The sequence below is a fragment of the Lissotriton helveticus genome, chromosome 3_1 (genome assembly GCF_964261635.1).
Source record: "Lissotriton helveticus chromosome 3_1, aLisHel1.1, whole genome shotgun sequence".
Classification (NCBI taxonomy): domain Eukaryota; kingdom Metazoa; phylum Chordata; class Amphibia; order Caudata; family Salamandridae; genus Lissotriton; species Lissotriton helveticus.
The window spans coordinates 400,270,673-400,559,030 of NC_136061.1; the positions used below are offsets into that span (position 1 = coordinate 400,270,673).

Sequence of the window (288,358 nt, forward strand, 5' to 3'; positions counted from 1 at the left end):
GTACAATCACACACAATGCATGACCCACATTTTACATGCCCGGTAAGCCGAGGGAGCCTCTTATACAGTAGTGGACACAGGCTGTGTCCCACTTGTGATATTGTATTTAATTGATTGACAAATTCAACAATTGTGTTATTTAACCCTGTCCGGCTGGACAGTTTATATAGACTTCAATTTCTGATCTATATTTATTCGAATCATCATTTGCTTGTTAGGGACCACTGTTCCTTGAAACAATATATGCACCCAAGGTCCCTCACCTATTGCTCCTTTGGGTTTCCCTTGTACCTTAAAATAGTATGTTATTTTTAAACTGTACTTTTATTCCGTTAAATGTAAAATGCCAAATTAAGAATTTGAACTGTGAACTGTGAGTTGTATATCTGAAGCAGTAGAACAGGAGAAAAGCAGTAGTATGTCTACAACCATCTTGACAGTTGAGGTTGAGAGAGGCATGGGTATACTTGCTGTTACGAAAGAACCCTTTTGTATGGTAAGAATTGGTGATGTGGAGTTGAAAAGTATGTTGGATTCCAACTTGTCTGTAACTATGTTGTCTGACTACACTTTTAAGTCTCTTTGGCATCATATTTGTTGTAAAAACCTGATATCAGAGTGATTGCATATGGTGACTGAAATAGAAATTTAGGATGATTTTGAGGGAACTTTCTGTTCCTTGGAGAGGTCTGTTTTTACTAAACTGTATGTTGCTGTTAATGGCAGAGACATTATGAGATGGACTGATCAGGGGAGACTGGGAATTGTTTTGAAACCTGGTACTGACACTCCTACAATGTTTGTAGAGCAAGTCAGTGAGAGATTATACAAAGTTGTAAGCAAATATCCTGAAGTTTTTTTCAGAAAACATTGGTATTGTGACAGGGTTTGAGCATAAAATGGGAAACATCCTTTACAACGCAACTTTTACCACGCAGTGCCTTTACGACGCAACTTTTACAACGCAAACCATTACAACGCATTGCGCTGGGGGGTGCTCTAGGATAGGGAATAGATTTAATTTACTATCCAACACCTTCCCTACTATCCACGGGGACTGGAGTTGGAATAGTAAATTAAACTATTCACTATCCAGCGCCCCAAAGCACTATGCTTTGTAAAGGTATTCGTTGTAAATAACGCGTTGTAAAGGCATGCGATGTAAAAGCATGCGTTGTAATGTCATACATCCGCATAAAATACCACACTTTTCTTATTTTTAACTTATGTCCCAGTTTTTAGGACAAGGTCAAGTCAATATGTAAAGGAGACGTGAAAGGTGTGCGCTCCTTAAGTGATTTATATGTATCAAGCCAAAATGCATTCGCAAACGCCGAAATTCGCAGAATTTCGGCGTTTGCGAATGCAATTTTGCCAAATGGTATGTATGAAACAATTTTGGTCCAAAATGAGGAATCGCTAAATTTGCCATTCCTTATTTTGCGATTGCATTTAAGGAATTGCAAATTTTGCGATTCCTTAAATGCAATGTATCATGGAAAAAAACATTCCATAATGCCATTAAGGAATCGCAAATTACCACCAACTTCTAGTTGGTGGTAAGTTGCGAATTCTTTTAAAAAAGCATTTTTTTTTTAAATCAAATGGTGCCATGTGACGCTCATACATGCCCTTATGGCATGTATGTGCGCCATATGCACACACATATCATTTTCAGGGGTGCAGCAGGGTGTTCTTGAGACACCCCTGCACCCTTGAAAATATTCACAATTTGCGATTAGCAAATTGGGATTCGCAAATTTCCCCTTCATTCCTATGGGCCTCCTGGCCCATAGAAATGAATGGGAAATTATTCCTTAATTGCAATTAGCAATTTGCTAATCGCAATTAAGGAATATTAAGGAATCGCTAAAAAGAAGCGATTTCCTACATACATACCATTTTGCGATTTCTAAATAGCGATTCCTTAAAAATCGCTATTTAGGAATCGCAAAACGGAATGTTGATACATATGGCCCTTATTGATTTAGGCAGCGCACGAGGATATCGGCTGCCGCACAGGGGAGACTGAGTAGGGAGGAGGGGAGGGTGGCTTAGGTCAAAGGTGATGCCATAGCTAAATGTTATGCAAGCATAGCTTGTACAGGTGTGGCTATATCACATATAGCCACACATACACATACATATACCCCCCCCCCCCCCAAGCAAAAATCGGGACATGCCAGTTATGGCTTAAGACTTTAGTCCTACTTTTATGTCTGACTTATGTAAGATTAAAGGTTGATGTTTGCATTTTGATTCATTCTGACACCTTGCTCCCGAAAACACTGGAAGAGTATAGCATCAGAAGACCTCGGATATGATGGGAAGTGTTGGCTTTTGAGCTCTCAGTCTAATCAGCGGTCCGGAAGACTCAGCACCCCTCAATCGACGCCCAATAAGAATAATTCAATGTGCTTATTTGAGCTGCACCACTAGATAGCAGCATAACACACAAGATATTGCGCTAGAACGTTCGTTCTCACGGTACAAAACTATTAGGTAAGTAAGGTGACACGTGCAAACCTTTTTAGAAAGCATTCTCCCTGATGGATAGAGTGTTGGAAGATGAAACAATTGAGTTTTCCTCGAGCCTATACTATGTGAATGCAGTTCTACGAAGATGACGGTTCGTTGTTAACGTTACAGGGTTCATACTCATTTTGGTCACACGAAGCTCTCTCTGTCTTTGAGACTTTATGTTAATTTGTTGTATAATGCTTTATGTCACCTTAAAGCGAAACTAAGACACGTGTATTAGCTGCTGAGTTGGTTGCAATTGTGTTTTATTTAGTTTTATTTCCACAAAGGTTTGTGAAATTTATGCTAAATTACATCGAAGTTTTTATAACTGCATCAGCTTCCTGACAGTACTGACAATTATGTCCCGAAAGGTTTGTGAATTTTAGGCTATGTTCTATCTGTTTTTCTACCCGCATCAGCTGTCTGATAGCACTATTTAATCAACGGCAGTTGTTTCGCTATACATCCTACTGCATTTGAATTGTGGTTTTCTTTTAGTGAATGCTTTGCAATGATTTTTATTAATTGTGCAAAAAAAATAAAAACATTTGAAGAAGAAAAAATAATAAGACCAGAGCGAAGACAAGACTGGAACGAGAGAGAGAGACAAGGGCAGATTTTAGACAGTGACCTCTCACAACACACGTGTAGTGCTTGCTAGTGCTTATGAGTAGTTCAAGACAGGCACCTAGTCACAAAAGAGGAGGCTGGAGAGGCCGGGGCAGCCGCAGAGTGTAATGAAGATGCCAAATTCTCGTAGTTGGTCAGAAATGTCTTTAATGATTCAGCTGTACAGCAGAGGTGCACACAACCACCTCTGTATAACTCCCACCTTCAGAAGGTTTCAGCGTAAGACATTCAGACAACTTAACTCATAACAGATAATGACAACCCCCCCCCCCCCCATTCTGCTGCAAGCAAGCAGTAAAATCACACCTCTCATAAATGTTTACAGAAAAAAACAAATAACGTAATAGACAATTTCCCCATGCCATGAAAATACAACAATACAACTACAATTAGTTCATTACAAAGTCTTTGAAATTGACTAAATGTTCCAGCAGCAGATTTTTCTAAAAACAAATCTTTCCTGGACTCCTCCCCGTTGTTGATATCATCTTGCTGAGACCTGTGATTCGTTATCGTAATATTGCCACCGCGTGAATTCTCTAATCCATCCACTTCCCACAACCTCACATCATCCATACCCTTAGTGCTGTCATCACCACTCAGTTCGACACTGGCTAAATTAATCAAATGCCAAACACAGCAATCATTGAAACTTCGCCGAGATTTTAAGACTCTCTGTTGTATGAAGTGTATTTCACGAGATAAAATAACTATAGTCCTGTATTCAGCGTATTCTTCCATAGTGCGACCCCCTGGCTCACCCTCAGTCAGCCCGCGCCGCTCACGCAACGTTCTGTCGTTCAGAGAAGGAACGTACCGACGTGGAGGGGTTCGCTGTTGTAATTAGGATGTCGTCGGCGTATAGGGAGAACAATAGATATATATGACCGCCAACTGTGTACCTATATCTGTATATATATATTTTTGTACGACCTTCTTTTGTATACCAATAAAAAAAATTCTAATAAAAATAAAAAAATAAATAAAAAAAAAATAAAAAAGAGAAGGAACGTACCAATACAAGCATAACAAGAGAAAGGGGGAAGAGGAATAATACAAGGTGAAGATGTATGGGTATACTTAACGAATACAATATGTCTTATGAACAACACAATTAAAGATAACACTAACTATATTACACTCCACAGCCTGCATAGGGTCTGAAAGAAAGACTTTCACCTTTAGAAACATTTCCAACTTTTTGACTCTCACCCAGACAAGCATCGACACCATATTTAGAATTGCAATCTTTTTTGTAAGTCAACTGAGCCTTCTTAGGGCCTGATTATGAGTGGCTTTTACTATTCCGACCCGTAAACTCCTGTTTACGCACGGGCCGGAATTACAAGTTTGATTATCATCGAATGTGTTAAATAGCTCAACCTTCATTACATTTCAGCATGTCAACCCTGTCGAAATTTAACAGTGGAAAACATATGGTATTTACTATAACACGGCACACTCACTGGCATAGGGTGGCTTACACTTGGATTCCAGAGTTCAAGACTTCACGTCAGATTGCCTCTAAAGCATTCCAATTTGGTCCTTAAGTTCCTGGCACAGCAAAGGCTTGAGCAGAGTTTGCATTAGGAAGTATGCATGACACACAAAACCCTGCTTATTTTGCTCAAAGATTTATGGGGCCGCTGCAAAGAGACACATTTGAAGGCAGTGGTTCTTTCAACTTTAGGGCTGGTGGTACTGCGACTGGAGAGCTTTGGTTTGGAACAAAGGGCCAGATGCATCAAGCATCCATTTTGCGATTCCTTATTAGCGAAAAATAAGGAATCGCTAATAAGGAATAGCAAAATGGAAGGCATCAAGCAATCACTACAAAAATAGCGATTCCTTAGAAATCCTTAATTGCGACTCTCAAATTGCGAGTCGCAATTAATAAATACCTCCCCATTCATTCCTATGGGCCCAGAGGCCCATAGGAATGAATGGGAAGACAATCTCAATTTGCGAATCGCTATTAGCGATTCTCAAATTGAGATTGCGAGTTCAAGGGTGCAGGGGTGTCCAAAGGACACCCTGTTGCACCCCTGATTTTGATCTGTGAACATATGTTGCGCACACACATGCCCTTAGGGCATGTGTGTGCGCAACATGAAACTTAGAAATATGCACAAAGTTTTTGCAAATTACCCTGAAGTTGTACTTCGTGGTAATTTGCGTGCCCTATTAGCGAATTCGCTATTTTTGAAACTTTCATGCATTGCATTTAAGGAATCTCAATTTGAGATTCCTTAAATGCAAACAATCGCAATTTTGCGAATTCTCTATGTGCGATTTTTGCATTTGGGATGATGCATCCCAAATGCAAAAATACCGGTCGCAAAGGGGCAGATTCTGAGAATCTGCCCCTTTGCGACCGGTTTTTAGCTTGATGCATCTGGGGCAAAGTCTTTTGCTTTGGTTTTTGAAGCTGTAGTCTGTTAATGTTTAATGATCCACCTTATGTTTTCCCTCTAGTTAACATGTGCAAGTCCTCTTCTTATGTACCACTGTTTAACAAAAAACTAGCTCTGCTGAGAGAAAATACCCTAAACATGAACCTCCAGCTACAGTGAATGGTGACTACTGTCCCCTCTTTCCAGACTAAGAGGTGTGAGTTGATTATTGCTCATTGGTACAGGATTTCTACCAGAACTATGGTGGGGAGGCTGTTCTTTCAGGCAGGTCGCTCCCCACGCCGCACAGCACCACCTGTGTGTCCGTGCCCATGAGCCCTGTGCTGCCACTTGCCAGAAGTTTGACGCCCACCTCCACCCGCAGGCTACCACCTGCGCCTCATCTCTGGTGGCCAGTGGTAGGCCATAGGTTCTGTGCGCCAGCTCTGCCACCTATTTGCCTGTCTGCCTTGCTGTGACTCTGCTTCTGTCATTGTGTTGTAGTCTGTTTTTTATTCTGTTATTGCGTTGTATTCTATTTATCCTGTTTTTTCTTCCCCTTTACTCCTCTTGTATTGTACTGTGCCCTTCTGTAATTTCCGCCTGCTCTAACCTCCTGTTTTTCCCGCTGCTGCATCCCCTGCGGCCCCGCACCCCTGCTCACCCATTTGCGCCCAGCTCCCGCCCCCACCTCCCAGATTCTCCTCCCTCCCACCTCCCCTTATATGGCGGCTGCTGCGTGCCGAAGGCGCCCCGCTGGCACACTGAAGGCGTGCCTCAGGCAAGCCCATCTGCGCCCCTCCGCATCTGGACTGCGCCCACGCCAGACCCCATGGCCCCCGTGAACGCCACAACACCCAACGCTGCTGCAACGCCAACACCCTCGACGCACTCAACACCGGACGACTGCACACCTGCTTACTGGCCACCCTGAAGCACACCAAAGGACCCTTCTCCTACTGGAGCTGCAGCTTCACCAGCCTCCGAGCCGCCAAACCGCCCACTGTGACAGGACGCAACCACCCGCTACGCACGCAAACACGCCATCAAACTCTGGGACCTGCTCGACACATCCTCCCCAGAAATCGCCTTCCTAACAGAGACCTGGATGAACGCCTCCTCGGCACCAGACATCACCATAGCCAACCCGGACGGCTACAAGATCACCCGCAGGAACTCCCCCAAAGGAGTAGAAGGTGGAATCGTTATCATCCACAAGAACACCCTCAGGGTCTCGACCAGCACCGATGACACCCTCAGCACCGCCGGACACCTGCACTTCCAGATCCACACCGATCCCAACACCACCCTCAGAGGAACTCTCGTCTACAGACCCCCTGGGCCCTGACCTCAGTTCAGCGACTCCATCGCCGAACTTCGTCAGCACGCATGCCCTTGCCTCCATGGACTACATCCTCCTCGGAGACCTGAACTTCCACCTCGAGAACAACAACGACACCAACTCCACCACCCTGATTTACAACCTTACCAACCTCGGACTCAGACAGCTCGTCACAAAGTCCACCCTCTCCGCTGGCCACAAGCTTGATCCCATCTTCTCTGCAAGCCCCCACGTCACCTTCAGCCACACCACCGAACTCCACTGGACCGACCATCGTTGCATCCACTTCACCTTCCGGAAACCCACCACGCACCACCGCACACAACAGATTCCCCGCCGCAGCTGGAGCAAAATCACCGACGACCAGCTAAACACCACCCTCGCCCGAAGACCACCCGCCGACCCCACTGACGCCGACATCGCCCCTGAAACTTCAGATGTTGGATCGACAACTGCGCCAAAACTCTCGCCCCGATCAAGAAACCCTCCAACAGACACACTAACAAGAGAGCCAGCTGGTTCACCATAGACCTCCAGGCCTCCAATCAAACCTGTCGCGTACTAGAGAAGAAATGGCACCGAGAACAGACACCAGACAGCTACGCAGCCCACAAGAATGCCATCCGCAGACACCATCACCTCATCAGATCTGCCATAAGGGCCTCCTTCAAGAACCAACTCGACAACAACGCACACAACAGCAAAGAGCTCTTCAATATTATGAAGGAACTCTCCAACCCCAGCTCCAACAGCAACGACATCCCACCATCACAAGACCTGTGCGACTCCCTCGCCACCTTCTTCCATCGCAAGATCGCAGACATCCATGACAGCTTCAACAACCTGACCACCCCAACAACCACCGACACCTCAGAACCCGCAGCCACCACCTACGTCGATCCCCTACTCACCTGGACCAACATAAACAACGACACCATCAAGATCATGAACACCATCCACCCTGGCTCTCCTCAGACCCATGCCCACACCACATCTTCAACAAAGCTAGCGCCACCATCGCATCCCATCTCTGCAAGGCCATTAACATCTCCTTCAAGACTGCACCCTTCCCGGAGAGCTGGAAGCACGTCGAGATCAATGCCTTACTGAAAAAACCCAAGGCAGATCCAAGGGACATCAAGAAATTCCGGCCCATCTCCCTGCTCCCGTTCCCGGCGAAGGTAATCGAGAAGACCGTCAACAGACAGCTGACCCGCTACCTTGAGGAGAACAACATCCTGGACCCGTCCCAGTCCGGGGTCCGCAGCAATCACAGTACCGAGATTGCCCTCATCGCCGCCACCGATGACATCAGGGCCCTGCTGGACAACAGCGAAACCGCCGCCCTCATCCTCCTGGAACTATCATCTGCCTTCGACACTGTCTGCCACCATACCCTATGCTCACGCCTCCACAACGCAGGGATCCTAGACAAGGCTCTAGAATGGACTACCTCCTTCCTCTCTGGCAGAACCCAGAGCGTCTGCCTCCCCCCTTTCCGTTCTGAAGCCTCCAAGATCATCTGCGGCATACGCCAAGGATCATCCCTCAGCCCGACACTGTTCAGCGTCTACATGGCACTGCTCACCCACGGCGCCCGACTGCACGATCTCAACATCATCTCCTACACCGACGACACCCAGCCGATCCTCTCCCTCACCAAGGACCCCCTCACCACCAAAACCAACCTCCAGGAAGGAATGAAAGCCGTCGCCAAGTGGATGAAGAACAGCCCTCTGAAGCTGAACTCGGACAAGACAGAGGTCCTCATCCTCGGCTCCAACCCCTCAGCCTGGGACGACTCCTGGTGGCTGTCCGCACTGGGAACAGCACCAACACCCACCGACCACGCACGCAACCTGGTGTTTATCCTTGACTCAACACTCTCCATGACCAAGCAAGTCAACGCCGTCTCGTCCTCCTGCTTTAACACCTTCCGCATGCTCCGCAAGATCTACATGTGGATCCCCACCAAAACAAGAAGAACGGTCACCCAGGCCCTCGTCAGCAGCAGGCTGGGCTATGGAAACGCCCTCTACGCAGGAGCCTCGGCCAAACTCTTGAAACGACTACAACGCATACAGAACACCTCTGCTTGCCTGATCCTCGACATCCCGCGCCACAGCCACATCACATCACACCTGAAAGACCTGAACTGGCTTCCCGTCAACAAGAGGATCACCTTAAAGCTCCTCACCCATGCATACAAAGCCCTCCACAACACCGGACCGGCATACCTCAACAGACGACTCACCTTTTGCACCCCAAACCGACAGCTCCGCTCTGCCGACCTCGCCACCGTCCCCCGCATCCGAAGAGCGACCACCGGCGGCAGATCGTTCTCCCACCTCGCCGCCAAAACCTGGAACACCCTGCCCATCCTCCTGCGGCAGACCCAGGACCTACTAACCTTTAGGAGGCTTCTCAAGACCTGTTTATTCGAGCAGTAGTAGCACCCCCTTCACCCCTTGAAACCCTCACGGATGAGTAGTGCGCTTTACAAATGGTTTGATTGATTGATTGATTGAGGCTGCCTACTGGTCCTCCCCTGTAAGGTCTGATCTGTTCCCCATAACCGGAGTGATTGCCTTTGCGTGTGTGTGGCCACTAATCCTGATTCTGTGTGTGGTCAGTATCATGATTCTGTCAATCAAGCAATCCTTATTTCTATAGCGCGGCTAATCACCGGTGAGAGTATCCAGGCACTGAGAGCACTGCTGCAGGGAGGCTCCGTTGATTAGCCAAGAGTTGAGTCCTTTTTGTGAATTCCAGCAGAAAAGATGAGGTCCAGAGTTGAAGTGGGAGGTCGTTCCAGGATTTAACAGAGAGGTAGGAGAAAGAGCATCCTCTACTGTTGCTGCAGTGTATGCAGGGAGTGTGGGCAAGGCAGAGGGAAGCAGAGCACAAGTGTCTGGTGGGAAGGTGGAAGTTCAGACAGTGGCTGATGTATACTTGTCCCTGGTTGTTGAGGGCTTTGACGATGTGAATTAAATCTTGAACTGGCATCTCTTCAGAATGAGGAGCCAGTGGAGCTTCTTGAGGTGGGGGGTGATGTGGGTCTGCTCCGGGAGGTGTAGGATGATTCTGCCAGCTAAGTCCTGTATGGTTTGCAGTCTCTTGAAGAGGTGCGAGGTGATTCCTATGTAGAGTGCATTGTCGTTGTCCAGTTGGCTGGTGACAAGGGCTTGTGTGATAGGCAGGGAGCCACTTTAAGATCTGGCAGAGCATGCAGAGGGTGAGGAAGCAGGCGGGTGAAACTGTATTGATCTGTCTTTTCATGATGAGCTTACTGTTCAGGATGATGCCAAGTTTGCGGGCATGGTCAATCGAAGTGGGTGGAGTTCCTAGTTTGGGGGGCCACCAGAAGTCGTTCCTCTGGGAAGTGTTCTGTGCATAGTTGCACAAGACGGTGGTTTTCTTCCATGCTCTCTGTGTCAACGGTGGAGATGACACCATTTCCCTTTGTATAGGACTCCCCTCTGTGATGTTGAATTTGCCTGATGGGTGAGGGACATCTTCATTCCTTCCTTTGTTAATTGTAGGTTTTCCCTAAGCACAGTGAAACCTCCCCTCCTTGAGTTTCCTTGATAACAACTGTATGCAGGAAAACAAACTCTATGGCTTGAAAGGTCTGGCTCAAACAACAAAATGACTATAAGCTCTTCTGACTGCCTGACCTGTGGCTACCTGCCTCGAAATGCATGTCAAGGACAATGATCCGTGACAGCTCACCCTTTTCGGGCATATGCCTAGGCAGGGCTAAGGCGGCACCAATAGAAGGCGATAGATTGCTCCTTTCCAAGTAGCAAACTTTCTCCTTGCGTTGGGGTACGGAGAGCAGCAAGGGGTGGATACTGATGTACTTGAAATGAGTTAAAGGGAGGTTAGGGGTAGAAGATCGAAGGAGGATTTAGAAATTAATTCACAGGGGAGTATTTATCTGCTCTCTTCTGACAAGTCTATTGCTCAAGAAAAGCCAGCGTAAGGCCCATACAACTTCATTTTAAATGAAATGTTTGCAAAGTGGATATGCAGGGTTTGGCTAAAGATGTTTTTTCAATTGTGAAGGCATAAATTGACCAAAAGTATTTTGTACATAAAATGTGCAATGGAAGGTTTAATATGTTAATCTCCCTTGCGTCACATACTGGAAATTTCTTTCATGGACCGATATGTTACTACCTAGATTTTATCATACTGATTATATTTCGTATTTACTCCCGAATGCCTTTTGTACGTGACATGTTATTGTGAAGTTTTTAATTAATCATGCAATACATTTTAATTACTAAAAAATGTGAAATAGAGTGTGACGATTTGTAGTACATATGCACTGGAAACATAAACACATGTCACGAGAATATAGTTCACATAGAAACAGCTGCTTTCTAGAAGTGGCACTCTTAGGGTTAAAAGAGTGGCGATGCCAGCTTCTTTGTACTCAAATGGAACAGAATGGACCTGCCCTGAAGGCGGGTCCCAGCCTCTTGTCGACAGCATTAACATTAGTTAGACTTTATTTTATCTTGCAGAGTGAGGACAGTATTTTATGTGGTGTTCACATCAGTTGTTTCTTTCTGTAAAATTCAAAGCAAGTGAAATTGTGAATACATTAATAAATGTCACATAGAAAAATAAATCTGGTTACTGGTAAAACTCATTGCACCTCCCAGATCTTACAGAGACAGGGGCTGTATTGTGCTGGGCGCCACTGCACACGGTTGTTTATTTTATTACGTTTCAATGTACGACAGTTTACCTGGTAGGGTCCTGATGCTCCTTACAACCTTTAACCCCTCCCATGCTCGTGACCGAACCGTTCCGTCACGAGCCTCGGGTGGGCTGTGCTGGTGACGGAACGGTTCCGTCACGACCCGCTCGCCGCGCCTGCGCGGAGCAAATTCCGCGCCTGCGCTGAGCGTTCTATTAGGCGGGCGGGGCCGTGACGGAACCGTTCCGTCATAAGCACAGCGCACCCGAGGCTCGTGACGGAGCTGTTCCGTCACGAGCGCACCGCGCGGTCCCGCCTCCCCCTTAGCGCTGCGGCGGAATAGCCGCCGCAGCGAAGGAGTTAAGATTAGCGAGATGCAGATTACAGATTAAAAAAAACCAAATGGAGACAAGCCACAGGCATTGTAAATTTACTATTGTCGGTGTAATGGGCTGGTTAGGTTAGGGAGAGGCTAATGTAGAACAAGGTCTAAACTAGAAAAAAAAATCAGAGACTATTCTGAATTATAGCATATTTTCCCTGCATTGTTTAATTGGCTGCTGTTTGATATAGAGAGGACAGGGCTAGAGGGGCTGTTTTACACAATCAGTTGAAGTCCTGGAAAAGGTGTTCTGTTGGTCGTGTAGAGCTTTGTGGACAATATACTTATGCTTGAAAGTTCAGTGATATTTTACAAGTAGCTGGTAGAGCTGGCATAACCTTGGCGGTATGTTTCCAAGAGAACCTGCCATCTTCACTTTTGACTATTGAACTGATGGGATGTTGGTTTTTGTAAGTGCATCAAGGAGTTCTAAATATCTACTCAGAAGAGTTCATGTTTGCGAGGTGATGAGAAATAAATAGTTCAGTCTTGTAGATCAAAGAAATGATGGAGACCAACATAAGTTTGGTGTGATTTTCATATAGGTCAGACAGGACAGAACATGCCAACATGATGCAGATAGAAACAAGCAGAGTATAAACCAAAAAGAGTCTTTTTCTGTGGCTATTTTAGGTTTCACATTTTTTTTACCCTATCCCAACAGTTCCCCGCCACCCTTTCTCATGTACCAGCCCTTTTGTAAAGTCCTTGCCAAAGTCCCTTCAGTCATAATTAAGTCAACTCTATGCAGTGTGGCATCAGTAGCAACTTTACCCTGCCGCTTTACACTGCTCCTTGCCATTTCCATAATTTCTAGTTTGTCACACCAAGTGGAGGAGTGTGGCTCACTGATTAGAGCGGCAGACCCTGATGCAGAGGTCTGGCCTGGGACCAGGGTTCAATTCCCATCGCGGCAGGGTCTTGAGCTCAAATGTCCGCGGACCCGATAATTCTTGGCACGGTGCCTACTCTAATCATGGGGTCCCACGCTGCAACTCTGGGCAATAGCTTGCTTAGTCTCCACACCGGCCCTAATCGCTAAGGATGCCTGGCTTCACCAGGGGGGTGCCCAGGAGTTGGGCGCCTCACAGGAACAGGCCAGGACGGGTTCCTCAGTGGTTTATTCAGCGCGGGGACACACTGGTAAGTGTAACCATGTGCTTTATAAGCTTCAGAATTACAATTAGTTGGGGTCTCCATTCAAAACTCTCTTACTAGCACTAGGGCCCTCCCTTCTACCCCGTCTTCCATTCTCTCATAAAGCAGCTTCTCTTGCCAACATCCAGCTCACCAGTTGATTTGTTCTGTCTGCTTTTGTCCCAGTGAAGCAAGTTTACCTTCCGGCATCATTTACAACTGCTGTTCAACCTAAGAACTATTGACATAACTGTAACCTTCCCCTTCTGGCTAAACCTCCGCAGTGCGTAGTTTTTAGATTGAGCCTGGCAGTGCTTGATGTAGCCGTGCTCCTGGCCAGAGAGTCTAGCTAGTGTCAGCAAAAAAGCACACTGGAGCGGACAGCAGAAGGTAGGTTAAAAAAACTGTTTGTGTGAGTGGGTATGTCAGTGAGAGTGAGCAGTGGAGAGTGAGTGAGAATAAGGGACAGTGCAACTATAAGGGAGAATAGATTAGACTAAAGTAGAAAAAGAGGGTAAGAGTGAGTGCAAGTGAGTGACTGAGTGAGAATAAATAAGGGTGAGAGAGTATGAGTGAGCATGAGTGCGAGTGAGTGAATGTAAGAGAGCATACACGTGTGTGTGTATATGCATGTCTGTGAATGAAAGTGGAAGAGAGTGAGTGTGTGTTGGGGAGCAACGGAGAGTAAAAGTGAGTGTAACTAACTGAGAATAAGTGCGTGAGAATAATTGAGAATGAGAGTGAGACTGATGAAGGTGAGTGACAGTAAGAGTAATTCTAAATAAGACTGAAAAAGTGAGTGAAAATGAGTATGAGAAAGTTTGGAGGAGTGAGAGTGGGGGAGTGTGAGTGAGTGATTGAATGTAAGTGGTTGTGAGTGACCATGCGTGTGCTTGTATGTGTTATACTTATTAATATGCTGTTGGTGGCTTAGTGAGGAACCCATGGCAAAATGCTGGCATGTTAGAGTTAATTTTTGGCATGTAATCCCTGATATAAGGGGAACCCATGGCAAAATGCTAGCATCAGGAGACTGGAGGTAATTGTTTACATGAAGGGTGCCCATGGTTAAATGCTGGTGCCTGCACATTGGAGGTAATTCTTGACATATGGGAAACTCATGGCAAAATGCTGGTGCTGGCATACAGAACATAATTCTTAGACTAATGGACACCTTTGGCAAAATGCTTGTGAAGGACAACCAACCATAACAAAATACTGGCCTTGACATATGTTATTGCCTTACTTCTGTTGGCCTCTCCTCTATTTATCTTTCTGCTGTCCATTACTGTCCACTCTTGCCTCTCACCCCCCACTCTTCCTGCCTCTCTGAGTGAGCTAATCTCCTGTTTGAAGGAATTCTCTCACATATGCATCCCTTCCATCTTGAAGTGATGGTACACCACCCAATCGTTGAGACAAATTTATTACAGGTCTCACCCCTTTGTCCTTTTTAGGTCTCGCCTATTCCATTCCGCAGGAATGAATATGCAAGTCTAATGCCGTCAAACCAAGACTTAAACCCAATGCTCCCAAAAAGCGGATTTTCAACAGTTCACGTGAATCACGTGACCACAAGCACGCGCATTTCCCCACATGAAAGGCATCAGCCTCTCTCCCACAGGCTTCCCCAGCGTGCGCTCGGCCGGCCTCTGCCAGTTCTCCTCCCCTAATTATTCACTTCACTTTTCACGGCCGCAGGCCGTGACTCGCATTTGTACTCCCCCCAGCCCATGTAGACACCTCCTGCCTTGAAGGCACACATCAAAGGCATCAGCCTCCCACAGGCTTCCCTCCCACAGGCTTCCCTCCCCGCCCCCGCCTGCACTCCCCAACCAGGCTGCCATTACTTGTTTTCTTTGTTTTTTTACTTTTTATTAACTCCCCCATCCTCAGATCCCAACTGGTTCCCTGTGTTGTCTTCAACCCGCTCCCCCTATCAGCTCTTCCACTACCATCATGGTCCTCAAAACCCAGCAGCTGCCACTTGCAACTAGGTTGCGCACTTTTTAAAAACATGCTTTCGCTCCAAATTGTGCCTGCCATCTTGTTTCATTTACGTTAAGCACTCCGTGAGAGTGTGTGCGTTTTGCACCTCTGTCCCTCTGCTGCTACTTCCCCACTGAAATCCCTGGCCCCATCGCACCAAATGGTTTTATTTTTTTTAATGCTCTTGCACGGTCACAAGAATTCTTCACCCAGGGGCCCTACTGGTCACTATCTCGAGGGAATGCAATTACTTCTATATTTCACAATCACCATTGACTACTTATGAATGCAAAGATCACCTTCAGAGTACGTGCCCTGCATACAAAGCCATTCAGCAAACCAATATTCCTGGCCTATAAGAGCTTCATGAGATAATGCAGTGCACCAAGGCCGGCAAACAGAAGAAACACAGTCACGCTCATTTCGACACAGCGAAGATCCGCAAAATAATGTACACTCAGCTAATCAAAGCCACTGGAAACAAGGGCACTGCCTTCTGTGTTTGCCCGCGGTTCCTTAATAGACAGGACTTGTTGCCGACACAATGAGGACAAGAAAGCTAAGTGGGTTCCTGTGCATGCGGCAGATGTGTGCCTCACTGGCAGGACAGAGGCTTTAACCCAGGCATGGCCATCTCCCCTTACATCCATTAAAATCGTTCCTGTAACAGGAGCACACACTTCCTGGATGGACAGCTAGCTGTGTGCTATCTAAATTGTTGAATCCTGAGTAAATGCCACCATGGCAAACGAGAGAGTGCATTTTTACTTTTACATCACCCACTTTTAGCTTGCACTTTTTTTTACATTTCCCCATGATAGGGACGTGTATTATTATCTGGTCATATTTATCCGGAAACAAGGGCTCTGCCTCCCTCCCACAGGGTACCCCAGCGCACTTGCCATAATTGCATCAGACCCGACCTTACCATTTGCTCATGTGCTTCCCCGCCCACTGCTTCACACTTCACGGCCGCCAGGCCGTGACTCGCATTGTCCGAGAGCTTCAAAGCTCCCTGGGCTTCTTCCTTCACACTTCACGGCCGCCAGGCCATGACTCGCATCCTCCGAGAGCTTCAAAGCTCCCCTGGGCTTCTTACTTTCATTCCCCTTCCTGGCTCTACCAATATCGCCACCCCACTGGTGCTGCACTTATGTAATGTGAAGGTAAACACCCAGGCTATCTGTACGACAAAACACTAGCTATGTACTCACACAAAACGTTACCAATAGAGAGATTATAAACTATAACACAAACAGTCCAATTGATATCAAAACCAGTTTGTTTTAATTAAAAGGGATACATTTTTACAGTATAATTTTGTAAACATGATGAATTGATGTTAAAAAATGATATACTTTATAAAAAACACATAAATTAAAAACATTGGAAGGACAATGATATGTGTCCTATCTATTGTTGCTGTGGCTGTTGTATGTCAGTCAACGCGTTTCGACACGTCGTGGTGTCTTCATCAGGACATTTATATTTTCAGCCAATTTATCTAAAAAGAACAGAACAATTTTAGTTCTCATTTTTTCTTAAAACAGTGTTATTGCTCATAGTCTCATTATGTCTATTTGTGGTAACGATGGTAAATCCCAATACAATTATTCATTTCATTTCAGCTAACATTGAGATTTTCAGTGCAATTCATATTTTCATTTGGGTTATTCTACCCATATAACATCTCCTTGTACATAGCTTAGTGTCAACACGGTATATTATTTCATGGAGGTACCTTAAGATGAACAGGCCTAGACAGCATTAATTTTATCATATTCTATTTCGTCTATATCATACAATTCTTTCGGTATTAATATACTTCGAATTTCATGTCTCTGTTTTATTATAGAACATCAGTTTCTTATCCTTCTATCTAACGAGAGATCAAAGTTTTAAATAAAGAAGCAAAATGAGAGAAAGAGTTGAAAGTTGCAGAGATGCACAGGTTCAGTCATATTTTCAGTGTAATTAGAAATTCTGGTAGGGCACACATATATGGAGTAATGATCTATGTTATTCTTTATTGCTGTTTATGCGCTCCTATTTTCCCTAACATCACATTAAATTTTAGTCTGTATATACCCATTCCTATCATGTGGAGGTATTCTATTTTCTATACTTTTACCTGGTTAGACTTCTATTTAAAAAAAACGTCTTTTAATTCTTCAGCTTGGGACAGGATAAGTGAGGCACCTTTTTTTTCTTAAAATGGCATGTGAAAACTAAGAAAGGACACAATTTGCATCTCTTAATACTGACCCATTTGTTCTTTTATCGTAATGAAGGTAGGCATCTAGTTAACATAATTATCTTGCCCTCTTTGTAGGATATCACATACCTTTAAGTTAAGATTTCACTGCTCCCTTCTCACTTAACGTGTTTACAATCTTTCATGGATTTTCTTGGTTTGGAAGTTTTCTTGTAAGCTATTAATAAATCAGCATAACTAAACGTTATATTGTAGCATGAAGTTTTACTAGGGTAAATTGTTCAAAATTTGTAGGTATTATATTTCTCACCATTTATAGAAAAGTTTTCCAAATATTAAGAGCGACACGCTTAGGGGCGGTGACTGGTGCCGGTGGAGATTTCCAGACTACCGCGAGCGGAGCCGATGAAGGTTTCCAAACTACCGCGAGCGGAGTCAATGTTTACACGTAGCTACAAAAAGGAGATAAATGGCTCTTATTATTATTCTATACTTCCTTTTGCAGCAAAATCCTGTCACTGCCACATCGATTAGAAAGGCGACGCACAATCATACCTTTAAAATCTTTCTCTAAGAAAAACCGCCGTTCAGTTTATCATTCCTGCAGGAAAGCTGTCGCAGGGCGGATCTCTTGGTTTTTCTTTGAAAGCCGCGCAGAGCAGCAATTAGCTTCACGTGGCGCGTGCTTCTACCAGGACTCTATTCTTTTAGTCTTTGCCGGAGTCTATGGAGATTAAGCGATAGTATTGTCGGTATACAAACTATCAAAGCTATCACACTAGTAGCTGCACTTATGTAGGCACAACCTGCCATTGTCATTTCCCGACTGCCGCGTTGCACATCTGCAGGCACTACCTGTCAGACACTTTTTTCCCCACGGTCGAGCACACATCATGTCTGGGTCTCACTTACTGTGCCTGCTTCTCATTTTGTATTAACCACCCATATAACTCGATTGTCTCACACGCCACTTCAGGGTCTCACAAACACGGCATCAGTGTCTCATGCAAATCACTTTAGTAATATCCACATATCACTTCAGTATCACAAACACCAATCCAATGACCCACAAACATCTCTTCAGTCAAACACTTTACTTCAGTCGCGTGCACATACCACTTGAGTAACACACAAATACCAATAGCGCCTCATACATCTCACATCAGTTCACAGAGACATCGTTTCAGTGTTTCACACGCATCAATTCAGTGTTCCACTGGTGTACATCCACTTCGGGGTCTTACGCGCAAAGCTGCGGTCTCACACACGCTCATGCTAAAAGATATTTGCATGGCTTAGTGCTATAAACACAAATGTTTTCCAGTTCACCGTGTGTTAATATCTAATAATGACAATCCCATGAGGTAATAACACGAAGAACTTGCAAATGGGTAATGTATGTTATGGAATACACCCCTTGTACGCATATACGAAGCTGACATGCACTATGAATTCATTCATTTACTTCGGATACTTGATATAGCGCCAACATGCTCCAATAAGTAACTAAACGCCTGCCCCCCCCCTCTCCAATGTCCATGATGCTGCCGCAGCCCACCCCACGTAATCCTTTTTTTTCTTTGTTTTTTTTACTTTTTATTAACTCGCCCAACCTCAGATCCCAACTGGTTCCCTGTGTTGTCTCCAACCCGCTCCCCCTATCAGCTCTTCCACTACCATCATGGTCCTCAAAACCCAGCAGCTGCCACTTGCAACTAGGTTGCGCACTTTTTAAAAACATGCTTTCGCTCCAAATTGTGCCTGCCATCTTGTTTCATTTACGTTAAGCACTCCGTGAGAGTGCGTGCGTTTTTCACATCTGTCCCTCTGATGCTACTTACCCACTGAAATCCCTGCCCCATCGCACCAAATGCTTTTTTGTTTTTAATGCTCTTGCACGGTCACAAGAATTCTTCACCCAGGGGCCATACTGGTCACTATCTCGAGGGAATGAAATTACTTCTATATTTCACAATCACCATTGACTACTTATGAATGCAAAGATCACCTTCAGAGTACGTGCCCTGCTACAAAGCCATTCAGCAAACTAATATTCCTGGCCTATCAGAGCTTCATGAGATAATACAGTGCACCAAGGCCGGCAAACAGAAGAAACACAGTGTAGGAAGGTAGATCCCTGACTATGGTTGCCCCCAACTTTTTGCCTGGTGTTTTGCTGGTTTTCTGACTTAGTGACCTGGGGCCCTGCTAATCAGGACCCCAGGCCTACTGCTCTCTCTGTAAAATGGATTCCATGTACCTTAGGTACATATCTAAATTGGATACTGAGTCACCTTATCAGTCCCTGTACAGTGTACCTTAGGTACCCAGGGCATAGGTGTACCCAGGGCCTACCAGGGGCTGCAGCATGTATTATGCCACCCCTGGCTGGCCATCCAAATCTGACACAACTGGCTGCTTGACAGCTGGGGCAAGGTGGTGTAATCACCCTTTGCTTTAGATATAGTATACCTATATCTAACCCTAAAAATGGACACACAGATCTCCTATCAGTCACTCCTATGGCAGGCCTTGACAATCCTGAAGGCAGAGTGCTTGGAATCGTGTGAGATGGTGCTCTGGCATGAGCTGAGCCTGTCTGCGGCTTTCGGGATCCATCCCTTAGCCGTTTCCATGATATCGCATACAATATACTCTTAAGTGCATTATAATCCTCGCGGTTATATGCCAACTCTGGTATCGCTTTATCAAAACATGTCGAGTAAGGTGTCATACGAATTGGAATACTAACCCCTCGCCAATTCTGGCGACGGGGTTAGCATTCCACCCTTCTAGAGGGACACGACATGTATGTAACCTATAACCCCGGTTAAAGTCAGACAGAGCCTTAGCATCCACAAAATGGATGCTGCCACCGAGACACAAGTCTGCCCTCTTGCTGCTGGGAGTCCTCCCAGAGCAGGAGGCAAGGACAAAGGGTTTCCTGCCAGGGGCGGTGCCAGCACCGTCCCAGACAGGGTTTTGTGTATTCCAGGTAGGCAGGGCTACAGAGGAAGGTGACTGCAAGTGGCACCCCGGTGCTCACTGTGCATAGGCCGGCTGAAACCAGTTCCAGGGGCACTCCAGCCCCTGGCCTGGGGAAAGCCCGCCAAAGGAGAGGGGTGTAACCACCCCCCTCCTGGTCCCACCCATAGGGCAGGACTTAGTCGCGTGCCAGCCCCCTTTTCCCAGATAAAGGTAGGAACTGGCCCCCTTCCAAATTAGATAATCTTTGGAATCAAGACACGACTTTCTGCGAAAGGACTTCAAGATTTCTTCTTCAAGATTCTCCCTTGTGACTAAGGAGTAGTCACCCTGCATCCGCAGGCACCATCCTAAGAACACTGCGGTCTGCTGTAAGTCCTTCCTCCGGAATCCGACTGCCCAGCTCGACAAGACCCTGGCACCTCCGACCTCTACTCACCTCTACAGCCAAGCTGAGAACCGTGAGTGCGACGAGACCTCAAGGGACCGACTATTGCCAAGACTGCACGACTTCTTCACAGCAAGCCCGCCGAGTAATCTCCTGGCAAGTGCTTTGGGGTCCGAGAAGCCCCAACCCTGAGCAGCTCCAGCACCGAAGAGCAGCCCCCCAGCATCTCCACGATCGGCGTGGGGCCCTTCTGCTTTTTGCTGCTCACCGCGTTGTTTGGCTACTAGCCCGCTGGCTTGTGGCCTTCTGAACGACGCCCGATGACATCACTGCTGCTGGTCTGGTTGCTCCAGACTGGCTCTTGCTCCCTTCCAGAAGAGGAGCACCCCGGACCCTCCTGGTCCACTCAAGAAGCCATTTTAAGTCCACCGCGTGGGCTTGAATTAGCCAAGGCTTTGTTGCCCAATCCTGGGTTCTTCGACGCCGACAGCTTCATCCATCGTGGGACAGCTCGCCCCTCCATCCTGGTCGCCGACAACGCCTCCTGGTCCGTGAGATCTGCAGAGCCCAGCGTCGCCCACTCACCTAGCCGAGGTGACTACCATCCGGTGCCCTCCTGGTGCCACCTGACTACTGGCTAGTAGTCACGAACTTGGTCCCCTCTGCTTTCAGGTGTCATCCATCTTCAAGATCCAGGCTTGGATCAACTCGAACTCTCTTCACTGGTCGCCTGCCAGCATCTTTCTTCCAGGCTCCTGGTTCGTCTACGAGGATTCCCGACGTCTTTTGAGACCTATGCAGCTGCAGCCCCTGGGCTAGGTAACTTCGGCATTTCGGTGCCCCAGCATAGCCTCACTATCCAAGGGTCAGGATCCACTGTCGTTTTCTCCCTATCAGGTCGGGTTCGCCCGTGAACACTAACTTTAACTTTACTAGCTATCATAGACTTTGTCCCGCATCCCGCGTGAGAGTGCACACTCTGCCCCCGAGTCCCCTGGGCCTCCTAGAAGTAATCTAATGATTCTATAGTCAAGTCCTAGCGATTCCAAAGCCTATTAGTACTGTACTTACCTGCTAGTAATTTCGCATTCCACTTTCAGAGTATATGGTTTTTCGTGCCCCTCGGGCATTTGTGTATACTGTGCTAACTTAAGTATTTTTATAAGAGTTTTGTTGTGTGCTTAGCTCCCTGTCTCATAAAGAGCCAGGGTAGTCTTGTTATAAATAAATACACTGTTTATTTTCATAACAACTTGTGTGGTGTCCTTTCACTGGGTGTTCAAGGGGTAATGTGATGGTAAAACAGCTGGCTTAACACGCCCTCTAGAGTCTTAGCCTTAGACTGCTCGTATCCATGCTACTAGGATAGCTGGTCTATAAGGTTGACTTACAACCAATCATCAATAAGGGTTGTTTGGACTGATATATAGTGATCACTAGAACAGTGAGCACTGCACATCAGGCCAACTTCTCACACACAGTCACGCTCATTTCGACACAATGAAGATCCGCAAAATAATGTACACTCAGCTAACCAAAGCCACTGGAAACAAGGGCTGTGCCTTCTGTGTTTGCCCGCGGTTCCTTAATAGACAGGACTTGTTGCCGACACAATGAGGGCAAGAAAGCTAAGTGGGTTCCTGTGCCTGCGGCAGATGTGTGCCTGACTGGCAGGACAGAGGCTTTAACCCAGGCATGGCCATCTCCCCTTACATCCATTAAAATCGTTCCTGTAACAGGAGCACACACTTCCTGGATGGACAGCTAGCTGTGTGCTATCTAACTTGTTGAATCCCGAGTAAATGCCACCATAGCAAACGAGAGAGTGCTTTTTTACTTTTATATCACCCACTTTTAGCTAGTGCTTTTTTTTACATTTCCCCATGATAGGGACGTGTATTATTATCTGGTCATATTTATCCGGACTCCGGAAAGGGCTTTGAAATGCTTTGAAATGCTTGTTAGGTAAAAGGGGATCTTAAAAGTGCAACCCAGCGCGGCCATCTGACGTCATGGGTAATTAAGCGCCTCTCTCCAGGCACCCTTTCATGTCCGCGAGCAGGCCAATGCCCCCATGCTGTTGCAATAACAGGCTCACGTTTCACACGGCCCTCGTACCACTACAGAGACACAACTTAACACACTGGGCACTCACACTACTTTAGGCCACACACACTGCACACTCACACACTGCGCCCTCTCACTACTTTAGCCCACACACACTGCACCCTCACACTACTTTAGGCCACACACACTGCGCTCTCACACACTGCGCACACACACTCTGCACCCTCACACACCCTGCACCCTCACACATACTACACCCTCACACACACTGCACCCTCACACACTCAGTGCCACATAATTACACACCACATAATTACACTCTACTGAATGCAACACACACTCCACACAATACCACAGCATCACTCAGCACCACCACAGCATCACTCGGCGCAACCACAGCATCACTCGGCGCAACCACAGCATCACTCGGCGCAACCACAGCATCACTCAGCGCAACCACAGCATCACTCAGCGCAACCACGGCATCACTCAGCACCACCATAGCACCACTCAGCACCACCACAGCATCACTCAGCACCACCACAGCATCACTCAGCACCACCTCAGCACCACCTCAGCAGCACCACAGCACCACTCAGCACCGCAACAGCACAACTCAGCGCAACCACAGCACCACTCAGCGCAACCACAGCACCACTCAGCGCAACCACAGCATCACTGGTTCAAATATTTTCTCTCAATGTTTTAAGCTTTATTACAAATGTCACAAAAAGATGTTAATATTTCACTTCTGTTCTTGGATTTTCGTCACAATAAAATACACTGAACATAATCTTCACAAAAGTTATTTACAAAAGTTTAAGCTATTGCCATTATAAATTACAATCACTTTTATTTAAGTATTAATTATTTAAAAAAATTAAAAGCAATTGTTATTTGTAATATCAATACATCTAAGTCACGTAAATACAAAACATGTTGCATTACAAATGCTATAGGTGTCACATTTGCGAAAGTTATAACTATTGGCATTGTAAATGACAAAGCTATTAATTTAGCTATTTTCAAAAACAACACATAAATAAAAAAATTGTAATTTACAAGACCAATAGCTCAAACTTTCGTAATGCGAGACCTATTGCATTGCAAATGCTTGTTCTCTAAGAAAATATTGCTTACACAACCCCCTTGTTCTTGGCACACCTCCACAATTGCTCCTTTCTCTTTCAGCTCCAGTACTACTTTGTCTACAAGATTTGCTTGTTCCACACTGAATTGCACCACACCATGCAACCAACTCTGAACTGGTTCCTCTATGAATTCAATGTGATAACCCTGCACCATCTCCAATACTCAAGGATCCCTTGTTATCTGAAACCACTTCTGATAAAATTGGGCAAGTCTGTCGCCCAACTTTACTGGGATAGAAGGAAGGCCTGATCTTACCTCTTCCTCTGAACCAATGATCACTCCAACATCTATGACCCCTAACTCGCTGTCTCTGAGGGTAGAAACTGGAGGACTTCCATGTGCCTTGTCCTTGTGAGGGGCCATATCCCAGGGAAAAAAAAGATCTTGTAATTCCGTGTTCTTGGCCGGGACACCTTGATCTCCCGGCCAAACCAAAAACACAGTCATTGAAGACCCTCTTAATATCTTGCTAGGACTTCTGTATTGAAGTATAATTCCCACAAACTTTCACATTGACTTAATAAAGTTGTCTCCAGATAGAAGACACCTTGAAGCTGGCCCAGCCTCATTTTTGGCCAAATCAAAAGGCTTTGGGTCGGTTATTAGCAGAGAACTCTTTTTCCGCTCCACAGATAAAGCAGTATTTGCGTTGCCCAACAGGCAAATTGCCTGTTGGACCCACTGGCGCAACTCGTCTGTGTCTACATTTTCCTTATTCATGCACCTCCTCTACCAAATCAAAAATATTCGTCAATGGTCCTAAACATCCAGAAGCCAATCTTGGCACATATGTGGACCCTTATCGAAACCCTTTCAGGGATCACGTCCCCCTTTCACTGTAAATGCTAGGATTTGTGGCTCCAGCTCTGGAGTCATCATTACTTTACCCTCCAAGGATCGTCTAGGACACTCTGATCTCAACCTGACCCTTACTTGTGACTGCGTTGTAAAGACAAGCGGGGTAAATGCAGGCAGGGTTCTATCATACAGCTACTCGAGTCTCTTCAATTGTCAAGCTTGTGCCTACATCCAGAGACCAGTAACACAGCTCTGTCCAACTGCTTGATTCATTATTTACTAATGCTAGAGTAAACCAGACAGGCCCTATTAATAATGGCCATAGTGCTCAATTACTTTTGGAGGTGGTAGCACAGACTGGTATTTGAGTTTATAGAATGTCATTTACTATGTCATGCCGCACATTAGGTCCTAATCTCTATCACCACCTAGAATAAAAATTGACAGTCTGACCTGACCATACTGGGAGAGTTAGCCAGCCAAATGCAGTAAACTTGATGATCCAGTCGGAGAGTGATAGTATTGGTCGTTTTGGGATGCCAGTGACAAATGTCAGTGCCTACACGGGATAGTGCCGAGTAACTGCTGACTGCATGTGGCCACCAAGAAAGGGCATCACATTGGGGTGAAGGAGACGGGGTCACTAGATTCTAGACTTCAGAGAACCTAAGTGCTACAAAACAATTCTGGTACATTGACAGTAAGAGGGCACTTAGGATGGTAGATATGAGAAGTGAAATGAGGTTTGTCTGATGAAAGTTATTGAATTAACCTTTTCCGCATATGGCTTGGATAAGCTGTACTGCTCTGCCTTATATTGTTTTATTATGCCAGTCCTATGTATCCTCCAGTAAATACAACAATCTGCAAAAACGCTTGAGGCGTTGTAGTGTAGCTCCTATTTTCCCAATAGGCTCTGCGCATTGGAATAGTACCTACAGCAGTAAAGGCCTAGACCAGACGTTAACTAGGTCTACTACTGTCGATACTAGACTTAATTTTTGGGTTTGCCAGCTAAGCTCAGAGTTCGCTAGAAACTTTCTCGAATGTTCAAGGAAGGATTAACTCCCCTGATTAGACAAGAAGGGATTTAGTTTCTGACAACCATAGAACATGACAACTTTGCTCTCCCCTAATCAAGAGTCAATCTCAAGAGTCGTGTGAGCACAAGGCAATTATTTTACTCAGTCAGTACGTGCATTCTTAGTCTCATCAGAATGTAGAGAAAAGGAAGAGACGGGCGTGTTCAATAAAAAGGTGTTATTTATTGATCAGTCTCTTTTCTCGTACAAGAGAAATGGATCGATATTATTGCAATACTTATAGTTAAGTAAAGTGCATACATTAAAAGCAATAGTATAAAATAATACTGTAAAAACATTGATATGGTTTCTGAGCCATATGATGTTTTAAAATGATTAAAATATATTTACATACACATATACATTTGACTAAACGTACTCAACTGGTGTTTCTAAATACGCCTACCCCGTGTACCTGACCTAAGTCTAATGCGTGGGCGGGAATAGAAAGTTACAGTTTAAGTTAAGTTTGTTTTTGCCAAGTGAATAACTAAAGAATTCTCTGTGAGGGGTTATTCAGTTCTGTACCTGGAATTTAGGATGGATGAGGAATGGTATCTCTTTCTCTGCTCTCGATATTCCAGGCTGCCTGCGAGGGCTGCCCAGAAGCGCCGGTGCTGGGTCTCTCGGCTTGAGATAGCAGCGCGTCTCTCAGCGCGTCAGGAAGGCGGGGCTGCTGCCAGCGGGGTCTGCTTCTGCTCTCGGCTTCGGCAAGTATGGCTGCTCCGTCTTGTCACCACGCGTGTGTTTGCATAGGGCAAGGTCGGCAATATTTATACCTTAAAGGTGCCGAGATTGACGTAAGGATGGACATAGGTACGTCAATAAAGATGTCATACGACTTGCTCGTTAGCACATTCTTTTGCAAAAGTTCTCTGTGAAATCAAAACAATGGCCGCACGGATTATCCAGGTTGTCATAGGTTTGATTTGTTATGAGAACGTCGTATGCCTTATCAGGGGCTGGAGGAATGTCGCTTGTCTAATTAGATCTCAAGCGTTATGACCTAATCAGATAACACGTTCCTGTGCCGTAGTGTGACTGCGTCAGATAACGGTATCTGCATCATGGGGGATTTCTTGCCTCATGGGCTGACTGTTAGTTAACTTGATAGTTAGTTTAACCAGAATAGGGTCAGGAATAGGGGGATCGATTCAGAACCTATAGAAATACACGACACCCACTCCACGCTAACTATGGTCATATCTACTAATCTATGCATAGTATAACATAGTACAACATACTATAGAGTATAGTGTATACCTTACCACCCCAAAATACATAAATGCATTTCGAAATTTTCAAATATACTGAAAAATTGCAGTCAAATATATTGTATGCACTTAAGCTATGAATTAAATGCAAAAGTAAACACGCATTGTTATGCATTATTGCTTTTTGGTATATGAGAAATACACATGAAATGGCTCTTAATATGGCTATACAGAAAGGAAGTTCGAGACCATTTCATCACATAATAAAATATTTGTGAACATACCAGTGGGCAGCTAAAGTCTATATAAAGTATCTAAAAATAGAAATCTTAGTTCTCTAGGAATAGTTTCTTACTTTAAGCAGAAGATCAGTGTCCCGGGAAAAAAATATATAGAAAAATATTTTAAGGGGCTTGCTGAAAAAAGTCGCTGTCCGTGAACTGGAGTGAAATTGTTCATGTGACTTTATTTTTTAAAAGTTGAAGGCCGAATTCAGGGAACGCCGTGCGCGAGTTTACTCAAAAGTCTCTATTTCTGTTCCGGAGAGAACATCATATCATTCAGGCTTTCGAAAAAACTGTCAACAGCTTCATGGGAAAGTTCCACTAAGTCGGAAATAGGTGTAACCATGCATTCATGCACATGATTGTCTGCATTGACATTCTGATTTGCATTGCTGACAGAAGGTCGTACCTGTTCGATGCTGCTTTCATCTTGAACTTCACTACCCTTCAATCGCAGTGGTGAAGATTCCAGGAATGCCGTCATCAGGATTGGCAGCCTTTGAGGGCAGCACAAAGCGTGAACCTTGGTAGGAACCAACAGTGTATCTGCATCCACCGGCGCATCCGATTGTAGCGTCAGACAGGTGTCTAACACGCATTCTTCTCCGCATAGCAGACACCTTAGTACAGGTAAAACACACCTTTGCCACATTGGTCGAAATGATAGAAACCAAGTCATGTTTAGGTCTCTAAGCCGGGAGAGTCCCAGGATTTTTGATATCCGGTCCCGGTATCCAATGGCTAGGATCGTATCTTCCATTGTCGCGAGAGTTTGATCTGTGACATGGGTTGCCATAACGAAAAATAAGGACTAGGAATAGGATTCCTGCAATTAGTCCCAGGATCAGGGGAAGTCCGCCAAAAATCGAATGGACGAAATCTGGAAAAATACCCAGTATGGCTTTGAATGGTGTTAATGCCATCGAAAATACTGTCTTAAATACCTTTGAGACCCCAGTGGTATCAGAAATATTTAAGATTTCGCTCAGGATTTCCGCGAAATGTACGGGGGAATTGGTTGATAGTAATGTATGTATCTCTGCAGTCGTCCTTGCGACTTGTAGATCATACGTTTCTTTTGATGACGTGAGCCTTGTAGGCGTCTGAAGAAGCACTGTTTTCATTCTGCTTAAAGTGTCTATTCGAATAGAAGTAATTTTCAAACTGGGCCATGCCCTCGCCTCCCTGTCTGGAAAGGAGCTGGGGAACAAAGCACGTCCACAGCACTTGACCTTCGCCGTTGTAGTGACGAGATAAGGAGTCCCGGGCATAAGACTACAACATCTGCGGTCTACAATAAGAATGTAACTCCCATTATAGAGTCTTTGAAAGAATGGTTCTATTTCAGTTGCAGGTGCGCCTTGCTGGTGACATGAAAGGTTGTATGAATTCCCTTCACAGGCTCCGTGCAAACTAATACCGTTACACAGAAGTGTGCCGCTTAGTGACATAGCACAATTGTTGCCACTAAGAAACACTTTCTGTCCTTTATTACTGACACATGCATGTGAATAGGGCAGGTTCCAAGTTGTTTTAAGGTACCCCTTTCCCAATTTCTCGTACATGCCAGCCTGTATATATTTTTGGCAGTATTGAAACCTGAAGGTTGAGATTGGAATATTTATGATTCCGTGGATTATCCATTCACTGACAGGTCGTTCTGACATTGTCAACGGTAATCTTTCTAGTTTTTCAATGCTCAAGATTGTATAATCAGCACCCTTCTGTGCCATACCGATTTGTCTATCAGTAAGGTTAAAGATTTGGAATAGTGACGTTGTGTTGATTAAACGCCAAGGCACATAGCCTGAACGCAGATTTTGTAACGTCCAGCCTAGCTGTACAATAGAACGCAATTGTGACTGACCATGTTGTAATAACAGTAAGTCTTGCGATAATATATCGATTGCTGAAGACACAATGCTGTCCAATGAAAATATTCTGGAGGACAGAGTCATTAACCCATTGTCCACCACAGAAAGTGATTTTTCCAAATTAATACGGTCAATTTCCCGTATTCTTTCTGCTGTTTCAATTTGAGTAACCTTCCAGGCCTCATTGTATGCTGCATATACAGAGGCTGCTATGAAACGCTTTTGACGCTGTTTGCGTGGTCCCAGTATGAAATCACGCAAGTCAGCACCATCAGTAAGTAAAGTTAGGTGTTGCTTAATTTCAGGCAGTGTGGAAGTTTGTAGCCATTGAAGGCATAATTTGCCCACACTGTAGGTTGTTATTATCCCTGGGTGATGTCTTTTGGGATATCTAGGGTCTGGCCTGGTCATTTTGAAACCCTGTGTTTTATTCAGGAATCTATCTTGACAGTGATTTGTATCTGTGGGCCAGATCAACCATTGTTTCCAATCAGGATGTGTTCTGTTTTGGTTAAGTATATGGTTTATGTCTATTTCTTCATCTGTTTCAGAGCTATTGCTAAACATTGTTGGCTTTGGAATAGACGGGTTATTTAAATCTTTGATTTTGGCTAAGCCAAGACAGGTGGTTTGTTGAACAGTGTCATTTAAAAATATCATTTGTTCTGGGATCATGCAGGCTCTAAACAAAGCTTCTAAACCCTGTACTTGCCATTCTTTTGTACCCCAAACACTTTTCAAATCAACATTTTTGTCCCAATAATCAAATCCAAAAGTATTCATTTTTTCAAAGAATATATCTGAATATATCAATTTTGTGTTGGTTATCATGGTTTTCATCCCTGTCTTGTTTGACAATTTATAATAAAATGTTTCAGCATTACTAGTGTTAAAACCTTGAAAGTATGAATATTTGTCATAAACGGTTCTAGAGCTCCCTTTTGGAGGTGTAGCACAATGTTCCCATTGATTATAATTTAAAACATTTCTTGGTTGTGCAGATTTATGCAAAAAACTGTTACCATAATGGTTGTAGCAATACATACTATCATAATTTGTAGAACCTTGCAAATAATCATGTTTTGTAAATTTAGCAGACATTACTAAGTCAGACATCATATTGTTTATACTTTCAAAGTCCCAATCATCAGCAAATGAGTTTGGTTTTGCAAAGTCACTCAAGGAGATCTTGATTTGGTGTGGATATTTCAGGATCTCGACCGGACCATAAATTTCATAGTCAGTGTTGTCCCAGGCTACCCCACCAGGTATTGGAATTGCTGTGAAGTTGGCTCAAGAAAGTTCTGAAGAAAGTTCTCTTTTCTCGACGTATGAAGATGTGTGTGGTTTGAGGACCAAGTTGATGTTCTGACTTGCTGTGTCCATTTTAGCATATTTTCCCTCAATGAAGCGTCCCAAAGTAAATACCATGATGAGCCAAAGTATGAGGATAAATGCACCGAAACCCACCCAAAATTCAATCCATGGGGAAACCAGATATGTTTCTTTCAGTTGTTTCAAAAGTTCCTTAGCTTTGTCTTTAAAGGATTTTGATGATGGCTGTGTCTTTTGTTCGCTGAAACCTTCAGAGGAATCATCGAAGTTGATGAAGTAACCAGATGCAGTTCTGTCAATTGTTCCAATTGGTTCAGGATTTTTGTTTCTTGCATTTTCACTTGGAACTTCATTGTAGATTGGTGTGTCTCTGCTAAATGTTTTTATTTGGGTTTTCAGAGGTCTTAGTTCTATTGCATTGTTGCATAGTCCTTGTTGTTCTTCTGTAGGCGTTTCGAATGTGATGAGCCTCTTCGTTAGGACCTCTGTACTGGTAGCAAACCTTGGTGTTCTGCTACTTATTGGGAGTCCACTTGGCCTACTGTTTGTTATCGGCCACATGTTGTGGTTTTACCAGGTCGATGGATACAACTCGGTTCTCCTTTTTACCAGCAAGTGGCGGTAGTACAACTGATCTTGTCCCGTTGACAGACAAGACAGGAACTGCTTTTCTGTAAGAAGGCCCAAATTCCTTCTTTACCGCGATCTTCTCCCTGACTAGATCCCCGACTTTTGGAATCCAGACAGGTCTTGCTGGGACAGGTGGTGATTCTTCAGTGGTTGTTGGCTGTTGTTTCAACTGTATGTTGCTCAGGTCTTTTCTTGTTTTGTTTAAGTCCTGCAAAATAGCCAAACGGTCTTTGACATCAAAGGTTTTTTCTATTACCACTGAAGTCTGACTATCAAGGTCAGAGATCAACATCCTAGTTCCGAATAATAATTCGTACGGACTGAATCCCTTCAGAGAATTTCTTGGCAAGTTATTTAGACTACGTTGGACACTTATTAGATGTTTGACCCACCCAGCTCCCGAACCTAATATCCTTTCTATTATAGATTGCTTTCTGCCTTGGTTTTTTCTTTACACCATCCCATACCCTCAGGAAGGAAGTGAGAAGATTCCCGCTGGGCTGTGCTCATTTGGCCATGTTTCCCCCCCAGGCTGGATTGCCTGAGTGAAAGCAATGGTCGAACGTAGCATGCTCTTAGCGTATATGCCATTTAGACTCGCAAATCTTGTATAACAGTCCGGACGTCAGCCGAGTGCTGTGGATCTACATTATAAGTGGAAACTAGCCTGTATATGATAATCGCAAGCCCTTCTTTTTGCTGGTAATATTATCTACCTTGATACGACGAGGTATTAAACTGCTTCTCTCCCCACTGCAATCTCTGTTGCAGTTTGGGCAGTTTTTTACAAACATGGTGTAGTGCAGGCTCATGCCTGGCCACCAGTACCGTGATTGTAATTCTTCCAGAGAATCTTTTAATTTAAGGTGTCTGTGACCCTCGCCCATGTGTGCGTCTGCGATTAACAAGTTTCTCCTGTCCATGTTTGGAATCACTCTATCCCCCACTCCAGGGATTCGAGCAAAAGGGACGGAGTTTGCATCGATTATGTATGTATAATTGAGTGGATAGTTGATCGGTAACGCTGAGCAGTCGCCTTTTGATGATGTTTTCACCGCCAGCATTGTTTCACCGTCAATGTATTTTAATGTACGCTTTTTTCGATCTACGGGAGCCAATCTAGTGGCTGCCGCTGCGGCTGTTTCAGCCAATGAATTCCCTACAACGTGAACGCCATCACGTTGATGACTCAGTGAGTGAGTCACGTGAGTCTTTGGTAGTTCTTTTTTCAAAAGAGCTACTTGTTCCCAGAGCAGTCTCTGCTTTATTGGTGCATCTGTGTCATCTTTGTAACCGTTCTGAATCCATGTCTGCAAATCCTTGTTATATGCTTTGACGCAGTAATATGAATCTGACACTATAAGTGTCGGGAATTCGCGATCCGCATTATCCAGCGCCATTTTTAATGCTATTATTTCAGTTTGTAGTTCTGAATTAGTTTCTACTGAGTGTGATTTTGTTAATAGAGGTTTTAATATACCTCCGCGCCACACTTCTTTTGTAATCTCACATGTGGGGTTGTATGCATGTTCTCCCCAAACGGAGGGTTGAGCATGTCCGTCTGTATAGATTACACAGGCGTAATGTCGTAGAGGCAGAATGTCGATTGGCAGAGGATACGTCTTTTCATATTTTAGATTTTTTAATTCTTCTAGTTCTGGATCAAAGAAGTAGTATACTTTGTCCATTGTGATTGAATTCACCCATTGTATCCATTCCGGATTCAATGTTGTTGTTGGTAAATTACACGGTGCTGTTAGTGCCTCAAAGGCTGATTCTGCTGTTCTGACTGTGATATGTCTACCGTCAGCTATGTCTTTTTCTCTAGCTATTGCGGTTTGAACTGCACGAATGATTTTTTCTGTATTACTGAATTTCTGTTCAGCTTCTGTGTACAAGTGTGATTTAAATGCAATTGGTACCTTTTCTCCCTCATTAGAGGTCAGGTATGTGAATCCGCATCTCCCTGGGATGACTCGGATCACAAGGTTGCGTGTGTTATCACGTGTTTCTAATTTTGTTTTAATTAGCATGTCTGTTTGTAAGGATCTCAAAATTTCTGTGTGTGTTTGAGTCCAACTGGATCTTTTAAAGTCTGGTTTAATTAGATCATAAAGGGGTTTGACCCTTTCTGCGTAATTTGCAATGTATGTTCTTCCGAAATTTAGGAAGCCTAGAATTGACTGTAGGTTTTTTTAGTGTTTTAGGAGCTTGGATTACGGCACATTTCTCTAGGAAATTGTCTGCCAGGCTTTTACCTTCACTTGATAGCTCATATCCTAAGAATAGGACCGTCAGATGGGCAATTCTGGACTTTTTGAAGTTGAATTTGTAACCCTCCGCAGCGAACCCAAGTATTATGGTGTTCACTCTTTTCAAGTGAGTCTCCAAGTCATCATCTGTTAAGTAAATGTCATCGACATAAGATAATGCTTCATCATCATATAGTTGTAGTAATTCTGTTACTCTCGCTGAGAATACCCCTGGGCTGTTCTTGTACCCCTGGGCTAACCGACAGAATTGTTTTTGAGTGCCATTTACTGAGAATGCAGTTAAAGATCTGCTCTCTGGTGCTATGTTTTGACAAAAGAATCCATTGGAGATGTCCAAGGTTGTTTTGTATTTTTTGCGCACTATGTTATTCATTAGTGCAGCACTGTGTGAGTTTTGCACTGCAAAGGTTTTGCAACATGTGTTAAGGTGTCGGTAATCCAAAACTAGACGGTATGAATTGTCTGGTTTGGAGACCGGAAACAAAGGATTGTTCATTTGTGAGGTGCAAGTTTCAATCACCCCCTGGTATTCTAGCTGATCTAGTATTTCATTTACTTGTTTTTTAGCTTCTTGCTTAATTGGGTACTGCCTTTGTGCAGTTGGTTGTGATTTTAACTGGATTTTGTGAGGAGGAGAATCCTCATCCCATCCTACATGATTTTTATATAAAGCAGGTGCTAAGGCCACTGCCCACTTTCTAGCAAGTGTGTATTTTTTATGAATCGGTATTTGATTCGAGAAGGCAGGCATAATTACTTCTTCGCCATGAGGGCACTCCCTGACAAACTCTGGTGGCCAGTCTTTTTCAGCTAGAAGGATGTCATAGCCCTTGGATAGGTTATCCCAAAATAGTCCCCTTATTTTCCTAGTCTTATCTCCCTCTATACGTAATATTATCTCGTATATCTTGTGGGGCTTGCTAACTCTGGTATCTGCAGTTTCCACTTGAAGGTATTCATTCGTGTCCACTGTCTCCAGATGATTCATAAGGACTTTGCGAGCTATGCTCACCTCTGCTGCGCTGTCTAGCATTGTCTGAGCCCACTCTCCGTTTTTCAGTTGTGTCCTCAGTATTCTCGGCATTGTTAACTACCTTGATACTGGCTACCTTCTTTTTTGGAAATTGTAATTTCTTTTTCAGTTGAGCAGGTTCCTTGTCTTTGGACTTGGCGTGCTCTTCTGATCGTCCTCTTCTTTCCGATTTCTGCGAGGAATTCTGAAAAGATTGAGAGGGACGTGTATCAATGTCTTGATATCTATCAGGTTTTTTAATATTATCCCTATTTCTAAGGTTATATCTATTCCCAGAGGGGTCACTCTGAGGTGACCTTTGTCTCGGGTTTGGAGATTTCTCTCTTCGCCTAGGCGACCTTCCTCTGGACTGGAATTTCTTTTCTTTAGGATTGGATTGTTTGTTTCCATCCCAGTTCTTTTTTGGTGAATTATTATTATTGTTAAAAAACGTTTTTTCTGGACTTGTAGTCAGTTGCGGTTTTACTGGTATTCCACCTAGACTATCTCTGCCTAGTTCTTCATAGGATTTTTCTATGATTCTGGCAATTTCAGCTGGTTGGTCTGCTATATCTGTCTCTTTTAACCTCTGGCGGATCGCCACGTTCGCTGCTTCACCTTTTATGTTGGCTAGTAATATAGCCGAGACCTGCTTGAAGTCTTTCAGTAATTTCATACCAAGAGTTAAAGCAGGTTCTGGACCGTATTCATCTTGAATTTGTTTTAGCACATCTGGTATTACCGAAATGGATGGAACACCGTGCGTTTTTGTGTAGATGGAAGCAAAGACTGTACCCCAAGTGTCACAGTCCTCAATGTGTGGTGCGATTCCCATTGGGAGACATATAGTCAGAATCCTGTGTTTTTCCAGCGGGGTGGTGTCAGGAAACACCGCCTTTATTTGGGTAATTTTCTGTGCCAACCAGAATGGTATTTGTTCCCGTTTAGCTGGAACCTTACCTAGGCAGGATTGGATGTTCTGTGGTGTAATTTTATTTGTGTTCCCCTGGTGTGGGGTCAGCTGTGGTAGTTTAATCGCTGGCTGAATTGTTGAAGTCCGCATTACATACTGAACTAATTGTCTATGAATTTTTAGTAATTGTTTCAGCTGTGTTAATAATTCAGCTGCAGGCATCCTATCGATGTCTGGATGTGGTGTGTATCCGGCTAGGACCGGCCACGTTGCTCCTGGTCTTCCTAAAGGACCGAGCCTTGTAATGTGATTATTATGTTTTAGGGCGCCATCAAATAAGAGCAAATGCTCTTGGAATTTGAGTGGTACTTCCACCTCCTCGAAAGGAGTGTAAATGTCAGGAGGTTCCTCTACTTTGTAATAGTGGAAGTACTTTGTTACAGCATTTGCTGATGGAAAATGTATCCATGTATAGTATACCTCTGTCTGCCGATATTCGTGTGCCTCAATTACGAATATGACTGTGCCACCTCTAGGTGTCAGTCCATTTTCTATAAGTTTTAAGGTTATAGATCTCCTTTTGGCGACCTGGATGAGTATTATATCCGGGTCTGCTGTTTGCATGGTAGCATCAGCATCTGCTATTTCAGTAGCTAATCTAATCGCCTCTCTTTCATCATCACTCTCTGCCATTTTACAGACAGGATGGTATTATGTTTGTTTGCAGATCAGGTTTCTTATGGAAACAGAGATTAGATGCACAATATTCTGGAACTGTTTTATCCTTCAACGTTGACTTGACCAAAAACCATACATAGGAGTTCCCTCCTGCGAGGTTTTGGAGGATATAACCTTTCACCCACTCCAGACGTCTTTGGAGTATTTGGGAAAAGGGGTCTGAGTGAGAAAGCACGACTGAGTTACTCTAAATGTCTTACGTTAGTTTTATCGCCCTTTCCAAACGCGTTGGGCGCCATGTAGTGTAGCTCCTATTTTCCCAATAGGCTCTGCGCATTGGAATAGTACCTACAGCAGTAAAGGCCTAGACCAGACGTTAACTAGGTCTACTACTGTCGATACTAGACTTAATTTTTGGGTTTGCCAGCTAAGCTCAGAGTTCGCTAGAAACTTTCTCGAATGTTCAAGGAAGGATTAACTCCCCTGATTAGACAAGAAGGGATTTAGTTTCTGACAACCATAGAACATGACAACTTTGCTCTCCCCTAATCAAGAGTCAATCTCAAGAGTCGTGTGAGCACAAGGCAATTATTTTACTCAGTCAGTACGTGCATTCTTAGTCTCATCAGAATGTAGAGAAAAGGAAGAGACGGGCGTGTTCAATAAAAAGGTGTTATTTATTGATCAGTCTCTTTTCTCGTACAAGAGAAATGGATCGATATTATTGCAATACTTATAGTTAAGTAAAGTGCATACATTAAAAGCAATAGTATAAAATAATACTGTAAAAACATTGATATGGTTTCTGAGCCATATGATGTTTTAAAATGATTAAAATATATTTACATACACATATACATTTGACTAAACGTACTCAACTGGTGTTTCTAAATACGCCTACCCCGTGTACCTGACCTAAGTCTAATGCGTGGGCGGGAATAGAAAGTTACAGTTTAAGTTAAGTTTGTTTTTGCCAAGTGAATAACTAAAGAATTCTCTGTGAGGGGTTATTCAGTTCTGTACCTGGAATTTAGGATGGATGAGGAATGGTATCTCTTTCTCTGCTCTCGATATTCCAGGCTGCCTGCGAGGGCTGCCCAGAAGCGCCGGTGCTGGGTCTCTCGGCTTGAGATAGCAGCGCGTCTCTCAGCGCGTCAGGAAGGCGGGGCTGCTGCCAGCGGGGTCTGCTTCTGCTCTCGGCTTCGGCAAGTATGGCTGCTCCGTCTTGTCACCACGCGTGTGTTTGCATAGGGCAAGGTCGGCAATATTTATACCTTAAAGGTGCCGAGATTGACGTAAGGATGGACATAGGTACGTCAATAAAGATGTCATACGACTTGCTCGTTAGCACATTCTTTTGCAAAAGTTCTCTGTGAAATCAAAACAATGGCCGCACGGATTATCCAGGTTGTCATAGGTTTGATTTGTTATGAGAACGTCGTATGCCTTATCAGGGGCTGGAGGAATGTCGCTTGTCTAATTAGATCTCAAGCGTTATGACCTAATCAGATAACACGTTCCTGTGCCGTAGTGTGACTGCGTCAGATAACGGTATCTGCATCATGGGGGATTTCTTGCCTCATGGGCTGACTGTTAGTTAACTTGATAGTTAGTTTAACCAGAATAGGGTCAGGAATAGGGGGATCGATTCAGAACCTATAGAAATACATGACAGCGTTTTGTGGTTTTGCTTAACAGTACAGGCTAGCTGATGGATGGCGATAGGGTCACCAAAAGTGAAACACCAACCAGAGTGAGAGAAACTACTACCCCTCATCTCAGGCTAGGAAAATACAGTTGTGGCCGCATTATTCGTTAAGTAGAGCCTGGATTTCACCACAGGACAAGCAGAGCTCTACCACGCCACCTTAAATTACATTACATTCAAATCCAGTGGCACTATTCCTTTTCACTTCACCTCAGTAGGGAGCCAGCTTAATCCCTGTCGCTAGGAAAGGTTGGCCCAGTACACTCTAACTGGAGTCACTTGCCTAGCCTTATATGTGTGTAATTTGTGATATAGTATGTATAATGAATGTGCTTCACAAGGTAATATTAAATTTGGGACAATGGATGCACGGGTGCAAAAGATCATGGCTGCCCTTTTGGATGTCTTTGTCTAGGGCAGGCGTGGCTTTCTGCACTCCTCTAGTGTTAAGGACCCACTCCCAGAGAACTGTGCTAAATGTTAGGTAGGGAAGGCATTCCAGGAATATCCTTTGTTTTGTGCAATTGTCCCCAGCTCTGATTAAACAGCCCTTCTTTTTCTGGCATTTGCCTAGCAATGTTATGTTAGTTTATGTCATGTTATGTTGCCTTTCTATTGTGCCAACCTTTATTGTTATGGAATTGCATGAGGATCTGGGAAATCCATTGTAAGACCTTGTTCAGGGAACCACAGGGCAGACCGGGCCCCCAACCATGGAGGTTGACGTCTTTTTCCACTGATATCCTGGGGTGTGTCCAACTTTGGCTCTGCAAACTGGGCCAAGAACAATCCTTTCCACACTTCTCTCTCAGGCTACTGAGGGCAAACAGGGCAACAGTCACATGTGTCTCATGGATATAAGCTTAGGACGGTGGTTAGATCTCAGAGCTCAACAATAAACCAACAGACACAATGATACAATGTCCATCCACTGCTTATCTTTTATTCAAAAGTAAAGTTATTTAACCTCACAGTAGAACTTAATACTACATAATTCATAACAAAGATTTGAACTGGTATGGACACTGAAATATTTAAAAGAAGATTCGACATGTAATGCTATTCTGTACGATATCAATGCTCCTGTGATTGGAACACTGTATGTTGCAACAAACAAAGTATAATAAAAAGATTTTTTTTTTTTTAAACTACTACATAATTCAGTAGGCATGTTACACAGAGTTGCTAAATTGCGAAAGTGGTAATCATTTCCCCTCCTGCTACGGTCAGATTTCCGGCTATTAGTGTCCCTACGCCTCTGTGGGAGTGAGATATGGGGCATGCACAACAGCGTTCAACTTCAGGAGCACTGCCCACCAGATGCTTGATGATGGCATTTGTGGCCTACGCGCTGAATCTCTTGCAAAAATTACTGCTTGGGCAGTTGTGACCTATGTGCCGATCAGGATTCTGTGATGTGACAGTACCTAACTACCTATTCATTGTTTTGTAATAGAATGGGAGAGGTCCAAGTAAGGTCCATTAGGGAGGGACCGATGAAAATCATCCCCAATATCTTCCAAGTAGAGTTTGGAAATTCTGTGGGACACATTGGATAATTGTGCATGTGCAAGGACTTATCTGCAAGAGAGCACTCAACATATCTGCTTACTTAAAAGTTATGACCTTGGCTTTCAAAATCCCCCAAAGGGATAAGTAAGTTCAGAACCAACCCCTCCTCCACACTCAGCTCATCTATGATCTTACTGTAGTTTGTCATTTCATGTAACTGCACATTCCCTAACGCTTCCATGGTTAATGAACTACTGTTTTCTCTGACACAAATCCTTATCTGCATACTCCTTCCATTCCTGCAAGGTAATGATGTTCTCCGCAGCCTTCACACCACCCACAAGCCCAACCACAAATTCCTCCTCCACACTGCAATCATCATCCTGGTTGAACTCTTAAAGACACCTTGACCAAAAATCAACCTTCAGTTTTTCCCTCCAGGTACATGTTTTAGCTTGAAATTGTATTTGTACATTTTGGATTACAATCTTACTAGTCGGGCACTAGAATTTCCCAAACCTTAGCCTTCAACAAAGACACCAAGGGATTGTGATCTGTAATCAGAGTAAACTCTTTTCCTCACAAATATGTGGAAAATTATGTGCCCCCCAAGTACAAGTCAATGCCTATCTTTCTATTGTGCTATCATTCTTTTCCTCTGATGTTAAACCGCATGACGCAAACGCAATGGTGTTCTCCCAACCTTGTACAATGTGACTTAATATGGCTCCTATTCCCAAACCACTGGTATCAACTTTGATTATGGATCGTACATCCTCTCTAAATGACTGAAGCGCAGGAGCAGCAAATATCAAATATTTCAAATGATCAAAAGTTGAGGATGGTTCCTTACCCCAGGCAATTTTTTTCCTCGACCTCAGTAACTTTTTCAAAGGCTCTGTTCCAAGAGCAAAACTCTACACACATTTTAAATAATATTTGCATAATTCGAATAATGATCTTAACTGATCTTTATACAAAGGCGCTGGACTTCCTTCTATTGTCTGTACAAGGCTTTGCTATGTAGTGATTCCTGCCGCTGACAGACTGTGTCCTAAATACTACACATTTTCTACCATGAATTTACATTTTTCTTTTTTCACTGTAAATCATGTTTCTATAATGCTCCCAGCAATTTACTCAAAAGTTGTAAATGTGACCAAACAATGTCAGAAAAAACAGGATATCATCCTGATAAGCTAGAACACTGTCCAAACCCTGCAAGATTTGATAGATCCGTTTTTGAAAGACAGATGCATCTGAGGCAAGAGCCAATGGCATGCACAGGAACCACTAAACACCAAATAGAGTATTGAATGCTGCAAGGATGGAGACTCTGAATACAATTCCACCTAACAGTACGGTGCTCTCAGATCGACTGTGGTAAAAAACTTGGCTCCACCCAGTTCAGCTAACAGTTCTTGAATTTTGAGAAGAGAGAAACAATCTACTAAAAGTGCCTATCATTGACCTTAGATCAACGCATAGCCTAAATTCTCCAGATTTCTTCATGGCTACCACTATGGGATAAATCCACTGAGATGACTCTATTGGTTCTATGATTTTGTCCTTGCATAGCTTTTCCAAGTGTTCCTTCAGTCTTCCTTTTATACTTAAAGGCACACTCCTTACTTTATGTGCTATTGGAAATGCATTTGGTTTCAGACTGATCCTGTTCTTGAACCCTTTAACCATGCCAAATTTGTCCTCAAATAATGACTAGTGTTTAGTTAAAATATCTTTCAGTAATACATCTTCCATCTCGACTAGACCCACCAAAGAAATAGGACATTTTGTACCTGGTCTCAGCACCATGCCAAGTGTTCCTTGATCTCGCTAGCTCAAAATGTTATACCATCTTTTGCCACATATATCTTAGTATGAATGTGTCTGTCTTTATTCCTGCTATCTTCGTTAAAGGACCCCACAATGCCAATCTCCTGTCCACTGAAAGCAACGGTGTGAATGTCTGGTACAGACGGAACCACATGACTCCATTATTGTGCAAACATCTTGTCTTATATAATCAACTAAAGGTACTTCCTCAATACGTATCACACTTTCTGTGTGTTCCTGCAAACTCTTGCAGAGTGGCCTGATTTTTTGCACTTCATGCATGTTTTTCCTAAGGCGGGGCAATTCTGACTTAGGTGTGGACCCACACCTAAAACATGCATTCATATTAACATTAACATTTCTGTCCGGTCTTTTAACCTCTGTACTGGATGTGTGTTTGGCCTCTGAATATACCGTGCTGACCGGTTCTGGAGTATTTTGTTTAGCTCTTGCCAAATCTCTAGATTCCATGACTGACCTCTAAATTATCCTTGAATCTCTAGAGTCTCTTCAAGAGATAATCCTGGAACAGAGAATCCTTTCCTGAATACATTTATCAAAGCAATTCACTACCAATTGGTCTCTCAAATATTTGTCCAAGGCTCCTTCAAATTCACAAGTAGAAGCTAATACTCTCATATCTGCTAGAAATGAGTCAAGGGACTCCTGCTGAAATTATATGAGAATACAAAATCTGTGCCTCTCCACAAATATACTGAGGTCATCCTTGAAATTATTCTCTAATCTTTTCATAGCTTCCGTGGAATACCTCGCATTTAGTAGGAAGAGGAGGCATTAAGTGTGGTTGATTGTCACAAAGTCTTTGTCCTTCCGAAACTAAACAGTTGAAAATAATTGCCTTCTTCCTTATTACAGGAAAGCTAACACTATCCACAAATAACTAGCAGTTGACTTTTCAAAAGTGTTATACTACAGATTCCTTTAAAGCCTTGGAGGGCCTGATTCAGGAAGGAACCAAATTGGCAATTTTGCAGTCTACATGTTTTACAAGTAAAGTGTGTGCATAGAAGAGGTCTAATTTAATGATGATGTACTTCCAGAAAAGTTCCCAACAATGTTCAAAAAGAAGCAACATGTGTAAAAAGCTTTGTAGCTCAGTTAGAAAATCATTTTTTGTTATACACCAACATAGAACAGCAAGGAATCTGTTTCTCTGTCCACTGGGAAGTAAAAGCCCAATCAGAAATAAATGCTCATTGACCAATCCTGGGCTGTTTAGCATGACAGGATGAGGTATGCAGCTTCAACAAGTCACTCGTTGGAATATTGAGTGGACACAGAGAAATTATCCCTGCCTAGCTCATACATCGGTTTGAGTGAATTCCAACTTCCCACCGCTGCAGACAGCATGGTCTACACCATGTGTGGTGTAATTAGTCCACGGTTTGATGTACAACCGAAGCATCTGGAAAAGTGGCAGAACAATCTGTTGCCATCCCATCAGTTTGGGTAGGTACAGAATTGAAATAATGTTCCTGCTTAGAAGGTATCCATTGTTGTTTTTACTTTGTGTATTTTTTTTTAAGCTTTGGTTGTATTTTCTTCCACTTCATTTTTTTGTCACTTCGATTTCCCATTTTGCATTTTCTCAATTTTCAAAACCTTTTGCACATTTCTTTACTTTCATAACTTTACCCTTCCTGTTTCATTAAATGGTCCTTTTTTTTAACTGCAGCTTTTGACGCCTCACACTAATCGTTGTTACAGCCCCTTCCCTTCTGCCATCATTTTCCTTTGAATTTTTTCTGTTCCCACTTTAAGATTGGAGACTTGACGATGAAACGGTCCCTTCTCGCACCACATTTTTAACACAGGGAACGCTTTGCAGGTTGTAAACAAGAAGCAGCCACCATTGCTGAAGGGTGTTGACCCCCGAGTGCTCTGTGAGGCTGGATATGAAATAAGTGGCTGTCATTGGTGAAGCGTGACTTCAAAATAACATGAATAGTGAAAATCTAAGTGGGGGAGTGGATGCCGCTGGTATCTCATATCTGTTTACTTCCTTGCTAAAGCGCTGCTTTAAAGATGCAGTGCCATGTGGGCTGGATATAAAAGAAGCGGACACCATTGCTATGCGCTCAGACAACATGTTGTGCCTGCTTCAGCAAGACATTAATTAAGTAAATAGTGCTCCCTAACTGCTAATGAAAGCTAGAGAGTAAGGACAATTGTAAGACGGGCTGTCCTCGTCGGAGGTAACAAAAGAAGAGAGGAACGTACAAAGTAGGCACTACTAAGCCTATTCACGAATCAAAAGCCATCATTTACAAATTATAGGAAGAGGAGCCAATTGTAAAGATGAGTGGAAAATGGGCAGAGCTTAAAGCTCAATAACTGAATACAGCATGTCTCGAAGAGACAGCGCAAGAGCTGCCCAGGTGAGACCTAAATAAAAATGAGAATATTAATAACCAATGCGCCCTAGTTTAACCCTCCCAATATGTACACTTTTACAAGTTAAATAATGATACATATTGAAGTATGAAGCACACGTAAGAAAAACTAAAAGGAATAACTTAACGGTAAGAGGGTTTTTTTTAAACCCGACTTTGTTAGAAAATTGATCTATGTTTGAAATCATTTGTAATATCTCTGCACAACTGATGCACAAAAGACGTTGCCTTCGCAAAGCCAGTGCAGCTCATTTTGCGAACGCACAGTCATACATTGCAATGCACAAAAGTGCAGTGTGATTCATAATCCCAGTGCAGGCATTGCACACTTTTCCTAGTTGCAAGTGAGAGGGAGAGAGCATGGGAAGCTCCTCCCTGCTTGCGTTTTTGCAGTCGCACAGCATGGAATGTTTAGCATCTGCAGAAGGCAGGTAATAACTTGTGCCTTCCAGGTCCAGTGCTCCTTTGCTGGAATATGTCCTTTGGTATTTTACCATTTGAATTGCTCTACCACATTCCATTGAAAAGGTTCAATGAAAAAGAAGCATCACAGCTGATGCCAGATCACCTTCGCCAAACATTAACTGCACTGTTTAAATTAAAGGAGAGACCATCATTGGATATTGATCAGTATTCTCCACTAAAGGAAGAACGAAAAAGAGAATAAAAGTTGCAACGACTGTGTTTACCTCCGTGTTATGTGGTCTCTCTGAAGGCGCATCGTTGCGAACATTTCTGTGAGGCCTTGTTTGAGTGCTGTTACAATATCTACATATGTCAAGGACATTGAAGTATTAATGCGGTGACACAGGCGGCAAAAAGTGAATTAGAACGCTGATGCATGACTAAAAGAACTACTAAGCAGTACAAAACCACAGACACTGACAGTGACAAAGAAGTAAGAGTGAAGATAATTTAAGCTAAGTTATAGAAATCTACAAACCAGGAACTAGGGATATGGTCAGCCAAGATGCTAAAATAATGATGAAACGTTAAGTTTTTAAAATCTTGGGTAAGGCACATAGAAAAGGCCTTCTCTGCTGTGAAAATAAAAGAAAGTATCCAACAGAAAGAGATAACCAGGTAAGGAAAAATTCACAAAGACTCCCAAACAGTGGCCCCTGTGGTAGAGTGAGCCCTCATGAGGGAGTGCTCAGGACAGGGGTATTCATCAGACGAGAACAACTTTACCACAGTATAATACTGTCCAGACATACTAGCTCTATACAGACAAGTAAACATGAGACCAACAATACAATGCCAGGAGCAGGAAGGAGGGCAGCATCAGCTGAGCATTGACAACAACGACACATTTCAGGAGGAAGTTCACTTCAAATCCCTTGTAAAGCAAAATCCCACCAAAATATTAACTCTTAGGGCCCAAGGTAAAATGGTTGCCACAGGTATAGTGGAAAAGCACTCTTATGCACGAAGCATAAATACTATATGAGAGGCAGTAAAGCAGGCAAGCTTCTTTCTTGCAAGTCAAGGGCGAAGGTTGCTAAGGAAAAGATCGCATCAGTAAAGGTTGGACAAGCATCGATGATAACGGATGGACCTGGAACCCCATTGATACTGGCTCTCTGGCCAGCTGCATTTCGTACCTAGGGCTGGAATCGATACCATCTCCTCATAGCGGATTACCCATACCTCCTTTGTCCTTTAGCCCACTTTCGTAAGCCAGCCGCTTCGGACATGAGGAGTTTTTCACAAGCAAAATAACATTTAAGATAAAGAAAGCACCAATCCCAGGTTCTATTCCACTCTATTCTTAGGTTTAATAAAGCGCGTTGCTGCCCAATGACGGGCTTCCCAGCGCTGTTCAACCAGCAGCGGGGGTCAGGGACTGAAGGTGGTTATGGGAAGAGAAACGTTTTAAATGTCTTTCTAAAACTAAAGAAATTATCTTCCATTCTCAAGCTGGTTGGCAGAGAGTTCCAGAGTTTAGGTACAAGAAATGTAAATGAGCCACCTACACTTCTAGCTCCCTTGATTCTTGGTACAGCGAGAAGCTCAAGATTGTTTGACCTAAGAGTTCTGTTGGCCCTGTGAGAGATAACCATCTTTTGGCGAATATGTGGGCCTTTTCTTGTTTTACAAGATGCGCAACACACAGTGCCTTAACTGAGCTCTGAAGCTTATGGGTAGCCAGTGGAGCGATGTACGGGCTGCACGAGCTGACTGTGTCTTAGGAATGCCTAGCAGAATTCGAGCAGTGACAATCTGAATAAATGTACGTTTTTTTACTGACTGACATTGGCCTGTCCAAGTACAGTGACTTCCCATAATCCAAGCGGGAAAGTGTCAGTGTCTGGATCACATTCTTCCTTAATTCCATGGGGAGCCATTTCAGAGCCTTCCTTAAGGCTCTTAAATGGCCAAAGCAACGTCTGGCCACCTTCTTTGCTTGGGAGGCCATGGTAAGACGCATGTCCAAAGTAAGCGCTAGGCTCTTTACTTCCGATTTAAGGGATGGACATTCTCCTAACGAGGGAAGCCATCGGATCTGAGTCCGAAATGTGGGATTATTGCAGACCACCAAAATCTCAGTTTTTCCCTGCTTTAGTTTTAGACAGATTGCTGCCATGCATCTGTACACTTTTTCTAGGCAACTGTTAAGTCTTGAGGAGGTGGAACCTTTATCGGGAAACATCAAAACAATCATCTTGGTATTATCTGTGTAAATTACCATCCTAAAACCAGATAAACAGATTATAGCTGATAGGGGCCAGGCATATATATTAAAAAGTGTGGGCTGAGGGAGGAACTCTGTGGAACCCCACATCTCAGCTGATGCTTGGTGGAAAAGAATGGTCCCTCACTGACCGGAGAGCTTTGCTTGTCTAGAAATGGACCGAACCTCTTTAAAGCATTCCCGGTGATACCTATGTCTTTCAACCGATGAAGTAGGATCGGGTAGGAAACTATCAAATGCGGCACTTAGGTCCTAGAGTGTCAGTGCCGCTGAACCTCCCTGATCTAGGACCATTTTAAGATCTTCTGTGGCCCTTAGAAGAGCTGTTTCTGTACTGAATCCTATTTGAGTGGGATGAAGAATGTTCTTCACTTCCACATCTTCTCCTAGATGCTAATTAATGATCTTCGCTAGAGATTTGGTAACTCCAAGGGAGTAGCGATATAGGCCTGCAATTTTCTACCACCTCTGGGTCTAAGGTTCTTTCAAACATTTTACCAGATTTTGGCCCTGATGCTAACCCACCTCTACAACTCCTTCACAGAGACTGGAATATACTAGCCCACAGATTGAACCCTATTGTGCCTGATTTGATAGACCCAGAGTAGGCCAGTTTTAATCAGGGAAGACACTGCCATGGTGACACAGAAAATACATACACTACATATCATAGACAACACAGTAAAAGAGCACATTATTGTTAGTGATCGATGCTGAAAAAGCGTTCCACATGGTTCACTGGCTGTACCCGAGAGAAGCATTTCGATCCGATATCAAGCACATGAGATTTCAGTGGATTCAGTGACCCAATAGTAACAGTGCATCGAGAAGGTGCTACATCAAACCTGATTAACATACAAAGGACACATGTCAGGGATGAGTAGCAACCCCAAAATTAACAGCCTTAAAGTAGCCAGAGAAAGTCACAAAATATGCTTGTACGCAGACAACATCCTTGTGTTCCTGGGTGATACATGAAAATCCTTACCAGAACTAATAAAAGAAATGCCGTATTTTGGGAAAGTCTCAGGGTTCAGTCTAAACCTACAAAAATCCCAGTTCCTCAATGTATCTCCTTCATCACCTCCCTACAAAAACAGTTCCCCATCAAATGGGCCAAAAGTACTTAGGGATTTAGATTGTATCAACATCAAAAACAGAGCTCAAATTAAATACAAGTAGATGTTTCATCACACAAGACACAACCTACACCCATAGCACTCATACAGCTTGTTGTTTAGCTGCCTGGTGGTAGTCAAAATGACCACACTACCAACACATCTAATCACTTACCAGACTATTAGGTGAACCTCCACTGCACCCCACAACCCCGGAAAACACTTAAGTTACTGCAAAGCACAGTAGAAAACGTTATATGAGCCGAGAAGAAGCCTAGGTTCGATAAGAGACGTCATATCGCACACCAGAGACAGGCGGGCAGGGCATTCCATATATTATGCAATACTTTCAGGCAGTCCAACTGAAATATATAGCTGAGTTGTCAGTAACTAGATCAGAAGAAAAGCTGATGCTTCTTTGACCAACTAATTGTCAACACGCTTCAAGAAATACAGACCATGGGGTCTCTATTCTTCTCCTGTAACTAAGACCACCTTAACTGTCTGCAACAAGGCGAAAGTTAAGAGGGGGGCCTTACCTCACCGATATCCTCACTTACACCAATAATAAACAACACAGGTTTCTCCTCTGGTGTTAGAGTTTACAAATTCCACATTTGGACAGAGAAAGGGATTAAAAGAAAAGATTCTCTCTTTGACATGACAGGGATAATACAATCCAATCAACTAAAAAAAAGAGTACGAAAGACTGCAGCATTTACTAATCAGACACGGGTTCGTAAACGAGACAGTCTAGCTACACTCTAGCAGACCACTCACGCCATTAGAGCAAGCATTTACAATGCAAACTGTCAATTTTATTGTATTTTTACATAGGTTTATTGTTTGTAGTCGAGTGAATGTATGTTGTTCGCAGTGGAATTATGTGGCTTGATTTGGATTTGTTAGTTGTGGAATTGTGTGGTGTGTAGTGTATTTGTATATTTGAATTATGCAGAATGGTGAATAGATATGGGTGAGAGTTGTATAGAATAGATAGAAAGTAAGAATGAGATGGATAGTAATTTGTGTATGAAGTAGGGAATGAACTCTAAATAGAGTAGTAGAAAGAGTGTGTGATATAGAGAAAATGAGGGGGAGAGAAGATTATAGACGTATGAAGACTCTGCTCTTGTGTATGCCGCAGACAGCGTAAGCAGAGGAGGCGAGTGGGTGTTTGCGTTTTTTATTTTTTGAAAAGTTGAGGTACAAAAAATGTGCTGATAGAGCTGAAGTGAACCAATATGAGAAATGTTGGATCAGTGTGTGCATGTGCAATGGAATTATGTGGATAGTATTTATGAGGTATTAAATGTAGTGAACTTAAGTGTAGGGGTATTGTGTGTCGTAGAGTGTCATGTATTGAGTGGAATTATGTGGTGTGGTGCTGAATTATGTGAATAATGTGATATGCGGAGTAGGAGGAGGAATCGCCATTGTCTACAAGAACACCATCAGGGTCTCGACCAGCACCAACGACACTCTCAGCACCGCAGAACAGATGCACTTCCAGATCCACACGGACTCCAACACCACCCTAAGAGGCACCCTCATCTACAGACCCCCCGCACCCTGACCCCAGTTCAGCGACTCCATCGCCGACTTCATCAGCTCGCACTCCCTAACCTCCACTGACTACATCCTCCTCGGAGACCTGAACTTTCACCTGGAGAACACTAACGACAGCAACTCGACCACCCTGATCGACAATTTCGCCAACATTAAACTGAGACAGCTCGTCACAACGCCGACCCAGTCTGCCGGCCACACGCTCGACCCCGTCTTCTCCTCAAGCTCCCACGTCTCCTTCAGCCACACCACCGAACTCCCCTGGACCGACCTCCGCTGCATCCACTTCACATTCCACCACATACCACCGCACCCAACAGATCCCACGCTGCTGCTGGAGCAAAGTCACAGAAGACCAACTATAGGCAAACCTCGCTCTCAGCCCACCCACCGACCTCTCCAACACCGACAACATTGTCCGCAACCTCAGACGATGGATTGACGACTGCGCCAACACTGTCGCCCCGCTGAAAAAACCCACCTACAGAGACACCAGCAAGAGAGCCAGCTGGTTCACCCCGGAACTCCTAGCATCCAAGCGTACCTGCCGGAAACTAGAGATGAAATGGCACAGTGAAAAGACACCGGACAGCCACGCAGCCCACGAAGACGCTATCCGCAGCCACCATCACCTCATCAGGGCTGCCAAGAGGATCTCCTTCAAAGACCCCTCGACAACAACGCACACAACAGCAAGGAGCTCTTCATCATCATGAAGGCACTCTCCAACCCCAGCTCCAACACCAACGACATCCCGCCGTCGCAAGCCCTGTGATATTCCCTCGCCACCTTCTTCCACCGCAAGATCACCGACATCCACAACAGCTTCAACACCCAGACAGCCCCAACAGACACTGACACACCAGACTCGCCACACACCATCGACAATGACCCCTTGCCAGCCTGGGCCAACGTGAACATCGATGACACCATCAAGAACATGAGCACAATCCACTCCGGCTCCCTGTCAGACCCTTTTCCGCACCACATCTTCAACAATGCCCGCTGTTCCATCGCACCTCACCTGCGCAACATCATCAACCTCTCCTTTGAGACCACGACCTTCCCAGAGAGCTGGAAACACACCGAGATGAACGCCCTGCTCATAAAAGCCAAGGTGGACCGAGAGACCTCAAGAACTTCCGGCCCATCTCCCTGCTTCCTTTCCTAGGCCAAGGTCATCGAGAAGATTGTCAACAGACAGCTAACTGGATACCTCAAAGAAAACAGCATCCTGGAACCATCCCAGTCAAGGTTCAGCAGCAACCACAGCACTGAGACTGCCCTCATCGCCGCCACGGATGACATCAGGACCCTGCTGGATAACGGTGAGAACGCAGCCCTCATTCTGCTGGACCTCTCCGGCGCGTTCGACACTGTCTGCCACCGCACTCTACGCGCACGCCTCCACGACGCAGGGATCCGAGACCACCTCCTTCCTTTCCGGTAGAACCTAGAGCGTCCGCCTTCCCCCGTTCCGATCCAAAGCCTCCGACATCATCTGCGGCGTACCCCAGGAATCATCCATCAGCCCGACACGGTTCAACATCTACATGACCCCGCTCACACACATCGCCCGACAGCACGATCTTAACATAATCTCCTACGCCGACGACACTCAACTGATCCTCTCCCTCACCAAGGACACCATCCCCACCAAATCCAACCTCCACGAAGGAATGAAGGCTGTCGCTGATTGGATGAAGAGCAGCTGACTAAAGCTGAACACGGACAATACGGAGGTCCTCATCCTCGGCTCCAACCCTTCAGCCTGGGACGACTTCTGGTGGCCTACGACACTGGGGGCAGCCCCGACACCCACCGACCACGCACGCAACCTGGGAGTCATCCTCGACTCAACGCTCTCCATGGCCAAGCAAGTCAACGCAGTCTCCCCCTCCTGCTTCAACACCCTCCGCATGCTCCACAAGATATACAGGTGGATCCCGACAGATACAAGAAGAACACTCACCCAGGCCCTCGTCAGTAGTGTAACAGTTGGCGGTCTAGTGCCCAACACTCATGCACCCACCACATCCGCAGGCCAGGCGTGGCCTGCGGGGTCTAATAAAAGGAAGGCCACCGCTCGGGGCGCATCACTTCCGACTGCTACACTAACGTGGTCCCCGTGTATTCATTGCGCCATCCTGCCCCCGCGCCTGCCCCATCTACGCCTGGGAGGCCTGTGGGGTATCCAAGGTCAGCACGCAACATTGGTGACAAGCGGAGGGAGCCCAACTCTCGCTCGCACCTCGCACTGCCCTGCGGAGCGACCGTCTCCTGTATGCGGCAACGCGGCTGTGCGCCGCATGCGGCCGAAGCTGCCGCATGTCCGAGCGTGCCGCCCCCACCTCAGCGGTGGCCACGATTGATGCGGGAGGCATCTCGGCGATCCAGAGAATCACCGGCACAGCACGTCGGCGGGCCCAGGCTGGGCCGTCTGAGAAGACCACGCCGCCGCTGAACGACAGCGCTCCGATCCAGACTGGGCGTCTGAACTGCCCGAAGCCTCACCAGCGCTGTGTGTTCCTGCTGCTGGAGGCCCCTCTACTCCCTGTTTGTCTCCATCAAGCACTGGCACAACTAAATAGAGAAAAAGAAAAGCACTGGCAAAACCAAAGAAGAAAAAGGAAGGGGATACACAGAGGTGCAAGAAAAGCCTCAAGTAAGGAGAGAGTGGGGACACCAAGTGCTGGTGTGCCCTGGGAGAGGGAGAATATTACGACACAGCACCACGTGGGGCACACAACGCCATCTTTTTCCTTAAACCGGCCAGAAAGTTCAGCGGACGACAATAACGCCGCTGCACCAGCCCACATCCCATTCCAGCACGCAGCATCAGGGGTCCTACCTCCTTTTAGGGGAGCTAGAAGATCCCGTGTCAGCCTCCCCCCCCGGTGGAGAACATGGATCGAACGCCTCAACAACTATTTTGTCGCGACCAGGGAGATGGATGAGGCGGTAAAGAGATCCTTGCTGCTTCACTATGCAGGAGACGAGATTTTCAAACTTTTCAAGCATCTGCCCAACACAGGGGCAGCAGATGACTATGATGCGGCAGTGACAGCGCTAAATGGCCATTTTGATCCGCAACTAAACCTAGATTTCGAAGTCTTCAAGCTCGGACAAGCCCGCCAGAGGGAAGGAGAATCTATGGACAAGTTCTACGCACGTCTCCGGGAGCTTGCCAGCATGCGCACTGATGAAGACCAGCCAAAAGAAATCAGGAGACAACTAAATCAGGGGTGCCGCGATAAGACCTTACGAGGACTCATACTGCGCAAACCAAGAATCACACTGGAGGACATACTGATACTAGCCAGATCACGTGACCTGTCCGCGGCTAGGACACACGAAATGGATCGAGCCCTAACCAAGTCCCACGGGAAGCCGGACTCCATCAAGACGGAGCGAGCTGATGCGGTGAGGACCGAACCCAGAGGAGACCCATTCAGAGGTCCAAGAGGAGACGCTTCCAGATCAAGATGCAGATACTGTGGCCACGAGCTGCATGCTGCTAAAGACTGTCCCGCCCAAGGGAAGACCTGCACCAATTGCGGAATACCCAATCACTTTGCATCCGTCTGCAGGAGCGGCAACAAAAAACGAGAGTTCCGAGGGCAGAGGCCCCCAACGCGAGGCGTTCGACAACTATCGGTGACAGACACCGCACCACCCAACCACGTACAGAGAAGACCTGTGAAACACCTACCAACCGTAGAAGATTCCTCAGAGGATGACGAAGAAGAGGTATACATAGTATCCTTCGCAAGAGAACTCAAACAACGCTACCGACCACAACCCACATGCATAGTCCAGGTCGCGGGGACCGAAGTGAAAGCGGTCATTGACACAGGAGCGATAGTGAACGTCATGGGCCTACAACAATAGCGAAGAGTATGCCCTCGCCCTCCCGTGGTACCATCCAAAACCAGAATCTACGCGTATGGAGTAGACACACCCCTTCCGCTAAAAGGAAAGATCTCGGTACCCATCAAGGCAGACGACCTTGAGGTAATGGCAACAATCCACATCATCGACAGGGAAGAGGATACCCTCCTGAGTAGTCACACTGTTGAAGATCTAAAGCTAATTGCCTTTGCCAGACGAATCCGGACGTATCAGGTAGAAGAGCTCCTCGGACAGTTCCCCGAGCTGTTCCAAGGCCTCGGGTGCATCAAGTGTGACCCCATCAAGCTACACATTGACAAGTCAGTCGTCCTCATCGCCCTGCGACACAGGAGAGTTCCATTCCACCTGCGACTGCTCGTGGAGAAGGAGCTGGAAGCCTGGGAGGAGCAAGGAGTCATCGAAAAAGTATCTGGGCCGACACCATGGGTATCCCCGATGGTCATGGTGGAAAAGCCTGAACAGCCAGGAGCCATACGCCTATGTATCGACATGCGGCTGCCCAATAAAGCAATTAAGAGGGAACGCCACATAACACCAACAATGGATGACATCATTGCGGATGTCAATGGATCCAAATGGTTTTCGAAAATTGACTTAAACGCAGGGTATCACCAACGGCCCTGTCAGAAGAGAGCAGATTCATCATCACCTTCAGCACCCACCAAGGGCTCAGGAGGTACAAACGGCTGAACTTTGGGATATCCTCGGCAGCAGAGGTGTTCCAAAATACAATACGGAGCTGCTATCAGGCCTGCCTGGAGTGTTGAAAGTGAGTGACGATATCCTCATCCACTCCGCGACGGCCGCCGACCACCACAAATACCTCGGCGACACACTGAAACACCTCAGCGAACACGGAGCCACTCTACATAAGGACAAGTGCCAGTTCTTCCAGCCTTCCCTTGAGTTCTTTGGCTAGGTATTCAACCAGGAAGGCATACAGGTAGACCTGAGGAAGTTGCAAGCCATCAAGGACACCCCCGCACCAACGACACCGACGGAAGTGCAGAGCTTCCTGGGAATCGCCACATACTGTGTGCGATGTATACCAGGCCTGGCCACCCGAAGTGAGCCGCTGCGAGCCCTCACGAAAGTAGATGCAACCTGGCAATGGGGCCGAAAGGAGGAAGAAGCATTCCAAGGGATAAAAGATGCCCTCTTAGGAGAAGCCACGCTAGCATACTTTGATCCTGCGAACGGAAGTGCTGGTGGACGCACGCCCAGTCGGACTCGGTGGAGTGTTGGCTCAAGAGCGTGAACCAGGCCAGTGGGCCACTCTGGCATTTGCCAGCAAGTCCCTCACCTCCACGGAAGCAAGGTATGGCCAGATTGAGCGCGAGGCGCTCGCCATCAAGTGGGCCTGCAGCCATTTTCATCTGTACCTCCATGGGCACCTGTTCAGCATAGTCACTGACCATCAGCCCCTGGTTCCCCTCTTCAAAGGAACAGCACCGCATCCACCCCCACGCATCGAACACAGTCCAGTTGCAACCATATGAAATGGAGGTAGTCTATTGCCCGGGGTCCAAGAACCCGGCCGATTTTCTCTCAAGACAGAATATGCCCACTTGGTAGCTCTTGCATCTTGCCCCCAGAGCATGTCCCTAGATGATGTAAAGGAAGCAGCCGCTACCGATGCCGTCTATACCAAGACACTATGCGCAGTGCAAGAAGGCTCGTGGACAAACTACCTTCGCCATGCCAATTCGTGGACCCCGGAAGATCGGGAAACCCTAACCAAAATGTGGCGGGTCCGTCATCGCCACCGGAGATGGCATCCTGCTGAGAGGACCCCGGCTAGTCATCCCTCAGAGCCTCAAGCACCGGACAGTCCAACTAGCCCATGGGGGACACCAAGGAATAACCAGGATGAAAGCACGGATGTGGGAAAAGGTCTGGTTCCCAGAACTTGAGGACATGGTAGAGGAATATGTCAGACGATGCTCATTGTGGCAGCTGGCAAGTGGCCCGGAGAAACCTCTCCCGGTCATCACTGAAGAGGCCTGCACCGTCCCATGGTCCAAAGTAAGCGTGGATTTTGGAAGTTTCCCAGGAGGAAGGCACACACTTGTCATCATAGGTGCCTACTCAAAATATCCATTGGTAGAACACATCGTGTTGACGGCCTTCAACCACGTTGTACCGGTGTTAGAGAAAATCTTCGCCGTGTTTGGTTTTCCTCAAGAAGTACGCAGTGACAATGGTCCCCCGTTCCAAGGGGCTGAGTTTGCCACATTCCTCCAGCAACGAGGCATATCGCATCGCCGCATCACCCCTTAGTGGCCCCAGGTAAACGGGGACGTCGAACGCTACATGCGCACTCTGAACAAGATGTTTCGCATAGCGGTCGTGGAACAAGTGGACGCGGAACAAAGGCTCCACGAGTTTTTGAGAGAATACCCCTCACTGTACGACCCAGTGGAGCGCATGGGCTCTCATGCTCCATGGCTCCCGCCGTGACCTGCTCCCTACCTGCCCAGGATGGTCGTCACCTCAACTGGACGTCGAAGAAGTGCAAGAGAGGAGAGCGCGACATAACCAAAACGCAAGTGTCCAACGCCGCGCCACCCCAAGAAGGCTTAGCCATGGAGCGACAGTCATCCTGCGGAGCCGACGCCAGGTTGGAAAGTTCCAAACAAACTACGAGTCTGGCACCTGGACAGTCACCACTAACCATGGCTCCATGGTAACTGTGCGCAGAGGAGCGGCAGAAGTGTCCAGGAACATCTCGTGGTTCAAGGAAGTCCCACCAGAACAGCACCAGGAGACTTTCAGTAACCACCCAAGTCCCATGACTACTGATGCGCCCGAGGGGCGGGCGGACGAATCGGCGAGTGGCCAAGTTGGTGAGACCCCAGAAGTAAGTCCCCACCTCAACACGGGGCTTGCTCTGACGACCCCAGCCGGAACAGCATGGGAGGGCGAACCGGCACCCAAAGATACAGTCTGTGGCCGAACCCCTACCCGAGTCAGCGGCTGAGAGACTATGCCTGCTGAAGAGGCCCGGAACTCACCGGCTGAGGCTCACGCAAGTGCTGCAGTTATGTTGTGGACTGAATAACATGTGTGAATCGTTGTGCCTATGTTAAGAAAAAGTTATAACAAAAGAACTGAGTTGGATAGGGATGTAACAGTTGGCGGCCTAGTGGCCAACACTCACGCACCCACAACATCCACAGGCCAGGCGTGGCCTGCGGGGTCTAATAAAAGGAGGGAGGCCGCTCGGGGCGCGTCACTTCCGACTGCTACACTAACGTGGTCCCCGTGTATTCATTGCACGATCCTGCCCCCACGCTAGCCACGGCTACGCCTGGGAGGCCTGTGGGGTATCCAAGGTCAGCACGCAACAAGTAGCAGACACGACTATGGAAACGCCCTCTACGCGGGAGCTCCGGCCAAGCTCATCAAATGACTGCAACGCATTCAAAACGCCTCGGCACGCCTGATCCTCAACGTACCACGCCACAGCCACATCACCACCCACCTGAGAAAACTGCACTGGCTCCCCGTCGACAGGAGAATCTCCTTTAAACTCCTCATCCACGCACACAAGGCACACCACAATACCGGACCAGCCTACCTCAACAGACTTCTTCTACGTCCCCAAACGCCAGCTCCGCTCCGCCGACCTCTCCCTCGCCACCGTCCCCCGCATCCGAAGAACCACCTCCGGAGGCAGATCTTCTCCCACCTTGCCGCCAAGACCTGGAACATCCTTCCACTCAGCCTACGACAGGCCCAAGACCTGCTGACCTTCAAGGGGCTACTCAAGACCTGGCTGTTTGACCAGTAGCGGCACCCCCCCCTTTTTTCTTCCCTCTTTTCTTCCCCAGCACCTTAAGACCCTCGTGGGTAAGTAGTGCGCTCTACAAATTCTGTGATTGATGTGGAATCTGGGGTGCGTATTGGATGTATGCAGTGTGTAGTGGAAATATGTGTTGTGGAGTTGAGTTTTGTGTTGTGGAATGGAATTGTGTGGAGGTGAATTGTGCTGTGTGGAATTGTGTGGCACTGAGTGAATATATGCTGAGCGGAGTTATGTGACATGGTATGGAGTGTATTATCTGGAGTGTTGGAATGTGGTATGTAATTGTGTGGCGTGAATTGTGTGGTGTGACATTGCATGGAATGGTGTGGAATTATGTGGAGTGTAACTACGGGGCAGGTTGCGGAGTTGAATTTTGTTGAGTGTACCTATGTGTTTTGGAGATGAGTGGGTATATGTGGAGTGTAATTATGTGGCATGAAGTCTAATTATGTAGGCTGGAGTGTAATTATGCGTAGTGGAAATATTTGGAGCTGAATTATGTTGCGTGGAGTGTAATGGAATGAAGTGGCATGGAGTGGTATTATGTGAAGTGGAATTATGTGGCATAGAGCAGAGTGGAAATATGTGGGTTGAATTTGATGGATTGGCATTAGGTGTTATGTAGTGGAAAATTTGTGGAGTGGATTTGTGTAGTGTTGAATTATTGGATGGTGAAGTGTATTGTGTAGTGGAATTATGTTGTGTGTATTTGTGTGGACAGGTTTTCACTAATGTTTAGTACGGCCAAAATATCCTGTACGGCATGTGCCAGGGTTGTGTATAATGTGATAGACTATTATGATGAGCCTTGAGCTCACATACTTTAAAAGTTGAGACACTAGGATAACAAGCTTTCCCTCACAGTGTAAAGATTTATAGGGGCCTCCCATGGTGGTACAAACCCCTTAGCTCTTACCAGCCACATCTCTATAGAGAAAATAGGATACTTTGACCTATAAGCGCTTAGAGTTGACATAATAGGCAAGGGCTGCATGCATCCTACATAGAGAAAATGCAGAGTCTGCATGACTGCATTGGTCGGCCACAGTTAGGGCCCACAGCATTGGGCAAGCCACTGCTCACAGACACCAAACAACCAGGCATACTGTTCTGCTTTCTCGCAGCACGAGAAACAGAAACATAAAATGGTATTTAAAATACAATTTTATGTTTCTGCTTCTCGCACTGCAAGAAAGCAGTGGGGTCACGCTCCTCCACCCTAATGGAGGAGCTGCCCCTGAGGTTTGAGTCTCAACGGCGGCTCAGCATCCTGTGATTCTGGGCAAATCACTTCATCCCCCCATGCCCATTAAAAACAAATGTGTCCATGTGTAATGTAACTGGTGCACATGTAAAGTGCTTCAGGTCCTTCGGTTCGAGTTCACACTATATTTAAAAAAAACGAAAATTGCGGCGAGTACCTTGGTGTGAGTAGCAGTGGCAACTGGCGGGCAGTGCGAGCATGTACATTGTACAGAGTCGCTTTCATGCATGCCTCCCAGCACTGTCGGCGCTCGGCTGAGCTTGGGCCCTCAGCTGAGGGCAAAGTAGGGTGCACATGAGAGCAAACTTAAAGCGCCAGGAAAATGTGCAGATGGTTTGATAAACAGAAGGATAAACAACTTCTTCTCTAACCAGTGCCGAGCACACAAAGGACAGACCTGTGCTGGCCCTACAGGACAGAAATACAAGGGGGGCCAATAGGCCCCCACGCAAGCATGGCGGGGCCCGGCCCCTCCCACACCCCGTCCCTTTCGGGGCCGCTTGCCCCGCGCCCTCGCCCCGGAAGTAGTTGTGTGCTTCCGGGGCGAGGGGGCGGGGCCGCGGCGGCGAAAGGGTTAAAAGCCTGGGGAGCGCGGGAAGCGGCCTCTTTGTGCCCGCGCTCCCAGGCTAGCTCCTCGCCCCACCGTGGGGCCGTGTAATTTTCTTTTTCATTTGCCCTTTCTGCAGGTTTTTCAAGTCCCTACAAGCAGCTGGTGCCAACAATGCGGGAATGGCGGAGGAGCAAGATCCTGAGAAGGAGCGGACAACGTGGAGCGACGTTCATCGGGGCGGACAACCGTGGCGATTTGTTTTGCCCTACGGAACATTATGCAGGACCCGGGCCCCCGGCGGCCCGTAATTTCTTTTCAATTTTGTCCCCTCTGCAGATGTGCGGTCTCCGACTACAAGTCAGCCAGAATGCCCCTGGGAAAGAGCGGACAACGTGGAGCGGTGCTGTAAGCGAATACGCTGTGGTGAACCATCTCGGCGGATTGAGGAGGCGCAGAGGGAGCTGTGCGTGGACGAACATCTCGGCGGGATGAAGAGGCGCAGAGAGACCCGTGGGCCAATAGTGGCCCGTAATTGGCTTTTCTTCTTTGTCGTTGTGCAGGTTGGCGCTCTCACCTACGGGAAAGCGGCGGTCTGGAGAGTGATCCGAAAACGGAGGGGGAACACAGCCGGAAGCCCCGCGACATAGAGGGACAACGTGGGAGCAATGTTCGTCTCGGCGGTCCCCGGGGGCACAGCGTTGTTTGCTGGAGGCGGCGAGTCACAAGCTTGAATCTCGTAAAGCCAACGGAGCCTTACCTTTTTCTGAAGGTCAGTTAATGGGGTATTAGTAACATCTGCGTTGTATAGTGAACAGGCAGCTGGGAAACCCAAGCATTAGCAATGCCAATCGTTAGCTTCTGCTTTTTGGGTGGGTCAATGCATGCTTTGTCATGTTTTTTGTAAAACATTTTTTCTTGCATAAGTTGGCCACGGAGGCCTCTCAGCACCGCTGCCGAGAAATGGGGCGATAGCGCCGCTCCAGACTCCCCCCCCCCTAACCTCTCCCCCCATGCGCTCTTCCAAGTGATGTGCACTGCGCCAGGCTCCACTGGCGAGCGACTAATACTGAACCCTGCCTCTGCGGGGGGGCGCATGGACTCTCATAATCAACTTTAAGGGAAGCAGAGGCCAGAGACGTGCTCCTTGGGGTCTCCCCTGCCTTTCCCTCTGAGCACAGGACTCCTCGCCAATCAACATCAAATAAACGTGCAGATCGCTTGAACCGGAGCAGTCATGCACCGCTAGGTGAGCACCGCACACGCCGCCATGTGTGCTCCAGTGCACGCACTGAGCACACCCTGTCCATAAGCAGTAAAATAACATGCAGCCCGTGTGAACGGGAGCAATCACCCGTTCTGTGAGTGCTGTACACGTTAACATGTAACATATGTGCCCGGGTGTGCATTGAGAAGATCAAGAGCGTGGGTTGTGTAAATAATGATTAGTTTCCCATAACGTTTTATATTTCTTAAGTATTACTATCTCCGGGTGTGCAGTTGGGATGCGGCCAAAAGTCCGAAAAAGTATTGTTTAAACACTCTAGAACAGTTGCGGTGATGACATATCCTGACTTTGATACAGCATGGGACACATGAGGGTCTGGTATGGGTCGCAGTTCCTAACGGGTTTTTGATTGTACCATTATTGACTGAAGGGAGATTTCTAAAAAGGGCGTATAAACAAAGCATGCCTGTTTATTTTGCAGAACCAAATGTGTTGTTATAAATGGAATATGTAGAAAAAGAATACACTTTATATATCTTTTTAAAATAAACTTGTATAAACTGAACTCTCATGGGGATCCACTCTGAATGGGTTTTCAAGACTGGCATTTCGTCCCCGCTAAGGCAATTGGTGAATGCACGCACTAGTAGGACGTATTGGTGTGCGGGTTGCACCACAAGTTGTCGGTTCGGTTACAACAGATGAAATATATACCTCTGGCAGGGAACCTAATGACAGGCTTTTGGTCACCACGGAGTCTCTTCACTAGGGGTTTTGAGTACGTCATAGATATACCCAAGGAACTGTCTATTAACTTAAGACTTGCGCCTGAAGTTCTGGTTCCGTTTTATTATTTTTATTATATTTAATGGGATAATACTGCATTGTGATTGTTTAGAAAGTGGCAAGTTATCAACAACGTGCTCCAGTTACGCAATCTGTTAGCGCGGTACTTATATAACAGTAATTGCAATGAGCAATGCCGAGGTTGTGAGTTCGTGCCTCACCTGGAGCGGGGAATTGCTTCACTGTGCCTCTTTCCTCATCCTTAGTCACGATAAAATTAAAACTGGTTATTCTATGACCGGGGCTCCCCGACGGGGAGGATGGTAATATATTATTCACGCGGGAATCTGTCCCTGGCATTAATGATGCCAGTCTGGATTCGTGGCTCATTGCAGCTGAATTCTCTCTTTGCACCGCGTGTATGATTGTTTAAACTGAATTGTCTCTGCAAGGGCCAGGTGCGCCGCACAAACATTTCCAATGCGCAGATGTTTGCTACTGAACAGGCAGTTGCGAGTAACAGTGGCGCCAAGTGAAAAGGGGCCACAATGCCTCTAAACATTTAATGTTGATATTACATAGGTAGTGGGGTTCCTATGCATCTTGTATAGGTCAAAAAACAGATCTGTACTAAATACACAGTTTAGAGTAATATAACGAGTGTGTGCTTTCTGCTCTCTAGAGATGCGAGCGTAGCTATTCCTATGGCATCAAGTCACGGAACGTGCCTCAGCGCATATTGCATAGTCATATATCCAAAGGACACATAATGTAGTCTTCTGCTGCGGCACAACTTCTCCGGCTACCACAGTGGGTTAAATAGAGTAAAACAACGGTTAAGTGTAGCCGTTGGAGGGAGTCATCCGGTAGGCCAAGGATAATCAGCTTGCATACACTTAATGCTCGAGGAGTGGGATGCATAAAGCACTGCCTACAGACCTGATGAGGAATGCACAGGGCAATGTTAATGTCCTCTTCTATCAGTATCCTTACCTTGCCAGGATTCTGACCATTTAATTATTAAGATCCTGTAGCGTTTGAGTATCTGATATCAGCGTGATCATATCAAATTGAGTCAGGGAGACTATTTAAATGTTAAGTTCCCCGCCTTCCTCATGCGGGTGTAAGGGATTGGGCAGATATATGCTCTGGGGTCGATCTATGGGTTAGGGACGGTCACTTATGCCCCCCCGAAACCTGAGTGAGAATATCTGGTGTTATCACCCTGCTTACGTTTGGTGTGTTGGTTCAGGGCCACAAAATATTTGCCTGCTGAAATTGGAAATATCTTTCTTTAAATTAAGAATGTCCAAGGTAGGCCCAGGAGGGCGGTATCCATGACAGATTTGCATGGGAATCAACACCCCAAAATTTTTTATAATATTCAGATGCACTGGGTCTAAATACATTTAATATGTTAATGCTACTCTCAGAGAGGCTGCCCATTGCATACCTACATTTGGGCAAGAACACGTTAAACGATCATTTGTCAGATTGGTTGAGTGCAAGGAGCATGAAAAGCTGCACACATGGGGCTAAATGCTGTGACATTAGGATGACAATTACTGTTCCCTTGTTTTTACTTTCTGAATCAGCGACAAGACAGTCGTGGTTGCTATTTATTTGGTAAATAGACAATGTAACCATAATTGCTGGGCGGGCACTGTAATTCTGATCCCTGTTTAACACCCTCCTTGTACTGACCCCGCCACCCCACAATATTTCTTTCTGGGTGCGGGAATTTATTGTTGTTTCAGAACGTCCACACTCTTCATAAAATAATAGATCCTGTCTGGTGCAACAGGAGGGATCTCAGTAAACAATCTGGTGCGTCCGCGTCACCTGGGTATCCTCCCACAGACCAAGCTAAGGCTAATTATAACGATAACATGGCAGTGGGGTCTACGTAATCAATATATCTATCGGTATTATTGACAATACTAGTTCAGGGTCACCTGTGGGCTGGCTGATTCAAGTACACTTACGTGCGTACTTGCCTAGGTGGTAGGCCTCGATTTGATCACAGGACAAAACTATGAAATGTGCACTATCAGGAATAGTGGCAACACTAGTTCTGGGTCACCTGTGTGCACTTGCGTGTCTACTTAACAGCATTTGGCACTAAATTCTTCCCCTCCTGTTTTTACTGCCTAAGTAGGTCAGCCGTACCAAATGGCAGCCAAAGAATTGCCATTCCATAGTATGCATGTTAGTTTCTGATAATTTTCTCAGAGGACATATAGCACGCAAAGGACTCACTATTGTATAGTGGATCTAAAGAAGAAGGTCGTGACCATGCCTAAATCCAATCTCTGATACTGCTGGTGCTCTTATAGGGGCAAGGGGGTCGGACAGATTGGCATATGACCGGGGCTGAACTGGGGGAGGCAGAATGGGTTAATGAACGGTAACACATTAAACCTTGATCTGTTAAAACTAATGTTGCATCAGGATTTACGAGAGGTGGCGGTATACTATGAATTGATTGGAAAATCATTTGTGGCAGCTGGAGGGCCACCTGTTACTTGCAACTTGTTAAAGGAATGATGCTCAGTCTGGTATCATGAGAATAATATATGTAGGTTATGGTTGCCCCTTAGTTATATTACGCGTTACCACTGTAAGCCAACAGTCAGGCGCGAGGGGTTCGATACTTAGAACATGTATATTTCATCAAGTTGGGATTGGGGGGGTGCTAATACAAACTGACTGTTCCTTTTAAACTGATATCCTAATCATCCTTAAGGAGTCATGAGGGCGTTATGGTATGCACTGGGGACTCCATCCTTTGTGTCACTGCACTACACACTGGGTAGTATTCGTTATTGAAGGCCATTTTACAGGGCGCTCTTCGTAACATTAATACAGTCACGCTACAGGGGACACAAACTGAGGCTATGCGCAACACTTAGTCGGAAGTGTTTAGGAGTATGCATCTGACGCTAATTGTATCTCAAACGTAGCAAGGGATGGCAATGTAAGAATAGCACGTGTACAGCAGTTATCGCCAGAAACACTAATGGTTTGTGTTTATCTTTTCCATTTATGTATGGCCGGGTCCACGGTGGATATCTGGAGTGCTCCGCATCACAACAGCTGCTACAGGTGGACAGCCCAAGGGATGCTTACGTCAGGTAGAGGATGGCAAACAACAACGCAAGTGTGATGGGCGAGCGATCAAAAGACGCAGGAGGTGCCAACACAGAGTTGATTGTTTCGGTGTGTAATGCCTTATATTGGGTTGGCGGCAGTAATGTAGCAGGATGTGGATTCACAAAAATGGCAGTATTTGCCGTAACAGGAAAATGTATACCTACATTAACGGCGCCTGTGCACGCAGGGCCACCAGTGTCAGCATGATATGCATAGATCACCAATTGGTAAGTGACAACGGTAGAGATGGGACAGTACACAAGGGTGTGCATTCCTAGCCTCGGCAACCCCAGGAATGATAGGCCTATGCAACGCCTCATTTCCCCGGTTCAGGAAGTGGGGACTTCCATGGTAAAAGTTGTATCATACACTTAACACTTTCCAGAGCGTAGTGGCTAGGTGTGGATGGTTAGCAGACTGTACAGTATGCCAGTGGGAAGGGTAGGATGGTAGTACCAGGATACCCCCGGTCACAGCATCTGCAGGGACCCTCAAGAGGCGTGCCCCCACACCCTCGTTCATTTTAGGACATAGGGTAACGATGATAGGACCCAGATTGCACCATGGGGGGCTGAGTTTTCCCCCGGCTGCACGTAAAAGGGGGGGGGGGATTAGGCGAGTGCACGGAGTCACTCGGTGAAGAATCACTCGATAAAGAGGATCTACACGTGGTTGGAGAAACTATTTCATACACATTAATGACAGAATATCCCACAGGGGGTCATCTCAGGAACAAGTAGACTAACAGTCGGCTGATAATGAGGAGCTGACGTTTATTAGAGGCGCTACTCACAGGGTGGGGGGTCCAGTAGACAGAGTCAGGGATGCCATAGGGGTAGGGAACAAAATAGCAGGGGTAGAGGGTTTTGGATTAGGAGGTTATGACCTTTCAGTGTAGGCGGTTGGGGGGGGCCAGATAGTCGGTCAACTACCTGGCCTGTGGCGGTAAGGTCATTAATCGGTGAGCAGCATTTTAAGGTCCTTACGGGGGGGCGGACCCATTCACGAAAGGGGCCGCCCGCGGGAGGGGCCATTGGTCTCTCTCAGAACTCCAGGGGCAGGATATGATATCCCGTTTTAAAGGGTGCGGGGGAGGGAGTCTACGCTTTCCTCAGGCTGGTAGCCACCCCTCACAACACTATGACGTCACTAAGGTGCGCGAGTGTCTGGGCCCTCCTGTTATGGTTAAATGGAGTTCAGGGAGCGCACGTGGGTGTAACGTGCCCTGGGTTGCGCATGCGCATCTCCAACGTGGGAGCGCAGCTGTAAAAGGATCTGACACCGGTTGGCGACCTTGCCGTAGGACTTTATTAAAAAATATTAGAATGCAGTTTAATTTTCAGGCTGATTAGATTCGGTTAGGAAACACGCTGTACTAGCTATTTGTTAAGGTTAGCCCATCATACCATGTCGAAACGGATGTCAATCTAATCTTCTGAAAAGTGTGCATTTTAATAATTGTCAGAAATGTTTATTTGATTAAAATTTTTGATTTATTTTATATTTTAATAAATACGGCCAGGGGGGGGGGGCTGTACCCCCCCTTGACTTCCAAAGACCCCCATGTGTTGACTGGTTGAATTGGGTAATTCAGTCAGTGTCTTAAGGGGGGAGGTGGCCGGCAGTCCAAGACCATGATACAAGGGGGGGCCAATAGGCCCCCACGCAAGCATGGCGGGGCCCGGCCCCTCCCACACCCCGTCCCTTTCGGGGCCGCTTGCCCCGCGCCCTCGCCCCGGAAGTAGTTGTGTGCTTCCGGGGCGAGGGGGCGCTGGGTACTCGCTGGGGAACGTGCTGGCAACAAGGGATTACTTGGTGGATACCGGCAGCCCCTGACAGGTTCATTACCTCTGTACACAAGCTCTACACAACACAGAGTCCCTCTTTTCACTACCAGGGAGGTCGAGCCAACGGACGCTGTGCTGCGGTGTTACAACACCTGCTGATTGACGAGGGCGGAAGAGCAAAGAGATGGCAGATCCTCCATAGGACACCTGGGTCTCCATACTTGACTGTGATCTTGACGACCTACGAGGGCTCCAATACATCCCGAGACTTATTGTTGCAGAGCTCACGATGGGGAGAGTATCCAGAAGAAAGGGGTTTGAGGTCCTGAGAGTGGAAGGAGCGGAGCACCATACCGAGGATGATGAAGATGCACCCAGGAATCGAACAGAGAGGGCTCCCAGAGACCCTACCCTAGCCGACATCATGCAGGCCATCAGCTCATCAAGAGAAGCTCTGGAGACCAAAATGTATGCAAAAGGGTCAGATCTCACCTTGCTAAAAGATGATCACTGTAAACTTAAGGCGAGAGTGACCCTCAATAAAAAAGCCATGAACGAGGTCCCGGAGGCGGTCTCTTCCCTACAGCGCACCTTGATAATGGAGGAAACTAAGATCAAAGTCTTGGAAATGAGAGCTGAAAATAGTGAAGGGCGCTCATGTAGAAATAACCTGCGTATAGTTGGAATTCCAGAACGAGGGGAAGGGGCTGATGCTGTCCAGTTCCTGAAGACTTGGTTAAAGGTGGAGGTGGCCCCGGAGGTTCTCTCCCCCTTTCACGCACTCGAACGTACCCACAGAGTACCGGCCCGACCACCCAAACCTGGAGTCCATCCCCGCCTGCTGGTGGCGAGGCTGCTCCACTATCGGGATCGAGACTACATCCTGCACTGAGCACGGGAGAAACAAGATCTGCAGATTGGGAATAGTAAAGGGATGATCTTCCCGGATTTCACCAGGGATATGCAGTTGCAGCTCCCCTATGCTATGCTGTTCCCGGCACGCCTCCGGGTGACTGATAAGGCAGAGACGCATTTCTTTACTACTCCGCAAGAAGCTTGGGAATGGCTGGAGGCCCGACGGAATGCTGGACCTCGCACCTCATCACCGGGCTCGTCCAGGCAGGAGCTTGATCCAGCGGGACACCAACCTGTAGACGAGTAGCACTAAAAATACACATATTCGGGCCCATAAACCATTCTCACTTATAATATCCGGTTGATGAAAACCCTACTGGAGATCAATTTTGGGGCTTTTCTATATGTCCGTTTGCCTAAAGAATTTGAACTTTATTATTTTTAATGCCCTTCCTTACTCATGGATCTATTTTAGTTGAGTTAGAGTTGGTAATTAATGAAATTAAAACATTTACCTATTTATTTAATTGAATAACCACAGACTCAGTTTAAGTTTAAATTTTTATCTGGAAAATTTAGTATTTCAAATACAAATCATAGTGTTAACTTCATCATTCTGAGAAAGGTAAGGTTTGGTTACCTAAATTAGATTTATAATTTTTTTATGAAGAGTACCTCAGGAAGAGAGAACAGAGAGAAAAGGCACATTAACACAATACATTTATATTTACCTAGAATGGTGTGAGAATCAGACCCCTCTGGCCAAGAGTTTGGAACCCACGAAATATCAGGTAACAGGTTCAGGACAGAATTGAGACAGGACGAGTCACCTCTTCTGGATTTAACGCCAGCGTCAAACCCCTCTCTGGTACTAGTTTCCCTCCACTCCTATCTTCCGCACCTCGTTCCTAGTCCCTTGTCTCCTCGGTCCTCTTCCGCAAACTCGTTCCTTAGTTTTATTTAAAAAAATTCTAAGTCTGCTTTCAAGTTGATTGATCAGCATTCGGACAGCATCTCTGTCTCTCAGTGATCAGGCAGCAATTTAGCAGCGATTAGGGGTAGCTTCATTTAGCTAACTGTCCCAGTTATACCTTCTGGTGGTATGCTCCACCGCCAAATGTTTCAATATTGTGAAAATTCTGTATTCTGATTGGACAAACCAAGGGGAGAATGATCATCACACCATACTTAGTTTATTACTTTTTCTTAAGAGCATTGTCTTTTGTTCCCGCCCATTTAATTTGTTTCGCCCAAGCTTTATTCCCACCCATTTCTCATATTAAATTCAACACTGTATACATTTGTTCATTGAGTCTTCAGGATGTTCCATCATTTCTGTCTACGAGAAAAGTTTGTCCTTAGTCAGGTTCTAAGACTTGTGATCACGACTTCAGGGTTGCCTTTATTGCGACTGCGTGCTTAAGCCACGTGGGTTTAGCCTCGTCTCTCATTTTTAGGCCCGATTACAAACTAACAGAGAAGTCAAAAAGACAAGATGTTAGATTCAAATAAATTAGTTTCACTGTATACCACTTATGTCTACTCTAATCCCATTTAATTAATATAATTCTTTATGCATTAGCACTTAGTATAAAACACAGTTTAGTTTCAAGCAAAGCAGATGCCTAGCATGTTCGTTCTGAATCGGCCATTTTGCAAATTAGTGTGCAGAAGCAAAGCTTTCAGTCCAAGCGTTATGACATCATGCCGTTTGGCGCAAGCGCACTAAGTTTCCCGCATTTTATTGGGGACATTTTAGTCTCAGTCAAGTTACTTGTTAGTAGACACATAGGCATGCTTCCCCTCCCTCTACATTGTATACGAAATGTTGTGTAAATTAGTATGACAAACATTCATTAGTACTTTATTATGATTATACAAGAAGATTCATCCAGCAAGTTGCTTTCATGCAAATCCTTGCTCCATCAATGCCCTCTCTGATGGCATTTATGCCATCAACAACTACCCATACCCAAATCAAATGCCAAATTTAGCATATTTCCATTTCTTTCTCTAATTTGTCCATTTCTATTTCTTCTTTCCCTTTCATGTTCATCATTTTCTTATATAATTCACCTTTTAGTTCTTCAAGCCTAATTTCTTCATATTTCTTTTTCTTTCCCTCCTTATTTATCCCATATTTTCTTCTCCTACTAATGCATTTGCACCAAATCAGTAGTATAAAACATATCAATGTTATCCCAAGTATAGGTAGTATTATTCGAGCTATCACTCCTTTACCAAAACTAATAACCCAAGACCCTATTGAAGTTAAACTATTTGTTAGTCTTTTCCATACATTATAAACTTCCAGTGGTTTTAATCCTTCTTCCATATTAGTAATATTCCTTATATATTTTCCAATTTCTATACTTTTGTCAGGAATGTAAGTGCAATAATGTTGCGCTTTCAACATTTTACAGACCCCACCCTCTTTTGCTAATAATATATCAAGGGCAAGTCGATTTTGCAAAACCATAGATCTGAGAGCAACCATTTCAGTATTAATCCTTAGAAACCCTCCAGCAGTGTAAGCTGATAAGCGATCAACTACTGTGGATAATTTACAAATTCTTTGTGTATTCAGAATCACTCCAACTAAAAATATCCTTTCTCCGCACATGATGGAATTTTGGGTTTCTAGTTCTACTCTATTTCCCTTTATGTTAGCTAGTTTCCCATCTGTGTTTGTATTATTTTTCCTTTCTATACTCCTCCATCAATATGCCCATATCTACTCCTTCTATGAATTTTATTAGCATAAATTGCCGATCTTTGGCAAAACATAAAAGAGAGATTTTTGATCTTCTCGATTCGGAAAGTCCAACCGCAATGTTTTTAACAGAAACATGGCTTAGCAATTGCTCTGGTCCTGACATTGCTATGGCTCTCCCCAATAATTACACCTATGTGGGGAGAAATTGTGTGCTCAAAGAGGGAGGAGGCATAGCGATAATCTTTAAAAGAGAGTTTTCCTGTAAATGGGAGGATTTAGATTTCCCTAACTGCGAGGCTGGCTTTTTTAAACTTTCCCTTACCCCGCATTATACTTTGTCTGGAACCCTGATTTACCGGCCCCCGGGCTCGGCTAATTCATGGGCCTCTTCCTTCCCCGAGCTTATTGCCCCTCTTATTTTACAAGCCACTAATTTTTTAGTTGTGGGTGACTTAAATATTCATTTTAATCTCACATCTTGTCCCATTGGTATGCGCTTACTTCAGGACTTAGCTGCCCTTGACCTCCACCTACACAATTCCGGCCCCACCCATAAAGCCGGGAATTTATTGGATCCCATCATCTCAAATCTCAACTGTATTACCCACCACTCTTCCTCTCCTGTCATTTGGTCTGATCACTTTACTGTTAACTTTTCAATTAGAATACCAGTTCATAATCATTCCTCTAGACTTCCCCCTCATAAAGCTAGTAGGAACTGGAAACGTTTGGACATAGACAAACTTAATTCTTGCCTCGATAATTCCAAACCAACATCTCCCATTATCTCTACCAAGGAGGTTTCTGCAGTCAATTCCTGGTTAAACACAGCCTTAGATTTATGTCTCCCCACTCAGAGGAATAAGTCACAGCTCCACCATCCACCAGCCCCCTGGTTTAACGACTCTTTGCGTTTGGAAAAGTCCCGTTGCAAGAAACTGGAGCGCTTATGGCGTTCGGACTATTGCACACTTAAGAAAGCAAATTACAAGGCTGCCCTTCGGACTTACCACACTGCTTGTGACACTGCCAGAGCCAACCATGCTAATGGCATCATACTCAAGGCCCAAAATAGACCTAAGGCTCTGTTTAAACTAGTAAAAGATCTTTCTGGCATGTCCTCTGCACCTAAAGACCCTTCTTTGGACTCTTCCCAATGCAACGCTTTGGCTAAATTCTTCTTGGACAAAATTGATAAGATCTATGCTATCCTTGATGCCACTCCCAATGCTCCTACTATCCCTGAGCCCGTATTTTCCACCCCCCATTTTGCTGTTGCTGATGATGGAACTCATACTACTCCACCTATTCACTCTTGGGAACCGATATCTCTTCCGCTTCTCCAGAAATATTTACAGGAAATTAAATCGGGTTCCCCCACTGACCCTCTGCCCCCTCAAATAATGGCCTCCCTGGACCCAAATCTGCTTCAGATCATTCTAGATATGTTGAATGCCTCACTGGAGGAGGCTTCAGTTCCCAGCGAATGGAAACATGCAATGGTGGTTCCATTGCTAAAGAAGGCCAATGCGGATTCTAATAACCCTTCTAACTTTCGTCCTATTTCTCTTCTCTCTTGTTATTCTAAAATTCTTGAAAAACATGTGAATTCTTTTCTCACCTCTTATGTTGAATCTTCTCACCTTCTTCACTGCTCTCAGTCTGGGTTCAGGGCTGGTTTCTCCACGGAGACTACGCTTCTTGGCGTGTCTGAGACCATCAGGAGACAGGTGGACAATGGGGAGACTGTGGCACTCATCTTGCTTGACTTGAGTGCCGCATTTGACACCGTCTCCCATTCCATCTTATTGTCCACCTTGCAATCCGTGGGGATTGTTGGCCCTGCCCTGGCCTGGATTGCTAGTTTTCTTTCTAATCGCACTTTCCAGGTCTTTTCTGCTACTTCTGTTTCTTCTTTCTACTCTTCCCCTCACGGTGTTCCCCAAGGGTCTATTCTTAGTCCCCTTTTCTTTAATCTTTATGTGAGACCGCTTGCTTTCTTGGCAGAGCAAGCGGGTCTCACAATATATTCTTACGCTGACGATACTCAAATCGTCTACTCACTCTCCACCAAGAATCACTCGCCTTCCTCCTCCTTGCAGACCGGTTTGGAACAGATTGCCAATTGGATGCAGAAACATAAATTAAAGCTCAATGGAGACAAAACGGAGCTGCTCCTATTCGGTCCCGATGCACCTTTGTGGGGCCCGCAACATTGGCCTTCTCAGATGGGCCCTTTGCCTACCCCCTCAGATTCTGCCCGTAATCTCGGGGTTCTGCTTGACAACCAGTTGTCACTGAAGCAACATGTGGTAAAGGTCTCTGCCACCTGTACTACCATCATCAGGTGGCTTAGAAAAATCACATGGATGCTCCCAGTGGATACCCTGAGAACCGTGGTCCAAACCCTTGTCATCTCTCGGATGGACTACGGGAACGTACACTAAAGAAACTTCAGGTTGTTCAGAATATGGCTGTTCGCTTGATATGTAACCTACCTGCTAGATCATCGGCCACTACCCATCTGCACAAACTGCATTGGCTTCGAATTGAGAGCCGTATAAAATTCAAAGCCCTTTGTATCATGCACCGTATTAAAATGGATAAAGCCCCGAAATATCTATCTTCCTTGGTCCAGCACTATGTCCCATCTCGCACATTAAGATCGTCCACCCAAAATAAGTTTCAAATTCCACGTGTGAAGCGAGCCAAGATGGGCGGACGTTCGTTCGCCTTTCTGGCCCCCTCTTTATGGAACTCTATGCCCCAATCCCTGCGCTCGGAAGTCTGTTATATGGCATTCCGCAAAGGTATTAAGACCTGGCTTTTTAACATGTAACTGCCCTGCCCATGTTTTTCTTCACTGTTCCATCTTCCGTTTGCTACAGCGCCGGGAAACCTTCGGGTAGCTGCGCGCTCAACAAATGCAATTATAATAATATACTCATTAAATCTGGTATTGCTATGGATAAACGTAACCATACTAGGATTACTAATGGGATGCTACATATACATATGCTACAAAATTTCTTTAAACAATTTTATGTTGGTCTTTCAACAACTCCCTCTTTAGCCATTTTAAAAAGATCTCTCTTCCTTCTTTATCTTTATTTCGGAAAAATTTAAGTTTTCTTGGTTCGTTTTCAAGGAGATCTCACCTCTCCTTCGTCAATCTGATCTATAATTATTTCTTTATCACTTTCTTCATTTAAATCTAGATTTTCCAGTTCTTCAAGAATCAAGAATCACATAAGTAGACCTGGGCGTAGTGGGAGTAGTAGGGCTACGCAAAGCATCACGAAGTGGGGGGAATCTACACACACCCACACACTTCGCGTAGCCCCGCTATGCGTGCCGGCCTCCCTCCCGCCCTCTTCTAAATGCCCTTAGAACCATTAAAAGCATTCTAAAAGTAATGAAAATTACTTACCTGAGATGCGGTGTTCCAGGGCTCCTTCCACAAATGCGCATTAGCCCGGGCATGCGCAGGCGGCGGGCATGCGCATTGTTGAGAGAGAAGTCGGCGATAAACCAGGAAGAGGAAACCCTGGGACGCCGCATCTCAGGTAAGTCGTTTTCATTACTTTTATAATGCTTTTAATGATTTTAAGGGCATTTAGATGAGGACGGGAGGGAGGCGGGTGGCAGGCAACTTCGCTCCTCCATGGCGTGTGCGAAGTCTGCCTACTACGCCTACTTTGCGGATTGCAAAGTAGGCAACACTACGCACACTCCATAGACGGAGCAGAGTACTACGTCCACCCCTACACATAAGTCTATTCAGGTCCCTTTAATTTATTATTCAATATTCTTAGAGTCTGGCTTCTTCGCCTTTGCTTTTCACTATTTTGTCCCAATTGACTAGTGATTTCATACACTTGTTCAGGTTCTTCATTAATAGTCTTAAGGTGATACCTCACTTGACATATCTGGGCCAATGATCACCTTGTCTGACTCTTTTGGGTTGCACTATATTTTCACTTTCTTCGTCACTTTCAAGTATTCTTTTATTTGTATTTTGTATTGTGTGGTGGCACAACTTGATTTTCTTCGCCTTCTGAATCCCTCTCTGGTTGACTGAATTCAGGACTTTTTGAAGTACTACTCTTCACCTGAACATGTTCTGCATTGTCTAACTGACCCTGTGCTGATTACTTGCTAATCTGCTCTTCTCCCTGTTCTTGTTTTCCTATTCTTATTTGGTTTTGTTCATGTTTTTCTTCTTCAGGATGGTCTCAATTCAGTCTGTGTGTATTTTCCTGTTCTTTTCTGTTCTTGTCTTCAATGTCGTTCTCTATTCCCTGAACTTGATCTCCTATCTCTATCTGATCCTCATCTACTTCTAGCTTTTCTGCTTTTGTTCTGCTCCTTGCTCTTACTTTTGCATCAGGTAAATCGACTGTTGGTACCCAATCCTTCTGACTAGTGATTGGTTGTTCTTGATCAGCTACTTCAGAGTTTATTATCCTAGGCTCTTCAGCTGTATAACCTCCTGCACCTTCAACTTCTATTTCTTGTTGTTTATTTTCTTTATCAAGAGCTGGTACTTTCTTTGTTTGGCTGGCATGTATCCCGTTAGGCAAACCTGCACATTTCACTGCGGTTGTTGTAACCAATATGACCTGTTTTGGAGTACTCCACCTGGGTGCGAGACACGTTTCTCGGGTGTGATTCTTCACTACCACCCAGTCACCTGGATTTTGATCATGTGCTTGATCCGGCTGCCTGGCCTCTGCGTCTTCTCCAACCTGGTGAGAGACAGAGCGCACTAGGTCAGCCAATCTTTTACAATAATCCAATACCAGATCATCAGTTATGCTTAACAATCTGTGTCCAAGGTATGAAAGGTAATCTCATTGTTCTTCCCTTGAGCACTTCATGGGGACTCAACCCAGTATTTCTGTCAGGAATGTTTCTGAGTCCCATCAGAAGGAGAGGCAATGCATCTGGCCAATACAGTGAAGTGGATGCGCACACCTTCGCCAATCTTGATTTTATTGTGCCATTCAAGTGTTCCATTATCTCAGAAGCCTCTGGACAATAGGCACGTGCACCTTGTGTTCAATCTTGAATGCTTCACAGATCAATCAAATTATTTCATTATTAAAGTAAGATCCTCTGTCTAATTCCACCATTACTGGAAAACCAAAATGCGGAATGATCTCCCTCAACAATAATTTAGCAACTGTTATACTGTCATTGTTCCTAGTTGGGTATGCTTCCACCCATTGTGAGAATGAACACACTATGACTAGTATGTATTTTAGTCCTGTACATGGTGGTAACTGAATGAAATCAACTTGTAACCTCACAAATGGTCCTTCTGCCTTTCCAATCCTTCCCCAGCTGACCACTGTCTTTCTACCTGGGTTATTTTGTTGACAAATTGAACATCTCTGGCAAAGGCTCTCTGCAACAGATCTAAACTTCGAATTGTACCAATCTTGTCTGAAGAGTCTGGTGATAGCATCCCTACCTATGTCTGTGTCTCCATGATACATTCTTGCTAATTGTGATAAATCCAGACACCATCACTTTCTCTTGTTTGACATCCTATTTTGATCCACTCTTCTTTTTTGCTTATTTCTAACTCATCTTGTGAATTTCTCACTTCATCTCATGTTTCTAATGCTGAAATAAACATAAGTTGGCATCTGATTCCTATAGTTTCTCTTTTCTTATTTACTGCCATCTTTGTTTTAGCACAATATTGAGCAACTTGGTCAGCATAACGATTTCCCGCAGTCACATAGTCATTTCCTGACTGATGTGCAGCACATTTGACCACATCTACTTCTTTTGGCAACTGTATGCCTTCTAAAAGCTCTTTCGCATATTGTCCATTTTTGATAGGGGTTCCTGAAGAAGTCATGAAATCCCTTTGCATCCAAAGTTGTCCAAAGGCAAGCACAACCCCGTAACCATACTATCAGTGTAAATGGTTACTCTCCAATTTTCCCCAATTTTGCATGCTTTAATTAAAGCAATCAATTTGGTTACTTGTGCAGACCTGACTCCTGGTAAATAGGATGCTTCGACTATTTGAGCCAATGTACACACAGCATAAGCAGCACTCAATCCTCCTTCTTCATGCCTCACGCATGAGCCATCTATAAATAATTAATTTTCACAATTGATCAATGGTTCTTCTTGAAAGTCTGGGTGAGGTTTTGTACAATATTCTGTCACATCTAAGCAATCATGATCACCGTCATCCCTCACTTCTTCTCTGTACACATCAGGTAATAGTGTAGCTGGATTCAAAATTGTGCACCGGATTATGGTCACATTTTCAGCTCCCAAAATAATTCTTTCATATTTTGTCATTTGGCTTGGTGTGAGGTACTGGGTTTGAATTCTTGTCAAAAGAATTACAACTGAATGTGGAACATATACTTTAACAGGATGTCCCATCACAATTGGTTCACTCTGTTCAAAACTTGTGCAAGTAGCAGCTACTGCTTTCAAACAACCAGGTAATACAACGGCTACTGGGTCCAAGGTGGCAGAAAAGTACGCCACTGGACGTCTCATCAAACCATGTCTTTGGGTCAAAACTGACAAGGCACAATTATCTTGTTCACAGAAGAATAATGCAAACTCTTTTATATAATATGGCATTCCTAGAGCTGGAGCTTCACATAAGCATTGTCTTAATTTTACAAAAGCTCTCATGCTTTCATCATTCCACTCTACAGGATCTTTTGTTAGTTTCTTTGTTATCTGTATTAGAGGCTTGGCCAGTATGGAAAACCCTGCAATCCACTGCCTACAATATCCTACCACACCAAGAAACATTCTAATTTCCTTCTGGGTCTGGGGGAACTGCATCTGTTTTATTATTTTGATTCTTTCAGGTGTCACCCTCCTTGTTCCTCTTTCTAGTTGATGTCCCAAATATTTTAAATTGTTTTGTAGAAACTATAATTTTTCTGGTGACACTTTGTGCCTTCTATCTGCCAGATGGTTTAACAATGCAATAGAATCCAAGACACAATCTTCTCTTGTTTTTGAGGCCACTAACAAATCGTCTACATATTGGACCAAAACTGCATTCCTGGGCATTACCATTGATTCAAGGCACTTTTTCAGAATCTGATTAAATATTGAAGGGCTTTCAGTGTACCTTTGAGGAACACTATTCTTCACATACATTCAGTTTTCAAATTTAAATGAAAAAAGGTACTGACTATCTGGATGTAATGGTATAGAGAAAAATGCATGGCATAAATCAATTACTGTGAACCATGCTGCGTTCTATGGTATCTGATATAACATCACTGCTGGATTTGGCACTACAGGACAACAAGGCACCACTATTTTATTTATTTTCCTCAGGTCTTGCTCTATCCTATATTTTCCGTTTTTTAATGCCAATTATAGGTGAATTACAAGGGCTGCTCATTATTTCTTTCAAAATGCCTTTCTATTTCTGCTATGACACCTGATTTTATTTCTGGGCTCATTTTATATTGTTTTGTAATTGGGTAAGTGGCTCCTTCCTTTACGGTCACTTTCACTGAGTCCACATCTGCCATTAATCCTACTTCTTTTCCAGTGAAATTCCATACCTTTGGATTCACTGTTCATTTTAGTTCTTCTGGTAAGTCATCTTTTGTCATCATGGAGTACATCTCATCTACCTCTGTTCCTTGTTTTGCTATCATCAATTCATAGATACTATCTTCATCAGGGGCCTGGATTGTCACACCATCCGGTGTACAATATATGGTACAGTTCATTTTATAATGTAAATCCCTACCTAACAAGTTTACAGGACTAGAATCACAGACCACAAACTTGTGCATTTCTTTTAAATTCCCTATACACACTTCCATTGGTTCTGTAACTGGGGTTCTGATCTGTCTATTAGAAACTCCAACTACTTGGATGGCTTCTCCTGAGCGGGGTGGGTTTGGGATGTCTGCTGTTCTCACAGTAGACTGGGTAGCACCAGTGTCCAATAAAAAGGTACTATCTTTTCCTTCTACTTTCCCATCAATATATGGACCTGACTTATCTACAGGTAAGGATGTGCCAAGTAGGCATTCTTCTTTCCCCCTCCTCAGGCACTGTCATAATTTATCCTCCGATGAACTACTATTCTGCAAAAGAAATTGTAAAGTTACAGAATTTGGATTACCACTTTCTACTTCAACTCCAGCGTCCACACTGCACTTTGCTCTGTTCACAAAATTCGGCAAAGGGGCAGGTGGTAAATGATTCTGTGGGCTTACAACCAGTTGCGGTTTACTCAATATCTCCTCATTCTGCGTTTGTGGATTTAAATTTTGATTTGGGCCATTATTATTTTGTATATTTTTACACTTATTTTTCCAATGCCCCAATTTTCCGCACCCATGACAAGGAAACTTATTCTTTGCTTCTTCTCTACTCATTTTTCCTCTTGGTTTTCCCTCATTATTTTGATTCTGTCCTGATCTTCTATTTTGTTCATTATTTATTTTTAATTCTTGTTGTTCCGCCAGTTTTACTTGTGCCCACATTACTTTTTCTTCTAAGTTTTTCAGTCTATTGTCTATTTCAACTCCGCAATATTTTGCATATTTCAAAACCTCATCTATAGGCTTAATCTTCCAGCACAACATGTGCGTCTGAATCATCTGACAAATTTTGGTCTTAGTACAGATACAAATCGATATACAAAATGTCCCATACTTTTATCACCCATATTTTCAAATCCACTATACTGTTTAAACACTTGCAATAGAGCCCTGTAGTATGCATGGACAGTCTCATTTATTTCCTGTGTTGTTCTATGTATTTTTACCCAATCAGTTTCTTTTGGAGGTATTTTCCCTTTAAAAAATGTAATCACTTGATTATATTTTTTCATTATCTGTTCTGATTGAGCACCTGTTTTCTCATCTCTTGGATATTCATCACTAGGCCAATCTTCTGTAGTTTTACATTCTGTCCATAAATCAGTAGGTACCACTATGTCAAACAAACTATGCAGATCCTTCAGCAAAACCTTCAAAACGTTCACAAACCTTTCAACTTGTCTGTACCATTCTACAGGCTTCTCTCTTAACTTTGGGAAATCATTAGTAAATTATAAAATATCTTACCTTGTCCATGGAACATGTACATATCCCCCTCCGGGTACTTATCTTATGGGGCACAATATTTCTGTCTTTTTATATCTCTTAATACATATTCTGTCGTGGCTTTATTTGCTTGAGCTTCCTCCTTCTTTTTAGTCCACCTTGCCTTCCACCTGTCTAATTCCCCCAATTTCTGCAAAATAGTCATAAGTTCTGTAATTTGCAACTTTCTTCCTGACATGTTTATGTTTTCTAAATCTTTGTCAGTGAACTCTGCTCTATAGGGTTTTTGCAATACTTTGGATTTCCCTATGTCAATTCACATTTTTGAAGCAAGTTCTGTACATTTTTCATGAAATACTTTTACATTTCTGGTTATGCTTTGGCTTATAAATAATAACTCTTCCTCATAATATGTATTTAATCTGTCAATTCCTACATTCCCAGCTATCATTTCTTCTGATTCTATTTTAATCTGTAAATATCCAGAATCTTTTTTCTACTCCCTGTGCCCATCTTTCTAATTCTTCCAGTGACACTAGGGTAGCACTTCTAGTTCCTGTGGAAGTCTCCATTTGTATTTCCCGTATACAATTTGGGGTAACTCTCTTTGGAGTCTCATTTACTTGGTCTCTGATTGGTAAGTCCATTGATATTACTGATTCGCATTCACTAGCTTGCTCTTCAATTATTATACTTTCTTTTCTTGGCTCTTTTACAGAAGTAGTTATAATTGGTGGATTAGGACAATTTCTTTTATCCCCATATAATGGGACAACAGGACCTATAGTCACTGGTATAGTCAATGCTTCTAGATTTACACTCAATCCGGTTATTTTCTGTATTACTTCTTCTGTATTATTATTTATGGCTTCCTTTTCTTTTTCTTGTAAAATTCTTTCATTTAATGAATCATGCAATACTTGTGAAACCAAAGGAGTCTCTAAAGCTGGTGCACTTGGTATACTTCTATTAGGTCTTTCTTGGTATGACGGAGGATTCTTTGTTAAAACTACTTCCATAAACTCATCTTCAGATTCTCCACAACCTGTCATATTTTTAGTTTTTCTTGTGCACTTGCTTCCTGATTGCTCATCTGACATTAAAACAGGATACAATCCTTCTGCGACCATTGCCTGTCTCCATTATTTCATCTGATCTTCAAGCTTTATGTGTAACGTCTTAGGATAGAATCCTCTATGTCCCCTAGTACTCCTGGTTCTGTCTCGGTCAAATGCCTCCATTTCCCATTCCTCTAGTGTTTCATATAGGTCTGGGTTCTAATTCATTCATCCTATTTCTTAATTTATAAATGATTCTGCCAGTACCATGTTCTGGAAAAGCCAATATTCCATCACCTTTTATGTATTCAATCCAATTTTCTAACCATACACAGATATGATACCCTTTCTCCATCATCATAAATGAGGCTGGTGTCTGGGCCGGTGGGATAAGGATTCCTTCTCTAGTTTTAACAGCTTTATCTTTTTTTAAATAATTTTTTATTTTCTGCATAAAGGACATTTTTCTCTTTTCTCCGTACATGTTATAAATTCTTGTCTAACAAAACCTAGATGTCTCCTATCCGGGCAATTCCCTATTAAAGTTGGATCATTTTTAACATAAATTTCTTATTTTGCTTTCTAATAATTTATATCCTTTTTATTTATACTTCGTTCTCCAATCTTATTGACGCTTTTATTATGTTGCTCCAATCGAGTTCAATTTTACAAATTTCTTGTCCAATGCTAGTGCGGCTTTTAGTAAAAGGTCAGTATTCACTCCTTACTACTGACCCCTCCTTTACAAAGCCTTCGTAGCTCACACGTCTGCTGTCTTGACCAATCCCAGCGTGGCACCTGATGAGGTCAGCGCAGCAACCAACCCCTCCTTTCCAATTCCCTGTCGTCTCACCCACACCCGCTATCCTATCCCAGAGCGGCACTTCATGACGTCAGTGCAACTCTGGCAAATGACCCTCCCTTCACAAGGTAATACGAAAATGAATTTTCTTTAACTTTTTACAAACATTTTCATTCAATGACAACATAGTTGCATTCGCTACTCTGTCAATTTCACAAATCAATGATTGGTTTCTTTCATTACGAGTAAAAACCTTCTGCTTACTCTTCAGACACTACGAGCAAAACTCTTCCATTTACTCTGACATAAGCTCAGGAGAACCTACTACTCTTTCAGTGTTACCCTTTCTAAGTGATATAAGACCAACATTTTGACAGCGAACCCTTTACTATCAATAACTCTCATTGTTTCACAATTAAATTTCCAAAATCGACGAGTAACCTCACTGCAGTGTGATTTCCATTCATCACCCGCTATACATTTCCCGGGAATTTCCAGACAACATTAAACAATATACAAACAACTTTGTTAATACTTCAATCTATAATCAATAATCACCAAACTAATCAATAAAAAACTTACCTCTGCTACCAGCAAACTGATCCAGCACGACACCAGCCTGCGGACAAGTGTCACTAAAAATACACACATGCGGGCCCATAAACCATTCTCACTTACAATATCCGCTTGGTGAAAACCCTGCTGGAGACCAATTTTGGAGCATTTCTATTTGTCTGTTTGCCTAAAGACTTTGAACGTAATTATTTTCTAAGCCCTTCCTTACTCATGGATCTATTTTAGTTGATTTAGAGTTGGTAATTAATGACATTAAAACATTTGCCTATTTATTTCATTGTATAACCACAGACTCAGTTTAAGTTTAAATTTTTATCTGGAAATTTTAGTGAATCAAATACAAATCACAGTGTTAACTCCATAATTCTTAGAAAGGTAAGGTTCGGTTAGCGAAATTAGATTTATAAAAAAATTTATGACGAGTACCTCAGGAAGAGAGGACAGAGAGAAAAGGCACATTGACACAATAAATTTATATTTACCTAGAATGGTGTGAGAATCATACCCCTCTGGCCAAGAGTTTGGACTCCACAAAACATCAGGTAACAGGTTCAGGACAGAATTGAGACAGGACGAGTCACCTCTTTTGGATTTAATGCCCACGCCAAACCCCTCTCTGGCACTAGTTACCCTCCTCGCCTATCTTCAGCACCTCGTTCCTAGTCCCTCGCCTCCTCGGTCCTCTTCCGCAATCTCGTTCCTAAGTTTTTTTTTTTTTTTTTATTCTAAGCCTGCTTTCAAGTTGATTGATCAGCAATCGAACAGCCTCTCTATCTCTCAGCTTTCTGGCAGCAATCAGGCAGCAATTTAGCAAAAATTAGGAGTGGCTTCTTTTAGCTAACTATCCCAGTTATACCTTCTGGTGGCATGTTCCACCCCAAATATTTCAATCTGGTGAAAATTGTGTATTCTGATTAGACAAACCAAGGGGATGATCATCACACCAAACTAAGTTTATTACTTTTTCTTAAGAGCATTGTCTTATGTTCCCGCCCATTTAATTTGTTTCACCAAGCTTTATTCCCACCCGTTTATCATATTAAATTCCACATTGTATATATTTGTTCATTGAGTCTTCAGGATGTTCCGTCATTCCTGCCTATGAGAAAAGTTCATCCATGATCAGGTTCCAAGACATGTGATCACGACTTCAGGGTTTCCTTTACTGTTACCGTGTGCTTTAGCCACGTGGGTTTAAGTTTAAGTTTAAGTTTAAGTTTAAAATATTTATCAAGCGCAACATACACCTGGGCGGTTTCTTGGCGCTAAAGTAGCCGGCAGCCAGCTGGGCAAGAGCAGTCGCTAAGACGTCGACTGGAGAAACAGGCGGAACTTACGAGAGAAGAGCCTGAGAAAATAAAAAGGTCTTCAGAGCTTTGCGGAAACTTGAATACTGGGTAAGGGACGTAAGATGGAAGGGGAGAGAGTTCCAAAACATGGGGGCAAGAGTTGAAAATTTTGAACCACCCTGGTTTTTTTTTCGGTAGCGGGGTACTGCTAAAAGAAGTTGTGCCGAGGAGCGGAGGTCTCTGCCAGGGACATAAGCCTTGATGGCCGAAGATATGAAAAGGGGGGCCAGGCCAGTCCTGGCCTGAAACGCCATGCAGCCTAATTTAAACAAGGCGCGTTCCCGCACAGGGAGCCAGTGGAGGGTTTTCAAGAGGGGGGAGGTATGGTGGAATTTGGGAAGACCGAAGGCGAGGCGGGCAGCCTGGTTCTGCACTAATTGCAGTTTACGGAGGCTATACTGAGGGATGCCATTGAGCAGAATGTTCCCGTAGTCCAGGCGGGACAGGACCAGTGCGGACATAATTAGTTTGAGTGCAGGGAAAGAAAAGAAACGAGAAATAGAACGGATAGTACGAAGAGTAAGAAAGCAGGAAGAGACCACCGAACCAATCTGGGAGTGCATAGTAAGTTGATCATTTAGCTTGATGCCAAGAGTCTTAACAGAGGAAACAGGGATAGGAGGAGAACCGAAGGAGGGGGGCCAAAAGAGAGAGTTCCAGGGACTGGAGCAACCACCCGTCACCACAAGTTCCGTTTTATCGGGATTGAGTTTCAGGTGGTTGAAGTTCATCCAGTCCCTGATGAAAGATAGAATAGATTGGAAATTAGAAATAGAGTCAGGAGTAGAGGACAGATTGAAGATGAGCTGGAGGTCATCGGCATAGTTATATACCGTGACCTCCAGCTGCTGCAGGGCAAAGATGAGAGGAGCGATATAAAGATTAAACAGTAGAGGAGAGAGAGAAGAGCCCTGGGGGACACCGCACTGGACCTGACAGGGGGTAGCTGAAAACTCCCCAAGGCGAACCGCCTGGGTCCGGTCCCTCAAAAAGGAAGAGAGCCAGATAAGGGCTGATCCTCCTATGCCCGCCGCCTTGACACGGGAAAGCAAGATGGAATGATCCACCGTGTCAAAAGTGGCGGACAAGTCAAGGAGGACCAGCGCCTGAGATCTGCCTGCGTCCAGACCCTCTCTGAGGGTGTCTGATACTGACACCACCACTGACTCTGTCGAGTGCTTGGGCCGAAACCCAGCCTGACATGGAGCCAGCCTCCCATTCTCCTCGGCAAAGGAGCTGAGTGCAGATGTAACATGTCGCTCAAGCACCTTCGCCAGAAAGGGGAGAAGGGAAATGGGGCGATAATTGGCCATCACAGAGGGGTCGGCTCCTGGCTTTTTCAGGATGGGGACGATGGAAGCGGCTTTCAACGATGGAGTGACAACCCCTCGAGCCAGTGAGTCGTTAAGAAAGCCCAGAGGGGGCAAAGAACAAACAGTATAGATCTGCCGTAAGATGTGTGCCGGGCATATGTCAGACGGGGAACCAGACTTAATTTTGGGAAGGAGAGACAGGAAAAGTTCTTCAGAGAGAGGAGGAAAGGAAGTAAAAAAGGCTGGGGCAGGGGGTGGAAGGGGGTCAGCAAAAGAAGAAGAGGGAGGGGGAATGTTGGATTTAATTGTCGTGATTTTTTTCGACAAAGTAAAGATTCAGCGAATCACAGAGTTTCTGGGAAGGAGGGGGTTTAAGTGAGGTCCTGTCGGAGAAAGCCAGATCGTGGGTAATGGCAAAGATCTCCTTTGGTTGATTCTCGGCCGCCAAGAGTTTGGCCGAGAAATAGGCTTTCTTGGCCTCAATGATGCTTTGCTTATAGGTCCCCAAGAGATGGACGTAACGGGTCCTGGAGTTGGGGGAGTAGTCCAGTCTCCATTTGCGTTCCGCCCTTCGAACCGAAAGCTTCAGTTCCTTCAGCTCGTTGTTAAACCACCGATTGGCGTCTTTAGGGCGCCTAATCGAGGTGCGCCGAAGAGGAGCCAAGCAATCGCTTCCTTCCATGAGCCATGAGTCAATGGCTTTGGCTTGGGCTGCGGAATCCAGTCCCGATAGAGGGGGAGAGGAGGCCAGGAGTGAAGTCGAGAGATCAGACAGATTGACTTTACCCCAGTTACGGGCCCAAGAGTTTTTGGTGTGAGTAGGGGTCTTGGTCAGACAGAGGCTGAGGGAGAACGAAATTAAAAAGTGATCGGACCAAGTGCAAGGGACAACAGACAGTGCAGATAGGGAACAGTTAAGAGACCAGACCTGGTCTAGGATGTGACCGTGAGTGTGGGTAGGGGTGTGAACAAAAGAGGTAAAATTAAGAGAGAGGAGGGTTTCTGAGAATTCCTTAGACGAGACGCACTCCTTGGGGTCCGAGGGCCAATAATTAAAGTCCCCAAGGACTAGAGCCGAGGCATAGTTGACCGCCAAGGTGCCAAGTAGATCTTGAAAGGCCGGGAGGAAAGATGGAGTTGATTGGGGAGGGCGGTAGACAAGCACAATGGCTAAGTGAGGGGAAAGGGAGGTAGAGCAGGCCACCAAATAGTCGATTCCTGCCATGGAGGGTGAGGGGAGGACTTGGAACTGGAGATCAGAGCGGGCAATGAGAGCAACACCTCCACCCGCTTTCCCGCTAGGGCGATCGGCGCGAATAGCGTAATAAGTCGAGGGGAGGGCAGCCAATAGAGATGGAAGGGAGGCTTCGGAAAACCACGTTTCCGTCAGCAGCAGTAGGTCGGGTTTATCAGTATCTAAGAGGATGAAAAGTTCCTGATGATGTTTAATGGCTGACCTGGTGTTAAGTAAAACGATAGATAAGGGGGGAGAATAGGAATTACCAGTGGTAGATAGAGCGGGGGCCAACGGAGACGCGAGAGGTGGGGGACAACCCAATGGGCAGGCATGACAGGAAGAGTTACAGCCCAAAAGGGTGATCCGGTGGATAGTACGAGGATCGAGGGGCCAATGGCCTTGTAGTAGTGTCAGGTCAGCGGATGAGTATTGATTAGGGGGACCAGGGGTGATGGCCCCTAGCCCCGGTCTGCTGCGGACGGGCGCAGACGGGCTTAACTCTGGCGCAACTCCGGCGTGCCTACGTCGCGCCCGCTGCGCTCGTCCGCTGCGCTGACGCATGAGGGGCGTCTATGTAGGCAGTGACGCGGTGGGGGAGGAGTCGGGAGGGCGGGGTAGGAGTCGTGAAATTAAAAATGAAGCCTTGTCTCTCATTTTTCGGCTCGATTACGAACTAACAGAGAAGTCAGAAAGACAAGATGATAGATTCAAATAAATTGGGTTCACTGTATACCACTTATGTCTACTCTAATCTCATTTAATTAATATAATTCTTTATGCATTAGCACTTAGTATAAAACACAGTTTAGTTTCAAGCAAAGCTGATGTTTGGCATTTGAGTTCTGAAGTGGCCATTTTGCACACTAGTGCGCAGAAGCAAAGCTTTCCCTCCAAGCTTAATGACATCATGCCGTTAGGCACATCCGCAATTCGTTTCATGCGTTTTATTGCGGCCATTTTAGTCTCAGTCAAGTTGCTTGTTAGTAGACACATAGGGAGGCTTCCCCTGCTTCTACATTACAAACGAAATGTTGTGTAAATTAGTATGACAAGCATATATTAGTACTTCATTATGATTATACGAGAAGATTTATCCAGCAAGTTGCTTATATGCAAATACTTGCTCCATCACCGAACACTCCTTCACCTCCTCAGTGAGCTCCTTCACCGACGGGACGGAAACTGGAGCATGATAAAGCTGTGCAAGCGGTGGCGAAGATTAGCCCTGGAGACACGAGCCCGAACAGTAATATCATTGAACAAGAAATGGACAAATCCGATGGCTCAAGGTCGAGGAGTGTGCATGAGGAATCGGATGCCGAACTCCCAGAGATTACTCCTCAAACTGCAGATGGTATAATCTGAGGATAGCACATCAGGTCATATGAATAGGGATTGCCTATTGCTGGTAGATGCCCTTTACTAACACTTGCGACTACTGGTGGCAACCTGGGGACACTATCGGAACAGTGGGGGCCACTACCTGATCTAAGAGAGTGGGGGAGGAGTCTGGGGGAGATCTGGGTCCAACAGGGTCATCTTACGCCCCGCCACTTTTTATGATTCACTGTTCGCCTGACTTAGTTTGGATGGGAACTTGTTTGTGTGTACCTGTCCTGAGTTGGGGAGGTTTTATAGTTTATGGGATTTGGTCTGGGGTCAGGCATGTCGCTGGGGGGGGTGGAACTATTGCGAGCAAGACTGTGGCTCTCACAATAGGACCCACCATAGGTATTAAATGTATCTCTTGGAATGTTAGGGGGATGTACACCATGACCCGGCATCATAAAATACACACATATCTGGTCAGGAGAGGGGTGCAGATTGCACTGCTACAGGAAATCCACTTACCGCAAAAAGAAGGAGCTGAATTGCAGCGCCGGTGGAGAGGGCAAGTGTTTCATACTACATACTCAGCTTTTGCCAGGGGGACTCTGGTCCGTTTTGAATGTGTTAGACAAATAATAGATCCAGAGGGCAGATTTGTGGTAGTATCGGGAAGATTAGACGGACGGGATATAGCAACAGGAAGTATCTACACCCCTAATGTAGATCAACCTGCATTTCTAGTGCAGACACTAGCGCCGGTGTTGACTGGTTCAGTGCTCTTAGGGGGGATTTCAACAGTATTACTGACGTCACTCTGGACTGTTTCCACCCGCTGCTCCCTCACGCTCACACACAGAGTTGCTGAGGCTAGGCGAGACTGGCAGCGACACTGGGGGTTGATGGACACCTGGAGAGCTCAACACCCAGGGGAGAGAGATTATTCTTACTTTTCAGCCTTACATGAGTTGCATGTTCGATTAGACTCGATACTGTGCTCCCCTAATGTTCATGGAGAGGTCACCCTGAGTGAATACTTGACTAGGGCGATCTCTGATCACAATCCCCTGCTAATGTCCTTGGACTTGATACGGACTAGGCCTCGAATCCCTAGCTGGCGGTTGAGACCGGAGGTGCTGGAGGAGCAGATGGTTCCTGCCACGATAGGCACTGCTATAAAGGATTATGTTCTAACTAACTCCAACACAACAACAAGCTCACTTATTTAATGGGATGCTTTTAAAACCGGAGCCAATGTATTGGAGAGGTGGTGGGGTTGCGGAAGGTCCTCTTGCGTGATGTACAGAACGCAGAGCAGCTGCTTCGGGAAGTAGAAAGGGATAGACCGGAGGGGGTGGACAGACAAGCTGATCTCCTTGCGGCTGGGAGAGACTTTGCTGACGCAGGTGGAAAGGTTGCGCTTCTTCGGTTACAGGGCCTACATTGCCCGGGCCCATGCTGAGAGAGATAAGTCTGGAGCGTTGCTGGCTTGGCTGGCCAAACCAGCACGCAGAGGGACGTCGATCCTGGAGCTGCGGGGGAGGAAGGACGAGGTCTATTATAGCCCGCAGGATATTAATCTCCAGTTTCTGGAATATTATACTGCCCTATACCAGAGTAAGCTCGATCCAACAGTGCTAGAGGGGGCTGGATTTTTAGAGGATGTAGAACTTCCTCAGATTGATGATGATGCCGCAGAGGCTCTGGGAAGGGAAGTCGAAATTGGAGAGGTGTAAGGGGCCATAAAACACATGGCCAGGAACAAGACTCCAGGGACAGATGGGCTCCTGATTGAGTTTTATTCCATTTATGTAGACACATTGGCTTCCTAATCGACGGCCCTATATAATAGAGCAAAGCAAGACAGCTATCTACCCGCTTCAACGAGAGAAGCGGTAATCATCCAGCTTGGGATCGTACTACATATCGACCCCTCGCCATGCTCAACTTAGATTATAAGATATTGAGTTGCATTTTAGCGAACCGACTGATAATTCACATGACGCAGCTCGTACATGCGGACCAAACAGGCTTTATTCCATCCAGGAATACAGCAATAAATATACGTAGACTGCTAAGACTACTGGATGCAACCACGTATAACAAAGAAGAGGCTTGCATTTTATCAATTGACATTGAGAAAGCTTTTGATAGCCTCGAGTGGCCGTATCTTTTCAACGTCCTGAGAGCGTTCGGGCTGGGTGAAGATTTCGTAGCCTGGACAGCAATACTATATAAGAATTCTACTTCTACAGTTCGAACGGGAGGACTGATTTCAGAGGCTGGTGCAGTGGGCAGGGGGACAAGACAGGGAGGCCCGCTATCTCCTCTCTTGTTCGTGCTGGCGGTGGAACCTCTAGCCGTGCATGCAAGATCAGGCTGTTACTATTAGGGATTAGAAATGATGGGCCAACCCCAATTTATAGCACTATATGCGGACGATCTCCTGATGTTCCTTGCTAACTCTGAGGATGCCTTACAGGGAGCCAAAGATTTGATGGGTAGACGGGGAAGAGTTGCAGGAGTTAAGGTCAACTGGACCAAGACATGCCTTTTCCCTGCTCTAGCAGGGAGAGTAGGCCCACTAGATACTACAGGTGCGGTGTGGGAAAATAGATGCCTGACTTATCTAGGTGTTAAAATTTACCATGACCCTGCAGATGTATTAGAAGGTAACATAGGGCAAGCGATACGAGGCACCAAAAGTAATTTTGAATTCTAGGGGACCTTCACGCTGTCAGCAGCGGGTAGGGTGGCACTATTAAAAATGGTCACGCTACCTAGACTACTCAATTATTTCAGATCGCTACCACTCTGGATCCCACACAGACTTTTTGCCCAGCTCAACGCCATTGATCACAGGATTTCTATGGGGCTCTGGGAGACGCAGAGTGGCGATCACCACCATGATGAGGCCCAGGGTGGAGGGGGGCTTTGTGGTGCCAGATTTTGAAGCTTATTACCAAGCAGCTCAATTACAATGGTTCACGAAGTGGATGGCGGGACGACTCTGGAATACGGAGGACCTTCGGATCTCGGATCCGGGTTTGCGACTCTTATCCCGCGTGTTGTTACGCCTCCCTTTGAGGGATGGGGAAGCCCCAGCAGACCTACGGGTGATTCACCGATGCTGGAAGCGGGCTTGTGGGAAAGCACGAATAAGATCCCCATATACGCCAGAGATCCCGCTGCTGATCTGCGAGGCACTGCCCCATGGTAGAGACTGGCATAGGCTACGGCCATGGGAAGAGGTGGGGATATCTACTAATGGAGATCTCTATGAGGGCAATACCTTACTCCCTTTTAATGATTTACTAGAGCGATACGACCTCCCCAGAGGTGATTTCCTTTTACATGCTGCCCTGACGGCAGCTATCCGTAAACATTGGCGGGAGGGGCTGACGGAACCTCCGACTTCCCTGGCATGCCAGTATATAGTAGTAGCGGCTGGAACGATTAAAGCTGCCACTTCCCTCTACCGATGCCTTACGCAGGAGACACAACGCCCTCTGATGGCCCTGCATCTCAAATGGGAAGCTGACCTAGGCGAGCCCATAGATGAGAACCTGTGGGGAGAATTGGTAGAACGGGGCCGATCCGCCTGCCCAAGGTGTAACTTGGAAAACACGGGGGTTCTTACATATGTTCTGGGACTGCCCTCTACTGGGAGAGTTCTGGAGAGGGGTAACGACTAGACTAGAGGACACAACAGAACGTGACATAGCGCTGACGCCAGGTTATTGCCTCCTACACTGGTTCCCTCACACTGCCAGGAATAAGGTCACTAGCAAATTTACAGATCTAGGGTTGGTATTAGCCAAAAGGGAACTTGCTAGCCATTGGAAGGTGAAAAACGCCCCTAGTGTACTGAGATGGACAAGGGAGCTTATAAAGTGGGCAGACTCCAAAGGGATCTTTAGACTGCAAATGGCCCAGAGGACTGGAAGTGAAAAGACACTGGTGGCGGCGAGAGCGTGGATGGCATTAGTGGAGGTGTTAAGCAGCCGAGCGGCGATAACGAAGCACCCCCTGACGGGGCAAACCCAGATGTGGGGAACGGAGTACCTGATTTATTGAATGATCACGATGGGCGTCCAGGGTATTGCGATGCCCATTGGGGGACCGGGTGAGAGCAGGCCCTTTTAGGGTACTACATTACTTGGAATAGCATGCCTGATGCCCTGTAAGACTGGTTAACATTGCCATGCAGGGACTTGGATGAATAAGCGACATACCTGGGGGTTGGGGGAGGGTGGGTATTGGGAGGGAGGAGAGGGAGATTCTCTTTGTTGGGTGTTACGGGTTACTAATGGAACAGAACGCTGAGGTGATGCGCGTCTACTAAGGGGGTACTGAGTCTGACCAGCCCGAGGACCCTGAACTGCACCAGGTGAATCACCAATTCCTGGCACTAGAGCAAGACCAATGCCTCCTGGGGGGAATGGCCTCGAGATTAGTGTGTATGGATATAGACAGCTATTTGTTGGAATCGACTTGTAAGTTCAGGCTTATCTCTGTAATGCTATTGATTGCTTTATTACCAATTAATAAAAAATCTGTTTAAAAAAAATCACTTCATGAAGACACTTTTGGTTCCCGTCATTTCCTTCACAGCTAGCAATTCCAGTGGGGGCATGTGAGGGGTGTGACTTATAACCTATTGTTTCATGTTATATGTTCTGTGTTCGAAAACAGAGCATCCACCACTTCCACCGGCCCTTGGTTGTAGGTGGGGGTATCTGAAGCCTTTGTTACTCAAATGCATAGTACATTTGGCTCATTTACATAAGGGAACTGAGGCCACACACATTTGTTGCTGGTGCATGGAGGATGGTGGAATTAGGCCACCAGATAACTCGAAAAATGTCACTGATGAGCCAGTTATCAATGTACACTTCACCCTCATAAGGACCAGTGCGCTTGTGGGTGGTGAAGCAACACTCTACTCTGTTGTGAGTGGTTGGTAGAATGAGGGATTATACTGCGGCCTATGAGTGCGGAAAGGGTTGTGAGGTTTGGAGCAGTACTCTAATGTGGTCTGGAAAATCTGTGCGTGCACTTATACATGGAGTGATGCAGAGAGATCTAAGGGAGACAGAGTTGCACTTACATATACTTAGCATCTTTAAGAAGCTATTCTACTGTGTATGATTTGTACAGTGTGGGTTTACAGAGTGAACTATATAGGAAGAATTTGGGCGGCATTCATGAAGTTTGCAGGGGTTCTACAGTCATGGCTGCACTTAATCACAGAGAGAAGAATAGAGATGTAAGAGAGAGTTGTGTTTACTCGTACCTACCATCTTCGGGTGGTTGGATACAAAGGTATCCGGATGCGTGTGATTGGTTGGTAAGATATGGGTTTGTAGTTTGACCTAAGTGTGACAGATAGAGTGCATGAGGTCTGAGGCGGTACTCCAATTCTGACACCGTATTCTTGTTGTTGTGCCTGCTCCTCTAATGTGGAAGAGGAGAGCACGAGAGTTGTGATGGGCAAGCAGAAAAGTAATATCCAGCCTAATCTTTCCCACCTGTTGTGTTACACAAGTTGGTGTTATACTAGTTTTTTTCTCCTAATGACACCATACTATTATCTTCCGTTTTATGATGTATTATGGATTGATAATATGTCATTCTAAAGAGGACAGCTTGAGAAGGACAAAGCAGGTGGACACATCTTTAGATATACCAGGGTATTTACAATAAAACTGATAATAAATGTACTGCATGTCAGGCCGGGTACAGCGGGTCCACGATTAGCAAGCACTTGCATCATTATCGGCATCCATCATAATATCAAGCCTGGATGGACTTATCAGTCAAATACACAAAAGGAAAATATACAAGAAAGAGTGAGTTTGTTGAGGCAGTCAACTTTTTATTTGAGAGGAACTTCAACTATATGTTATTGCTCCATTTTCTATTGCATTAAGTCATCCATTTACAATGGAGCTATTTTAAAACAACCTTAAAATCTTCATTGCTGACATTCCACGCCAGTGCCAGCAACCGCGTCTCCTCTGTCATCTTATGAAGGTACAGATAACAAGGTAACACCACATAACGTGACATGCTGTCATTTTCCTGTGGGCCACAGACGCACATCTTACATATACATATACATATACTGAGACTCCAGAATCTCCTCATCATTGTTGACTGTTGGAGTTGAGAAAAAGTCAAACGTTTCTTATAAAATTAGTAAAGTTACACAATACTCAAAGCACTGTCTCATCAAAATTGTATTTCCTCGACGGAACTCAAGGTTGAGGTACGTAAATTAACTTTTGCAGAAAGTTGTTTTGACTGTAAGTTCTATTGTGACCTTTCCATAGGAAGCTCGCCTGGGGCTTCAAAAGTTACTTACTAACATTACACATCTCCAGAACTATCACTCCACATCTGCAGAGTGCATTTTATGTGAAATTATACCACGTTTATTTTTCATTATGACGGCAATGAAAAGCTTGGGAAGTATTTATGCACCTAACTCGGATCAACCAACCTTTTTTTCGCACCTCTCTGGGGAATTGGCCTCTGTTCTTACAGGTTCAATACTATTAGGAGGGGACTTTAATTGCATTTCTGATGTTGCCCTGGATCGATCCCATACACCACTCCCTGATGCCCCCACACATAAAATAGGAGAAACACAGCAGAACTGGACACAGAGGTGGGGATTGGTGGATTCCTGGAGGGTTCAATACCCGGACGTCCGGGATTACTCGTCCTTCACGGCACTGCACAAACTCCATGTTTGCCCGGATGCCATATTGTGCTCCCCTGATGTACATGAAAGGGTGCGCAGTAGTGAATACCTCACTCGGACGATCTCTGACCACATCCCAGAGCTGTTAAGCCTGCAGTGGCCTTGTGCGAGGCCCAAAATACCCACATGGCATCTGTGACCAGAGGCCTTGGAGGGCCAGGTGTTCCATGGACAGATAGGCACAGCCATTGAACATTCCCAAGACAATGCTAACTCAGCATTGAATTCCTTAGTAGGGTGGGATGCGTTTAATTCAGTCATCAGAGGGCGCTGTATATCAGGGATGGCGGGAACGCGACAAGACATACAGAGGGCAGACCAGCGCCTAAGGGAGCTCTTGGAGGCTAGAGAAGCTGTGGCGGTACAGGTGGAGCACCTTTGCTGTTTTGACTTCAAAAAATATATGACACAAGCCCACATGAAGAGGAATAAGTCGGGAGCTCTATTGGCTTGGTCGGCCAACCCAGCCAGGAGGGGTTCGGTCATATTGGAGATTAGAGAAGAGAATGGGGAAGTGTGGTACGACCAACAGGGTATCAATATCCTGTTTCTAGATTACTATACTGATTTGTACAAAAGTAGATTATCCCCAGTAGAAGAGGGTATAGACAAGTTCATAGGTAAAGTGGAATTACCAGTCTTGGATCAGGAATTCGTGGATATCCTGGGACGGGACGTGGAAATAGGGGAAGTGAGAGGAGCTATTAAAAATATGGCAGGAAATAAAACGCCGAGGACAGATGGCCTGCCCATTGAATTCTACCTAGCATATACTGACTTGCTGGCCCCCAGACTGGTGAAGCTGTACAATGATGCGAGGCAGGTGGGGCACCTGCCTGTCTCGACCAGGGAGGCGATTATCGTAACGTGCTTAAACTGGAGAAACCACCCTGGGATAGACCAGCATACGCTCTCCTTGCAAGTCCGGGTTTATAACCTCCATAAATACAGTCCTTAATGTCTGACGCCTCTTACGAGTGCTGGAGGCAGACTCATATAGGAAAGAGGTGGCAACAGTCTTTTAAGTGGATATAGAGAAGACATTTGATAGCCGGGAGTGTCCGTATTTATTCCATGTGATGCAGAAGGTTGGGCTGGGAGATAGGTTTGTGGACTGGACGGCTCTCTTACATTCCGACTCTACTACTAGAGTTAAAACAGGGGGGCTAATATCGGACGCCTGAAGCATAGGACGGGGAATGCGACAGGGGTGCTCACTCTACCCCCTTTTATCTGCCCTGGTGATGGAGCCGTTTGCACCTAGGGCTAGAACAGGTCAATACTATCAAGGTATTAATGTTTTTGGGCAGATCCACAACATTGCACTTTACTCAGATGACCTACTGATGTTCTTGGCAGACTCGGGGGAGGCTTCGGGTGCAAAATAATGATTACAGGCCCTATGTGGAGTAGAGGGGCTGAAGGTGAACTGGGTAAAGTCTAGTTTATTCCCAGCGATGAAGGGTAGGATAGGCCCACAAGAGACTGAGGGAGTGAGATGGGATGATAGGAACTTGACGTACCTAGGTACCCAGGTATGTCACTCTCAGGGAGACATCCTGGAGGGTAACATAGGGAGAACCAGTGCTTTCAATGGGCCAGTACTGTATGGTATGGAGTTCCTGCACTTTTTTATTTTAAGGAGGAGAGTACCAGGACTACTCAAGAGAAATGCAATGCCTTTAATTGGAGAGTACAGACACTTTTCAGAAACAATGCGGGTACTCTGGTACAGAGTACCAGCACTTCTATTTTTTCCATTTCAAGCACTGGGGAGAACCATTACAGATACAAAAAGTAATTTTGACTTCTGGGGCTCTTTACCATTGTCAGTGGCCGGCTGGGTAGCTCTACCTACGAGATTTCTGTATTACTTTGGGACCATGCCGGTCTGGATACCAACAAGGTACTTCACCCAAGTTATTGATGATCTAAGGGTTTCTGTGGGGAATGGCAGGGGAAGAGCGGCACTTAGAATTCTCATGCATCCAAGAGCAGAGGGAGGATTGGCGGTGCCTGATTTTGATGCCTACTACCTTTCCGCATAGCTACAGTGGCTCACAAAGTGGGGACGAGTAACATCAGGGGGATGGAGGAGCCGAGAGAGGACTCTGTGACCTTAAGAGTAATATCCCAAATTGTATTGAGGCTTCCTGTTGGATCCTTGGCCCTCCCCTTGGAGTTACGCACAGCCCGGCATTTGGAATAGGTGCCTGAGACGAGCCAAAATTAGATGCCCTTATGCTCCGGAAATCCAGTTACTTATGTGCGAGGCCTTGCCACATGGGGGCGGTTGGCAGAGATTGACGTTGTGGGTGGAACAAGGGCTGGTGACTATGGGAGACTTATATGAGGAGGGTACCATGATCCCATTCAACGATCTGCAAGATCGATATGACTTACCCAGGGGGGACTTTCTGATGCACTCCACCCTCACCGCGGCCATATGAAAGTACCGGGGAGAGGGATTCAACGAGCCACGGACATCACTAGGATGCCAGTACCTGGTAATGGCGGCAGGTACTTTTAAGGAGGTCCAGTGTTTATACAGGCGAATAACACGGGAAACACTGCTGACATTAACAGAGTTGCGATTAAAGTGGGAGGCGGACCTCTGTGAGGTTATTCCAGAGAAATCCTGGGGGGAACTAGTTGAGAAGGCTTGGAAGAGCACCAGGAATGCTAGATTCCAATTGGTGCATTTTTATATCCTACACAGGGCATACCCTACCCCGGAGAAGATTAATAAGTATTTTGAGTCCCAAGCAGTGGCTTGCCCGCGATGCAATAGGGAAGGAGCAGATTTCAAACATATGTTCTGGGTCTGCCCATGCCTTGGTATTTTCTGGGAAGAGGTAACTACGCTATTGGCAGATATTACTGACAGGGAAGTCGAGGCGTCTCGGGGGGGCTGCCTGTTACACTAGTTTCCACACACGACTAAAACCAAAATCACTAGTAAATTTCTAGATATGGGCTTAGTACTAGCTAAAAGCGACATAACCATGCACTGCAAGCAAAACAAGACTCAAATATAGCCAGATGGAAGAAAGAACTCATAAGTGGGCAGAATGTGAAGGAATAATTAGGATGCAAATAGCAAAACGAACAGGAAGCGCGAAAGCGATGGAAGCAGCAAATGCTTGGGAATCTTAGTAATACTACTCTGGACTCCAGATGATGCTAAAGATGAGGAATCAGTAGGAGAACCCCTGGTGGGGATAGGCTAGGCCCTACATACCCCACCAACATAAAGACCCAGGGAGTTGGACAGCAACCCTAGTACATAACCGACCTCACTGACCGAGTGTTCCATAAATAACAGAATGGAATTCAGCTGTTATCTTTAACCTCCCTGGGGTACTTCTATGCATTCATTACATACGAGTTTGTGGTTACACAGTGGATGGTTTTTTCCTACTAATCACACGTTTTAAGATGGCCACTGTCATTATATAATATGTATCTCTGCACCTTGGCATGTCTACCACATAAATATTTATTTTTTGTAGTTTTGATTATTAGAATTGTTCACGTTTATTATTCATGTTTTGCTTTTGAAAACGGAAGTCTGATCATTGTGACTCTGTAAATCTCTTGCATGGTTTACACGGAGTATGAGATTCACCTTGAGCACTTTCAAGATGGCCCCCACGGTTTCCAATAGTCCTTTGTTTAGCTTCAGTTAACTGGAAGCTTATTAATAAATGTTCAGTCGAGCACAAAGAGCCCTGATGCGTTTATTTTTAGAGGAAATTCTTGTAAGTAAACTTCGGACCTACTCAGGGTGAACCCTGATGGAGCATTGTTTTTAGGCTCAGAATACCCGTATCCTTCACGTTAGTTTTTCTGGTCACGTTGTTCACTTTGGACTGAAATCATCAGTTTTTCAGTTTGTTACTCTTTCTTTGTCATGGAACGTGATCACAGGACCACACACCAAAAGCATTTATTACTCACGAAGGGGCATATCAACAAGTGGCAGCGATAATTATCGCTGGCACCTCTTAGCGTCAGATATCGCCAGCTATCGCTGGAAATTAGCACCATGCTAGCGCTGTATCAACAACGCATAGCGCAATGGTGATAATTATTCCAGTGATAGCTGTGTTTTTCATGGAACATCGCTGGTTTTCCACCGATGTTCCATGGAAAACGGCGATATCCTTGCTGATAGGGCCTGTGGTCTTAGCCACACAATCCACCCCCCAAGTTAGGTATGCCTTAGTCGGGAATTTAACAGACGTTACATTCCTACGTTAAGGCATACGTAACACGATTTCAAATATCGCTAATCCTGGTTGTTAATTTCACGAAGCTGGGTTAACGATATTTACCCATGGTGTTTTGTCAGATACGCCTCCGTTGCATCTCATTAGCGATGCGATGAGGGGCGTGCTGACAAGGGGCGCTAATGCAAAGAAACACACGCTAGCGTGCCATTGTTGATAATGCAATAATATGATCGCCGCTTTTCTAAAGCGGCGATAATATTTGATTTGATTTGATTTAAAAATGTATAAAGCGCAACGAATGCCCAGAGGTGTCTTGGCGCTGACACTAAAAAATCGACGTCAAAGAAAAATACATGTGTGTTTAAATGTCTGTTTGAAAAAAAACAGGTTTTTAAAGATTTTCTGAACATAATGAGGTTCGGACAGCTTTTAATCGAGATGGGTAGGCTGTTCCAAAGTTTGGTCACTCTTACCAAGAAACAGCTGCCGCCCCAACGCACCTGTTTGAATCTAGGTGCCTGCAACAACTTGTGACTGACCGATCTAAGATTCCTCGTAGGGGCATAGGGCTAGATGTAGGTAAATCTATTTTACCACTTCTTAAATACTGAATTTTACCGATTCGGTATTTAAGAAGTGGTAAAATAGAGAGGGGGATATGTAGGTAATTCCAGATGTGGAATTACTGAATCGCTAAAATTCGGTATTTACCGATTCGGTAAATACCGAATCGGTATTTCCTATTGATTCCTATGGGCTGTGAAGCCCATAGGAATCAATGGGAAATACCGATTCTGTAATTACAGAATCGGTAAATACCGATTTTAGCAAGGGTGCAGGGGGTGTCACTTTGACACCCTCTGGCACCCCGAAAATTTACATGTGCGCCATGTGGCACACAGACATGCCCTAAGGGCATGTCTGTCTGTCACATGGCATAGGTGTGCATGCACACATGTGCATGCACACCTGAATTCGGTATTTTAACACCCAATTGGATTGGGTGGTAAAATACCGAATTTGTAGGGCCTTTGGGACTCTGAAGAGTCCCACCTACATCTGAGATTTACCGACTCGGTAAAAATACCAATTCGGTATTTTACAGAATCGGTAAATTTACCGATTCTGTAAAAAAGTGCCCCTACATACCGAAAACCCATTTACCGGTCGGTAATGGCCGAAATCGGCCGTTACCGGTCGGTAAATGGCTCCTACATCTGGCCCATAGTATTTTATTCTAGAGGTCAGGTAGAGTGGACCTCTGCCATGAAGTGCATTAAATGTAATGCATAGTGCCTTAAAAGCTATTCTTTTTCTAACAGGCAGCCAGTGAAGCGATACCAGCCGCTGCGCCACTGATTCGTGTCTAGGAATGTTCAAAATTAGTCTGGCTGCCGCATTCTGTAAACACTGAAGCTTGCTTAGATATTGCTTTTGGAGTCCAAGGTACAGTGCATTGCCATAATCCAATTTGGATATTGCAAGGGCAATTACCACTGTTTTCAGTGAATCTGGGGGAATGAAAGCTCGAATCCTTCTGATCAGCTTAAGTGTAGCCCAGAACCTTGCTGTGAGGGCATTGATCTGACTGTTAAATGTTAACCGATCATCGAAAATCACCCCAAGGTTTCTGACTTTGGAGACAGGTTGGGGACACGCACCCAACTCAGAAGGCCACCATGTCGGTGACCAGCCCAGAGGGTTAGTTCCCAAGAGTAGAACCTATGTCTTGCTGCCGTTCAGTTTCAGACAGTTTGCCTGCATCCAGCTATACACTTTTGACATACAGATGTTAAAACGGTCTGCCACCTTGTTTTCATCGTCGGTGATTGACACCACAATTTGTGTGTCATCGACATAGCTGATTACAGAGAAACCATACTGTCTGATTAAGGCCGCTAGTGGAGCCACATTTACATTGAAGAGCGTAGGGCTCAAAGATGATCCTTGAGGCACTCCGCAATATAAATTAAAAACTTGTGAACTGGTACCTCCCACTTCTACTCTGAACGATCTTCCAGTCAGATAAGATAGTAGTAGTTCCAGTGACAAACTTTGCACACCCTGCTCAGACAGTCTAGAGATAAGGATGTTATGATTGACCGTAGCGAAGGCCGCCGATAGATCTAACAGTATTAAGGCGCCCTTCCCGCCTCCATCCAAAGACTGCCTGAGCTCCTCACTAGCTGTCACCAGAGCCGATTCCGTCCCAGGCCCTTCTCTGAATCCGTTCTGGGAGTGGTCCAATAAACTGTTTGAGGAGATAAAGGTAGAAAGTTGAATATTAAGTATTTTCTCCAGGACCTTAGCACAGAATGGAATTCTGGAGATTGGGCTATAGTTATTGGCATCGTCAGTGCTCAAGTGAGGTTTTTTTTAACAGCGGAAGCACCGATCCTCCTTTCCATGCCATAGGAAACTTTCCGTGCTGTATGATTCCCCTAAATATATCCATCAGATGAGTGCTGAGCTCTTCAGCACATAGTTGATAGATCTTGGGGGGCAGGGATCCGAGGGAGCTCCTGATTTGATTTCTTTAATGGTTTGCAAGATTTGATCCCTACAGGGTGGAGTAAAAGAGAAAATCTGAGTTTCTATTATGGGGAGGGCGTTGGTATTGGGCTCAGTAGGAATATTGCAAAAACTGTCATAGATTGCTTACACTTTATCAACAAAAGCCTGCCCTAAAGTATTACAAAAATCAGCATTATCACTTGGAATCCCTTTCTCTGGGATTTTTGCTAATTTTTTGACTGTTTTAAAAAGTTATTTACTCGAATTATTAGCTACTGTGATCTTATCTGAGTAATATCTACTTTTTTCCTCCTTAATCAATTTTTTATATGAAGACAAGGACTGTGCATATTTCTTTTTTAATTCCATACTATAACTTGATCTCCATAGTTTTTCTGTCCTTCGGCACAATTGTTTGTGAAGCCTTAAAGCCTCTGAGAACCAAGGTTCCAATGGATTTTTCCTTTTTGTCGAGGAAGTGAGAAAAGGTGCAGCTTTATTGGCCGCCTGGGTAATCCAATCACTAAGATTGTTAACCGCTAAGTCCATGTCTAGCTCCGGCTTGGGTACATTCTTTAAAAGGGCAGTGTGGAAAAGGACCTGATCCATTTTGTCCCAATTTCGATAGGAAAAGGATAGTGGTGACACAGATTTACTTTGTATTGGGCAGAAGTTTTGATTAAAAATGTTATTGCTTTATGATCAGACCATACCACTGGAAGGACTTTGTCAATACTAATCAGAGGATTAGACGTAAAAGCTCCAAGCTTAGCCCAGCCAGTGCTTCCACCAGGTCCCTACTGCTAGTACAAAGGCTCTCCAGATGGTGATTAAAATCCCCCAAGATAGTATAACTAGCATAATTTATGCTAGATTCTAAAAAAGGGGTGAGAATGTCTAGTAGCGGGCGATGAGCTTTGGGAGGGCGATAGATTAAAAGGCCATTGAAAGAATCATTATGGTTCCACAGAACCTGAAATTCCAGCAGTTCACAGTCTGATCAAGTACCCAGAGAAGAGACCTTCACTGAAATATCGATGTTTGCAATGATTGCTAGTCCCCCCCACGTTTGTGTGTCCTGTCAGCTCTAAAAATTGGAAAATTAGGGGGAAGGGCTGCTATTAGGTCCGGGTCAGAAGATTCATTGGCCCACGTTTCTGTGATAAAAGCTAAGTCTAATTCAAGACTGTCAATCAGCTCGGCCATCTCCAGGTTGTGTTTAACTAAGGAGCGGGTGTTCAATAACATTGCTCTAAACTGTTTACTAGGCTCTTGTTGTGTTTTTAATTTCACAGACAGTGACTGCGAGAAAACAAAGCCAATATCGCAATGAGTACACTTACTCGGCTCTAACAGGGGATCAATTCTGGAACAGCACGGGTGTTTGGACTCAGGTTTCCATCCCTATAGCTCCTCACGTGAGTAGGAAATAGAACCTAAAAGAAAAAAGGCAGGGGTTCTGGTCCTCAGCCCGGAACAGGCGCGGACGGGCGCAGACGGGCGCAGACGGGCTTACGCATAACCTTGCCCCAAATAGCGTGAAGTGCCAGGACGCTAGAGCGCTAACCATGCTACTGACTCCAGGGGGGCCTCCGATCATACGGCACAGGCCGCGTCAGACCAGGGCCGAGGAGCAGCCGGAAATAAGGTCACAGGTAGGCTTGTTCCCCCACAGTCCCGATTCGGACTCTGTGGAACTTTAAAATACAATGTGAATAACAGTTTTAAAAACGAGTGCAAATAATGCAGATCTAAAAGGCACCACACACCGCAACAGACATCGAGTAGGTTTTTGTGTCAGCCGCGCATGCGCTTAACCTTGCCCTAAATAGCGTCAAGTGCCAGGACGCTAGCGCGCTAACCGCGCTACTGACTATTATCGCTGCCACTTGTTGATATACTCCGAAGTTGGTTATTTACTGATGTGATTTTGGTCGTGATGTAATCATTTGGGCGAACTTCAACCGTCATGCTTTAGGCGTCGACTTTCAGCAAAAGCACACTAATGGCTTAAATCCATATCATTTTGGGATCACACTATGGTAACAGACATCACGTGTTTTTGATACTTCTATTGAAAGCGAGTTTCACAAAAGCGTTTTAATCATTGATGTTGTACAGAGTCGCTCACCCGCCACTCTCCATCAGGCACACCGTCTGTACTCAGTCAGTTGCTGGTGATTACAATTTGAATCATATGGAGGTTTCACATCTTTCTCACATTTTATGTTTTGAATTAGTTTGTTTTTTGATATTATTTTACACATGTATAACTTCTGACATTAGTTATGAGTTTGTTACCTCATTATAGTTTGATACAAAACGAGTGTACATAATTCATCCGGGTGGCTGGTAATTGTTATTTTCCTCATGTATATATCTCTTTTCAGATTTATTATCGCCTGACGAAGGGCTATACTGGCCCGAAATGCATTGGAATGGGATAAGAAACATTTGCTACTTTTGTTGATCAATATGATATGTAGTAATCAGGTGAGATGAAGAACATTGAATACACCATTAAACAATAAACAAATTCAAGAGAACTTCGATTGATGATTATTTGATTTAAATTCATGAACACTATTTACCCCTTGCTTGAGGGACACAGGCAGTGCTAAAGGGGATGAACCCCAATTGGGGAACGCTGCTTCTTTTACAGTCTGTTCACACTCAAGGATCAGAGGGTGATTCCCTTTATGCACGCTACAAATTGAGTACTATTCAACACCAGATTGGAATACAGGAGTGTGTGATCCTTTATATATGTTAATAGAGAGATTGCTCCTATTCAGGCGAACTACCTTGCTTATCCAGTGAGCTATTGAACATTCTATTCTCCATCTCCCTTATGTTCCTCAAACCTGGGGCATATATATTTACTATTCTTTTTTTTTATATCAACTTTATTGGGTATTTAAAACAGCAGGAGAAATTCAATGGTTGCAGCTCATAAATCAGCACATACAGCGGTTTAGAATCAATAAGTCGTATAGATCGGATCAGACCTCTCCAATTCATCCTTACATCCTATGACACATTGATATCAAAGCATAAAACAGGCAGTACATCACGAATCATGGTGGAATCATGTTGAACCATTTCTCCCATACTTTATGGAACAGTTCTGTAGCGCCTCGGACTTCGAACAGGCCTCCTCCTGGGTACCGCACCAGTCAACCCCCCTCCTTCACCCCTTCACAGTAGGTGGTGCGGCATGAGACCAATATCTCGCTATGTCCCTTTTGGCCACTGCTACCGCCGTCCCCAGCAGGCGCCTGCCCATCCTGGAGCCATCTAGACCATCAAAGACCCCCAGCAACATCTGCAGTGGTTCATGGGGAACTACCCAGCCCAGAGCCTGCGAGAGCTCACGCTCCACCCCCCTCCAGAACCCTGCCACTGCCGGGCACAGCCACACCATGTGGTAGAAATCCGTGGGGGCCGAAACGCATCTCGGGCAGTCCGGGGAGGGTCTCAGGTGGGCGCGAAAGAGGCGTTCTGGGGAGAGGTAGACCGCATGTAGGTAATAAATCTGCACCAGACGTAGCGTGGCAGATGTGGTGAGGATTCTGGGCGCCATAAGGGCATCTCTCCAGTTCGCCTCCTCCAGATGGCCCACCCAGTCCTCCCAGCGAGTGCGCAGTGTGTCTAGGGACGGTGGGCTATTGTTTACTAGGGAGAGGTAGATGCGGGACACTCCTCCCCTACCCAGGTTCCCCATCATCACCTGGGCTTCCAATGGACTGAATTCCGGGAGAGGGACCGGCAAGGGGAGATGTGCGTGGATGGCGTGGCGCAGCTGCAGATTTCTAAAGTGTTGGGCATGGGAAAGAGCATGGCACCGATGTAGGTCTGCGAAGGCCCGGATATGATCTCCAAACCAGACAACCAAGGACCGAGATGCCAATCAGATCCCATCGGCGGAATCCATTCAAGGCCGAAACCTCCCGGAGCTAGGTGCTGTGCCAGAGCGGTGTTTGCCTAGTGAGTTTACGGTTCCAACCTGTGTGGCGCAGAGCAGCCCGCCAAGCCAAGAGGACCGTTCTAGTAATTGGCGCTATGGTCTGCGGCACAGGGCTGCCATATAGGAACGCTTGGATCCGTGAGACGTCCGTAGCCTCCAGTTCCACCCGGTATGCTGGGTCGGACCAGCCGCCCGCATACCAGTCGTGGATGACGATTAGCTTGGTGGCAAGATAGTAGAGGTAGAGGTGGGTCACCCCCAATCCTCCATCATAGGGAGAGATGCGGGTGTGCGCCAGGGATATACGCGGGCGTCCACTCCCCCAGAGGAAGAGGGTCAGGAGTCCATCAAGTTCGCGGAACCAAGTGCGGGAAAGGGGGATAGAAGTGTTTTGTAGAGGAAGCGCGGGAGGACCATCATTTTAAAAAGGGGCGCTTCTCCCTAGGGGGTTGAGGGGAAGGGTTTGCCACTTTTTAAGATCAGCCTTCATTCGGACAACCAGGGGGACGATATTCAGCGCCCACTCAAGCTCCGGTAGAAGGGTCACTCATATCCCCAGGTATTTAACAGAGTGATGTCTTAGAGGGATGGTCGACTGCCAGTCATAGCATTCCCTGGAGGGGTGCAGTGGGACCAATGTGGATTTGGCTGCATTGAGCCGGAGTCCGGAGACTCTTTCGAAGGCCGCAATAGTCTGTAAGCTCCTGGGGCCCGAAGTCGCTGGGTGCGCTAGGTATAGGACCACGTCGTCAGCATAGAGGGCTATTTTATCTACGTGACTCTCGTTCCAGGCCCACCCTTGCACAAGGGAGTCCTGCCGAATAATCGTTGCCAGGGGCTCCATCGCTAGCGTGAAGAGGAGTGGTGAAAGGGGGCATCCCTGGCGCGTACTTCTACGGATCGGGAAGGCCTCAGAGAGCACCCCGTTAACCAGCACTCGGGCTCTCGGGTTGGCATATAGGACCCTGATGAGGCGGCGGAACAGGGGGCCAAAGCCCATCGCCTCCAGCACATCCTGCAAGTAATTCCAGTCCACCGTGTCGAAGGCCTTCTCAATCACCAGAAAGGAATCTTCCCTCCTGAGGCGGAAAGCCGGGAGGTCTCTCGCTATCACTTTCCCCTGGCACCTTTGAAGTAGCGTTTTTTAATCTGCTCACATTGTTTACATTGCTGCTTGACTAAGAAGCGCTTTTTTTAACATTGTGTATTGTGTTTGTACCGTGTGTGCTTGACTACAAATAGCACTTTTAAATTGCTCTCAGCGGGCCTGACAGCGCTTGACCACTAAGCGCTCAGACCAAGAGACCCCTCAGCGCTCTTGAGCGCTCTGTGACCTCCCCCTTCCCTGAACCGCCCTCGGTAGAGCTTCGGTATTGGCGGCCATATTGAGTGTGGGCCAGGCCAATCGCGCGCTCTAGCAGCGCCATAAAAAGGAACCTGGGACTTCTGCCCCAGCGATAATCACCAGAAAGGAATCTTCCCTCCTGAGGCGGAAAGCCGGGAGGTCTCTCGCTATCACTTTCCCCTGGCACCTTTGAAGTAGCGTTTTTTAATCTGCTCACATTGTTTACATTGCTGCTCGACTAAGAAGCGCTTTTTTTAACATTGTGTATTGTGTTTGTACCGTGTGTGCTTGACTACAAATAGCACTTTTAAATTGCTCTCAGCGGGCCTGACAGCGCTTGACCACTAAGCGCTCAGACCAAGAGACCCCTCAGCGCTCTTGAGCGCTCTGTGACCTCCCCCTTCCCTGAACCGCCCTCGGTAGAGCTTCAGTATTGGCGGCCATATTGAGTGTGGGCCAGGCCAATCGCGCGCTCTAGCAGCGCCATAAAAAGAATGGTCACGACTCCGCGCAGCGGACGCGTACTGCGGACGCGCCGGAGTCGTGCCAGAGTCATGCCCGTTTGCGCCCGTTCGTGACCTGTCGGGACTTAGGGCCCTGTCCCCTGGCACTTTCACCCCATGCCCCCCATTATACTCCCGCTCGATACTCCTTTCATTGAAAGGGAAACCCCCACCCCAATGTTGCCACTCTGTCAACGTCGATTCCGGCTGTCTCTCCTGCATACACTGTCCCTTTAGGATAACGGAGGCCACCATCAATACCACTCTTGGCACCAAAAATACAAAAGGAGAGGCTGTCCTAAATATGGCTTTGGTTAACTGCCGTTCTCTACCAAAGCATGCCACAGAAGTTGCTCTACTAATCGAAAATTCCCAGTTGGATATTCCTTTTTTTAACAGAAACGTGGCTTGGACTGTCATCTGGTCCCGATATCGTCCGTGCCTTACCATCTGGTTATTTGATCCAACATAAGGATCGAGGACAGAAGGTTGGTGGAGGGATTGCTATTGTGTACAGGGAACACCTAGCTTGTCGCCTGATCGATTGCCCTATCCCAGATTGTGAGAGTATACAATTCTCCATTGCACAATCCCCAGAAGTTTCTCTCTCGGGCTTTCTAATTTATCGCCCCCCCGGCTTGATAGGTCAATTTGCAGAAGGACTAATTGAAGCCACCCTGGATGCGGCCAGCAAGGTTTCCAATTTTATTGTGCTAGGAGACATGAACCTCCACTTTAATAACCCCCTGGATACTACTGCACAGGAATTAATTAAAGATCTAGCCATCTGTCATCTTAATCTGATCGTTCAGCTTCCCACCCACCTCAAAGGGAATCTCCTAGACCCTATTTTTTCCAATGTTCTACAATTGTCCGCAGATGATCCATACCGGATCCCTTGGTCTGACCATATGGTGATTCCCTTCTCATGGAAAATTACCAGACCCATCCAAAAAAAATCTTCCCACAAAATTTTAAATAGACGCTGGACAAAATTGGAATCCGATGATTGGATTGAATCGCTAAAGCAGAGCGAACCTCTGGCCAATCAAAACATTGAAAAGGCTAACGCAGATTTTAATCATTGGATTGAGCTGTCATTGGACAAAGTGCTCCCCAAAAAAGAAATTGCACACAAAAAAAGTTCCAATAAACAGCCCTGGTTCAATTCAGACCTCAGGCTACTCAAGCAGGAATGCAAAAAAGAAGAAAGGCTATGGCGAAAACATTTCGACAAAGAGAAGAAAATTATATATAGATCATCCATAAAAAAATATAAATCCGCCCTTAATACAGCTAAATCCATCTACTATGCTGAAAAAATTGAAATTTCTGCTAATGCCCCTAGAGAAATGTTCAGAATAGTAAAGACACTGATAAAAGCCCCCGACCCACCTTCCCCCGAACTCTCTCCAGAGGAATCGGGTGTGCGCTGCAATGAACTTGCAAGTTTTTTTTCTACAAAAATTAAAAACATTCTTCTCTCTCTCCCCCCCCTTCCTGTAACTGAACCAAACCAGCTGCTGATGGATGCTTCAAACGTCACCTCACCCCGCCTGGCATCTTTCCTCCCGCTTAATAGCGAGCTCTTTCCCGCTCTTTTCAATTCCATAAAAAGTGGTTCTCCTCTTGATCCTGCACCTATGGCTATCCTAAAACTCGCCTCACCCTATGTAAACAATTATATCATTAATCTTGTAAATGCCTCACTGGAATCTGGTGTGGTACCACAAGATTGGAAACTGGCCATGGTAAAGGCCTTGCTAAAAAAAAAAAACCTTAATCCCGACGATTTTTCAAACTATCGCCCAATCTCCCTCCTTCCCGGTATCAGTAAGCTTACCGAAAAATGGGTAAATAAACAACTAGCATCATACCTGGAGACCTATGACTTGCTACACCCTACCCAAACGGGATTCCGAAAGGGACAAGGGACCGAGACAGCCTTGTTAAGAGTGGTCGAGGATTCCAGGAGGATTTTGGACGCAGGTGGCAGCGCGGCCATCATCCTCCTGGACCTCAGTGCCGCTTTTGACACGGTTAATCACCGTGTCCTTCTGGCTCGCCTCGAGAGGATTGGAGTCATGGGCAAGGCCCTTGAATGGCTTCGGTCCTTTCTTAGTGACAGAATCTTCAGGGTCTTCTCAGATACCAACTGCTCCCTCCCCGTGCCATTACAGTGTGGGGTACCACAGGGATCTTCCCTTAGCCCCACACTGTTTAACATATATATGGCACCTTTAGCGGAGGTTGTAGCCCCTTTTGGAATCCAGCTGATAAGCTATGCTGATGATACTCAGTTAGTGGTCTCTCTAAATCGGGTGGACCACCCCCCAAACAATCTACGTAGCTGCCTGGAGGCGGTGGCGAAATGGATGGATGCATCCCACCTGAAATTAAATGGGGGAAAAACTGAGCTAATGCTGCTGGGAAGGAAAGCCACTTTTAACAATACCATCTTGTGGCCTCCCTGTATGGGTCTCGGGCCCACTCCAAAATCTGAAATAAAAACCCTTGGCTTCTGGCTTGACACGGAACTGTCTCTCAAAATACAGGCAAGAAAGACTGTAGCCACTTGCTTTGGCTTAACTAAAACAATTCGGAAAATCCTCCCTCAGCTACCAGAAGCTGCAAAAAAAACCATAGTCCAGTCGCTTATTTTATCAAGGCTGGACTATGGGAATGCACTCTATCTGGGCGCCCCCATTTCAGTTATACGACAACTTCAGATCGCCCAGAATTCCGCAGCAAGACTACTTACCGGAACCAGTCACCGCATATCAGCTGCACCATCACTCAGGACTTTGCACTGGCTCCCCATAAAGGAGCGGGTGCATTTTAAATCTCTCTGTCTGGTCCACAAAACTTTTTATGGGAATGGCCCTCCCATCTTAAAAGACATGGTCATACCATACAGACCATCTAGGGATCTCCGTTCAAAACAGCAAAACCTCCTCACAATCCCCAGGACTTACAGAGCTCGAACAGGGGACCGCCTGTTCTCGCGTAATGCAGCTAGATTGTGGAATGCCCTCCCTCTTCCACTTCGCTTAGAGCCCAGTTTGACTGTCTTTCGGAAAAAGATAAAAACTATTCTGTTTCCCAACACATAATTACATTCGCCCAGTCTACGTCAGATCTTTATTTCTCTCTCTCTCTTTCTGGTTAACTATCAAGCGCTGGGATGCTCTCGAGTAGCCATGCGCTATAGAAGAACCTTTTCAATTCAATTCAATTCAAAGTCGAGGAAGAGGAGGGCCAAATAAGGGGATAGGCGGGCATGGTGGGCCAGGGCCAAGTATAGGCGCCGAATGCAATGGCGAGTGCCCCTGGCCGGCATGAATCCGCATTGGTCCGGGTGAACCAGATCCTGCAGGAGAGGCTTAAGCCTCTGGGCCAGTATGGTGGCATAGAGGTTGATCTCAGTGTTAATAAGCAAGATTGGGTGGTATTCCGCAAAGCTCATGGAGGGCGGTTGGGTCTTGGGGATGACCACAATCGTGGCCAGTTCGGATTCGGGGGGGAAGGAGCTGGTTTCAGCCACGTGGCGGAAGAGAGCCAGTAGCCGGGGAGCCAGGATATCCCGGAAGGCAGCATAGTATTCTTGCGGGAACCCGTCGGGGCCAGGAGTCTTACCGGGGTGCAGGAGGGGGATGGCCTCCAGCACTTCGTCCAGGGTGAAGGGGCGGTCCAGGGCCTCCGCGGAGTCCCGCGGCAGAGAGGGGAGTCGGGCACGCATCTCGTCCAGCAGGGCGGTCAGGGAGTCTTCTGCCGGTCGTGCCGCGTAAAGATTCGTGTAGAAGTGTGCAAAGGTTTCGGCAATGGCCGCGGAGGTCGCATGGAGGGTGCCATCGTGTGCCCGGACCTCTGGAATAATACGATGGACTTTGGGATACGAGACTAGGTTGTGAAGAAGTTTGCCATTTTTGTCCCCCCATCCATACACCCGCGCCACCGATGATCTCCACAGCATCTGGGCTGAGTCCAGCGAAATCTGGCGGATTTCTTCTTGAACCAATGCCAAATACCGAGTGGGGTCCGCATGCCCAGTAAGTGTTTGCTCTGCCTCTAACCATGCAGCTCGGGACTCCAGCTCCGCGAGTCGGGCCAGTTGATCCGCACGTTTGGCATGTATCAGCCCCCGTGCCACCCCGCGAATCACAGCCTTGCCAGCCTCCCACAGGGTCCCCGGCGATCAGACCAAGCCCTCGTTGACAGAAAAATAGTGGCCCAGCTCCTGCTCCAGCGAGTCCACCAGTGTGGGGTCCTGTAGGAATCAGGCGTTGAGACGCCACACCGGTCTCGGGCCCAACGTGGAGGAACCAAGTCGGAGAGAGAGGGGGGAGTGGTCAGGCAGTCCCGGAGGTAGAATAGCCACTCCAGAGACCAACTGACAGTTAGTGGCCGGAAGCAGAAGAAGGTCGATACGGGAGTGGGTGTGGTGGGAGGCCAATGTGTGGGTATATTGCATCTTGCAGGGGTTCCAAACTCACCATGTATCACAGAGCCCCAGAGTGGAAGCCCATCCTGACAAAGCAGCAGCCGAGGCAATCCGGGCCGCGGACGGAGTTCCGGTTGTGTCTCGATGAGGCTGCATAACGGCATTAAAGTCACCTCCGACCACCGTGAGGCCCCGTGGGAGGGAGGAAAGGACCCATGTGAGGCAGCGAAGTGTCGGAGGCAGGAGGGCGGGCGGGATGTAGAGAGTCAGGATGTTTAGAGGACATCCCTCCAGCGTGCCCAAGATCACCACGTAGCATCCTTGTGGGTCAGTCTCGGCCCTGGTGAGGGTGAAAGGAAGGCCTCTTCTAAGCAGAATTACTACCCCTCGGGACCCACGTGTAAACCCAGAGTGCCAAACCATCGCAAAACTATAGCGGGCCAGGAAGTTGCATTGTATGCCTAAGAGATGGGTCTCCTGGAGAAAAAGGACATCTGCCGCATGACGGTGGGCAGCCCGGAGGATGGCCGTGCATTTGATACGGTCCAAGAGACCATTAACGTTCCAGGAAAGAATGTGAAGGGGTTTAGTCAGTGTGTATGCCATCGGGGAGAGGAAGATGTGGGGGGGCGGAGGATCGCCGGGGAGGACTCCCAGGGAGAGAGGACCAGCAGTGCCACGCGGAGTTAGCGGGAAACGAACAGGGGCAACCAGTGGCCTAGAAGCATCAGGGGCCCAAGGGGAAGGTAAGGGAAGGGGGAGGGCAGCTGCCCGCGGCTGCCTCCCATGGCGGCCCTCAGGCGGCCAAAAAGAACAAAACATTGGATCATGGGAACTGGGAGTCAGGCGTGAGCCCGTCACTGCATTACGTGCAGAAGGAGAGCTACAACCATCCACTCGTAAGTGGCATCAACACTAGGCGAGGAGCGGCTGAACAGAGCAAAGGCAAAGATTTACTATTCTTAACTTCTCATCTACATACCTTGAAAATATGTATATCATCAACGTGAATACATGTGGATTTAAGAATAGTAAATCTATACTCGCCAACAAATATTTAACATCACAATATTGTGGTAGTTTATATTTTTGTCATATTATTTTGCCAGGTCGATGTTAAAATTGTAATATTCTTGTAAACAAACCTTTCCAGATCGCACCATACCTCCACACACTCCTCCCACACCAGCAACTAACCCCTCCCACACCAGCACCTCCCCTCTCTCTCCCCGCAAACACAGCCTTGCCGTAGCAGCACTCCTCCCACACCAGCACCTCCCCCCGCCCACACCAGCACCTCCCCTCTCTCTCCCCGCAAACACAGCCTTCCTTTCATTTCTCCTCCCCCTCCCCAGCCAGCTTCCCCCAGGCCGTGTTCCCTCAGATATGCTATTGCATATCGTTTGCTACCTCTTGTATTTTGTTGCTCTTGATACTTGCACAACTGTCACTATTGTCTCATGTAACGTAACGTTTGCTTTTGTAACATGCTCACTTGTAATTTTGGCTTCATGTATCTAAAAACGCCTCCCTCGTGCTCCTTTCTCCCTCTCTCCCGCTGCCTAGTCCTCCCACCCCCACCCTCACCAGCGCGCGCTCCACTCGCATCTTCCTGCTGCTCCCCCGCCCACCCCCTCCACTCCCCCAACCAGCAATGCCGAGAAGCTTGTTTCCTCTAAGAACATATCGTTTGCTACCTCCAGGCCGTGTTCCCTCAGATATGCTATTGCATATCGTTTGCTACCTCTTGTATTTTGTTGCTCTTGATACTTGCACAACTGTCACTATTGTCTCATATAACGTAACGTTTGCTTTTGTAACATGCTCACTTGTAATTTTGGCTTCATGTATCTAAAAACGCCTCCCTCGCGCTCCTTTCTCCCTCTCTCCCGCTGCCTAGTCCTCCCACCCCCTCCCTCTCCAGCGCGCGCTCCACTCGCATCTGCCTGCTGCTCCCCCGCCCACCCCCCCCACTCCCCCAACCAGCAATTCACACACAGCAACGCCACTCACACACGCAATGCAACTCATCCACGCAACCCCACTCATCGACGCAACCCCACTCATCCACGCAACGCCACTCACACACGCAACGCCACTCACTCACGCAAAGCCACTCACACACGCAACGCCACTCACACACGCAACGCCACTCACACACGCAACGCCACTCACACACGCAACGCCACTCACACACGCAACGCCACTCACACATGCAACGCCACTCACACGCAACGCCACTCACACACGCAACGCCACTCACACACGCAACGCCACTCACACACACAACGCCACTCACACACGCAACGCCACTCACACACGCAATGCCACTCACACACGCAACGCCACTCACACACGCAACGCCACTCACACACGCAACACCACTCACACACGCAACGCCACTCACACACGCAACGCCACTCACACACGCAACTCATCCACGCAACCCCACTCATCGACGCAACCCCACTCATCGACGCAACGCCACTCACACGCAACGCCACTCACCCATGCAACCCCACTCACCCACGCAACGCCACTCACACACGCAACGCCACTCACACACGCAACGCCACTCACACACGCAACGCCACTCACACACGCAACGCCACTCACACACGCAACGCCACTCACACACAACGCCACTCACATGCAACGCCACTCACACACGCAATGCCACTCACGCACGCAACGCCACTCACACACGCAACGCCACTCACACACGCAACGCCACTCACACACGCAACTCATCCACGCAACCCCACTCATCCACGCAACCCCACTCATCGACGCAACGCCACTCACACACGCAACGCCACTCACACACGCAACGCCACTCACACACGCAACGCCACTCACACATGCAACGCCACTCACACATGCAACGCCACTCACACATGCAACGCCACTCACACACGCAACGCCACTCACACACGCAACGCCACTCACACACGCAACGCCACTCACACACGCTACGCCACTCATCATATTGTGCTGCAAAACTAAATACTTATAAGGTCCCACAAGCGAGACCTATTGGCAATGCCAATGCTTGTTTTTAAATGTTGGGCGGGGCCTGGACCAGAACTGAGTAGTTGCATATTACCAGCGCTCCTTTAACCCTGACAAACCAGGTCAATCCGCTGCATCCTCAAGCCTCTGAAAAACAAAGCCGCTCTGAAGACACAGTGAAGTATCAGCAGCACCCTGGTGGGGTGGACACATGCAGAAAAAAATTAAAAGTGAATTGAGCACTATTAAAGTCAACTTTAAAGCTTGTTTCAGTGAACTCAGACGTGACCCGAATTCCAGAATGGATGATCTAGCAAAGGCTGTGGGTGACCCCTCGGTGGCGCAGCATCATATATAGGGGACTCATTCAAACTTTCCAAGAACAAACGTGGGACCAAAACAACTTAAGCAGGAAGATCGTATACTGAAAGTAATAGAAGATGGATGGAGTAGGGCTTTGACACTGACAAAACTGTGACTGTAGTATAAGCTCCAATTACTGGGCATACATTCTACAAAAGCAAAGATGCTGATATGTCAGAGGCCTTCATTATTATAGGGGGATATTTGAAACTTGGACTACACTAGGTTAAGGATAAGTCAAGTATAACAAAAACATTTGCAGAAACAATTACACAGAAATGTCAAAATAGGCTTGGCTCAGTGGGTCTGGTATGTGTTTGGAATACAGAAACTACACCAGATTTTACTTGCTGACCCGGGAATAGGAAGCACCAACAAAGGGCATATCCGCCTCTCTGATCATGACCCAGTGAGTCTGGAAGTGTTAGCATGCACAGGCTCACTAAAATATAGATGTTGGAAACTAAATGATGGCAGGATTAGTGAAGAAATCGAATATGTTATCAGAAAATTCCTGGTTGACAACAATTAGAAAGGGGTAACCCAAGAACCATTATTGGATGCTCCCAAAGCTAACCTTCGAGGAAATGTAGCATCTAATTCCTCCAAATGAAATAAACGTTTAAATTGCGATTAGGGAACAGCTGAAATTTCGGTTAAGAGAACTGGAAGACAATCATAAAAGATTCTGCTCCAAGAGGTGGAGGAAGCTAGTTCCACACAGAGCTCAGATCAAAGCAATTGATCAAGAAAAGGCATAATATTCTCTTCCTAGTCATTGACAGTGATTATATTGTCAGGAGCATATAGAGAGGCGTCAATTGGTATGTAATCTCACAGTAAAAGTATTAAAAGATTAATACAATTAGGGTTCAGGATGGGGTCTTTCTGCACCTTCTATAGCACCCTGTAACTAGCAGAAAACATGCAACAGGAAAAGAAACCATGTATCAAATAAACTTAAATATTCAGATATTAACACCATGAAAGGATATTAACACCATGAAAGGATGCATTCTTAGATCTCCCAATTAGAGTTGCAAAAATTGCTAGCATGAGAAGTAAGGTGACGCCAGGGAAAGCCCCGGGTCCTGAAAGATGTCCTGAGAGAAGCCCAAGTTTTTGTAACTCCAAACTAGAAACAGACCCTTCTTGTTTCAGTTCAAACCAGCTAATATTTTGCTTGTTACCAACACAAAGATCTTCAGGAGCATCATACCAGACAATATATACAGTACTCCAAAAACAGTGCTCTTCCTCTCTTGAGATGCCAAGAAGGAATTTGATCAACACAATGGCCACCTCCTAGGCAAGATACTTGATGCCATAGACATTAGCTCTAGATTCAAAAGCTGGATCGATGGGGTGTACCAGGCGCCCACAGCTAGACTAAGAGTCAATGGAGGACCATTGCCGACCGTGCATGCAGGAATGTCCGCTCTCAACCTTGCTATTTGCCCTCACTATTGCACCATTTGCAGAACATATGTGTGGCAATCAGGGAATACAGATTGGTAGTTTATTAAATGATCCTTGATTACAGTTATCATTCTTCTAACATTGTCTTACCCAGCGTGTTGAATAACCCCTCTGCTGGAGAAGCTAGAGATTTTGGGAAAGCATCAGTATTCAAAGTTAATTTACAGAACTCACGGATGCTTCATCTATTAGGGAGCACCGATCTAGATTGAGACCTTCAGACACATTTCACATTTCAGTGGATATAGGACATGGATAACCTGCTTAGGTGTCCAGATTTCTTCAATATAGCGCTTGTAAAAGGGCAACTACAGGCTGCTATTGTAACAGATCGAAATGGACCGACAATCCTAGGATGGTGGCGGGGGTGAGGTTGTTTCCTGGCTGAGAAGTCATCAAGATGGAGTTACTACAAAAACTATTATTCTTGTTTCAGGGTTTACCATTAAAAGTTTTGAAAGCTGAGAATAAAAAATTCAGATTGCAAAATAAACCAAGATAAGCAAAATCACTCCTCTCCAAAACTCCAGGAAAGGGAGGCCTAGACATTTCCATGTAAAGTAACATCAAGCAATGCAAATGTCATATATTATTCAAAGGTGGTAACTTAAAACTGAAAAACACTGGTGCTACATAGACCAGTGTATATTCGGGATACAAATAGGGGAAATTCCAAAGTTGAAACAGATGATTTGAAGTTGAGACTCCTACATGGCCCTGGTTAAGAGGGCTACTTTGCTAGTGTGTGACATGATTGCAGAGGAACAGGGCTTACAACATTTACATTAGTGATTTTTTCCCTGTAGTTAATAACCCTGACTTCACACCAGCTATGAATGGTAGTAATTTTGCTGAATCACAATGAAAGACTGAAACAGATTAAGAGTTAGATCTGTTTGGTAGGTCAGTTATCAAATCCTTGGAGAATCTAAAAAAAAATCAGATATCAAAACTGTAGGATCAGCTTTCATGGTTACCCCCAATTTTTGCTGGTGTCATTCTGTTTTCTGACTAGTCTGACTGAGATCCTGCTAATCGGGACCTCAGTCACTGTGCTCTCTCCCTAAATTGAGCTATGGTAAGTACTTTGGTACCTTCCTAATTTGCTACTGGTGTACCCTTCTAAGTCCCTAGTATATGGTACTATGGTACCCAGGGCATAGGTACACCAGGGATCTCCCACGGACTGTAGCATTTATTATGCCACCCATGAGTGACCACTTAAACTGTGACTACAGGCCTGCCATTGCAGCCTGTGTGAGCTGGTGCCAGCACCACTCGCAACAGATGTTTCCTTATATCTGAGGTCACTGCACTTAAAACATATGTCACCCCTAAAGCACGCCTTTCAATCCTGAAGGTAGGGTGCTTGGTTATAAGTGTGAGGGTACCCTGTAAGAGCAGGACAACCTATACAAACACAGAAGTTGATGCTCCAGCCTTTGTAAGTGTGGTCAGCCATTTTATACACATAGTGGATATCAAGTCAATTACGAGATGTCGAACTATACATTGGCTGCACCAGTCATGTTTGGTACCAAACATGTTGGAATCCTACCCCAACACAGATTCTAGTGTTGGGTGTAGGATCCCATGTACTGGGGGGCTCCGCTAAGGAGCCCTCCTGTATTCCTGGTACCAGCCTTTTCAGGGTCTAAGAGCAGGCTAGTGCTGCTGCCAACCACAGACACGATTCTGCCCTCCTGCTGCTGAGCCAGGCTCGAGCAGGGGAAGGAAGAACAATAGGTTTCCTGTCACAGGGAGGTGTGGTCATCTCCCAGACAGGACGTAGTGTATTGGGCTGGGAAGGGGGCGCTTGCCAGAACCACAGACTGCTTTGAAAGGCACCCAAGGTGCTTTCCTTGCATACTCCAGTTGAAACCAGCTCTGGGAGCCATTGCCTCCCGCTCTGGCATGAAACTGTACAAAGGACATAGGAATATCCTCCCTTCTGTCCAGCCCCTCCTCTGGGAGGAATCCCTGAATCGTCCCAACCGTTTCCCTAGGGTACTTAAGGGCTTACCTGTGGGTTGCTCTTCAGACACTTCTACTTCAACTGTCTGGGCACTTTGGACTTTGTTGGACTTCGCTTTTGTAACCGAGACTGCATCTGAAAGACTCCTGCTGAACCTGGTCTCATTGTCCTGCCAGTCTAATGCATGGTCTGTGCCTGTGCTCTATCCAGGTTCTTCTCCAGGCTTGTGGGCATCAAAGACACCCGAAGGAATCTCCCTTTGAGTGAAGGAGTCACTCCCCTGCATCTGCAAGCACCCCAACTAAGCTGACCAGTCGGCTGCTCTTGACGTCCTTTGGACTTCGCAAGGCCCAGCAACACAGGTGATGGTTCTGCAACTACCTCCAGGCCTGCACCCTCTTCTCACCCAGTTTGAGGCCAGTATTCCTCATTGGAACCGCTGGAACAGCACCCCTGTTTACCGCTTTGACTTGCCGTTGCCAAGGCTTGCTGACTCTTTTCTCTAGAGATCTTCAGACTCCAAGAAGCTCCAGCTTCCAGCGTCTCTTGCCACCAAGATCTTTGTCCTCACCACATCCTCTACACTATGGGCCTGCATCATTGGTGACCTGCTACTCCTGTGCCTTTGGCCTCTGGGGTCCTCTTGAGGGTCTTCTTTCGGTCCAGTGGGCTCCCATGCTTGCTCGGGACCTGCTCTGACAATCTTGCACTTGGGGAGTCTCTTGGACCTTGCTGGTCCCAACACTGCACCTTTTTCTCTTACCTCATCTGTTGCTACTGCCGCCGAACACCAACTACCTGTTTCTCACCTTCAGACGTAGGACAGCTCGAGACCATCTCCTGGTCTTCCACATCATCGCCTGGTCCTCACAGCTGCAGCAACAAGGTCACCATCAACCCTCCCGCATCTTCTGACATCAGAGGTCATTGGTCTTCCGTGCCTCCTGGTCACCCCCAAGTAGCATAGACTCTGTCCCCTCTGCTTGCAGCTACTCCTCTTCAAGAATCCACCCTTGGGTTCTACCGGACTCTTTCACCTTCTTTGCCACTTCACTCAAGTCCTTCACAATGGTCCACGGCGGTTTCCAACATCACTTTGCACCTTTGCATTTGGGTTCCCTGGTGCTTGGGGTATCCATGGATGGTGAGACTCTCCAACCTTGCATCTTCCCCGAGATTTTTTCAGGGTCCGCTGGGAAGGGTCCTTCTTCTGCCAATCTGCAACCGCAACTTCCCCATTGACTTGCATTAAGTGTTTCTACTCTGCAAACTGTCTCTGTGGGGTTCCTGGGTACTTACCTTGGGTGGTTCCTTGGGTCCCCAGCTCTTCTAACTCTTCTGGGTCCAGTCTTGACTTAGGTTGCAGTTCGCATTCCACTTTATTAATATATGGTTTGGTCTCCCCCTGGAGACCATTGTGGATTTGTGCTAACTTACCTGTTCTCCTTTTGAAATATTGTGTGTATTGTGTTTATATCTCTGGGTAGGAGATGTACCAACGTGTTAGTGAGTGTGTGTAATAAATATTTCTATTTTTATCTTTTTCGTTTAACCTACACTATATGATTAGTACTGGTAAAACAAGGAGCTTCGTTCACACTCCTGGACTAAGCCTGAAGGCTGCTCTCACAGCTACCACTTAGAGAGCTTTGTAAGGTTGTCTAAGACCACTAAACTCACCATAAGGGCTGTCTAGATTAGTGCAGGGTGCTCCACTTAAATAAGTGTGCACCATATACTAAGCCAGCCTCCTACAACAACTATAATGACACTGGGTGCAAAATCCATCCATAAGACCCTATGTGGCTAGGTCCTTGAGTAGAGAAATGGCTGGTTACTAAAGTGAGATAAGAAAACAATTCCAAGATCTATATATTTTTCAGCTGTCAAAATAAAGTAAAGCAGCCTCCAGGGGAAAGAACATGGGACACCAAAATTGGGAGACAGCTCAATGGGAAAATATTCAAGGATATTTACACCCAAGCAAGTATTTGGGGTAAAAGTTGTTAATGGAAAGAGGCACTGACAACATTGGCACTGAATTGATATTACACCCATGAAGAAGCTACCTGCTACAGACAAACGCTTTTCAGAGAAATGTTAGAGGGGATGATATGATGATATGATATGATATGATATGATGAAATTATTTATTAAGCGCATGTTCATCAGCGGTTTCTTAGCGCTAATCGGGAGTGCGTGGTTAGGTGTAGCGAGAAGTTGTTAATTGAAAGCCTGGGAGAAGAGCCACATCTTGAGAGATTTCCTAAACAGAGGATACGAGGGATGCAGTGTGATAGAGACATTTGTGCATGCTGTGTGGCAATGCGCTAAACTTCAGATCTACCAGGTGAAGCACTGGAAGCTATGGATGAAATGTTTCAAACCTCCATTAAGAGATTCCAATCTTACATTGTGTTAGGTTTGCCACAAATATCTCCACTTCAGTCGCTGAGACGTAGGTAAGTGTCCTTAGCATTGTGCGCATCATTATGGGGAGAGATGATAGCTCTAGGTATCAGAGGCTGGCAATGGTATATATGGGTTGTCAAGAGCATAGAAAAGCTTGCGATGTCCTTGAAGCGGAAACTGGAGGCTTTCAAATCAGATTGGTTGGTATTTAGGCAAAATATCATGAAAAAAATATTGTGTGGACTAAATATCATGCCAGGAATATCGAGAACAAAAATATAGTGAATGAAGGTTTCAAGTTGTAAGGAAAGAGCAAAGTTTTGCTATATATATATATGTGTGTGTGTGTGTATATATATATATATATATATATATATATATATATATATTCAACTCCTCCTCACTTCAGATTGTCACTGCCGCCTTCCAGAACAGCGGGTGTCTCGCCCACAAAAGGACCTCCGAAGTCAGGTCCTTACCACACTGCACCTCTCAAGTAGTTACCCACAAGATTGACGAACAAGCCTGCTGGTCAGGCGAAACGCGTCCGAGGGCTGACTAAAAATAAATTTCTTTGGCCAGCACACAGTCTCGTCAATCTTGTGGGTAACTACTTGAGAGGTGCTATATATATATATATATATATATATCCAACTCCAAAGTTTGGCGCGAAGCATAAGTGGCCGCTTGCAGCGGCGGGCCAGGACGGGAGCGCCACTCCCTACGAATTCACAGCACACGTTCTGCAGTCTTACAAGAACGACGTCCAGGCCAGCTTATTTTTCAAAAAACCGGTGTTTTATTCACAGCCCACTCGCAGAGTGGGCTGTGAATAAAACACCGGTTTTTTGAAAAATAAGCTGGCCTGGACGTCGTTCTTGTAAGACTGCAGAACGTGTGCTGTGAATATATATATATATATATATATATATATATATATATATATATATATATATATATGAACACACCCTCCTCCTCTCGAAGAAGCAGAGGCCACAACGGGGGACGGTCTGGAAGCAACTTTATTAAAATATCATGGCGAATGCATTTCGGCATAAAATGCCTTCCTCAGCGCCCAAGACTACAGGAGGCTTCCTTCAAAATACCAGCACAGTCCTGCAGCCTTTAGTAATCCAGTGATTTAGGCTCCGCCCTACACGATGTTCTCACACCTGCTGCAGTTTCCGATGTGGTCGTGGACTGCAACACCCAGAATGCAGTGTTCTGCTGCCAGGTAAGTGCTGTGTTGAAGAGCTGAAACAGCAATTAATCGGACGGTTCGCAGGGCTGGAATGTTGTCAGATGCCCAATCTTCCTGCTTGTGATACTGCTACAAAGCGCTTCCTTATGTCCCCACACCGCTTCAGCCTCAAAGCGCAGGAACATCCTTGGCGGGGGCAGCCACAGCAACGCGTGACGCCCAGGGTGAAGCAGAGTCTCCTCACCACCGCCCTTTATGTCCGCAAACCTCGAGGCGGGCCACGGCCAATCCAATACCTTGGAGACACCACAAATTGCCGAAGCAACAGCCAGCAAATGTCCGGGCCAACTTGTGAAGCGGGGGCCTCCAAACTGCGCTACTGGCCAGCGCAGAAAATATGAACACACCCTCCTCCTCTCGAAGAAGCAGAGGCCACAACGGGGGACGGTCTGGAAGCAACTTTATTAAAATATCATGGCGAATGCATTTCGGCATAAAATGCCTTCCTCAGCGCCCAAGACTACAGGAGGCTTCCTTCAAAATACCAGCACAGTCCTGCAGCCTTTAGTAATCCAGTGATTTAGGCTCCGCCCTACACGATGTTCTCACACCTGCTGCAGTTTCCGATGTGGTCGTGGACTGCAACACCCAGAATGCAGTGTTCTGCTGCCAGGTAAGTGCTGTGTTGAAGAGCTGAAACAGCAATTAATCGGACGGTTCGCAGGGCTGGAATGTTGTCAGATGCCCAATCTTCCTGCTTGTGATACTGCTACAAAGCGCTTCCTTATGTCCCCACACCGCTTCAGCCTCAAAGCGCAGGAACATCCTTGGCGGGGGCAGCCACAGCAACGCGTGACGCCCAGGGTGAAGCAGAGTCTCCTCACCACCGCCCTTTATGTCCGCAAACCTCGAGGCGGGCCACGGCCAATCCAATACCTTGGAGACACCACAAATTGCCGAAGCAACAGCCAGCAAATGTCCGGGCCAACTTGTGAAGCGGGGGCCTCCAAACTGCGCTACTGGCCAGCGCAGAAAATATGAACACACCCTCCTCCTCTCGAAGAAGCAGAGGCCACAACGGGGGACGGTCTGGAAGCAACTTTATTAAAATATCATGGCGAATGCATTTCGGCATAAAATGCCTTCCTCAGCGCCCAAGACTACAGGAGGCTTCCTTCAAAATACCAGCACAGTCCTGCAGCCTTTAGTAATCCAGTGATTTAGGCTCCGCCCTACACGATGTTCTCACACCTGCTGCAGTTTCCGATGTGGTCGTGGACTGCAACACCCAGAATGCAGTGTTCTGCTGCCAGGTAAGTGCTGTGTTGAAGAGCTGAAACAGCAATTAATCGGACGGTTCGCAGGGCTGGAATGTTGTCAGATGCCCAATCTTCCTGCTTGTGATACTGCTACAAAGCGCTTCCTTATGTCCCCACACCGCTTCAGCCTCAAAGCGCAGGAACATCCTTGGCGGGGGCAGCCACAGCAACGCGTGACGCCCAGGGTGAAGCAGAGTCTCCTCACCACCGCCCTTTATGTCCGCAAACCTCGAGGCGGGCCACGGCCAATCCAATACCTTGGAGACACCACAAATTGCCGAAGCAACAGCCAGCAAATGTCCGGGCCAACTTGTGAAGCGGGGGCCTCCAAACTGCGCTACTGGCCAGCGCAGAAAATATGAACACACCCTCCTCCTCTCGAAGAAGCAGAGGCCACAACGGGGGACGGTCTGGAAGCAACTTTATTAAAATATCATGGCGAATGCAATCTTACATTGTGTTAGGTTTGCCACAAATATCTCCACTTCAGTCGCTGAGACGTAGGTAAGTGTCCTTAGCATTGTGCGCATCATTATGGGGAGAGATGATAGCTCTAGGTATCAGAGGCTGGCAATGGTATATATGGGTTGTCAAGAGCATAGAAAAGCTTGCGATGTCCTTGAAGCGGAAACTGGAGGCTTTCAAATCAGATTGGTTGGTATTTAGGCAAAATATCATGAAAAAAATATTGTGTGGACTAAATATCATGCCAGGAATATCGAGAACAAAAATATAGTGAATGAAGGTTTCAAGTTGTAAGGAAAGAGCAAAGTTTTGCTATATATATATATGTGTGTGTGTGTGTATATATATATATATATATATATATATATATATATATATTCAACTCCTCCTCACTTCAGATTGTCACTGCCGCCTTCCAGAACAGCGGGTGTCTCGCCCACAAAAGGACCTCCGAAGTCAGGTCCTTACCACACTGCACCTCTCAAGTAGTTACCCACAAGATTGACGAACAAGCCTGCTGGTCAGGCGAAACGCGTCCGAGGGCTGACTAAAAATAAATTTCTTTGGCCAGCACACAGTCTCGTCAATCTTGTGGGTAACTACTTGAGAGGTGCTATATATATATATATATATATATATCCAACTCCAAAGTTTGGCGCGAAGCATAAGTGGCCGCTTGCAGCGGCGGGCCAGGACGGGAGCGCCACTCCCTACGAATTCACAGCACACGTTCTGCAGTCTTACAAGAACGACGTCCAGGCCAGCTTATTTTTCAAAAAACCGGTGTTTTATTCACAGCCCACTCGCAGAGTGGGCTGTGAATAAAACACCGGTTTTTTGAAAAATAAGCTGGCCTGGACGTCGTTCTTGTAAGACTGCAGAACGTGTGCTGTGAATATATATATATATATATATATATATATATATATATATATATATATATATATATATATATATATATATATATATATATATATAAAAGCTCCAATGTTTTCTCTCCCTTCTGAGAAACACAAACAGCACTCGCGGGAACAGTGGCAAAAAAGTTGGGTTTTATTTACGCCTTAGACAGACGCGTTTCGGGAGAAGCTCCCTTCTTCTGTGTCAAACATTTGCGCATTACGCGCCAACATTTTTAAAAACGTAACTCACAGTCTAATGACACAAATGAGGGACTACGCGCTCTCTGAATATTCATGGGCGCCATCTTGTAAGTACAAAATACATTACATTGCATACATGATCTTGCCGCCTTTTCAAGTCTAAGTCGCGCATTTATATTGCGCCTTAAACAATCTAAAACATATAGTTCTAGTCTATGTAATCTTGCCGTGGATCGGCAAAGCAACCCATATAGGTTGCCACGTCCCTCATATTTTGTTGTCAATAAAAATACATACCACCATTAAGCTACTCTCTTCAACACTAAATTGATCTAATCTAAATATCTCATATACACTTCAATAATTAATTTCTTCTCACAAGACAATAATATAAATGACAGATCCCTGTCATTATGTTAAAAAATTCACAATATATCTTACATATCTTTCAAGAAGTACTTTCATATGTTATCATTACATCATAATTAATTACTGTACTTAGGGCTATTTTTCGTATAGTTTCAACTTTCTGATTTCATTATTCATAGATGTACGGACAGATCCTCCCCACTATTGAGTCCACCCGGTGCCTTCGATTGCATATCCACTATATATCTAGACTCCAGTCTCCTAAGTTTTAATAACCTATCCCCCCCTCTGGGGGTGTCAGGTACATGATCTAAACAGAAATACTGGAGGAGATTTCTGTCGCTCTTGTGTTTAATCGCAAAATGTTTGGCGACAGGGTATGCAAAATCTTTCTTGGCTATGGCCCGCATATGTTCAAGTATCCTCAGCTTCACGGGGTTAATGGTGCTCCACACATAGTTTAATTTGCAAGGACACCTCAGGCAATATACTGCGTAGTTTGTGTGACAGGATAGGAATTTAGTTATTCTTTTACCTCCCTTCACTCCATTTACCTGGTAAGTGAGTACTCTCCTACTGAAAGCACACACCTTACATTTTCCACATGAAAAAAAAACCTTTGCTTCCTGTAGAGTACCTTTGGTGTTAATTATGGGGTCCAGGTGGCTATGTACCAATTGATCCCGTATGGATCTTGCTTTCTTGAATGTTATCTGTGGCCTGGGGGGTATGTCTGAACCAATAATGTGATCTGTCTTAAGGACATGCCAGTGTTTCTCCATGACTGATCTAAGCCAACCAGCTTCCTGAGAGGATGCGGTTATCAGTCTAAATTTGCCCTGGTCAACAGGAGGTTTAGTTTTTTTCTCAAATAATTTCTCCCTAGTCAACCGCTCTACTCTTTGCAGGGCATTGTCCAAAAGTTCAACCTTATATCCCCTCGCTCGGAACCTCATCATACTGTTGCTTGCTCTCTTTCGAAAATCACTATCCAATGTGCAATTACGTTTCAATCTTAAAAATTCACTGTACGGAATACTTTTAATGAGACTTTGGGGATGACTACTTGAAGCATGCAGGGTACTGTTGCCCGCCGTGGGCTTTCTATATAAAGATGTCTTGATTGTGTTATTGGTTATTTCAACACTCAGATCCAGGTAACTTGCTGCCACTAAGCTTACCTGTCCCGTGAATTTTAAATTACAAACATTGTCATTCAGTACCGTTATGTAATTTTCTGCCTCAACGATCGACCCATCCCATATCAGGAACAGGTCGTCGATGTACCTGTACCATGAGACAATCTTCTCAGACCAGACCTCATTTTTTGGGGCCCAGGCTACCTGCTCCTCCCACCAGCCCACGAATAAATTCGCGTAGCTGGGGGCGAAAAGGAGCCCTTCGCCGTACCTGAGATCTGCCTGAACATTTTATCCTGAAAAAGAAAAATGTTATTCAGAAGACAAAAGTTGATTAATTCCAATAACATCTGATTATGTGTAGCATGCTTCAAAGATTTCTTTCTCAAAAAGTATTCCACTGCTTGAAGACCTTGCGTATGGTCTATGCACGTATATAGACTTGTGATGTCAAGAGTTATAATGCAGTATGGTGGTTGCCATTTTATTTTTTCAATATGTTCAATGAAGCCAGCAGTGTCTCTGATGTACGATTTCAAAGTAAGAACAGAATCAAACATAAAGTGATCAAAAAATTTAGAAAGACTTTCAGTTAGTCCCCCCATAGAAGAAACTATGGGTCGTCCTGGTGGTTTGTCCATATTTTTATGTATATTGGGTAGATAATAAAAAGTAGGCAGGATTGTGTTGTTCGTTTTCAGAAAAAGATATTCATCCACATAGGGCATATTTTTTTCTTGCCATTTTTTCAATAGGCAATGTAGGTTTTCAATACTTTCCAGGTACACTCTTTTGGGCGTTAGTTCATAGCAACTCTCATCGCCCAGTTGTCGCATGGCCTCCTCAATATATTGTTCTCTTGAAAGAAGAACGATATTCCCCCCCTTGTCTGAGGGTTTGCAGACGATTGAATGATCATCCATTAGATCTTTTAAAGCTTTTCTTTGTGCCTTCGTTAGATTATCTAACCTTCTTTTTGATGGTTTCTTTCCTCGGAAATTCCTCAGCTCCCTGATGATTAGATCCGAAAAGATGTCAATCGCATCTGAAGGTAACTGTGGAAGAAACTTGCTGGAAGGCTTCAATCCACTGTTCGGTGCATCTTGTTCAATGTCTATATTTGATAATCTCTGCGATAGCGTGGTGGGTTCCACCGGTTCTTCTCCACTACATTCCTTTCGAAGATTTTCCAAAAGTTCACATGCCGTGAGATCATTCACATTAAGGAGGTCTGTTTCTTTGTTGGTAATCCTCATAAGTCTAATTTCTTTGGGCGTGGGTTTGATTTTATAAAACTTGTGTAGTTTCATTTTCGGAATAAATTTGAAAAAGTCTATTCTAGTTTGAGTATATTCAATACCATCATTGGGACAGAAGGTGAGTCCAGTAGATAGTTATAGTTAGGACCTATTACCCATAGGAAATCCGCAACATTCCATTTGGAATAACTTTGGCGCCGATTGACAAACCTGCGCGAAATTTTCCAAACCTTTGGCCAGCTCCGGTTCGCTCCTATCCTGAAAGTTTGGGGGTGATTCGTCAACCGGGGGCTGAGAAAAAAGGGGGTCCCAAAACGCGTTTTCCCCATGCAATTTCCCATAGGACCTGTAGACGTAGCTACAGCCCGAACTGCTGAACGGAATTACACCAAATTGGGCAAAGAGGTAGTCCTTGGTTCAGACTCACGTCTTTTGCTTATTTGGTGTAAATCCGTTTAGTAGTTCCTGAGAAAATGACAGTTAAAATCATTTATATATCGATGGGCTTGGAGGGTCCGCGTACCCTAAGCTCAGCCTGCACGCACCCTGCCGTGCACGAGCTGCCTTTTATTTGGCTGTCAACCCTCCAAATCAGGAGGTGTTGGCAGCCCTGGGGACCGCTACCCCCTGGGCCTCGATTTTAATGTAGGCGGGCCCCCCACCCGCAAGCCCCGGGCACCGCCACCCCCCGGGGCTCAAAAACATTTGAAAAGTGGGGATCTAAGGTGAGTGTTTGATTTGTTCAAACGCTCCGTCCATCATCCCCTTTTGTATCGCTTTGTTCGCCCTAAGTGTGGCAGGGTATACTCAGACGTGAGTCCCTTGTTCACTTGGCCACTGGATTCAAGATAGCCTGGCTGATGAGGATTATGAATCCGAAACCGGTCCCAGGATGCTTGTTTCCGGTCCAGGGAAGACATGGCTTGGCAGTTCGGGCTGGACTGTTCCCATAAGGCACAGGGTCAGACTGATTTGCATATAGCCATGTCTGAACTGGGGTGGCTGAGTGAACTAAAGAATGGTGATGGATTAAACCCAGATCAGTTGACTGGGGGTGAGTGTTTGATTTGTTCAAACGCTCCGTCCATCATCCCCTTTTGTATCGATCTAAGGCCCCCCCGCCCTGGGGACCGCCACCCCCGGGGCTTCTGAGAAATGTGGGAGGGGCTACGCGCGGGCCCCTACTGGAGCCCTCAATGGCCCTGGGGACCGCCACCCCCCAGGGCCGGCTCCTGCAGGTTCCCGGGGATGCCCACGCGGCTCCCACCCTGCCATTGCAAACTGCTTTCCTATTTGGGAGAGAGAGCAGGGATTGGGGACCCCCCCACGGTCCCCAACGGAGTGGGCCAGCCCCGGGGGATGGGGTCCCCGGTGCTATTAGTGGCCCGGGAGGGGGGCCACGCGGCCCCCATCCCCCCAAATTTTTTTAAATAAAAAAAAGGGCCGGCCCCGGGGATAGGGTCCCGGGGCCTAAAGTTGCCACAGGTCGGGAGCAAGGCAGCCCCCTCTAAATAAAAAAGATAACACTAAAAAAGGCCCATGCCCCGGGGGATGGGGTCCCCAGGGCAGATTATTGCCTTAGGAGGGGGGCCATGTGGCCCCTTCCTAATTTTTAAATAGTTAAAAAAAAATTGGGAGCCAAAAAAATTGAAAAAGATGGGGGGCTACACAGCCCCTCTTCTTCATAATTTTTTTTTTTTTTAAAAGGGATCGCGGCCGGAGGCCATGCCCCTTATTGCACCACTCTGCAAATGCGCCCCTTGGCGTGTTTGCAGAGGGGGAACAAATTCCCCTTGAATATTGGGGGTCCCTGGGGGCCAACTAGCCACCAGGTACCTCCAGTATGTGCCAGGGGGCTACGTTGCAGAGAAGTGTTCTGAGGCCACGCCCCTTTTTACACCTCTCTGCAACGCGCTTACTGGAGGTAGCTGGTGGGCTAGTTGCACCCCAGGGACCCTCAGTATTCAAGGGGAGTTAATCCCCCAACTTAAAATGCGCCACGGGGCGCGTTTGCACAGTGGTGAAGGGAGGGGGCGGGGCCTGAGTTCACATGTGTGCAAACACGCCTTGTTTAAGTTGGGGAATTAATTCCTCGTTAATACTGTGGGTCCCTGGGGGCCAACTAGCCCACCAGGTACCTCTAGTAAGCGCCACGGAGCTGCGTTGCAGAGTTTTGTCAAAAAGAGGCGTGGCCTCTGAACACCTCTTTGCAACGCAGCCCCCTGGCATTTGAGATGTCATCAGTGATGTCACTGACCCATGTCATGAATGATGTAATATGTGACATCATCAGCAGTGGATTGCGGGCGTCGAGGTATAATTAGTACAACTAACTATAACGGGGGAATTTCAATGCTCGTATACGAGTGAAATGTCCAGCTAACTTTAACAACCCTAAAACCTATGGTTTTTTTCAGTGAATTTCTAAGGTTTTTTAAATGCTAATTCCTAACTATAAGATGTCTGAAACCTATGGTTTTTTCAGTGAAGATATATATACCAAGGCCTCTGGGTAGGCTGAAACGTTATGCTGGCGGCGAAAAACTACAATAAATAATTTTTTCACCTGCAAGCTTGGGTCGGCTCTCGTCTCCTTCTCTCGTGGCGTCCTGATGATTGTGGGATTGCTGGAGTTCCGGGTTCGAGTTTTCTGTGCATATATATATATATATATATATATATATATATATATAGTAAGGATTAGTAAATCTATACTTACCTATTTGCACTTGCCTTCCCGATATGTTGGTCCTCGATATTTTTGACGCGATATTCTGTTCACGCAGTATTTTTGTTAGTGGTATTGTCAGTGATTCCCATTTCTGGGGTATCTGGCATCAACATTTTGGGAACTTCCCTGTATCAAGTAATTTAAGATTTTGAGGATTACTCAACCAGCGTGATCACAGATACTTCAACTAGAAGAGGGTACTGAGCCGGACTGAGCATCAATCTAGTAAGTGATATGTACACAACCTTTACAGACAAGTGAAACATGAAAGGAATTTCCTAGGCCAGTATGGGAGAAGAAGAGGAATTAAAAATGAATCTTCTGGTTGTTACTTTTTGTTCCTCATTCTTATTTCACCAATGTAAGATATATGAAGGATACATTGCCGGAGAATGGCTGTAAGTGACGATATGTGTAAAAGCTGCATTCAATAATAATAATAAATGATTTGATACATAACAAAGTGTTGATGCTATGTTTTTGTGTGTGTGAGAGGTCATGTGTGTCTGTGTGAGCCAGTGCATGTTTCTATGTGTCTGTGTGTGCATGTGCATGAGGAATGTGTTAGTGTTGTGCCTACTGCCCACCCCGGAAAAATGCTAAATATGGCACAATGGTGGTATTCTTAGCAACTTTTGGGTGGCTCTGGAATGTTTGTAACATACTCGCTCTCACATAATGGTGGTCATTCATAGCAACTTGTTGACATTTATGCCGTAATGTCCATAACTGTTAAATTACTAACCCTTGAGCAAAGGTGGTAATTCTTGGAAACTTGTGGAACCACACAGAATGTTGTCCATGTCCATCATGGTAAAATGCTGCCCCTGGCATAAAAGTGATAATCTTTGGCAACTTGTGAGGAACTGTGGGAGGGTACCCATTTCTTACCCCATGTAAAATGTAGTCCATGGCATAATGATGGTAATTACTGGCATATTATGGGCACCCAAGGAATAACAGTTTCTATCTCTGGCATAATCCTGGACCTAACAGAATGGTGGTCATTCTTCACCTACTGGGGATATCCATTGAACAGTGGTACCCAACCAAGGCATACGGTACACTCTGGAACAATGGTGGCAATTCCTGAAATACTGTGGGGCTCCAGGGAACCCACACCTCTGCCATGCTGGTCCCTGTAGTATGGTGGTAATTTATTACATATTGTGGCCCTCCATGGCACAGCAGTGCTCACCCAAACATAATCCTTGTACTGTGTTAATGGTGGTGATTCCTTGTATATTGTGGGTAGACCTGGTACAGTGGCGCCAAGACACTAACATGAATTATTTTGAATTTACTAAAGGTTAAGCAGGCTCAAAGAAGAAAGTGAAAGTGAACACATGTATGAGCTAGTGTGTATACTTAGCCAACCCTCTCCCTAAAACCTAATCCAGATACGTCTTTGCCAATGGTAGGTTTTGGGAAAAGGTTGAACAAGGCAAAAAAGTAACAAATCCTTATATTCATTCAGCTAGCAAAATCATATATATGCTAGAATTCATAATCAATTATCACTTTATCAGGTTGTGTGCAAACATGAGGTTTGGAAACCAATTAGCACAAAATAGTGAAATGATAAATGTTCATATTTTTTCTTGATTACACAAGTCACATGAATTAAAGCTCAGACACACCGCCATTTTGGTCCACTGGCTCAGCCCTCTTTGCTGATGACTGTGCTTATCTGAAGGTCATAAGTTCAAACCCTAGCATGGCAAAATCAGTATTCCATTCGTGTAAGGTCAGTAAAGTGTGCAAAAATAATATCTGTTGATCAGAAAGAGACGGTTAATTGTAGGTTCCTTACCTTAGAATTTTCCTAGGCGTCAGACTGGATCTGGGCAATTCTTTCTTTAGCAGTAACCCTGCTCGTCAGTAGGTGGCATAAGTCGACTACGCATCCGTTGTCGGCAACATGGTTGCCGTGATGACATCGCAATGCCTACTTAGACGCTGCCCCTGCGCCCTGACGTCAGTTCTTTCTTTTTCCGCGCAAACCGAGTGTAGATCCGGAGAGAGCTACCCCTTTGTCGTTTTTTGGCGAGCTTTTTTGCAACTTTTGTCAACATCCTTTTTGAGTTTGACTCCTGGTGTGTGTGGGATGCCCCTACATCGGATCGTCTACAAGGCCTGCGGTGCCTCTCACAGGATGATGTCTGTGATGGACCCGCACCTCGTGTGCTTGTGGTGTCTGAAGTGCGGCCACAACCTGAAGTCGTGCTCAGACTGCTAGGCCATGAATTCTAAGACTTTGCGGGAGCGGTCCCGAAAGTTGTTGGAGGTCTGGCTGTCGGCTCCGCATTGCTCCCAGTCTCGTTCGAGAGGAAGGCCACGAGGCCGTTCGCGGAACCCCCACTCCTCGACGCACTCAAAGTCGTCGAGGTGTTCGGGTAAGTCCAAACACAAAAGAAGGCGAGGAAGCACAAGCACTTTTCAACTTCACCCCATCAGTCAGCTGACGTAAGGCAGAATTCGGAGTGTCATCGCTCAAAGGCTCGGTCTCCGGTGCCTGTTCAGGGACGACTCCGCACCTCTCACCCTTTCCGGGAGCCGGAGTGTCCCCTTCCCAGCTTTGGCAATTTTATGAGGCCTTGCACCTCATTTGTCTCCTGCCCAGCTTCGGCAATTTTATAAGGCCTTGCACCTCATTTTTGGGTAGACCAACTCCACTGGTGCACGTTCTGGGCCCGCAGAGGGGTCGGGGGTCCTCGGCCTTGAATACCAACAGCTACGGCCCGGCGTCGGAGGGCCCCCTGTGGATCCAGGCCTGGATCCGAATCGACGCCGGTCGGTCTCACTCAACCTTCACAGTGCTGATCCAGATGATGATGCCCCCGGGCGACGCCGTCCCCATCCTTATACCAGAGTTTGACATGGAGCCGGACCGACGTCGGCAAACGTCGAAACCGACGCCGGGGGGTACTTTTGTGCCCCTGTTCATTCCTGGTGTTCCCTATCGACCAGAGGGTGGTGATGAGGACTGGGAGAGGGTTGCTGGACCCTTTACTGGACAGCTGGAACAACCGGACTGGCGAGAGGACCTGGGTGATGCCAGTGGTCTGGACATTTCTCCAGACACTGGTTTGCGGGCTCCCCCTACTGTGGCTATGGACGAGGGAGCATCCTATGCTGTGGTGGTGAGAAGAGCGACCGAGGTCTTGGGCCTTGAGCTCCCTTCAGTGGCAGTCAGGACTAACCTCTTGACAGACGTTCTTCAGCCTGCAGCTTCCTCTTCTGAACCCCTATTGCCGTTCAATGAGGCAATTACTGACGTCCTCCTGGGAACTTGGTCCAAGCCCAGCACAGGGGCTCCTGTGAAAGGACAATAGCCCGCTGCCACCGCCCGGCCCCGGGAGACCCAGTTTTCCTGACCCAAATCTCTTCCCTAGATAGCTTGGTGGTCCAAGCCTCTTCTTCCAAGGGTGCATTTGCTTCTGCCCCTCCACATAGGAAATCCAAGAAGCTGGATCATCTTGAGAAGCGTATGTTCTCTTCTTCCAGCTTAGCACTGCGGTCGGTGAATACTGCATGCCTCTTGGGTTGCTACTTCCATACCATCTGGGATACGGTTGCGCAGGTGCTGCTCCAGGGCCCATAGGAGGCCCAGGCCGTTCTCTCCCAGGTAGTGGCAGATAGGAGAGGAACAGCCAAATTTGTCATTATATGTGGACTGGATCCCACTGACTCACTAGGCAGAACAATTGCCACGTCGGTAGCCCTTAGGCGCTACGCCTTGTTGAGGACATCTGGCTTTTCAGTGGATGTCCATTCAACATTGATAGATATGCATGCCCTTTGATGGCTGTCGTCTTTTTTGGCAACAAAGCAGACTTGGCGCTTGAGCGCTTTCAAGATTCTAGCACTATTTTTATTTATTTATTGAAGAATTTTATATAGCGCTGGCTAGACCCGGAGGTATCAGAGTGCTTTACATGAGAACAGATTGTATATAGTTACATCAGTTACAATAGCATACAATAGAAACTGATACAAGTCAATAGGAGCATGAGAATGGGTGGGGGGAGGAATAAGACAAGGGTGTAGGGATAAAAAGCAAAACAAAGTCAGGCAGGGCTGGAAGGGGGAGGAGGCAGCCACAGGATCACGGAGGGAGGAGATAGGGGAGGGAAAGGAGACACAGCAGAGAGACGAGGAAAAACAATGTCCAATGTCCGGCGGGGTAGGTGACGGCCAAGGGGGTAAAACCAAAGTCAATCTCCTCTATAGCTGACTAAACAGCTCCACCGGGCATCAGCCATGTTGCTGCTCTGGCTTAGCGGTCAGTACAACATAAAAGGTTTTCACCTAGGGGGCATGGTCATAGATCCATCGGCCACACCAGTCCCGGTGTTACTGGGAGGCGCCGTCTGCCTCAATCCTCCATCTCTCTGGCACTCGTCTCTCTTCAGCTGGTGGAAGCTCACTTGGCGCTAAGGGCATGCGAACTCTGGTCCAACTGTTTAAGGGAGTGGTGTTGCGGCCCCTCGCCTTGGACTCGGGTATTTCGATTTTCTCCCCGTAGGCACCGACAAGTCCCACAGATTGCAAAGTTTCCTCAGGAGTGTCCGCCATCATAGAGTCAGGCAATTCAGGAGTGATCCCTCGCGTCAGCCTACACTGCCTTGCCGGAGGCTTCACTTAATAGTCACTTAATAGCCCCCAGTATCATCCAGGTCATTGGAAGCTGATGGGGCGGTCAGTCGTGCCGCTTCCCTCGGGGCAGACCGCTGCTACCCCACATACAGTTTTATCCAACTAAAACGTTTGAGAATGAGATTCTCAGGCAATTGCTGGCCGCCTGGTGCTTAGTTACTGTTGCTGCAGGCTGGAGAATGACTTGGCTGCCATTAGAGTGTAGTGGGTGCCAGAGCAATGCAAAAAGCACTAAAGTTATAATTTGAGTTGGGCGCCATCTTGGGGTCAGCCCACATGTAGTGAAAGTAATGGTGAATGAAACAGTTATGCATAAGGATACTCCGTGCCCCTAGCGGCCGCTAAAATAATGAGTGATCAAATGTTAAAGTATTGAGCACAGTTCCTTAGGCAAAGGATGAGACGCTCGCTGAAAGTCCCACAAACGGCCGCCGTCTTAGGGTCGAGCTGCAATGTTTAATATGTCCCTGCATCAATTTAGGTCCCTCCAGCTCTATCAAGTATTTCCCCCGGGCGCGGGGGGTGGGAGGGGGTTCAAAACAGTCCAATCGGGCTTCCGCTAGGACCAATGTACCTTTCTTTTGGCAAATTTTTGCCCCCCGGTCTGCCACACCGCATCGGTACAATTATGGCTGCCTCTGCCCCGCTTTCAGCCAGGCGAACTGTCTTACCTCATTTATTTAGCGGCCACATCCAGGTGAGTCAGTCCCATTTTCAGGATACCATGATGTGCCTCGGGGTTGGGGTGGCGACGAGGCACTATTCCCTCGTATGTCCCCTCGGGGGTGGCATCTGTAATCTCCCGGTCATCTGGTTGACAGGGGCGCAGAATCTGTACAGACCCGATCCGGATTAGTCTTTAGGTGTGTCACCCTCTTTGCTGCTCTGCTTGGCCCCACGAGGCTGCTCTCAGGCGCTCACCGGTTTGGTGGTGATGGGGCAGCAGGGAAGCCTCACACGAGTGTCACCTCGCCGGCTCCCTCGCGGCCGCGCCCGCCGCCGCCCACAGCTCTGCAAATGAAATGTCACTGGGGATCCGGAGGCGGCTCCTCAATCGTGTCATTGCTCCGTCTGGCCAATGCGGGTCACAGCATTACCTGCAGCCCTCCTTCACCGCCAGCAGTCACCCCACGGGAGCCGGCCCTCTCAGGCTGCAGCGGTGGTTCGGCAATATCGCAGCCGCTGAGGGCCGCCGACGCTCGCAGTGCAGGCAGGATGAGCACCAGGGTCATTGCATCTCGCAAACAGCCTCCAGGGGCCTCATTAGCGACACTGAACGTTGTTCTTCGGCTACGGCGAGCGGAGCTCCTCAGGCTCGATGTTGCTCAGGCGCCATCTTGGATCAACTATGGCCAGATCTTTGGGCCTCCCTGGGCCTTCGCCATCTCCAGTCTGCTTTTCGTCCCTTTCGTGGCTACGGAGAGGGCACGCAGCCACTTCCGGCCCAGTCTAGCCACTGGTTCCCGCAAGCTGCTCAGCCTCTGCGTGGCCGCGGATATGGGACCCAGCAATCTTGCCGGTCTTGTAGCCAGCGGGCAGGCCAGCCCACCCTTTTCCCCCTGCCACAGCCTCCAAACCTTCCTAGTCTGATGCTTCAGGGTCATCAACGGCCAGGGGGAGGGAGGATTCGCCATCACCTCTCCCACTGGCAATCAATCATGTCGGACAGGTGGATTCTGCATATCGTGCAAAGGGGCTACTCCCTCCCCTTCTGGACTACTCCTCCCACCATGCCACCGTCTTACGAATGCATATCGGAGGATCATTTGGCGCTTCTCTGCCATGAAGTCTCAGCTCTCTTGGCCAAGGGAGCTATAGAAAGGGTCCCTGCTCCAAAAGTAGGTTGTGATGCTACTCCCTCTACTTTCTGGTGCCCAAGAAGGACAAAGGCCTGCGTCCTATTCTAGACCTCAGGCCCCTCAATCACTTCCTCCAGAAGGAGAAGTTCAAGATGCTCACATTGGCTCAGATCCTGTCTGCCCATGACCCCGGAGACTGGATGATGGCGTTGGATTTTCAAGACGCTTATGTCCATATTCCCGTCTTGCCAGCCCACAGACGCTATATACGGTTCATGGTGGGCCACGAGCAATTCAGTTCATCATGCTCCCCTTTGGCCATGCCAGTGCCCCTCGGGTGTTCCTGAAGGTGATGGCGGTGGTCGCAGCTCATCTGCGCAGAGCAGGGGTTCCAGTCTTCCCCTATCTCGACGACTGGCTGTTAAAGTCGGGCTCGGCCCAGGCTGTTGTCTCCCACCTTCAGACAACGGCTGACCTCCAGCACTCGCTAGGGTTCACTATAAACGTGCCGAAGTCACACCTGACCCTCTCAGACACTCCCTTTTGTCTGAGCTGCTCTGAACACTGTGCAGTTTCGAGCCTATCCTCCCAAGCAACAAGTCGGGAATATTCAAGCTATGATACCAATGTTTCAGCCTCTATCCCGGATTTGGGTGAGAATGACTCTGAGGCTGCTAGGGTAACTCATGACAAAGGTCACACATCATCGGGGTAGGTGGAAGAATGCAGGAGACATTCAAACCCTAAAAATCATCACACTAGGGGAAAGACTACCCTTAAAAACATCATTGACCCTTACTCTGGCAAGGGAAGGTGAGGTGACCCACTCCGTCAGTTTGGTCCTCCATCATACAAACTCACAAATGGCAAATCCGAGAAGCCACTGGCCTCAAAGAGAAAAGGAACTGTTAGCACTGCTCTGCACAAAAATCACATAGATTAAAAAAGGTCGGGTGGTCTCTAAATGAGGAGTGGCAGAAGAAACTTATCTGAGTCCTTCTCGGGAAGCGTGGCGAATGTAATAAAAGACATGGCTTAAAACGTGTAAACTAAAAACCAATTGCTTGAAACTGTGTGCCACCTGACCAGTATAGGTATTTGAGGGCTTCTCCTTGACACTTCTGTTATTGTATGATCTAAAAATTGAAAGGCATACGTCTAAAAGAAACCAGCCCTATAAGCTTTCCCAGGGCGGGTTAACAGGGTCAGAGAAATAAGAAACAGCCGTTCATTTGTTCATATTCAATCAGAAAATATTTCAATCCTCAAAATATAAGACTGTGATTTAAAGATGACTAAAGTCTGTGGTAGATGTTGTATTTGGATTGTCTTATGAACCCCCACCCTCAATCCCCTTCAGACACCCCCTCACCCATGAGCACTGCATTTTCTTTTTCTTTGATGCTGCTAATATTTTCATAGCTGTTTACTTCCTTCGCACTCTTTTCCTAAAGAATTTTAATTAACAAATATGACCTTCGTTCTCTCTATGCGCTCTGCAGAGAGGCCAAGGATTGGATGGGCATGGAGCATGCGTACCTTTATGAGCCACAGGTAGGCACTGTGACAAATGGGCTCTGCCTTCCCTAGAGTTGATGCTGAAGTTCAGCATCAACTCTAGGGCTCCCAATCGGCCGGTCATATTTAAATGCACCCACGACCTGAATACAGACAGACACCTGGAAGCAACCCTGTGCACTACATATGTGGCTTAGCGTCTAGAGCAGCCGACTTTGAAGCTGGGGAGCAAGGTTCGAGTCTGAGGGCTGGCTCAAGCTCCCTGTGACTAAGGCAAATCACTTAATCTCACCGCGCCTAAAAATGAACGTGTCAGTCTGTAATACAACTGGTAGTCGTGTAAAACGCTGTGATACCTTCGGGCCGAGTTCTCGTTCTACAAAGCTGCACAAAAATCAGAATCAACCTTGCTTTAAAAAAAAAAAAACGAAATCTAGGAAAAGCTAATATACTTAGGGAAAAGAAGGTGGGGTAAAACATGCTAGATCTAAACAGGGACCGCGTAGCTCACACGTATTAGTTAAATGTTTTCACAGAAATCGATCAGCGAGCAGGATACGAATATAGGGCCTATAGGGCCCAATAGGGACCGTTTATAAACTTACACTTAATTACTGTCAGGTCCTAGAGTGCGCCCCACTTAAAGCAATCCCATAGGGAGCAATGTTTGCAGACCGATAGCAACGTAACATTTAATTTACCCTGCCTGCCTGCCCGCAGCGATGGCTTCATGCCACAGGACGGGCCGGCAGATGATGGGTCGTCCGGCAACTGGAAGTGTTGGCTGGACACCTTAGCATAAAATAATTGCGCTGCAGTGCCAGGTTGTGGGCGTAAGGTTTCGGTAAAGAATGGTAGTAAAAGAGGGGTGGGGGTGGCTCCTAGGCAGCGACTTTTGGGCTACAGGGTGCGGGGCTCCGGACAGGTCTGCTGATGTCACACCTCTGAACACCTGAAATAAGGTAACCTGTGAACCTCCAGCAGGGGGCGCAGACAATGGGCCCACAGATTACAGGTCCTCGGCAGTGAATTAGTGCGAGTGCCTTTCTAGGCTTCTTACCATATTATAGCACACGAAATCCGCTTGCTTTTCCATTTGAATTATTTGATTGTTTTCGGCTCGGGCAGGATATCCGTGCCTGTCACGACGGCTGCTGCCTGGTGCTCAGAGACATTTTAAGACCGGCAGCGCTGGGGGAGGTGCACGCATAACATCTCGGACAGTTTGCTCTAGTTTACATTTAAAATATTTCCAAATGTTTTCTATTCTTTCAGTCCTGCTCGTCCCAACCCCCACCTTCACATCTGCACAGAGCGTTAATGGCTGTTAATTGTTCAGTTCTCCATTGGGATTCCGAGTCGAAGGAAAATAAGCCTAATGTGTTGAGAATACATTTAAAAACTAAAAGCCACTGCATCCTTAGCAAGGCCGAGCCTGGAAGAGTTAACCGCTCGCTTCTGACATCAGCTATGATGATCTGAAGGTGGCAATCAAAAATCACGGCAAGGTCATCTCAGCCATCCCTCCTATTGAAGTAAAGCTAAACTGAGTCATGGTATCACTCGGCAAGTAAAGGGCTTAGATATGGCAGAACTGTGAGATGTGCGCTCACCTAACCCTTTAGCAGGCGACCTTTAATTTGAATTCTCTGACTTGCCCAGTTTGTATCGCCGGGGCCCATACGCACGCGCCTCTGTTCTTGTGCTCCCTTTCTCTTTCGCCTCTGTTCTTGTGCTCTCCAGGGTCGGATTGGGATCACAATTTGGCCCGGGCACTGACGAAAAAAGTGGCCCACATTTGCGAGGCGTGGCCAACATTTGTGGGGCGTGGCCCACATTCACGGGGCATGGCCCACATTTACGCCCGTGGCCCACATTCGCGGCCATGCCCTTTCATGAAACACACAAGGAATGTAAGTGGGAGGATATTGTTCTTGGGAAGGACACAGGGCCAAAGTGACAATGTCCTACAAGCTAAGCACCTGAAAATCAGACAGGCCCCTTTCTATTACCAAATTATTCCCAGCCCACCAGCGAAGGAGCACCTGAAAACAGCGAGGCCCCTTTCTCTTAAAAAATTATACCCCAGCCCTCCAGCACACGAGCATCTGAAAACAGCAAGGCCCATTTCTATAAAAATGTTATTCCTCAGCCCTCCAGCGCAGAAGCATCTGAAAACAGCTAGACTCCTTTCTCTTAAAAAATTATTCCCCAGCCCTCCAGCACACGAGCATCTGAAAACAGCAAGCCCCCTTTCTCTTAAATAATTATTCCCCAGCCCTCCAGCGCAGGAATATCTGAAAACAGCAAGGCCACTGTCTATTAAAATGTTATTCCCCAGCCCTCCAGCGCAGAAGCACCTGAAAACAGCGAGGCCCCTTTCTCTTAAAAAATTATACCCCAGCAATCCAGCACACGAGCATCTGAAAACAGCAAGGCCCATTTCTATAAAAATGTTATTCCTCAGCCCTCCAGCGCAGAAGCATCTGAAAACAGCTAGACTCCTTTCTCTTAAAAAATTATTCTCCAGCCCTCCAGCGCAGAAGCACCTGAAAACAGCGAGGCTCCTTTCTCTTAAAAAATTATTCCCCAGCCCTCCAGCACATGAGCATCTGAAAACAGCAAGGACCCTTTCTCTTAAAAAATTATTCCCTAGCCCTCCAGCTATTTGTAAATTACTCAGCCCTCCCCAGCCCTTCACTGCCTCAGGGCAATGGGTGGCAGGAGAGGGGCTAAAGCAAAAACATAGCTTCTTGGCCATCCATGCAGGGAGGGGGCTAAGGTGAAGATTGTGCAGTTCCCCACATCACCTGGCCCCCATAGTGAGACCCATTCTTCCTCCCCACTATGCCCTGAATGAAGGGCTGTGGGTGAGGTGTTAAAGCAAACACTGTTTCTGGGCTGCTGGGCCCCAGGGGGCCGATGTGAAAATGGATCATAGGCCTGAGCAACACCTGGCCCCCTGGGAGGCTGAATCTGGCACACAATCACCCCTCTCCAGCCCACCATCAGTGTGATTGCTTGGCAGGGCAGGGGGTCAAGGAGCGGCCACAGCTGATCATCACTGAACTGGCCCATGTTCTAACTAGATGATATCCCCTCTCCTCCTACTCAGAGGGGAGCTTACAAATACAGCTTTTCAGGTTAACTAGATGCTCTCCCCCATCGGTTTGGTCTCCCCCTACGGGTCTTATGGGAAGGGGGAGATCATCCCGAAGGGGAGATTAAAACGACGGAACACCGAGCAAGGCTGTTTTCCTCTCCCTGTCAGTGGTCTCTGTGGACTGGTAAAGGGGCGAAAAACCGGCCCACAGAGTGCACTGAGACACCAGCCCTTCGGCCCATGCCCGAGTGCCCGCAGTGCCAATCCGCCCCTGGTGCTCTCTCTTCTCTTTCGCCTCTGTTCTTGTGCTCTCTTTCTCTCTCTTTATGTCTCTGTTCTCCTCTTTCTCTATTTAAGCATCAGCTCTCCAACTATAAGAAAAGGTTATGCATGTGGAGGGCAAAGGTTGCGCACGTGGAGGGCGTAGCTTGCGATAATAACCCCGAATTTGCCTCCCATCAAAGCTGGAAATTGTATTTTACGCCACTGCAGCCTCACTGTGCCTGAAACAGAGAAGGACATTAGGAGTCCTGAGAGCATGTGGCGACCGCTTGACCATCGGGTGAGAGGGCACAGAATGGACATGCCAAAGTAAGAGCAAAAGGCCACTTATTAGGATAGGTATGCAGCTGAAAGCTTATATACATTAAGACATATGCAATTAACTCCACCTCACTAAGACACGTAATCACACTACCACCCTCCCCTCAACCAGAACAACCCCCTAAAAAAATGAAGCTTAGACTAGTATTTTTCCACATTTATGAATTCAATAAATGCAACTTGTACTTGAATGCATGCCAGATCTCAGTGATATGACCACTGTTAGACCTGGCACTACCAGTCCACATAGGGTAGCCTGGCACAGAGTGGCAAGACCTATCTCCAAGGCAAATGTGTTAAGCTTGCATCACACTTCTTACAGTAACTCCGCGCCCATCCACTAAAAATGACGCCACACCTTGTTGTAAAAAATATAGAATGCTTTATAGTCTCTTAAGGTTCGGTTCAAGTTTCATTTACTTCAACATCTCTTCATTTTGCATCTAAATTACTTATCTCCATAAATATACATTATGACACAATTTTTGTAGCATTAGAAATTCCCTCTTAACTTTAGTTTACATATAGTCCAATGACTTCATTTAGCATTCCTTTCAAATTGGTCTGGCTTCTGTGACATCGGCTAGAGAAGAAAATTACTCTCAAACTATTAGCATTTCATCATAGCCCTCCTTCAGTAAATGTGAAATATTGACATGCTTCATGGAAGAAAAGGACCCAGCTAGTTTTAATTGTACAACTCAAATGCTGTTTCACATTTAGATCTCCTCTCTCTCTTATCTGCTCAACAACACCAGTGAGGAATTGCAGCTTTATCATCCCCCCAGTCATGCTACCTTTTACATTGGTGGAATAATCATGTCTTCGATTGATACGCTCTCTCTGTGATCAGTACAGTCTCCAATCTTTCCTCTAATCACTGGCTCAATGTGCAGGAAATAAAGTTCCCCCCGAGAGGTTTCTGAATCGTTTGCCTCCCCACCCCCGGCCCTGCTTACTTCTCCGGAGATGTCCCAGCTGGTAATGGGGGTGGAGGGGGGGGGGGTGTTTAAGAACCACGTCTGTCACTTGAGGGAAATTATGAAAAGATACGGGGAAGGCAGGCTTAACACTCCCGGTAAAACGCCCTGACACTCGAGCGTTCAATTCTTCCCAGGGGCGATCCTGTGTGGGCAGAGGACTGAAAGGCTAAGCTATTTTCTTTGGGGAAAATTACCAATTGGATCAGACCGGCATATAGAGGGCAACTCCACTTCGCAGGCGAGGCTCTCCGATGCTCGAGCGCCTCCGCTCCTGCGCTGTTCCCTCACCTCACGCCTTCTGCAGCCCGACTCCTCCCTCCTGACCTTGCCTGCCCCCGCCTTCCTTCTTCCGGAACCCCGCTCCTCACTTTCTCCCGTCACCAAACTTCCGAGGGCTGGCTCTGCGATGGCCCCTGCTGAGACTGGGCTCTTCACGCTTCGCCTCCGGGCATTCACCACCGCGCGGCACCTCCTCAACCACTGAGCCTCCCAAATATCGCCACTTCAGTCCACACAGCTGCGGGCAATCTCTCTGAAGCAGCGGAGCTACGGTAGGTCGTCAGTCATGGAGGGAGGAGGGACCCAGTGAAGGTTAACACTTGCAGCAGAATGTTTGTCCCCACAGCCTACCGACTCCTATGGGTCCTGGAGGCCAATGGTGACATGATTGCGGGACTGCGCTAGCGTGGCCAAGTTATGAACGGGCACCCTCCCAGAGGCAGGGAATCACCACTGTAGCATGCTGGATGAAATCAGATGGGAGGGGTGACGATGTCGGCCTTCTGCCTCACTCACCCCTGCCCGACTGGTCAGTTCACTGTAATTTCCGCTACTGTCCTCCCTCAAGGGGTCTGCTTAATAGTTCCCAAACTCCTCCTCAGTAGAGACTGGCAGGGTTAGGTCAATGGCTTGAGGGGCCGTGTCCCCAGGGGAGTAGCAGCCTCAGAAGGTAGTCAGCTCCACACCGTGCACCAGCCTCCTAACTCCACAGCCTGGACTCCAACTGCCTCACTCCACAGTTGGCTCCAGCTTCTACAAAATGGACGCACAACATTCCAATATTTATAGCTTAGGTCCAGAGGGTCTAGAGTGGACCAGAAAGTTCTGGAACCTCTCATGATATCCAATGGCTCCCAAGCCCTGAGGTGGAATTTGGCAGGCCACCATTTTGTGTCTCCCTACTCTCCATTTTGAAAGGGCACCTGTGCCTCAGGATTATGTGGAGCTGGTGCGGCACCCAAAGCCCTAAAGACAGCACCAAAAATTATAGTGGACACCAGAAATAAAAAATGAGAAGGCAAAAAGGGGAGAAAAATTAGGAAGGACCACCCAAAGGGCTGACAGGTCTAACAACCACCCTTACATGATAAATCGGTTCACCTTCCTCATGCATATCTGCAGCTGTGTAAGGCTGTTTACTAAAATGTATCTCTTTTTTAGCTCCCTTACCTGTCAGTCCAGAGAGCTAAAAAAAAGTACAAAAATTCATCACCATCCCCTTTTTAAACCAATCACCTTCTTTTCCCTCATTACCCAAGTGTCGTCTCCCTAGCTCCACCTTCCAGCGTCTGCCCTTCAAGGCCCCAACAAGCAGCGGCCCGTGCAGGTAGAGGCGGTGGGGCAGTTGTTTTCTGTAGCAACACTCCGCCCCCACCCAGCCCTACCGCTCTTACCTGCACAGGCTGCCGCTGGCCCCAACCCTTCCGGCCTAGTGTGCAAATCCTATGCTTAACCGCCACACAGGAAAAATCCCTTTTTTACAACACCCAAAAAATATGAATAAACACAGATAAAAAGAGCACAAAAAAAATATGAATGAATACAGAAAAGCCCAAAAAATAAAAACCATAAAACCGGTAGCCCTAATTAAAATTTACTGTCTTCTTTGCCAGATCTTTACCCCCACAAAGTTATCACTACTAACAATGGAAAAAACTCAAAAAGTGCAACGCTCTTCGACTCATTCATCCATTTTATTGGCCATTTCTCGAAATAAAACAAAACCCTCAGAGCTGGCTGCATCAGAGAAAACCTGAATCTTCGATGTAAAATCCAAATCCACAGACCCCATTGTTGCACCATTAAAATTTCATAGAAAAAACAACCGGACTTCCAGATCAGCCTGCACCACAGAGTCTTACCCTGTGGTGAGACAACTTTGCATCATACATCTCAAAACCTAACCTTTGGCAAAATGATCTCTCTGCACTCACAACTCAACATGCAAGGTTTAGATGCCCCAGCAGCCTCCGTACCTGCCTCAACTGCAACCTTGGCATTATTTCAAAATGTGCACTAGTTGTTGTAGTTTGCTTTGCAGTAAGATGGCTTCCATATTCACTATGTCCAGTTCAATACCTCTTCCACTACCAATTGATATCCACGTAGAGCCCTTTCCACAGTCACTTGTGCCATCTTCACCAAGGAATATGAAATCACCCAAGTAATGCATTACCATCTAGTAACCGGACCTACCAGTCAAACTCCATTGCAGAAAAGTGCTGAAGGTCTCAAAAAGCTTGCAAGTTATACAGCAACCCATGGGCAATATCTCGTCCACGTAGATCAATCCATCAAACTATATGTTCAGTAAGGAAAAATCATGCTGATACACAAAACCAATCAGAAGGCGGACTTTATATCACATTTAGTCAGTTCTGTATCTGCACCTCATTTCCACACCAAGTCTATTGCCACATCGACCAAAGCCAACTGCACTGCTGCATCCTCCGTTGCAATGAAATAGTTAACAGTGTAACCTTCTGGCCATGATAAGTGACGTGTCATCCAGAATTCTTCTACTCTTTTCTTGGTAACCACTCGTAAAGGTGACACCATAAAGTAGTGTACGGGCCAATAATCACACAGACCTGCTATCTTCCCTTCGCCTACCTCTTTGTGCAGTTTATCCCTCACCACTTGTGGCATTTCTGTTGTGGATTTCAATTTGTCTGCAAACCTCCTTTGCCTGGACCCTAGCTAACTCAGTTGAAACCCTTCTTGAAAACCCAATTCCAATGTAACTACATTCTTTCTGGGTAAAAAGCCAGCCAGGAAATCAAAGTGACAACTTTAATTGGATCAGAAACCCTTCTTACCAGATTGTTGTTGCACTCCGTTCCCCTCCTTTGGACACTTTGCGCACAATTTGCCTGTTCTCAGAAATATTGCAGTAGTGGGTGCTTTCCCACGCATGATGGGCATTCATGTTTGTAACTTCATGGATTTCTGACACAGTATATCCTGTTAAAACCCCAACATGTTCCCAAGATAATCCTTTGTCCCTGACCCCATGCACCCACCGCTCCCAGGATGCCCAATGTTGTCCAAATTCCTCATCATAGTATAGTCATACCAACCTCCAAAATCCACCTGTGCCTTCCTGATTGTGCCTATGTATCTAGAAATCAACATAGATTTTTGCAGATAAAACGTGCATAAATTAGGAAAGCAAATCCTTACAAGTATCCCACAAATGTCTATGTATCAATTGTTGAAGGAACTCTGGGCCTTCGAGCAAGCTTCCAAGTCTTTTCTTTAGATCCTTTTTTCACTTGAACCTCCCTGTGCAGTAACTTATATAATCTATAAATTCAAAATCCATATTTTCTCTTTTGTGGCTGTAGAAAGATGTGCACCCAGAGGCATGGCAAAACCCATGTAGGCCATATTTTTTCAGCCCCACTGCCTTCCCTTTACCTTCTCCTTTCGCCCTCTTTTTTGTGATCTTCCCCTTCCTTATCACTTTTTGCCTTATTCAACTTACCAGCTTCTTCTGTTTTCTAGCTCTCCCTTTTCTTGCTTCCCCCACCTTGTGTTCCCCGAGTCCCAACTCCTTTATCCACAGAATCTGGTCCTACCCATTTTTCAATGAAAATTGCGCCTTTCTTCTTTTCTCCAACCAACCAACAATGCCACCACCTCTTCTCACCTACATTTAGCTACCATTGAGTAAGTTGTCGCTTCGTCCCAAAAATTGTTCTCTTCTCCGTCTATGCCCCTTTCCACCTCCACTTAACACTCTTGCTTCACGTCGAACAGCTGTAACATATCACTATTTGTGGCACTCTAGTCACTACCCCCCACCTGGCAACTTTCCATCATTCCCTGTTTTATCCGTGTCGTGCCAATTAGGAATCTCCCCCTCTTCTTACTATTCTTCCTCATCCGTAAGTACTTCATCATGCCCCCAAATACCCGGTCTTCATTCCCCACGCCCAGACATTGGCCATCTCCCATGCCACCATCAAACGTTCTTTTGTTTTTTTTTGATGATGGCAGTCTTCTCATCTACGCCGAAAACATCAGATGCCGCCGGGGAACGTCTGCAGCCGGTCCGTTTAAAAGTGCCTGAACGCAGAACGCCGAACCGCCGACGGTTACTGTGATCTACGCTACACGGCGCCATACCGTTTGATGCGGATATTGGTGGTTACTGGTAAATTACTGCAGTCGGTCGGCTTTACAAATGGTTGATTACAGATAAAAGATCGCCAAAAATGTTGACGTCTATCTGGATTCTTGTTGTATGACACAGCCCAGAAACCACCTCCCAGGAGAACATTAAATAGGAAAAACAACCTTCCCGTTTTTAACATATCGACGTGCTCTAATTTACACGACTTGTCGATGTCATCTGTCTACCTTTTGCATTTATATCAACGTATAAAAACTGAAGAGACAAACAAGATTTACCAATTCTCTTTGGGCGGCAGCTACTGATACGATATCGCACATCATCCTTCTGGCAGTTTGATCTATATATAAGCGACAGTTTAAAATAGCACTATGATGGTACAGTCCTGAGGAAGACACACCCTAGTGTCGAAACGCGTAGACAGGAAACCATCCAACAGTTTTTATATGTAATTAATGTTGTATGTATGAAGTTATGCATATGCTATAATGCTGGAATATTTTATCATGTGTCTATAAATATATATCGATTTTCTCAAATATCATGTTTTGTTATGAGGAATTAAAATGTATTCCATATGTAAAAACAGGAGTTGACTATTATTATTACGTGTGTGGCATATGCCACCTTTAATGTGCTAGTAGGTAATGATATTTTGCCTGGGTATTGTTGTTTACACATATTATTTGCCCTGACCCAGGAAATTGATTCTTATCAGGGGGTCCTTGTTGTCTTACATATTGTCTTCTCATCTGCCGTCAGGATGGTTGCACCAAACCTCTCCTTCTCTTCTGCCCAGTGTAGACAGGTCGCCTCAAATCCGACCGCTCACATGACCAGGGGTCTAGACCAAGGCTTATCTCATCATTGTCCTTCAAGTTGCCCCATACTGAAAGAGCTGCGGTCCTGTTCCCTGCCTTAACCCTTGTGATCCCATCTGCCGCGAGCACCCATATCCATATCCCAGCCTGTTCCCCCTTAGGCTTGTGCCCTCCCATCACCCATCGCCTTTCCTAAAAATTCTTCCCTCATCCATGGTGAATCCTCACTAGTATCCCTGATTTCACCGTTGCCTTTTGTGACATCAGCACTGTCATTTGACACTCTTGTTCTCGTGTTTCCATCTGCTCAACACCCCTTTTTCTCCTGCAATTTTCTATATCATCTTTGGTACTATTGTGTGCATTACTGCACTATTCCTTTGCTTATAGTACCTCCAGGCCCATCACTAACAAAGTGTTCTTGTACCACCTGCCACCCTTCACGTTGAGATGTACTCACCTTCACACGTGAGCACCCTGCAACCACTTACTGGTGCAATGTTTACTGCAGCAGGCCCTAGCAGGGCTGACTCTGCCATCATCCATGACAGCATTTAGGAACCTCCCTACTGCACTCCTCCCGTGCCGTGCTTGCCTACCTCCTACCCCTACCCGTCCTACTACTGAAGCCACTAAGGTGATATTGTCCTCCTGCCCATCTTTTGAATTTGCTCTGACCATAATAGCACTTATAGGCACATTCTCAACCAGATCAGGGGTGGAAGGGTGGAAAGTGGGGGCAGGGTAAAGAAAATTAAAATAAACGTACCTCCTCGCCATGTCTCACCGAGTCTTTCCACCGTCGTCTCTCCTGGAACAGGAACAGAGTACCAGGAAGCACACAGGTTCCCCAACACCAATAAACATAACATAACATGCATTTGTAAAGTGCACATTCATCAAGAGGCATCTTGGCACTGAATAACAGATGTTAATTGTTGCCCAACTCAATGGTACTCATTTTATTGACCTCAGATGGATAAAAGACTGAGTGGACCCGCCGGGATTTGAACTTGAGACAATGATGTCGAACACGGGCCCCCTGCAGTGGACACATTTGTCCACTGAGCCACTAGACCCAGCAATGCAGTGTTGTTCGGCACTCAAGCAGGGCCTGGGAGCCTGATCATGTTCTCCACCCAGGCTGTAACCAACCTGGGTGGAGAACATGCAAGTACGTATGACTGTTTGGCCGGTCCAAGAAGGCCATCCAAACATTTATGTGGACTTACAGAGTGCCCACCCCTCCTCCCCCTGCTATGAGAGCCGAGCAGACCCACCCAGCAGAGCTGCCACAGCAAGAAAAAATAAAATGATAATAAAAACAAGTTATTATAATTGGATTTTTCCTTTATTCACACTGCTGAAAAGAAGTGGGGCAACACTCCTCTGCCTTACCAGAGGAGCCACCATTGTTCTCAACCTTTAATGTCAGTTTAACTCTATGGGGTGAGCAAGGTAAGATTGCAGCTGAGGTCATCTCAGCCTGCCGCACACAACTCCCTCAAAGCCTCCCTCACTGCTGCCCCCTCATTGGCCATTATCTCAACACAAAAAAAAACTACAGCAAAAATTGAAAGTTTTTACTTTATCCTACACAACCAAAAAAAATCATCTTTACAACCTGGCGAGAACACATCACACTGGGAAATGTGTCTAATTGTCCTTGAATGCTCTGTCACTAAGGTCCCACCCTTGGCACCAAACTCGCCCACCCAACACACCAAGGGCCTGGACCGCGCCACTCTCCCAAGGCACTTCGGTGTTGGACACTATATGGGATGGCATCCACAGGAGCTCACGTTTAGAGGTTCAAGTGTGGGAGCCTGGCCTTGCTGGCGGCTAAGGAGGTGCCAGACCCCTGGACACCCATGAGTTGAAATAAGGTGACGCAGTAGACTGATGTGAGATCTGCTTTGTGCTACCTGGAAGCGAGATAATTGCTGGGGAACCAGTGGCTGGAATGTGAAGCTGGTGGCAGGGGCTCGTCTTGTGAGTTTTGGGCCACGGTGAAGGGGTAAGACGTTACTACACTTTACCTGAAGAGCAAAGACCTGATTGCTGTGCATAGCAGTAGGGGCAGTTCAACTGGCAGAGGTGACCCTGGACCATGAAAGATTCTGCCGCTCTCCTTTGCGGATTGACGTCAGCCCGGGGAAGGCACCCTGGCCTCATTAGAGCTGGAGAGTAGCATACTTCTCCTGCAACATGGAGGAAATACAGGCCGTTAGACCTTTGGGCCTACAGACAAGCATCAGCTATACAAGCTACCCAAACAAATACTGATCGCAGAAACCCATTGCTTTACCTATTGTATCAGACTCCCCCAGGAAGAAGTTAAGAGTCCATGTAATAAAACACTGGGTATATTATTATAATTGAAAATGCAATTTACATTAGCAATCTTTTGTGTGATCGAGGGGCCAGTGGTGTATTTGAATGCAGCCTCAAATGGTAAAAATAGAGCCTGATCTGCGGATGTGTACCAATTATAGACATTGTCCTGCGGTAAGAAAGTTAGTACTCCCATGATGGAATAACAATATTGATGCACATTTGCCAGTGCCACCTTTGCCTGCATTACTACTTGCATATCTTTGGCTCGTAAGCCATAGCCTACATGCAAATTGACTCCTTTGATATTCTACTGTGCAAGGGATGCATCTCTAGTATATAAAATTGGCACAACAGACCATTCACAAGCCAAGCTTACTTTTGACTCTAGAAAGCTGACAAGAGCACATAATGGAGACGTACCTCCACATATATTTGAAGAAGTAATGGACACTATTTAAAGACCTATGCACTATACTACAGACAGAATATGAAATAGAGCATCCACACCATGGATGGGAAAATTGACTCATTGGCCTACATAATGGAGAGCATTATGGAGAGGCTCAATAAACAAGCCTTGAGATGAGACACTGTAGAGCCAATAGTCCCAGAGGCCAAAGTAGATGATGTGGTCAGCAAAGAGGTGTAGACTAGGATCGAAAAAGATCTGGTGAAGATCAACGCCAAAGATGAAGACTTAGAGGCCAGATCTAGATTGAACAATATCAGAATAGTAGGAGTCCCTGAGACAGTCCCTTCTGGCAGTATGGAGACCTTTGTTGAGCAATTACTAACGGGTCTTCTTGGACAAGATACTTTCTCGACCTTATTTTTGCTGCGGCATACCCATCCCACTTTGGCACCGAGACCAATGCTAGTGTCCCGGTCTAGACCAATTATTGCCAGACTACTCAATTATAGAGATTGCGCCGCTGCCTTGCTAAAGAACTACGAAACCTAAGTTACTCCTGATCTGAAATCTCCCTGTTTCCAGATTTTACTCCTCTGGTACAAGAAGCCAGGAAGACGGTGTCCTGTCAAAACAAATCTCCAGACACTGAACAAAGATTACAACATGCTATGCGTACAAGGCCTGCATCAGAATAAAAATGGGAGAAGAGTTCTGTACTTTCACAGATCTGCAGCAGGCGGTGAAAGTACTGAAACTGTTTTCTAGCTCTCTACTTGTGGAGGACAATAGCGAGAAGATGGCACAAGATCTCTCATACTTGAATACAATGACAAAATGCCAGTTGCCTCTTTTCTCTGATAATAGTCTCTTTCTGAAAGCAATTATAGTATATTTGACATGGTGTTACCTTATAGTTAATATGTTGCTGATTTCCAATTGTATAATGACTTTAGATACACAATTCCACTTTGGATATCACTTCCCTAGATGATTGAGCTGCTTCCACTTAAGTAGGTTGATTTTGCCAGAATGGAATACATTATGGGGGGAGCGGCAGAAAACGATACCAGGGGTGAGCATTAGCTATCTGGATGTGGCCACCACTGCACCTTTGGTAGTTGATTGAGGGCCTTCTATGCTCTGCCTTATGCAAATCACGTACATGGGTGTTTTGATTTTGATGGGAAAGGAGAGGGTGGGCTCTATTTCACTGTTTTTGGGTGCTACAGTGTGGGGGCCGTATATGAGGGAAATAAAGCCATAATGAGGGTTGTGATATTTATAAAAGGTTATGAAACACACATTTGTGCATGTCAGAACGTTTACATATGAACATGTCACACGAGATTCTCAAGACCAAACTCAGACTATTGCCATGGAATGTTAGAGGACTAAACAACCACATATGTGTTCACTGTGTTGGCCTACCTTAAAATGCACTCTGTTGATGTAGCATTTATACAGGAGAGACATGTATTGCATCAAGTAGCCAGTAGTCTCACCTGGTCGTGCAGAGTTACATGCTGTGGTTCCTCTTTCAGCACCCACACTAGGGGAGTACTGATTTGAGGATTTGAGTATCGGACTCTATCCTTGCATCAGGTGGCAGCTATGTGGTGATCAAGTTAGTGCTAGGTTGCAATGCAATATGGGTGGGATTTCAACTGTATTATGCACACAGATATGGACCGATCTCCTAGCCCACATAGAAAGTTATCAGCAGCAATCTGTGAAATGAATCCCTTAATACAGCAGGAGCATCTAATAGTTATATGGAGGCATAAAGATCCTGTAGCCAAAGATTTTACTTTGTAGTCTGCAGTACACAATATACACTCTCATATGGATTACGCTCAGATGTCTAGGGATGCTGTTCCCTGGGTCAATTCTTTCACGCATATGCTTTATGATCACTCCCTCATACTAGAAGAATTAGATATCTTGGATTGGCCCCTGCCCAGTTTTTCTTTTTGATTACCTTTGGAATCTCTATTAGACACTGTATTCCCAGTTGACATTACTACAGCCGGAAAACAATGTATGGTTTAAGATTAAAATATGAATAGTTGCTCATTATGAAATGATATGGGAAGCATATATCTGAGGTGCTAAGCATGCTGGCATTTTACGCTTTAACAGCTGGAACTGGCAATAGGACACATGCAGCAGTCACATCAATAGACAAGAGATGACTGAATACTACTTAGTATACAGATTATGCTTTTGCAGAAAGAAAAGTTAAGCACATGGGCAAATATGCTAGACTATATGGGGAGGCTGGATTCACTGGCAGAACCCTTGCCAGGATCATACGTCCTAAATGGGCCAAAGGTATTATAACATCTATTCAGTCCTCCCAGACTGAGCCTCTGGATGGCTCCCCTTCAACACCTGAGCGATTTTGCAGATTATGAGGAACTATATACCACTCAAACCAGGCCTCTTACTTGCAGACCTCACTGCATAGCTTGAGAAGTTAACTATTGTGTGGTTGGTAAATTAACACAGAGAGCATTTACTGGCTCCATTCACCCCACAGGAGATAAAACAGGTTATTCAGAACTTGTCAATTTGGCGGGTCCCTGGTGCAGACAATCCTGCAATTGATTGTTTTAAAGAATACATGGAGGAAATTATCCCACCTAATTTGAGACTATAGTGGGGAATGGATGTGAGACTCTGATAATGACTATCCAGAAGCCTGATAAGCTGGTGAATCTTTGTTCATCATATCGATCACTTTCACTCCTCAGTACTTTTTTTTTTAGACACGTTTTATTTGTTTTTTAATAGTACATATATATATAACCTAAAATAGGAATAACAACTTAAATAGGTTGGCATCTCGAAGTATATCCAGCATCTGATGTGTACCAGGCCCATTCCACAGTCAAACCCATCACACACATAACCCCATCTAGATGTACTCCCCGCAAACATGGGAGTATCACCTCCCAGACAAGCACATACGTCCATGGATCCAGTTCACGGATATCCCTCCAAGGGCCCCAGACTTTTTCAATTTTCCAAGGGCATCCTCGCCATTGAGATATAGTTTTCTCAGCCTGCATGCACCAGTCCATGTTCTGCATTCATTGTGTCATTAGGACAATGTTACAAAACAACAGAACATATTTGGGGGTCTGTTTTCTCCCACTCCTCAATACTGGTGCACAAATTGCTGCAAATGTATTGGCTAACTGCCTTAGTGCAGTCATGTGAGGTCTGGTCCTACCTGAACTGGCAGGTTTTACACCTGCAAGAATGACAACTATTCACTGTAGGACTTTATTTGGGAAATGGACCATGCACTTAGGCAACTACTGTTTGTAGACTCCAATAAGCCTTTTGATTCAGTTGAGTGGGAATTTGTATGTTGAGCTGAAGAGGTTAGGAGTAGCGGCTCTGTTTCTGAAAATAATCAAATTCTTGCATGTGATGTCCCCGGCTCATATCTGAATTAATAATCAAATAACTAAGTCCAACCAGATTAGTAGGGAAACCCAACAGGCATGTCCGCTCTCCCCTTTGCTATATGTGTTGGTGGCTGAGCCGTTGGCATGTGCAATCAAGGAAGACATGCACATATAGAACTAAGATTCTAGAATACCGGTTGGTAATATCAGCATAATCAGAAGATCTCCTGCTTTATTTCAAGAAACTCCATAAAAATCTCCCTCCAAACATATGTGGGATGAAAAGCTTTGCCTGCATATCTGGCCTGAAGATAACTTGGGATAAGTCAATCAATCAATCAGAGATTTTTAAAGTGCGCTACTCACCCATGAGGGTCTCAAGGCGCTGGGGGTTCGAGCACCTCTGTTGTCATCCGAAGAGCCAGGTCTTGCGATCCTTTCTGAATAGGTGTAGTATAGGGCGTCATCTGATGTGGAGGAGGAGTTCGTACCAGGTCTTGGTCGCGAAGTAGGAGCAGGATCTGCAACCTGCACTGGTCCTTTGGATGCGGGCATGGGCGTCCGCAGAAATTTTTCCAGGGGGGGGCAAAATGTTAACGTCATCACCATCCTCCGACATGATGTGTGCCAGATGGGGCACAAGAAGCACTGGGGCGCAGGAGGAGCTATGGGGGCAGGAAGCAGGCCGCATATGATCTCATACACCATAGGGTTCTTGTGCCACAGCCATCTCTTTCTTTTGTGGCACCCCAAAATCCATACCTGCCCTGGTCCCTAAAATTACCCCTTAGCACCCCAAAACCCATACCCACCCTGAACCCTAAAATTAGCCCACCCCCCCAAAACTCATACCCTCCCTGAACCCTATAATTACGCCCCTGGCACCTCAAAACCCATACCCACCCTGAACTCTAAAATGACCCCCTAGCACCCCAAAACCCATACCCACCCTGAACCCTAAAATTACCCCTGCCCCCCAAAACTCATACCCGCCCTGAACCCTAAAATATCCCCACCTGGCACCCATAATCTATACCCACCCTGACCCCTAAAATTGTCCCCCTGGCACCCAAAAACCCATACCCACCCTGAACCGTGTAATTGTACGCCAGGCACCCCAAAACCCATACCCGCCCTGAACGCTAAAATGTCCCCCTTTGCACCCCAAAACCCGTACCCGCTCTGAACCCTAAATTTACTCCCCTGGTATCCCAAAACCCATAAACACCCTGAACTCTAAAATTATCCCCCTGGCACCCCAATCCCTAACCCACCGTGAACCTTAATATTACTCCCTGGCACCTTAAAACCCACACCCACCCTGAACCCTAAAGTTTCCGCCTGGCACCCCAAAAGCTGAACACTACATTCTGATTGTGTATCGCACTGTCTCCCTGAGCTCAGGGAGGATCTGCTGGTCTGGTTCTGCTCGCCCTTCTCTGGAACTGTTCTGCCTGCCCTGTCTTTCTTTCATACCCACCGAGCCTGCCTCCATGCACACTGCCTGTACCTACTCTGTCTGGCCTGGTTCTTCCTCCTTTGGACCCGCTGTCTTCGCTGGCGGAGTTAGGACGCAGGTCTCACTTCTCCCAAGCTGTTCTCCCTCACCCAGACCACCCACTCCCCCTCCACTTGCTCTCTCATCTTCCTTCCTCCCTACTTCTCAGTCTCTCTTTCCCCACTGCTTCTCTCTCTCTTTCTCTCCTTCTTCTTCGTTCACTCTCACCCCCCACCGTATCAGTCTCCACGACCCCACCAAGTCTTCCTCTGTCCCCCCTCTCTCTTCCCCCTCCTCATGTCGGTGATAGGGAGCGCAGGCCTTCTCTGAAAATGCGAGCTCGAGGTAAAGTTAAGTGTGAAAGTACCAAGGTGTGAACGTTAAGTGTGAAAGCACCATGGTGTGAACCGGGAGAAGAGGCGGGTAAGGGGTGGGTGGCAGGTAGAGGGTCAAAGGGGGCACTGGCTCTCAGAGAGGTGAGAAGGGGCGTAGAGCAGCCTGGGGACAAAAACAACACCAGAGCAAGAGGCAGATGCTCCGTGATCTATTTACATTAAATGCACTCTGTAATCTGCTTGGTACACGTTCTTTGCAGTAGGCATATTAACCCTCTGTACCACCTTCACATAAGTCAAAAACATCACAAAACTCTGATCTTTGGCCAGGAAGAACATTAATCACAGGAGTTATCTTGACATTTTTGTGAGGCCCCGTAATTGCAAGAGGAAAGGAACGTGCAGTAGGTGCTTTTAAAATCATAATTCAGTTGTAAACACGGCGCCCCCAGGAAGCTAGCAGGTGCGATGGCACCGGTCGCACCGCCCTAGAGCCGGCCCTGGCAGGGGGGGCAAAGAGGGCGCTCCAGGGGGAGAGGCGGGGTGGCAAGCGCCCCTCCTTGCCCCCCTGCGGACGCCCATGGCATGAAGTAGACACAAGACCATTCAGCATTTATATTCAGATACCCTGGCAGTGACAATAGCAGGCTACTAAAACAAATATAGCACCCCTGTACTTGATATTGTCTTTCATTATTTTATTTTAAGCAATTAAGCACTGCCAGAGGATCGAAATGATCTGAACCTAAAACTGGATCTCATTTTCAAAGAATGAGAAAGTGCCATTGAGGTAAGCATTATTAGTGACAGTATATGATCAGAAGATCAACTGAGGAGTACATTCCATAGCAACTGGAAACTTGTCAGCAAGGTTACAACTGGAGACTTGTCAGCAAGGTTACAACCGCTATTCAATAAATCTTTCTCAATCTAGCCAGCGATTTAATGGCTTGACTTACTGGTGGTCAATCAGGATATGTACTTGTCTGGGCTGGGAGTGTTTGCCAGGTTGACAAGTACGGACACCTCATTGTCATCCTTAAGCTGGGTTAGATTTATATAATATTGGAGACTGGATTTTTGTACCCGATACACGCAAATATGGATCCCTGTCCATTCTGGGTCTAGCTTGCCTACTAGAAAGCCTGTCAGGTCTCAGTTTGTAAGCAGAAGAAAAACAGATTAAAATGATCTGCTGAAGCCGATGGCAATTTCGGCCTGCGTTTAGAGTTTAAAAAAATGTCTAGTGAGGCATACTAAGAAAATAGAAATAAAAGATACAGAATATAAATTGTAATGCAATAGAAGGTAAACAGGCTAGGAAAGGGCAGGTGAGTTGTTAAATTCATTATAGGAGCACCCTAATCAGAGATTCACACTAATTAGCAGCGATCTGGAACAGAGAATTGATATACTTATATTCTCTAATATTAATGCGCAGCAAGCACAGCACGGGCACGACTACAGTTTCCTGCAGGGAGGAAAACAGAAGGCAGCACCCCTCACCATCTTTCAGATTCAGAAAATGCTCCAAAGGCCCACATACAGCAGGTCCGACTGAAGGGCTTTACTCGTCTTGCTCACATAGATGAAACTGCAACAACTGCAATTAGACAGGGGGTCCTCGCTTTCAACATCATGAGTATTGGTTGTGGCCATGTGACAAGTTTATTTTTTTTATAAACAATTGTATTTGGTTTTCTCAGTTAACAAAACATACAGCACCATCTTACACACTCCTCACCTCAACCTAGTACAGCGCAAAGCAATCCTTGCAGCTCTCTTAGTGATCCCATCCATCCCATTAGCCCAAGTTCATAGTATTATTCCCTCCATTTACCCCAGATCTTCGCATGATTATTTGGGGGGTAACTTTTGTCAATGTAGATGGGTAGCTGTTGAACTTAAACACGGTGCTGATCGAGCACCAGAATGGCCCGCAAATGACACAGGGGCCTCACAACAGACGCATCAGCTGCGCGGCCACCAGTGCGAAGGGAGAGGGAGGTGAGCAGACCAGTCCACGGGGTTCAAAAACGTCACGTCGGACTCGTCGTCACCTCGCTACAAAATCAGCTATTATAGCCCGCAACTTGCAAGGACAACATGCTAAGATGCTATGAATGATGACTCACTTACTTTTAACTTCTGGAGCAGGCAAGCCCGGGCCTTCAATCGCTGTAAATCTTGCCGGTCAGGCGTCAGCTCAGCAGCCGTTTTCCCTAATTCCTGCGTCACGGCCGTGGAAACAATACCACTGCACTGTGGGGGTGGGGGCTGTGTGACCTTACGCGCAGGCGTGGGCGCGGTACTTTGCAGCGTAGGATAGGTGGCGCAGCACTCTCCGTCTGCCGCCATGATGTCATAGGGATTTGGTGCTGCTGCCTGCTGCTGGCCTAAAATTATGCAAAAAAGAGGCCTGCCTGGCTGCATGCTCACAAAATTTAAAGTTCCGATCGACGATCATCATTCTAATATATAACAATGCTGCATGGAAATAAAAATGCCACTGACTCAGCACCAGACATTGCAGGCCGGGTGATCCAGGGGGGGGCAAGTGCCCCCCCCCCCCATGTCCCTCCCCTGCGGACGCCCATGGATGCGGGGGACCCTGGCTAGGGGTAGGTCCTCAGAGCGGAAGTTCCTCTTGGGGGTGTGGAAGGAGATTATTCATTGAGATATTGGGGTCCAGTGTTGTGGAGGGCTTTGTAGGCGTGGGTGAGCAGTTTGAAGGTTATTCTTTTTTTGACCGGGAGCCAGTGGAGGTCGCGGAGGTGTTGGGTGATGTGGTCATGTCGTGGGATGTCGAGGACGAGTCTGGTTGCAGCGTTCGGGACGGTCTGGAGTTTGTGGAGCAGTGTTTTGTTGATTCCGGCATAGAGCGTGTTTCCGTAGTCCAGTCTGTTGGTGATGAGTCATGGGTGACGGTCTTCCTGGATTCAGGGTGGATCCATTTGAAGGTCTTGTGGAGTATGCGGAGGGTGTTGAAGCATGTGGAGGACACAGAGTTGTTCTGGCGGTTCATTGTGAGTTAGGAGTCGAGTATGATGCCGAGGTTTTGAGCGTGGTCCGTGGGGGTGGGTGGGCATCCAAGGGTGGGGGGGCACCAGGTGTTGTCCCTGCAGAAAAGGTGGATCCGAGGATGAGGACTTCTGTTTTTCTAAGTGGAGCTTCAAGCAGCTGCTGCTCATCCAGGATGTGACATCCTTCATCCCTTCTTGGAAGCTGTGCTGGTGATGTCAGGTTCCTTGGTGAGGGAGAGGATGAGTTGGGTGTTGTTGGCGTATGAGACTATGTTGAGTCGTGTTTTCTGACGATGGTTGCGAGGGGCGCTATGTAGACTTTGAAGAGCGTGGGGCCTTCTCTTTCCATTGACAGCTGTTACAAGTCATAAATATTGGAATTCTCCTTGAGGTAGATAAAGGACCCAGTCCATTATATAGATATATGAGTCCATAGAGACTGCATGACTGTTCAGTAGCAATTAAGGAACAGTTTTAGATAGGCTCTTGGATAATATAGATAGAAGGATTAGCCTTCAACTATCTTTAAAGGGTAGAATTGCTATCGGTTTTTGTACTTCTGCTTAAACAATCCTATTGCCTAAACCCAGGCCTTCTCTAATAGACTGGGCCAACTGATGATAAGGCTAGCTTTGGTGGGCAAATTGCTGAGAAATGGATGGTCTATGTTAATCATACCATACATAAAAGGGAGTTTAGTGGCTCCTAGCCTTGAGAGCTAGTACCATGTTGCTCAGTACCAATTTCACATAACTGCATCCAACTGATCTCCTGCACTTGTGGGTGGAAAAGGATGCTGCAGGTCCTACCCAGTTGGTAGTGAATTTATTTGAACATCTCCTGAACGAAATTCAACAGCATAGACTTGATTTTATACTGTCTATGTATGGTATGGCCTGCTAAACACTGTAGTGTTGAATTGATGTACTCTTCAGATACAAGAACTGAATGGTGCACCTGGCTTCTGGTATGTGAGGAAAGGGACACATACGTACAACTCAGACAAATTCAGAGTAGTGATTGGAGACCTGTTTTCTATAATCAATTTCAGGGTTCCTGACCAGATCCGGTGTCAAAACCTGGATCTAACGGTACTAGACGTGTTCTTCCTTCAATACAGGATTCGAGGTTCCTCGCGCTTACTGCTTCCGTTGCAGGTTTGTAGGCGGAACAATGCAAGAAATACTCTGTATGCCTTCACCATGCATTTTTTACCCCACATTTTTTTAGATCGCCTATGCTTTTACAACGTATGCCTTCACCACGCATTGTTTATATATATGTTTATATGTATAAACAGTGTTTTTGTGGGGGGAGACCCCCCCACACCACCGAACTTACCTTAAATGCGTGGTAAAGGCATACATTGTAAATGCAAATGTGTTCTAAAAACGTGTGGTAAAAAATGCATGGTAAAGGTACAACATGGTAAAAACCTCGTTGTAAAGGCTGTTTCTCCTGTTGCAGGATCGCTGTAGTTTTCCTAGAAACCAGTCCAGCAGCAACTGCCCTCAAAGGAGCCTTTGTGAGGCCACATATATACAAGCATTCTATTCATTAAAGTTTCAACAAGTATTAAAGCCATAACACACACCATGTCAGCTGATTTTAATATGCTAATGCCAGCTCATTCTAGACTTAAAGTATATTTGGACACCGCTGTGCACGTGTTTAGACAGTTGTATTTCAAATACATAATTATTGTTTGAGATGTGGTGTTATGAACCTGGATGTTCCGATGAGTGACTGTTAAATGTCTCTTTTACATGCTAACAGATCAATTGTATACAGCCAATGTTTATTCATACAATTCCCCTGCTTTGCAATTTCTATAGCAACTGTTTCATATGTGAGTGTAATACATAGAATTTATCACAATTGGAAACCTGCTAAATATGCTGCACCTGAATGGTTACCTTCCTGATGTTGCTCTCAGATATGTTTTAATGGAATCATCATATTTTTAAAAGTTAGCCTAGGTTAAAGCATGCTGTGCAATTGCTGATAAGATAACATGTATCAGCAGGGTATTAAACCCAGGTGAAAGAGGCTATCTGGAATTTGTAATATCTGTACACTGCCATGCCAAGGAGGACAGGATTATTGAGTCTAGCATTCACAATACCTGTATTGTGAACCGCTCAAGAGGAGTAGGCTGTCCAGGACCAGAACTCACTCTATCAGTATGGTACTGGTTTGCCACCAAAGCCATCTTTAACCCTTTCCATGCTTCCATGCTGCCGTCGGCCATTGGTTGACGGCAACGCTACCTCGCTGGTGCTGCCGTCGGCCAATGGCCGACGCGGCCCCGCCCGTTTTGCGGAAGTGCCGCACTTCCGCAAAATCGGCGGCGCAGCCAAGGTGTTAAAAGAAGAAGCCAAGCTAGAGAAATGCATTTCCCATCGTCTATCTCTGCAGGAAGTGACAAGACTGCATTTCCCATCATCCATCTGCACAAGAAGTGGCATAACAGCATTCACCCTCTTCCATCTCGACAGAAGTGACAAGGTTTCCTGCAAAAAATATATATTTTTAAAAAAGCCAAGCAAAAGGATTTTGATTCCCATCATCTATCTGCATATGGCATGACAATTGTGGAATGCCCATAATCCTGCTGCACAAGAACTTATATCATTGCATTTCCCGTCATCCATCTACATAGGAAGCAACGTAACTTTCTGCCTTCTCACCCAGGGCAGGGTAACGCAAAGCAGCAATTTGTGTTGTGTTGCATTACTCCACTCAGGGCCACGCAAGGGGGCCTTGTGTGGTTTCAAAAATCCCACTTTGTGCTTGCATCGTGCATTCACCACGTTGCGTTGCGTGGTGCCATCGTGCCGCAACCATAGTCATAAATATGCCGCAAGGTGACCAATGGGGAGTAGTTTCCAAACTTAATGCACCCGCACCTAAAGATACACTTTCAGTAACCGAGGTGTCTAGGAGTGATACTGCAAGTCATATAAAACGGAGATATATTTCTTCCACACAACATTTAGATGAGCGATATTAGTGAGATTTTTGGGATCAAAGATTAAGGGCCTGATTATGAGTTTGGTGGTTCTCCCGTGGTGCGCTCGCGTGGTGCTCCATGGGAGGACCGCCAAACCTGTCCACACACCGTCCGCCAGATTAGAAGTTTAATCCTGGTCCGGCGGGTGATACTGCGACGGCCCCATGGCGGTACGTGTTTTAGGGTCAAAGGAGATTCTTAGAAAGGCACTGCCGTGGGACTGCTGCTGCACATTCTTTCACAGGAAGGAATGCACCATGTCATGCAATACCAGAGGGTCGCACCATGTACCCCCCTGCATGCACCCTCAGTCCCAGAGGCAATAGGGGACCCTGTAGGTGCCCCCTTACTTGCCTCTCAGCCACCCTTTCCATGGCGGGCTCACACTCGTAATGCAACGCTTGGTGCCGCATTGCAGTGGCAGGACCGTCACCACAGAGCTGCAGTAGTTGTAATTAGGTCCTAAGTGTTTTCCCTCTTGATAATGGGTTGATGAGAAGAAGTATACCAGCGAGGGCTTATCTTGTTTGGAATAACTTTCAGGTTAAGAATGCTCTGAGTACATCGCGCACCAATGGGGTGTTTATAACTGGTGTCCCTAGTTTAAAGTCCAGTGTTAACAAGAATGAAATCTCACTTAAAAACAAAGTAGTACACTGGATCAGGAATGTGATTTATTGTTATTTAATCATTCACTCAGAGGTGATTAATGTTAATCGTTGCCCAAAACTAGATAACAAGACTATATCACAATTAGGCTTGGTGAGTTCAGACTGACAAAGGTTCTTATTATGAATAGTCATATATCTGATCCCCTAGAGGGTCGTAAATTTAATTTAAAATCTCTCCCCCAATTACTGTGTGCCCTCACGCACAACTGAATTCTGCTTGGGGATCCCACTATAGTTTTAGATTCCTCTCGCAGAATAATGCACCTAAGATACTTATGCCATCCTGTTGCCCTCATATGAAAAGCATGTGACTGGTATACTGGCTAAGGTACCGATTTTGTCACATTCTCACATTGAGAGTGACCGCCTTGATAATCAAGAAACACATGTTTCTATGCATGGGCCACTGAATCAACTTCCAATCACATATAATCCACCTAATGATGGACAGGGAAAGGGCAGGAATGTCCTGCACTGGTCTCCTTTTGGCAGGCAAACGCCAATGCAGGCACTCTTGCGCCATGGTGCAAGGGTGCCTGTGTTGCATGCAGGATTGTTTTTGTGCAGGAAGGGGCACCTTCATGCCCAAAAACAATCCTCAGAGGCATAGTCCTCTTTCTTTGTGTGCTACAAAATGCAGCACACGTAGAAAGAGAGAGTAACAAGGAGAAATAAAGATATTTCTCCTCGTTTCGCACCTCCTGGGAGGCGTATAATTTTTGGCGCATTCTGAGGTCTACCAGTTCTGGTAAATCTGGGAATGCATCAAAAACCAAGGGAGTCCCACGCAACACCCATGGAAAGTATATCCAGGGCAGAATAAGGCAACGCAGAGATTTGGGCAGCGTTGCCTTACTCCAGATTTATGGAGCCATTCAGGGCCACACAAACTGGGCTTGCATGGCTTCATAAATCTTACTCACAGGTTTGTGTCATTGTTACACTGCTGCTGCTCAGCCTGGGTGACTGTGTGTGAGAATGCTGGTGAGTGGAATGTTCATGAGTGGAAAATCAGGGGAATTATGTGTGTGGAAAAAAGCATCATTGTTTTGCAGTTTTAAGCAACTTCTAACTGTCTCACCAGACCTGCTGGGTCTTAAGGCGCCTCATATAGAGCAGAAGCCTGTTCTTCTATTTAGTATATACAATTGGTGCACTAGCAAGTAAACAGAATCAAGGACTATAATCTTGCTTCACAATCTCTTCACAAAGTATAGTAGATATTTGTATTCATTATTTGTGGAGTTATTATCAACACTGTTGAGCCCTCTGGCTTACTAAGAGAGGTTGGAAAAAGGAGGGCATCCATTGGGACATTCTGCAATTGAGTGTTCCTTTCAGAGCTCATTTCACTAGGTCACCTTTACAACTCATTGGCATTTCATCATTATGAATGAATCTCACTGTGTTCATGCATGTAACAGCCATTTCCCTTCAGACGTGGCTGGCTGCAGGTCCAATTTATATAAGAGGCTCCCACCGGAGCAATATCGATAATAGATTACTAGACACTCAGCTATTGGGGGGAAATGATTGACATTCAGGTGATCTCGAGACATGAGAGTAACCATGATCCTCTGTGTCTGTACGTCACAAATCGGATTAACACGGATGGATCCGGGACTCTTTCTTTAACTGCTAATGATATAGATGTTACCAACAATAAGAGGAGTGTAAAATGTACAAATATAATCAGCGATCCCACAACCATCCAGCGTATATATTGCATTATCACACCTACACTAGAATTTGTTAACAACAACCTGGATTCTCATATTTTGCTATTAGATAAACAAAAAATCCTATCTAACAATTTAACATTTTCTTCAGAAAGAACTTTACGGCAGGTACGAACTCTCCAAGTGGCAGTAAGGGATTCAGTAAGGGATTCAACCTTGAGTGCTGAGCAGGAAGTTAGAACTAATTGACACAGTTAATCCAGGTATCAGGGATAGAATTGCTCAGTCGAGATTCCTGTATAGGGAAAGCTTCAAAAGAGCTAAGACAAAACAGGACAGAGAGAAATTGGTAAACCTTCTACAGACAGCCAAGAATATGATTTAAGATTTACAAACTATATCCTAGGGTGGAAGCACCAAATTAGGGGGCCCAGAAGCTCATATACAGGTAGACGAATATGTTAGAAATTCTTACTTCACTTTATACAGCCCATAGTGATTTTGATAACCGAGTTGGAGTTCCAATCATATACGTTCTCCCTGGAAGAATCGACTAATGCGTTAATTGTTCCGAAAAAAGCAAGTGCTCTTGTTTAAGACAAGATCCCTACTGACATCTTTGTTACTAAACCCATCCTCTGGGCCCCATATATTAATGCTGTGTCGAATGCAATACCTGCTGGGAACCCATCCCTGATACATGAAGGGTTGTGGAGCTATACCATGTAAATATCAGCCTGCTCGACAACCTGCAGAGAATTTTCTGTCGGCAGGTTCTCGACAGGCGGATGACTGGATGATTGAAACAAACACCTTTAGTCCCTTCCAAGTCCGGTTTAGAGCAAGAACTGGTACAGCGAACTAGCTTTTCCACTTTCTTCTTATTAAATGGAATTTGGTAAACACTGGGGGCAATCTTTAGGTGTCATTTGTCAACCTTTGGCGAAATTTGACATGGTCCCTAAAGTGAGACTGTGGCAAGTCCTTGCAGACCCAGGGCTGCCATTGGGACTGTTATATCTAATAAAGCAGGTCTACATAGGTAATTTTGTACAGATTCGGTGGGGGTCAAAATGGTGAACTGACAGACAAGATCAACGTCAATAAGAAGGTTCAGAGGGTTGTTTCCTTGCCCCTACTCTTTTCTCTTTCTTTTTTTGTGTGCTTTTTTACTAAACTTTATTTGCTATTTCTCAAACAAACCATTGACAGTTTGAGAGTATTATTCATCAGACAGGAGGGAAGAGGAGTTGAAAACCATTCAGTTCCCCTGATTAGATACTCTAATTATCATAATGGAATGGACACTGGTATCTACTATAACCGTTGGTTATGTAGTTGAAAAAACCCTCATAGACGCTCAGATCTTTTTCGATGCGGTGTATGATTTTCTCCGCCCCTTATCAAGCGTCATGGCATAGTCATTGGGTTTTTCAAAAGTGCTTCATGCCAGCCTCACCCGAGGCAACCTCTGGTAAGAGTAGAAGTGTCCAGGAATGTCCGGAACAACAGTAGAGGAGTGATGTGAGAGATAGACAGTTAAAAGGCAGTGTCACACCAAAATCCGAATTTAATTAAAGAGGTGGGCACTGGTAAATAAAGGAATTGCTGCGATCTATATGGTAATTGAGTTACTGGATTACCTGATCTATCTTGAAGAACTTCGACATGTTTCAGCTCCCCTTGGCCCGAAAGGGTCTGTGGAGCTTTCGTCAGGACAAAACAAACAGTAAGTAGTACTCACACAATTTGTGTAGTTTTTCTTGTTAGCACTAGGCAAAACCTGCATTGGGCGAAAAACGACAACACTCTTTTCGTTGAAGAAAACATATGGGCATATGGCACAAGTACAAAAATTGCTTGTAATATAGCAAAAATACATTGTTTGCTGGGGTACATAAGAACACAATTGAGCTATGAAGAGAAGAATAAGGCGGTCCGAGTCTTATTCGCCATTCATGACATATAATGAAAAGTAACTTAAGAAGGAAAAACGTTATTGTAAGATTTTTCTCGGGGGTCTAGCGTAAGATGTAGTCTGAGTTTTTGTCTCGCTTATGAAGAAAAAATGTTCAGCTAGGTTCTATTAGATCAGTCTGCTGATTGTGTTGAAAACATGTTCTAACATTATGGCAGGTCATTGACAGTGCTCAAAACTAGATGTGGTATTCTACGGTGGGCTCAAGGTTAAAAATTGCTCCTGCTCGGCTTAACAAGAGACAGGATATAAACATAGTAAGTTAACAAACAATGAGGGAACACTGTAATGTATACTGTATTTGTTGCACAGGGTCTCGCATTAGGTATTGCCTCACTTGTATACTACATATTTAACGTAATGGACGCAGTAATTAGAAATTACGCCACACATCATACCTCATAATAGGGCTTGTATATCTTCCTCAGGGTGCAGACTGTCGCTTATTTGTGGTCCGTACTGCAGTTGTGGAAATATGAAATATACTGAGGAAAGTGCAGACAGGTCTAAAACAAACAGAGAAAACTCCGTGAAGAACGCCATTCTTACCCACGTGTAGGATCCTTTTCTCCTAGTGTTGACTCTACCCCCGGTAGTGGAGGGCGGCTCTTTCTTCGCGTCTTTTACAGACTGCATGGAGGTAGAAAGAGGACTAAAAGGATCCTTGTAAATGGATGCTATTGTTAACAAGAACTTTTATGTTCACTGTTTATTGTGGAGCCATCGAGATTATGACAGACTCGGTAGTAGATGTATATAAGTATTGCAATAAATCATACTTAGCACAATCGTTAGGTGTACAGTACATATCGCCAGGAAACGTGCATATCTAATATTTACAGTCTATTATTCATACTTACAATATGATCAGCAGATCATATATTGGTACTCATTCCTGTGTAGGGACATCGTCTGTGCTTATGGAAGTTCACTTCAGGAATGGAAGGAATAGAAGAGTCTAGATTCTAATGACTCAATATTAAGTGTGGAGAAAATATTGAATCATATGTTCAGATCAATAAAATTGATGCCAAGGGATATTATCATTCATCCCTGATATGTGGGTCCTAAGGCGGTTCCCCCACCTTTGTTCCTTTTCAAACAGAACCTGTTCAGCATTTTGTTTGTCATAGAGCATTTCCAAGATTGTCCACCTTAAATCGTCGCATGAATGTCCCGCATCCACAAAGTGGGAACAGAGCTTGGTCGTTTTTTTCTTCAGTCGAATATTGCTCCTGTGTTCCCCTATCCGCAGTTTGACCTTCCTACAGGTCATGCCCACGTAGTGTAGTTGGCAAGGGCACGTGACTAGATAAACCACATGTGTGGAGTTACAGTTCGTGTGTTGTCTCTGAGTCCAGACCAGGTTTGTCGTGAGTTGTAGTGTTTTTGTGGTCTTGGTAAATTTACATATCCCACACGTTCCACAGGGATAATGGCCAGTTACAGGGACCATATTCACATCTCTCATTGTGGGTTGCATTTTACTTCTTCTTGGGCGTGTGTGGACTAACACATCTCTAAGATTTTTGGTCCTTCTATTGGCGAATCTGGGTTTAGGCCAGTTGAAATTGCCTGATGTGATAATACGCCAGTTCTTCCTGATTAATTTCTGGACATCGTAGGTTGCTGGACAGTAAGTGGTAACACAGGTCAAAAGATCTTTGATAGGTTCCTTATGATTGCTTTGTAAAAGGCATTCACGAGGCTGGTGTCTCGCACGTTTTTTACACTTGGCAATAACAGCGGGAGTGTAGTCTCTTTTGCGAAGTTTGATGCTCAAAATTTTTGCTTGCTGTTTATAGTCAATGTCTTTGCTGCAGTTGCGTTTGTGTCGCAAAAACTGACTATATGGAAGATTGTCTTTAAGAGGGCGCGGATGGAAACTTAGATACGATGAAAGGCTGTTCTTGGATGTAGGCTTAGTGTACGTTTTTGTCTCTAATTTGCCATTCTCAGAGAATATGGTTAAATCCAGAAAGTCAATGCTTTGTTTATTAGAGGTAAAGGTAAACTTTAGCCAACGATCTCTTTCATTTAGCCATTCTATGAAGTCAGTTAGATTTGTGTTGGTATCCCAAATGAGCAGGACATCGTCAATATATCGCTTCCAATATAATATACTGGAAGCGTAGGGATTGTTATTGTTCAGGACGAACCTTTGCTCAAAATGGCTGACATACAGTCCAGCTACCGACGGAGCAAAGGCGCTGCCCATGGAAGTCCCATGGCACTGTAAAAATAGTTGGCCGTTGTATTCAAAGTAGTTCTCTTTTAGGGCCAGGCGGCAGCACTCTAAGATAAAATGGCGAGGAGTCTTGTGTGGCCATTCTTCTAGAAAAAGGAGGTCTTCAAGCATTTGCATCGTGTCATCTTGAGGCAGACTAGTGTATAAAGACTCAACGTCAAGTCGTACTAGAATCATAGTGTTCGAGTCAAAATCCTTATCAGTTAGTTGGATCAGTAGGTCTCGGGTGTCTTTAAGATAAGTTGGAGTCTTTTGAACTATCGGTTTTAAATACTCGTCTGCAAACTTGGAGAGGGGCTCCAGCAGAGAACCAATTCCCGAGACTATCGAGCGTCCTGGTGGCGGGGACTTGTTTTTATGGGTTTTCGGTAATGAATAGAAGAATGGTATCTTAGAACCTCTGGGTGTCAGAAAATCGGCTTCTTTCTTGGATATCCATCCATTAACCTCAGCTTCGTGTGTCATAATAGCGATGGTATTGGTCAACCATTCAGTAGGATCTACCTCTAGTTTTTTATAGAAGTTTTCATCAGACAGCAGGGCTAAACATTGTTGATTGTATCCTTCTTTGTCAAAATGACCACTCCTCCCCCCCTTGTCTGCTGGTTTTATGACTAAACTGTCATTCTCTCTTAGGTCCTGTAAGGCTCTCCATTCCTTGTTACTGAGATTTTGAAAAGGTTTTTTCTTGTCAAGGTTATCAATCCCTTTCATAATGGCCTGCTCGAAGGTTAAGATTTCGATTGGGACTGTATTATTTGGTGGAGAAAATGTTGATTTCCTTCTTAGTGTGGTGTCTCCTTCCTTGGGTTGCATTGGAGATCCCGCAAAGAATGCTTTTAATTTCAGGGTTCGGCAAAATTCTGACGCCTCACATTTAAGCTTAAAAGGGTCCAAACGAGGAGTTGGAACAAAGCCAAGACCTTTATTCAAAATGGTTGTTTGCTCTTTAGTCAGAACAATATCTGAAAGGTTCACGATTAGTGACTCTTCTTGTTCAAGTCCAACTGGGCTGATGACATACTTCGTGTTTGGACATTGGGTGGATGGTCCTGCCAAGTCAGATTTTTCTTTCGGCCTCGTGATTGATTTTGGCCTCTTCCTAAAAAAGGTTGTTGTGATTGATGTGAATTGGTGTTGGTCGACATTAATTGGTTCCCCATTTGTGACTGCTGTTCGGCGCCAGGGTTGAAGGGATTCATCCATCCTCCATAGTGAGGCATGAAAGGTTGAAAGAAAGGCATCGGATTCCCGTGGAAGAAGGGTGGTCTGTGCCATCTGTTACCTCTACGTGGGCCGCGAAACCTGAAGTTATTCCGGCCTCTTCTAGGGGTGAATTGTTCTGAGTTGTTATCTGAACCATCAGAAGACGCCCCAGTCGATTCGGCATCTGAGGCATTGTCTGTTCCAGTAAAGTCTTCCTTAGAGTAGGGATGCATCCGTTCTTGGCTGAACTTCTTTAAGTCCTTAGCCAATTTCTGTAGTTTGTTTTGCATTAAGAATTCTTGTGTTTCCTCCATTTCTTTTGTAATTTCCTCTAAGCGTTTTTTGTAGATCAAAGGGTTGATACTCCTTTTCAATTCATTTTCACAGGTTTCTATCTCCACTAGACATGCCTCTGATAGTCTTTTGGCTGTTTTTACTATCAGGACTAGATAGTCTAAGGTACACTTCCAAGATATGGAGGACCAATCTCGTCGAAACGCAAGATCATGAAGGAAAATTCTCGGTGCATTTGAAACCCATAGACCTCTTGGGGCCGTTTTTGATCTAAGGTACTCGGTCATTATAATTCCGTGTATTGCTGTTCGGATTTGTTCTCTTTTTTTATTGGTTAAGGTGTCCCATTCGTCTGTTTGGGAAATGGCTTGTGATAAATCTGCATTCTGTAAAAGAGGCTGAGCCGCTAGTATTTCATCAATGTCACTCCCAGTGAAGCTCAGACCACTGTTATTCTCCATCATTCGTTGCTCTGTGTTCCACACTAGAACCCTTTAGTTGCTATCCTTGGTTTAGCAAGGATGTTCTTTTCCCGCAGCTGTGCGCTGCTTAGAATCATTCATCAGACACGAGGGAAGAGGAGTTGAAGTCCATTCAGTTCCCCTGATTAGATACTCTAATTATCATAATGGAATGGACACTGGTATCTACTATAACCGTTGGTTATGTAGTTGAAAAAACCCTCATAGACGCTCAGATCTTTTTCGATGCGGTGTATGATTTTCTCCGCCCCTTATCAAGCGTCATGGCATAGTCATTGGGTTTTTCAAAAGTGCTTCATGCCAGCCTCACCCGAGGCAACCTCTGGTAAGAGTAGAAGTGTCCAGGAATGTCCGGAACAACAGCAGAGGAGTGATGTGAGAGATAAAAGGCAGTGTCACACCAAAATCCGAATTTAATTAAAGAGGTGGGCACTGGTAAATAAAGGAATTACTGCGATCTATATGGTAATCGAGTTACTGGATTACCTGATCTATCTTGAAGAACGTCGACATGTTTCAGCTCCCCTTGGCCCGAAAGGTTCTGTGGAGCTTTCGTCAGGACAAAACAAACAGTAAGTAGTACTCACACAATTTGTGTAGTTTTTCTTGTTAGTACTAGGCAAAACCTGCATTGGGCAAAAAACGACAACACTCTTTTCGTTGAAGAAAACATATGGGCATATGGCACAAGTACAAAAATTTTTGTAATATAGCAAAAATACATTGTTTGCTGTGGTACATAAGAACACAATTGAGCTATGAAGAGAAGAATAAGGCGGTCCGAGTCTTATTCGCCATTCATGACATATAATGAAAAGTAACTTAAGAAGGAAAAACGTTATTGTAAGATTTTTCTCGGGGGTCTAGCGTAAGATGTAGTCTGAGTTTTTGTCTCGCTTATGAAGAAAATATGTTCAGCTAGGTTCTATTAGATCAGTCTGCTGATTGTGTTGAAAACATGTTCTAACATTATGGCAGGTCATTGACAGTGCTCAAAACTAGATGTGGTATTCTACGGTGGGCTCGAGGTTAAAAATTGCTCCTGCTCGGCTTAACAAGAGACAGGATATAAACATAGTAAGTTAACAAACAATGAGGGAACACTGTAATGTATACTGTATTTGTTGCACAGGGTCTCGCATTAGGTATTGTCTCACTTGTATACTACATATTTAACGTAATGGACGCAGTAATTAGAAATTACGCCACACATCATACCTCATAATAGGGCTTGTATATCTTCCTCAGGGTGCAGACTGTCGCTTATTTGTGGTCCGTACTGCAGTTGTGGAAATATGAAATATACTGAGGAAAGTGCAGACAGGTCTAAAACAAACGGAGAAAACTCCGTGAAGAACGCCATTCTTACCCACGTGTAGGATCCTTTTCTCCTAGTGCTGACTCTGCCCCCGGTAGTGGAGGGCGGCTCTTTCCTTGCGTCTTTTACAGACTGCATGGAGGTAGAAAGAGGACTAAAAGGATCCTTGTAAATGGATGCTATTGTTAACAAGAACTTTTATGTTCACTGTTTATTGTGGAGCCATCGAGATTATGACAGACTCGGTAGTAGATGTATATAAGTATTGCAACGACCAACTATTTTTACAGTGCCATGGGACTTCCAATTTCAACTGGCCTAAACCCAGATTCGCCAATAGAAGGACCAAAAATCTTAGAGATGTGTTAGTCCACACGCGCCCAAGAAGAAGTAAAATGCAACCCACAATGAGAGATGTGAATATGGCCCCTGTAACTGGCCATTATCCCTGTGGAACGTGTGGGATATGTAAATTTACCAAGACCACAAAAACACTACAACTCACGACAAACCTGGTCTGGACTCAGAGACAACACACGAACTGTAACTCCACACATGTGGTTTATCTAGTCACGTGCCCTTGCCAACTACAATACGTGGGCATGACCTGTAGGAAGGTTAAACTGCGGATAGGGGAACACAGGAGCAATATTCGACTGAAGAAAAAAACAACCAAGCTCTGTTCCCACTTTGTGGATGCGGGACATTCATGCGAAGATTTAAGGTGGACAATCTTGGAAATGCTCTATGACAAACAAAATGCTGAACAGGTTCTGTTCGAAAAGGAACAAAGGTGGGTGAACCACATATCAGGGATGAATGATAATATCCCTTGGCATCAATTTTATTGATCTGAACATATGATTCAATATTATCTCCACACTTAATATTGAGTCATTAGAATCTAGACTCTTCTATTCCTTCCATTCCTGAAGTGAACTTCCATAAGCACAGACGATGTCCCTACACAGGAATGAGTACCAATATATGATCTGCTGATCATATTGTAAGTATGAATAATAGACTGTAAATATTAGATATGCACGTTTCCTGGCGATATGTACTGTACAACTAACGATTGTGCTAAGTATGATTTATTGCAATACTTATATACATCTACTACCGAGTCTGTCATAATCTCGATGGCTCCACAATAAACAGTGAACATAAAAGTTCTTGTTAACAATAGCATCCATTTACAAGGATCCTTTTAGTCCTCTTTCTACCTCCATGCAGTCTGTAAAAGACGCCAGGAAAGAGCCGCCCTCCACTACCGGGGGCAGAGTCAGCACTAGGAGAAAAGGATCCTACACGTGGGTAAGAATGGCGATCTTCACGGAGTTTTCTCCGTTTGTTTTAGACCTGTCTGCACTTTCCTCAGTATATTTCATATTTCCACAACTGCAGTACGGACCACAAATAAGCGACAGTCTGCACCCTGAGGAAGATATACAAGCCCTATTATGAGGTATGATGTGTGGCGTAATTTCTAATTACTGCGTCCATTACGTTAAATATGTAGTATGCAAGTGAGACAATACCTAATGCGAGACCCTGTGCAACAAATACAGTATACATTACAGTGTTCCCTCATTGTTTGTTAACTTACTATGTTTATATCCTGTCTCTTGTTAAGCCGAGCAGGAGCAATTTTTAACCTCGAGCCCACCGTAGAATACCACATCTAGTTTTGAGCACTGTCAATGACCTGCCATAATGTTAGAACATGTTTTCAACACAATCAGCAGACTGATCTAATAGAACCTAGCTGAACATATTTTCTTCATAAGCGAGACAAAAACTCAGACTACATCTTACGCTAGACCCCGAGAAAAATCTTACAATAACGTTTTTCCTTCTTAAGTTACTTTTCATTATATGTCATGAATGGCGAATAAGACTCGGACCGCCTTATTCTTCTCTTCATAGCTCAATTGTGTTCCTATGTACCACAGCAAACAATGTATTTTTGCTATATTACAAACAATTTTTGTACTTGTGCCATATGCCCATATGTTTTCTTCAACGAAAAGAGTGTTGTCGTTTTTCGCCCAATGCAGGTTTTGCCTAGTACTAACAAGAAAAACTACACAAATTGTGTGAGTACTACTTACTGTTTGTTTCGTCCTGACGAAAGCTCCACAGACCCTTTCGGGCCAAGGGGAGCTGAAACATGTCGACGTTCTTCAAGATAGATCAGGTAATCCAGTAACTCGATTACAATATAGATCGCAGTAATTCCTTTATTTACCAGTGCCCACCTCTTTAATTAAATTCGGATTTTGGTGTGACACTGCCTTTTAACTGTCTATCTCTCACATCACTCCTCTGCTGTTGTTCCGGACATTCCTGGACACTTCTACTCTTACCAGAGGTTGCCTCGGGTGAGGCTGGCATGAAGCACTTTTGAAAAACCCAATGACTATGCCATGACGCTTGATAAGGGGCGGAGAAAATCATACACCGCATCGAAAAAGATCTGAGCGTCTATGAGGGTTTTTTCAACTACATAACCAACGGTTATAGTAGATACCAGTGTCCATTCCATTATGATAATTAGAGTATCTAATCAGGGGAACTGAATGGACTTCAACTCCTCTTCCCTCCTGTCTGATGAATGATTCTAAGCAGCGCACAGCTGCGGGAAAAGAACACCCTTGCTAAACCAAGGATAGCAACTAAAGGGTTCTAGTGTGGAACACAGAGCAACGAATGATGGAGAATAACAGTGGTCTGAGCTTCACTGGGAGTGACATTGATGAAATACTAGCGGCTCAACCTCTTTTGCAGAATGCAGATTTATCACAAGCCATTTCCCAAACAGACGAATGGGACACCTTAACCAATAAAAAAAGAGAACAAATCCGAACAGCAATACACGGAATTATAATGACCGAGTACCTTAGATCAAAAACGGCCCCAAGAGGTCTATGGGTTTCAAATGCACCGAGAATTTGTCTTCATGATCTTGCGTTTCGACGGGATTGGTCCTCCATATCTTGGAAGTGTACTTTAGACTATCTAGTCCTGATAGTACAAACAGCCAAAAGACTATCAGAGGCACTTCTAGTGGAGATAGAAACCTGTGAAAATGAATTGAAAAGGAGTATCAACCCTTTGATCTACAAAAAACGCTTAGAGGAAATTACAAAAGAAATGGAGGAAACACAAGAATTCTTAATGCAAAACAAACTAGAGAAATTGGCTAAGGACTTAAAGAAGTTCAGCCAAGAACGGATGCATCCCTACTCTAAGGAAGACTTTACTGGAACAGACAATGCCTCAGATGCCGAATCGACTGGGGGGTCTTCTGATGGTTCAGATAACAACTCAGAACAATTCACCCCTAGAAGAGGCCGGAATAACTTCAGGTTTCGCGGCCAACGTAGAGGTAACAGATGGCACAGACCACCCTTCTTCCACGGGAATCCGCTGCCTTTCTTTCAACCTTTCATGCCTCACTATGGAGGATGGATGAATCCCTTCAACCCTGGCGCCGAACAGCAGCCACAAATGGGGAACCAATTAATGTCGACCAACACCAATTCACATCAATCACAACAACCTTTTTTAGGAAGAGGCCAAAATCAATCACGAGGCCGAAAGAAAAATCTGACTTGGCAGGACCATCCACCCAATGTCCAAACACGAAGTATGTCATCAGCCCAGTTGGACTTGAACAAGAAGAGTCACTAATCGTGAACCTTTCAGATATTGTTCTGACTAAAGAGCAAACAACCATTTTGAATAAAGGTCTTGGCTTTGTTCCAACTCCCCGTTTGGACCCTTTTAAGCTTAAATGTGAGGTGTCAGAATTTTGCCGAACCCTGAAATTAAAAGCATTCTTTGCGGGATCTCCAATGCAACCCAAGGAAGGAGACACCACACTAAGAAGGAAATCAACATTTTCTCCACCAAATAATACAGTCCCAATCGAAATCTTAACCTTCGAGCAGGCCATTATGAAAGGGATTGATAACCTTGACAACAAGAAAAAACCTTTTCAAAATCTCAGTAACAAGGAATGGAGAGCCTTACAGGACCTAAGAGAGAATGACAGTTTAGTCATAAAACCAGCAGACAAGGGGGGGAGGAGTGGTCATTTTGACAAAAGAAGGATACAATCAACAATGTTTAGCCCTGCTGTCTGATGAAAACTTCTATAAAAAACTAGAGGTAGATCCTACTGAATGGTTGACCAATACCATCGCTATTATGACACACGAAGCTGAGGTTAATGGATGGATATCCAAGAAAGAAGCCGATTTTCTGACACCCAGAGGTTCTAAGATACCATTCTTCTATTCATTACCGAAAACCCATAAAAACAAGTCCCCGCCACCAGGACGCTCGATAGTCTTGGGAATTGGTTCTCTGCTGGAGCCCCTCTCCAAGTTTGCAGACGAGTATTTAAAACCGATAGTTCAGAAGACTCCAACTTATCTTAAAGACACCCGAGACCTACTGATCCAACTAACTGATAAGGATTTTGACTCGAACACTATGATTCTAGTAGGACTTGACGTTGAGTCTTTATACACTAGTCTGCCTCAAGATGACACGATGCAAATGCTTGAAGACCTCCTTTTTCTAGAAGAATGGCCACACAAGACTCCTCGCCATTTTATCTTAGAGTGCTGCCGCCTGGCCCTAAAAGAGAACTACTTTGAATACAACGGCCAACTATTTTTACAGTGCCATGGGACTTCCATGGGCAGCGCCTTTGCTCCGTCGGTAGCTGGACTGTATGTCAGCCATTTTGAGCAAAGGTTCGTCCTGAACAATAACAATCCCTACGCTTCCAGTATATTATATTGGAAGCGATATATTGACGATGTCCTGCTCATTTGGGATACCAACAAAAATCTAACTGACTTCATGGAATGGCTAAATGAAAGAGATCGTTGGCTAAAGTTTACCTTTACCTCTAATAAACAAAGCATTGACTTTCTGGACTTAACCATATTCTCTGAGAATGGCAAATTAGAGACAAAAACTTACACTAAGCCTACATCCAAGAACAGCCTTTTATCGTATCTAAGTTTCCATCCGCGCCCTCTTAAAGACAATCTTCCATATAGTCAGTTTTTGCGACACAAACGCAACTGCAGCAAAGACATTGACTATAAACAGCAAGCAAAAATTTTGAGCATCAAACTTCGCAAAAGAGACTACACTCCCGCTGTTATTGCCAAGTGTAAAAAACGTGCGAGACACCAGCCTCGTGAATGCCTTTTACAAAGCAATCATAAGGAACCTATCAAAGATCTTGTGACCTGTGTTACCACTTACTATCCAGCAACCTACGATGTCCAGAAATTAATCAGGAAGAACTGGCGTATTATCACATCAGGCAATTTCAACTGGCCTAAACACAGATTCGCCAATAGAAGGACCAAAAATCTTAGAGATGTGTTAGTCCACACACGCCCAAGAAGAAGTAAAATGCAACCCACAATGAGAGATGTGAATATGGCCCCTGTAACTGGCCATTATCCCTGTGGAACGTGTGGGATATGTAAATTTACCAAGACCACAAAAACACTACAACTCACGACAAACCTGGTCTGGACTCAGAGACAACACACGAACTGTAACTCCACACATGTGGTTTATCTAGTCACGTGCCCTTGCCAACTACAATACGTGGGCATGACCTGTAGGAAGGACAAACTGCGGATAGGGGAACACAGGAGCAATATTCGACTGAAGAAAAAAACGACCAAGCTCTGTTCCCACTTTGTGGATGCGGGACATTCATGCGACGATTTAAGGTGGACAATCTTGGAAATGCTCTATGACAAACAAAATGCTGAACAGGTTCTGTTTGAAAAGGAACAAAGGTGGGTGAACCGCCTTAGGACCCACATATCAGGAATGAATGATAATATCCCTTGGCATCAATTTTATTGATCTGAACATATGATTCAATATTATCTCCACACTTAATATTGAGTCATTAGAATCTAGACTCTTCTATTCCTTCCATTCCTGAAGTGAACTTCCATAAGCACAGACGATGTCCCTACACAGGAATGAGTACCAATATATGATCTGCTGATCATATTGTAAGTATGAATAATAGACTGTAAATATTAGATATGCACGTTTCCTGGCGATATGTACTGTACACCTAACGATTGTGCTAAGTATGATTTATTGCAATACTTATATACATCTACTACCGAGTCTGTCATAATCTCGATGGCTCCACAATAAACAGTGAACATAAAAGTTCTTGTTAACAATAGCATCCATTTACAAGGATCCTTTTAGTCCTCTTTCTACCTCCATGCAGTCTGTAAAAGACGCGAGGAAAGAGCCGCCCTCCACTACCGGGGGCAGAGTCAGCACTAGGAGAAAAGGATCCTACACGTGGGTAAGAATGGCTTTCTTCACGGAGTTTTCTCCGTTTGTTTTAGACCTGTCTGCACTTTCCTCAGTATATTTCATATTTCCACAACTGCAGTACGGACCACAAATAAGCGACAGTCTGCACCCTGAGGAAGATATACAAGCCCTATTATGAAGTATGATGTGTGGCGTAATTTCTAATTACTGCGTCCATTACGTTAAATATGTAGTATGCAAGTGAGACAATACCTAATGCGAGACCCTGTGCAACAAATACAGTATACATTACAGTGTTCCCTCATTGTTTGTTAACTTACTATGTTTATATCCTGTCTCTTGTTAAGCCGAGCAGGAGCAATTTTTAACCTCGAGCCCACCGTAGAATACCACATCTAGTTTTGAGCACTGTCAATGACCTGCCATAATGTTAGAACATGTTTTCAACACAATCAGCAGACTGATCTAATAGAACCTAGCTGAACATATTTTCTTCATAAGCGAGACAAAAACTCAGACTACATCTTACGCTAGACCCCCGAGAAAAATCTTACAATAACGTTTTTCCTTCTTAAGTTACTTTTCATTATATGTCATGAACGGCGAATAAGACTCGGACCGCCTTATTCTTCTCTTCATAGCTCAATTGTGTTCCTATGTACCACAGCAAACAATGTATTTTTGCTATATTACAAACAATTTTTGTACTTGTGCCATATGCCCATATGTTTTCTTCAACGAAAAGAGTGTTGTCGTTTTTCGCCCAATGCAGGTTTTGCCTAGTACTAACAAGAAAAACTACACAAATTGTGTGAGTACTACTTACTGTTTGTTTTGTCCTGACGAAAGCTCCACAGACCCTTTCGGGCCAAGGGGAGCTGAAACATGTTGACGTTCTTCAAGATAGATCAGGTAATCCAGTAACTCGAGTACCATATAGATCGCAGTAATTCCTTTATTTACCAGTGCCCACCTTTTTAATTAGATTCGGATTTTGGTGTGACACTGCCTTTTAACTGTCTATCTCTCACATCACTCCTCTGCTGTTGTTCCGGACATTCCTGGACACTTCTACTCTTACCAGAGGTTGCCTCGGGTGAGGCTGGCATGAAGCACTTTTGAAAAACCCAATGACTATGCCATGACGCTTGATAAGGGGCGGAGAAAATCATACACCGCATCGAAAAAGAACTGAGCGTCTATGAGGGTTTTTTCAACTACATAACCAACGGTTATAGTAGATACCAGTGTCCATTCCATTATGATAATTAGAGTTTGAAAGTATTGACACTTCATAAGTCGCAGTGCATTTATCTATTAAAGTAAATAGTGGGCCTGACATCACAATACCATGGTATAGACAGGGTACTGCATGGTTTTGATCTCTACGTAAGTCTGAAATAAGCCCTTAAGGTTTGTTTGGGCATTCTCCCATTGGCTTAATTTGCGCATTTATATTTATTATTTATATGGCGCACGAATCATCCCCCAGGGGATCTCTCGGCGCCCAGGTAGAAGGCAACATAATACAAAATTACTCATTTAAAATAGTCAGGTTTTAAGGTGTTCCTTAAAGAGAATCAAAGTGGGACATGCTCGCAGGTCCTCTGGCAGCGCATTCCAATATTTGGGGGCCAGGTAGGAAAAAGCGCGGCCAGTCATCTTCACTTTTTTAATTCTCCGAGTTTGGAGGAGCTTTTGCCCACTGGATCTTAGCTGGCGAGCCGGGGTGTACCATTCTAATTTCTTAGTTAGGTATCAAGGTCCCAGCCCATAAAGTGCTTTGAAAACTAGGCATAAAAGTTTGAAAACTGCTCTTTTCCTAATAGGAAGCCAATGTAACTCTCTCAATAGCGGTAGAGATGGAGTTTGTGCTGGCTTGTTCAATGCTAAGTGTGCCGCCGTATTTTGACTGACTTGTAGCCTTGAGAGCAAGTCCTCCCTCATCCCCACCAGTAGAGCGTTTTCCGTAATGTAGTCTACTGACTAGAGGTGCCTGTATCAGGACCCTTCTGGTGGAGAGAGGAATCCAAGGGAAAATCTTTTTAGCGTGCGCATCAGTCCAAAGCACTTGCCTGATAGAGTTTTAACATGCTCCTCCATGATAGGTTAATATCCATTACAATACCCAGGTTTTTCGCCTATTTTTTTGGGGTAGAACCCTAGTTCCCCAGGCCACCACTCCTCAGTCCATACGTCCTCAGCTTTCCCAAACAATAAAATCTCAGTTTTGTTGGAATTAAGCTGCAGGAAGTTCTTTCTCATCCATGTGGCTATTTTTAGCATACAGAGCTTGAATCTATCTCTGGTCACTTCGGGGTTCTTCTCTATGGGGACTATCAGCTGAGTATCGTCCACATAGGAGATGGTTTGGAACCCACAAGATTTGATGACAGTGGCCAGAGATGACATATAGATATTGAACAGGGTGGGGCTTAATATGGAGCCCTGAGGTACACCCTTGTTCACAGTTGTAGTCTGGGATACGAGGGTGTACAGTTGTACACATTGAGATCTATCTGATAAAAAACTCTGTAAGCGCAATCCCAGTCTGTGCGTGATGTTTGGCACCTCAAAATATATGTAGCTACCTGTCATTCGAGAATGAAATTGCTGAAAAAATATTTTATTGTGAAAGGTTTATGATCTGTAAAATATAGGTGATCCGTCTGCTGTTTTTAAAAATGTATAATGAATGATATTTTATTGTTAAAGAGGTTTTAAAATATTGTTTATTGTTGATGAATTAATAAACACTCAAATCCATGGAGCTGTTAACATGCCATTTCCTGCTCTCTGCAACTCAGACTACCACCTTCCATCTCATCCACAGGCTTCCCGGTCACAATCAATCACCTACCATAAAGCGCTGTACCAAACGCTGTTGTTCTTAGTTTTACATTGTGATGGTCTGAAAAGCTATGGGAACACTATCCCCTCAAACCGATGAACAAGGGCCGCATCATAAGCATCTTCAGCAACCATGCACAGGTCCGGAAGGGGTTTGTGCACCAGTTTGCTGAAACTCCAGCGCATACCTCAACTCAGAAAATATATTCATCACTGTATAGGATGCAGACAGTGCAGCCCATAAACATGAAGGGGCAGCCACAACTCTGTACCCAGGTATGTGCGGCAGACAACACCATTTGAGCACAAAGTGATGTGGTGGCCTCTTGTGAGCATGTACACTAAAGTAGAACACAGTTGTGATCAGCCCCGGGATCACCAAATTCAGCTTTCATTCCTACTGTCTGCACAATAAAGCAAAGTATGGAACTCAAGGCACTGACAATAGGCTTTTCATTCAGCCAATTACCGTCCCTGCAATGCTTTCAAATGCACAAACACCCAGAAGCATGGTTAGCAGGCTTCACACTGACTTTGAAGTATACACAAAATTCCACAGACAATGTCAAATAAACGTTATTCATAGTGTAAACTGCAAAGACAAGCGCTGCAAGGCATCCTGCAGATACTTCCCTTACTCAGCTGCTTCTTTATACAGCTGACGTTTACTGCTACCCAAGTACGTAGAGCAAACAGGATGCAGATTAATTCAGTTACAAACGTCTCACTTCTGGCAGTGTAGAGCAGGGACAAGTCCAGTCCAGGCAGCAAAACTACATTTATCAGCCCCTAGACCAGAGGTCTTCAAACTTTTTGATGCCGAGACCCCCTTGTAAAACCTTTTTAGGCGTAAGGACCCCCTTCCGTCAAAAGTTTCTAGAAACTGGTACTCCTCATCATCAACAACTATCGACAACCATAAATGCGCCTGTTAAACCTCATCACATCCATCCATCCATTATTCATCCACCCACACTTTCACACATCCATCCATCCTTTATCCATCCACCCTTTTATCCTTCCATACATCCATCCATCCATCCTTTACCCATCCACCCTTCCATCCATCCATCCACCCATCATTCATCCACCCACCTTTTCACACATCTATCCTTCATCCATCCACCCTTTCATCCTTACACCCATCTGCCCTTTTATCCTTACATCCATCCACCCTTTCATCCTTCCATCCATACATACATCCTTCATCCATCCACCCTTTCATCCATCCATCCATCCATCATTCACCCACCCACCCACCTTTTCACACATCCATCCTTCATCCATCCACCCTTAAAACAAATACCAAATTTCATGTTAATGACTAATAGCAGCAGACATAGGCAAGTATTGCGCTCAAACCATAAAGTAGGAAGCAACTGCACACCGTTTGCATTTTAATCCATGGTTAGTCTTTCCAAAATCGCTCTAACCCACAGGTTTTATACAGCTCTTAGCAGCAGGCACATTAACGTACTCAAATATTTTCCCATAATGTATGTAACTTGGAGAACACGGCTATTAGCCATGAGTTTTTACCTTCCCACTTGTGCCAGCAGCACTGAGCTGGAGGTGGCTCCCAGGCGCTATAAATCATTATCAAGGGCAGTTGTGTGTAAACTCAGGCTGCTTACTTTTACTTTATTCGCTGCAGGATGTTTGTTTTCCTTATTCAGTATCACTTCCGAGTCTCATTCCAGGCACACTGACCTACATCCCAGCAGTCCCTTGCTTATCTTGTATTTCCCCGTAGGCCCCATCCTCTTCCCCAGAAAGGCTCTGCTTGAACTGCTAATAAATGTGCTACACCGCTTGCACTTTTCCAGCCTCTGGAACTCCAGCTTTTAAACTGCAAGAATAAAGCTGCCTCTGATTAGAAATCCCTGTCTGCAGCATGATGCCCTCCACCCCCTGGTATTGCCATTATTATTGTGCAACCGTCCATATTAGTTTCCAAACTGTGTGCTTGTGCACATCTTTTCGCGGCGCCCCTGGCTACTTTCAATGGCGCACTGGGGTGCCCTACAGCCTCCTCCCCGAGCCACCCCACCCCGCTCCCCCCTTGTGTATGTGAGCCGAATTAAACAGTTTGGACACACACAAAGCCACGCCACAGTACTTCACAGGTCTTTAAACGACCTTTTACTTGTTAATGAGGCTTTGATGTTTTTCACACCTCGGTGTGAATTAGGCCTCTGCCACGAGCACCCTCAATCAGCCCGGCGCCACTAAGGCAAACCACATGTTTCAAGGAACTGCTCTGACAGAATCTGCGACCCCCTTCCCCGGACTCCACGACCCCCCTGGGGGTCGCGCCCCACAGATTGAAGACCTCTGCCCTAGACCATGGGTACTCACACACTTTCTCTCAGGGGCCAAATTTACAGTGTGGTTTGTGTCCGAGGGCCGCACCGGTGGGGGCGGGGTCAGTTGGGGAGGGGGCGGGGCTAGAGCAACAAAAAAAACTGAGGTTGAACACAGGTCCCTGCAGCATTCCTAAAGATTATAATTATAACAAACTGGGCACAGCGTATAAACAGCCCTAAATTTGAGATACTCTAATTATCAAAAAGAGTAGCATAAGAACAGGGAACAGAAAATAAAGTTAGGTTCAACTCAGTAAGGGTTCCAGAAAGAATTTTTAGATCCAGTCCAGTTTTTGAGATTCTTCAATCTTTTCTTTTATTCGTAGTCAAATTTTTTTTTTTCATAAAATCAATTCTCCCAGCATACAAATTGCCAACACGTGTTTCGTCCTCCACAAGGACTTCATCAAGGCATAAACACGGTGAGATGAAATCTTATTCCTTCATCAAAGTTAGGATCATAGAATGTAGATCAATTAGAACAAAGCACCCTTCAATTACGTAATTAGTTTGATGGATGACTGCAGTGTGAACGGAAAGTTTATAACAAATTCTCAAGACCAGTCGTGACAATAATCAGGTACGACGGCGATGTTATACTTGGCACCTATATAATACTCTGCTGTAATGCGGTGGACGGTTGATTATTGTTCAGAAAGTGCGTGTTTTCACAACCAAAGTGGGTTGTTTAACTTAGAAAATATATCGATATCTAATTTTTCAACATATCCTGAAGACGACGATATTGAAGGTGGTCGACCAATAAGTATTAGAAGAATATATGTTTTTCGCAACCATAATACGTTGCTGCGCCGAAGCCAAAGTGGTAACGTCTCCACATATAACCGTCCCCGTAGTAGTCCTGCTAATACTTATTGGTCGACCACCTTCAATATCGTCGTCTTCAGGATATGTTGAAAAATTAGATATCGATATATTTTCTAAGTTAAACAACCCACTTTGGTTGTGAAAACACGCACTTTCTGAACAATAATCAACCGTCCACCGCATTACAGCAGAGTATTATATAGGTGCCAAGTATAACATCGCCGTCGTACCTGATTATTGTCACGACTGGTCTTGAGAATTTGTTATAAACTTTCCGTTCACACTGCAGTCATCCATCAAACTAATTACGTAATTGAAGGGTGCTTTGTTCTAATTGATCTACATTCTATGATCCTAACTTTGATGAAGGAATAAGATTTCATCTCACCGTGTTTATGCCTTGATGAAGTCCTTGTGGAGGACGAAACACGTGTTGGCAATTTGTATGCTGGGAGAATTGATTTTATGAAAAAAAAAATTTTTGACTACGAATAAAAGAAAAGATTGAAGAATCTCAAAAACTGGACTGGATCTAAAAATTCTTTCTGGAACCCTTACTGAGTTGAACCTAACTTTATTTTCTGTTCCCTGTTCTTACGCTACTCTTTTTGATAATTAGAGTATCTCAAATTTAGGGCTGTTTATACGCTGTGCCCAGTTTGTTATAATTATAATCTTTAGGAGTGCTGCAATCAGAATCTCAACCCCTTTAGCATTTGTGACACACACTGTTTGTGTATGTCAATAGCACCTTGAGGTAGTAGGTGCCCTGAGTTTTCTTTAGCACCCTCTTTGTTAACACTTACGTGTTTGATTCATACTACAAATGTGTACAAATTAGATATTCAGTAATACTATTTTTGAAGAGTTGTGCGGACGTTTCCCTGTGGGAACACTACTACCTGTCTTGGATGTACAGGTCCCTGCAGCAGACGACTTCCTCCACTGAGCTACCAGACCTGGCATATATTATATATATATATATATATATATATATATATATATATCGAGGGAGGTATATATGGTATATATATATATATATATATATATATATATATATATATATATATATATATATACCTCCCTCGATATATATATACCTCCCTCGATCTCTCTATCTTCCTCTCTCTCCCTCTCTGTCTCCCTCTGTCTCACTCACTCTGACTGTCTCACTCCCTCTCCCTCTCTCCTTCCCTCTCCTTCCCTCTCCCTCCCTCTCCTTCCTTCTCCCTCCCCCTCCTTCTCTCTCCTTCCCTCTCCTTTCTTCTCCTTCCTTCCCTCACTCTCCTTCCCTCTCACTTACTCCCCTTCCCCCTCTTCCCCCCTCTCCCTCCCTCCCCTTCCCTCACCCTCACTCCCCTTCCCTCTCTCCCTCCCTAACTCCCCCTTCCCTCCCTCCCCCCTCCCTCACTCCTCTTCCCTCTCTCCCCCTCCCTCACCCCTCCGTCACTCCCTTCCCTCACTCCCTCACCCCTTCCCTCACTCCCTCCCTCACTCCCCTTCCCTCTCTCCCCGTCTCTCACTCCCCTTCTCTCTCTCTCTCCCTCATTCCCCTTCCTTCACTCCCCTTACCTCACTCCCCTTCCCTCACTCCCTCAACCCCCTTCCCTCACTCCCTCCCTCTCTCCCCTTCCCTCACTCCCTCACTCCCTCCCTCACTCCCCTTCCCTCTCTCCCCCTCCCTCACCCCTCCCTCACTCCCCTTCCCTCCCTCCCTCACTCCCCTTCACGCCCTCCCTCCCTCCCCTTCCCTCTCTCCCTCACTCCCCTTCCCTCACTCCCCTTCCCTCACTTGCCTTCCCTCACTCCCTCCCTCCCTCCCCTTCCCTCACTCCCCTTCCCTCACTCCTTCCCTCAATTCCTCCCTCACTCCCCTTCCCTCACTCCCTCACTCCCCTTCCCTCACTCCCCCTCCCTCACTCCTCCCTCACTCCCTCCCTCACTCCCTCCCTCACTCCTTCCCTCACTCCCCTTCCCTCACTCCCTCCCTCACTCCCTCACTCCCGTTCCCTCACTCCCCTTCCCTCACTCCCTCCCTCACCCCCTTCCCTCACTCCGTCTCCCTCACTCCCTTCCCTCACTCCGTCTCCCTCCCTCTGTCACCCTCCTCACTCTGTCTGTCTCCCTTTCTCTGTCTCCATGTCTCAGTCTCCCTTTTCCCCTCCCTCCCTCCCTCTGTCTCTGTCCCTCTACCTCCCTCTGTCACCTCACCCTGCCTGTTTGTCACTGGGCTGAGACAGCTTCCCCAGCCAGCTTCCCCAGTGCACATAGACACACAGCCCCACCCGAGCACTTCACAGGTCTTTAAAAAGACCATTTGCATGTTAATGGGGCTTTACTGTATCTCACCTCCTCTTAGCGCCCCTGCAGCGCCACTCTGGCCTCGCCGGAATGAATCGCCCGGCCCCCACAGAGCAGCAGAGTCTCTCCGAGTGTCTCTGGAACCGGCAGTGTTTGCAGACACTCTGAAAATGTTCTTTTAAAACATGGGTACGATGTCTCATGGTCCACGGGCCGCCAGGGAAAGCTTGCCGGGCCGCTGCCGGCCCGCGGGCCGTACTATGAGTACCCATGCCCTAGACCAATCAAGAGACAAAGAATAGGGCAGTGTGGCATTGGCGTGCGTGAGTGTCTGACTGGGTCTGTGAGTGAGTGTGTGAGTCTCTGCGCAGATCTGTGCATCAGTCTCTGAGCAGGTCTGTTAGTGGGTCTGAGAGAGTATGCATGCTTCTGTAAGTGGGTGCATGAGTGTCTGAGTGGGTCTGTAAGTAGGGGCATGAGTGAGAGGTGCCAAACAGACATTTAAATTAAAGGGCAGTTTTTTAAATGCCAGATTTAAGGAATGTAGTGAATATTTTTGAGACAGTAAACAATGCAGCTGCAGAGTGTGTATCACTTTCTATATGGTAACACTGATGCCTGCTTCTCAAACACCATTGCCGTGACTGGAAACAGCAAGCCCAGCCCAGGGCTGCTACTGTTCTGAAATCACAAATGGTTCAATTTTTAACTCCGCTATCTGGCCTTGTAATAAGTAATCTAGCTTCCATGACCTAAAAAAGCTACCAGAACCAGACCTTTGACAAAAACGAAGCAGGCAAAGTTATACTGCAATGACAGAATCCACTGAAAGGAAGATGGCAAATAGTGATAAAACAATTTAGAGTTCCTGTTAATATTTTTAAACAGGTACACACGTGATCTATTGCATTTAACCAAACGATGCTGGTTAAAAACACTATCTGTTTTGTTCATCTAGATGCAAAACTCAGCTGTAAAATTCACCCACACGCCACAGACTCGCACACGGCACGAGTTCTTATGGCTCTTTTTGCAGAGGCACACGGGGAGGAGCACGCAGGTGTTTAACGTCAGAAAGAGGACTTGCATCTGGGTGCAGGTTTTATGGATGGGGAAAGTGAAACAAGGAGAGAAGTTGCATATGTTCATGTATCCGTAAGGGGCAGCTGGAGTGCACGAGATATTTAAATATGGAGGATTTAATATAAATAATAATAATATAATAATAATGGGTTTTGTAGAGCGCGAACAGCTACCTCACAAGGAGGTGTCCCGGCGCTGTGAGAACAGACTAACCATATGCCAGGTGGCAAATCTTAGCGTAGTGGAGTGAAAAGCCAGGTTTTTAGCAGTCGTTTAAAGCAAGTTTCAGAAGGGGCCTGTTGTAGGGCAGGAGGGAGAGAGTTCCATAACCCCGCCACATTGGCCGAGAAGGTTCTTCCACCCAACCGTGCTCTTCGCGCTCGAGGGACCACGAGCTGCACCCGCCCATTAGAGCGGAGGGTCCTCGACTGATGATACCTGGGTAGCCTGGCTCTCAAATAATTGGGAGAGGTGCCATACAGGGACCTGAAGACCAGCGTCAAGGTTTTGAACTTGATCCTACTGGCCACAGGAAGCCAGTGCAGTGCCCGAAGATGCGGAGAGACTGGGTGCTTAAAAGGAATACACCTCAACAGTCTCGCAGCCGCATTCTGCACCGTCTGTAGGCGCTGGATTAAGTATTGGGGGAGACCCAGATAAAGTCCGTTGGCGTAGTCCAGCCTCGATGTTACTGTGGCATGGACTACAGTCTTACGGCACTCTTCTGGTAGAAGTCTCAGGACCTTGCGCAGGTTCCTCAGCCTGGATAGACAGCATCCTGCTACCTGCTGAATATGAGAAGCAAAGGAGAGACTGCTATCCCAGCGGACTCCCAAGTTTTTAGCACTCTGGCTCGGCGACGGGGGCATCCCCATTTCCACCGGCCACCAGAACTCTGCAGGGGGGGGGTGATCCCTTGCCAAAGAAGATGACCTCTGTCTTCTCAGCATTCAATTTGAGTTTGTTTGTGTTCATCCAGCTGGCCACATCTCGGAGGCACCCCTTAAAATTTGCAAAAGCGCCTTCCGACACCTCCGAGTATGGGAACACCAGCTGGGTGTCGTCAGCATAGGATATTGCCTTGACCCCCCAGTTTGCAATGAGTGTAAACAGAGGTGCCAAGTAAACATTAAATAGTAGCGGGCTCAGAGCCGACCCCTGGGGAACACCGCATTTTATCTTGGTGGGTTTAGACTCAATATGACCCAATGCCACCTTCTGTGTTCTCTGTGACAGGTATGACTGAACCCATCCCAGTGCTTGGTCCTTTAGCCCTATCTCTGCCAGCCGTTGTAGGAGCCTACCATGATCCACCGTATCGAAGGCGGCCGACAGATCCAGGAGAACCAGCATAGCTGACTCCCCGGCATCCATCGACCACCTCACTGATTCTGCTACTTCAATGAGTGCAGTCTCCGTGCTAAAGCCCGGTCTAAAACCTGATTGAGTCTCATGTAAGACATTATTGTCCTCAATAAATGTGTTAAGCTGGCGCTGGATTATCTTCTCAAACATTTTTCCTGGGGCCGCCAGCAAAGAGATTGGCCGTAGGTTGCTCAAGTCCAACGGATCACCATTTGCTTTTTTCTTTAACGGGAGGAGAGTGGCATGCTTCCATGCCTCCGGAAATACCCCTGAGGTAATGGACCCATTCCAGATGGACTGTAGGGTGGGTGCCACAAATTCAGTTATAGATTTTCAGAGTTTGGGCGGACAGGGATCATCTGGGGAACCCGATTTACATTTTTGGAGCTCCTTAATGACTAAATCCAAGTCTATCTGAAGGAACTGCTCAAGTCCTACCACTGGCCCTATTTTTGCTGCTATATCTGATTTCTCCGTCCTAACCTCCGGGCCAAAGGAGTCGTAAACTTTTTGGATCTTACACTCGAAAAACTCCGAGATACTGTTGCACAATGACAGGGATGGGGGAACCTCCCTTTCTATACAGCTAGGTTTAAAAAAGGATTGCACCACTTTAAAAACTTCCTTACTTGAGTGCTCTGCTTCTCGGATAGAGGTCGCAAAGAAGGCTTTCTTGGCCCTTCTCACTGCCTTCTGCAGATTTTTTAGTGCATCCTTGTATCGGTCCCTTTCTACATCCTCATACCTTACTCTCCATAACCTCTCTCATTTTTTACAAGCCTTTAAATACAGGAGCCTGCAAGTCACATCTGTACCCACTGAAAACACAAGCTACATCTTCGGTAAAACTGAGCCATGCACCAATCGCTGACCCAGTGTTTCGCCCACAAATGGCGGGAATCCGGAGCTGTGGGTTTGTATGAGCCCCATTCACTGCAGCAATATCCAGGACTGTCAAACTTCTAAGTACAGTCCTGCAAACTATAGATCAAGCTGCTCCATGCAAGAAACTGCGCACTGATGAGCACCTACCCACGTTCCACAAGACATTACAGTGCATTCATCACTTGTAAGTTATTTATGTTAATGTTATTTAATGGTTTTATATAGCGCTCGCCTACTCCAAGGGAGTGTCCCGGCGCTTTAAAAGAAAACCAGAGGCGGCGGATTGGGAGCAGAGATAGGGCAGAAAACTATTGCACAAAGAGCCAGGATTTTAACTCTTTCCTAAAAGTCAGTAAATTTGAGGCCTTCCTCAATTGAGCTGGCAAGGAATTCCAAAGCCTGGGTGCCAGAAAACGGAAGGAGCGACCCCCGATCCGGGCCCGTCGTATGGAAGGAACAAGTGCCAAGGCCAGAGAAGATGACCTCAGCGTTCTGGCCGGTATGTAAAAAGCCAGTCGCTTTCTAATATATTTTGCTCCAGAGTCGTGCAGTGCCTTGAAAGCGAGTGTAAGTGCCTTAAAGGCCACCCGTTTCCTAATAGGAAGCCAATGCAGTTTTTCCAATAGCTTTTTTGCGCTAGTTCTGTGATGGAAGCCGTAGATGGCTCTAGCAGCAGAATTCTGCACTACCTAAATGCGTGAAAGCAAGTAATCAGGCATACCCAGGTAGAGGACGTTGGAATAGTCCAGGCGGGAGCTTATCAAGGCTTGGACAGTAACTTTTCTATGCGCCAGAGAAAGCAAAGGAAGAAATTTCCTAAGCATTTTCAAAATGCCAAAGCACTTTCCAACAAGACCCAGGATCTGAGGCTTCAAAGTAAGACCCTCGTCGATCTGCACTCCCAGATTCTTTGCCTTGGTGGAAACGGCCGATGGAGGGAACATGGCGGAAGGCCACCAAGACTGCCATCTTGGAACGGCGGCACAGCCAAAGGACAGCAGCTCCGATTTATCGGAGTTGCATTTGAGGGTATGATGTTCAAACCACTCAAACACTGCCCCCAGACAGCCTCTGATCTGCACGCTGTCAAAATCCGAGCCCTTCTTGCAGGTGAAGAGAAGCTGGGTGTCATCAGCGTAGGAAATGATCTGGGCACCAAAAGACTCCGCCAAGGCCGTCAAGGGTGCCAGATAGATATTAAAGAGGGTGGGGCTCAGGACGGAGCCCTGAGGCACCCCGACCTCCAGAGGCGGCATTTCGGCGAAGAAAAGGGGAGCCCAGACCGTTTGTCCGCGGCCCGCTAGGAAGGACTTAAACCAGCTGAACACCGCTCCCCGTAGCCCGATCTCCCAGAGTCTTGAAAGAAGATCGCTGTGGGGAACGGTGTCAAAAGCCGCCGACAAGTTCAACATCACCAGCATGGCTTTTCCACCGACATCTAACACCTCACGAATGGCATCGGTGACTTCAAGGAGAGCGCTCTCCGTACTCATATTAGCGCGGAAACCCGACTGAGTGTCATGAAGGATGTTATTGCAGTCCAAGAAGTTGGAGAGAGAGATGTGGACATGCTTCTCCACCACTTTAGCCAGTGCCGGGAGGAGTGAGATGGGCCTGTAATTGGCATAGGTCAGAGGATCAAGCTTAGGCTTTTTTAGCAGCGGCAGAATCAGGGCGTGTTTCCAAGCCTGAGGGACCTCACCCGTGCTCAAGGAGAGATTAAGCACCGGATTGATCAGAGAATTGATCACTGAGGCCATTTTCCCAAGATATTTTGCCGGGCAAGGGTCCAGAGGTGATCCAGATTTGAGTCTAGAAAGAAGCTCCAGAGAAGAAGAGAGAGATAAAGAAGGAAATTCCGACAGTGAAGGAACATCGCCAGACACAGACGTGTATAAAGAAAGATTAGTGTCAGGGGATGAAATCAAATTTGAGGAGGGAAAAGAGTCTTGGATAGTTTTGATATTGGTAATAAAGAAATTAGCGACATGCGACACCCATGATTCAGAGTGAGAGTGAGTGGGCAGAACAGTACTAGGTGAAATAAACTCCTTAACTATAAGAAACATTTCTTTACTAGTAACTGCGGCGGCCTCAATTCTTCTGGCATAATAGGCTTTTTTCTCTAGCATGATGTTATTATGGTAGCATTTAATGGCTTCCCTATATGCAGTTTTGTCCGCTACCTCATAATGCCGCCACCAGGTGCGTTCCGCTTTCTTGCAACTACGCCTCTGATCGGAGAGCGAGGCCGTGAACCACGGGGCAGATGCCCAACTGAAAGCTTTGCGAGAACTAGTCTCAGGTGCTAACTCATCGAATCTATCAACTAGCCATCTGTGCAAAAGGTCAAGATCGGCCTCTAAACTACCTGACAGCTGGAACGGATGAATGGAGAGAGCATGCGACAGCATGTCAGGGGATACACGATGGAAGGCTCTCGACGTTTGCCGCAAGCGTTCTGAAGGCCTGAAAGATAAAGTATCTGTCACTGGAATCTGAAAGTTGACTAGATAATGATCTGACCATAGCACTGGTTCGGGAGGGAAAGCAACAAGTGGTGAGGTGGAAAACACTTGGTCGAGAGTATGGCCTTTCTCATGCGTGGGGCTGGTGATAAAAGGGGACAAACCAAGTGGAGCTGTGACATCCAGAAGCTTAATGGCATACGTGTCGGTTTTAGCATCCAAATGAATGTTAAAGTCTCCCAACAATAAGCAATCGGTCGATCTCATACATAAGGCCGAGACCACCGCGTTAAGGTCCTCAAAAAAAGAGCCCAAGGGACCAGGGGGTCTATATATAAGAAGCCCTGCATAGACTAAATGAGGTGACAGAGTTAGGGAGAACCCAAGGGATTCACAACCCCAAATGTCCTCAGTAGGAATAATAGTACATGAAAAACGCTTATCAACAATCAGAGCAATACCCCCGCCCCTACCCGAAATCCTGTCCTTCCTAATATTCACATAATTGGGAGGAATAGCTGTTGCTAGGTCCGGGCCTGCGGCTTCACCCAACCAGGTTTCAGTTAAAAAGAGACAGATAGGGTTTGCCTCGGACAAGAGGTTGTAAATGTCAAGGGAATGCCTGGTGAGGGATCGAGTATTGAGAAGCAGGCAAGGGAGTAATTTGGGGGGATAGAGGGGAAGTGGAGCCGGCGCGCGAGTGAGTCGCCAGCCACAAATAAGACATTGCTTTTTCAAGGCGTGCCTCCCAGGAAAGATACTGATACATTTACTAGCATCGCCCCTAAGGGAGAGAAGCTCCAGTGGGGTGTAGGTAAGCATGCTTAGTGAGTGCCAAAGGAAGATAGCCCCGCCCGCACCCGTCCGACTCCGGGACGCTGACGGGCGCAGACGGGCTTACCTTAGGCGCTCCTTTGGCGGGGATAGGCGCGGCCGCACAGCGCGTCCGCTGCGCGGAGGAGATTAACTCTAATTTTATACCTGAGCCGGCAGAGTGAGGCAGCCCGCACCGCTGTACCGCCGACCAGCGTGCCCTACTCCTTTATGCAATCAGAACGTCATACAAGTTATAAACCTAAGTAAAAATATAAACCTAAGAACTTCATAGAAGTGCCAATGAGTTTTCAAAAATGCCCTGGAAGTTTACATTGGTGATTCTGTAATACTCATGTGTTGAAAAATTCAAATCAATGTTTACTGTGTGCATGTTTGTGTATGCATGTGTCAATTCTTCTCAGCGAAAGTCACTCTCAGGCAGGCACAAGCAACTTTTCTCAGAGCACACTTTGCTCTGAATATCTCCACTCCAATCCTGGACAGCATATCCTTGTCTGAACGAGTGCCCAATTCTGCAAGAGCACCCCTTATGCCCTACATACAGTTGTGAAAGGAAAGCACATTCTGACTGCTGGAGGGCCTCGTTTCTGGTTAATGGTGTCCCCCCAAAACCGCAGAGCCCTTCTTTTCAGTTTTCAGAAGAACTCTCACCAGTCAGTCAGTGCAGCAACCATTCAGTACCCTATTCCCTGGTACAGTGTCTGGCATGCTGCAGTGCCCAACAATGCCACCCACTACAACTGAGCACCCACTGATTAGTACTATGCCCCTTTCTGGTTATACCCTGTTCTCCAGAGAAACCAAATAACAGCATCCCTTTATTTACAGGCACCCCCTGCCCCATCGTCCCCCGTATAAAGAGCCCTTATTTACTGCAGATCCCGGTATGCAGTATGCTGTGCAGTGCCCCACTTCACATTACTCCATTTGCCTCCCCTTGTACTTTACCCCAACATGACCCTTACACAGTGCCTCCACCCTCCTACCACACTCACCCAGGTCATCCGTGACTTCATGTCCCCAAGTGGCAACCCCTCCACGGGGAGAGCTCACGCGGTCTCCCCTAAGCTGCTCCTGTTCTCCCCATGGCCAGCCTCAGTCCCCAGAGACACACAGGATCATGCCCGCTGCTGCTCTTCTTTTATCTGTGTGAGGAATGGAAGCCTTCCTCAGGTTTGCCCTGTGAATCCATCACTCATTATACAGAATTTTGCCCAGCTATGGCAAGCATGTTCACGTCAGGAGACAGTCAACAACTCGCATGCATGTTTTGAGAACATAAGAGACTGCTGGTGTGCATCTCCTCCAGGCTTCACACAGTCTATGTCAAAGTCTATATTTGCGGTAATGTTAAAGATGGCATGCCCCCGGACCTGGTGCCGGAGATGCACATCTTTTCTGGGGGGATTTTTTGCCGTAATCACAATCTACCTGCAATTTTTGGTGATTTAAAAAAAAATGCTTTTTGGCCCTGACCATGTCATGAGTGATGTAATATGTGCAGTCATAAGCAGTGCATTGCGGGAAGTAAGTTATAGTTAGTTCAAGTAATTATAATAACTGAATTTCAATGGTTTTGTATGAATGAAATCAGAGCCTAATTATATCTTTCCTGTAAGCTTTGTTTTTTTTCACTGAATTTCTATGTTTTTTTAAATTCTATTTTCTAACTATAACGTCCCTGTAAGCTTTGTTTTTTTCAGGGAATTTTTAAGGTTGTTTAATGTTGTTTCCTAACTATAATGTCCATGTAACCTTTGTTTTTTTCTGTAATTTTCTACATTAAAAACAACATGTATTTCCTAACTAACCTGTAAACTTTGAGAGCGGGTGTGTGAGTGGCTGTATAGGTCAGTGACTGGGTGTGTGAGTGGCAGTATGGGTTTGTGAGTGAGTGTGTAAGTGGTCACATGGGTCTGTGAGTGAGCATGTGAGTCACTGCATGAGTCTATGAGTGGGTGTGTGAGTGGCTTTATATATCTGTGAGTGGGTGTGTGAGTGCCTGTGTGGGTCTATGAGAGGGTGAGTGGGTGTAAGAGTAACTGTGATGGTCTGAGAGTGGGTGTGTGAGTGACTGTGATGGTCTGAGAGTGGGTGTGTGAGTGACTGTGTGGGTCTGTGAGGTGTGCTATGGGTCTGTGAGTGGGTGTGTGAGTGGCTGTGTAGATGTGTGAGTGCTTGTGTGGGTCTCTGAGTGGGTGTGTGAGTGGTGCTATGGGTCTGTGAGTGGGTGTGTGAGTGCCTTGTGTGTCTGTGAGTAGATGTGTGAGTGGTGCTATGTGTCTGTGAGTGGGTGTGTGAGTGCCTATGAGGGTCTGTGAGTGGGTGTGTGAGTGCCTGTGTGGGTCTGTGAGTGGGTGTGTGAGTGTCTGTGAGGGTCTGTGAGTGGTACTATGGACCTGTGAGAGGGTGTGTGAGTAGCTGTGTGGGTCTGTGAGTGGGTGTGTGAGTGCCTGAGTGTGTCTCTAAGTGGGTGTGTGAGTGATGCTTAGGGTCTGTGAGTGGGAGTGTGAGTGCGTGTGTGTGACTATGAGTAGCGCTATGGGTATGTGAGTGGGTATGTGAGTGCCTGTGTGTGTCTGTGAGTGGGTGTGTAAGTGCATGTGTGGGTCTGTGACTGAGTCTGTGAGTGGCATTAGGGGTCTATGAGTGGCTGTGTAGGACTGTGAGGGGGGTGTGAGCACCAGAGTGTGTCTCTAAGTGGGTGTATGAGTGATGGTATGGGTCTGTGAGTGGGTGTGTGAGTGCCTGTGTATATGTGAGTCGATTTGTAAGTAGGGCTATGTGTCCATGAGTGGGTGTGTGAGTGCCTGTGTGGATCTGTGAGTGGGTGTGTCAGTGTCTGTAACTGGGTGTGTGAGTGCCTGTGCGGGTTTGTGAGTAGGTCAGTGAGTGGTGCTATGGTTCTGTGCTGTGAATGGATGTGTGAGTGGCTGTGTGGGTCTGTGAGTGGGTATGTGAGAGCCTGTATCTGTGAGTGGTACAATGGGTCTGTGAGTGGGTGTGTGAGTGACTGTGTGGGTCTTTGAGTAAGCATGTGAATGCCTGTGTGTGTCTGTGAGTGCATGTGTGTATGTGGTGCTATGGGTCTGTGTGTGGTTATGTGAGTCTGTGAGTAGGTGTGTGAGTGGTTCTACGGATTTTAGGCATTTGCATACTTATGTTATTTAAAAGGGAGAACTATGGACTCTGCTCTCACCAGGAGATGGCAAGAAGGAAACCACTTGTCACAGTCACCCCAGATCAGATTGTGCTCCAAAAGATCAATGATGCATTCACCTCCATTAAGTTAACTGGAGGCGTTACTTTGTGGTCCTTTACACAGGTGTAGTGTATGACATGCACTAGAGATTTACCCAACGAGATAGCACTTACTAATTTGCCAGTAGAAATCTCTCTATTTGGGCAAACATTTTCACATACAATGAGGTTCAATTCTGGCCCTGAAGCTAATTTCACAGAAATCAAACATCAGTGAGACACACTTACAAATATAAACATAGCAGGTGACCCAGCTGAAGATCCAATTGATTAAAGGCGAAACAATCCTACCTTCTTGGGCTTGGCAAAGGAAAAGCAAATGTGCTTCCTCTCAAAATTGGCCTGGGAAGGAGGCAGCACAGCCCCTCTTCCCTACTCTAAAAAAACAACTAAAAAGGCTGGGTGCCATGGGACGGGGTCCTCAGGGCGGGGGAGGAGGGTTTGCGGCCCATGCCTTATTCCAAAAAGCCCTGGCCCTGGGGGTTGAGATCCCAGGATGGCGAAATCAGTCCAAGAAAGGTGGACCACGCAGCCCCCCCTTCCCTAATAATATTTTTTTCTAAAAGCCGGCCCTGGCAAGTAACTGGATACCCTGCTCCCTTTCCCCACCACTCTGCAAACGCATCTCCTGGTGCACTACTGGTTGTGGGCTGAAGCCCCTTTGGATGCTGAGGGTCCTTGGGGTCCAGGAGCCCCTCCTGTTCCCTCCAGGAAGTCCCACACAGCGGGATTGATGAGAGGTCTTCGGACACCATGCCCCCTTTCTCCGCTACTCTGCAAATGCATTTCCTGGTGCACTACTGGTTGGGGCATGAAGTCCTCTTGGCTACTGCGGGTCCTTGGAGGCGAACAATCCCTCCTGTTACCTCCAATAAGTCCCACACAATGGTATTGATGAGAGATCTTTGCAGGCCATGCACACTTTCTCCACCACTCGGCAAACCAACCTCCTGGTGCACTACTGGTGGGGGGATGAAGTCCCCTTGATGCTGAGGGTCCTTGGGGACCACCTACGCCCCTTGTTACCTCCAGTGAGACACACACAGGAGTCGCAATGGGGGCCTGCTTCTCCCCCAGTTATGCATGTTGGCACACGGGGCTGTGGGAGGAGCAGGTCCTGATGAGTTCACACAAAGCGACTATGGAACAGCATGCTATTGTATACCTTGGATATATTGATGATTTATTCTTAATTTGGAGGGGTTCAGAACAAAGTGCAAATGAATTTGTTGATGGGCTTAACAGCAATTGCCTAAATTTACATCAACTATCAATGCTAGATCTATCCGCTTTCTAGATGTAGAGGTCTATGTAGAAAATGACTCTCTGGCTACAAGATTGTACAGTAACAAGACCGCTGGTAATTCAGTCCTGCACACGATAAGCCACCATCCGCACCACCTGATGCGCAGCATCCCATATGGTGAGTTGCTGCGTATCAGGCGGATTAGCAGCTCTGACTAGTAGTAAGCTAGTAGGTTGCGATTTTTGGCCAAGGGTTATTCACATGACATACTTGACAAGGCGATTATGAAAAACAGATGTCTGTCTAGAAGAGATGTATTAGCTCCTAAAGTCAAGCAGTCTGTTGAAAGGGCCATGACCACTAATATACAATCCCAAATTATTTTGACCTTCAGTAGACAGCACCAGGAACTGAGGAAGATATATTATTGGAACTGGAACCTGGTACAGGGAGACTCAGTGATCAGATTAGTTGCTGACAATCCGGCACTTGCATTTTGAGCAGAAACATGAGGGTAATCCGAGCTACATCCAATACTATGTAATTGATACAGTGTTACTGCTTAAACGCAGAGGTAATCGAGAGGCAAAGTGGCCTGATGTGACAAGTGTGCAAATGAGCCCTGTGGCGCGTTTTAAGTTGGGGGATTAAGTCCCCTTGAATCCTGAGGGTCCCCCGGGACCAACTAGCTCACCAGGCACCTCCAGTAAGCGCCAGGGTGCTGCATTCCAGAGAGGTGGTCCAAGGCCATGCCCCCTTTTTACACTACTCTGCAATGCAGCTCTGTGGCGCTTACTGGAGTTAGCTGGTGGGTTAGTTGGCCCCGAGGGACCCTCAGGGCTCAAGGGGACTTAATCCCCCAATTTACAACGCACAAAGGGGTGCATTTGCACAGTGGTGCAGGGAGGGGGCATGGCCTGATGTGACAAGTGTGCAAACACGCCCTGTGGCGCGTTTTAAGTTGGGGGATTAAGTCCCCTTAAATCCTGAGGGTCTCTGGGGGCCAACTAGCCCACCAGGTACCTCCAGTACGCGCCAGGGAGATGCGTAGCAGTGAGGTGTTCAGAGGCCACGCCCCTTTTTACACCTCTCTGCAACGCAGCTCTGTGGTACCCCCCTGCATTTGCATGCACAACATGGCACATTGTGCATGCAAATGCACAGTGTGCAGCCATGGCACTGTGGCGGGCGGTGCTGTGTGCACCGCCACCACAATTATGTGGATGGGGGTTGCCACCGTGGTGGTGGCATCCTAATTGCTTGTGTGGGACCGCTGCACCACTGGCGGCCGGTCCCAGCTCCGCAAGGGTGGCAGGCGGACGTAAGTCTGGCCGCCATCCTGATAGGCACCTTAGTGTCTCTTGTCAATTTAGAAGATTACTCCAGATGTAAAAAGAGTTCTTCATCATTATTCATCCCTCTCGGGGTCTTTGTTTTTAATCTGATAATATAACGTGATTTCATCTGACGCCGTTTTTTAATTCTGTTCCCCGCCCGTTCATCAAGTGTAATTGCTTTGATGCCATAATAGTGCTTCGCTCTTCAATCTCCGTTTTGACACAATATCATATGCTTGCCAGTTGCATATGAAATGTCTTTGTTTTTTACTGCTCGAATGTGCTCCAAAATACGCTTCCTCAAAGTACAAATTGTACTGCCAATGTATTTAGAACCACAGTTGCATTCAATAATATAAATCACATATTGTGTCAAACAAGTGATTTTTTGCAAACATATTTGTACAAGTCGATTCTCACTTGTGTATAGTTAAAATGACTCTCTGAGCAGTAAGATAAACCTTGGTTCAATGCTGCCTTTTCATCCAACGATAATCCGTGTTTTGAGAGATTCACAATGAGATTATTGTCTACTTGCGATTGCGTAATGGATATTGCCTCTTTGCGCTTTGCTAGTGCTTGTGAGACCATTTCCCCACATTAATACCAAAGAAAAAATTTGAATGTACTGAGGAACAACTAACACCAAGATTCATAACTAGCTATAGCAAAGAAAAATGGAAAGATCGTGGGCAAGTTCAAAAAGTACTGCCATTTGATTGCAAAGGATCCTGATATAGGACATCTCATTGGAACAAAACCAACAGTAACTTACAGAAAAACAAAATCTTTGAAAGACATGCTAGTAAAAAGCCATTTTAAACAGCGACAAGAAACGAATTGGCTAATGGAACAACAGAATGGATTCATGAAGTGCAACTCGTGTAAAGCATGCAAAATTGGAAAAAATATGAAATCAATCATGGAACCCAATAGTAATACAATCAACCTAAATCAAAAAAAGCAAAGGAGTTCCAAAAAGAGAAATTTTTTATGTGCAAGAAATTTGAAGCACGGGGATACACTAAGAAAGTAATCCAATCAGCAGTAGAAAAAGTGGACAAATTACAAAGAACAGCTCTTCTGAACCCTAAGAGGAGAGAGAATGAACAAAATGGACAGGAGATTAGGTTCATAACAACGTATTCCAATAAGGCGTACAAAGTACGTCAAATTCTGAATCATAACTGGCATATTTTGAAAACTGATGTGGTGTTAGACCAATACCTACATGAAACTCCACAAATAACATTTCATGAGGGTAAATCCCTTAAGGATGAACTGAGTCCAAATTTAGTTACAACTCACTCTCCCATTGAGGCACATCAAACGGGAACAGGGTTCTCATGTTGGATGAAATGTAAGGCTCGTGTGAGCAGCAGGAACTGTACAAAAATAAGAGTCCCAATATTACCAGGGACTTTACTATTAAAGGAAGCTTTGACTGTAATACAGATTTCTGGGTCCGATTCACAGAACTAACTTACGACAAAATCCTAAACTTACTACTTTTGGTATTCACAGAAGACATTTAGTAGTCTTAAATTAGGATTTTGTCTTAAATTAGGATTTTGTCCTAAATTAGGATTTTGTCTTAAATTAGGTTTTTGTCTTAAGTTAGGATTTTGTCTTAAGTTAGGATTTTGTCTTAAATTAGGATTTTGCCCTAAATTAGGATTTTATCGTAAGGTAGGATTTTGTCTTAAGTTAGGATTTTGTCTTAAATTAAACTTAAGTTTAACTTAAATTTGTCTTAAATTTAATTTAATGCATTTAGCAATAAATTGACAATTAATAAATATACAACTAATAATTTACAAAATTAACATAATTAACAATCAAACAATAAATTAAATATCTAATTAACATAGATATTATTTTAAATAAAACAATATTATAATTTTAAGAAAATCCCACCATATTTTCCTACAAACACAATAACTGCAACTAAACTATACAAAAATAAATGTTTATTTAACATAAGCAATGAATTGAAAATAAAAAACGATATATAATTAAAATAACCTTCCACCCTATTCCCTAAAAAACCCTAAAAAGTTACTAAAAAGTTACTTAATTATGAGTAATTCAATATAAATTCAAACTTATTTACATATTAAAAATTACAAGCTACAGTACTAAACTTACAATTATATTTAAGCAAACAATGTTACACATAACAACAGTTTTAAAAACAAAATTATATACCTAAATAACAATACTCTTACCTTCTAGATTATGTTCCTCGATGTTTCTGTAGTAACAATATTTTTGACACAACATTTAAGTAACACAATATCTTGGATTCAATATTTGTGTCATTCACCTCCAGAACAGTGCCTAATAGTTCCCAGAGAACACAACCAAGAGAATTAATTAAGCACTGGGCAATTTGTACATACAGTGCCCAATGGACGGATGCTTTAAAAGAAGCCAAGTACATTTACATTTTTCTTCACACTTAACATTACATATATATTAGGGAACAGCAACAGTGAATTTGTTAAAGGATACTTTGCAATTGACAGAATATAAAACAAGGGTGTAGTTTGTCAGCATGTTTTTTTCTATATATTTGCTAACACTGTATGCGTCACTGGCCTTGATGCATGTTAACATTGTTCTGGTTTGCTCATTGAAAGGATTCGATGCCTGATTCTGTAAACATAGATACGCTAATTCTAATATAGGCCTCTGCTGGTCTCTATTGTTACAATTTCTAAGAATTTTCTTTTTTTTTAATGAATCTTTTTATTAAACATACATCAGTACAAATAAACAATACAGAGGAATCCGCAAATCTATGCACTGCAATGACGCACAAGTGGAAAAGGTTACACCATTACATAGGAGTGGAATGCTACAGGGTAAGGAGATCGTCTTGTTCAATACGAGGCGGCAAACATATCTCTCCACGATAAGTATTCCAAGGGCTCCAAATACGGGACCACTTTTTTGGGCATCCCCTGGCCAAATACACCATCTTTTCCCTATTCATGCACCAATCAAGGTCCTTCTCTAGTGGGTGGGTGAGCTGCGCCCCATAGCTATGCAATATTTCTTTTGGCAAGCATGAACCCCAGTGTGGCCCATTGTGTCTGGTGAGTGTTCAGGTCCATCGGTTCCCATATATTTAGGAGGCACCTTCGCACCTCTGGGTGGAGACTGACATGTAGCACTGCTCTGATTGTGTCGTGTACCTTGTGCCAGAAGGAACTGATGTATTTACACTCCCATATGATGTGCCTGAATGTTCCCATATGTCCACATCGCCTCTTGCACTACCCACCATAAGCCCTCCCCATATGTATCAGACGGGGTCCAGTGATATATACCCTATGGAGGATTTTGGGCTGTACCAATCTGAGGCGCGATGGAATGGTGACCACTCTAGGGGGGACACTGCCTCCTGCTAGTCCTCATCATCCATCTAAGTCCCATCCCTCATCCATTTCTCCCGCAAGGATTGAAGGGGATCAGCCATGTTATTTATCAATTTCTTGTATATTAAGGAAATAGTTTTTTTGTGTAAGTGGCCATCCAAAATTCTGTCCTCAAAGGGTGAGGACTCGGGAGGAACAGCCCCCCCAGGTAGGAGAGATTGAAGTGAGTGCAGAACCTGTGCATATCAGAAATATTCAGTGTCTGCCAACTCGTGTTCCGACGGGGGGTAGCGGTCCAGTGTGCCCTAACCCACTGCATTAAAGTTGCCCCCGAGGACTAATTGGCCTTCTGGAATGGTGAGTAGGACAGATCCCAGGTCCACAAAGGTGATACCCTGCAAGCCTAGTGGGACGTATATGGACATGAGTGTGATAGGACGGCCCTCCCATGTGCCCAAAACCCCAATGTATCTGCCCTGATCGTCCGTCCATGTGGAGGTCACAGCAAGGGGGAATGTGGTCTTTACCATGATACCCACACCCCATGAACCGGATGTAAATCCTGCATGCGCCACCATTTTATACCCCATTCTGTGCATCGCTTTACATAGATTTCCAACCAGATGTGTCTCTTGAAGCATGACAATATCCGGGGCCTGCCGTTTAAGATATTGGAGAACCACACTACGTTTGATCTTGTCCCGAGCCTGTTAACATTCCAACTCAATATTTTAACATTTTTGTCCCCCAGTGTACTCATTGTTTACTATGTAAGGCTCAGCATCCTCTGTAATAAGATCGAAGTCAAACACCAATGCAAAAATCATAACAGCAAACAAACACAAACCCCCAACTTAACAACCCCCTGTCCTGCTGCCCTGCACTCTGGGCGTGGAACTGCCCATGTAAAACTTGCAGAGTGCCTGTCGCCCTGTAGAAGAGCTAAAAGTAGAAAGTGTAAGGACGTGGCATCCCGTTTTCCTGTCCCCCTCCCCAAAATTGTAACCATGAAGTTCCCTAAGAGAGCCACGCACCGCAGTTCTGAATGTCGGCCAGTTGAGAACCGGCCACAGCGTGACCCGTTACCTGTCTCGGTCTGCCCCCAGGAATCAGTCAGTGCTGAAGAGCTATTGTGTCCATTCCGGCTCCGTCAATCATAAGGCTGGGAGGAAGCTTCGTCTCCAGAATTGCGGTATCGCGAGGCACGTTCTGTCTAAAGCTCAAGCCAGTCAGCTGCTTCCTCCGGTTGTTCGAAGAACCAGGTTTTTCCTTCTGCCTCCACTCGAAGACGTGCCGGGAATAACACGGAGTACTTCAATCCCTTTCTCTGAGTTTCTATTTCACCATCAAGAATGTCGGTCTCTGTTTCTGCACTCGCTGGGTGAAGTCCGGGAAGAAGGAGATATCTGTGTTCTCGTAGCGGAGGGCGGTCCCCAACCTAGCGTTCTGAAAGATTACATCTCTGTCCTGGAATTTTAGCACTCTCGCAAGTATCGGGCGCGCAGGGGCTCACGGCTTGGGACGACCCCTGGGCACCCTATGCGCCCTCTCAATGACAAAAAACTTACTGAGGCCCTTGGGCTGTAGATGTTGTAGGATAAGGTCCTCTACAAGGAGAACCGGGGTCCGTCCCGCGGCCTTTTCCGGCACTCCTAAAACGCGTAGGTTGTTGCGACGCAGGGACCCTTCATAAACATCCAGTTTGAGCTCGGCAAATTTGCGGAAAGATTGTATGTCCTGAATTTCCCCTTGAAGCTGGGCGACGTCTCCCACCAAACTAAAGGTGGTGATTTCCACCTGTTTAACTTTTTCGTTAAGTTTGGTGAGGTCGGCTCGGATCAGGTTGACCTCAATAGCAATGGTATCCATTTTATGTTCTAAGGAGGTTTTGACACTTGTTATTGCGTCCATAACATCTTTTAGTGACAGCTCTTGATCTTCTCCTCCTTGATCACTGGTGGTACTGCCCCTGGATTGGCGGCTCTGGAGCATGTCTTTAGGGAGGGTGTAGTGGTCCAGCCTGTTTAATTGTACTGTTTTCGACCCCTTCGCACCGGCGGATTTGCCCTTTTCCATTATTGTTGCAAAGTGTCCTTGGGACCCCACGGTTTTGTGTGCTTCTGTTCCTGGAGTCCGCCGGAAGCCCACACGGCTCAATGCATATCCCAGTCCCCGACTATAGGTCACCAGGTGAGTATCAGGCAAGGAAGCAATGAAGGACAGCAGCACCACCACACGTCTCATAAACGTTCAGTCGTTTCTATGACAGATGGCAAAGGTGGATGATTCTGGCCACACACGACTCATTGCGAACCAGACCCAACACCACATGAAGTACCGATGTGGCCCACAGACGCATGAAAGGCTATGTTCAGTAGTCCAGGAGGCCTCACGCTCCACACAAAGGGGTTAAGAATGCCTAGCGCTATTTGCAGCTCCTGCCATCCACCGCGTTGCCGCCGTGCCTCCGGGAAGATGTGAGAAGGACTAGCCCCCCACCTCCACTCGGGCGCCTGCAAAGCCTGTAGGGTAAAATGTAGAGAGAGGGAAATGGGGGGGAGGTTCCTTTCCTCCAGCCACAACTTCGGGGGCCCCCTACCGCCTCACGTCACCCCCGAAGCGCTTCGCAGATCGATTTGATGCAGCCGTTGGTGTGTCTCCGGCTCCCTAACCCCACTCCGATAGTTGTGTGTGGGTCTCACCCGGTCTCCAGTGCAGTTTCCAGTGTCCCGTTGGGGTCAGCAACGCGTCGGGGGTTCCCCGCTGGCACCCGTTCCAAACACAGCAGTCCCTGAGTGTGCGCAGCCTTCAATGCGCCCGGGCCACACAAGTCGAGCTTGTAGGCCTCCACAGTGGCCAGTCGCGAAAATTGAGCCCCTGGCTCTGACGCTTGTGTAGGCCTTCAAATTGCGGGACAAAGAGCTACGGGCACAGGCAGTTGGCGGCAGTGGAAGTCGGTGAAAGACGTTCCGCTTGCTTTCCAGGGCGTTTCCCGACCTCAGGGAACCGGATTCTGTTGTCGGATTGACGAGGAGAGGAGAGGTATCACGGAGCTAGAGGATTAGGTGGCCATTTCGCTTCGGGTCTTGGCGACGCCCCATGAGCTTTTTTTCTAGTTCATGCTAATAGAACCTTTGTGATCTAAATTGTACCATAGTTTCTGTTAATGGAATTGTAGGGGCCAGAGAATGGTGTTTTTCATTCCCTCTTACATGGTAGCTAGAAATCTCTTGCAGAAACACATTTTGCAAGTTCTGTACAGATGGAATTAAAAGGACACAACACAGTAGGTTCTTTAATGCGTCTTAATAGACTAACAGATGCATTTTCTTCTGTCCATTGTAACAAATGTATGATCGAAAAGGGCCACACTTGCTCAAAAGACCTTAATTCATGAAGAGGGTAAAATTACCCTAGTAACTGAGGCAGGCCAAGCAGAGTGTCTAGTTACTGGTTAGAGATGCAGAAAGTTGTGGCTCAGCTCTGAAGCTGACTGGCATGCAGGTATGAGGGGGTTTTACATGTCTCAACAAATATTGAAATATATTAATACATAAAGCTTTGAGTATTATGAGGAGCCATACTTGAGATATACCTAGCTTTCAACCCTATTTTGTTTTTCATTGTTGTGATGTTTATTCTTATGTTCTTATGTTCATAATTCTTGTGCACTTGATTTACATGAGAACAGTACATAACAAATTCTAATATGTTATCAAATATAATTATTTGTGTGTGTTCTAAATGTGGCAGTTAGATGGCTTTGCAATATCACCTGCAGAAGTAAAATATTGTTCAAAAGGTGTGCCTGACTCCTAACACTCTTACTCCACTGGATCAGAACTCAGTAGGATGGGTGAGAGACAGCTGTCAGTTTTGCTTTTCTCTGCAGAAGTCTCCATAAACTTTTGGTGTCTCAGGAAATTAATCGGTTATGACCTTTAGTTTCAAGTTTCAAGTTTTTATTCAAGTGTTTGGTTTCTGAAAAAAAAAGACATTACACCAAGCAACATGTTTTGCAGCACAAAGACATCCTAATAAAGAAAATCATTAATTTAATTTTAAAACCATTAGTCCTAGCTCTACATTCATTGGACAATAAGTACAATTTCTGTTAAAATTGAGAAAACCATATCATAATTAAAAAAAACTTGTATTAAACTGCTTGTTATCTTTACAAGTTATTCGTAGTTTTCCAGTAAATCTAAGAATCTGTTTGGGGTTCCACAGTATTTTGACCTACTTCCTTTAAATACAGATTTAAGAACTTGACCCCCCTGCATACTAGGGGGATTGATGTCCCATCTAACCAGGTGATTACTGCTTCTCTACTTGTTTGAATGTTCATGTTGTTAAATATTTTTTTTAATAATAACTTCCTTTCTTTTAATAGCTTTGGACATGCGCAGAAAATATGTTGGAGAGATTCGTATTCATCGTCACACAGTTTGCAATATCAGTTGTGCCTTTTATCTTTCCATTAAGGGATGAGATCCTTTGTTTTCCACATGCCAAAACGTAATCTCATAAATTGATGTTTTAAAGCTGATGAGAAATAAGCTAATAAGTTTTCCTGAGGCTTCCTTGTACCATATGAGCTGATCACTGTCCAGGTGTGATGTCTTTGTAGTAAAATGTTCTCCTCTGTTGAATGCGACAGAAGTTTTATTGTTGAATTGATTAATTTATTAAAGGACTTTTTCTCGATGTTGGAGTTCCAAATATCTTGAGCACACAGGTATTCTATCACCTGGTTTAGTTAGCAACCACAGGATCCTTTAATTTTATTTGTTTTTTTGCCTATCTATCTTTTTCCAGCACAGGTTTAGAACCGGTTTCAGATGCACGCAGCCTCGCACATAATTTAATGAATGCGCCTTTACTCCGGTATATTTGGTTGGGCAGACCAAACTCCAATCGGACTTGGGCGGATGATGCACTTTGCTGAATGTGGAAAACGTTTTTGTAGACTTTTGTTTGAATCTTGTTCAAAGCTGGGATTTCACGTCCCCTCATTATTTCTGTTCCATAGGTCACTGTTAGCATTAGCTGTGTGAGCATAACAGATAGTAGGTTGCCGTGGGCTGGACAGCTTAATTTATTTTTTAGTAGTTTGAAGCCATATATTAGATTTGGGGATTTGGCCTGCATTGCGGTGACCTGTGATTTGTAACTCAGTTTTTGTTCAACCTTGAATCAAAGATATTTACACAAGCCAACTACTTATACTTTTTTTTTTACATCCAGGTGCATTTGTATTTTTTGTATTCTTGTGACATCTAACATTTCACACTAACACAACATGTCACCCAGAGTCCCATAAAGGCCTTAGGACTCAGAATCCCATAACCTTTGGCTGCACACTAATTTATCTGGAGACGGCTGGGGGTGTTTTAAAAACCTCTTCGGACTTAGGAAGGTTGTCCTCCTGTCCAACTGGGGTTTGTTAAGCACTTACTAGTCATAATGTATTTAAAATTATTAGGATCAATTTTAAGTCTTTGTATGCAGTGGCTTAAGAAGTAAAAGTAGTGGAAATACCTGAGAAAGTGTGTCCGACCCTTACTGAGCATTTAGCAGGAAGGGTATTTCCAAGGTCAATTCCAAAGAACATTGGTATCCAGCAAAGATATCAAAGAAAACCAGAAACAAGGAAAAACACTTGAAAAATGAAAATGTAGTAGTGGACATACATGAAGAAAAAAGAAAGAAATGGTACTTGTATCTAAATATTTTACAGCAGGTACCAAATAAAGACAGACATTTTTAAACACTGGCCAGTTCTTACATTGGAAACAGATTTTCATTATATCTTCATTGATAAATCTCTTTTTGCCCACGTTAATGGAGGAAATGTGGCTTAGTGGCTAAAGCTGCCAGCTATAGAACCTGGATTCATGTCTTGACTTCGGCATAAGCTTAACATCATGTGATTCAGGGCAAATCACTTAATCTCCATGTGCCTAAAAATGTGAATTGTAATGCGTACAAAATGTATTTGTGTAGTACCCACTTTATATACACAATATTGTTGTCAGACTCCAAACCACCCATGTAATGCACAGCTCTCCATTGCTTCCAAGCTAGGTTTGCAATGTATTAAAAACAATACATATTAAACACAAAAATCCAAAGGAGATCATTTGTTTGCTCTGCCGGATGGCTACGGAGAACTACGCCTCCGAGTAGCCACAAGTGACCACTGCCCTGCCCCCAGCAATGGTGGTTTGCTTCTGGCGCGTTGCAGGCTGGTGTTCTCGTATATTCCTGCTGGTGGGTCCTGCCAGTAGTTGCTGTTTTTCTGCCGGGCCTGTGTGGCGGCTTTGCTCAGACGGCGGTTAGGAGGGGAAGGCTGCTTCGAGCGGCGGCTTTGATCTGTGAATGTCGAGAGCCGGGCGCATTTGGTAAGCTGTGAACCCCCTGCTGATGGTGAAAATCCCCTAAGAGATAAACAGAAATCGACAGAAATCGACCTGCATAGCCTGTTGTTACTAGGGAGCAGGACAGTCCTTCACTTCCTCTCTCCCTCCACAAGACGTCTCCTTTTTGGGTGCAAAATCAACTCTACACTTCATCTATGGCTTCCCCTTGTTAAAAGCGCTCTGGAGATTTGAGCGTGAAGAGACATTTTCTGGGAGAGATCATTCTAACAAAAAGAAGCATTTAATCATAAGTGTCATCAAAGTATACTGGGAGAGTTGTAATGAGTTGAAGTGGTCAAAATGGGAAAACTTCTTAACGTAGACCGCCTCAAAGTTAAAACTCACCAAGCCCAGGCTAAGGAGGCAAAAGAGGCAGCCCGTTTGGCTAGTAAGGAGATTGCCCCTAATCTGTTTGTACTTGATACCACACTTGAGAGATCAGAATAGGAGGATCTACCCTCTGTTTCATCCTCGGAACAGGCAGATATGGCAAATAAGAACGTAACCACAGCTATTCCAGTAACATCTCTACAGGATAACTCGGTGATCGAGGGTCCCAAAAAGGCGAAAGAGACAAAGGAAGATAAACAATTTGCATTATTTTAAAAAAAAAGCTAAGTTGCAATCTCCCTCTCAAGGCTCCAGCCCAGCCCCAAAACTCTCTAAGGAACCCTCAGGAGTCATAGTGCCACCAGTACCAGTACCAGTAATAGACTTGGCCCCTAACAGTCAGGAAAAATCGCAATGTGACCTGAAATTTGATCTTCCTACAATCATGAAGACATCCTTGGGACAAAATCTAAGTCAGGATGGGCTGACCTCCTTAACTTTGCCGATCGCTCGAAATGGGAGACAATTGGGGCAATCAGAAACATAAGAAGTATCTGACCAAGCTGTCATCGCCTCCAGTGTCCCTGGCACCTCGATGACTCCCCAAGTCAAGACACCGATACAGCTTTGGGTTCTTCCACAAGATCTGGTACCTCCAACTGGTCTGATGTCTCCCGAAGGAATAATGGTAGGGAACTCTTCTTCCACTGCTGACTCTCCCCATATTATCTCCAGCTCAAATACGGAGCTAGAAGGCGAATTTCAGATGAGTGTCAAAGACATGTTGAATTTAATTCTGGAGGAAGTCCGTGAGTTGAAGAGAACTCAGAAAACCGAACTTGCCTCTCTTCATCAACGATTAGGGAAAATCGAAGAGACAATGTCAAGTTTTCCAATTAAACTCCAGGAGGCAGAATCTCAGTTCTAGAGGACCAGATGACTATTGTAATCGGAGAAGCTAAAGCAGTGGCTAAAAGTAAGAATCTTCTTGAGAACAAACTGGAGGATCTAGAAAACCATTCCCGGAGGTTCAATCTCCGGTTAGTTGGAATTCCGGAAGGCATCGAAGGCTCCCAAACCCTGCAGTGGGTGAATTTGTTCATTAAACAAAGGGTTATTCAAGAGTTTGAAGGAGATCTCACCATCACCAGGGCTCATCGTGTTCCTGCCCGTCCGTTTCCCAGTTCTACGATGCCACGGACAATATTGTTAAATTTCGCAGATTATCGTGTAAAAGAGAGAATACTGGCAAAAGCAATTCAACAGACAGTTTTTAGTGAATACACCTGTAAAATGTTGTATTTATTTCGATATGACTGCTGTGGCAGCACGTAGCAGAAAATAATTCATGAAGATCCTCCACTTGTTCAAAGCTAATGGGGCTCAAGCATCTGTGGCCCAACAGTCCAAACTGAGAGTCTTAGTTAAGGGCACATTTTTTATGTTTTCCGACCTGGATGAAGCCCAGGAATTATTAAAAGAGATCTCGCAGTGCTCCAGGGCTTAGAAGGAAATGCTTGATTTAATATAATTTCATTGTCATAAGTTGGGGGGTCAGGTGGGCATGGCTTCCTTTGCCTCCTTCACTGGAAGGCCAAGTTGTTCGCCAAGTTGTTATTTGATCACAATAGGGGTTCTACCCTTATAGCGCGTGCTTGCTTACATGTTCGCATGGAATTTCTTTGCTATCTCTAAACAGATTAATTATGTCTTTAACTCATGATTATCCTGAATTGTCATGTATTATCATGCGTATCATTGTACTTATATGCATATATATCTCACTTTTGTTCTTTCACCCATTTTTAGACATTGTATGTAGGATTGGGTCACCGATGTGTTTTCATATTCGTTTTGTTCACTTTAGTCTTTTATGAGTGAGGTATTTGTTTTCGTTATCACTGTTTCTTCACCTTTCCATCATGGCCCCCGTATGATTCTGCTCTCTAACTGTTCCAAAATGGCCCCCACACTCCGGACGAGTAAACTGTCCGTCGTTGTTGTCTAAACGCTAATGCACCTGGTGTGCTATCTTTATACTCACACGAGTATGAACCTTTAACGCTAATGGAGAGCTGTGATTCATAGCGTCTCGGTAACACATTTCCAGTGAGTATTTTCCGCATCTCTGACAACCTATTTTGGCACAAAAAGTCGGGCGCGACTGGTCATGGTTTGTTTAATGTGGTGGAGGGTGTATTTTCTTTACACCGTATACGCGACCTATAGTTCATTTGAAATTAGATAGCTATTAACTCACCTGCCTTCACCGAATTTGTCTTTAACTGGATTCTTTTTACTCGATGTCAATAACAATCGTTTGGTGGCGGTTCTTTAGATTCTGTTTCACTACGTAGTTCACTATTAATATTGATAACATTTACATTCATTCAACATTAGGGGCCCAATGTAGGTGGCCATTACCGGTCGGTAACGGCCGAATTCGGCCGTTACCGACCGGTAAATGGGTCATTGAGATGTAGGGGACCTTTTTTACAGAATTGGTAAATTTACCGAATCGGTAAATTTACTGATTCTGTAAAATACCGAATCGGTAATTTTACCTGATTCGGTAAATCTCACATGTAGGTGGCACTGCAAACAGTGCCACAGGCCTTTAGGAGTCGGTATTTTACCACCCAATCCAATTGGGTGGTAAAATACCGAATCCAGGTGTGCATGCACATCTGTGCATGCACACCTGTGCCATGTGGCACACATACATGCCACACACATGCCTGTAATTGGGGTGCCAGAGGGTGTCAAAGTGACACCCCCTGCACCCTTGCAAAATTCGGTATTTACAGATTTGGTAAATACCGATTCGGTAATGCCCATTGATTCCTATGGGCTTCAATGCCCATAGGAATCAATGGGCATTACCGATTCGGTATTTACCGAATCGGTAAATACCGATTCCTTCCGATTCGGTAATTATAAAAATTAAATTACCTACATCTGCCCTCCTCTTTTTTACCACTTCTTAAATACCGATTCGGTATGAATCGGTATTTAAGAAGTGGTAAAAAAGATTTACCTACATCGGGCCCCAGGTCCACAGTTGAATGTACGATTATGCATGAAGCTCTTTGAGGATAATTTGATGTTTAAGCAATAGTTGTTTTCTCATTGAAATAATGTGTGTTTAATGTGAAATTTGTACAGCAGATATCACCACTGATATCAGTCCGTTTTTTATTTGTTCACAGACTATTCCCCTGATGAAGGGCTGGACAAGCCCGAAATGCATAGGGATATGGAAATAATGAATTTTGGATGTATAGTCTCAAATCCAAAAAATGAACTTTATCACATGGATGAAAACTAAGAAATTTGTAATGATGAGATGATTAATACAATTACAAATTGACTTGGATTGAACTTGGTCTTTATTTGAACTTCATTATACCTTTGGGTATCTGTCAACGCGGTGCACTGGGGGACAACTCCCATCGGGAGATTGCGATATTGTATTGACTTTAACGCTGATTTGTTCAGACACCGAAGCCCTGGCTTGCACGCGACAACTTTCTATCAATTCAACCTTTGGTTTACTCAACGGTGCGTGTCTAACCCCACATAGTATCTATTCAGTTTAATCAATATGCCTCGCATTTGATCCATGCGGACCGGAATGGTTTTATCGCTGGTAGGCAGCTCGCCACCAATGCACATTATTTAACTGAGGTGTTGGATACCCGCATTAGTCCTTCTTTTAGATGCAGAGAAGGCTTTTGACCTTGTTGTTTGGGAGACCTTGTTTATGATTTTACGTCGTTTTGGAATTTCCTCAAAGGGCACGGCACTGATCCATAATTTATATCTTAATGCTGAAGCTAATGTAATTAATAATACTTCGGTGGCCGGGCAGGTTAAAGTAAAACGAGGCACAAGGCAATGGTGCCCTTTATCGCCGGTCTTATTTGCTTTCTTTATTGAACCGTTGGCGATAGCAATAAGGAACTGCGTTGATATTCGTCCTACAATTCCATCGATGGCGAAATTGAAATTATACGCTGACGATGATATGCTTATTATTAAACCAGATATCCCTCTCTAAAATGTATACCAATCAATCGGCGCACTGTTTTCGCTGTATTAACCATCGTACAGTTAATTGGTCATATATTATGTTGCAATGTCCTAGGATTCAGAGGTTCTGGGAGGATATTGTTTGTCACTTCGAAACTGAATGCAGAATTCGGTTAGAAGTGAATGATTTGTTAATAATTATTGGTTTTGATCCAGATCTTCTCCTTCCTGATAAACTTGTTAAATTTTTATACATTGCAACGGCAGTAGCCAGATCACTTCTGTTGCAAAGGTGGCGTACTGACTTGATTCCTTCTGTCCATGAATGGGCCCATAAGATGAAAATGGTTAAAAGAAGTGAACGCATTTATGCATTACGTGTGGGGGGGTTCTTGGGAAGTTCGAAAAAATCTGGGCCACATATTTCGATTAGGATTGGGAGTGGTCACTGTCTTATGCATGTTGTAAAAAAAAAGGCTTACAGTCATTTGTTCCTGACCTCTCAGTACTTTTTGTACTATTTATTAATTCTTGTAAATCTAATATCATGCCTAAAGGTACATTCTTTTTATGGATGTATGGGTTTTAATGTATTGTAATTTTGGACTTCAATAAAAAAAAAAAAAATAATAATAAATCTAAAGATCATTTGTAATAAAATAAAGTCTTGCAAAATTAAAAAAGGGTTGACATGAAAGAGTCAAGTAGTACCTCTGACCCCTTTCCTTGCCGTAATTGTGCACGCTGTAATGCTTTCACATAGAGATCAGAAATCCTGCATGAATGCTCAGGCCAACTATTTAAAAGGATACATTCATGAGCAACATAAGCATTTGTATATACCTTCTAAAATGTTTATGAAGTAAACTATACAGAGTCAAAACTGAATGCAAAATCAAGACTCAGTTGAATGAACATGAAAATAATATACAAAAAAATCTGAAAAGTTATCTGTCACTGAGTATTTTGAAGACATGAGTCACAAAATCAGCCAGTTACAGTTTGCAGTGATTGAACAAATTATTAAAAATCATCAGCGAGACAATAACCAATTTCTAGTACAGAGAGAGACTTTTAGGATTAACAAACTCTCAAGCATGAAGTTGAAGTGCCTTAATGATTGTACTAAAATTTCGTTCTTGACACATGACTCCTGTTACGCACATTGCACTTCCCTTGGACTTTGAGTCAAGCATTCTTTGAAATGAAGTTAACACCCACAATTGATGTCACTTACAACTACAAGGCCTTAGTCAACCAACACTGAACCTTATACCATCTTAATGCGAATCAATCTGCATTTATAAAGACTGAATCTGTATGGGAGAAAAATGACTTCTTCTTAAGCTCTCTGTATGGCCTACAGAGACAACTATGCTAAAGTATTGAGTACCCGTGAATGCCGTTGGATGCACCTCTTCGACACAGTAAACCGTGGGCTGAATGACCGTGAGGAGGTCATGAGACAGATGGTGTCAATTAGGAACAGATGAATGACCAACGGGACACTGTACCTAGTCCGCACCTTATCTGTACCTAGAGTTCACCCCCTATCGATAGCCACAGATGTTGATAGATGACAAATGGCAGATGGGAACATTTTTTATACATTGCATTCAGTCCCCAGTTTAGTACACCTAGAGGCCACTCTGTCAACTGTTGTGCTCTGGTGACAAATGATGTAGAATTGAGAGTCAATGTATATGTAATAGATGTCTTGTGTATTGTATTGACACATTATGTATATTGTAACATTTGTATTATTGTTTATGTGTAATCTATTGTGTAAATAAGAAGAACTACAATTATGAATCAACTGTGTATATATTCGAGTAAAAAATGTATCACATCTGTTGCGAGTAGCACAGGTCATCTAAAAGTATGGAATGAATATTTCATAGAGGACGGGGTTTAAAAGAACCCGAAAGTAAATTAAATAAGTCCTTCCTTCCTTTTTTATCTGATCTAATACGATAAATCTGTAGTCCCCCCTTTGTGTTCACGCGCTGGGCCAAGTGTAAGGACATTGGATCAAACAGCACACGTGATAGTGTGCCAGTAGCGTCTGAGGTTGCTTGAATCAGTATGTAAGCGCGAACCAAGCCTCAGGTTATTGGTTGACAAAGTCACGCGTTATCACCACTACGCGGTAGTAACTACAGAATCTGGACGCTTGACTCGTCCCGTTTGGGAAATAACAATCCTCGCCCTGGGCTAATTCTCGGAGAGAGCCTGAATTTAGGTAAGACACCTTCGCTAAACAGGCCCTTGAGATACAATACCCCCGCCCCTTGCAAACAGAAACTGCAAAACGCGAAGCGGCCATACAAGTAACGCGTCTGCTTCTTAAATCTTTTAATTAGATATCGGCTCGTGCTGAAACACGACGGCCATTCAACCAGCGAGTACACGCTGCAACCTGATCTGCAACATAGGAGTGGTCTGTCAAAACTAATACCGGACGGCCCGTGGGGGCGCCGGTAATCCACAGCCTACTAGAAAAATATATTGGTAAGTGCAATTCCACATCTACCACTAAAACTTGAAGGTAGATAGGCTTTATGTCCCACTTGGAATTAACTAGGGTATTCCTCTCCTATAGATTGGACCCCCAGGCTGTCCGAGTCCACTCACCGGCAATTAAACTGCCTCACAGACAGGTGAGTTGACGGATACTCCTCACAAGGAGGTTTTGTTAATTGCAGTTAGTGATTTGTAGGGAGCAGATCACTGACCACTATCCCACCTTGTACCCAACAGGTGACCCACTCAAATTGACGGAATCTGGACCAAATAAGACTAATTGGTAATGTAACCCCCCCCCAAAAAATGTTTTTTTAAACAAACCAGTCTTTTAAGCAACATTTGGGCTAAAATCCACCATAATTCTGTCTTACAGGTGACTATCCAGAATCCTAGTGAATTGTGGCCAAGCGCTTCTGTCCCCCCCCCCCCCCCCCTCCCCCTTATTGTCCTGAAGAAGACCCGCCGCCGAGGTAGTAAACTCCCCACGTGCAATAGGGTCGAAACGTCGACGCCCAATTTGTAAACTGCCTGTATCATAGTTTTTCCCAACCCCCCCCCTTCCATTATTCTTCCTGGAAGGAAGTGAACAGGCTTTTTGTTTGTATTATTAATTGCGGAAAGCTATCGCTTGTGTATATTGTTGTAAATATTGGAAATGTTTTTTAGCATGATTTCTTCACTTTTCACTTAAACACTTGAGCACCCCTTTTCTCTCCTTCTTTTCTAGCACTTGCGCCGGATATCAACAGCACTGTCCCTGTTGGTATTGTAAATAAATGTGATTGTTTGCTTTTTTGCTGATAAAATTTGAAATTGAGATTATACCATTATTGTTTGGTTCGTTTCCTTGTAAATTTAGTTGTTCCCCTTGGGTACTGTCTCTGTAGGCCATACAGAGAGCTTAAGAAGAAGTCATTTTTCTCCCATACAGATTCAGTCTTTATAAATGCAGATTGATTCGCATTACGTATTGTATATTGGTTTACTGATGATTTCATTTTAAATCTATAGTCAAGGACCACTGTTATTATATCATAAATACCCAGGTCCTTTTTGATTTTGTGGGTGAACACCCCATTAATCTAATGGTCTCTTGTGCAGGTACGCCTGCGAGGGTTGTTTTTTGTGACTTGTGAAATTGTTTGTACTATATGTTGTATTTCTTGTATGTTTGAGGTATTTTTCTTTAAAATCGATAAACACATAATTGATCACCAGACATGGTCGATAATGAAACCCTAACATACAGTGAAGATTATATAAAAACACTGATTGGAGAACAGGGAGGGGGTAGCTTCCTGGGTAGACCAGTTAGCCTAATAGACCCTACACTGAGCGATAAAGTAAATAAGTTGGAAAGATTAGAGAAGAAGCTTGTAAGAACAAGACTTCACGGACATACTTTGGCCCAATACCTACAAGCCAACGTCATCCCAGTCGGGCTCCAGGTTCGGAACGAACCGGCAATTTTTGTGGATAACCCGGTCTTCAAAGGTAAATTCAGTTTTATCTCTAACAACTGCTCCAGGCACTGGATGGTGCTTGGGGTCGAAACTGCATTAGAAGAAGTCACCCGTCTGATCAAAGAAATAGCTGAGATAAGAAAGGAAATCACAGAAGATACAGCCTTAAAAAACGCTAAGGAGACCCTAGAAAAACTTGATAAAACCCTCAAAGACTTTGATACGACAACACAATCTTTTAAATTGGATAAGTTAGCGAACGATATCAAAGTTTTTGACAAAAAGAAGGTCTATCCCTACTTAGCAGAAGGGTATTATAACCAAGAAGCAAGAGGTACCTACACAACTAGAGGCAGAGGGGGATATCGGAGATACAACACCTTCTCCAATTCCTCAGTCAGCAGCGGGTCAGAAACAGACCAACCATCCACTAGTGCTGCTGGACAGGATACTGATCAGTCTTTTTTAGATCAGGACACATGGTCGGACCAACGAGGACGGGGGCGTCCCTGGGGTCGACCCGGGGGTCGAGGACGAGCCTCTTGGAAACAGAACAGGGGTCAACAAACTTGGAATCGAGGGAGAGGGAAACAAGTGCATTTCGGACAGGAGTCCCACGGGGAGATACGGACCCGTTCAAATCACTACAGATGGTAGATGAGCATATAACATCAGCACAATGTAGCCCCCTGATAAATTTGTCAAACTACAGCTTGACACACGATGAGAAACAAGTTTTGGAAAAAGGTTTGTCCTTTGTTCCAACTAACTTACCCAACAGTTTCAATTTGAAACTGGAGCTCTTCCAGTTTTTCCGGAAGGTCCGCCTTAAATACCATTTTAACAAAGTACCTAACAATAATTTGATCAACAGCACAGGCTTAAGACCACCCTCAACCTTTACTCCGCCAACACATATGATGTCACCAAAAATTCTAGCCTATGAACAAATGGTTATGGGTGATATCACCAAACTACTTCAGGAGAGAAAATATGTCAAATATAATATCTCAAAGACCGAACGACAGGCATTAAACAATCTAAATAGCAACAGTGGGATAGTTATCAAGCCCGCTGACAAGGGTGGGGCTATCGTTATACAAGGGAGAGATTCATATAAAGCTGAAATTCTCTCACAACTATCTAAGGAAGGCAACTACAGGAGATTACCTAATGATCCAACAAAGGAAATAGCGAAAATAATACGAGACCTAACTGATACAGCTCACCTGGAGGGTATAATTACCAAATCCGAAAGCGAATTCTTAAACAATCAATATCCCACGCTCCCGACAATATATACAGTCCCTAAAATACATAAGGACCTAACAGCACCACCAGGAAGGCCAATTATTTCTGGCTGTGGTTCGATCTTGGAACCGCTGTGCAAATTTATTGATATCTTTTTAAAACCCATAGCGGAATCCACCAGCTGTTATTTACGAGATACCATGCAGGTGATCCATTTGATGGATGCAAAACTTTTTGATTCAACTTGTGAATTACTCGTAACAATGGACATTTCGTCCTTGTATACGAGTATTCCACAACAAGCAGCAATGACCACAATGGAAAGGACACTTGATAACCGAACACGTCCACATAGGGTCCCCACCAGCTTTATTCTATCACTGTTGGAAATAGCTATGAGACGCAATTATTTCATCTTTGACGGTAAGTTCTATGAGCAAACCAGCGGAGTAGCGATGGGGGCTAGCTTTGCCCCTAATCTCGCGATCATCTTCATGGATGCCTTTGAGCACCGATGGATATTAAATGACAACAACCCTTATAGAACCAGAATCACAGAATGGCGTCGATATATAGACGATGTGCTCCTCATTTGGAGGGGCACAGTGAATGACCTAATGTCTTTCCATAGTTGGTTAAACCAAAGAGACAGCAACATACAGTTCACCATTGAACAAAGTAATAAGAGCATCAACTTCCTTGACCTGACCATCATGGCTGAAGAGGGCGTCCTGTATACCACACTGTTCAGGAAACCCTCCGAGAGGAATACCCTCCTTAGATACTCAAGTCACCATCCTCGCAACCTCAGGGACAATTTACCCTTTGGGCAATTCCTGAGGTTGCGACGGAATTGCACCAAAAAACATGATTATTTCAAGGAATCTGATATCCTGATAAAAAGATTACTGGAGAGAGGGTACCCAAGAGGCTTGATTAGAAAGGCTCGAAAACGAGCGTGGTTTAATGATAGAGATACATTACTTCAACCCAAACAACAAGTGGCAACCATTGACAATAGACTCATATGTGTAACAACATTTAATACACGGAGCTCTGAGATCAAACAACTAATTAACAGACATTGGCACATAGTTGCTGACGAGGTAGGCATTACTGACCCTCCGATGCATGCGTTCCGTAAGGGTCGAAGTGTAAAGGACTATGTGGTGCAGTCACTGCTGGCGCAGAAAAACATTGAGAGCCAAACGGCATTGTGGAATATTCCGCCAATATTAGGCCACCACAAATGCGGCAGTTGTAAGGCATGTACGATGACAACTGAATGTACGACATGCACTTATAATGACCACACACATACAATGCAACAACACACAAATTGCAACACAATGGGTGCTATTTATGCCATAGTGTGCCCGTGTGGGTTCATGTACATAGGGCAAACCACACAAAAAACAAAAACCCGCATCCTACAACACTGCAGCAAAATACGCTGTAAAGTACTAGGTGCCCCACTTGTTGATCACCACCCTGAAAGTCTCAAATGGTGGATAATAGAGAAGGTGACCAAAAATCCAAGAGGGGGCAACTATGCTAAAGTATTGAGTACCCGTGAATGCCGTTGGATGCACCTCTTCGACACAGTAAACCGTGGGCTGAATGACCGTGAGGAGGTCATGAGACAGATGGTGTCAATTAGGAACAGATGAATGACCAACGGGACACTGTACCTAGTCCGCACCTTATCTGTACCTAGAGTTCACCCCCTATCGATAGCCACAGATGTTGATAGATGACAAATGGCAGATGGGAACATTTTTTATACATTGCATTCAGTCCCCAGTTTAGTACACCTAGAGGCCACTCTGTCAACTGTTGTGCTCTGGTGACAAATGATGTAGAATTGAGAGTCAATGTATATGTAATAGATGTCTTGTGTATTGTATTGACACATTATGTATATTGTAACATTTGTATTATTGTTTATGTGTAATCTATTGTGTAAATAAGAAGAACTACAATTATGAATCAACTGTGTATATATTCGAGTAAAAAATGTATCACATCTGTTGCGAGTAGCACAGGTCATCTAAAAGTATGGAATGAATATTTCATAGAGGACGGGGTTTAAAAGAACCCGAAAGTAAATTAAATAAGTCCTTCCTTCCTTTTTTATCTGATCTAATACGATAAATCTGTAGTCCCCCCTTTGTGTTCACGCGCTGGGCCAAGTGTAAGGACATTGGATCAAACAGCACACGTGATAGTGTGCCAGTAGCGTCTGAGGTTGCTTGAATCAGTATGTAAGCGCGAACCAAGCCTCAGGTTATTGGTTGACAAAGTCACGCGTTATCACCACTACGCGGTAGTAACTACAGAATCTGGACGCTTGACTCGTCCCGTTTGGGAAATAACAATCCTCGACCTGGGCTAATTCTCGGAGAGAGCCTGAATTTAGGTAAGACACCTTCGCTAAACAGGCCCTTGAGATACAATACCCCCGCCCCTTGCAAACAGAAACGGCAAAACGCGAAGCGGCCATACAAGTAACGCGTCTGCTTCTTAAATCTTTTAATTAGATATCGGCTCGTGCTGAAACACGACGGCCATTCAACCAGCGAGTACACGCTGCAACCTGATCTGCAACATAGGAGTGGTCTGTCAAAACTAATACCGGACGGCCCGTGGGGGCGCCGGTAATCCACAGCCTACTAGAAAAATATATTGGTAAGTGCAATTCCACATCTACCACTAAAACTTGAAGGTAGATAGGCTTTATGTCCCACTTGGAATTAACTAGGGTATTCCTCTCCTATAGATTGGACCCCCAGGCTGTCCGAGTCCACTCACCGGCAATTAAACTGCCTCACAGACAGGTGAGTTGACGGATACTCCTCACAAGGAGGTTTTGTTAATTGCAGTTAGTGATTTGTAGGGAGCAGATCACTGACCACTATCCCACCTTGTACCCAACAGGTGACCCACTCAAATTGACGGAATCTGGACCAAATAAGACTAATTGGTAATGTAACCCCCCCCCAAAAAATGTTTTTTTAAACAAACCAGTCTTTTAAGCAACATTTGGGCTAAAATCCACCATAATTCTGTCTTACAGGTGACTATCCAGAATCCTAGTGAATTGTGGCCAAGCCCTTCTGCCCCCCCCCCCCCCTCCCCCTTATTGTCCTGAAGAAGACCCGCCGCCGAGGTAGTAAACTCCCCACGTGCAATAGGGTCGAAACGTCGACGCCCAATTTGTAAACTGCCTGTATCATAGTTTTTCCCAACCCCCCCCCTTCCATTATTCTTCCTGGAAGGAAGTGAACAGGCTTTTTGTTTGTATTATTAATTGCGGAAAGCTATCGCTTGTGTATATTGTTGTAAATATTGGAAATGTTTTTTAGCATGATTTCTTCACTTTTCACTTAAACACTTGAGCACCCCTTTTCTCTCCTTCTTTTCTAGCACTTGCGCCGGATATCAACAGCACTGTCCCTGTTGGTATTGTAAATAAATGTGATTGTTTGCTTTTTTGCTGATAAAATTTGAAATTGAGATTATACCATTATTGTTTGGTTCGTTTCCTTGTAAATTTAGTTGTTCCCCTTGGGTACTGTCTCTGTAGGCCATACAGAGAGCTTAAGAAGAAGTCATTTTTCTCCCATACAGATTCAGTCTTTATAAATGCAGATTGATTCGCATTACGTATTGTATATTGGTTTACTGATGATTTCATTTTAAATCTATAGTCAAGGACCACTGTTATTATATCATAAATACCCAGGTCCTTTTTGATTTTGTGGGTGAACACCCCATTAATCTAATGGCTTATACCATCTTAATCATTACGGTATTCCACCTTCGCCAGGTATGCACTTCAATATGACAGACGTGGTTTACACTTTCCTGAAGATTCCCATTTGCCTCCTTCTTTCAATATTATGATTGATGAGAAACATGTTTTGTTTGGATTTATTTGAAACAGGCCTCTCACTCACCATCCAAGTCCATGTCTATGCATTCTGTGCCAGCTCACCTCTCAAGCTTGTCTGAAAGAGAGTCCTAGTCCTCCTTCCCCTTCTCTGAAAAGAGGTTATATTAAGTACCGCTTCTCACAGAGACCCAATGGGAAAAAAGGGAGGGAAAGAGGCACAGAAACAAGTTGAACTTTGAGTTTGGGGTCTTACATTAAGAAACAAGCATTGGCATAGCCAATAGTTCTCGCCTTTGGGACTTTATAAGTGTTTAGCCATGCAACAGTTGATGTTGCACCAATGATATTGTGCTGCATAACTAAATACTTATAAGGTCCCAAAGGCGAGACCTATTGACTATGCCAATGCTTGTCTGATTTGGATTCTTGGTTGTAGCGTAAAGTCTCAGAGCGGGGAAACAACCAGGCGCTTTATACATCCATATTTTATTATTAGGAAATGGATCATTAGTGTTTTGCTTGCAAACTGCTGGAGGCTGTCACACTGCAGTGGTCGTAGCACTGCATGAAGAAGCGCATGCTGCTGGAGTCCTATAGCACTGCCAGGGCACTGCACGGAGTAGTCACACTGCGGTGGTCATAGCACTGCAGGAGGAAGCGTGTGCTGCTGGAGTCCTATGGCACTGCCAGAGCACTGCAGGGAGTAGTCACACTGCAAGGGAGTAGTCACACTGCAGTGGACATTGCACTGCATGAAGAAGCGCATGCTACTGGAGTCATATAGCACTGCCAGAGCACTGCAGGTAGTAGTCACACTGCAGTGGTCATAGCACTGCAGGAGGGAGCGTGTGCGGCTGGAGTCCTATGGCACTGCCAGAGCACAGCAAGGAGTAGTCACACTGCAGTGGTCATGACACTGCATGAAGGTGTGTGTGCTGCTGGAGGCCTATGGCACTGCCAGAGCACTGCAAGGAGTAGTCACACTGCAGTGGTCATGGCACTGCATGAAGGTGTGTGTGCTGCTGGAGTCCTATAGCACTGCCAGAAACAATGCAGGAAGTAGTCAGACTGCGGTGGTCATAGCACTGCAGGAGGAAGCGTGTGCTGCTGGAGTCCTATGGCACTGCCAGAGCACTGCAGGGAGTAGTCACACTGCAAGGGAGTAGTCACACTGCGGTGGACATTGCACTGCATGAAGAAGCGCATGCTGCTGGAGTCATATAGCACTGCCAGAGCACTGCAGGTAGTAGTCACACTGCAGTGGTCATAGCACTGCAGGAGGGAGCGTGTGCGGCTGGAGTCCTATGGCACTGCCAGAGCACAGCAAGGAGTAGTCACACTGCAGTGGTCATGACACTGCATGAAGGTGTGTGTGCTGCTGGAGTCCTATGGCACTGCCAGAGCACTGCAAGGAGTAGTCACACTGCAGTGGTCATGGCACTGCATGAAGGTGTGTGTGCTGCTGGAGTCCTATAGCACTGCCAGAAACAATGCAGGAAGTAGTCACACTGCAGTGCACCTCCACCCTCACCTTCAGCCCCTCCAGCTGTTTTACCACGAGGCTGCCATTCACCAGTCCCTTACACCAGCACTGGGTACTGACGCAGCCCTGAGAGCACGCTCAGTCATGCCCTTCAGCGACGCACACATCTAACAGTGCACTTCACAGCTGCCCTGCAGTTTTCGTGTGGTCCTCAGAGCACATGGTGCCTGCGTGCCGAGGGACACCAGTTGCTTAGTTCTGTTGCAGTGTCTGCACGTTGTGTGACACTTGAAGTTCAGAGGGAGAGCCAAAGGGAGGGGGGTGGACGTCTGCCGTCTTCGTTCTGGGCTGTTTGCTGCAGTGTTTTACCTCAGATGCTGCACACAGAATACCCAACGCATGCCGGGGTGGTAAGGATTAACCCTGCAGTGCCGGCTTCCCCCCACTGCTCCCATTGAACGTCAGTTTCCGGGGAGAGTTTAAATTGAGCAATCGGTTCTCACACTCCAGAGGGTGATGTAATGGGAACCCAGGACCCTGACATCATCACTGAGGAGCAGCACATGTGTACCGAGGAGGGGCCGGGAGACCCACGGTCTGCAGGGCACATGGATGTAAACAGACAGGGGAGCAGGCAGACGGACGCAGACAGAAATAAATAACTAACACGCATGCAAGCCCATTCACTTGTTGTAATTCTATCTAGGACCCTAATTCAATATTCCTGATTTATGCCCCTATGTGGTTATAATAAATAATATCCTTATAAAGGCATAAGAATCATATCCATATTTAGTCATAGCCCATGCTGTCCAAATTAAGCAAGGCTACTTCCCCAGGCTCCTAGAAATTACAACGAGTTCTGTAAACAAACCAAACCTCCAGCAACCTGGGAATTCCCCATTGCTTTTGTTTTGATTTAGTCCTAGAACTCCTGTGAGCACTGTAAGAACGGCCAGTTCTTAGTGACATCTTTATTGACGTCTTATGTCCAACCTTACGTCAAACCCGGCACCTTTCAGGTATAAATATACCAACGTTGCCTTAAGCAAACACACGGTGGTTTTGGAGCAGAGCGGCTATCTACTTGCCCGAGAGCCCAGCTGATGCGAGAGCCCACGGACGCCGCCCCTCCCCTTTGACGCACTGAGAGAGACGCTGTCTTTTCTCCTGCCGAGAAATCCAGCTCCGGTGTTTCCAGATACCCTCGCGGGTTACTGGGATATCGAGTCCTGTGAGAGAGATACCAGACCTCCTGCTTTCTATTACCCAGGTACGGAGCTGACTAAAGCCTTAAAGAGAATTCTTGATTCAGATTCCTTGGCAAAACCAACTTAACTTAAACTGCTACTTACTTACTCCTTCCCACCTATTAGGCTTAGGTCAGGTACACCGGGGTAGGCGTATTTAGAAACACCAGTTGAGTACGTTAGTCAATGTATATATGTATGTATATATTTTATCTATTTTAAAGTAACATATGGCTAAGAAACCATATCAATGCTTTTACAGTATTATTTCATAGTACTCCTTTTACTGTATGCACTTTACTTTACTCTAAGTATTGCAATTGTGGCAATTCATTTCCCTTGCATGAGAAAGAAGACTGCTCAATAAATAACACCTTTTTATTTTTATTTATTTTATTTTATTTTTATTGTTTTCTATAGCGCGAACATGACCCTGCATAGGGTATCAGAGCGCTTTACAATAGAATATAAACATAATTTTTACATATTACTAGCCGTTGGTGAAAGAGACATAAGTAATTCCGAAATGGCAGCACCGTTAAAAGTTCACAGAAAGATAACATATCCGAAAGTTCACAGATAGATTTCCATAGAGTCTTTAGAACTTAAATGAGATAAAAACTAATATAACATTCCAAACTTAGTACCATGGCTGCTTGTGTGAAAATTCTGCCAGCCCTTTATAATGAAGTACTTGAAGTACAGTTGTAAGGATTAAGGGAGAAATTTCCTCATATAAAAAGATTTTGCTTCCTTTTTAAATTTTGCGATGGTTGGAATTCTTCTCAAGTTCGGGGGGAGGGCGTTCCAAATTCTCGGTGCAGCCCCTGAGAATGCTCGGTCATACGTTCTTTTCTTACAGAAGCGCGCCGGTTTCAATAGTAATTCCGCATTGCTCCTAGAGGAACGTGACCTTCCCGACAGCGTGAGTTTCTTGGTGAGGTATACTGGAGATTTGTTATGTATTGCTTTGTGGGTGATGCATGCCAGCTTGAACTGGATACGTGCTTCAAACGGTAGCCAGTTGAGAGCTTTCAAGTGTGGAGAGATATGGTCAACTTTTCTGGATCCCGCTATGAGTCTTGTGGCTGCATTAAGACATGCTTTCAATGGTGCTGTTGAGATATTTGGCAGCCCAGCTAGGGTTGTGCATCCGTATTCAATCCTTGAGATGACCAGTGCCTGAACTGCTGTTTTGAGGTCTGCTTTGTTTAGGAAAGGTTTTAGTTTTGGAACCTGGCGTTTTTTGCCATTGTGTTGATATGTGCAGACATATAAAGGTTTTTGTCCAGAGTTATAACCAGAGATTTAATTGATTCCACAATCTTTGGAGTGCACTTTAGTGCAGTGATGAAGTTGGACCATTCAGCAATCAAAGTTTTGCTTTTTTTTTGAGTAATCAGGAGGAATTCAGTTTTTTGAGGATTTAGTTTAGGTGGTTCTTGGTTAGCCATAGAAGTGTTCTTGTTAGACCTTTTATTGAAAACGCCCGTCTCTCTTTTCTCTGCACTCTGGTAACACTAAGTATGCACACTTGACTGAGTGAAATAGCTGTCTATTGTTTTCACACGACTCTAGAGAGACACTCTTATTCTGAGGGAGCAAAGTTGTCATGTTTTATGGTTGTCAGAAGCTAATCCCTTCTTGTCTATCCAGGGAAGTTAAACTCCTCCTTGTTTATTCAAGAAAGTTTCTAGTGACGTCTGAGCTAGCTGGCAAACCTTAAGTCTAATATAATCAGTAGAGACCTAGTCGACCTCAGTCCTACGTCTACACTGCTGTTTATATTATTCCAATACGCAGAGCCTATTGGGAATATAGGAACTACACTACACACTCTTGGTAGTCCCGTCTGCACATTTCTGTGTGTGTGCCCGTCCGTCCACCAGCCTGCCATGCTCATGGGTTGGTAGACGTCCTGCCAGATATGACTGACCATTAAAATATATGCAGCATGTCTACATCTAACCATATTAATTAAACCATTTAGCGCATAGTATTTTCAGTCCAATAAAAGGTGCTAAACACGGTCTGCTTGAATTTATGGGTCAGAGTGAACGGTAGAAAGGCCCATGGCAGATAAGGACAGACAATACATTGTTAGCTCCATATAATTAGGGTGACCAGATTTTTAACAAGCATTGGTCGTAAAAGTAAAGCTGCTCACTGAGAACATCAAAGCTGACGAGGAGGGAGGGGGAGAAGGGAAGGGAGAGTGCGAGCAGAGGAATCATTAGAACGAGGCTTAATGAGATAAGAAAGGCAGATGGCGACTGCGTGCGTTCACACGCACATGCACGCAAGCTTTAGGCCAGGAAAAGCTTGTGGGTAGCACTTTGAAAGGCCCCTTACTAAAAGTCGAGCAAGCAGCGCATGCGCTGCTCTAGGCTCGACCTAAAAATTAACACAATGCTAAGGACATATTCTGATGTTTTATATGTATATTATGTGAGAGACAGAGTGCATGAGTTATCAACCTCCAAGGCGGATGTAGCTTTGATGACCACTCACACTTACCAGGAACTGGAAAACTTCTAAGATGCAAAGGAACAGTAAGGTAGAAGTAAGAAATAACAAAGTAGGTTATCCATATGATTTAGGTAGCTCCACTACAAAACTCATAGACATCATGGACCATGGTTGTCTGGTTCACCAAAACTATGGAGTCACCAACTCTTTTGTCTTTATTTTTGTTGTCCTAGACGTCTTGCGAATAGAGAATGATGAGACAAATTTAAGGGTTTCGAAAGGTTTCCTGAATAAACAAGTCTGATTTATAAAACAATAGAGTGTCCTTCCTTCTGTTTCTGGGGACTATTTGTATCCACGGGTCTGGACTGATCTTTTAAAAACCTTGTTGTACTTTCTGTAAAAAGTATAAGGATCCCTTGGGGAGAATCATGGGCCAATATGCTTGGATAGTCAGACTTCACCTCAATTTTCTCCATAGCTAGCGAGAGAGCATCTACATATCCATGTTGACTGCCTGGTTTGTAAGCAAGCTGGTAATCAAAGCAGGAAAAGATGAATGAGCAGCGATCGCCTCTTGCAGATTACAGAGAGGTTACATAGAAAAGATGCATAAGGTATGCTAACACAATAATCTATAAGAGTGGCCCCTTTCAGGGAATGTCTCCAGTGTCAAAAGGGGTCTTTTTAGACAAGATGTTCTTGGTCGTAAATGGAGACATTTTGTTCATAACTGGATAAAGTTGGCGTAGGAAGCTGGCTTAGTATATGGTGCTCACTTATGTAAGTATAGTACCCTGCACTAAACCAGACAACCCTTATGGTGATTTTAGTGGTCTTAGACAACCTTAGAAAGCTCTCTAAGAGGCAGCTGTGAAGAGCAGCCTTCAGGCTTAGTCTAGAAAGAGTGTAAAGCAGCTTGTTTTACCAGATCTTAAGCTAATTGGTATAGGTTAATTGAAAAAGAACCACACAGTGTATTTATAAAAATAGGTCTTTATTATAAGATACTCACTAACACCTAATAATATCTCCTACCCAGAGATATAACATAATGCACACAATACTTTGCAATCAAAACAGGTAATTAGCACGAATATACAGTGGTCACCAGGGGAGACCAAACCATATACTAAAATAGAGGGATGTAAATTGCAACTCCAGTCAAGACCCAAGGACCCAAGGAACCACCCGAGGTAAGTACCCAGGAACCCCACGGAGGCTGTGTGCAGAGTAGGAACACAAACATGTGCTCAATTCAAGTCAATGGGTAAGTCGCTGTTGCAATTTTAAAGAAGAAGGACCCTTCCCAGTGGACCCTTAAGATACCCCGTAGAAGCAGAAGGTTGGGGAGCCACCCCACCCATGGATATCTTAGGTACCAGGATACCTACACCAGGGAAGCCGGGTTCATAGGTGTGTAATGGCATCAGAAACAGCAGTTGAACTCAATGAAGGACTTCTGGAAGATGCCTCTTTTGAAGACGGGAAAAGTGACCGGTGGAACCCAAAGGTGGATTCAATTTAAGAAGTACCTGCAAACAGAGGGGACAGATTCTATGCCACTCAGGAGGCACGGGAGACGAATGCCCACCGATGTCGTTAGATGCAGGAGAGCCGACGATGACCTTGGAGCTGCAGCTGTGTGGACCAGGCGATGCTGTGGAAGACCAGGAGCTGTTCACAAGTTGTCCCACTCCAGATGATGAGAGGTGAAGGGTCGGTGTCCGTCAGGAGCACCAACAAGCCTTGGCAACCGCAAACAATGTGGCAAGCAAAAAAAGAGGCAGAGTTAGAACCAGCAAGGTCCAAGTGACTCACCATAAGCAGGAGAGTTGGAGTAGGCCCCTAGCAATCAGGGGAGCCCACTTAAGTCAAAGAAGACCCTCAAGAGGACCCATAGGCCAAGGGCACAGGAGTCGCAAGAGGATCTCGAGCAGCTCACCAAAGATGCAGGCCCACAGTGCAAGAAATGCGGTGAGGATGAAGATCTTGGTCGAAAGAGATGCTTGAGGCTAGAGCCCACAGATCTCTGGTGAAGAGAGTCAACAAGCCTTGGCAGTGGCAAGTCAATGCGGTGCACAGGGGTTTGGGTCCAGCGGTTCCAACCAGGGAAACTGGCCTCAAACTCGGTGAGAAGACAGCGCAGGCCTCAAGGCAGTTATAGAACCACCACCTTTGTTGCTGAGCCTTTCGGTTTCCTTGGGAGCCCAGGTGCACATGACCGGTCAGCTTTGTTGCGGTGCCTGCAGATGCAGAGAAGTGACTCCTTCACTTCAAGGGAGACTCCTTCTAGTGTCTTGGACGTTCACAGGCCTTGGGAGGATCCTATATGGAGCACAGGCACAGACGTTTACAGCAGACTTACAGGACAATGAGACCAGGAGCAACAGGAGTCTTCCCAGTTGCAGTCACAGTGTCCAGTTGAAGTCCAGCGAAGTCAAGAGTGCCCATATGGTAGCAGATGAAGTGGTATCTTGATCTGAATCTTGTCCAACGATGTATCTAGGAACCCACCCACAGGTAAGCCCTTAAGTACCCTGAGGAAAGGTTTGGGAAGATTCAGGGGTCTCTCCTAGATGAGGGGCTGGACAGTGGGGAGGATACTCCCATATCATTTGTCCTGTTTAACGCCAGAGCTGGAGCCAACGGCTCTCTGAACTGGTTTGAACTGGAGTATGCAAGGAGGGCACCAAATGTGCCCTTCAAGCAGTCTCAGTGGCGCTGGCAAGTGCCTCACCCTGCCCAAATTCACTTCCCTACAACAGCATATCTATTGTCCTGCCTTCCCCTGCAAGCGCTTGGCTCAGCAGCAGATGGGCAGAAGTATGTATCTGGTCAGCAGCAGCCCTAGCTTACTCTCCGGTTCTGAAAGACTGATACCGGGAGCACTGAGGGCCTCCTAGAGGAGCTGGTCATCGTGTAATGATGCATGGCCACTCTTTATGGTGCACTTACAACCCAGGAGAATGGACTTCAAGGGTTGTAGGGGTGTCCTGCTCATGTAGGGGCACACTCACACTTAGAAGCGAGCACCCTGCCTTCAGGATTGAAAAGCCTGCCTTAGGGGTGACTTATAGGTTTTAAGTGTAGGGACCTCACATATAGAGAAACCTATATCTGTCGTAAGTGATGCTAGCACCAGCTTACACAGGCTGATATAGCAGGCCTGGAGTCACAATTTGAGTGGTCACTCATAGGTGGCATAACGCATGTTTTAGCCCATAGGAGACCCCTGGAGTACCTATACCCAAGGCACCTTGGGTACCATGTACTAGGGACTTATAAGGTTACACCCGTAGTCAATCTGAGATGTACCTAAGTATTTAGCATAGCCAATTTAGGGGAGAAAGCACAGACACTGGGTTCCTGATTAGCAGGATCCCAGTCACACGAGTCAGAAACGGCATAACACCAGGCAAAAAGTGGGGGTAACCAGGGAAGCAAATCCTACTTTCCTACAGTTAGCATTACAGGAAGCGAAGTTATGTCTCCTTCCTCTTTATAGAAGAGGAACAGCAAGAGGAAGGAGGCCATCTTGGTAGTTTACTTGTTGCTTGGATAGGTAAACAATGTCTGCAGGCAGGGAGCTTAAACTCGGAGTAGTGGCATTTACCATAACTGAGATTGTAAGGTTAGTCTCTCGAAATGGGGAATAACACAATCATTCTGAACACGGGCCTGTTATCTACGGTCACGTGGGAAGCACTTCACAGCCGTGTTTTGGGATCTGTCCTGGATCTTCGTTGAGAGAAAACACGACCTTTAAAAAGGTCCTCATTTTGAGGGCTGCACAAACACTGCGAAATGAGATTCGAGCTCGAGTGCAAATCGTGCACAGTGAGGAGGTTTCAAGCACATGTAAAAACTGGCCAAATGATACAGGCAAACAGCTCACATTTCGACCTTGTGCCCCGCAGAAGGGGAAATACGGGTTTCTCATCCCCTACCATTGCCTTTAGGAATATTGACCCAGTGACCGCTAGTACTCGTCAAACCCCACCCTATCAGGTCTTACCAGATGCACAGTGTGTGCCTTGGGGCGCACCCCACGGGCACTGAGGAACAATGAAAACCAACATCCACCATCAGGGGAAACGATTTGGGAAAACACTGTATACTATGCACAAATAAACGACTGAGGAGAAAGCAAGAAGGAAATTATCCAAATGCATTTATTGGCAAAAGGACCTTCCATGAAACCAAAAGTGCACATTCTGTTTGTTGTTTTTTATTGAGTTACATTTGCTATTGTAGAACCTCTGAGTGCTGAATCGAACATGTACAAATGAAAATATAAAAACACAAATGCTTTTGTTGTATTATGTACATAAAACAACAATGTCGTGTCCACTAAACTAAAATGATCAACAAAGAGTAAGAAATTAGAGGCAGAGTTTGGTAAAAACACAGGACGTTTTTGGGTGACACTGTAAAACGCAGGCCAACCTGCAAGTAACCCCACCCCCACCCCCACTCCATCACCCAATGCAGCAGCAAGGTGTGTTAAAAATGTGGCAGATTTCACCTGCCACAAAGGGAGGATCCCCATAGGGATTAACACTCTAATAAACGACGACCGAAACGGCAAGGTGAGCCGGCTAGACCGGTTGGCTAACTAGCAGCAAGTTTTTTTTGGGCTTGGCCAGATTTTTGAAAGAAGTCTTAGACTCATCCGTTCTGAAATATCAGCCACCCCTAAACTCTCTTAACAGAAGTGCAGAATGGGAGCAATCCAACAACAGTCAGTCACTGTTTTAGCTGACAGAGGCACCGCCAATGAACCACAATTTTGTTGCATCAGATGCAAATCTCCCATTCAATGTATGGCCGCTTGAGACAGAAAGGTGCATTATAGTAAAAGCACACACAGATGCAGGATAAACATAAACCAAGCACTGGGGGAACTTTGGTGCTACAGCTGTGGAATGTTGTGCACCCGCTGGCAATGTGAATGGAAGCGCGTGTCAAAGGTCATTCACAAAGCTACTCATAAGTGACTCGTTAGAAGAAAGGAGTGTTGCCACCTTTTGTACAAGAGAGATATCTTCATTTTTTTAGTCTTTAAGTTTTTGAGTATGTTTTTGTGTAAAGCCCTCTGCATCATGTTTTTGAATGCCAATGTGACCACTTTACTTTAATATTAATTTAGGAACAGCAACAGCGCAGACCGATGTAAAATACTTTTGAAGCTATTTCTTCTTCTATTTGCTATTACACGTTTATATTTCAAATATTACATTTTTTACCGGTCTTAACATTAAAAAAACGCTGCCATGTAGTTAAAAACAGGACGGCGGCAGCCCTCGTAGCATGGTAGTGTGAAGGCACCTGCCAGGGCACACCGTATTGTATTTCCACAGATGTTTAATGGCTGTGTGAGGTCACGGCCCAGGGTACAGCTCTGTCATGGAGGCCTCTGGAGGTTTCACTGACAAAGAAAAGGAACCGGATGACTCCTAGCAGCAGATGAGCGCATGACCACCACATCTGGTGCTAGTTCTTGGTTAAGAGGTGCTATCCTCCTCAGAAACAGGAAACCACACTGTAGCTGCAATTTGCATAACTCTGCCCTCTCGTCCGCAGGGGCATGTACAGAGTGCCAGGTACCCCACAAGACATCTTTGGAGTGCACCCCTCCATGAAGGTGACGCGTGTGTGGAGCTGAAGGGAGCAGAACAGCCAAGTCACTGTCAGAGGTACTCCACATTCCCATGGCTGATGAGTATGTATATGTATGAGCAGTGACCCACGTCTGTTCATGGTCGCCACCTACAAATGGAAAAAAACGTCCAAAAAAGGCATCTTTTTTTTTTAACATACTTTATTGAAACACGTCGCCAGAGTAAAAGTAGGATCATTCGATACATAAGGTATTTTGTTTTTGTTGTTTCCATCATATACATAAGACATATTTGACCTTGATATAACTTCTGGTTACAAATATAATTCGTCAGTCGTCTGCCTGTGCGGTATGAGAGGTATGGTCATATAAGCAGCCAATAATATTACATTGAGTACAATAATATCAAGCATATTTATTTTTAAACTAACTTTAACTATCTAACTAGTCCCCACCCACCTCCCGTTCCCTCCCCCTTCCTGGTCTGCTGCTTCTGATACATATAGTCGCCTGATAGGGTTATTCATGTGATACCGTGTGTCCTTTTCAGTCTGTACTCTATGGTATGTGGACTGGGGTCAGTGTGGGTCCAGCTATGTTCCCATAAAGAGTGAACGTAGATTATTGCGTGGGATAGTGTTGTGCAGGGGTTAGATCTAAGTGTTTGAAATCCTCTAACATAATGTCCCATTCCATAGAGATGGGCTATTTCCGTAACCCTCTTGCCTCCTCTCTTCTAAGCACTGCGCTCTCAGCCCCACCCCATTGTATCATATCATCGTGCCAACTAGAAAATGACAGGCATCTAGGGGATTTCCATCTCATAGTGAGGGCCCTAATGGCTAGTAAAAGGGCAAGATTCAGAAAACGTCTTTGAACTTTCTGTGCTTTGGTGCGTCTACGGAGCCCCGTAAGACACTCTAGGACATTGTCTTGAACTGTCATATGCGTGACTTCTCCCACGGAATGACGAACTCCGTTCCAATAATCTAATATACGCGGGCAGGTACATAGCATATGGATGAAGTCAGGGCCAGACTGGGAACCCAAACCAGCCCTGGAAAACTGCTCGACAGGCCCCCCTGTTTGCAACGGCTAGTTTCGGCCGATTTTGTTACAGGGGCCCAATATTGCCGGCCCCCGGTAACAAAACCGGCCCTCGCGCTAGCGGCCTACTGGAGAAAAATGCCCGGTGCCCGCTATGGCCAGTCTGGCCCTGATTAAATCCGTGAAGTGTCGTTGACACTGTAAGAACAGATGCCCACCACCATAATGGTGCCATAATATGTAACAACTCACCAATGCTATGTACAACAATTTATCTTAAGCCACAGATCCAATTGCAAATGTTCTGTATTCAATTCCTCTAGTATCTGGTCACAGAAACAGATCATGTATAAATAACACATTAGGCACTAGACCAAATATTTTAATAGGAGTAAACAATTAACTAAATCATACCTATGTCTCCAAGCCATTCCACAACAGGAGTTGGTATAGTTAGGAAATCTGAAAACAAAGTAAATCCGCAATATCAGTGTTTGACCATTAAGTAAATAACTGTGACAAACCCACATAATACTTTAAAGGGCTCAATATATACAAGTCAATGAAAGGACACACAAAATAGTACGTATAAAGCTATTCTGAGCAACTTAGTATACCATTGCTCTAAAGGGTAATTATTAAAAACCACCCATATTCTATGGGGCCTCTATATTTGTGATCGCAAGGCTGCTAGACGTAGCACCAGAGATGCTCGCAAAGTAATCATACGTGCCACTCTGCGTAAATTTCACCTCATTCAAGTAATCTTCAATTAGGCTTGCCCTTGCTAGGAATGCCTTAGCTATTGAAAATATCAAAATACAAACAGCAATGCCATATCTTTAACTAAAGTGAAGACAATTATAGATGTGCAATAGGTTTTAAGCAGAATACAAACACAAAGTCATCAGATAACGGTGTCATCCCTTTTTGTGTGACACACCAGGGCGACCAGAGTCCTACAGTATATTGCATGCATTAGAAGTATCTCACCTTACACAGATGACAGAGAGTACTTCCATCAGCTTGTTGGCGTCTCGCTAAGGGCTACAAAAACCTTTGTCCTAAATACCGGAACTAGATCAATCCGTAACTGCCCATACCAGCAGGCAGTCAGATACGTTGGTTAGAGCATTCTGTATTATTCAAAGGCTACAATATTCCGTAAACGACTGTGTGCCATCTCTCCATGGGAGAGGGTGTTAGCTCATTATCGTTAAAATGGCGGTGGCCGTCTTGTAATGGAGACCCACGATGTCAGTATGTATGAATTAGATCGAACAGTCTGTATTAATCAAGTGCTACATTATTCTGTCAGTGACCATGTGCCATTTCTCCATAATAATGGGTATTAGCCAATCATCGATAAAAGACGGTCACCATCTTGTAATGGAGACCCTTGATACCAGTATATTGTTCCAATCTTATCTATGGAAGAGAAACCTGATCAGTAACCACAGAAACAGAAACATCATCCTATAATTTTCAAACGAAAACCTAATGCTTTGGGTATAGTAAAGTGTAGGGTGTAATTCGATGGTCTACATTCCATATCACAGATTTATAGGATGCCTTCATAGGCGAACTAGCAGAAGTACCATCTCCAATTAAGTCATCTATCGATTAAATAGGAGTAACGTGACATTAGGAGTTGAGAGTCTTCTGTACAGGGCAGCATCTAACAGCAACCAGGCTCTCTCAACTCCAAAGGACACATTGATAAGGAAATGGCACAGAGCCGCGCTGCAGCAAATTTAGCAGTGCCCTACTGCATCATTTCCAAAATGTAGGGATGCGCTGTATTTACAAGAATATGGCGCACCTCTGTGTTTTCCCTAGCGCTGGCGCTAAATATAGCTGCCTAATATCAACAAAGATACCCTTGCACCATAGTGCGAGGGTGCCTGTGTTGCGGGGATGATGGTTTGTGTGCAGGAAGGTGTCCCTTCCTGCACAAAAGTAAACATTAATGAAGTATTGCCCACATAGAAAAAGCAAAAACAATGAGAAATAAAAGTATTTCTCCTCATTGCGGCAATATAACGTCTGCTTTTGCATGGTGTTGGTTTTTGGCGCTGCCTCAGATTCACAGATCCTTGTAAATCTTGAGCAGCATTAAAAAGCAATAGGTTTTACTGCGGAACGCCAACAACAACACGCATTGCACGCCCCTTCCACAAAAAATACCTGCATGAAAGGGTATCATATTAACAAAGCAGCGTAAGCCATGCAAAGTGGCTTAACGCCGCTTTGTAAATGTGGTGCAGGGCATTGCGCCACTGGAAAGTCAAAAAAAGTGATGTTAGGGTGGTCGCAATGCCCTTGCACATGTGCCCCCGAGTCTTCTTGGAGTATGTTGCTTCCGTATTCAACATTAAGGCCTTACTCAGTGGACAGGTCCACATTATATACTATTTGTAGTTATCTAACTAACTAAACCTAAGAAAACTCCTGCCCTTCCCACTGCTACCTTTCTCACATCTGTTGCACTTTCTGTTCTAGGAATGTGCTTTGTGGCATCAAAATGTTCCTGACTTCCGTGTACCACAAAATCAAGCTTTAGACACCATGTTAGTTGTGTACTGGGTCCTCTTCCACTTCTAAACTCCCCCTTTCCCGCACAGTCCAGGTCCCTGAACCAGAGAGGGGAACCACTCCCATATACAACAACTGTTGCAGAGGCAGGCCCCCAAAGGGGGCTCAGGAGCCGACGCCATAACCCGGCGTCGAGCCCCCAGGCAGGAGGGGGCGGGGGACCCAGTTTGGCGCGATAGCGGGGCTCGGTGAACAAAGGGCAGAGGAAGCCCCCAGGGTCCCCCCCCCGGCCAATGACGGCACAGGTGAGATTTAAACCCCCCAATGGCGGGGGGGGCCGAAGCAGGATGGCAAGCTGGGGGCATATAAGCGCTGCTCCCCCAGGCATGCTCCTATCTTCAAGGAGCGGGGGAGCAGCATGGCGTAAGCAGAGGATCTTGTCGGTCAATGAGCAAGCGGGAGCCTACCCTACCCTGGACGAACAGGAGACACCGTACAGCCCAACCGAGCATGAGCCATGACTGGCGAGAGCGCCAGCGACACCACTGGAGCCTACCCGGTGTGTGCAGGACCACGCGGCAGCAGCAGCCGAAGAAGCGACTGACGGGAGCCTACTTCGCGGCGCCTCTGGAACACCAGCGACACCACCGGAGCCCACCCGGGGTGTGCGGGACCACGCGGCAGCAGAAGGAGCGACCGACACCACCGGAGCCCACCCGGGGAGTGCGGGACTGCAGCAGGAGCAGCGGAAAGAGCGACTGACACCACCGGAGCCCACCCGGGGAGTGCGGGACTGCGGCAGGAGCAGCGGAAAGAGCATCTGACATCACCGAAGCCCACCCGGGGAGTGCGGAACTGCGGCGGGAGCGGCGGAAAGAGCGACCAACACCACCGGAGCCCACCCGGGGAGTGCGGGACTGTGGCAGGAGCGGCGGAAAGAGCGACCAACATCACCGGAGCCCACCCGGGGAGGGCGGGACTGCGGCAGGAGCAGCGGAAAGAGCATCCGACACCACCGGAGCCCACCCGGTGAGTGCGGAACTATGGCCGGAGCGGCGGAAAGAGCGACCGACACCACCGGAGCCCACCCAGGGAGTGCGGGACTGCAGCGGGAGCAGCGGAAGGAGCAACCGTCGGGAGCCTACCCCACGGCGCCTCTGAGGCCTACAACGCTACCGGAGCCCACACGCTACTGCCCCCACTCACCTCGTAGCGGCCGGACCAGGCGAGAAGAGCAGCCGAAGAGCCCAGGAGGTGAGCGGGGGAGGTGCGAGGGTTGCGAGGGAGCGGGGACGCTTGGGACTGTGCAGTGAAGCGTCCCGCGACCCGCGCATGCGCTCCAGGCCGAGGAAGTGCAGGAACTAGCACCCTCGGGCCTGGGGATTTCAGGAGAGGCAGCACAGGAACGCCAGGCGCCCTCTAGGGGAGAGGAGGGCAAATAACCTGGGGACTTAAAAAAAAAAAGGCATAGGCAGCAACAAGGGGGGCAAAGAGCCTGATTTGGTTCAGATCACAGCGGCAGCACCCCACCAGCAAGGACTTAAGGCAGGCAAGTTTGGTGCAAGGACATTGGCGGCAGCACCCCGCCGAGACCACACAGTTTGGTGCATAGCAACAGCTGCAGCACCCCGCTCACAAGGAATGAGGACGTATCCGGGTTCATCCATAAGATGATGGTGGCGAAAGAGGTCAGGACATGGGGGGGAGGAGCGAGCATTCCTTTTGAGGGCCCTTTCAAAAGGCACAAACAATTTGACGCAGGGAAGGGCGCACACTCCAGCGGGCCACCAGCGATATGCTGGAAATTTGAGGCCAACGAGTGTACATACGGGGCAGCATGTAAATTCCAACACATATGTTCAACATGCGTGGGGGCACCCAGCTACAAGTTGTAGGCACAAAGAGCACCCAAAGCGTGATAAAAAGGAGAAAAAGAAGCAATGAGGCAGGCAGAGAGGTCAGTGAGGGGATGGCGAGACAGAGAAGCGCCCCGCTAGCATGGTTCCCCATTAACACCCAAAGACTGCGCACGCTAGCCAACAGATACCATAATAAGACAGACCCAGAGATACTAGTGCACGGATTTGAGAAAGGTTTTTCCATCCCTTTCAGAGGCCCCCTCCCCCCCAGGTGCGAGAGAAATCTGAAATCAGCAATGCAGCACCCAGGGGTAGTAACTAAATAGATAGAGGAGAGGCAATTAGGCAGGATCGAGGGCCCCCTCCCCGCCACAAAAGGCGGGGATATGGTCATTTCACCACTAGGGGTGGTACCAAAAAAGGAACAAGGGCAATTTCGATTGATCCACCACCTATCATTCCCAGATGGCATGTCAGTAAAGAATGGAATCAAGTCTGAGGTTTGCTCGGTGAGCTACTCCACAATTGATGATGCAATAGACTTGATAAGGACAACGGGCAGAGGGACTCTCATGGCAAAGGCAGACATCGAGTCGGCGTTCCGCCTACTCTCGGTTCACCCAGTCAGCTTTCACCTGTTAGGCTTCCAGTGGGAGGAACAATACTATTATGACAAAGCAATGCCAATGGGATGTTCAGTATCATGCGCATACTTTGAGATAATCAGCACGTTCATTGAATGGGCGCTGCATGATAGCCAACCTGCGGGGGGGAAACTCCATTACCTAGACGATTTACTGTTCACGGGCCCAACTGCATCCTCTGAGTGCAAGGACACCCTGAGGGCATTCATGAAGCTAGCGGGCGAGCTAGGGATCCCCTTGTCCAAAGACAAGACGGAGTGACCAACCACAAAAAATCACATTCCTGGGGATCAAGCTGGACTCGGTCGCCGGGACATCCAGGCTACCCTCGAGAAAGTAGAGAACTTTAGACAGGACATCAGGAGCCTATGCGGGCACGAGAAAGCCACACTGACGGACATCTAACAGTTCATAGGAAAATTGAACTTCGCAACCAGGGTCATCCCAGCAGGCAAAGTGTTCGCTAGGCGGTTGACACAGCTGACACGCGGCCTCAACCAGAAACACCACCACGTCAGGCTCGGGGCAGAAGTAAAAAGAGACCTGTTGATGTGGGATGCCTTCCTGACAGACTTTAATGGGGTACTGATATGGAGGGAAGGCTGGCTGACTAGTAAAGAAATTGAGTTATACACCGACGTGTCAGGGAGCACAGGGTTTGGTGCAATCTTGAAGGAAAAGTGGAGCGCAGAACAGTGGCCCAGCAGCTGGCATAGGCAGGGCATAAGGGGCAACATGACATTTTTGGAGCTATTCCCGCTCATAGTGGCGCTGGTAATATGGAAAAAGGAACTCAGAGACATGAAGTTGACCCTATGGTCTGACAACAAGGGGGTAGTGCAGGCTATTAACAAAGGGTCGGCCAGGTGCCCAGACACCCTGCGACTAATGCGCCGTCTGGTTACATTACAGCTGGAGGACAACATAGAACTATGAGCAAGGCAAGTACTAAGGGTGGAGAACGAAATAGCAGACGCCCTATCCAGAGCCAAGATGAGCAAATTCAGGGAGCTGGCGCCCAGGGCGGAGCCAAGCATGACCCACTTCCCGGCACAGCTGTGGGAACTGGCAGGGTAGACTTTTCAGAACTGATCATACATGCACTCGCCCCGGCCGCAGCAAAACTGTACAGTAAATACGTGGCAACGGTGATGAGAGTGGGGGGCATCCAATCCCTGGGCAACAAGGGAGACACACGCAGGGCGGCAGAGCAGTTCATTGTCTGGGTCTATGAGGGCAAGATACCTAGGTCTTGGGCGCAGGAACACCTGGCTGCCGTGGTACACCTTGCAAAGTTAGAAACAGGACGTAACTCAATTGCATCCCACTACATCAGGACAGCAATGAAGGGCTGGAAAAGGAAGGAACCGTTGAGGACAAATGGGTCCCAGACTGGAGGAAAACAGTTACTATAGAGTATATAAATATTAGAATGGATAAAGACAACAAATCAAAACAATATTCAGAAAAGTACAGTGATTTTATTTTCACCGCACTTGTATTACCTTTGAACGGTTAACCGATACATATCAAAGAGAAATACATTGATATTTTTCATAAATCAGTGTGCCCACAAAAGAAAGGAGGGGGGGAGTGTAGGGTAAGGTTAGAGATAGTTGTGATTCACTATTCATTGATTTGTGACATAAACAACATACATTTGAATTCATGTATATGTTCTGGTAGTATTAGATGGTCCCCATCAAAAAGGGCCACACACGATATGCAAAAATCCAAACATTGTATTTAACAATCAAACTCCTAAACGGCTGTATAAATCACGCTAAAGGTAGGAGTTGATAAGGTAGATAGCAGTCTACGTTTCGACCCAAGGGTTTGTAGGATAATTGATCCTTACGTCGCGGGTCTTCATCAGGACGTGCGGGGGAAGGGGAGGGCCTGAACTCCTAAGGTTGAGAAGGAAAGGTGGAAATTAATTAGTCATGGCGGTCTCAAAGGAGTCCCTATAATCCGTAGCGGGAACCGCTCGGTATTGGGTTAAAAAACACTGAAGGACACTAAAAACACTGAGGACTATACAGGTAAAAGGAGAAAAGAGCCACAAAGCTGTGCTCACCCCATGGAGTTATATCATGTTTACCTGCCGCCATTGCGGGTCGGGAAGTGTCAGATGCGGCAGAATGTACTCCGTGGACAATCTGAGGGAACGAGAGGTTTAAATGAGGATAGGTTCATAACGAGATAGATGATTGTTTCATTACGTTAAGGAGAAAGGGGGGTAACAGGTTCTTATCGCATAATGGTTACCTGTTTGTTCAAGAGAGACTGCTGGGATTATTCAATCGGCTGCCCGTCTCTGCAAAAATGGAAAAGGGTGGGAGGGCCAGTCATTACTTGGAAAAAACTTTTGAAAAAACTTGGAAACAAGGGGTTGGGAGGATCGGAAGTTTTAGTATACTAACCACAGGGCGCTTCTAAAGCTTACCCGTTTAATCAGGATTCTGGAACTTGTATGAGGACTCGAGGCTGCGGCTCATCGCGTCTCCCGTAGCCAGGAAGTAAGACGGGAGAGGGGCGTGGTAACCTTATTAGCTCGGTGTTAGAAAGCAAGGAAGTACTAATCTGTTGCAGTTGCTAGGAAACCCACAGCGTCTCCAAAAACGAGGGTCTGCAATCATTACGTGGATGATTGGCTTAAGTCTAAATGAGTCGTACCTACCACCAGGGTGGTTAGACGTACAGCATTGGAGCTGTGCGCGCTACATATTACAAACGGGTAAAGGGTAACAGCTTATTAATTATGAAACCTCTTAGAGAGCGTGATGCTATCCCCAGGATTATGAATGTCCATAAATAAAAATCTTGTATAAAGATCTCCCAAGTGCGTGAACCTACCCACACGGTGGTTTAGACGCATGACATCCCGTAATATGGGCTTTTGGCACATGCACAACACATTTTGCTTGGTCACCTGATAGCGTGAACCTACCACAAGGTGGTTAAACGCGTAGCATTTCAAAAGAAATAGAAGTGTACACAAAGTGACAGAGTAGGATTCAGAGAATGGCCAGTTGGGCAAAACTGCTTTCGAATTCATTCAGGCCGTTACGCACAGAATCAAAAAAATGAATCCATTTGAGTTCCCTGACATTAAGAATAGGTGCTATATTCCCACCCCTCGGACCAAGTTTGACCTGTTCAAGTATAACCCACTTTAGGCTTTCAGGTGGATGATTTTTCATGTTGCAATGGTCCACAAGGGGGGCTCCTTGGACCTTGCACCTGACACGGCTGCAGTGTTGTAAAAAACGTATTTTTGCACGTTGCTGTGTTTTTCCGACATAGATTAAATCACACGGACAGGTTATACAATACACCACGTTGGTGGTGTTGCAGTTTGTGTGTGATTTAAGTATTACGTGTTGTTGCTTGTGAACAAATTCATTAGTTTGGATCGTCGATGGGCAGGCCTTGCAGCTGCCACATTGGAAATGGCCCACAATTGGTGGAAGGTTCCACAAAGAGGTGATGGTTGGTCCATAGTTGTTATCAAGAAATGAGCACACGACGTGGTCTCGGATATTCTTTGCCTTCTTGAAGGAATGTAAAGGTAGATTGTTGATGTCAAGGTCCTCTGAAATTAAGTTCCAATGTTTGTTTATTGCTTTTTTTATCGCATTGCTTTGAGTTGAGAAGGTTGTCACACAAATCAGGCGCTGTTCGTTGCTGTGTGTTCGCTCATTAGGTTGTAGCAAGACTTCTCGGGGATTGAACCAAGCTCTTTTCCTGGCTTTCTTGATCAGGCGTTTCGGATAGCCACGTTCTATTAGTCATTCCATAAGGTTCCCAGATTGCTCCATGTAGTCCTCTTTCATGCTACAATTACGACGGATTCGCAAAAATTGCCCGAAGGGCAGGTTGTCCCTAAGGCCTCTTGGGTGATGACTAGAATATAGAAGTAATGAATTTCTCTCTGCCGGCTTCCTGAACAGAGTTGTGTGTAGTACCTCTTCTTCGGCAAAGATAGAGAGGTCCAAAAAATTAATGACTTTCTTGTCAAAATGGATAGTATATTGGATGTCTTGTGATCTCCCATTGAGCCAAGTAAAAAAGTAAATGATTTCGTTTTCAGTTCCTGCCCAGATTAAAAGGATATCGTCGATGTACCTCATCCACATCTGTATATTGGATCTGAATGGATTCGAATCATTTAATACGAACGTATCCTCATACATGGACATAAAGATTATGGCCAGATCGGGGGCAAAGGCTGCCCCCATCGCCACACCTTTGGTCTGAAGATAGAAACAATTCTGAAAAAGGAAGAAATTGCGCATCATGGCAATTTTAAGAAGTAGTATGATGAATGCGGTAGGGACCCGGACGGGTGCCTCTCGCTTATCAAGCTCAAGTGTCGCCACCACCAAAGCTTCCTCTTGGGGTATATTCGTATAGAGTGATACGATGTCGCATGTCGCCAGTAGTTCTTGTTGTGAATTGAAAGGGCGTCCATCTATCATATTGATAGTGTGTGTTGTGTCACGCAGGTATGTATCAGTTCCTTCAGCCAACGGTTTGAGAAAGAAGTCTATGTACCTACATAGAGGTTCCAATATTGAGCCGCAACCTGATACAATTGGTCATCCTGGAGGCTTTTGTAGGTCCTTGTGCACTTTCAGTAAAGTGTAAATTGTTGGAATCCGTGTTTTTTTTCAATTTAAATATTGGAACTCCTGCTCAGATATGAATCCTTGTTCAAGACCATCTTTTGTGACCATTAGAATCTCTGCAACTAACTCCTTGGATGGGTCACCCGGCAACTTCCTGTAGCTGATTCCATCACCTAGCTGCCTCATGATCTCTTTTTTGTAGTTGTCCACATCCTGGACAACAATGGCACCACCTTTGTCTGCAGGTTTCACTACCACCTCCTTGTTGTCTCTCAAGGATGATAGGGCGAGTTTCTCCGCTTTACTGATGTTATACTTGATGAATTTCCTTTCATCCAAGATTTTTTTGACGTCACGTAGGACTAGGCTCTCATAGGCCAGGATGCGTTGAGTCATGGCATAAGAGGGGGGGGACGAAAGTCGATGGTATTTTTAGACCTGTAGTTGATGAGTACTGTTGGAGTGGTTTGTCCTTGAAAAGATACCTGAGTCTTATTTTTCTGAAGAAATTATGCAGTTCAGCTACGGTGGTGAAGGCATTAGGTATAGCTGTAGGTACAAAAGATAGGCCACGGCTAAGTACTTTGATTTAATCTTCCTTCAGAGTATAAGTGGAGATATTTATCACAGGGGAGGTGGTTGGTCTCACCATCTGTAATTCTTTCTGCGGGTTGATCTCTCCCTGTGCTCCTCCTGGGGGAAGTTCACCTGTTTCGTGCCTCTCCCTCTCCCGGATTCCCACTCGTCTCTCACATTCTGTTGGCCCCTGCCAGTTCCTCTGTTCCAATTGTTGCCTCTGCCACGGGGTGGTCTCCATCCACCCTGTCCTAAAAAAGGATTAGGTTGATATGCTGGGCCGTAAGTTTCTTGGTATCCGTATGACCCACTGGGACCTGCTTGTTCAGAATCCTCCCCGGAACTGTAGGATGAGTCGGAAAAAGTCGTGAAATTTCGTCTCCCCCTAAAAGCACCACGTCCCCGGTTGGTAAATCTCCCTTGGGTATCCTGACGGTAATATTCTTCCTGTAGGTAGGGGTACGTTTTTTTCTTATCGTAAAGTCTTAAATCTCGCGCCAGTTTCTCCAATTTCTTCTTTATGGTAGTTGTTTCGAAATCCTGGAGTGTCGCAACGAGTTTAGTCAAAGCTTCCTTAGAATTAGTGAGAGTGGATTCACCGGTTATTTCAGCTTTTAATTCTGCTATCTGTTTGGTTAGGACTGCAACTTGTTCGTTTGCCGTTTCAATTCCCAGTACCATCCAATGTCGCGAACAGTTGTTCGCGACAAAGCTGAAACCTTCCCGAAACTTCGGGACATCAACGAAAATAGCTGGTTCGACTTTAACCTGTAGGCCAACAGGAATAATGTTGGATTGCAAGCATTGCGCTAAAAAGTGTCCATGTAATTTGGTTCTGATCAACTTCTTCTCCAGGCGCTCTAGTTTATTAATTTTATCATTAAGTGTAAAATCAATAGTCGGTATGTTGGGAGAGAGAAAGTTATTAGCTGGGTCTTGAAGAAGTTGCCTGATATAATCCTCAGTGTAAGTAAGAGTATCTTTGTCAACCATTTTCTATTGGTTGAAAGACAAAATGTTTCAAATGTCTATTTAAAGAAAAGTAGAAAAGAAGAAAAAACCTCGCAGACAGCGTCTGCTCGAAGTATGTTGTAGATAACTGGGATGTACCCATAAAGTCAAAAGGGACCTGGGTGAGTAATCGTTGAGGACAAAGGGGTCCCAGACTGGAGGAAAACAGTTACTATAGAGTATATAAATATTAGAATGGATAAAGACAACAAATCAAAACAATAATCAGAAAAGTACAGTGATTTTATTTTCACCGCACTTGTATTACCTTTGAATGGTTAACCGATACATATCAAAGAGAAATACATTGATATTTTTCATAAATCAGTGTGCCCACAAAAGAAAGGGGGGGGGGAGTGTAGGGTAAGGTTAGAGATAGTTGTGATTCACTATTCATTGATTTGTGACATAAACAACATACATTTGAATTCATGTATATGTTCCGGTAGTATTAGATGGTCCCCATCAAAAAGGGCCACACACGATATGCAAAAATCAAAACATTGTATTTAACAATCAAACTCCTAAACGGCTGTATAAATCACGCTAAAGGTAGGAGTTGATAAGGTAGATAGCAGTCTACGTTTCGACCCAAGGGTTTGTAGGATAATTGATCCTTACGTCGCGGGTCTTCATCAGGACGTGCGGGGGAAGGGGAGGGCCTGAACTCCTAAGGTTGAGAAGGAAAGGTGGAAATTAATTAGTCATGGCGGTCTCAAAGGAGTCCCTATAATCCGTAGCGGGAACCGCTCGGTATTGGGTTACAAAACACTGAAGGACACTAAAAACACTGACACGCAATGGCGGCAGGTAAACATGATATAACTCCATGGTGTGAGCACAGCTTTGTGGCTCTTTTCTCCTTTTACCTGTATAGTCCTCAGTGTTTTTAGTGTCCTTCAGTGTTTTTTAACCCAATACCGAGCGGTTCCCGCTACGGATTATAGGGACTCCTTTGAGACCGCCATGACTAATTAATTTCCACCTTTCCTTCTCAGCCTTAGGAGTTCAGGCCCTCCCCTTCCCCCGCACGTCCTGATGAAGACCCGCGACGTAAGGATCAATTATCCTACAAACCCTTGGGTCCAAACGTAGACTGCTATCTACCTTATCAACTCCTACCTTTAGCGTGATTTATACAGCCGTTTAGGAGTTTGATTGTTAAATACAATGTTTTGATTTTTGCATATCGTGTGTGGCCCTTTTTGATGGGGACCATCTAATACTACCAGAACATATACATGAATTCAAATGTATGTTGTTTATGTCACAAATCAATGAATAGTGAATCACAACTATCTCTAACCTTACCCTACACTTTCCCCCCCTCCTTTCTTTTGTGGGCACACTGATTTATGAAAAATATCAATGTATTTCTCTTTGATATGTATCGGTTAACCATTCAAAGGTAATACAAGTGCGGTGAAAATAAAATCACTGTACTTTTCTGATTATTGTTTTGATTTGTTGTCTTTATCCATTCTAATATTTATATACTCTATAGTAACTGTTTTCATCCAGTCTGGGACCCCTTTGTCCTCAACGATTACTCACCCAGGTCCCTTTTGACTTTATGGGTACAACCCAGTTATCTACAACGGAAAAGGAAGGAAGGCAAGAAGGTGGACACAAGGCGCCCAATAGATTTTGAAAAACTGGGTCACTGCTGGGAGCATTGGAGGGCATAGCGGCAGACAGATACGAGCTTTTGCTCTTCAAGGTGGCATTTACCACGGCCTTCTTCGGTGCATTCTCCACCAGCGAGCTAGTAGCCCCTGCCAGGGAGGGCCAGGCAGAACATTGCATACAGGCGAGCGACGTAACGCCCAGGGCACAGGGAGTGGAGATGGTGTTACGGCGGTCAAAAACAGACAAAGCCGGCAAGGGAACCATAGTCAGGTTGCAGTGCATCCAAGACCAGAGACACTGCGCAGTATGCTGTCTGTTCGCCTTCATGGCCGTACGGCCAGCAGGGGAGGGCCCCCTGTTCATACACAGAGATGGAACGCAGCTGAGCAAGTTTCAGTTCACAGCAGTCATGCGCCTCGTGCTCAGCAGGGCTGGCCTGCCCCAGAGGGGCTTCGGGTCCCATTCATTCTGGATAGGGGCAGCCACAACTGCGGCACAACACGGGATGAGCGAGACAGGAATACAGGCGGTAGGGAGGTGGCGTTCATGTGCATACAAAACATACGTGAGGCCATAGCTGCTATAAACGGGGGGGCACGCGAGGTGAACAAGGGAGTGACGGGTCATTTTTTGCTATTACTTCAACAGGAAAAAGACCACACCTGGTATGGGTGGTGGGACACTCATTTATCAGACGGATGGATGCCTGGTGGAAAAGCAGGGGCTGCACGCTCGGGGACGGACCAGGGCACACATGCATCCGATGGTTCGGATGGTCTGGCATGCGATGGGAGCAGCTGTCGGCGACCCTCAAGGGCCTACGGGAGGAAGCGGGGCAGCCCCCGGACGTTCTGATCATACACCTTGGGGGGAACGACTTGGCTGGTATCGGGCGGAGAGCACTCCTCCTCGGGATACAAAAAGACCTCATCGAGACGTCCAGGGCATTTGGACGCACAGCAATAATATGGTCCGAGCTGATCAGCAGAAGGGAATGGCACGGGTGGAATCTTACAAAGGGGTTGAGAACTCGAGGAAAAAGTTGGACCTCACAGTGAGCAAGTTCTGCAGGGCCAACGACCTGGGATCAATCAGGCATGGGCTGATACACACTGACCGCCGGGAATACTACGCTAGTGATGGGGTGCACCTCTCTGAGGAGGGCATGGGAATGTTCTGGAGCAACCTGTGGGGCGCGATGGTGTTGGCAGGTTGTCAATAAAGAGTCAGGACGTAGTGGGGGGAGCCGCAGGAAGACGGCAGCCTCTCTAACGGCGTGGCAAAGGACTACCCTGAGAACGGTTGGTACGGAGGCACACCGGAGGGCGGTGCACCAGAATAGGTCCACTCACCTTCAGATGCCTCATGGCTGGGTGAGGTGGCCTAAGGACAGCGACTCTGGGATGCCTCATGGCTGGGTAACAGGGCCTATCAAAGGAAGGGGTAGCAAACAGAGACGGCGCTCGCAGTCCAGCCCCCACCGGATGGCAGGGCACAACAAAATCGGACAAGGTAGCGAGGCGGCCTAACTCTGGGACAAATGCTACCCCCTTCCCGCGCAAATGAGGCGCAAGAAAATTCCAACCTACAAAAGAACCGGCCCAGAAGGGCCAAGAGACAATACCAAGAAAGTATATAATGACATAACATGCGAAATGCGAAATATATACATGTTTCCTTGTAACCGTAATAAACTGTGGCCAACAAATGACCGCCACGAGATGAAAATGTGCAGTTGGCTTTCTTGGCAGGAGGGGGAGATCTGAAAGGAAATGTGATATCAAGTGCATGCAGGAGTGGGGCAGAGTGCGGGGGTTATCCTAGGTCTGCCACAGTGAAAGAGCGCAGCAAGTCTCGTGGCCTTTTCCCCTGCAAGGACAAGAGTGTTGACGGAGCATATTATTATTCAGTAGCAAATGGATACTTGACAGGCGCCTCACTCATTCTGTGCATTGTGTCAGAGCTCCTTTGTAATAGTTGCTGGAAAACTGAGCAGTGTTGGTCTGTGAAATGTATGTGCGTTGAATCAGAATCCGTGTTGCAAGTGAAAGTACTGTACTAGTGCAGCCCAAATATTTCTATGTATTATGATGAACAGACAAGATATCTGGAATTTAACTGATCTTTTCACTCTGGGTTACTTCTACGCTGTGAATCAGTTTCCGATCATATTTTCTAATCATTAAAGTTACACATTCAATGCCACATTACATTTTACATCGCAGTGGTGTTTGTTAACTGCAGCAACAGATGGCAGGAAAACACGCAGCATCAAACCACCTGTTTTGATTAAAAATAGGTGAGATCAATTGTTCCTTCATTGTCCAGTCTTACTCGTGGCACCTCTGAAAAAGAGGGCTGTCAACAGGGCGTGCAGTTGTGTAATTTAGCTATAAAGGATAAGCCTCTCTTTTAAACATGGCATTTGGCTCAGCCAATTTTGTAAATTTCAGCCATGGTAGAGGTCAAATTACCAGATGATTGGCAAAAATAAGACTGAGTATGCTGAATACATGGAATTCAGCCGAACCTGCTGTCCTGTAAAATCACCTCATGCGCGCCTGTTTTTTTTAAGATAATACTGCACTCCTGGCAAGTTAGAATCAAGAAACTGGTCCAATGCTACATCAGCTGTGCCAATGTATCGAGTTTCAGGATCGTTCTTTGCAGTATAGACTGTGTTTTTGTTCACGGTGATTGGTGTAGGGCAAGGCGGTATTTGCGCAACCTACATGTTTATTGTCTGACCATGATTTTCACCTGCTGCTCTCAGTTTCCAAAATACTTAGCGGAGACACACACACAAATGTGCACACAAAATGTTGGGAACTATGTACAATATCCCTTTAACTTCCCGGGCAGCTCTCTGCCCTCGCACACCTGCTCTCCTGCAAGGTTTGTTTCACGCTGTGGGTTATTCAATACCTACATGAAGCGCCTTCACTGTCTGCTGGGCGCTCTGGGGCTAGGGTTACATACTTTGGACGACGCTCGGTTTCTCTGCTTTTGAACAAATAGCACTCACCTGCGGGCGGCAGACAGGGGATAATAAATTATATGGGGTGCCGCTGAGCCGCTCTCTTTCCAAGTCCCTGTCTCTCTGGCCTCTGAGATGCCTCAGCCTGCCTCGACCTCGCCTCAGAGGAGTCACCCGCACTTTTTCCCAATACGCACTACTAGGCAGCAGACCCCAGCTGTTAGACGGGGACCTGGAGGGTCGGCCGAGCACAGTGATCGCACAGACAGGTAACTTCCCCCCCACAAATGGACACCACACAAAGCTTATGGTAACACCTTTTATAGGCACTTCGGGTAGTAGAGTGGTACGATACAGGGCGATCAGGACACGATGATCCTCTCAATTCTAGTCTCTAGTAAGGGAAGGGGGTAGCGGGACAGTCTTGGTACCCACGGGTACGGGTGTGTAACGGTGATAGCTCACAATCCTCGAGCTCGGTGTTCGGAGGGGTCAGACCGCGGCAGCGCCGGCAGGTCCCGAAGAGGTCGTAGGTGGCACGGGCCGCGGCAGCGCCAGCAGGTCCCAACGAGGATGAAGGTTACAACGGGCCGCGGCAGCGCCAGCAGGTCCCACGAGAATGCAGGTTGCAACGGGCCGCGGCAGCGCCAGCAGGTCCCACGAGGATGAAGGTTACAACGGGCCGCGGCAGCGCCAGCAGGTCCCACGAGAATGCAGGTTGCAGAGGGCCGCGGCAGCGCCAGCAGGCAGGACAATAGTTCACAAGGCAGGGCTGTGGCAGCGCCAACAGTCCGTCAAGGATGAGTTCGTCGCGGTGTCTCTCGACTCCAGGATACAACTGCCTTCCTGTCCTGGGGCTGCCTCAGTTATAGGTCTGGCGCCCTTTGATGTCCGGACCCTCGCTCTTGGAGGTCGGGAGGTCTGGGATGAGGGAGTCCAGACACCCAGCAGGGGGGTGGAGCCAGCGCCCGAGGAGGCTGGGGGTGCTCGGCACCTGGCGGGGGAGAGCCATCGACACTTCGTACTCCCATTGACCTGCCAAGTGGGCCGTTCACCTCCTGGGTGGAGGGTGGTGCCGGGATGTCGGGGCCTGGCCAGGCCCAAGGTTGGGGTCGGGCTGAGGCCGCGCGGCCGCGTGGTGCCGTGTCCAAGATGGCGGCTGGGCCGGGCAATGGTGCTGACGGTGGCCCGGGCCCTGTCCTGCGGGGAGGGAGCGAGCCCTTCATGTGGCCTGTCCAACATGCGTCCCCCCCAGCTGAAGGCGGGGAGAGTCACCCATCTTCTTGGGGACTTTCCTCGTCGAGGCGGAAAAAGCGGGACAGGCCATCCGCGTTGGCGTGGTCTTGGCCGGGTCGATGTTCCACAGTGAAGTCCATCCCCTGCAGGGAGATGGACCAACGTAGTAGTTTCGGGTTTTCCCCCCGCATCTGCATGAGCCATTGCAGGGGTCGATGATCGGTCTGGACCCGGAAGTGGGCGCCGAAGAGATAAGGCCGGAGCTTTTTGAGGGCCCACACCACGGCGAAGGCCTCCCTCTCGATGGTGCTCCAGCGTCGTTCTCGGGCCAGGAGCCGTCTGCTGATGAAAGCCACTGGCTGGTCAAGTCCTTCGGGGTTCAGCTGGGAAAGGACTGCCCCAACGCCATGGTCGGAGGCATCTGTTTGGACGATAAATTCCCGACTGTAGTCGGGGGCCTGGAGCACCGGGGCGGAGCACATGGCGGCCTTCAGCTTCTCGAAGGCCGCTTGACAGTCTGGGGTCCAGTTGACCGTCTTTGGTTGGTTTTTGGAGGTGAGTTCCGTGAGGGGCCCTACGATGCTGCCATAGTCCCTCACGAACCGTCGGTAGTAGCCCGTGAGTCCCAAGAAGGCGCGGACCTCGGTCTGGGTGATGGGGGACTGCCACGACTGGATGGCCGCGATCTTGAGTTGCAGAGGGGCCACCAGACCGCTTCCCACCTGGTGCCCGAGATAGGTCACGGACCCCTGGCCAATTTGGCATTTGCTGGCCTTGATCGTGAGGCCAGCTCGTTGGAGGGCCTGTAGCACCTCTCGGAGGTGGTGGAGGTGGTCGGACCAGTGGTGGCTGTACACAGCGATATCGTCCAGGTAGGCGGCGCTGAATCCTTCGAGTCCTGCCAGGACCTGGTTTACTAGCCGCTGAAAGGTTGCTGGGGCATTCTTCATGCCGAATGGCATGACCTTGAAGTGATAGTGGCCATCCGGGGTAGAGAATGCAGATCGTTCTTGGGCCCGGGGTGTGAGACCGATCTGCCAGTAGCCCGCTGTCAGGTCGAAGATGCTGAGGTAGCGGGCAGCTCCCATGCGGTCGATTAGTTCATCGGCTCGGGGGATGGGGTGTGCGTCTGTTCTGGTGACCGCATTCAAGCCCCGGTAGTCGACGCAGAACCGGAGCTCCGGCGTGGCGCTGGGGGCGGCCGCTTTGGGGACCAGTACCACTGGGCTGGCCCAGGGGCTGTCTGAGGGCTCGATGATCCCGAGTGTGAGCATCTTGGCCACCTCCTCTTGGATGCAGGCCCGTACCCGATCTGGTACGCGGTAGGCCCGATGGCGGATAGGGGGACTGTCTCCCGTGTCCACGTCGTGTAAGCACCAGGGGGTGACCCCTGGGGTGAGGGAGAACAGGGTGGAGAACTGTAGCAGGAGGACTCGGCAGCCTTGGCGCTGTTCCAGGGTGAGGGCCTCCGAGAGTCGGACCCCGTCCACGGAGCCGTCCTTCTCCCGTGACCGTAGGAGGTCAGGGAGGGGTTCGGAGTCCTCCTCGGTTCCATTGTCGGTTGCCATCAGGAGGCTGAGTTCGGAGCGTACAAAGTGGGGTTTCAGTCTATTAGCGTGGAGGACCCGGAGAGGGTTTCGGGAAGATTCCATATCGATGAGATAGGTGACAGGGCTCTTGCGCTCGATTACTTTGAAGGGCCCCGTCCATTTGTCTTGCAGGGCGCATGGTTCGGTGGGAGACATTACCCACACTTGTTGACCGGGTTCAAATTCGATGGAGGATGCATTTCTATCGTACCACCTTTTCATGTCCTCCTGACTGGCCTCCATGTTTGCTTTTGCCATCTCTCTGAACCTTCTGGTCTGGTTGCGGAGGGTTAGGAGGTACTTGAAAACATCTGGAGGGTTCTTTAGAGGGGGCATTTCCCAGCCTTCTTTGACTAGGCTGAGCGGGCCTCGCACCGGGTGTCCATACAAGAGTTCGAAAGGGCTGAAGCCGAGGGACTTCTGGGGGACTTCTCGGTAGGCAAAGAGAAGGCACGGTAGTAGCACATCCCACTGGCGACGGAGGGGCTCTTCCAACCCCCCAATCATCCCTTTGAGCGTGCGGTTGAACCGCTCAACCAGTCCGTTCCCTTGAGGGTGATAGGGGGTCGTGAATCGGTAGGTGACCCCACACTGTTGCCAGAGGGACTTCATGTATTTTGAGATAAAGTTCGTACCCCTGTCGCTGACGACTTCTCGGGGGAAGCCCACTCGAGAGAAGATCCCCATCAAGGCTCGACCCACTACTGGGGCTGTTATCGTACGAAGGGGGACCGCCTCAGGATAGCGGGTAGCGTGATCCACCAGGACCAGGATGAAGCGATGTCCCTGTGCTGTTCGTGGGTCCAGGGGCCCCACAATGTCTATTCCCACCCTTTCGAACGGGGTGGTCACCACGGGGAATGGTTGTAGGGGTGCCTTGAGTTTGCGGCCGCTCTTCCCACTGGCCTGGCAGGTCGGGCAGGACCGGCAATGGTTGGATACGTCGTTCCTCATTTTGGGCCAAAAAAAGTGAGTCACCAGGCGGTGGTAGGTCTTGTCTTGGCCCAGGTGCCCGGCCAGGGGGACATCGTGGGCTAGGTTCAACAGGAAGTCTCTGAAGTGGAGGGGCACCACCAGCACTCGCCCGGCCCCCAGTTCTGCGATTTTCTGTTCGCTGTACAAGAGATCATTGTCCCAATAAACCCAGTGGGCCCCGGTGGTGTCTCCTTGGCTCTGGGCGAGCGCTTGCTGTCGCAATCCCTCGAGGGAGGGGCAGGTCTTTTGCTCCTGCCGGAATTGTTCCTGGGTGGGCCCCCCTTCTTGACGCCACTGAGCCAGGTCGGGAAGCTCGGGGGGCTGTGTGGACCCCTCTGGGGTGGGGTCCGGGTGGTCGGTCTGGAGGAAGTCTTCTTCTGGAGTGATCGAGGGCGGAGGTGCTGCCCATTCTGGTTCTTCTGGTCTAGGGATGGTGCGGGTGGCCATGGACCGGGTGGTTACGCAGGCCCAGTCCGGGAGACCCAACATCCCCAGATGCTCTCTTCTTTCCACAGCGGCCCACGGGGAGCTCTCGAGATCGTTCCCCAGGAGGCAGTCTACGGGGGCATCGTCACGGACAGTTACTTTCAGCATGCCGGACACTCCTCCCCATTCGAAGGGGACGCAGGCCATCCGACACAGGCTCTCCGAGTTGTCTGCCGATCGGACGGGGCAAAGTACGTTTGGTAGGATTTGTTCTGGGGTCACCAGGTGACAGCGGACGGCCGTCACACTGGCCCCGGTGTCACGCAGGGCCTCGGCCTTGCGCCCATTGATGCTCACCCATTGGCTGTACTTCCGAGTGTTGGCGGGCAGGGGAGTCCGCGGGACCATGTCTCTTCCTCCCAGGCATGCCAGGGTCATGGCGGCGGGTTCCCACTCGAACTGCTCCGACTCATAGGTCTCCGTGTCTTCGGAGATTTGTTCTTCTCCCAGGGCGGCGGCCGCCATCTGGCGGGGCCCGGGGACCTGGTTCTTCGGGCAGGTCGGGTCACTGGCATAGTGGCCGACTCGCTGGCATCGATGACACGTCACGTTAGCTCGGAACCCCGGGCGCATCGGGGGGTTTCCCCGGCCTGATGGGGCCGGGGTGGCGTTAGTGGGTGCGGCCGGGGCGGCGTCTCTGCCCCGGCCCGGCCTCCTCCTCCTCCTCGGTGACCTTGGTTGGTTCTGTTCTGCTCATTCGGCCCACTCCGGGCCACTCGGGTGCTCTCCCACCGGTCAGCCTCGGTGGCGAGCTGCCGGGGTTCAGTCAATTTACTGTCGAGGAGGTGCTGCCTGAGCTCGACAAAGCAGTTGTTGGAGAGGTGCTCCCATACAATGAGATTGAAGAGTTGTTCGTAAGTGGTTACGTTGTTACCCTTGATCCACCCCTCGAAGGCTCGGCTGAAATAGTTCACGTATTCCAACCATGTCGTACCTGGGATCCGGGTGCAGTTGCGGAACCTCTGGCGGTACATTTCGGGTGTAAGTCCATATCGACTGAGGAGGGCGGCCTTCATATGGTCGTAGGACGTCATTTGATGGTCCGGAAGCTGCAGCAGGGCATCACGACCCTCGTTGACGAATCTCCCCCATAGACCGGCTCCCCAGTCACTTCGAGCGACCCGGTGGGCGGTCATGGCAATCTCATAGGCTTTGAACCACTGCTGTATGTCGTCGTTCCGGTGATATTCCCGGACCACATCCTTGGGGATGTGGACCTTCTGCTCGGTAGGACCCGGGGAGTGCGGTTGCTCGGGCACCCCTAGGTTTTTGTTCAGTTTGCGTATTTCTATCTCCGCTAGTTTGCACTCGTGCTCGTATGCCAGTCTTTTTTCTTCGAGGTCTCTCTGTCTCTGTTTTTCCTCTCGCTCTTCTCTGAGCCGTAAGTGTTCTAAGTTTATTTTTTGTTCCGCCAGTTTCAATTCTCCGTCTAATCTGAGTCGTGCCAAGTCTAACTCGTGTAATCTATTTTTTTCCCGCTCCTGGATCTCTTCATGGGAGGGGCCTGGTCTCCGTTCCTCCGTCCGGGTGGTGTTGACTTCCGGGGCTGCGGGGTCCCGGGGGGTTGCGGTATTTGTCTCTGTCCAGGCCTCTAGGGCGTTTTTGAAGTCTTCTTTTGTGCTTAGCCCGGTGGTAGCAATGCCTAAGTCCATGCAAAATTGTTTGAGCTCTCGGTGGTTGTATTCTTCCAGCTTTTCCATCTGGAACTTCTCCGCCGATCCGCTCTCTTTGGTCGTCATTGTGGTTTTAGTCGTAGGGTGAGTTACTGTCTGTACGGTACGCGTTGGTTCGGATCGCGCCGCTAGCCACCAATGTTAGACGGGGACCTGGAGGGTCGGCCGAGCACAGTGATCGCACAGACAGGTAACTTCCCCCCCACAAATGGACACCACACAAAGCTTATGGTAACACCTTTTATAGGCACTTCGGGTAGTAGAGTGGTACGATACAGGGCGATCAGGACACGATGATCCTCTCAATTCTAGTCTCTAGTAAGGGAAGGGGGTAGCGGGACAGTCTTGGTACCCACGGGTACGGGTGTGTAACGGTGATAGCTCACAATCCTCGAGCTCGGTGTTCGGAGGGGTCAGACCGCGGCAGCGCCGGCAGGTCCCGAAGAGGTCGTAGGTGGCACGGGCCGCGGCAGCGCCAGCAGGTCCCAACGAGGATGAAGGTTACAACGGGCCGCGGCAGCGCCAGCAGGTCCCACGAGAATGCAGGTTGCAACGGGCCGCGGCAGCGCCAGCAGGTCCCACGAGGATGAAGGTTACAACGGGCCGCGGCAGCGCCAGCAGGTCCCACGAGAATGCAGGTTGCAGAGGGCCGCGGCAGCGCCAGCAGGCAGGACAATAGTTCACAAGGCAGGGCTGTGGCAGCGCCAACAGTCCGTCAAGGATGAGTTCGTCGCGGTGTCTCTCGACTCCAGGATACAACTGCCTTCCTGTCCTGGGGCTGCCTCAGTTATAGGTCTGGCGCCCTTTGATGTCCGGACCCTCGCTCTTGGAGGTCGGGAGGTCTGGGATGAGGGAGTCCAGACACCCAGCAGGGGGGTGGAGCCAGCGCCTGAGGAGGCTGGGGGTGCTCGGCACCTGGCGGGGGAGAGCCATCGACACTTCGTACTCCCATTGACCTGCCAAGTGGGCCGTTCACCTCCTGGGTGGAGGGTGGTGCCGGGATGTCGGGGCCTGGCCAGGCCCAAGGTTGGGGTCGGGCTGAGGCCGCGCGGCCGCGTGGTGCCGTGTCCAAGATGGCGGCTGGGCCGGGCAATGGTGCTGACGGTGGCCCGGGCCCTGTCCTGCGGGGAGGGAGCGAGCCCTTCATGTGGCCTGTCCAACACCAGCCTAAAACAAGCATTTGCAATGCAATAGGTCTCGCATTAGGACATTTTGAGCTATTGGTATTGTAAATGACAAATTGGTTATTTCTGTGTTGGTTTTGAAAATAGCGAATTTAATAGCTTTGTCATTTACACTGCCAATAGTTATAACTTTCGCAAATGTGACACGTATAGCATTTGTAATGCAATATGTGTTGTATTTACGTGACTTAGATGTATTGATATTACAAATAACAATGGCTTTTTTTATAATTAATACTTAAATAAAAGTTATTGTAATTTATAATGGCATGGGTTGCTGGGTTGAAGTAGAGACTTGAACCTGGTTCCCCAGTTCCAAAGTCTGCAGCTATGGCCGTTAAGCCAAATCCTATCCCCTGTGAGAATGGCGCATATCTGTGATGAACTGAATTAACTGATCAAAGATAGACAAAAATTAATTAACGGAAAAGATCACAGAAGGAATAAATCATCTAAGATGAGGTGATGTAATTCAAGAAAATAAAAAAAACACACTAGAGGTTCCTGAACAAGGTGTAACTAAGAAAGGGTTACTAGCAAGTATGCGTTTTTAGTTAGTAGAGCAGATGGGATTTTCAAACACCTATCTTAACCAACTGAACTTAAATGCCTCTCCATGGCTATCAAAAACAAAAAGTGCATGTAAACAGGATTCCATTGCGTGTTCTTGTAAAAGATGTGAGTCAGAGAAAACGTACAATTAGTTTGAAAAAGTGGCAACAGCGCTGCTATATACGAGGCATAAGAACCAGAAAAGAACAGGACATTGGCACTTGTCATAGGGGTTTCACTCCTATATAAGCCTGCTGAAATAACCCCCCCCCCCAGATATAGGAGTCAAAGAGGGTGGCGACCTTCTCGCCTAATGTGGAGAAGGATGGCGGTGGGGTCAAGTCGGCGATGATATATATATATATATATATATATATATATATATATATATATATATATATATATATATATACTTTGGTCGGGAGTGGGGAGGAGAATATGGGACAAATGACCGAGATAGGCAGGAAAGGAAAAAAAATCGATTGGGATGCAGCTCTATCTAAAAGGGTAATTACTGGACAGTACCGCCTTTTCGGTCCCATTACAGGAGAACAGTCCGAGGACTCAAAAATGATACAGCCAATAAGATAGCAATGCAGCCACTAACATCGATTGCTCCTAAAAGGTGGACAGCATCTCCAAGCAATGAGCAGGTGTTCCGTGAGCAGAGTAACTATTCCCGACTCGATATTCAAAGGCATGGTGGTAGGCGAAAGACGACGAAACTCCATAACAATGCAAGGATTATAAAGTAACGGTAGAAACAGACACAGTATTTTGACACAAGTACGTTGACACCATTAATGAAGAATAGAGGTTACAAAGCGCAAACACAATAATGTTCAGGCAATAAAGAGTTTTATTTTTCCAGTATCTCCTGTTGTAATGTAAGGAGCGAGTCACTGTGTAAATAAACATCTATCACACTGCAGTCTCACAAAACCTCGATCTGCGCCAACACACACGGTTAAAATAAAGACAAGCACACTGCCCTTGAACAAATAATTGTTACAATGGAAACACTGCAAGGAATCCGAAAAACATGGGCTCAGTTTATTTATAGACGATAGGTCCTGGTAACTTGCCGATTTTATTATCCACAACTCCTTTTCAGACACTTTTTTTTTGTTCGAGTAAGCCACACTATCACCTTCTTTACGAATCTCGCGCCCATGACCCACACACCGCTCATCGAAGACTTCCCCACGACGTAGCCACTTCGGAACTAAGTAGTAACTAGACCCGGCCGTGCCGTACGCCTCTCACGCGAGAAGCAGTGACATCAGGCGGGCGCACGCACTTCCGCGCAGGCGCAGCGTGTTCTTGGCCGCTTCTCCGGCTCCGCTTGCTGATGGCGTACAAGAGGCGATGGATGGCACTGGAGCCCCTGGCCGCGTCGCCCCCGCCCGCCCGCCATAGCAGCACTGGAGCCCCTGGCCGCGTCGCCCCCGCCCGCCCACCCGCCGTAGCAGCACTGGAGCCCCTGGCCGCATCGCCCCCGCCCACCCGCCCATCCATCCATTGGGAGCCGGGCAGAAGGAGCCCTCGTGTGTGTGTCTCTGTGTATGCGCATGCGTGTGTGGTGTTGGAGCTTCCGAGGCAGGAGATGGGCACGGCGCCGTGAGCGCCAACGAGGTGAAATCTGCGCTCGTGCCCATCTCGTGTCCACATTCCCAGAAACGGGTGACAATAGTCGTCGAGCAGACAGCAAACAATGCTTCGCATTGATTGCACGTCAGGCTCGACCTAAAAAACAGCGGCGCGCAGACACGGAGGCGGTGACATCTGCGCGCTGCGCACCGCTTGTGTCTATATCATGGTCAGGTGGTGTTTAGTTTACAGTTTAATAAATTATAATGAGTAGGACGGCGGCCTGCCGCCTGATCATAGTAGCATACATAGCTGCCTTTGCCGTTGCGCGGAGAGCGAGGTAGGGTAGAGAAAGGCACTTCCAGTCGGCTGGGGGGACGGGTAGCGTTCTAGTCGACAGCCCATGATTCAGCCGGTAGAGATTTAAGGCACAGTCAGTGGGGCCGTGATTGTGGTGAGTGGGCTGTGGCAGGGCTTCTCACTGCTATTTGCATGCGCTTCTGAAGACTGTGGTGCTGCACCAGGAGCGTGCATTTTTAATCTGTGTGTGAAAACTGTAAATCTGTAATTTTAAAAGCAATTCTTTTAGCCTGGACCTAGCTGATTAGGAGGGTACAAGTCTGTTCTAAATAGCCTGTTCTCAATTTCTTCCTTCCCCGCCCCGGTCCAACGCGGTGAATAGCACCGTTGCGCGGAGGGCGAGGTAGGGTAGAGAAAGGCACTTCCGGTCGGCTGGGGGGACGGGTAGCGTTCTAATCGACAGCCCATGATTCAGCCGGTAGAGATTTTAGGCGAAAGCCCGTCTGCGCCCGTCCGTGGCCGGACGGGGACAGGGGCCAGGACCTCTTGTCAAAATAAGAGGCGTCTACAGTATGATAGGGCGGAGCTGCTGGCCTTATGCCCCCACATAGATAGGAGGTGTAAACACAATATGTTGGCTACTCAAAGCAGCGGCTGCCGGCACTGTTCATTTAGCAGGATGTCAGACTACGCTAGGAAGCCAGGAGAAGAGACACTGTGCGGAGGTCTACTGAATTGTAGATCTCTCTGTAAACAGAAAATAGAAATCGCTGATCTGCTGGTAGACCGGAAATTAGACTTTCTGTTTTTGACTGAGACATGGTTGGACGCTAACTCCGACCCAGATATCATAGAGGCACTCCCCTCCGGCTACACCATAGTGAGAATTGATAGAGCTGTGGGGAGAGGAGGCGGGATCGCGGTGATTTTCAGATCCTCCCTTGAATGTTCCATAGAACCGGTCATAATATCTGATAGTGAGACAGGGTCTTTTTCCTTAAAGCTAAGCCCTAACCTGACAGCGAAAGGGCTCTTGATCTATAAACCCCCCGGGCCCGCCACCCGCTTTCTACCAAATCTATCGGAGGGCATTGCTCACTTAGCGTTAAGGCATGATAAGCTCTTGGTACTGGGGGATCTGAACTTTCACTTAGAAGACCCCTTGAACAAGGAAGCTTTAAACTTGTACCAGGACCTACAGTCATTCCATTTACATTTAAAATCACTCGCCCCCACCCATCAGCACGGACACCTACTTGATCCGGTGTTCGCCAACTGGGAGGATGTGCAAGTATCTACACCGCTCCCAGTTCCTTGGTCAGATCACTTCCTGGTACCAGTGGTGATTAGGATACCAGAGAGTGAAAATCGTAAGTCAGGGAATATCACTCAATCATCTAGGAAGTGGAAAACCTTTGTTCAGGAGGATTTTAATAGAGAGCTGACAGAGGGCGGCCCTCCAGGTGGATCTGACTGTGACACCGCCTGTAGGAACCTGGAGAGACGCGTAATAAAGGCGCTCGATAAGGTGGCGCCGTTGCTCTTAAATAAAGGTAGGGGCAGAGAGCGCAAAACTGCTCCTTGGTTCACCCAGACGCTAAACTGCATAAAAGCTGAATGTAAACATCTGGATAGGAAATGGAGAAAGGGCTTTCATAATCAGGATAGACTGTCGTATAGGGTGCACCAGAGGAAATATCAAGGACAGTTGAGACAGGCCAAGGCCATTTACTATAAGGCTAAAATCGGAATGGCCGAGAATTCGATCAAAGAACTTTTTAAAATATACAAGGAAATCTCCTCCTTGGCAGAGACGGCCACCCCTAGCAGTTGCGATCCAGAGGACTGGAACCGTATCGCTACCTACTTCTCTGAGAAGGTAGAGGTGATATACTCATCCTTCTCTGGGGCTGTAATGCGAGGGACAGACTATGAATAACCGATGACAGAGCCTAAGATAGCGCCTAGACTAAACAATTTTATCGTTCCCACTCCGGAGACCCTTAAAAGTATCTGCCTCAGTGTTAAATCTGGCTTGCCCAGAGATCCAGCCCCTGCTAAGGTGATGTCGGACAGCCTGGCTATTCTCGAACCATTCATTAGACATGTGTTGGATGTCTCATTTAGCTTGCATACGGTGCCTGAAAACTGGAAACATGCTATCATTCTTCCAGTGAGGAAGAAGCCAAACATTAGTCTGGACAAACTAGACAACCTTAGACCGATCTCGCTTCTGCCTTTTCTGGCAAAGGTAGCGGAGAAGGTGGCCAACCGTCAACTCATGTTACATCAGGAAGACTCTGGCCTCCTCCACCCGAAGCAATCTGGGTTTCGGGCAGGGTATTCAACAGAAACTGCCCTGCTAAGAGCCACAGAAACCATCAGGCAGGGGGCAGATGCAGGACACACTATGGCTCTAATAATGTTGAATCTGAGTGCAGCCTTCGACACTGTAGGGCATTACACCTTGCTGCAGTGTCTGAATAAAGGCGGTGTCTCGGGATCCGCCCTAAAATGGCTAAAGTCCTTCCTGACTGGACGTAGCTTTCAGGTCAGGCTGGGTGCGGTCCACTCCAGAGATATTGAATTGCAGCAGGGGGTGTCTCAGGGCTCCGCCCTGAGTCCCACACTGTTTAATTTATATATGGCACCGTTGGCAGAGATAGTGCAGGGCTATGGAGTAGGGGTGGTCTCCTATGCGGATGACACCCAGCTGCTGATCTCCGTATCACAGGCTCCTGGGATTGCTGCATCCAACTTTAGGGCTTGCATGCAGGAGCTTGCCTCCTGGATGGTTAAGAACTGTCTTAAACTGAATAGCAGCAAAACTGAGGTGCTGGTGGTGGGGGGCAGTACTGCGAGCTGGTCTACGGAGTGGTGGCCTCAAGCTTAGGTCCAACCCCTGTACCGTGTACTGAGGCGAAAAACCTGGGGGTTTGGGTTGACCCGGCTCTCTCCGATGAAGGGCAAATAAGAAGGGTAGCTGGCAAGTGTTTTGGCGTGTTGAAAACTATGCGTAAAACTCTAGATCTTCTACCGATAGGGGCAAGAAAGACCATGGTACATGCGCTCATAACGTATGGTCTCGATTATGCCAACATACTATATCTTGGGGCCACGGATAAGAGTATTGGTCGACTGCAGGTTCTGCAAAATGCCGCTGCACGGCTGGTTCTCAATCAGCCTAGGAAGGCGGCTTCTAAAAAAGCCCTCAATGCATTGCACTGGTTGCCAGTGAAGGAAAGAGTTATGTTCAAGACACTATGTACTTGTCATCGAATTCTAAACAATGCTTGCCCGTCTTATCTAAGCGACGTAATCACTGGATATGAGCCTAGGAGGTCCCTGAGATCTGCTGGCTCTGGACTATTGGCGATCCCTAAGGTAAAGAAGGCCAGGATGGGAGGTCGCTCTTTCCGGGTCCGGGGCGCACATAATTTGAATAAGCTCCCACTAAAACTCAGGCTGGAAAGTTCCGAGATCAAGTTCAGAAAGGTGTTGAAAACCTACTTATTCTCTGCTGAGATGACCTGCGTCTCCCTCTCACCCAGCGCGGGGACACGCCGAGATGGCGTAACCATGCGCTCTATAAATGTCATTATTAATATTATTTTGCTGCCTTAAGTTAAATTGATTTGAAATCGGCCTGTGGCCACGCGTCAGAGCACCAGCATGAGAATCGTTGTGCTCACCAAGTCTTAGTCAGACTGACAGGCGGCCTAATTGTACTTAATGTAAGTTTTGGTCACTGTGCTCTGTTTTTTTTTTGTTTTTTTTTTAAATCTGCAGAGCAAGGCGCGCATGTTTTTTTTTAATAATATTTATTATTTCTTTATTGGTTTTACATCATTAAAGCATGAAAAAACAATCAAGGTACAGCCATACATTTGGACCTCCTCCGTTGAGGTGGTTCCTAGTGGAGCCACAATGCCAAAGCAGACGAATAGTCATAAGCAAAATTGTAACGCTCCCATTGGCACCTTATTGTGCAGCTACAGAGTCGTTCAGATGCACCACACCTTGTAAATACTGTGAACCAAGGAGAAAACCCAACCCCCATCCCCCCAACTCACCCAACTCCCCTACCCCGACCCCCCCCTCCTCCCACCCCCCTGCTGCCGGATCCGTAGCGATACAGGCTAAGTTTCCCTATCTCTGAGTTGGGTCACCTGGTGAGGCTCCTATATGTTCAGGCCCCCCTGCCCAGAGGACACCGTCCCGGAACTGGTCGGCGTCATCTGGGAATCATGTCCCGCCAACTCCTGTAGCATTGCCCCCCATGCCAGTAGAACCTCAGGTAGTTTGCCATCCCTCCTAGTGTTCCGCATGTGCCCCTCCTCTGCCAGCGCCCAGTCCCGCAGGTCGGTCTTCCATTTCGTGAGCGACGGGCCCCGTTGGGCTAACCAGTGGATCGCGATGCGTCGCCGGGCCACAACCAGCCCCAACACCAAAAAGCGCCTGCTTACTTTCCGTTTAGGGTCTCGAGGGATCAAGCCCAGGAGACACGCTCTCAGATTCATCTCCACCACCCATCCCATCACCCTCGTCAGTTCCAGCAGGACCGCCCCCCAATATGATTGGAGTTCTGGGCACGTCCATACCATATGTATAAAGTCCGCCTGGGAGCTGTGACATCGCGGGCAGTGCGCGTCCCTGCCACTGTCAATGGCCTGAAGTCTCGCGGGTGAAAGGTAAGTCATGTGTACAATGTTATATTGGATTTGTTTGAAACAATTGCTTACTGACACCTTCCGCACACTCTCGTGTATTTTTTCCCACTCTCGCGCCGTAACCTCCTGCGGACACACCTGTTGCCATTTGTGTTCTATCGTCAGGGGACCCAATTTTTGATCCTCCCTCAGAGCCCTGTAGAGATGCGTCACAAACGTACGCCCCCCTGCCATCGCTATCATGGTAACCAGAGTATGGGTGTGCGCCGGGGCTTCAGGAAACTGGGGCCATAACTGCCGCGCCGTCGCTGCTATTTTGGCATATTGCAGAAATTGCCCCGGACGTAACTCGAAGGCTGTTGCCGCCTCTTGATAGGTAATACATTTGTCGTCCGGATAAAGGTCGGACAGCATCAGGCAGCCCCCCTCTTTCCATCTGTCTACCGACATAAGCTGATCTATCCGAGCAAAGGAAGGCATTAGCCATAGATCCAGCTCAGGGGCGAACGGCCTGTCGTGAATCAGGCGGCGTGTCACTCGGTTCCAGATCGTGGCCACCAGCCGGACCAGCGGATGGCTGTTTTCCCGCCGTCCCCTGACCTGCCACAACAGCGCACCCAACTGCTCGTTCACCTATGTACCTGCCAGTAAGGACCTCTCCCAAGATGGGCCTCTATCCAACCAGGCTATCGCGTGTTGCAGGTGGGACGCAAAATAATACAGTTCTAGGCCCGGGACTTCTAAGCCCCCCTTGCCCCACCTGCGTTTCAGAACCTCGAGACTCACCCTGCAGCACTTCCCATTCCACAGTAATGGGGTAATAGAGAGTCTAATTCCCTGAAGATCCGGTGCGGCAGTTCATAGAAAGAACCCTGCATTGTGTATAGACAGCGCGGGAGGACCACCATTTTTATAAGGACGATCTTCCCCAGCAGGGAAAGCTTGAGGGGGTTCCAAAAAGCAATGCTCCCTTTCAGCCCACGGAGTATCCTCCCCATGTTATGTTGGAAGGAGACCGTCGCGTTGCGTCCAATCCACATCCCCAGATAGCGGAGCGTGGCCTCCACCCACGGAAGTCCCAACTCCGGGCGGTGGGCCCCCTCCCAGTCTGTTCGGTCTCCAATCGCAAAGAGCTGTGATTTTGTTTTGTTAACCGCCAGCCCTGAAGCAGTCGCAAACCATGACAGTGTGGCCATCAAAGTCGGCAGCGACTCCGACGGCCGGTTCAAGTAGATCAACGCATCGTCAGCGTATGACACCACATGCTCCATGTCTCCCACCCGTATGCCCTGTCCTTCCAACACCCTGCGGAGATGACACACCAGCGGCTCCATCGCCAGGGCGAAAAGTAGTGAGGAGAGCGGGCACCCCTGGCGCGTCCCCCTCATTATGTGTATGATGTCCGACGCACACCTCCGTGTTCGGATCCTGTCTTCTGGCTTTGCATAAAGCAGTCGTATCCACTGTATAAACCCTTCCCCTACGCCCTTTTTCAGAAGTACCTTCCACAAGTAAGCCCACCGGAGCGAGTCGAACGCTTGTTCGATGTCGAGAAATACTAGGGTGTTCTGCTGGGCTCGACCCTCTAGAGCTTGCATTACATGGGCCAGGCGACAAATGTTGCGCAGCATATTTCAACCTGGAATAAATCCCAACTGGTCATCATGGATCAGTTGTCTGAGATGAGGGAGGAGCCTGCTTGCCAATACCTGACTGAAAATTTTCAGATCCACATTCAACATGGATATCGGCCTATATGAGCCAGGAAGAAGGGGATCCTTACCCGGCTTGGGGATCATATCTATTGTAGCTGCCCGCATGGGGTTTGGGAGTGTGGCGCTATCGTAGGCCTCTGCCATGAGTTCAAGGAGCTTCGGGATCAGGACCCCCTTGAACTCCTTATAAAATTTGGCGGCCAATCCGTCCATCCCGGGGGATTTGGCCGTCTTCAAGTGGGCAATCGCTGCTCGTACTTCTTCCTCTCGTAGGGGGCCTCCCAGGTCCTCCTGACTATCTGCCTCCACGCAGGGCAATTGCAATCCCTCAAAGTACACCTCCACTCCCTCCAGACCCATATGGGGTCGAGACTCAGAATATATTCTACAGAGATGGGTCCGGAAGACATTATTGATCTCATGTTGAGTATATACCAACTGGCCCAGATCATTCCGTAATGCCAAAATCGGGTGGGGTTGAGTTTCCGCCCTAATCAAATGTGCCAGCAGTCGCAAGGCCTTGTCGCCCTCCGTGTACCATCTCCGCCTACTGGCTGTTCTATTAAATTTATTATGCGTGGCCCATGTGTCCCCCAGTTGCTGATGTGTGACTGTCCAGTCAGGCTGCCTCTCCTTCTCCGTGGGGAAGCCTTTCTCGAGCGCCGTGAGGCGATCCTCATACCGGCGAAGATCCCGTTCCAACACCTTTCTTATCCCCACCTCTGTGGACAGACAGATCCCTCGGATTACCACTTTCATTGCATCCCATTCTGTCGCCCTGGAGCCAGCCGAGCCCCAGTTAACCTCCAGATATGCCTCAAGCCCTCGTAAGATAGCCTCTTTTTAGGTCGGGTCACCCAGAACCTCCGTGTTGAGCCTCCACAGTGGGATTTTAGGCCGCAGTCTGTCTAGCGAGTAGGTGAGCAGGAGCGGTGAATGGTCAGATAAGTAACGGGCCAAGTATTGGACCCCCACTACTCGATGCATTGCCGTTCCCTGGAGAAAAAAATAGTCCCGCCGACTATGGGTGTTGGCAGAAGGTGTGTGGCACGAGTACACTCGCCTGGTAGGGTTGCGGTGCCTCCATGTATCAAGTAAGCCATAGCTCCGAAGCATCTGACCCATCGCGTCTCTCATTCTGGGTTTCGCTTCTAATTTGGGGGGTACCTATCTAAATCCCCATCAAGGGCACAATTAAAGTCTCCTGCAATAAGTAGTTCTGTGTCTGGGTCCAAGTCTAACTGTCCAAGCACCCGCCCAAGAAACTCACCCTCATCGGTGTTCGGAGCATAGATATTGACCAGGCACAAGCTACGTCCATCCAGCGTCCCCGACACCATCACAAACCGCCCTTCCGGATCCTGCTTAGTGTGTCTGGCCTTGAAAGGGACTCCCTGTGCCACCCAAAGCAATGCACCCCTGGCAAACCCTGAATAAGACGTGGCGAAAAACTGCCCCCGCCATCTACGTTGGACATATTTGAGGCAATCACCCCAAAGGTGTGTTTCCTGTAACCAGGCTATACTAACCTCATAGCGCCTGAGGTAAGTGGCCACCCTAAACCGCTTAATCATGTTATTGAGCCCCCTGACATTACATGTTATGAATTTATATCTTTGCGTCTCATTCGCCATTTGTCAGTAGCTGGTAGTAGCGCGGCACCCTGCTATCACACCAGGGACCCCCCAGCACCAGGCAGTGTGACCCCTGCCAATACAAACATTGCGTGTATTTTGCAATAAAGCTACGTTGTGACCCAGCAGCACCCCCAACCAAACTAGAACAACCAGAACAAAACCCCCCAACACCCCCCACCCACAGGCGGTAGTACTGCATTCTCCTAACCCAACCCTGGCCAGAGGACTCAGAACCCCGCCCCAAAACTCCACCCACCCTTATACCCCCCTCAATTTGTAATCAATGAATACCAAAAAACAGAAATTTCACGTTCCCAATTCCTACAAAATCCCACTCCCCCCACTTCCCCCCGTAAGTGTCGTGCAGCCGACTGACTGGCACTGCGCGGCCCGGCCCGACCGTAGGTCTAGCCCGTTCGCCTCAGCACCCAACAGCCGGCCAATTGAGTCAGTAACTGGCGCAGTAGTGCAATCACTGCTAATAGCATATTGCAAGCCCCCCCCCCCTCCTCGCCCCCCGGAGTCTCTGGGCAAATGTCCCCAATGCAAGTCTCTCGGGTCTGGATATTCCTCCCGTGGGCCATAAAGAAGATAGAGATACTCACAGTGTCCATGACCCCATTAGTCTGACTTCTACCACCTGGATCGTCCATCATGTGTCTCTTGTGTCCTCCACAGAGGTGCCACCTGACTCCGACTGTGTTTCCTGCACCAAGCACAATGGGGGAAAACTGGTTCTGGGTCGGGATCGTCTCCAGTTCCGCCCGAAGAGTACCATCCGGCCCCACCGTGATACGTCCCCTTCTTCTGGATCCTGCCTTTCCGGGGGACGGGCTCCCTCTCCTCCTCGCCGGTTCCATCGCCTCCCACTTCGGCGTCTCTGTTCCTGCCAGTCCTGCGTTCGGTCATGGTCCGCCAGACCCAGCGAGTCCATCCACTCCTCCGCCTCTGACGGGTGAACAAAGAAGTGCGTCTTGTCTCTGTGCTGTACACGGTGTCTGGCCGGAAACATCAAGCTATATTTAATGCTCTGGCTCCGCATCCTCCGGTTGACCCTTAGGAAATCATTTCTGAGATCTTGTACCTTCCGTGTATAGTCCGAGAAGATATGAATGGCCTGGTTGTCATACTTGGGGGGCCCGCGGTTCGGATGTGCTGAAGGATCGTGTCCCGGTCCCTGAAATTGAATAACCGGACTATTATGGCCCGAGGTGGGGATCCCGGCTTTGGGGGCGGCCCAAGAGTCCTGTGCGCCCTCTCCACCGCAAACATTTTGGAGAGGCGTAGATTAGGGAATACCTTGTCAATCCAGTCCTCAAGGAAGAGGTCCGCCGCTGGCCCCTCTGCCCGTTCTGGAAATCCCACGAAGCGAAGATTATTCCGCCTGGACCTCCCTTCTGCATACTCCGCCCTGTCCTCCAGCCGGGCCGCGTGCTCCTGGAGAGCCGCCACCGCATCCTTTAACTGGCGAACCTCAGAGTGCAGTGCGCCCACGTCCTTCTCAGTGGTGGTAACCCTGTCCGCCACCTTCCAGAGGTCCAGGTGCAAATGGTTTATATCCATTGCCATCCCATCCATTTTGGTTTCCAACGCCACCCTGGAGTCCCGGATCGCCGCCTAGATGTCGTCTTTGTCCTGGGCCGCCGCCTCCTGGCGGGCCCCCACCTCCCGATCAGTTCCACGTCGCTCCATCGCCGTCGGGCCTGGGACTGTGTATTGCATTATTTTATTTGATTGGGCTCCTCGTGTGGGCCTGTACTTTCCCATATCCAGCGTGGTCTATCCAGAATACCACGTCAGGGTGTTGTGTTGACGGCAGGCGGGTTCCCCGGGCGTAGCGGTCACCTCAGGGGTCACCAAGGCATCTTTCGCCACCCAGCCAACAGTCCTCCAGTCCCACACACGGCTGGGACCACCCCGTGGGCCACACTCCGGTCTCAATGACGATGTCCCAGACTCTCTCGCAGTCCAAGCCAGCCACGTACCGTCAAAGGGCCTCCTCTGGCCCCACCACACCACGACTCACCAGTGACCCCTCCGCCCGGGTGCCAACGCACTGGACGCCGCTCGGGTCTTCCAGGCACAGTCCGGCTGACCCCACCAGGGCGACTATAGGTCGCAACACCCCGGTTCCCTGGAGACCCCGCACCAGGCCTCAGGGTCTCTCCCAGTTGTTCACCCGTCGCTGGAGCACCTGCTGTCCACCATGCTATGGGCTGGGGGACCGCCCATGCACGCCCGGACTGCCACAGAGGGGGAAAAGCTCTTCTGCTGTCAAGCCGGTCACCAGCAGCAGCGTGGGAGCGCCCAGACCTCCGCACCTTTGCCAGGCTGCCACCGCCGGGATGTCCTCAGGCCCCACTCCTTCCCCGGGCTCGCCACGTGGAGGCCTTCCTCAGCCCACCACTGCTGCACTCCTTCACCAGCAGCAGGAGCATCAGGGCCTCACTGTTCTCCAGTGGAGGGTGTAGCAGCGGTCTAGTGTTCCGTCCCAGGCACAGGAAGCGCTGGGACGGGAAGCGGAAGGCGGCCATATTGTTTGTCATTGGCGCCGACCGCAACATTGAAGTTGGTTGCTCCCGGCGCTCCGGGTATAAAGATATATTCCGAAGTAACTCTGTGTGTGCGCAGTGCATTTCTTAACATTACAATGGCGACGAGGATTGAGGTGTGATACCCGCCTGCACGCACTCGACGAAGCGGCGATACGCATTTGGCGTGTGAGATCGCCGATACTACCGGAGCGCGGCAGAGGAGCCGTCGGACTGCAAATCGTTAAGGCGCCGACGTGTCGACGCCCCATAGTGTCTTCAGCGGCAAGGAGCCCGCATCCCTGGGCTGCGAGGTACACGGCAGCTCCAACTAGAGCGCGCAGCACCCCACACAACAGTGATCACACAAGGTGCACAGGGTCTAAGCAAGAATCGACCCATCCCAATTGCAGGCATCCAGCCCAGCAAACTGGCGGAACAGCGGTCTTTGGCTGAGGCACTGGGCTCTTCCTACCAGGATAAGGGGGACAGCCAACAGGAGAAACCGAGCCCCACTAGGAGAGTCCAGGGGGAGGAGAGCGACGGAGAGCGCAGTGAAGAGGACACTGCAAGGAAGCACGCGCCAGGGAGCCCACCCAGTCGTGTGATCAATACTGCGACAGTCAGAAGGAACGCACCAGTGATGGCGACCCAGACTACGTCCCTCTCTCAACTAGTACCGTTTCTGACCAAGAGTGGCGAACCGGAGATGAAATGGGAGGACTGGAAAAGGTACTTCCTTAATTATCTAGAGGCACTGGAGGAGGAAGGTGATACCCCATTCTCGAGCAAGAGGAAAAAGAAGATCCTATTACATAATTTGGGTCCGGAGGGGATCAGGGTGTATGACACCATAGTCAAAGGTGAGAGGGTTGCCACGGACACGGACGTCTTTGGTCACGCCATCGCTGACCTAGATGCACACTACAGGCCGGTGGTGTGCGTCGCGATCGACAGATACAACTTCTTTCAGAGGAAGCAGAAGAGTAGTGAGACGGTGGACGAGTACGTCGTGGCCTTGCGAAAATTGGCCCTCACATGTAAGTTTGGCACGCTCCACGATGAACTAATCAGGGACCAAATTATCATGCATACATCCAGCTCTCATATACAGGAGAAGTTGTGGGTGAATGGAGATGCTCCACTCAAAGAAATTTGGCCGATGGTCAAGAAAGCAGAATTGTGAAGGCGGTGTGCTCAAGCGGCAAAGAAGGAAGCTGGAGAGTCGCAAACGGTATGCAAGATAATGATACCTACAAGAAGTGACCGATCGAGGCAGAACGACGCACAAAGGAATCAAGGAGGCGGAAAATTCAACAGCATCCCCAAGCACCAGACAGACAACAAGTCTAACAAAGGAGGTAGACCCCACTGCTATAGGTGTGGCAGCAATGCTCATCTAGGGAATGACAAGGCGTGCCCAGCGTTCCGAGCCAAGTGCTCTTACTGCAGCATCTATGGGCACTTTGAAAAGGTGTGCCGCAGGAAACCGAAAAACGCGACGGTACGTTATGTGGATCAGGGACGACAAGGCGACGCAAGCGACCAGGAAGACGCGGCGGATGAGGAGGAATTTCTTTACATTGACGTCCAGGTGTTGGAAATGGAAGGGTCAGACACAGACAAACCCAGACTTGACATGCACATCGGGGGCATACCGATGGAGATGATTGCAGACAGTGGGGCACCCATTTCAATCATACAAAGAAAGGTTTGGGAGGACAGATTCACTCCAAAGATCAAAGAGAAACTACTTCCGATGGATGTGAGACCAGTAACGTATACCGGACAAAGGATTCCCATGTTGGGGTACTGTCCCCTCACGTTCGAATTCAGAGGCCGCCGCGCATGTTGCAAACTTTATGTGGCAGAGAAGGGCCCCTCGGTGCTGAGCTGGAAGGACCAAGGAGCGTTAGGGATCCAGCTCAACCCAGGAGGAATCGAAAAAATCCTGCTTATGGACATGGAGAACAAGGAAGATGGGGGATCGTGGCAGAAGGCGTACCCCAAGGTGTTCAACGGTCAGATTGGTGAGTTAGGAAAATACACGCACCTCATAAAGCTTAAAGAGAGAGCTAAGCCCGTTGTGCACAAAGTGAGGAACATCCCGTTCCGCAGTAGGGAAGCAGTGCAATTGGAACTGGATAGACTGGAAAGAGAAGGAGTGATCAGAGCGATAGAGAGTGCAGAATGGCTCTCACCCTTGGTGGTGGCCCAGAAGCCGAATGGCAAGGTACAATTATGTGTGGATCTCAGGGAGTTGAACAAAAATATTGTCATTTATAAATTCCCTCTACCACGAATCAATGAAATGTTGGCAAAAACAAAGGATGTCAAATGGTTCTCCACAGTGGACTTGTCATCGGCATACCATCAAGTGAAACTACATCCATCATGCAGCCATCTCACGTCTTTTATCACGCCTTTTGGGTGCTACGAATTTGTGAGGATGCCCTTCGGACTGGCTTCCGCTGCGGCAGTCTTCCAGAAGATCATGCACAGATTGCTAAAGAACATAAAGGACGTTCTATTCTTTCAAGACGACATCTTGGTGATGGGCAGGTCGACGCAAGACCATAACGAGAAACTCCACAAGGTATTACAAACGCTGCAAGACAATGGCCTCACAGCTGAGTGGTCCAAGTGTAACTTGGGAGTACAATCCGTCACGTACCTAGGTCACGAGGTGAGCGGACAAGGAATTACACCGAAAAGATCCAACATGAAAGCCATCCAAGAGGCCCCCACTCCCAGCAAGAAGGAGGATGTTCGGTCATTCCTGGGAATGGCCGAATATTACAGCAAATTCATTCCTCACTTCGCCACGAAAACTCACTTCATTCGTCAACTACTTAAGGAAAAGAATAAATTCCAGTGGGGAAAAGAAGAGCAAATGGAGTTTGATGCACTCAAACAAGAGATGAGTGTCGCTATTCCCCTCAAGGGGTTCGACCCAAGTGCAGAGTCCATCCTCACAACGGATGCCAGTGACCGAGGCCTGGGGGCAGTCCTAATGCAGAAGTCGGGAACCGGAGAGATGTCGACAGTCAGCTTCGCCTCTCGATCGCTAGCTTCCAACGAAGAGAAGTTCAGTGTTGTGGAGAAAGAAATGCTGGCCGTGGTCTGGGCGATGGAGAAATTTAGGCAGTACTTGTGGGAAGCAAAGTTCCTGGTGAGGACAGACCACAAACCATTGGTCCGAGTGCTGACTTCCAGCGGTCATGATCACGCAACGCCCAGAATCGCCAAGATGACTCTCAGACTGTTGGACTTTGTCTATGAAGTGGAACACATTCCTGGTCCGCAGAACAAAGTTGCGGACTTCCTAAGCAGGGCAGCGGTCATGGATGGAGCACAGAGCGGAGAAAGACAGGACTGTGAAGGATATGTGGTGGCCACCATTCAAGACACAGAAGAGGTGATAAGTGCCCAGGAATGGGAGAAGGCTTACAAGGAGGACACTGATTTGGAAGCCGTGAAAGGATATGTCGTCCACGGGTGGCCGGAAAAGAGACACCTGAAAGAAGAGCTGAAGAGGTACTGGGAGGTCAGGGATGAGTTATCACTGGCGGAAAATCCTGTATTCTTACTCAGAGGTGATAAAGTAGTTCCGCCTCAGGGCATTCTGGATCATCTGATGTCTCTACTACATGAGGGGCACCAGGGAATAACGAAGACGAAAGCACTCGCCAGACAGGCGTACTGGTGGCCGGCCATCGACGTACAGGTGGAACGTCATGTGCGACAGTGCGAGTCATGTGCAAAGGCGGACAAATCGCAGAGCATGCTGAGGCCGCCTTTGGGAAAATTCCCGGTACCGGATGGACCGTGGGAAATGATATCAGTGGACATTATGGGTCCTGTCCTCAACAAAGCAGGAACTCAGAAATATGCGGTGATAGTCATCGACAAATATTCCAAGTGGCCGGAGATGGAGATTATGGAGCATGCAGACACAGAGGCAGTGGTACGTTTCTTACGAGCCACGTTTGTCAGGGAGGGAATCCCAAAAATAATTACGTGCGACAATGGGCCCCAATTCACTTCGGCGAAGTGGATTGCCTTCCCCGACAGAAATGGCATCGAAGTGAAACATACGCCCATCTATCACCCCGCGGGCAACGGTCAGGTGGAGCGGTTCAATCGAGTGATTATGGGAACCATCCAAGCGGCCATAGATGATGGCCTGGACTGGGAAAAGGAATTGGAGAAGATGATTTGGGCTTATCGCATCACCCCGGGGAGCACGGGGTACAGCCCATTCCAGGTTTTGAGAGGAAGGGAGGCCTTCACGAAAGACAACACGGCATGGAGGAAATTGGTGGTGCAGAGCAAGTGGTCACCGGCCGTGGTCAGAAGAAATCTGGAGAGAGCACAAGAGGTATACACAGCCCACTACAACAAGAGACGGAACACTCAGGAAGCAGTGTTGGAGAAGGGAGATTGGGTTCGTGTAAAACTGGCCATCTTGAAGAGAAAGGGGGAAAGCAAGTTTTCTCCACCCTTGAAAGTGGTAGAGCCCTACGCCAGATCGGCCTTGCTGAGTGACGGAAAAATATGGTCACTGGACAGAATGGCGAAATGCAGCAAGGTATTGAAGTGGGAAGAAGAGACTATGGAAGGAGCAGAGCATGTAGACGAAGAAGGCGAAGGCGAACGTAGTGGAAGGTACGGAGAGAATGTGGAAGAAAGAGTGCAGCAAGTGGCGGATGGAGAAGGAGAAGAGGGAGAGACAATGAGAGAGAGAAGAGGATGCAAGGAAGAAAGTGAAAGGGAAGTGATAGACAGAGAGAGAGGCGGATTTGAAGAACGGACAGAGAACAGGGAATCGGAAGGAGAGAGAAGCAGTGAGAGTGTGAAGACCCGAGTGGGACGGAGAGTTAAGGTACCAGAGAAGTTCAAGGACTATGACATGAACTGGAAGTAAGAACTTTGTTATACTGTTTGGTAAAGGCATAAAGGGGGGAGATATGTAGCAGCGGTCTAGTGTTCCGTCCCAGGCACAGGAAGCGCTGGGACGGGAAGCGGAAGGCGGCCATATTGTTTGTCATTGGCGCCGACCGCAACATTGAAGTTGGTTGCTCCCGGCGCTCCTGGTATAAAGATATATTCCGAAGTAACTCTGTGTGTGCGCAGTGCATTTCTTAACATTACAGAGGGGGGGGGGGGGGTCGCACAGTCTTCACCCACATAGAGCACAGTACGGGCCTCCACTCCGCCCTCTGATATTAAAAACCGGGGCGCGTGCAGGCCCCACAGCACCGGCCTCACGTGAGCGACACCCCCGGTTCCACGGCGGGCAGCCCGTCAGCCGCGCTCCGCCGCCTGCAATTACCGGCACTCTCACTTCACGACCCGACCTCCGGGAGAGCAGCTCCTCTCGCCAGTGCCGCCTCCCGCTCCGTGGCACGTCTCTCCCTCACCAAACTGCGGTGGCCACCATTTCCAAGGGCCGGGCTCCGGCGGGTGCCCTCACAAGGTAGGCAACGGCGCAATCTCGGCTCCGGATTTACGGGATGGGTCAGGGGAAACCCCCACAGCAGGATTCCGCTCTAGCACACCGCTGCGCCAGGATTACTACAGGATTAATTTCATAATGGGGCAGGAGCTTGGGTCAAACACCCCCCACTGTGCTCTGTTATTGGGGTCGATTTGGACCGACCATCGGTCCAAATTGGCACCAACAACAGAACCGGCCCACTGTCACACAAAACCGGCTCCCACCCCATCCAGCCTACCGGGGGATTGCCCGGTGCCCGGAATGACCAGTCCAGCCTTGCCACTGGCTTCCAAATGCGCCGTCGTCCCTCTAAGTAATTCAGGAGCTCACCAAGGGTCACGACCAGAGCCCTCACTGCCCCGCTCCCTGCAGATTCTCACAAGGGGCTCAACTGCACTGCTATGCGGTGCACCCGATGGGGAGAGTCGCCATTTTGTATAGGTCACTCCGGGGCAGTCGCGGTCTATCGGTGCTCAACCGCTTCCCTCCAGAGGCTCCTCTGAGCGTTAAACCAGCGCTCAGCAGTTCCCCCATGCCTAGCTGCTCCGTAGGGGGGTCGTGGTGCACTTCAATAAGCCTCAGGACATACAAATTTCGGGGCTTTGGACGGAGCCAGTCTGAGTCACGTCCGATCGGCCATTTGGCTGGCCACGCCCCCCTGAGAGTGTGTTTTATTTTAAGGTTTGAGATTTGATGAAGCAAAGCTTCGCATATTTTGCGACTTGCTGTATTCATGAACCTCGTTTATGTGTAACAAGGTAATATTTGTATGTCTTACTAACGTTTATATTTAGTTTAAGCAAAGTTTATGAAGCTTGCCTATGTGTATTCCTAATGCATTTAATCCATGTCCGTAAAATTATGGCCGCTGTTTGTATTTTAGAAACTGCGCATGCGTCAGTCACACTCACGTGTCCTGACGTGTCTGCAGAGTTGGAGGGAAATTTATGCGCATGCGTAATACATAGCTTTGCCAGTAACGTGGTACTGCTCGTGCCACTGCTCTTGTGCCTGTTATATGTAGCTAACATTTAAGACTGCATAAGTATATTTTATAGTGATAAGTTGAAAGTACAAAACCAAATGATGTGTTTTCATAATGTTATTTTTATGTATTAATTTGTTTTCGCTTGCTTTTCATGTACCGCGGGAAATGGGGGTCTGTCTATACCGAAAGCCATCTTGGAGGTCCCTTCTGCGCATGTGCGACTTTTCGGGGACCTGACAACCTTGGCTGATGGAACTTAGCCAGCTGGCAGTGATGGGCAAGATGCTCCTGAGAACTGACCTGCGAACTCGGCTGAGCGGAGTCACATGTCCCTGTTCAGCTACATTGTACAATTGTCATTGTATTTCTTTGCAGTTTCTCATGGGAACCCCAATTTCGCTAGGCGGTACCCAGATATGTAAATTAAGCATCCAAATAGTGTGTTATGATTGGTGTGTTACCCAAAGCCTACCTTAGGACCAATCCAAATTGAGGGATTCTGACACTTTGCAACATTGGGGGGTGGTACACCGTCCCCAAACTGTATATCTACCCTGGGTTCACCTAGGGAAGTTGTCCGACTTGTCTGGTTTAGCTGACCTGTCACTGACCCATTGTACTCAATAGGTGACTGAAGATACAGAGCGCTGCGGAGCACTCTGTTCGAAATTGACCATAGACTAAGGTTCTACTGAACCTTAAAGTGCTGGCGAAGCACTTTGCTGGGAGTTCGCTGACCCAATCGGGGTCTTGATCGATAGCTGCAGAGAGGGTGGAGCGCAGGCGTTGCTTCCAAACTGCGGGTGCGGTCCTGTCCTGAGCGGTCCTGTCCTGAGGGTTTGCTGTCCTGTCCTGAGGTCCTGTCCTGATTCCTAATCTGAGGGTATCCTGTCCTGTCCTGGGTGTCCATTCTGCACCTGTTGTCCTTTGAGGGGTATCCTTCCTTGAGGGTTTCCTGTCCTTAACTGACCCGTGGCCAGGGTTTGGTTTTCACACCAGTCTAGGTAAATATTGCTCTAAGTTCTTTAAACTTGCACCTTTCTATTTTTCTGTCTTTGCTTTAATAAAGACACACCTTTGCACATGTTGATTTTTCCATGCTTTTGCCGCAAACTATTGAATCATAAAGTCAAGTGCATATATTCTTAAATTGTTCCTATGCTATCCTACCTTTTGGAAATCATATTTTGCATTGCAGTTTGTCATTTTCTGATATGGTCTAGAACGGCCTTACTTAAACTGTCTGAAAACTCCTTGCCTTGAATGCATAGCATTTTTTTCTTTATCTCATAATTGCATTTAAATGATTACCCTGACTTTATTTCTCTATAGTTATGTTCTTTTCATTATCTTGGTTATTGACTGCCTTATTCTTGTAAGTTTAATGCTTGACGAAAACGAACTTTAGATAAACATTTTAAAACTTCCAGTTGTCCGTGGTCATTTACAACAGTATTGAATGTCATTTGAATTTGCATTGCTGCCTTTCCTTTTACAGCTAGGCTCCTGATCTGTTGAAGTCATAGGTACCCGTGTCGGTGGATGGTAAGTCGGGTACTCTGAGTAAGAACAGTAGGGAACACACACACAATTGGTAGCAGCCCGTGAAGTCGCCCTGTCAATGAATAGTGTGAATTGAAAGTATATGGGCCCTGAAGCCGGAAACGGCGGAATCATTGGCTGGGTGACCTCGCGCGCTCTATCAGTTGTCTGGTAGATCAGAGGATGGTTAGGGACTAGCTAAAGGTTTGGTAGGACTAGTTAGACTAGTTAAGTCGGTAGCTGCTAGTACATTAATGCTGCTATAAGAGCGGCTGTTCCGAGGGGACCGATCACTCTCTTGTGAATACGCTGCTGAAATCAATGAATTGTTTTTTCATTATTATTCTTGTTCTTATGTTGTTATATGTATTAATCCATGCATTTGTAAACCGTCTCGTATTGTGTTGTCCGAACTCCCCGGGGAATTGAAAGGGCAAGTGGTGAATAGAATCCATTGTCCTGAGGTCACAGGCTTAAGGAAAGTTAGGTGCAGGTTAGGATAACCGGGAAGCACTAACTAGGGTTTTCTGAATACATGTGTGAATAAATGTCAGTAACGAGGTTCATTGGCAAAATTCCCATAGTGGCGTAACCTAGTAAGGGTCACATCGGAAAAGTAGCAGGTTCCTCGGAGCTAGGGTGAAAGCAGAGGGGTCCGCTGGGAAACCTTAGACTCGGATATATCCCGAAGAAGTGGATGAGTTTAGGGGAATAACAGGTTCACCGATGCTGGAGTGAAGGGTAGACGGAAGAGATCTACCCGCAGCGCGTGAAAAGTAAATGGAAGTAGTTTACTTGCAGTAAAAGAAATCTGTCCTGTCTAGACACTTGAGCACTGTGGCGAATGTGTATTTGTTGTAAAATAACCAAGCACTGAGCACTTTAAAAGGAAAGAAAGTTTCCGTTACCTTGTGAAGGGAGGGAGTCAGTCGCGAAGCGCCTCTGACGTCACTCCGTGCCGCGCTGGGATTGGTAGAAGCAGCGGGCGGGTAGCAGGGCTGGAATTGTGAAGGAGGGGTGAAGCGCCGGAGCGGGAGAACAGTCTCACGAAGGGGCCGCGCACCCATTGGTCGAAACTATTTGAACGCGTGCACCCCATTGGTCGCACGGAATTGCAAGACGCGTTCTGATTGGAGGTGACTTTGTAAACAGAGTTAAGCGTAGAAATCGTATGTGGCACTCGTATTGTCCAGAGACTAGACCCGATCCAAGAAACCAAGGGTTTGAAAGGGATCAGTGGAAAGCCAATAGATACGATATTATGTACGGAGCTAAGAGAAAGATGTCCCTTGTAAATAGGGTAAAGAATTATTTCAAAACGGACAAACCGATTAAGTCCAGAGAGGGCGTTATTGTTCCGCCACCGAATACTCCCGCCTCGTTCATGATGTTTGACCGGGGGTACAATACCTGTGTGTGGTTGGAAAATTGGGTAAAGTACACAAAAGATGACGGAATATTGGCTTTTCCGTTAGACGGTACTTTTAATGGCAGGATTTTATTTAATTTGAGAACCCGCATGAATGAATTGCATCCCAGACCGAGACTAACGCAGTATGAGGCATTAGAGGAATGGGAGATTGAGGCTTTTGAAAGAGAGAAACCCCGAATGGACAAAGGTCTGACCAAATGGTACCCAAGGCTGAAACAAGAGACCAGGGATAAAAAGATGAAAGAGTGGAGACAGAGCATGATTGTTGAGGGTCTGTTTCCCATGATGCCAGCAGGTACCCCTTCTGCGGGAGAGAAAAGGACAGAAAAGAGTAAGCATTGGGGAGCGCTTGGAGAGTCGGACGATGAATTGTTAGATGACATCTTTACGAGAAGTCCGCCCCCTTATGATGAGGGAGCCCGACTTTCCAGTACAGGAGGGAATCCCCAGCGTCCATCTATTAAGGAGGAGGACAGATCCCTAAGTAGGGGGGGAGGTGGTCAAGTACTGCCCTATTTTGAGAATCCTGGACCCGCGGAGGTACGAAATATATATCCTAGTATGCCCGTGAGCCCGGAGGAAAAATATTCCCGTGAAAGAGCCTTCTTCCCCGGACCTCTTTATGAAAACGAAGAAAAGCCATTAAGTTCAGGAATGCCCTTTTTGCAGCCTCCATATGGGGAGGAGCGCAGGTCATTTGGCACCGGAACTTTGTTCCCAAAACCAAATTATGGTGGGGGACCAAGTGAAACGCATCCTACTGCCCCGAGTCTTACCCCTCACCTGACCCCACAGATGATACCTGACCGGACATTAGGAAGAGTACTAGATGAAAGGGAGCAAGAGGCCCTAGCTAGACAGAGGACAGAAATAATTCAGAAAATCTCCCAGTTAAATACCAGTCCTGAGGCTTTGACTATTCCGGTAACAATCGGACCAGTGGTTCCATGGAATGGGAATAATCAAGGAAGTCCAAACCCTCCAGTTATGAACCCAATCATGGCCCCGCCGAGGCAAGAGCCCCTACTGATAGACGATCAGTCCAGTGAGTGCGAGTCCGAAGTTGCGTTTTTGGACCTGCCAAACAAACCGACCGGGAAGGGACTGCAGAAGAGGCATAATCCTTTTAATGCGAAAGAAATTAAATTAGAATCAACGTCAGGTACTAGGAGTGTCTCTCTGGTAACTCCGGAAGAAATTGAAAATTGGAGTCGTGAATTAGAAAAACAGGCTCCGCAAACGAAACCTTTAGACCTCTACAAGCTGAGGGTAGAAATAGAGGAATTGATGGCAGGAAATGTGGGATTAGACAGATTAAACACCTATTCTGAAGAAGAGTTGCTGTTTATGTGTAAAAGCCTTACCAGAAGTACCAGGGTGCTCCACGAAAAGCTGACAGACACCGCAGCTAGTATGGGGGTAGATATTTCAAGATCCAAGCCCTTACAAAAGCCTTACAGAGCTGAATTCTCAGACAAGGATTTAGAGAACCTGAATGTATCAGGGAAGAAGGTGCAGATTAAAGAGTTGCTTGCAGTTTTGCAAAAATGGGGAGATGTGGAAAGGTGGAGAAGCAGGTGGGCAAGAAAGAAAGATGAGGCTCGATCCAGACAAGCTACCCCTGAGTTCCCTTTAAGAGAAGTAGACAAGCCTGAAACATTATGCCCCATGCGTGAAGTGCCAGGTGGGAGGTATGTGCACGTTCCATGGTCCAGACAGGATATTGTGTCCTTTACTAACGATTTTCCGAAACTGCGCGAGAAGCCGGTTGAATGGTACCGGCAAGTGGAAAGGTTCGTAAAGGTGCAAAAATGCCTGTGGAAAGACCTGGATGGGTTTTTCGATATTGTGGTCCCGGTCGATCTATGGACCGAGTGTAAAATAGGCATAGGCTGGCCTAGTGAGGAGTACCCGAGGAACCCCGCCACAGGGGAGCCGTCAATTGAAGTGATGAAAAAATATGAACAAGTGATTCAGCATTTAAAAAATAAGGTACCAGCAAAGGAAACTGATTGGACCAGGATAGATAGAACAACGCAGGAAAGAGAGGAGACAGTGCACTCCTATTATGAAAGGCTGTTGCAGGTGTTTAAAACATACAGTGGTATAGATAACATCGAAATGAAGGATATGACGCATTTCATTTACAGGTTTGTAAACGGTTTAAGGCCTGAAATTTGTCAGTGGATAAAAGATAATAAAATCTGTTGGCATACCAAAAAGGTAGACGAGGTCCTGCGGTACGCAAAGTACTGCGAGGACGAAATGGCAGAAAAGAAAAAGGCTCTCAAGGAGAAAGTGATGTGGGCTCAGGTGAAGCTCGCAGAACAGCAGGAAAAGCAGCTGAGTACAATGGTCAAAAATGCTAAGAACGAAGGTCCTGGGGGTGGGGGAGGAAGTAAGCCCCGGCCAAGAATGAGCAGGGAGGAGGCTATGAAGAAATTTCCCTGCCATCAGTGCGGCGAAATTGGACACTGGCGTAACGAGTGTCCTTACTTGCCCGATGATAACCCCAAAACACCTGATTTAACTCCACAGACGCAGAAAGAAAGACCAAGAAAGACTCAACCACAGGTAAAGACAGTGCAGGTGCCTCGCGCACCAAAGCAGGTATACAAGGGAAAACAAGCAGAGGGAGATGAGATAGAAGTCTGGGAAAGCAATGAGAACAGAAATGCAGAAACTTCGCAGTATCTATTAAATGATACCTTCCTTTGTGATGACCAGTACTGACGGGGCCTGAGAGGGGAGGACGAGGAGTGCGTACTTGGCGCCTCCTTGCCGGTAGACCAGTCCGGACCATACATTGAAGGAAAGGTTGACGGGAATGATGTCACCTTTCTGTTGGACACTGGCGCTACCCGTTCTACTGTGAGAACAGTGGACGTTCCAAACCTACCCCTCTCGGGAGAAGCCATCCAAGTAGTGGGTGTATCTAATCAACTAATTAGTACTCCTGTTACCAAGCCCATGGAAATATCAATCGGAAACTTTAAGGAAATGCATAGATTTGTCATTTGCGACACCAGTCCAGTGAACTTGCTGGGACGTGATTTGCTGTGCAAAATGAACTGTACCATCTTTTGCACACCAAAGGGTGTTGAAATTCAGACCCCAGATGAAGACGGCATTTATAAATTAATGTTAATCAGACCTGACTCAGAAATTAAACGAATGACCATGCAGGATTTGCCCCAAGAACTACAAGAAGCAGTGAAGCCAGAGGTATGGGACTTTACTGGGAAAGATGTAGGGTTAATGAAAAACGTGGACCCCATACAGATAGCAATCAAGGACAATGCAGTATACCCCAATACTAAACCCTACAGGATGAATACAGAATTGAGAGCAGGTGTCACTCTGGAAATACAGAAATTGCTAGAAGGAAACATCATACAGGAAGTAATGAGTAGCCCATGTAACTCACCAATTATGGGCATCAAGAAGCCTAGTGGCAAGTACAGAGTAGTGCAGGACCTACGAAAAGTCAACAAGATAGTAGTCCCCTGCTGCCCTATTGTCCCGAACCCAGCAGTGATTCTGTATCAGATTCCCTGGGATGCTGAGTGGTTCACTGTGATAGACCTATGTCATGCATTCTTTTCCATTCCCTTGCATCCAGATAGCAAATTTCTTTTCTCATTTGCCTTCAATGGTCACGTGTATGTCTGGAACAGGGTCCCTCAAGGGTACACAGAGAGCCCCTCTATCTTTAATCAGATCTTGAAAAAATGTTTGGAAACTTTGGTCTTACCTGGGAACTCTGTCCTAGTGCAATACATAGACGACCTCTTGGTGGCGTCTAAAAGTCATAGGGATTGTGTGATTGACACCATTGCCCTACTGAATCACCTGAGTGAAAAGGGACATAAAGTGGCCCCTGACAAATTACAGTTTTGTGCAAAGTCAGTGAAATATCTGGGGCACCAGATAGAGAAAGGTGTCAGGAAAGTAACATCAGAAAGAGTGAGAATAATACAAAAGATGCAGTTACCCCGTACTCAGAAAGAGATCAGAATGTTCCTGGGTGTGATAGGATACTGCAGGCAGTGGATTCTGGGATTTGCAGTCCTAGCTAGGCCCTTGATAAAAATGACCAAGAGAGGAACTCCAGATGTTGTAGAATGGGATGATGAAAGCTTAACAGCCTTCACGAAACTGCGAGATTGTCTGTGTACAGCCCCTGCATTGGGAATGCCAGACTATTCCAAAGAATTTGCCCTGTTCTGTGACACTCGTGATAATTGTGCATTGTCGGTCCTGACACAAGATCATGGCACAACGAGAAGGCCTGTGGCATATTTCTCTGCCACCCTGGATCCAGTGGCTGCTGGATTACCAGGTTGTCTGAAAGCAGTAGCTGCTACCTGCGCAAGTTTAGAGCAGAGTGAGTCCATTGTCATGGGACATCCGGTAACTGTGTATGTCCCACATGGAGTGGTAATTTTGTTGACCAGGACAAAAACTCAGTATCTCACCCCTAGTCGGCTGACTAAATATGAGAGGATTCTTGTGGGTGCTGCAAATGTAAACATTGTTAGGTGCAGTATTCTGAACCCAGCCACCTTACTTCCCGACCCAAAGGATATGGAAGGGGGGGTGGATGATGAACATGATTGCATAGACTTAACAGAATTCAACACTAAGCCACGCCCAGACATAAAAGAAACGCCATTGCCTGAGCATGACAAAGAATTATTTGTAGATGGTTCATGTCTAAGGCATGAACAAGGAGGCCTGAGTGCTGCCTATGCGGTAGTCTCCTTAGAGAAAATTGAGGAAGCAGGTTACCTATATCATATAAAGTCTGCACAAGTAGCCGAATTGATTGCTATGATAAAAGCTTGCCAAATTGGGAAGAACCTGCGCATAACAGTGTATACTGACAGTCAGTACTGTTATGGGGTTGTGCATGACTTCGGCCAGTTGTGGCTACAGAGGGAGTTCCTGACTTCATCAGGTACCCCTATTCGAAATGGAAAGGTTGTTCAGGACCTTTTAGAGGCAATCCAGTTACCAAAGGAACTGGCAGTGGTAAAATGTGCTGCTCATAAGAAGAGCATGGACAAGGTATCACTGGGAAACGATTATGCTGATCGAGTGGCCCAATGGTGCGCAAGAGATCGGTATATCGTAAATCCAAAACGAGGGGGGCCAGGAACCAGCTGCCAACTTCAAGTGTTTGAAGAAGTGCCTACATGGGATGAAGTGAAAGAGTGGCAGCAGGCGGCACCTTGGCAAGAAAGAGAGAAGTGGAAGGACGATGGGTGTAGACCAAGACGTGTGGATGGTGTCATTTTAGGTCCAACTGGTATGCCTGTGTTGCCTAGACACCTACTTAGCACAATGGCGAGGTTGATACATGAAGGATCACACATTGGTAGGGACGCCATGATTCTAGTGTTCCAACAGACTTGGTACAGTAAAAAGTTCAGGAAAGTAGCAGAGTCCCTCTGCCAGAGGTGCCTGTCATGTCAAAAGATGAACCCAGGAAAGAGGACTGTGGTGGAACTGGGAAAAATTGGGAGGTCCGGGGGTCCCTTTGTAAGGATACAGGTTGATTTCATCACCATGCCCCGTTGTGAAGGGAAACGGTATGTCCTTGTCATGGTCTGTTTATTTTCAAAGTGGGTGGAAGCTTTCCCTACTCCCCAAAATGACGCAAAAACAGTAGCTAAGTGTTTATTAAAAGAACTGATACCTAGGTTCGGGGTTCCAGTCACTATTGAATCAGATCAAGGCTCACATTTTCAGAATGCAGTGATCGACGAACTCTGTAAGGCCTTTGGAATTTCACAAAAGCTTCACTGTGCCTACCGTCCAGAGGCTTCTGGAGTAGTGGAACAAATAAATGGAACTATCAAGAACAGACTAGCAAAACTGTGTGATGCAACGAAATTGACCTGGGTGAAGGCCCTGCCCCTGGTCCTGATGGGACTCAGAAGTATTCCTGATCGCAAGACAGGCCTAAGTCCCCATGAAATCATTATGGGAAGAGTGATGAGACAAGCATGGGTGCCAGGAAGCAAACTGTTGAGTATTACTGATGATTTGGTGCTTGAATACTGCAAGAGATTGGGTGACCAAGTGCGTTCTATCTCTCGCCAGATCGGAGAAGACGCCATCCTCAATCCAACGACTCCTCTCCACAAACTGTGGAGAAGTGTGGCTCAGTGGTTAGAGGCGGCAGACCCGGAAGCTGAGATCAGCCGTGGACCAGGGTTTGATTCCCCGCCTCAGCGGGTCTCGGGCTCAAAAATTCCACGGACTCGACAATTCTCGCTCCGGTGCCTACTCGACTCACGGGGTCACACTCTGCGACTCTGGGCAATAGCTTGCTTAATCTCCACTACGGCCCCTCGCGGCGGGATGCCTGGCTTTCACCTTGTGAATACCCTGCCGGGGTATCTCTCACAGGGGAATACCAGGACGGGTTCCCTAAGCAAGCGCCTTGAGACCCCTGGGTGAAACGTGCGCTATATAAATCGAAATACATTTACATTTACATTTACAAACTGGTCCCGGGGGACTGGGTGAAGATAAAGAAGCATACTCGGAAGAGCTGCCTGGAGCCAAGGTGGGGAGAAAAACGTCAGGTGATTCTGGTTACTACCACAGCAGTCAAGTGTGCAGGGGTTCCGCGTTGGATACACGCCAGCCACACCCAGAAGGTATCACCAGACGAAGTGCCTGAAGCAGAAGGACGTCCCGCAGAGGACGTTGCAGGAGCCAGACCAGAAGTAGCTGACGACGTACAGCCCAGTACCAGTCGAGCTACAGAATCAGCAGACGTTGGCCCAAGAATAGTTGACAACGAACTACCAGGAGCCCAGCCTGCTGAAGGGGTAAAAGAAGCTGAGCCAGAAGTAGCTGAAGACGAGCTGCCGAGCATATGGCCAGAGGAGTGGATTCCCTTGATTGATCTCACCGAAGACCCCATTCGAACAAGTGAACGACTTTGGGAAGGTAGAGAGTGGACTAGAGAGGAAAAGCAAGGCACAGGCGAAGAACCTCAGACTCTTGAGATTCACATCAAAACTGAGGAAGGAGAAGGTCAGACAGGGACAGAGCACGTGGTTGATACAGAACAAGTGAATGCTGCAGAGCCGGTGCCCGATACTGAACAAGTGAAGGATCCTGAACAAGAGAGGAATACAGAACAAGTGATTGATACTCCTCCACTGACACCTGATATCGGGAAGGGACAGACTAGACATAGTGTAATAGTTTGAGCAGAAGAAAGTCCAGAGATCGAAGTGCTTGAACAGGATCAGATAGAATTAGAAGAACGTGTTCAGGAAACAGAGTCAGAGACACTTGAAGAGCAAACACACAATTTACCTGAACAAGGCCAGATTAGTACCCAGGCAGAAGAAACAGATGCTAGCCCTGGAATTAGTCAGATAGAAGAAGAAGAAACTGAGACAGAATTGCCAACAGTTAATGAGAACAAAAGGGCAAGAGAAGGGAACGAAGTTCAAGTACCAACAAAAAGACTTAAGAAAAGAAAGCATCTTGAGCCTAGATACATAAAGAAATTGAGACTGAGAATAAAAACAGTAGAAGAAAAACGTGCAGAAGAAAGGAGAAGTGCTCGCATAGCAGAACAACCAGAAGACACTTCCAAAAGAATGAGTGATCGGATAAAGAGACAAAACAAAAAGTACAAGTCACCTGAATGGACACTTGTGTTAGAAGAACTTGAAGATCTCGATATCACTGACGTAAGCGACGGAGAGCCCGTCCCTGAGTACTCTGACGAAGAGGAAGAAGAGCCACCGTGAATTTGCACAAAGTAAGATACTTGTGTAGAGACACAAAGAGGGGTTGAGAAACTTCTTCTGAAGCCAAAATGTCTGATTCAAACGTGAATGGTAGACCTAGTCGCAGCGGTTGCAAAACTTGCTGCAAGGTATGTGTCTGTAGTATAGTTGTCCTGATATTACTCTGGATAGGACTAACAATTTTCATTCCCTTTGCTGTAAGCAAAGATACTAATATTGTCCCTACTGAAATTGTAAATACTGACAGTGAAGAGCTGACAACACAGAGTGTAGCTAGACATGAGCGAGCACTGAGACAAACAAAACAAAACTTAGAAGCATCAGATGAGGGAGAACTACATTATCATTGAATTAAAAACAGGACACGCTTAAATGTTTTCGCAAACTTATTAATACACTATGTAGAGACTATGGAAATTGAAGATTGCTATGTCTGCATGAAGCTACCTACTTCTGTGGCTGAAGGCGTGACATACCATCACTTACCGCTGACATACGGAATCTCCTGTAGCATTTTAGCTAGTTTATTTTACAAAAGAGGACCGTTACAGTACTATTACTCTAACAATGACGTGATCTTTTCTGAGCTTCCTATACGTGGGAACTTGAATCCTGTACATACAAAAAGTGACGTAATACGATACATGGGAGATTATTTCCTAACTATTGGTGACATTGACATAGGTGAAGCACACAGAGATAACTTGACTTGTTCTTTGCATGAGCAGGAAACAATGTTCCTGAACATGGCAGAGAAAAGGAGAATTAAAATACAAAAGAAGGCTAATGACGAAAGTCAGAAAAAGCCAAGGTGGGCAGAGAACATGGAAGGCACCTCAACTGGTGGGGCGGGTCCTGCTCTGTTGCTGGATTTTGAAAAGAAAGGCAAGCTATGTCTTCACCGCGAGAAGACTAGCTATTATAATAACATTTTCATTGGTTCCAGTGAATGCAAACATAATTACAAGGTAATTGGAGGTTGGGGTTTCAAAAATGGGTCAGAGCCTGTGTTTCCTGGAATTTATTATATTTGTGGGGACAAGGCTTATTTCAAATTGCCGGATCACTGGTATGGAAGTTGCTATTTTGGCATTGTCTTCCAGAAAATATACCATGTGAATGGAGTTGCTGGAAGCAGTGAAAATACTAATGGCTTAGTGCGTAGTAAAAGAGAAAGCATAGGTGAAATAATGGGTAGTATTTTCAGTGCACTGATACCTGGAGTGGGAGTGGTTCTGAACACTCACAGAATTTGCAAATTGTCCACTATAGTGGATGTGTTGTCGACTGAGACAGCTCATGGATTTCTGTTGGTCAATACCGAAATGGTTGCGATCAGATCAATGGTTTTGCAGAATCGACTTGCTCTTGATACCTTATTGGCGAAAGAGGGCGGAGTCTGCCGGATGTTGAAGGCGCAACATTGTTGCACTTATATTCCGGACAAAAGTGTGCAGCTCAAAAGATATGTGAGAAACATTACTAATTTGGCAAAGGAACTCAGACCACTCGAGGTTGATAGTGCCTGGAAGAGACTGGTAGATGGTCTCTCAAATGTAGGTCATTGGTTCGCTAGTATAGGTAAAGGCTTATTGTTTAAAGTACTGATGCCAATTGGAATTATAGGTCTCATCCTATTTTTCATATTTGTCTGTTGCAAATGCCGTAAACACACCCGAAAGCATGAGGTGAATGCAAGAGGGGTGAAACGAAGTGTGGATGAGCTCGAATTGGAGGAAGTGAATAATCAGATCTATAAAAAGGTGAAGAATTCTCACCCTACCAAAACTGAAAGGGAAAAACTGGAGAAATTGCTGGAAGAGATAGAGTTGTACAAAGTGTGAAAGAAAGTTGGCATCTGGTTCCATTAAAATTTTGTGATGATAGTAAATATCATCAAAGAGGGGATTGATGAAGCAAAGCTTCGCATATTTTGCGACTTGCTGTATTCATGAACCTCGTTTATGTGTAACAAGGTAATATTTGTATGTCTTACTAACGTTTATATTTAGTTTAAGCAAAGTTTATGAAGCTTGCCTATGTGTATTCCTAATGCATTTAATCCATGTCCGTAAAATTATGGCCGCTGTTTGTATTTTAGAAACTGCGCATGCGTCAGTCACACTCACGTGTCCTGACGTGTCTGCAGAGTTGGAGGGAAATTTATGCGCATGCGTAATACATAGCTTTGCCAGTAACGTGGTACTGCTCGTGCCACTGCTCTTGTAAAAACAACAAGTGATGGACTGAATGTGGATCAATGTCACACACTCCCCCAGTCAAAAGATCTGGGCCCAAATCCATCGTTTTTTTGCACTCCACACCACCCTGGGTTAGACAATGGCGATATGCAAATCAGCTCTGACCCTGTTGCCCCATGGGAACAGTCCAGTCCGAACTACAAAAGCCATGTCCTTCCCAGAACGGAATCAAGCATCCGAGGACCGGACCGGTTTCGAGGTAACACCTCTCTTCAGCCCGGCTAGCTTGACTCCAAGTGGTGTGGAGTGCCTGGGACCCACGTCTGGGCATCCCCAGCGCACTTAGGGCGGCAATTGCAAAAACAACAAGTGATGGACTGAATGTGGATCAATGTCACACACTCCCCCAGTCAAAAGATCTGGGCCCAAATCCATCGTTTTTTTGCACTCCACACCACCCTGGGTTAGACAATGGCGATATGCAAATCAGCTCTGACC

General features: G+C 46.4%; 2 long non-coding RNA genes across 2 annotated transcripts; one reads left to right on the forward strand and one right to left on the reverse strand.

Moving 5' to 3' along the window:
- Positions 1-16,415: 16,415 nt before the first annotated feature.
- Positions 16,416-58,283, reverse strand: LOC144824565 (uncharacterized). The gene is made up of 5 exons (XR_013609014.1): positions 58,001-58,283; positions 17,878-18,046; positions 17,633-17,774; positions 17,452-17,539; positions 16,416-16,611 (listed from the first exon to the last, which is right to left on the reverse strand). It is a non-coding gene; the product is annotated as an uncharacterized LOC144824565 (long non-coding RNA).
- A 179-nt stretch (positions 58,284-58,462) lies between these two features.
- On the forward strand, positions 58,463-205,250 carry LOC144822529 (uncharacterized). The gene is made up of 3 exons (XR_013608636.1): positions 58,463-63,623; positions 101,556-101,658; positions 205,016-205,250. It is a non-coding gene; the product is annotated as an uncharacterized LOC144822529 (long non-coding RNA).
- Positions 205,251-288,358: the final 83,108 nt, after the last annotated feature.